Consider the following 228,602-nt stretch of genomic DNA (forward strand, 5'->3'; position numbering starts at 1 on the left):
AGCGAAACAGTCACATGCACAACAGACTGTCAAGGAATAACTCCTCGCTGCCTCTCTCTCTCTCTCTCTCTCTCTCTCTCTCTCTCTCTCTCTCTCTCTCTCTCTCTCTCTCTCCTTTCCTCTGTCTTCCTCTCCACTCCCACTCTCCTCCTCCTCCTCCTCCTCCAGCTCGCCGCTCTCCTCTCTCCTCTCTCCCCTCTCTCTCCGCTCCCCGTTCTCATCTCAACTTGAACTATTCGTGCATTTAATCTTTAATGCCACATGTAGAGTTGGCTCACTCCCAGTCTCCCCTCTCTCTCTCTCTCTGTCTCTCTCCTCCTCTCTCCCTCTCTCTCTTTACTCTCTGCTCCTCTCTTCGCCACCTGTTAGTCTCCCTCTCCTCTCCGCACTGGGATCCCCTTTTTTTTTATGAGGAGTTTCACACTCGCGATATCACTGAGGTAAGTCAACATTTTGATTCCCATTGTCCTCACCTTATGTTTATGTATTTTTCTCTCCTGCATAGAATTCACTTTTATGCTTCCACCTTTTTCTTTAAATATGTTTCCCTTCGTTCTTCTTCATGCCCTCAGTCTCTGTCATCACATCCTGGCTTCACCTGTCTGTGTGTTAGGTTAATACATATCTGTGTGTGTGTGTGTGTGTGTGTGTGTGTGTGTGTGTGTGTGTGTGTGTGTGTGTGTGTGTGTGTGTGTGTGTGTGTGTGTTTCTTGTTAACGCCACACGACAGAAGAAAACTAATGCAGTAAAAAACAGACGGACAGATTTGATCCTGCATCATTCTCACACAGGTGCAACATGTGTCCGCCCTGTGCTTGTGCTCTTTCACCTGATCCTTCACTTTATCCACACACACACACACACACACACTGACACACACACACCTACACACACACTGAAGTTTACTCATCCTTGGCAGCCTGATATAACTTGGCTCTAATTGACAGGAGCTCACTGTCACTGTGGTTTGCGTTGTGCTCACTCTCGAGCTCTAATGACGGGCTGCAGTCTGCGGCTCTGTGCTCTATAACATGAGCCCGTCGGCCATGCAGCTTGTTATTTAAAGGTGAAGGGAGCCCGCCGCAGGGGCCCATTGTATGTAGGACACAAGAGAAGAAGAAAACCAGTCGAGAGAGTGAGAGAGAGAGAGAGAGAGGGGAGAGAGAGAGAAGGAGAGGAAGACACTTGCATACCTACAGGTGGAATAATGGTGCCTGCGAGAGACTGACGGAGAGATAATGAGCGAGAGATAAAGAGGGGGAGGGGGGAGGAAGGTGTATATGGGTATGCAGAGTTGGTGAAGGGGGGGCGGGTTGAGGGAGCAAGCCCCCAATGCCTGTGATATGACTCTAATGTAAAGTGAAGGCGCTAAAAGAGGAAGACGAGGAGGCACAGAGATGTTCCTGACTGCTGGCAGCCTCTCTCTCTCTCCTCCCACTGGAAACCTATGTAACCTCACAAATAAGAGAGACCGGGGCCACGCATGATATACTGTACTGTAACTGCACATGGTTGCATAACAAACGGCCCGGGGGGGGGGCTGCTGTGCATCGCTGCCGAGGACAAGTTGGACCTTTAGGTTTCGTGGCTTATGGGAATCATGCAGAGGAGCTCGGCCACGTGCTCAGAGGCGTGAGGGTGAAATCTTATTATTGTTGAGGTTTGCACCACTAACCACACCCCTCAGCAATGGATGGATGATGACAAAAAAAAAGAGGAGATGAGAGAGATATTCCAGCTGGCAGCATGAGACAATCAATCACCCGCTCCCCGTGAGCTGCTGCCCCCCCGCAGGCTGCGAGCCACCAGGCCTTCCCGGTCGGGGACGTGTGCTGCTGCTGCTGCTGCCGCGGCTGCTTGTGCCCGGTGCTGCCACAGGCTCACGGCCACATCTGCCAGGACTGGGAGGGCGACTGACTGCGCACGTTATATCAACAGACTCCCCCCACCCCCCACCCCCCACCCCCCCGCTCGCCAGCCTGCACAGTGTGTGTCTGCGTGGTGAGAGATGAATTAATGATCTGAAGGAAGTGCATCTGTATGTACGTGTGCCTGTGTTGTTATATTTGTGTGTGTGTGTGTGTGTGTGTGTGTGCTTTGAGGGATTATAAATGACCACAGACGATCATTACTATCTACTCATCCATGCTAATTGAACTTTCAATCAATTCAATCATAATAATCACCATGACAGCGAGATTCATTAACTTGTTTTCACCTTCTCCTTGTTTTGAAATCTCCCCCTTTTAACTCGAGATGATTTCCGACTGAAATGATAGTTAGGATAAGAGCTGTTTCATCTCCTCTCCACATTAATTCAGCTCTTATTTGAAGAGCTGCAGGTGTTAACGAGAAGCACACGATCTTGTCCTGCTGTGTGCGAGAGTCTGAGTGTATCTCTGCGCTACTTCATTTCACACTGTTGAAGTCTGACCAGTTCTTCTCTGCCTCAGAAGTCAAGTTAATTGTGCCGTTGGGGTCCTTAGATGCACCGAAATGGCTGCTGATTGTTTTTTTGGAAAGGCAAATTACCACCGCGGCTTCCAACGTCAATCACTTCCACCTCCGGAGCCAGGATTCTGTCAGAGCGCTTTCAAAGGAGTTGAGGAAGTTTGCAGATGGGTGCGCTGCAGTGTGTGTTCCTGAGGTTTGTCTCATCTCCAGCCAAACGAAAAGCTGGACGAGCTGCGGTGAGCGTCGCCAACTGTTGTGCTCGCAGCAGAGACACCGGAACAAACATGAGGAATGACCCTCGCTGCCCGCTGAAGGTCAACAGCCAACGATGTCAGAGCCCCAATCCACCATCGGTCGTATTGATCTGAAGGGTTGAAAACCTTTAGATTGAAGGGTCAGATGATAATTGACTGGTTTTGATTCCTCACACAGCACAATATCAATATTATATAAGGAGAGGATACATACACTGTAGAAATAACATTATTAACCAACTGTAAAATGATTGAAAAAACTAATTTCGTTTAACTTAAATTCAAATTAAAGAGCGCAATTTGTTAATCTGACTTAATTTGAGCAAACTGAATTCAAATTAGGTTGTTTTTTTTGTTGGTCCAACAATCTTCTCCCACTGTGTGTACATATTCCCTCTGCTATTGAGAATTTGATTGAAGATTGAAAACACTCTCATGTCTGTATTTCTAATATTAAACTACAGCCTTCAGCCGCTTATGTATCTAAAGAGTGGAATCGGCCAAAAGTAAATCAGCTGAAATCCTTCGTTTGTGAGAAAGCAAACGTCTGAGTCAGTTCCTTGGGGACATTTTGCAGAACTTTTCCTTCCAGCCTCCCAGTAAAATGTCAGAGTGAGCCCGAGTGTGATGTGTTGATTACTTTGAAATAAGAAAAACAAGACAAGAATACAAAAGAGCAGAGAAGTCGTCGATACAGATTTTAACTTTTGAGAGAAAATTCGATTCAACAGCTCTTTAATTTAAGAGCTGTGTCGATGTGTTGTAAGAAAAACACAAGATTTCCACCTGGATGTTTCCAGACGTCTCCTCTCCTCTTATTGCTTTGGACATTTTCTTGTTGTCATGAAAGCGTCTCACACAGACGATTCCCTGCTGTGATCACGTCTGAGAACATGTCTCAATGTGTAACAACGACAGGTCGGGGTTTTGCAGCAGGTTATGTAGCAGACTTTGTTAATAAAGAGCTCTGGCGGTAATGTCAAATTTGAATTGAGACGGACGAGCTAGCCAAGCTAAGCGGCCGCTGGCTGTTTCATTACAGGGATGTGACTCGACCTTCTCCTCTGACTCTCATCAAGAAAGCGTATATTTTAAACAGTTCCTTTAATATTGATGCAGGTTTGAGATCACCCTCTCCTCTAATGAATATAAAAGGTCATCATCAATAATTAAAAAACTCTCACGTCTTTTTTGTGGGTTTTACTTTCAGCTCCTTAAGCCACTGCTCGATTCGACCACTGATCTTATCCGTTTCCTAAATCCTCCTAAAAACCTTGTCCAAACTTCACAGAAGCTCGACTGCCAGACAACACAGAGGAAGAGCTCATATTCACCTCTCACTTTGGATCGATTAATGCGCAGATAGCAAAAGGTAGTCGGGGGGGGGGATTTGTTCGGCACGGCGAGGGCGACGCCCCCTCAAGGCAAAACAACAAAAGCGGCGAGGTACTTGTAATCCACCCCCCTGTTGTTTATTTCGGGAAGAGAGCAGACACATCAGCCTGGTGGTCAACTGCACAACCTGCAGCCACAACTTTATATAACCATCAGGACTCTTCTCCTGTCTGAGCACAGTGAAGAGCGATCCACCCTCTAGACTTCATCCCATAATTACCCGTCGGTCTGTGGGGGATCGTCGAGCCCCCCGGGAACACGTGCTCCTCTGACTCACACTCTGCAATTTCATGCAGGATGATTAGGATTCGGGGGAGACCCCTATTGTCCATGATCTGTGATCCTCAGATGTATTCTTTTGAAATGTTAATGTCTTCACATCCTCTTCTGTATTTTGTCCTTGTCATCTGAGTAATGTCTTTGGTTTTTTTAGAGAAGAGTTCTTCTCACGCCGAAGGAATTCTCAGCGTCGGAACCATTTAAAGATGAAAGGGAGAAGCTATAAGAAGTTTTTTTTTGGTGTAGAAAAAGACAGGAGAGAAAGGGGGGGAGATGAAAATGCAGCAAATGGCCCGAGATGACCAGAAGCAGGAAAAAAAATCCTATTTATTTCCAGCCGTCCTGCCGGGCTTACCTCGTGTCACTTGTTTTCGCCGAAGAATAATTGAAAACAGCTGCAGCTCATATCTGTGGATCAATGGCTTCGCTCTTCCTCGGCTGAATGCGTTTTTTAAATTTCAATTTCTGAAAGGAAATGTCCCTCCTTCCCCCACCCCTACTCTCTCCATTCTCTTCTCCTGCAGCCCTATGACTGTGCGGAAAGGAAAACGTTTAGGCATCTCCATCCAGGAGCACATGGCCATCGACGTCTGCCCGGGCCCCATCCGGCCCATCCGGCAAATCTCGGCTTACTTCCCTCGCCTCTCGCCCACTTCCTCCTTCACTGAGCCCGTCTCGCCGAACCAGCTGGGAGCCCCCGCCCCACTCAGCCCTGGCATCGCAGGTCAAGGTGGAGGGGCTGTCGGCGGGGGGGGAGGCGGTGGGAGCAGCGGCCTGTTGTCCCCCTTTTTACCGGGGATGGGGGGCGGAGGCGGCTCGCTATCAGCCATGAGCAGCATGGACACCTCCATCGAGATTGACAGCTGTGACAGCGATGATAGCAGTGAGTACCTGAACGAACTGACCTGGTTCCCCCGATGCTGCTCCAGACAAACAGAAGGAATTAACCTCCACACTGGTGTGAGTCCGGGAGAAAAAGCTTTGGATGCTAAAGAACAGAATTAATTATAGTTATTATGATAACATTTTGAAACAAATTAAGGGTTTCTGGTTGTTTTGCCCATAAAGATGGATGACACATCTTCATTTCTTCCCACTATCCAGAAATGAAGCCAAATATCCCATATAGTCCAGGCAAAGTAGCGTTTTACGACCGACTAATTGTAAAATAATTTTTTTCAGCATAGATCATTTCTATGAGGTGTCCAGAACAACATACTAAAAGTCCTAAGAAATCCTAGTTGAGGAAATATGTTTAATTCTCATCAATGTGTGCATATAAGGCCCGGCAACAATACACCCCAAAAAGACTATTTTTTTCCTTTACTCCTATCAAAATAAAACTTTACACAATGAAAGTAACCATTAAACGTAACATTTTTTGTATTACAAGTTTCTTTTGAAATGAATTTGACAAGCACATGAGCTCCACACTTATTGAATATGTCCTAATTTGCATAGGCAAACACCATTCATATGTATTACAAATACATACATAAATTCATTTTCAAAGAAACTTGTAATACAAAAAATGTTACGTTTCATGGCTGCTTTCATTGTGTTAAGTTTCATTTTGATAGGAGTAAAGGAAAAAAATAATCTTTTTGGGGTGTATTGTTGCCGGGCCTTATTGGCACACATTGATGAAAATTAAACATATTTCCTCAACTAGGATTTCTTAGGACTTTTAGTATGTTGTTCTGGACACCTCATAGAAATAATCTCTGCTACTTCTATTTTTGGCTCCAAAATGGGCTACTTTGCCTGGACTAATATAGAAATGCTGCCATCTTGGAGCCGGGGCACATTATAGAGCATTCTTTGCTTTCTCAGAAGAACAAAATCCCTCAGCCTGTTTCCTCAGTTAGAAAGCAACTAAGCCTATTTCTCACATTGTGAAACTGTTCCATTAAACTGTTTTAAAAGGGTTTTATACATTCAGTATATTGAGTGTTATTGTTTTGTTTTCTGCCATCATTCGATATGTTTTTTCCAGGCAATAACATCAAGAAAAAAGCAATTAAAAATGTATTTGTTGCAAATGTCCATGTTTAACTTTTCTATGTGCCCTGCTTCCCAGCCGCCCTGGGGACTTTGGAGTTTGATCTCCTGTACGAGCGAGCGACCAGCTCCTTACACTGCACAGTCATGAGAGCAAAGGTAAATACACTGTCCTCCAAAAACTCCACCGGAGCCAGTTTGTCCTGTAGCAAGTCAGATCGGAAAAAACAAGTTGTCATTGTTTTAGAATATAGGACAAGATGGTGAATTTTGATAGGCTGGGACCCAATAGTGTTGTTATTGTAAGGTGACTGCTTATGGCTGCAGTAATCATGTCAAAGATCATACCTGGGAAATGTCAGCATCTTACTTTTGTCCTCATAAGCACATTATCTTAGTAGTCCTAGTTTTTCATTTTTAATGTTTAAAATTCTGAACAGGTTGTGAGATCTTTGCACTGGGATGAAGACATCTTTCATCTTCTCGTTTTTTTCCTATCAGGGTCTGAAACCGATGGATTTCAACGGCTTGTCAGATCCTTACGTCAAGCTGCATCTTCTGCCCGGAGCCTGCAAGGTCGGACATTTATCATCAGAACATTGTTTTTGCTAGAAAAAAAAGACCTTTAGAAACCCACAACTCTGGAATTGTAATTGAAAATGTGAGCACAGGCCAAGAAAAAATATACACAACGCAATATGACCTTGTAGGCAGTAAGATCCTGTTTTCCTGTTGAGTCTTCTTGCTTCTCCGCTCTCAGAAAAGTCTCATTGTTATATCATCGTTTTCCTCTCGTCTCTGCTGTGACGTTCAGGCCAATAAACTGAAAACCAAGACCGTCCGCAACACGCTGAACCCCGTGTGGAACGAGACGCTCACCTACTGTGGAATCACCGAGGAGGACATGTACCGCAAAACACTCCGGTAAAAAGCTTCTTCTCTATTTCTGGCCTCTCTCGTCTTTCTTTCCCATCACAAAGGCCGACTCCTGCTTACAAAGGCTTTCTTATCATCTATCTCAATCACACGGTGGGTTTCTTCCCCTTCTCCGGGCCTTTATCCTCTCACTAAGTTCCCTCTCTCCTGCTATCTCGGCTCATCCATTGATCCAACTCTCCGCCGCTCCTCCCCTGTCCTCGCTCTAAGCCTGTCCACCAGGATCTGAGAAGATCTCCCATCACTTCTTCTAAACCTTTCTCTGTTTTCTTTCTCTCCGTCTGTCTGTCTGTCTGTCTCTGTGCTTTCCTCTCTCTCCCCAAGTTGCAGTGACAGATTGAGGGCAGACTGAGCACCGGGGGTTGTTTTTAATTTCATTGACCCCCTCCAGAGGTGACGAAAGCTGTGATTTGTCTCTGCCTGTGTCTAAAACTTTGCCATAGCACACGTGCAGCAGGGATTTAAACAGGATTGACTGTTGTTCTCTCGGGGGAAATCAGAGAAACTGGCCCGACCACTGGCCTCTGACACTTAATTCAGCAGAGTCGTTTAAACAACAGGAGACACAAAGTTTGACCCGCGGAGACATTTAAACATGTTGAAGTTGTCCAGTGCAAAGTTGGTCCAACGTTAGAAATCCACTGCTAAGTTATTTTGAACCGGGACTGAATGCGGCCACATTTTTACATACACATAAATCTTTAAAGCAGTTTATTGTATTTCAAGCATCTGTCACATAAAAACAGTAAAAAGGTTTATTTACAGACTTGCATTTGAATCTCAGCATTACCAGTGGAGAAAGAAATCCAACAGCAGGCTGGTGAATTCAAAGCTTCCACAAGAAAAAAGAAAATAACTTTTACTCAACCGGCAATAAACTGCCGTCTGTTTTCTCCTATTATCTCCAGTTTTTGAAATGGAAATTGGTAAAAAAAAATACAGATCTTAGAAGTACCTATCCAGAAAAGTTGCAACTACATACTTATATATTACCTTATTTTGACAGGAAGTCACGATTTACAATATTTTGTTTTTATAGAGTTATATATATATATAAGCCATTTTCTGCCAAGTACAAATTGTGATAATAGGTTATCATACAGTCAACATAAACCCATTATCTCATTATTATGACTTATTATTTCACAATTAAATTTGGAGTTATCTGGATTCTCTTTATTTGGATCATATCTAACTTTTCTTTTTATCCATTATTTCAGAGATATCCTTCACTGTGAGGTTTCATGCACTTGTCTTGGGAGAGTAGTAAAGCCTTTGAATCAACTCTTTCATTATCCATTAATTTGTATTCACGTGTCCGACACTGACATTTAAGTGACAGCCTATGTGGATTTGAATTAACACGCTGCTCTACGGACATTAGGAAATCTTTTTTGAGTTGTCATGGTGATAGTAAAATGTGTTTATCACATTCATATAACGTGGAACTGGTGTCCTTGACCTATTGTACTCTTACTCATTAACCCAGACTCAAGCCTTGTAATCACAGATGTCCTTTATCCATACATCCTTTAACCATCGATCTCCTCTGAGCGCTGACAGACTTCATCTCTCTTCATTCTTCTCTCCTCTCGTCTTTTTAACCTCCTGGTTTCTGGGCTTTTTTCTTTCTCCAATGTTCTGTCGTTCTTATTTTCCCTGCCACTCTATTCTGAAGAGTTCAGGTCTCCTTTTGCCTAATAAGCTTCAGACTATAAAAATGACCTCTGGGGATGTTAAGCCACATCCAGTGTCCCCAGGCAACTGGTCCCTTCCACCTTTCACATTTAGGCAATGTTTGGTTACTGAAACTGAAGAGTGAGAGATGTAATTCTGTTGTTTATGAAGTTAAAAGTTGGATTAAACAGAAAATGAAGAGGCAGCGTGTTCATATCTGTGTTTTCCTCCCCTGACAAGCTGCACTCATTTCATGTTTTTCCATCACATTTACATAAAAGACAGGAAAAAAAGCAATTACAGTGGATTCCAGTTAGCCTGTAGCATATTGACGCTTCAGCTCTGCCTATAGAAACATTAGCACACAATAATGACTCCACTCTCTCACACACAAACACACACACACATACACACTCACACACTCACACAAGGATTTACATAAACCGTGACATCTTTATCTCTACCTCTCACCCACGTCACTCCCTTTGCTCGGAAGCTTTTGATTTCAAACATGCAGCTTCCCTCCCTCCTGCACTCGGCTGTGCGGCTCCCACCCACTTATCTGCTGAGGGTGACACTGTGGCCAGAGGAGAAGTTTACCAGGCCTGTAATTGACTTCACCTTGTAGATCCACTTTCACACTATTTGAATTTGCACAGGAAGGAAAATGCTAATTAGTCGTAGGATGTTTGTTTACAGATGCTTGACATATACGTGGGTGATTTCTCAGGCTGTGCTCTCTTGAGTTCATGTCCCATTTCTGTTTACTTATTGTAATGTTCCCACAACAATCTGACTAATTAGATGAGTCATAAAATGTTATTTTGTAATTGGACTGTGTTTATATGGCACTTTCCCAGTTTTACCGATCACTCAAAGGACTTTTACAGTACAAGACACATCATAGTATAATTTAACATATAACTTCATAGGGCATATACCTTTGCCGAGGACAACTCTTTTAACATTTTAGACTTTAGAATTAGTCCAATGCGTCCAAGCGCATAGACATATATAAAGACTAGATGTCTCGTTCGACGGAGCCGGACGTCACCACATAGCGGCCATCTTGCTACGGGGCAGCTCGCTCACCCATAACATTGTGTTGGTAGTGGTAAATAACCATAAATTGCTCAATTTTCAACCGATTTTGAAACGGTCTGGTTTGTTATAAACGTCAGAGATGTAGATATGACACTGCATACTTATGAATAATTATGTTATTTTCTAAAAAAAATGAATAATTTATGCAGTGTCATATCTACATCTCTGACGTTTATAACAAACCAGACCGTTTCAAAATCGGTTGAAAATTGAGTAAGTTATGGTTATTTAAAAAGTAAGTACCACTACAACACAATGTTATGGGTGAGCAAGCTGCCCCCTAGCAAGATGGCCGCCATGTGGTGACGTCCGGCTCCGTTAGCCGGCAACGCAGACGAGACATCTAGCTTTTATATATGTCTATGTCCAAGCGCACCTCCATCTTTGATTCAGGGATTAATTAAGCCTACAACAATTAAGATAATTGATTTGTCAATCATCGTTGCACCAAATTTTACACATTCATAGATATCCGCTCCCAAAATGTGTCTGATTTACATCAAGATCCATCAACAGATCAGGTTTCATGAGTGTTTTGCATAATCATGTTAACTAATAGACAAACAAACAAACAAACAAGTGGAACATAACATAACCTCAAGGGTGGAGGTTATAATTTAATGAGTCATAAAATGTGATATTGTTTGACCACCTCTCTCGCACACCTCGCTTCTCCACTTTGAATTTTTCTAACTATGCCACATGACTCGGCTTCTCTCATTTGTTTTGATTCATGTGTCCCCCTCCCTTCTTATCTCCGTCTCTCGCTCCCTTCCTCATCATATCCTCTCACTCGCAGGGTGTCCGTGTGCGACGAAGACAAGCTGACACATAATGAGTTCATCGGGGAGTCGCGGGTGGCCCTGCGCCGCGTGAAGCCGGACCAGACCAAACACTTCAACATCTGTCTGGAGCATCCACCTCCTGTGAGGAGAGGCGAGGGGTGGGAGGGTGGGAGGGTGGGCAGGGAGAAGAAGGACTGGCAAGAAAGGATAAAAGGAGGGACAGATGAAAATGAATGTGCATGAGCGAGATGAATGACTGGAGGGTAGAGTTATAGTCAGTATATTAAGCGTGTCTGACTCACGCGCTCATCCTTTCAAGTAGTAACAAAGATACGAGGGGGAAAAGGCAGGAGAGGAGATTGTTAATGGGCCATCAGGGAGGTGTTGGAATGTCAATATTCCATAGACGTACCAATCTACTCCAATGACGACCACACACCTGGGACTCGTAATTTATAATCCTAATCCTAATCCTATGTACAATCTGAAGAATCAGGAAAAAAGGTGCTGATGCTTCCAAGCTAGAAGGAAATGTCCCCGAGTGCTTCAACTCACTCAAGATCCACAATTTATCTGAGACCATAAATAGAATGATTATCCTGCTGCATAAAAACAAGCGTGGGCGCAGGAAGCATACAGCAGATGTCTTTATTAGTGCTGTAAAAACAAACTCTCTCACCTTTTACTTTTAAACAAAGTGCTTTGCAGGGTTTAGCACTGTCCCCTCCGAACAAGAAGGGTCCCGGTTTGAATCCCGGTTCAGCCAGGGGGCCTTTCTGTGTGGAATTTGCATTTCCATCTCCTGTGTGGGTGGGTTTTTCTCCGGGTATTTCCTTCCATAGTCCTAAGATATGTGGACTACAACCCTCATAGGATAGGCGGTATAGATAATATATGAATGAAGGACGATAGAACCACAAGAGATAAATTACGTGGAATCACCCATAAGTGAAATCTAAACCACCTGCTTCTCTCCACAAGATTTTAGGGTTGTGGCTGCAGGGATTAGCCTCAAGAGCATTAGTGATTGTTGGTGGGCGATGAAGCCAAGCTCACAATCGCTTCTCAAATTCAAGTTCATGTTCGTGGTTGAGGACAGGCTAGTTCTTACACACCAAACCTGGAGAGGAAGAAAATGTCCTTATGTCCCTCACTTTACAGAACCGTCATGTCGAGACAGGAAAGAGGATATTGTCTGAATACAAACCTTCAGAAACATATCCCATTATGAAACCACACTTAAATTCACTAGATTTGGATCTTCACCAAATTGCACCCACTCATAAATATCAGTTCCCTAAACAGCATCATCAGCCTTGTTTTTCCAACAAGACCCATGAATTATTCTTTTAAAAGTAAATGGAAATGTTGAAAAACACCATGTTTGTTAGTCTTCACACACAATCTCCCGATGCACCTGAACACATCATCAGTGATGTGAAAGAAAGGGATCTGAACCAAAATGTAATGGATTCTCTCTGGACGGGTCATGGCCCACCCATCCACCAAATTTCATGGAGGATATTTTGCATAATCCTGCAAACAATCAAACGAACGCAGAGGAAAACACCAGGATGTGTCTCAGTTGAGGGCTCAGCTCCACCAGGGCCCAACACTCCCTTTAAATTCCATCAAGCTGCACCAGATTGCACACGCTTATAAATATCAATCCCCGGAACATGCCAGATTTCTTTTCATCATCTTTGAGGAATCAAAGGAAATGTCAGGAAGTCTGTATCCGAGCCATAATGTAATGGGTTCCTCCCTGACCTATACCACATGCTTCCAATGAGCTCTGTGGTTTCTGTCTGGTAGTTTTTGAGTAATCCTGTCGACAAACAGACAAACAAACAAAAGCAAGAGGAAAACTCTCCTGGGAGGAGGAGGTGAAAACCTAAAGTAAACATAGGACCGGCTTCGAGGCGATGATTACAGCCTCCAGAAAGACAAATGTAAGGTAAACAGAGGACAGAGTATTATATCTATTCTCATAAGCAACAAATAACCCTTTGTGCCGGCTTAATGTCAACCAGGTCCCACATGGGAGAAGGGTTCAGAGACACGGGAGGAACCAAAGGTGAGGCAAGGAGAGGGGGGGGAGGGGGCGCTGGAGCATCAATAGAGAGAAAGCAAGTGAGAAAGATGAGAAACAAATGGATTAAAAAATAAAAGTGGAGCAGGGTGGTGGGGGGGCGTGTGTGTGAGAAGAGTCGGGAGGGTTTTGTTCTTCATGTTGGTATTAAATCCTCCCTCCGGGGCCAGAGACCACTCTGCGATCAAACGCTGGAGCCGCTCTGTCACACAGCGAACCAGAGCATGTGTCAGAGCGGTGATTTTCAAAGTGGCCTCTCGCCTCGCTCCGTTCCCCTTCATCGTTTCCTCCTCTGAACTGAGCATGTGCAGCTTCTCCAACGGTCATATCCCTTATTATTTATCTCTTTCTCTTCTGTTTCAGCTGCCGTCACCGACCGCGATGAGCTCGGCCCTGAGAGGAATCTCCTGTTACCTGAGAGAGGTGAACACTGCTTCATCTGTTCGGGTCCATGTGACCCTCCCTTCCTCTGTCTGTCTGTCCTCATACTGTCCATCAATTTCAAAATGACTACAAGATAAAGATAAACATCCGTTCTCAGATCCGAGCACACACACAATGTCAAGTCTCATCGTCAAAGGGAGAGAATAAAAACATTAGTTTTCTCAGGTTAATAGTAATTTTCATTCTACTCTGTGTGTTCATCACTTTTCATTTTACTATCATCTGCACCACTGGTTTTACAATTTAACTGATGATTGTGCTTGTTGTAAATTCAAGATTCATTCAACGTTCAACAACTGCGTCCTTGTGCACTGTCATTTCAGATTGAGAGACTCATTTAGTCAAATTAATCCACAACAATTTAGATTATGATTTGTCATTTTCATCATTTGTCAAGTCATTTGCTGTTTTGCTTTGTGAAATGATGACTTAAAGATAACTAAAGCTAGAGTGTCACTCAGCAGAGCTCATATCTTCACCAAGGCCCAATTTCCCCTTTAATTTAAACAAGCAGCACCAAATTTCACACAATGAAATATATCAGTCCCTTAAACATATTTGTATTTTTCATCAAAATGCATGAATGAAAATGTAAAGAAAGTTTTATAAAAAATATTCAACATCACTGCTTATCCTGTTGCAAACCATTTAAAACCTGCATCTTGTTTCCATTACTTCCAGGAGACGTGAAAATCAATTTGAGTCATGTAATTCGAGCCAGCATTCGTTTACTGTTGTCGGTTTAATTAAGTGCAACACGTCTCAAATCAACCTGTAGTTAAACTGGTTAATTAAGTTTGATTTTGTTTCAAAGGGAAAATGAATGAACACTAACGACTTTCGAGACCGAGCGAATCTAAACTCTTATTTATAACGTTTGTCAGTTGAATCTGAAGGGAAAGAAACATCCAATCTAGAGAAGACTGAAAACATTCCAGTGCAGTAAGAACATTTGATAAGTAGATAATGTGTAATAATGTGTTTTTTATGGAAATAATACCAGTGCTAATGTAGTGCTACTAGAGTAGAATTACCCTTTACCTCAGAACCACAAGAGTCGATAAGTTCAGTTTGTGACCATTAGCAAGATAATGTTTGACATTTAGATTTGAAGGGCAATTATTACAATGAATTGAATTTCTAAGTGGATATGATTCCTTGTAGAAGAATAGTCTGGACCTCGATGCCAGCTGCACACTCGAGGATTTACAAATCTTAACGGATTTTAAAAACAAGCGAGACCACAGATTTAAGGAGATATTTAATATTCTGATGGAGAGAACGCACACACTCGATGATCCACTCGACACGCAATACCACACACTCGCTGTTTAGACTAAAGATTTCTGAGTCATGATTCCTGAGACTTTAAAGCTCACAGAAACTCACATGAGACAGAACCTGAGAATAAAGACAAACAGAAGCTCAAGACCTACATCTCTTAAGGGAATAAAATAGAACCCTTGCTGACTTCAATGCTGCTTTCCCCTCTAACTTTATAATATTGTATTTTACAATTAAATGTAGATAGCCTGTTATATATTTGAAGACCAATGTCGTCTGTATGAATATGAGAATGAAAGAACAAGGAAAGGTTTGGACAATCTGAAGTGGTACATAGCTGTTAATATTGAGGTGATATAATATATAGTAATTGTTGATTTTCAATCATGAATACTGACTTCTGTAAATACACACTTAAATATATATCCAATATTATAACACTCATTCTTGCCAGAAGTGCCTTTTGAGTACTTAATGCTTTTTGTACTAATTTCTAGATTTTCTAGAAACAGGTATGTTTAAGGGACTGATATATTTCATTGTGTAAAATTTGGTGCTGCTTGGTTAAATTAAAGGGGAAAATTGGGCCTTGGTGAAGACATGAGCTATTCTGAGTGCCACTCTAGTTTTAGTTATCTTTAAGTCATCTTTACACAAAGCAAAACAGCAAATCACTTGACAAATGATGAAAATGACATCATGATCTAAACTATTGTGGATTAATTTGACTAAATGAGTCTCTCAATCTAAAATGACAGTACACTAGGACGCAGTGGTTGAACGTTGAATGAATCTTGAATTTATAACAAGCATCATCATCAGTTAAATTGTAAAACCAGTGGTGCAGATGATAGTAAAATGAAAAATGATGAACACACAGAGTAGAATGAAATGGAAATTACTATTAACCTGAGAAAACGAATGTCTTTATTCTCTTGTTGTGCTTGTTTGTGTAATATTTCTGCACGATTCCACAGGTTTGTCCTCATTGTCTTCTGTCCACCTGACGCAGGAAGCTCTGATTCAGTCACGTTCAGATTACGTCTGTAAACCCCTTAAACTACAGGATCCCTTGGCTTCAAATCATCGACTCCCCCTGCTATCGTCAGGAGAGCGGATTCCCTGTAATCCTCTTGTGTGCAGCGATGATTAATACAATTTCAGTTTTTCACTTTCTTCAGACAGAGATGGTTTAAATCGGCTCCTTCTGTGTCTCTCACCATATTCGTGCGTCTGTGGTATAATCCTTCCTTTTGTCTCGCTTCGCAAACCCACCTACGAATTCCTCTTGTTCCCATTCATCCGTCACTGTGTGAGTGTGTGGCTGTGTGAGTGTGTAGCTGTGTGAGTGTGTAGCTGTGTGTGTGTGTGTCTGACTTCGCACTGATGCCTGTTTATTTCCACACCCCCCATAAAGAGTTGCTCTCTATCGATCCGTGAAGGTCAGAGCTGTTTTATTACCAGCTACCTGGTACAAACTGTCTCCACTAATTGCGAGTAGTTTAAGTCTCCCACTCACCGGTGACAGATGGGGAGATGTCTGCAGGCAGAAAGGATGACTCCCAAAGAAAATCAGAGAAAAGGAGACAGAGAAAGAGAGAGACAAATGAGGAGAGGAAGAAGAAGAGGGGCAGGCTGTTGAGACAATTAGAAATGGGGACGGAGGAGCGTGCGAAGCGTGTGGCATATTGATTGCCTTGGCTGCATCCACCTTTTGCCTGAAGATAAGACTTAATGAGAGATGGAGAGATCTGAAGGAGAGCAGAGGCATTTCGTTGAAAATAAAAGCACAGAAGTGATGGAGCTCCTTTGTGTATTGAAGTGACATTACAGGCAGGGGGAACTGAGCCTTTTCCCTTTTTCTGTCGTGATACAAGACGGATAACTCCGTCGAAAAATCCTGCACCTGCAGTGATGAAAGTCCTGGAATAGCAAACGTGCGTTTTCTCCCCCTATAAATAACATACATGCAGCGGTGCCGTGGGCCATGAGGGTGAGTCACGGTGCTGTGAGAACATCGTCTTCCCCCTTCCTCACCCTCTGCTGCCGGTTCCTCGCTTTCTTTCATCTGTCACTTTGAATCTGCTCTGTTGTTCTGCTTGTTGTCAAATGCGGTGGGAAGAGTTTGATGTTGTCCATGGAAAACACTCAGGAGGCCAGAAGCCACGAAGTGCATTAATATGACTTAAAGGCCGGAGCTTCACTTTTTTTCGTCCGAGACAGGTCTTTGCCATGGGAGCGGCCGCGCTGCTGTGTTCTCAGAGTGTCGGCTCTGAGCTCGTGTGTTAGATGAAAGTCGAGTGTGTTCTTTAGAGAGAAGGAGCGATGAGCCACATTCCTACAGCGGCTCTGAGAGTTAAACGCTCTCATAGAACACGTGCAAATACACACGACACATGCAAATGGAGGAAAAGACTTCGTTAATTTGACAACGAAATAACCACAACACAATCAAATACTCATTCTACAACCAAATGCTCCCAACACAATACAATACTCATACTACAATTAAATACAACACAACTAAATACCCACAACACAATCAAATACTCACTCGACAACCAAATGCTCCCAACACCATAAAATACTCATACTACAATTAAATACAACACAACTAAATACCCACAACACAATCAAATACTCATTCTACAAACACATGGTCCCAACACCATAAAATACTCATACTACAATTAAATACAACACAACTAAATACCCACAACACAATCAAATACTCATTCTACAACCACATGCTCCCAACACCATAAAATACTCATACTACAATTAAATACAACACAACTAAATACCCACAACACAATCAAATACTCATTCTACAACCACATGCTCCCAACACCATAAAATACTCATACTACAATTAAATACAACACAACTAAATACCCACAACACAATCAAATACTCACTCTACAACCAAATGCTCCCAACACCATAAAATACTCATACTACTATTAAATACAACACAACCAAATACCTACAACCAAATCAAATACTGCGATGAATGTTTGTTTGTTTATTTGTTTATTTAGAAGGATCCCCATTAGCTCTACCCTAAGACAGAGCTACTTTTAGTGGGGTCCACATTTAAGACGTACATACAGATATCAAACATTTAAAACATACGTTAAATTACAAATATCAAAAGTTAAAATACATTAAAATAATGATCATACAATTTTCTATTACAGATATCAGAAATTAACTTAGTGGCTATGCAATTCTACCTTTGTCATGATATAAAACACTGATATATCCATGTAAGAGAATACTACACATTTATGTACAGTACGTCACCATCTAGTGTCACAAGTATGCTGTACCCAAGTGTTTCATTATTTGCTTTTTGAACATACATTTACGTGTCACGTTTATAATTTCTGTTGGTAGTAGGTTCCATGACTTCATGGCTCTGTATCCCACAGTGCGTTTAAGAAAAATTTGTATTAGCTCTGGGGAGGGAAAACCTTCCGTCTGTTGCTCGTCTAGTGGCATGTGTGCGTGAATCGGTGAACTCGACCTGATCAGACTGGAAAAGCACTTTATAAAAACTTTCCATTATACCATTTGCAATTGTGTCAGTAAAGAATAACATAAAACAAAAGGTATTTTTGGGTTGTGGCAGGATTTGGTGACTGTTTGGTTCAGATTCTGTTCAGGTCTCAAGGACATGGTGTGATTTATGTTTCCGTACAGAAGTCAAATGCTCTTACATCGTTTTAGCATTCATCCATTGTTTTATTATTTGTTCTGCTTCTGGAGGGAAATCTGCACTGCATCTTCCATGGGTTTATTGTTACTGCAGCTTTAAACCCACTTCAATTGATTACAATTTGGGGTGTTTGCCTCTGTAGAGAGGAAATTGATATTGCGAGCGTGTTAGCGCTGTGGCTTATTTGCACATTGAACAGACACAAAGCGACATTAGCATTCATTTGAAGTCGTGTGTGGGTCCAACATGCACCCTCCTTTTAGCTTTGTTTATCTCCCCAGGGGGTAAATATCTGTGGGTTCATCGCAGCAGTTCGATATGACGCTGAAGAAAAACCACAACAGGTCCTTTGTAGCCATTAAACGAAAACATTGAGTTCCATGGAGCTGAGAGTGACACCGTGGTATCGTCATGATTCTCTGAGGACTCATAGCGACGAGCGACCCCTTTTGCATTATGCATAGTCATTAAAGCCACACGTCATTTAAACGCATTGATTAGTGCAGCAGCTTTAAAACAGCTCGAGTGTTGTTGCCTGACTCATCAGCAGGCCATGACACAATCCTCAGATACATCATTTTCAGTATATGAAGCCTTTTACATCTGACCCCAAAGTCACTAATTCACTGTTTACCGCTCTGTGTCCTCCTCTTGCTCAGTGGGAGACGGAGCAGCAGAGGAGTCTGGAGGAAAGAGGCCGTTTGCTGCTCTGCCTGCAGTTCCTCCCCCCCGCGGGCGACGAGGACGTGAAGGGCGAGGCCAAGGAGAGGGCTCGCGGCGGCCTGTGCGTGGGCGTCAAACGCTGCGCCCACCTGGCCGCCATGGACGTCAACGGCTACTCGGACCCCTACGTCAAAACGTAAGGACGACGACGCAGCGCTGGTTTGAAGCCGAGAGATTCACATGCATTGTTGTATTTGATTGAATGAAAAACAAATCTTTTAACAGCGATTCCGGCACATTATTGCAAATGATGAATGCACAACACGCACAGCTGGGACTGATAGAGTGTCAATTGCCAAATGACCTATCCAGCACCAGCCTCCCACCTTTCTTAATACCTCTGTGTGTTCTCCGCTGGCCGCTGGCTGGTGTTGACCCCATGAATCACCTTATTGTCACCGCACATGAATGATATATGACTGGAGTTAACCCTTCGTGGGGGAACGGTGACAGGTGAGAGCGGCTGTCACAGAGGAGGCTGTCGTGAAATATGTCATTCATTCATCAAGATAATGACGACTGTGCGTGTTTGTGTGTGTTTTGGGTGTGTGTGTGTGTGTGTGTGTTTATTGACAGCCTTCAAATGGGACTGAGAGGCAGTGACATGATGTGTTGTTATGGCCGCACGGGATCATGGGACATCACCAAGATAAAAAAAGAAAAGAGCCTGGTGCTGTTGTTAGTGTTGTGTTGGTCCTCTGGAGTTTCATTTGTCACCAATTAAAGAAAAGCAATAGTGTGTGTGTGTGTGTGTGTGTGTGTGTGTGTGTGTGTGTGTGTGTGTGTGTGTGTGTGTGTGTGTGTGTGTGTGTGTGTGTGTGTGTGTGTGTGTGTGTGTGTGTGTGTGTGTGTGTGTGTGTGTGTGTGTGTGTGTGTGTGTGTGTGTGTGAGTGAATCGATGTAGCTCTGGTTAGGTCGGGGTGAATGAGTGCTACAAGGGTCATTGCAGATGGGGATAAAGTCACGTAGAATATGCCTCATTAGAACCTATCAAAAGAATCCTAACAAAAGAAGAATATGTAAATAAAATCATTACATCAGGTAAAGTTGAAAAGAGTTTTGGTTCTTTTATTAAAAAGCCTCTTCTTCCCGGCTGTTAAATAAAGAAATCTGTGAAGTTTTCACACGGCAGTCCATGATAAACACTGGTGTAGGTCAGGGTTATGTTAAGGGTTTGATATTTAGTTGGCATGACTAAGGTTAGGGTGTAGACTTGGGAACTCATTATGCTAATGAGCTTTTGTTACCAAGACCTTTTCTAGCAGAAACACTGACCTTGTCCAGTGGACCTCATGGGGACCAGGGCCTGATCCTAATGAGGCAAAATGTTCTTTCTCAGGTCCTGGTTACGGTTGGAGGTAAGATGTGAGTGGTCGTTAGGGTAAGGTTAAGGGTTGGGCATCAATCGGTCATATGGTTAAGGTTAGGGATAAGGATTTGATTCGGTTATCCATAGCAAATGGAAGTCAATGCAGTGTCCTGACGAGGGAAGCTACACAAAGACAAAGAGCTTTAAACCTCCTCCTCTTCCTCCGTCTGTTCTTCTTCGTGCTGATTCAGGCTTTGAGGTTGATTCCAGAACGAGGACGACACTATCTCCCATCGCACACACATTATAACACACGAAGACAGGCACATTCGCCGTCACTCTCCCTGCTTCCCTCACATACACCGAACCTACGCATGCATCCCCCACACGTCCACAGCAACACATCATGCACCTTGTTTCATTTCAGATGTGCGCTCGCATCTCTGCCCTTTGGCGGGAGCTTCTTCTCGGGATGCTTTGTTGTGTCTGAGAGCGTGTGGGAACATACGCTCTCCAAGCTGTGGGTGGTGGGTGGAGAGCAAACGCGGAGAGAGGTTTTTTGACACGCCGGCTTATAAATATCTTGAGAATTCAATGACAGCTCACGAAAGGGGGGCTGAGCTTTTTCAAATATAAGGAATTACTGATCAGTCCTCACACTCGAGGATGGTTCGGTTCACAGTAAACATTCAAGGGAGGATAATGATAGTTTGGGGAAGAAGATGTTTGTTTTCCTGCTGGGACGTAGATGAGGATATTGACTCACAGTTTAATATGAAGCTACAGCCACTAGCTGAGGGAGAAAATGCAGAAAGCCTGGATTTGAAAACGAAATACGACTTTAAATAGCCAAGAAATAAGTCGATTCAACCTCAATTAGAGTTTTTACACTTCTTGGCGTTACATTTTTAATACAGGTGGTAGATTATAGATTATGTTTTTGGTTTTATTTAAGAAAAACAAGCTAGTTTTTCTCCATTTTTTCTTATAAAGATTTGACAGTGATATCAAGTTTCTCAGCTAACTTCCATGACAGAGAAGACATAGTAAGTAGAAGTTATTCGCTTTCTTCCAGGGAATTAAAATGTGCATACATTCTAGATTATTTATATTCTTATCACACCTGATCCTTTTCTTAGTGTTCTGTTAATATGCAAATATTAGACAAAGGTGTCAAGACTCTATACAAAAAACACATTTTATTTATAGCGTCTGCGTTATTTCCACATTCTAACTTCACGTCACGAACACACGATGGGTGAACATGGACTTCACACCCCAGGAGAAAGGAGCATGTGAATGCACGGTAACACCTGACTGAGCATATTGATTCTCTGTATGTATCCGGCTCTATACAGACATGACTGGTATCTTCCTCTTGCCTTTGTGCTTTGCTTCTCCTTTCAGCGCAGCCCTGACTTCTGAATGATAACGACAGGTCTGATATATGTATAACACATTCCTCTGTCTCAGGTATCTCAAGCCCGACGTTCAGAAGAAATCCAAGCACAAAACCGCCGTCATAAAGAAGACTCTCAACCCAGAGTTTAATGAGGTATCTCTCCATGTTTGTGCACGTGTGTGACTGTGGGAGCGAGAAGCACGATTCTTATAGTTGAATGTAAAGAGACAGCTCATTTAAGCTTAAAGTACATAGTCCTCAGAGACACTGCGCTGCATGCAAAGTTGAATGTAAGAGCTAGTTTAAGAGGACGGCCAATTACAGTTTGCATATTATTATCCGCTGCCTCATTAGTGAGTTTTTTAGAGGTTTAGAGAAGAAGAGCAATTTGTAGGTGTGATCTCCCGACCTGAGATCTTCCTCTTTCCCCTCATTGTCTTCCCCCAGGAGTTCTTCTACGAAATCTCCTTCTCAGAGTTGGCCACCAAGACGCTGGAGGTCACGGTGTGGGACTACGATCTGGGAAAGTCCAACGACTTCATCGGTGAGTGGACAGCGTTAGCTCTCCGGCAGTGGATTGCTTCCTGCTGCTGGTTTTTGGAACACTCGCCAGTTGGCTGGCTCTTAACATGGCGGATGTTGATAAGATATTTAAAGATGTCCTCGCTTCCTAACTATCATCCGAGTGCAGCCATGTCGGTAATTTGCACGGTTTAGTTGCCAAAAGAGTGTTTGGCTGAAAATGAGCTTCGTACTAAACTTGGTCTGTGAGTGGGAGAGAGTTATTTCTAGGATTGTCTTCAACCGGAGAAAATCTGTTGTCAACTGAAATCAAATTTACTTTTCCAGCAATTGATTTGTTCAGGAAACAAACTCTGAGTGCGCTCAACCAGGCAGCCTCGTTAATTCATTTAAAACAAAATTACTAAATTATAAATGCAAAATTATCCTGGTCATCCGTCCAGTAGTTCAACAACAAACAAACTAATTGACAAACAGAGACAAGAGCCTAACCTCCTTGTACGAGATAAACATATTCATAGACATTTTCAGTTACTTTTTAAAACTTTCCTTCACTTCCTACTTTTAGTTTTTTTGATCAAACATATTTATCGTATGTTTACGTTGACTGATTTAATTTTCTGGTCTCTTCACTTCTCAGGGGGTGTGTCCTTGGGGTGTCACTCGCAGGGAGACACTCTGCAGCACTGGATAGAATGTCTGAAAAACAAGGGCACGAAGGTGGAGCGCTGGCACACGCTGACCAACGAGCTGCCGGGATCCACGGTGCAGGAATGAACTGAGCCCCCTGCACCCCCCCGACACCGGAGAGACCACCGGAAGACGAGAGAGACGTTTCATCGCATGCTCTGAGGACTTTCTGCATGACTGTGACGGATTCATATCCTACTTTCTTTGTGTCATAAAAAATGAGTTCATAATTCACAACAGCATCATTCCAAAGGGTTTCCATTCAGAGATCAATGCTCTCATCGTGGAGCTAAATAGACCTGATTCAAATCGGGGGGGGAGACCATCCCCGCCACAAGGCAGCCGAGAGGGAGAATTTTCATAATCATATTCATGGGGATCCATGTCCCTTTTGTGCACTTTGTGTTCATCTACATGCTCCTGCGCACTGCGCCAAGCCGGTCAGATTTCAATCACAGAGAAAATTGAAATCGTGAAAGCCAAACGAGACAGAAAGTTGAATCATTCCGCGGCTCGCCTCTCTAACAGGTTCTCTGGCTCTTCCTGAATTTGGCCTGTTACTCTCATCAACTGCTGACGTCTAAACGGCTCCATCTTGGCCCATCCTGTCTCACGGCACACATACCTCTCCCTTGCAATAATGTATTTGCCTAAATGCTTCCGAAGATTTCCAAGTGGTCTTACTACTGTTTTGTATCTATGGATGTGATTGGGCGTTGGATTGCCTGCACACAGCACAACCGAATAAGATAATTGGTTCTTCCATGTTGATGGTTTGTGTCCAGTATGTTTGCATGTTTGGTGTTGACGGAACAAACTTAAAGACAAATATGTGCCGGACTCTGCTGCAGGACGACGTGTTCATCATGGTGTTGTGACCCTGCTGAGGTGTGTGGCTCTGATTCACTCAACACAATGTTGGTTCCATTCACGGATGTTTCGATGTGTTTTCTTATTGATGACAAGCTGATGTTTACCTACTTTTTGCTCCATGGTCTTTTATTAATGAGGAGGAGGACGGTGGTGTAATAAAGAGGAGAAGTTTCAGAGCTGTTGTGCGTGCTCCTGGTACTCTGACTCTCTGACGACTCTCCATCGCTGCTGCTTTACTCTGGTTTACAGGTTTCATTTGTACACGCTCCCGTGGTCCATGAGGCATGCTGAAGATACCAGTGGTGTTCATATGTAAATATATTGTGACGTCTGGATGTTTGTCCTCTGGAACATAAAGTGTGTGCATGGTTCTTTTTCTTTTTCATAAAAACATTCTTATTGATTTATTGCGTGAATCCCTGAGTTTCTATTCCATTTCTTCATTGATCCTCAGTGTGTTCTTTGAATCTCTAATCTTTATGCAAAGTTTACAGGTGGCCCAGTAAAGACAGCGCTGCCACCTAGTGTCCAGGATCTGTAATTGCAGCTTCTTAGTAATGTGAGCAGAACGGATCCAGGCCAAGAGCAAGGACCAAACCCCTGAGGGGTGTAATTTGATGTGATTTGAACACTTAGTTTTTATACTTGAATATCTCTTAATTCATAACATTTCTTTGTTTTACATTTAAAACAATCTTTCTGAAATAATGATTGCGTTTTTCTATATCGAACATTTAAGCAGTGGTTATTTAAAAACTGGATAATTGTGAAGGCTCGATGCAAAAATACAAATTTAACCATATTAAAATGTCAAAGTCAAATCATGACTCAGTTCGCCCAAATGAGATCATTTAAGATGAAACCAAAGATAAGGAGGGTTTGAGCTTTAATAAGTTTTACAAAGGGCACAGGCACATAGGGACCATGATTATTAAAAACAAGAATCATCTTTTCTTTTACCGTTTGAAGGGAAGGTCAGAGGTCAGGATCAGGACATCGGTTAGGTTTTTGGTCAACATGCTTCCTGAGTATTCAGGGATGGACGGTCATTCTGCGAGGGTCAAACCAAGCTGACCTCTCTGACTCACCTGCAGCGTCATACTGTCGGGACTGAGGCTCAGTTTAGATTAAAAAGAGGTGTCACAACAACAGTGGAAGCTCATTGCAGATGCACAGTTTCTGATTGTTTTGCATTTTCTCGGGTATCCTGAGCGGGAAAGAAGCTTCGTGGGAAATCAGAGATGGCTCCTTGTGTTTCATCTTAGTCACTGTTTGTTCTCCCTGAGCTCAAACATCAGACCCGGTGGGGGATCTGTCCTCCACAGATCCTCTCAACAGGGAAACAAAAATAAAGAAACAATTTGAGTTGTTTCTTTAAAAATGTTACACTGAGGGAAATAGACAAATCTTAGATGTTTGTTTATTCCTGCAGAGTTCAGTCAAAGTCAAATATCATGTATTGAGCATTATTTTAGAAACATATCCGCCAATTTTAGCATGACATTTGAACGATATCGGTATCCACCCCTGGTTCCTGCATAACATCTGACGCCTTAGCTGGCACATATACCAAACCTTACATCACACAGCCTGCAGAGATGCTTGATGTCCTACTAGTCTGAGCAGAAGCCTTCAGGGACAATCAGTCCCTCCATCGTCCTCTTCATGAGATGTTGGACGTGTGTGACCCACGCCTCACTGCAGAGCTTCTGCAGATCGTGACACTTGTCCAGTTGTCTCAACGTCAACACGTTCACTAATACTCGTGGCTGGTTGTGACTTTGTGTCTCGGCTTCACAGCCCGAGGCGGAAGGATCCGCTGACTCCATGTTTCTCTGTGATGGTTCATGATTCAAGAACTTTACTACCATTGTTAAAGCACAATGAAATAACAATCTTCTGTAGGATTCTTGACTCATGTTTGTTAGGATATAAAACAGTTATTAAAGATGATTCGTACAGTAAAACAGGCATCACACCGTACATTGAAGTTCTTACTTTGCAGCTCCTCAATTGACACATGACTGAACCTAGAAATAAGACATAGAACTTACAAGATTTCTGCTGGATGGTAAGAAAACAGTTGTTGTTGTTTATGTTTATGCAGCAATATAACAAACGTACACACAGCCAAGTTAAAGCTATATAATGGCTTTAAAAGATATCTACAAGAATGCTTTTAGTAATCATTTCAAACAGGTACATACAGAGTCGAGTATAAACTGAAATTGAAAAACAAGGACCCAACAAGTTGTATTAAGACTTGTGTGAAGATATTCAGAAGCTGTAAACTTTTGTAAGACTTCATAAATTCACAGGAAGCAAAGGTAGATATTGTAAAGTTGAGGTCACACTTCTCTCCTGTGGTTAAACACAGATACATAAATAAAACATTTCAATAGTCCAGGTCCATGTGTAATAAAAGTATGGGGGGAAAAAGGTATTATCTTTTATTTTATGAAGGTGCAGGAAAGATCTACACTGAGATTACTGTGAAAAATGAGAGCGGACACTTGAGGACGGAACACATTCATTTTAAAAAAACGATGCCGTGAAGATAATGACATTTAATTAAAAAGAAATGTCAGATGATACAATAACATGAAACGTGAAAGAACTCATCAGGTTATAATCATATTAACAACACGATGATCTTTTAACAATCCTGAGAGGATAAATGAAATGTCACACATTGCTGTACAAGGGCCCAATATAGACATTAAAATAACCTTTAACAGAATAAAAGTTATTTTCACTCAGGGAGGATTAACCTGAAACCCTGTGGTTAAGCAGATTTCTGTGAAATCACAAACATTTATTTAAACCAGGGATGAACTCTATCATTAGCGCTGATTGAGGAGAACATATAAAGTATTAGGATGACTGCTACGAGGAGAATACCACGTCATCCAATAATGTATTTCAGTCACCACCACCTGGCCGCCTGGTTTCCTGGAAGGCTTTTGATTCCTATAAATGTTGGATTTGAGAAGAAATGTAATCTTTTTAGTTCTGCCCACGTTATTATACCGAATGTTGGTTTCTAAATCTCAACTAATCTTTGCAAAGATCTAAAAACCTGTGAAAACATAAAAAAGTAAGTGGTTGCAGTACTGCCACCTACAGCCTGCTCTGTGATAGTGCAGGTTGCTGCTGACTTCAATAATAATGGGACAAATAACAGCCTGAAGCCCCATCATGTTTTAATTAAACTATATGTGTGGATGTTGGAATGGTTGTCAATTGTAATTCAATTAACTCATTCCATTCTGTATCCCTTATTGTGATAGACAGATAGACAGATAGACAGATAGACAGATAGACAGACAGACAGATAGATAGATAGATAGATAGATAGATAGATAGATAGATAGATAGATAGATAGATAGATAGATAGATAGATAGATAGATAGATAGATAGATAGATAGATAGATAGATAGATAGATAGATAGATAGATAGATAGATAGATAGATAGATAGATAGATAGATAGATAGATAGATAGATAGATAGATAGATAGATAGATAGATAGATAGATAGATAGATAGATAGATAGATAGATAGATAGATAGATAGATAGATAGATAGATAGATAGATAGATAGAGAGATAGAGAGATAGAGAGATAGATAGATAGATAGATAGATAGATAGATAGATAGATAGATAGATAGATAGACGTTTAGATGATAGATGATGAACACCAGGCAGAATCTTTGATGTTAAAACTTCCGTATGTCATTATAATAAAAGAATATATATATATATTGTTTTACTTTTAAAGGTTAAAAAACAACTAAACCCCGACCAGCCATCGCAGCGTGACTTCACTCTCATAACGATTACTCTGGCTGATTAATAGAACAGCATGGCCACAGGTCAGTGTACTGTATCTCATTACGCTGTCACCTCCTGTGGACCGACAGCTTGATGGTGATGCGTTCAAGCGCTGCCAAGTTGCCTCACAGCCTCAGTGTTTGTTTGACCCAGCTGGATAATCCCCGACCCACTTCCTGCAGCTGGATGTGCCCCTGTCTGGTGCAGGGATCCCTCTGTGAGCTGCGTATACCTGCTGTTAATTAGCTGAGTACAATCCGAAATACCTTCAGCTGTCAGACACAGGAATGGGTTGGATTCCGATGCTGTGATTTTTGCTAATTGAGTTGTTTTTTTCTGCAAACTCCAGGATAAACAAGAGGTTTTTAGTTTTTCTTACAATGTTGGGACTTAAATCATCTTTTATATAATAAATGTGTGTGTTCAGTGTTTTCTGTGTTTATATAAAGTACCTCTTTGTGCTGTGATGCCAAAATTGCTGCAGCTGATGGTTTTGACCTCCGCCAAGGTTAACATTTCATCTGCGTTTTTTCAGGATTATGCAAAAAAACGACTGGTTTAAAATAAAAACATGTGGTCGCTTGGTTGTGCTGGACTAAAAAAAGAAATTGTAAAATGTTGGTGCGGATCCAGATATTGGTTTTCTGTTATCTAACAATTTGACAGAGGGCATTTCTCAACTTTTCCTTGATTTCTTAGAGAATAACTCCAGGATCTGGATTTTTAAAAACTGACATGTTAAGGGGACTGGTATTTATGAGTGTGGCCAATCTGGTGCAGATCAAAACAAAAATCCAGATCTAGTGAGTTTGATTTGGGGACTGTTGGGCCTTGGAGGAGATGTGTGTTATACTGAGTATTCAATTAAAAGATATACAAATTCAAGTCATTGATTATCTATGACCTTGGGTTTAAAAACACATTTAACACAATCAATTCAATGTTTTTACCCAATCTCTCACCTATAAATACTCATAGTTATGAAGCTGAGCAGCCGATACCAATAACTTGTTATAGGTTTAAAAATAACCTCTGAGAATATGAGAGATATTTTTGCTTTGAATAGGTTGAAGTCATCTGAGGTTTTAATTCTCATTCGGAGCTTTTCATTGGCTCAGGGGCCGCTCCTCTCAGTATTTAAGTCTACCCGTCGACAGCAGGTGCTCTCATGCAGCTTATACACAGTCACAGTACACAGAACTATATTAATACTTTCTCTTTTTTTTGGTTCCTCTCATCAGATTAATTGCAAAACACAATCTCTCTTTAGTGGCTAATCTCTCTGGATATCACTCATTTTTTGACTTTTCATTCTCTGTAATCAGCCGCTGCTCTTCACCTCCTCAAAACCACACTGACAACATGTTACATGCATTGTGTCTTTATTATGAATGTGCTGCAGAAGTATAATATTCCAAGTGCCAGTTTTATCTCTGCAGATCTTTCAGCTTCTATCGTCGTACATGATTAGAAATCCACAACATGCCAGTAACCACAAAGATTATATTAGCCCGGTGGCAGCGCCTGTGCCTACGTTAGGTCGTAACTACTTAATGCTAACTCATACCAACTAGAGAATTATCACAATATTGAGATTAATATCTGCAGAATACATTGACTGTTGATTATAATTAAATTTACATATTAAATAGAAACAGGGGGAGGAAAAGAAAAGCCAACTCAGTCTGTAAAGAAAATTATCTGCAGGTCTGAACCTCTATATACTTGTTTAGAGATCCAGGATACGGTAAATAAATAAGGAGTTTTATCTATTGTCAATGAAACCTGTTTGGTTTAGTTGAGAATCAGAGATTAGAGGTTAGAACACACAGGAAATGTAATAATATTCAGAGTAAACCAGATGTAAACATTAGTTCTATCACAGCAACTGTGCATCATCCGACAATATTACAAACAAACAGGGCATAAATATTTAAGTGTTAATCAAATTCAACAGTTTTCATGGTTTTCATGGGAGAAACAAGTGCCAGCGATCTGTGGCTGCAGATTGAGCCTCAACCCTTCCTGCAATCACGAGCTATTTAATTTGTTTAACCAAATTGTGATGTCCCAAATGCACACAACACTCCCACCGTCTGTCAACACACACACACGGCACTGAGGAGCATCACGTTACAAATCTTCCTCAGTTTCAAAGTGATCGCTTACAAAAACATTATCAAAAAGATAGGTTCGAGATGACGCAGCGTAATTAGCGCCACTGTAAAATGAGTATCCTGCTACAGTGGGTTTTTAATGAGGTGGACGTGTAGCCGCTCTCAGGTCACAGTGCTCAGTGGTGTCGGGTGATTATACAGTAAAGTCGCAGCCGAGTGGAAACACCCTCTACAACAACAGTTCTGCGATCAGAGTTGGGTTTTTTTTCACAAAGCGAGAAACTTTTCCCACTAAATTCCTTTTTGGCACATGTTTTCCTCGCAGTGACGACTGTGCATTCTGTGCAAGACTTCCCATAATCCCTTTCCTTCTCAGCACCCTTAGCTATTCCTTGGTAAGCCTCTCTTTCATCCTCCCCGCCTCCCGTCCGCTCGCTTCTCAAACACATGATGTATGGCAGGAGTCAGGAGAACCACAGAGGAGGGCCGGGAACCAGGCGACGTACGATGATTGAAAGTGTTTTTTTCTCCGCGAAGGAAAAAGGATGAATCTCTGCTCCGTGACACAAATCCAAGAGCCTCTCCGCGGATCCGAGGGGGATTTAGCGGTGAGCTGAAAATGTGTCGTCGGAGCGGTGAAGGATGGATTTGGCGGACATTTTGTGGGGACTTGCGTGAGGCGCTGAGGCTGAGGAGGAGTCGCTTCCTGTTTCATGTCGTGTTACCAGCTCCACTGGTTTTCTCCTCCACCTGGTTTGAGTCAGTTCTGCGGCCGGGCGAAGAGTTTGTGTCTTTCTGGAGAATCGTTCTGAACGTGTTGGCGTGAATAGGAAGGGGCCGATTAGTCTGACTGCCCCTCTCCATCTTACATCAGACAAACCTCCCCCCCAACTCAATGCAGCAGCATTTGCATATGTCATTTTCTTCCATTGGCAAAAAGGACCTCTATAGATTACAGAAATATGAGTAAGCGCTGTATATTGGGTGTATATTGGTCACACATCCAGGTAATGACTAGGTGGTGGAGACGGTGGTGCAGGTGAGGGCCAGACGGTCAGTTGTCTTATCCAGTTTCACCCTGGGATGAAACTCAGGTTTTCACATTTACTAAAAAAAGAAAAGGAAGCGTATTAGTGGAAGAAGAGCTGAATATTCTGCAACCTGATATAGACGTATTCACTTTCACAGACCACAGAGGACAATTACATCACGAGAAAACAAGGGTTGTCGAGTCCCAGAGCCCTTAAAGTCAAGTTGTGCGTGCATTTGCTCCTGTGCTGATTAAGTTAATTGCTACATCTCTTGGCTTAATGAGACCCAACAGGCAGAAACTGTCCGTGTTCAAAAACATACAGATGAGGAGTCTCTTGACCTTTCATAAATGAATATACTTAAATATCAAGTCCTGCAAATACTCATGTTTTCCACTAATAAGTAATAATCACTGATCTGTTATCAGAATCCTTTTATTCGCCATCAATAAATACATTTATTGGTCTCGTGCGAGTCGACAGGTCACATGGATACATACATCATATACATGTGGTACAGTGACAACAGGGCTTTGCATAGTGTTCAAGCGAACAGATGGAGGCGCACAACAGAACGCACAAATCACTCAACAGATACACACACAGCGATCTGAGGCATGCGGTCAGCTACAGCCGGAGGCCGCCCTGGCATTACAGAGGAAGATGTAATAATAAAGATCTGAGTCAGAGGCAAATGTGATTAATACGCTCTGATCTTTGTGTGGCGTTGACATGGTTCCTGCAGTGTGTTAGGACTGGTGCAGGCTTCGCAGCTAGTGCAGTGTTGTGCATTCGTAGATGGGATAATATCAGAGAACACAGTCGGATTGTGCTAACGGAGCTAAATATGATGTCGGGATGGGATAAACAGCGACAGCGGCAGGTTTTGAAACCCAGAGGATCAGCGACAGCAAAGCTACTGCTGCAAATCTATCGAGTCAAACTTCAGAGGGGGGAAAAAGGAGGGATTCATGGGAGAGAATCGGCCGTGCACGACTACACAAAGAGGGAAAAGGTGCGGTTAATGTTTAAAGGTCAGATTTGGGACACTCACTGGCTAGGTTGACAATGCAGGCGATGATAATGAGCGTCCCTCCAACTAGTGACACGATGGAGAGCATCTTGGCCACGCGACCCAGGCGCACCGCACCGTCCAGGTTTCCCTGCTCCAGGCTGTTCTTGGCCTGAGGGAGAAGAATGAACCATCTGTCAGTAGAGACTACAGATCACAGAGACTTACACATCTAACAAAACAGACTCTTACCATGATGGAGTAGACGAATCCCACAATGTTTATGGGCCAGACGGGGCAGAAGCAGGCCAGCACGGACAGCAGCAGGTAGTCCTTCACCTTGGTCCGGTCCAGCGGAGGGGTGGTGGCGATGCTGGAGTGGCGAGAAATGGACGGCCTCGGGGAGAAAGCGGTGTAGCCGATGGAGCTGGCCCTGCTGCCCTTCCTGGTCTTGTTGTGATGGGGGTAGGAGATGGAGTGCTGTCTTCTGGGTGGAGAGGAGATGACTGGAGAGGTGGTTTCTGCAGGAACTGGATGAATCCCATTACCTACACATGTGGGGGGGAAAGGACACGCAGATGTTTGAAACGCTGGCAGGTGTGTGTGTAGATGTGTGTGTAGATGTGTGTGTAGATGTGTGTGTAGATGTGTGTGTGTGTCCTTCTGTGCACTGGAATGTGACTCTCCCTGAGCGAGCTGACTAAGCAGCTGCATGACCCCCCCCGCTGCTTTATCAGGTCAAACGCAGTCACTTACTGTTCTGCAGTTTCTCGTTGATGACGATGACCAGCTCGTCTTTGGATTTGCTGCGGGGGGGCCGCGTGCTGGCCGGGCTGCTGCCGCCGTGGAGGAGGGGCTCACCGATGGACAGTGATGGGCAGGGCATGGCGAAGGAGACGGAGGCGTGGCTCGACAGAGAGGCGTCCTGGTCCTGGTCCAGCGGCGACGGTTGTTCCTCCCCGGGCCACATGGAGGGAGATGGTGGCGTGTTCACGGCCATGTTGACTGCTGGCAGAATGAAGCTTCTGTTTGTGGTCCAGTCCTATTTGTGCAGCCTGTTGGTCACACGTGGGAATGAGAAATGGTTTTAACCAACCTGCTCGGCCCCTTGTGCTTAGGGACTGTTTGAAAAGCGTGCGGAGGAGGATCACAAGAGAGGGAGGGTGCTGCATTTGGTTCTTTGTAAAAGGGGGGAACTTTTAAAGGTTTATCCAAGATATAAGTTTGATTTTATTACCATTAAATAAATAAATGTAAAGTTCAAATATTTACGCAATAAATATTTTAATCAAAGGTTGTTTAAATGCATTTTGCCACTTGAGGACATCTGTGTCTCTGGGTTTATTTAACTCACTAAAATAAATTTAGAAAGTAATGAGATAAATTTGTCATTTTTGAGAAACCGGAAAAATGTGGTATTCAAATTCCTGATATGTGCCCATATTAATAAAAAGTATTTATAAAATGGTGTGGTATTTATAATTGATGTTGAAAGCATCAGATATGAAATATTAAGCTGATTGGTCTCATTTAGATAAGTTAAAAAGAACTACAGCCTCTTCATGTCTGTTCAATTTTATTTGTCCTAAATTCAACCTAAAAGAGATTTAAAGCCGAGAAATGTCAGAAAAGGAACCGCACACCACAATGAGTTCTGGGATCCACTTGATACAGCTTGAAAGTGGTAATGGGAGAAAGTGGAAGTGCTCATTATTCCACATGTGGTCACTGGAACAGACAGATGTGATATCTCCGGTTCTGCTGCATCAACTCTGATCACGTTTCACACAATCCGTTGTGACAATATTACAGGAGTGCAATGCAGAATATCATGCTTTATCTTCTATTAGAGAACGCCAATTTTTTCTAACTGCATTTAATAAAGAGTTGTTCCTATTCAGTAAAGATGAGATTATATGCTTTTGAATAAATATACACTAGGGAGGGATTATGGCCAAAGATTATATCAAGATATAGATAATTATCATGATAAATTATCATTTGTTTGCTCCTGAGTGAAGGTTGTGGTTTTAAACTCTTATTTATGAGCAGAAGCTTATTTATGAGGTAAAATATAGTTTAGCTAACGTGTGACATCTCCTACAGTGTTTGCACGAAGCCTAAGCAGTAAATCTATATTTATTGAACCTTAGCAATTGATGCAAAGCCTTAATATACACACTACCATATAAATACATGCATTTGCTTTTGTTTTTTAAATTGTAGTACAGGTGTACATGTTTTGTTTTGTCCACCCCCTCTTAACGATCATTTACACGCAGTCCCTAAAGACCCAGAGAGTCAACATCACCTTAATGAATCCCATGTTTCTCTCTTTGCTCAGTGCTCAGTGCTCAGTGAAGATAATCAGGCTGAAGGCAAACAGATGAAACGCTTCAGGCCCAATAAGGATGTGCATGATATCAGGTGAGAGCAGAAAAGCAGGTCACGCCGACACAGGCTCAGCACAAAGGCAGATGGAGGCAGGTTCCTTTAGAAAGAGCTCTGCGTGCAGGTGTGTACATAGATGTATTCCACCGTGTGTGCTCATGGCGGCTGCTTGTTGTGCACGGAACAAAAGGTGAAAAGGAGGAGGACGAGGAGCACAAAGGGAACATAGTGGAATGGAGGAGAAAGGGATGGAAGGATGATGGAGGGGGAGCGGGAGGGAGGCTGCTCATTAATTAGCCTCCTCCTCCTGCTTAGAATTCAGATGCAAGAAGGAACAAAAAAACCATGCACGTTGCATTGGATTCATGCAAAAAAAAGCATGAATGCAAATCGATAATAGTCCTGGTGTGTTTCTCATTATGCATAAGAAGAGGAGGAGGAGGCTGCGAAGATAAATCAAACTGACCTTTCTTTTATTAATCCAGTCGCTCCATCCCGGGCTCTGGCATCGTGCTGGCGTTCGTTTCAAGGAGAAAGGAGAAAAGCATCAGACGCCACCGAGCATCTCAACATCCAGCAGACGTGCAGAGTTGTGTTGTTGTGGTGCGTGAGTGCGGTGTGTGTGTGTGTGTGTGAAAGCTGCAGAGCTGGTGGAGCGTCTCGTTGCAGCGCAGTGTGTTGTTGGGATGGATGGATGAGCAGCCTCCTGGACGGCGGGGGGGTGGCTCTCAGAGGAGGTGTGTGTGTGTGTGTGTAATGAAAAGTGAAAACCAGGCAGACTACGTGCAGTGGGAGGTGCTGGAGGCAGGGGGCGCTAGAATGCGGCCCCACTGAGCATAAATCCACTGATGCAGCTCCCAGAGTCTGTGATAACAAGGTGTCTCCTCCTGTTCCCCTCCTGTTAGAGGACAGGAGCTCACAAAGGAGCCAAATCAGGTTTTCAAACTGGAACCGGGCAGCGCTGCAGCCGCAGAGGCTCTCGGGTGATTCGTGAGCAGCGTGGAGGACATGTGACCACATGGAGGACATCTGACCACAAGTGAAGGTGACCATCACATCGGTTCATCGTCACGAAGTAAACACTCCAAACATTCAATGTCATGCCAGACGTTTATTAAAAAAAGCACAGTGCGCCACCAGCTGGTATACAGATGTAACTACAAAAACATTAGACAAAGAATTCATGACAAATAAAAACTTTTGAGATAGGAATTATATACACTTGACGTGGGTTTTATTAAAACAATAAAATAAAAAAAAACTTAAAAATCACTTTCCCATGGCACTCAGGATGTTCGCCTGAAAAGAAAGAAGAAATGAACGTCAGCAACGAGTAAAACAAGATCACCCTTCCCCCCCGGTCATTAGTGTCATTAGCATTTTGCGAGTATTTCTGAAAGGAAAATTACTTAAATTCGTTACTTAAACACTTTACAAATTAAGTTTGTTTACATTAAATCAAAAATTATAAATTTGTTTTTGGAAGTTGAAATCCCCCTTTTTTTTTTTACTATTAAATGTATTATCAATATTGTTTTGCTAACATTTCTGACTTGCCACACATAACATTTAATTGGTGTCATTACTTGCAGTAATTTAGTCAGAAACCAAAGAGCTAGATGGAAAATCAGGCCATAGATCAAACTCATTTCACTCTGGTTCCACTTACCTTCATGAAGGAAGAGAATCTCTTCTCTGTCATACCCTCAACTTTTACTAGATCTTCCAACTGCAAAACAACAGATAAGACATAGGAGGTACATTAAAATCTCTGAACCCAATCAATCACCTGAAGTTGTTTTGGCGTGAGTTACATTATACATCGAGGCCTAAGAGCCACATTTCCCTCTTCTGACCTTTAAGAAGTGGCCATGGATTTCCCTCCAGCCCAGGATGAGCTTTCCTTTCTTGTCACCGATCAGCTGCAGACCTTTCAGCTCCTTGAGGGAGCCGGAGTTAAGAACCTGCAGGATTTTTTGCCTGGAGTGCTCCAGAACAGACGTGTCCAGTTGGGACTCCCAACTAGTCTCCATTATATTCTCCTTACCACCTGGAAGCTGAGAAAGAAAGTACAGACAGAAGAATTAGGAAAAAACTAGCCTGTACTTACAATTACAGGGAATATACAGTACATGAAAATAATTGATCAGTCAACATATATTTGTCTGTATTGGACTGAAGGGGATGTTTATTTGTCAAAAAATTAACTGAAGCTAAAGCACAGCATCAGCTTGTATCTGTTGCTTGTGAATTTGCAGGAAAGGCTGAGACGCTGACCTCAACGTGGTCTGAAAGCTTCTTCTCTTTCTTCTTGACGCAGACCGATTGTTTCCTGACGACTGCGAGCTGCTTTAGAGGTTGAAGCTGGGACACTGATGGGGAGGAAACCACAACTCCAGTTAATAATTAATTCAAGTAATCCGTTAATGAGGCAATATTCACAACGTAGAAAGATAGACAACAATTTTCACATTGAAACTGTCAAATAGTCCGTTGTTGATTATATAAAATGAAAATAGTGCATCGTCCATGTCCACGCTGAGCAGCTGAGGGGTAGCAAAAAATAATTCCCCCTCATCGTTATTTGATATCATTTATGTCTCCTATAATGTAGACTGAGCTCGAATATCACACTACAGCTCATTGGCTCCAGTGATTCAACACAATAGAAGCAGTGAGTCACTACTCTTTGGGAGGCAGGAAAAATACTGCTTTACCAAATAGGAAAGAATGTCCATCAATTTATCCATCGCTGTAATGTCTAACTGACCTTGTAGGGGTTGGACGACAGCCTGCTGCTTATTGGGTCTTGTAGCATTTGACGGTTTTCTTTGCAGAGGAACTGAGGTGTTCTTAAAGGCGGGCTCCTGTTTGGCCGATTGGCTCATCAGAAGGGCCTGGCTCTCGTACTTCTTCTGCTTCTCTTTGAGCTCCTGTAAAAACAACAGAGTGGTGAGGTTGGCTGTCAAACCTCCAGGAAGAAGAGTCGATTGATCACTACGATTACCCAACTGTATCAGCATTTGGTGAATCGCAAACTAGCAGAAAGTCTGACACTGACAAAGGCTGAACTAGAATGTCAACAAAATACTTGTACTATGCAAAGTATGTACCTGGAACATGTTAGGAAACAATATAAGTGATAAGTGTGTGTTTTCACCTGGATTTCCTTGCGAGACTGGGCCACATCATTAAGCATGCTGTTTCTGTCTTTGTCCTGGCAGCTCATCATCAACTTCTCCAGAGCTAATAATCTGTCCATCACCGATGGTTCTGACAAACTGGTGGAGACACAATCGAAGAGAGGTAGGGAGACCACAGGTTAGGGAGGTCATGTTCTTTCAAATAGTCAGAAGTCAAAAGGTCAACCAGGATGATCAAACACATGTGGGTAATTATATTCCAGCACAGACAAGACTGGCACACGTGATAACATTCGACAATAAAGCAGAGCTCTGTCCTCAAGATAGAGAGGGTTACTTTCAGCTGTGGCTATAAAAACAGGGAGTGCGGTCACTCCAGTCAAACAGCAGTTAAAGTCGTATTAGCCGGACAAATAATCAAAGAGTCAGTCTATGGGTGTGTGGTCTTTAACCTGTCCAAATGTGCAGAGGGCGATGAATCATCCTGTTCCGTTTTCTTCTCCTCTTTCTGTTTCTTCTTCTGTGGCTCGGTGCCAGAACTTCCTGCCTCTTGGTCGCGTCTGGCCCGCTTCACTGGAGATGAAGGCAGAGGGGAAATTAACAGTTTGGTATTCAGTGCACTCAAGCAAATGTTGGTGAGGTTCTGCAGAGTGTAAAGCAATCTAGATGGTGGTACATGGGTTTGGGCTGCATTACAGTGCTTGAATTAATGCCAAGGGAAAAGCAGGAATGTGTTTAAGACAATGATACATAAAAACTGTAGAAACCCGAGGTGCAAATATTTAAAGAGTACTTCTATCTTGCTGAGACAGCCGGCTGTTTACTCTAAGCTATCGTCCTCTAGGATGTGACATTGGTGCCCCCTGTTGGCATTTAGATCAAATTCTCAGAATGAAAAGGTTTGTGCTCCTCTCACTCACCTGGCAACACGGGGACAGCCACAGTCTCCCGGGTGAAGGGCTTATTCACGATGAGCTTGGATTTGGCAGCAAAGTTGAGAGCACTAAATGTGTCGAAGTAGTATTTGTACTCCGGTGCAATATTTGTGATCATGACAGAGTGTGCGGAGCCACCCAAAGAGTCCTGTAGCAGCCGTGTTAGTTTACTGTCTCTGTACGGGACACGGACGGCAGTGCCAGAGTTCAGGGAATCCACCACTTTGCTCAGAGTGAAGAGAGACAGGTTGATGGCACCGCTCTCCTTCAGACGAATGCCCTGGTTGCCGGTGCGGCGGTTGTCCTCCGACCCAGCCAGGTCTACCAAGTACAGCTTGCCCGTCTGTTGTCGGTTGGGAAAGGCCCGCTGAGTCCGCACAACCTGGATTATGGAGAAAATCAAGATTATAGAAAGGGCAACAGCAAAATGGTGACAGAGGCAGGAGTAGAAGACCGAATTCCAAGGCTGAGAAGCAGCATACATAAAAGTACAAATGTAAAAGCAGGATTTATGTTGGGTAAGGACAGAAGACACCAGACTGTATCCCTCTGAGAATAGTCCCAGGAAGTCACGATGCTGCTAGCAGGAGCGTTGCAAGAAAGAGTTAATGTCAGCATCAGCTCCCAAATCTTGGCCACGACCTGTTTAAGATGCTGTCCACAACAGACACATGCACTGACCAGCTCAATAAACAAAACAGATCGTTGATCCGACTCAATATCACACCTTGATGAGGAGAATAGCATGGCTGCGGCTGGAACGCTCGTTTAGTTTGGTAGAGGCTGTAGTCCGATTGAGTGTGGCAGGCATAAAGAGTTTGTCAAATTCTGAGAAGGAGGAGATCGTTGTGTGGGTGAGGCCGGGGATGAGGATGTTCTTGTCCTTGTCTTCTCTGATTGGCAGATCGTGGGAGCCTGGCGATAGAAGATCTAGAACCTGAGAGAATGAGACGGAGGCAATGATGAACCGCACATAATGCTAGAAGTATAAAAGCTATAGGGCTGCCACTAACGACTATTTTTCTATCGATTAATCGGACGACTATTTTATCGATTAGTCGATTAATCTAAACGACTAATTTTCCTCCAAAAAAATCAAATTGACCATTTCATTTCAGTTAATTTTATTTATAATTTTACAACAAACTGTATGTCATCGTATAATGCAGCACAAAACAAAATGTAAACAAAGGCTCAAATATTAAAGTGCAAAACTGAAGGTTTAAACTAGCAACTCCAACGTGATAAAAATAAATAAAAAAGAGGGCATATAAGTTAAGTCAGCAGTGCAACTCAAAAAGATATCAAAGTTTCTATTTAACCCCTTATCAAAATAAAAAAGTTATGTCTGCATATTAAACAAAGTGCAACAAGTTTAAAGTATAAGAAACAATGGTGTCCAGCTCAAAATCAAACTCAAACGTTAGTTAGACATGCGTGTTGTAATGTAAGAATGTCAGCATGTCCACATGTTCTGGACTCAGTCTAGCGCCCCCCCCTCCCCCCAGGCGGGCGCCGTAGCTGAGGTGACGCGAGAAGGACCCGACTCGCGTCCAGGGCCGCCGTCCGCACCTGCGACGGACACCGCCTCGCGGTCCAAGAGAAAGGAAGCCCCAGCACCAGCGACGCCGTGAAGTGCCGTGGACGAGGACCACCCCCCCAAAAAAAAACAACTTGAGGCGGGCCGCACACCGAGCCTCCGGCTGCGTGGAGGGGAGTGCGCCGGGGCGACTGCTGCCCCAGCCGCGGCACGCATAGTCTATTGCGGCTGGTGCCCAGCGGTTTTTAAAAAAAATGCGTTGACGCATTTTCAGCGTCGACGTAATCGATGACGTTGACGAATCGCGGCAGCCCTAAAAAGCTATCATTCTTTTTTCTTTTGTAGTTTAGTCAATTTGCTTCCCGTTAATATAAAAAATGTCATGCATCAGTGCTTACATTTAATGCTACAACAAATAACTATGCATCACGGACACCGGGTCACACTATGCTGTAAACCAGCCAACAATTCCTACCTTCTCGTTGTATATTTCCAAATAAGACATGCCAATGCTGTAGTCCCATCCCTCATCTTCATCCTTTGCTTTCACCAGGTTGAAGAGCTCGCGAACGGCTCTGGGGATCATGCCTGGCTGCCCTGAACTGCCCAACATGGTGTGCGTCTTACCTGAGAGGTGGCAGAAAAGAAACCATGTAAGATATAGTGCCTGGCCAAAATCATGTATACATCTCTGCATTATTTAACCCATTGACCTATATTGCTCCCAATCCAGTCCTTTTATACCAGTTTAAATATTTCCCAGGCAGAAATACAAATCATGAGAATCAGTTGCTGGTGGTAGATTTATTTCTGGCCAGATAAACAACTAAGGGAAAATAGTCTCTACAAAAACACTAAGCTAAGAGTCTTCCGAGAGTGAGCTCAGCATTATAAATTAAACCAGGTAACACAGTACGTTTTATTCCACTTAGAAAATGTTAAACTGGATGTAGAATATACAGCCATATAGGGTGTAAATAAGCTCTTTAAACACCTGCTCCTGTTGGCCCGTAGGCAAACACACTGGCATTCTGTCCGTTGAGGGCGTACGGTAGAACGGGCTTCACCGAGGAGATGAAAACCTGCTGCTGGGTCGTCTGCTCCCCGTGAAACGCGTCAAAGCTGAAACAGACACACACAGAACTCTCAGAACTCACTGCTGGAAACACATCAGGACTAATTATGAGATCAAACCAGTTAAGTTACACTGAGATAGTCAGACACGGACAATAGGCCTACATAGCCGTGTATAATCAATGCTATGATGTCACCATGTAGTTTTCATTAATATCTTGCTGTAGGCTAATAGGGACGGGAATCGGCAGGGGCCTCCCGTTACGATACTATCACGATACTTAGGTGGCGATACGATATGTATCGCGATTTTTGTGGGTATTGAGATTCTGTAAGTATTGGAAATTCAATATTACGATTTCTTTTGGTTATTTTTTTTTAATACTGGACCATGGAAAAAAGTTGAATCATTCCTTCAAATACAACAGTCAAATTCACTTAGAGCTTTATAAGTTTTATTCAAATATTAACATTAACTTAATGACTGCCGGTCAGCCAATAGAGAAAATAAATAAAAATGTGCCCTATTATTGTACAGCCCCTTTCAACTGCACACAAACTGAAATGTATGCCACTTAGGCTACTTTTAAACAATAAATAAAAGGTAAATTAAATAGAATGAATTAAATTTGACTTAAAATATCAACTTTGAAATTAACAAAAAGTAGGCTATGCTTCATTGTTGTTTGCATGTAGGCTATGCAAAGCTAGTGCCTGGGTATGTTTAGATTCTTGTGCAAAAACAAGAGCTGGTCAACATGCTCTGGGGTGATGTTGCTCCCCCAATATATCCCCCCTCGTATAAACCAATAAATATGTTTAAAAAAAGAATTGCGATTTGTAACTGAATCGATTTTTTTCCCCCATCCCTATAGGCTAATACTGATGTGAATGCCATTTGTTAAGTGTTCAAAAAGCTGGGCAGGAACAAGCTGGTAGAAAAGGGAACCTTACAGATGTTTTATTTATTACTATCATAGAGAAATATACCAGTATCATATCGTATTTGTGGTGTTGTGTCGTATTTGTGGTATCGTAAGTATCGAGTATCTGTGATATTTTGGCAGGTATAGTATCGAAGTCATCATTTTGGTATCGTGACAGCCCTAACTGGGAACACGTACTGGTATTTGACCGTCTCCGTGGCAGAACTCTCAGAACACACTGCTGGAAACACATCAGGACTAATTATGAGATCAAACCAGTTAAGCTACACTGAGATAGTCAGACACGGACAATAGGCCTACATAGCCGTGTATAATAAATGCTGTGATATCACCATTTAGATTTCATTAATATCTTGCTGTAGGCTAATACTTATGTGAATGCCATTTGTGAAGTGTTCAAAAAGCTGAGCAGGAAGAAGCTTGTAAATAAGCAAACCTTACAGATATTTTATGTATTACCATCATAGATAAACATACCAGTATCGCATAGTATTTGTGGTATCGTATCCTATTTGTGGTATCGTATCCATGTATCGGGATATTTTGGCAGGTAAAGTATATATTTTTGGTATTGTGACAGCCCTAACTGGGAACACGTACTGGTATTTGACCGTCTCCGTGGCGTTCCTCCAGTTGGTGATCTCCAGGTTCTGGGAGTCCAGGCCTCTGACGCACGGCCCCTCGTTCTTCTCGTCCTGTTTGCCCATGTAGGGTCGGAGTCGAACCGCCACCCGGACCCTGGAGGTCTTCTTGCTCGCTCCATCTCCCGTCGCCACACGCTGAGCCATGTTCAACTCGGGAAAACAAAAAGACGCCTGGAAGGAAAACAAACAAGCGAGAGTTTGACACGTATAACTCTAGTTCCTCAACATGAACAAACATTTAAAACATATTAGAGTAAGTTAGAACGAATCACTGGTCTGCAACAAACAATGCAAAGTGATAATACAAGCTTATGTGCACTTTATTTACCGATGGTCTACTTAGGCTAACTAGGCTAGCTAGGTTAGCGTCGTGTAACGCAAACGCCTCGGTCGTTAGCTTAAAAGTTAGCGTTGCTGCTTCGTCAGATTCATTAAGAATTACGTAAACACGTACCGGTGTCGTGAGAGAACTCCTGATTCAAAACCCCCGTCGTGAGGCTCCAAGTTCCACTTTGGGCGACATTGCGGACACCGACTTTTAACAATGGCGTCGAAGCGTTTCTAACGGAACACTTTTCAAAAGAGGAGCGCTGCCACCGGAAACGACTGCGGACCAATCAGAGGCCGACCCCACGCTGGCGCCTATTTGACGTCGAGACACGTCGTTAATGAGACGTAATCGTGCGTCAAACGTAACCGTGAACTTTATGGTTTATATTCACCATTTCATTTAACGCCGATAAAGTGCAGAGTGGAGCTAATAGTACGCGTTTCAACTCCGTGCGATCGGAAGTGAGAAACGTACGGGATTACGCGTTGCACAGGAAGTGACGTCAGCGGACCGAGCGGACGGTCACGCAGTTGTTGGAATCCAAAATGGCGCAATGTTTACGTCTTTTCGGATCTGGTTCTTGTCCCTAGCAGGTCTCATGGCGCGATGCGGTGACTTTATCTCCCGGGAAAGTTCATCCGAAGACACCGTTTAACTGCCACGTCACCGATCCACGATAACCCGGTAAATTCACACTCACACGTCGGCTTCATTGTATTTTCTGTTTAGGCCTGATGTTAGAAAGCACTGTTAAATCTAAAAGAGATAAAGATGATGTTTCACTCGTCTATCGTGAACCACGTGTTGAACATTTCGCGCCAAGTATCCCTGTTAGCTAGCTCTCTGGGTTAGGGTTAGCTAACTCTCTGGGTTAGGGTTAGCTAACTCTTGGAACGACCCCGCTAACCCCGGGTGTTGATAAACAACCATGTGGTGATGGATCGGATCCCTGTGTGGGGGGTGCAGGTCTCCAGGGGGCAGGATGCAGGCGGAGGTCGCACACTCTTCATTGGCAGAGGGCATCGAGGCTCTGGGGGTGAAGGACCCGGAAACACCTGCTGCAGAGGAGGAGGAGAACAAACCGGAGCAACAAGACACTGAGCTGACAGCTGCCACACAACAGGAGCAGGAAGAGGAGAACCCTGCACCCAAGGAGGAAGATGGTAAATCCTGAGAAACACACACTGGGAAACGGAAGGAGATTTAGTAGTAGTTTTTAGGTTTTTGGTGGGGTCCCGAAAGTACACGATACAGATGCTCACTTCCTATTCTGATACTTGGAGTTAATATCAGTCTCATACCGGTAAGACCAGTTAGACCAAAAAGCTTCTATGACATATTTAACCAGCTTTATGCTACTAACCTTGTATGGAAGTGAAGCTGGCTCTCATTGTTGAATGGCCTGGGTTTTAAAAACAAGTACATACAGATAATTGATATCATAGAACTTCTTTTAGTATCTAGTTTCACAGTCATGACTCATAAAGAACACAGATAAATAAATCTAGGAATACACAACAAGTGACTTCCTATAGCTGTAAAAGTGCAGCCAGCGTTTATGCCACAAAAATCTGATTTGATACATGTCAACGTTTTACTCTTGGAACTTTCCAACGAACTTTCACAATGCTATAGAAATAGGATTTGCACCAAAGTTTAACGGGTTCGTCTTTACTCCATGTGCTATCCTCCCACCAGGTTAAACTAATTTTCAAAGTGCAGGAAAGAACGTGAGAGTAGAACTAAAATGAGATTTGAGTTTTTTTCTGTCACTTTGGAAAGTGTTTTATTGATTATACTTTGACTCAAAAGCTTTTATTAAACTTCCTTGTTGCTGCTTCCTCAGATGGAGACATGGACGCAGCGGAAGGAGAGACGAACATGGACGAAGCCCAGGCGGACTCGGGTGTGAACGGGGAGGAGGGGAAGCAGGCCGTTGAGGCGGAGGATGAGTGGGAGCTTGCGTACAGCGACGAGGAAATGGAGGACACCAAAAACTGGATGCCCCCTCCTGATGAGATCAAAAGACTCTATGAGCTCCTCGCTAAAGGAGAGATGCTGGAATTAAACTTTTTGCCCCTTCCGAGACGGCCCCCTACTCCTGAGCGCACGGAGTCGCCTGAAATAGATGAGGAGGATGAGGCGGTGAAGGGAAGAGAGAGGGAGGAGAGAGAGCACAGGTCAGTTGGACCATTTATCAATCCTCTCAACTCAAACTGTGGTTTGTGTAATGATTTAGGAGAAGGCTCATGACTTTCTGTTTTTTTTCCAGGCCTCTTACTCCAACTGAGTTCGACTTTGATGAGGAGCAGATGAAAGCCACTCCGAAAAACGCCTTCATCAACAGACGCAGAACACCAGGTGTGATAACCGTTGTCGATGTTTGCACTCTTGAAGTTCTGAAGCTAAATCAACTACTTCTGAACTGTCTTTACCCTTGATGATGTTTTCCTTTGCACTGACTCAAATGTTTTTCCTCCCTCCCAGGATCTTCAGCTCGCTCATCCGTAAAAAGGGAAGCTCGTCTGGACAAGGTGCTGTCGGACATGAAGCGCCACCGCAAGATCGAGGAGCACATAATGCGCACGGGCAGAGATCTCTTTAAGAGCGAGAAGAAGAAGGAGGAAGCCCTGTCTCCCAACAGCCAGAAGGAGCGGGAGAAGGAGAGGGAACGAGACAGCAACCCCAACACCATCTTCTCACCGAGACAGAGGAGATACTGAGGTATTAAGACAGATGAGGACTTGCCCAGAGGCTAACAAGGACACAATCTTTCCACGGTCTTTCTCAAAACTTGAATTTTTTAATGTAATGAGTTTTGTATGTTTTCTATGTGTGTTTTGTATAATGGCAATAAACATTTTAACCCTGGAATAACCCCGTTGTACTGTGGATCTTGATTTAAAAAACTTCTGTAACAGTATATGATCCTATCAGTATGTCATGTGCTACACCCAATATCCTAAAATATTATGGTTTAGATAACAAAGGGTGTATTCCTCACTAATGTGATGAATTAAGTACCTTAAAAAATGCAGGTAAATCACCTTCAACAATTGTGTAAGGAATTACAGTGCTTTCCACAATTGCTCTGTCGGCCAAACTACTCATTGAAGTTCAGCTGGTTACTTTATTTTTATTGTGGCCAATAGTTCTAACTCTGTTTGATTTGTAAAAACATTTTACTGCGACAAAGAACATCAAAAAAGCTCCACCACATATTTTAATTTGTCTCTTGCTTTCTATAAAATGTAAGTTATTTTCCTTTTAAATAATTGACGTTAGAAATGAGGTAAAACACTTGTTAAAATATGCAATAATTACAATCAGTGTGCATAAAGGAAGACAGGCATTAGAATTTGTCCCAGGCTCCAAATTTGGGCTTTTACAGTCAATTTCTTCTCCAGTTACATGGCCCCGGATCCAATGAGCTGCATACTGTTTCCAACTGACTTGTTACCTGATATCAAGAAATATTGCATTGAAACAGTCACTAATATTAATTTCCTGCAATGGCTAGATATACCGAGAGGGCTTTTATAGATTCCTATCTCACAAAACAACAAAAGATCAAACCTCTTGACACAGGACAGATTCAAGTATCAGAGTAAAGATTTAGTTTTTTCTGTAAAGTAAAAATGTAGGGGAGACATTTTTTGTTCTACCTGAAACAATATCAACCATTTCCCCCCATAACATAATGTGTTGTTCCCACCATAAATCTGCTAATTGAAAGTGTTCAGGTTTCAAAGCTAAAAATGTAATTCTGAGCCCTCTACTGGCTCATGTTCACCATTGAATTGAGAATGTCGGAAATAAAACACACGATAAATACGTTCACAGTGATAAAGAAAAGACTTGAGACAGGATCAGGACAGAGAAGTATATTTCAGCTAAGTTTGAGTAACATTACAGCCTCCATACAAGGCTCAGAAGCATAGAGTATAGTATGTATGCATAAATATGCATTCAAAACCACAAACCAAATAAATTAATAAATAAATACTTACAAATAAATAACGAGCATTTTTGTGGAATATACAGTACATCGGTTGAAATGTTTTTAGTATCGTCAAGAAGCATTATCGTATTAATTCATGGAACAAGGGGGAATGAATATTCTGTGTTCAACATGCCCACAGTTGTCCAGGTGTTTTGGCACAAGCTGCTCTTTCTTGATGGATTCGGAGCTTGGTTTTTATTTGTTTTTCCTTGACCCACTTCAAGGACAGTGTAGCTACTTTAAAACAATCATAAAATTATAAAAAAACAAGCCAGTTTGTTCATAGAAGGTTCATGGAACCAGTGGCTCAAAGATCAGAGCAATTCATACAATGCTAAAACGATTCATCGGCTTATTGATGGTTTAAAAACAACAAATGAGCTACATCAACACTTTTGGACAGATCTGCTGCATGTCAATCACGAGGAAATGTTTCCCGTGATCACCCTTTCCCTTTTGGTTCCCTTCAAACTGTGGCTTTGCAAGTCCCCAAACAAAACTATATGTACTTCATGGATCCCTGTTTGAATTATTCAAGCCAATCGAATGGATATTTTTTAAAATGACCATACTGATAAAAACAGAAAATAAAAAAAACACACGTGGATTCGGTTTACAGTGACTGCTACCGTGCATCACTTCCCTGTATGCAGAAAAACACAAGTGACTGCAGTAAGTGGAATGAAGTCATATCTACGCGGAAACAAAGAAGCACTGGTGGAACTTTTTGGGGTCGTCTGTGTTACGCTAGGCAGTAAAACTGTGAAATGATTGGTTTTAATGCTGAAATGTAAGTGTTCTGCAAAAATGACAAAAAAGAGAAAATGAGGAGAAAAAAAAATCAACATCGACTAATACTGACATGGAAATAAAGACAATTTTACATCGGCTATATACACCCGTCACGTTTTTGTGCTCGAGGGAAAAACCTCATCCTAATAGTCAAGAGGATAAAAATAAATAAAAACCTAAATTAACTGCAAACAATGGGGGGGAGGGAGGGGGGATAAGGCAGCAGAATACAGTCTGGTGAGATTATCTCCCTTCTAAAGATGAGTCAGTCTGCAGGTTGGTTACATTTTGTTAGAGTGACAGTGACTACATAGAGGATACAGATAATAAACACTAACAAGTCAAAATACTGCTGAGCCGGGATTTTTTTTCCTCTTTTTTGAAGGTCTTCTTCATTACTAAACTGAATTAGGCCTTTCATCTACAGCAAATGTACTAACATACAATATTATACATTCCTATTTTCCTGCTCTTCCCATACCGTGAGGCAGAGAGGACTGAATTTGATCTACATGAGGGAAATAGCCAATCAATGCTCGCTATACATCCAGGCAAATTCCTCTCAGGTCAGTGCATGTTCCTTTCTGTCACAGTGCCCGATGACATCTTTAAATACAGAGTGTGCTAACACACCGTTGTTTCCTACAAACTGAGAAGCCGAAGTGCTTGAGGACCAGCAACCAAATCATTCAGCTGTCAGACTCTGCCTACTGGCCACAAAGACTTCAGCGCTCTGTGACGCCATTGTCTGTAGCTTTCTTCATATTGCTACTTGTTTCAAGTCTCACTTTTTCCTCACAGCTTTCTTTCCTTTACAAACTCATTGGTACATTCGCCTTCCTTCCCTCCCCCCCCCTCCACTCTTCTCAGTGAGTGGCCAGCTCGGGCTCTGTGGAGCGGGTGCTGTAACCGTTAGATGGCTGAGGCAGCGCGCTGCCGTCCGCCTGGCTCTCCTTTGGTGCAGCTGTAGTCGGGCGTGGTCTCTGAGAGCGGGAGGTGCCCCTGAATAGTCGCAGGGCGCCCCTGAAAATTAGGGAGAACCAATAGAGCTGCGGGGCCATGAGCAGAGCAGCACCGAGGTTACAGTGCCATGGCACTTTGAAGGGAACCATGGGGAAGGGGATGGAGGCATACCTGGATACAAACAGGAGATTAAGAGGATTACAGGACTGTAAAGATATGTTCCCAGTCTTATTTACATAATCCATATGATAGAGATCACGCAACCCCAGCTCAGCGAGAGAGCAGAACATGAGAAAACAGAGATGGAAAGAAAGACATACCTTCCATAGGCGTAGTAGAGGTAAGGGAAGAGGAGGACTCGACAGATGAAAAAAGTGATCAGCATTAGAGCCCCATTCACTTTGTGCAGGACAGTGTGTTGCTGTTTGTACTGAGAGCGAAAAAAACAGAGGGAGAGGTCGAGAGAGGGAGACAGAAAGGCAAGCAGTATAGTTTGTTGAAAGCTGACGATGTTAATCTTCTTTGCCATTGTTTTATTGTTAATACCTTCATCGTTATAATTGTTAAATGCTATCTGCATGGATAGGACAAGAGAGTACAGTATGCCATGCTGCTGTATGGACACTGGTCGATTCCTAAAGGAGGCAGCGGGACAGTGTGTGTGTGTCAGTGAAGCAGTCCTTTTTTGTTTTTACATTCTCATTTGTTTAAAGCAGATTACTTAACTTGTATCTTTAACTGTCAACCTGCTTCAGTGAGATAACACTGAGGACAAGCTCACCCTTGTTTCCTCCCCCTCACTGGTGACAGAATAACATGGCATCCCATCGACACATGCACTACGGTTTTTGTTACCTCCACCAAGGCGGTTATGTTTTCAGTCTTGTGTTTGTTTGCTGCTTGGTTGTTTGGAAGCAAGATTACACAAAAACAACTGAACGTTTCTCAACGAAGTTGGAAGGATGTGGTACGGGTCAGGGTAGAATCCATTCGATTTTGTTGCAAAGCCGTTTAAATGTTTGCTCCAGGATTTCTTTTACATTTTGAGATATTCCAGAGAATAATTCCTGGATTTTGATGGAAAAAAATAGGCACATTCTCTATAATTATCTGCAATGTGGTTGTAGTTTGATTGAAATGAATATGCAGCCTTGGCGGAGGTATGCGCAAGATTCTAGGTATTTGTGGCTTTTTTATTCTATTGCTTAAACAGCTCTGAGACCCATGTTATTGATCAAACGACCACATGCACTGTTGTCAGGGACGGAAGGGCCAGGGTGCTCAGTGACAGAGGGTAAAAGGGCAAGCAGGTATCCAGTTTAAGTTCTAGGGGTATATTCAGAGGCTAACAGCTGCAGGAGGTGACGAGCAGAAAGCCGTGGTGGGAACAAACTTCATACATACGCTGAGACACTGAAAACACACACACACAGGTGGATGCAGCTCCTACGATGTGTATTCAAAAAAGCTGTGTTGACGATTAATGCGTGATGTGCCTGACAGGAGCCGATGGGCGTGAAAAAGGTGCATGCTGGGAGTGTGACCGGAAAATATAATCTCCATTGAATGAAAAAGAGAGGAAAGAACCAGACAGTGAAGAGGAGCTTTAATGTGAGACATGCAACAAGGATCAAACTTCTGTGAGGGTAAAAAGGGAACTTACCTGGATGAGTATTTTTCCTAAGCAGACAGACGGAGTGCTGAGCTCAGCCATGAACAATATACCCTGGAAATAATCTCCCTTTCCTTGTCGCCAAAACTAGAAATCGAAAATGAGATTAATTAATATTTAGTGCAATTACAGATGTGTCCTTTGTGGACTTTCTGCAATAAACACACATCTCTTCATAAATATATACCTGGGGCTCAAAGGACAAAAATCTGCCCTCCCCCAGTGTTTTTGACTTGCAGTGCAGTTGTAAAGAGGTTTTCCTCATCAAAGATTCTCTTTAATCAACAACACTCCTCAGTCTACCATTAGAATTATCATTTGACATTTTCAAATTTTTCTGGGTGCACCTGCCTCCCACACAGTTCTCTCTATAGTGATGTAAACGAATTCAAATGAAAGCTTAGCACTTAAACATGATATCTACTATTATTTTATTTCAAATTGAATGTGCTGAAGCTCAGTGGCTGAGGAACTGGACGGTAGCTAAAGCAGTGCTATATTTTTTCATTTGCCCGAATCGCTGCTGAAAATAAAGAGCAATGTGTGACAGTTACCACAGAGACGGGGAAGCAGACGGTGACCATGACAACATGGTGCAGCACCATGAGGAACTCGCGACGCAGGTAGCTGGTCAGTGCTGAGCTCATTTGCTGGGGTGCAGCCGAGGCCTCCTCATGCCCTTTGACCCGTAGCTTGTACCAGTAGCACATGAACATTGCGTAGATGTCGTATACAAAGTAGGGAACGGCGAACATGATGTAAGAGCTGGTCAGCCAATGCCTGTGTTGAGAGGGAGAGAAAGTGACATTTAAAACAGAGCAAGAACACAGCTTTTCTAACCCCATGTTAGCCTGATACGTTGGTAACTACACAATTTGACTTTTTCATAATAACCAGTGCAGTGATGCTCTCAATACAGGCCAACTTCTTCCCTCTGTAATCTAAGCAACTCTCCATAGACGTGCTTTCATCTGAAATCGCCAATGATTTCGTAGTAATAAAATGCTTTTGGCATTAATTTTGATCAAAGAAAACTTAAGGGATTGCTTGAGTAAAACTATTGATACACTTTTACGCTACTCTCTGACAAGATATTGATATAAATTGTTGATTTACATTTAATTTTAATTTTAAAAAAAAGCAAGGATTCCATATCCCAAAGAACACTTGCATGGTACATTTTGCACATTACAAAACATGGTAGGCTGACTGTATGTGATTGAATATTTTCTAGTAATTTTGTCTCACTGGTCCTCGATGATGTCCCCGCAGGAAGAAGCAATGATGTAACCAGCTGAGGAAGCCATGACTGCCTGGACTGACGACACCAACCTTGGAACAGAGAATGGAAAATAAACATAATGCTTTTCTCAAGGGTTACAGATTGTCTACTCAACCCTAGCTTACCCCTCTCACATTTAGGCTGAAACAATGCAGCTGAAAGCATAACTGCAGCCACAACAACTCGACACACTGCATGTAAACTTTAGTCTCATCAACTTATAGGGTAATGCAGTGAAGGTTGCATGGAAGTACTTGAATTTTGAGCAATATCTTGAGGGCTGTGTATCTATGTGATATATCTGCAGGCAAAAGGCGCTTCCATGCAAGTCTCAAAGAAAACAAAAAGCTGAAGGTATAAGAGGGCCTCACCTGGCCGACACAATGACTGCATCTCCTTCGCTCCATCTCAGCGCCGGGATGGACTTGAGACATTGTTTGGACAGAAGGAAAAGACCTGGAAAGAACACAGACCCAGCAGCTAGGATGGTCAGCATGGTCCCCGGTGATCCGTCCGAGAGGCAAAAAGTTCAGCAGGCAATCTGGTCCTTGAGATCCGTGGCTCTTTTCCCCCCCTCTCTCTGGAAGACACAACACATCAGACAATGGAGAGACGGTTCATATCGGTCTCACTGGCAGCAACTCCCACATCTATGCATTTGCTAAGATAACAGACACACAGTATCGAAGTCCAACATACGATTCTAGCCTCACTAGGGGGGTTCCATAAGTACAACAAGATAACGTGCATAGAGCAGACACTTAGAGAATAAATGTTCAGATTTTGGGGAATATAAAAAGGTGAAAGAAGAGAGTTAAAGGAGTAGAAAGCCTGAGTTCTTGGGCAGAAGATCAGATAGAAGGTCCTGTTGTGCAACACCCTGCCCCTGCACATGTGAAGACCCAGTGAGCCTTATTCACAGATACTCCCGGGGCAACCATGTGCTAGTTGCATGCGGATCTGCACTTTGCTTACACTGGACTAGCTGACTCATTAAAAAGTTGAAGTCCATTAGCAAAAATACGCAATGCAGCTTTTTTAAAACCCTGCACGTCGAAAATATCGACCCCGAGCCGGGCTGCTGGTGCTCCGGGTCCATGTTGACAGAGGTGCCTGAATCCATCCGATTAGAAAACACTTAAAATAAACAAGTTTGTGCAGATGAGCAAAGTGACACCAGCTCGATGTGCAACTCAACTAGTCTGCTTTCGACCTGACACAACGTGGAGGTTAGCAGGAGCAGCTAAAGGACGCCATGTGAAGTCTGAGATCTCACATGTCAAACCTCCCTTACTTAGCTCCATCAAAAACACACACACCAGCTAGTTAAGCTAACAACAACAACAACACCGGGCAGCTACAGGTAACATGTGATGTGGCCGCCAACCTGTTAGCAACAAACAAGTCGGTGTTTGTGTGTGTTTAACGGTGGAAGACGAACATGCTAACAGGGCATGTCCTCCCCGACCCTCGGCGAGCATGACCCCACCGGAGGAACCACTGCTAACAATGAGGCTAGGTCCGTTAGCTCGCGTTAGCATCTCCTCTTCTATGAGCAACCGTTTCGTTTAGAGCCCATCCAGCAAACCGGAGAAAGCAGCCCGGTGAAGACGAGACAACTAAGATAAAACTAGATTGTAGAGTTCATGAAAAGGCCACGTTGCCGCTAATCTGTCTTGTTAGCTTGTTATTTGTTTGTAGCCGTTAGCCGGCGCTAGCGGCTGAGCGGGCTGATCCCCATGCACGCCGAACCGCTGCTAGCTAGCTAGCTCGCCAGCTGGCTAACGGGCGTCTGGGTTCCACACATGTTTTCTAAATAAATGGAGAGAAACAGGATGAAGCAGCATTTACTCAGAGTCCTCTGCGGAGTCCAGTCAGCGGCCGGTGGAAGCTCGGGTCCTGCGGAAAGCGTGTAGAGGTGTCCCGGGGGTCTCCGCCTCGACGATCCGCATGTTTATGCGGCCACTTGGATCTCTGACGGGTAGCAGCAGCGAGCTAACGCTAGCTTGCAGCAACTTGGATTGAAATCTGCGCTGGGGCAGCTCACTGGGAGCATTGGAGACTTCCCAGTGGTGTGGTCGGCTCCGGCGAAGCGACGGGGGGGAAGCGGCGTTGACACGGGGCGATCCGGGGGGGTCCGAGGTGTGAGCTGATCCCAGCCGCTATGTCATCGCTTCAGCTCAGAGCAGATCCGCCGCTGCCTCCTCACAGATGCTACGTTGACTCAACAGTGTGGAAGGAGGCTGCTGCTGCTGCGCCAGCTCCGGGTCCCAGTGCTCCCAGTGCTTCCACAGCAGCAGCTCCTGTCTAATGAGGAACATGCACCACTCACCGCTTTGCATTAAATTAGTTTCCTATTTGTTTCTGTTTTCTTATGAATGGAGGATTTAGTTTTATTCCCTTTCACTCAGTATTCCCTGTCTTGCTTATGGGTGTCTCTAATCCATGGTGGCTGTACATAGAGGAAAGTCAGAGAAGGATTAAATAAACCCAGCACATATACATATATAAACTCCCCCTTACACACACATGGGAGGTGGGGTGTGGTATGTCATTCGAAAGCTCAGGTCCTCTAGGAGTTTGAGGGGTTTGTGTAGTATCTCTGATGTAGAAGAACTCCCAGTGTCAATGAGACTTCCACTTATATAGCTGACTGTTTATAAGCCGTTTATAAGCAGCTGCCTTTGTGGCCACACTGTCTGAGAGCAACTAAAGCTGTTTGTGATTTATTCAATGAGATATATATATATATACTGGTTTAGGAAAGTTTATTAGACAGTTGTTAGCGCCCGGGCAGCTGGACTCAAACTGGGTGTGACAGCAGGGGCAACTGCCTCCAAACAGCTGTGGCAACCTTTACAAATCAGTGACAGTTTCAGTTGCCACCGGAAGTCTCTCTCTCTCTCTCTCTCTCTCTCTCTCTCTCTCTCTCTCTCTCTCTCTCTCTCTCTCTCTCTCTCTCTCTCTCTCTCTCTCTCTCTCTCTCTCTCTCTCTCTCTCTCTCTCTCTCTCTCTCTCTCTCTCTCTCTCTCTCTCTCTCTCTCTCTCTCTCTCTCTCTCTCTCTCTCTCTCTCTCTCTCTCTCTCTCTCTCTCTCTCTCTCTCTCTCTCTCTCTCTCTCATTTAATATCGGCTCTGCTGTAACAACTTAATGTCTCCGGCATGGGATCAATAAAGTTTATATAAAAGATAATGGATGGATTGATTATTTTTGTTGTCGTATAAGTGACGTGTAGCACAAGATTGTGCAGTAAACCCCCCCAAAAATACTGCAAGGGTCAGTCAGGGTATAATAGACGGATGTGTAATTAAACGTGTAGTGTAAATCTAGTGAAATAGTAAAAGTTGGTGTTAATGGTGTGTTTAAGGAGTCAGATTCAGATTGTTTCTGGGCATCTTGGGAATGTTTGCATCTGATTTTCTGTTCAATAAAATCAGCTTCAACGTCACTGAGAAATATAATCTGTCTGCTTTCAGAAAGGACCAAATTTACCTGTTCCATGAAGTTGAATCCTGGGTCATTTGGTGGCATATAATAATATATTATGATTTAGTATTCATTAATAAACATGTCTTATCCAATCTCTTCAACACTTAATTAATTGATCATCAGAATAAACAGAATTATGTCAGTGCAGAAGTTGTGGTGCAAAAGTGACGAACTACATGAACAGATCAGGACACAACACAGGGCCTGTTTACCCTTTTTACTTTAAACTGTCCAAATTACAAAATAATAACATATTCATCTACTTCATCTACAAAATAAGATAATATTTATGACTGTAGTAAGCATCATTGATTTTTTTTGCTCTAACAACCTTTTAGACATGCATACTGTTGAGAAATATAAAAATATAAATATAAATACATCCCATTAATATTCTTAATGAATCCATGACTAAGATTTGAAATATCTCATCATAAAAGAATTAAAATGCAGTTGAGTACGATAAGGCATTAAGATGTATCACAAGAGCTGTACATAATCCTAGAGTAGAGGTATTACTTTTTTTCTTAGTGTGATGGAGGAAACCCTAAAATTAACTTTTCGAATAAATCACTACTTTTCTCAACAGGAAGAACACATTTCCAAAGAAAGAAAGAAAAGAAGGAAAGAAACATCTACAAATCCGAAGGTAACATATGAACACAAAACTGAAAAAGCACTCCAGTACAAAAACCAGGATTTGTTTACAGCATACCAAGTGGTGTTGTCGAACTCCCATCGGACTTCTTTGCCTGACTTGTGACTTTGAGCCCTTTCCCCGACACCACACATCCCCTCATGACATGACTCTAACCAAACATAGCCAATGAACAAGTGAGCACTCTTCACGTGATTAATGTGGAACGATAATGACTTGTGTTCAGAACATTATGTGCTATACAGAGAGTTAGATGACTATATCTAATGCATAAGTTTCACTCGTTGGACTGGTACATAGAGAAAACAAAAAAAGGACTATGGCAAAGACAGTTACAATCAAATGAATGGCCAACGGAAATTATTCTGAATAAAAATCAACACTTTTATAAATATTATTGTTTACAGCCGACTAACTTAGCGGAACTGCTAAAAGTTTATTTTGTTGTGACGCCTCCCTAACGATAAGCATGATCGAGCGAGCTTGTTTTCATGCAAAAGGTAGTTCTCAGGTGCAAGAATCGCCAAGTCCGAAGCCGAAGTGTTGAGTAGCAGGTATGTTTTTTCTTTTTGTTCTTTTTAAAAACACGGCCAGACCCAGAGAGGAAGACTAAGAGCAAGAAAATCCAAGAAATCTCAAACCCATTTTGATCCTCGCCGGATCGAACAATAACAACTTAAGGTGCTTGACAATCCTGAACACGACTCTATTCTTATCTCTGTACGTTAAGAAAACAAATGAAAAAAGTACATCCCACGATACGATTACACACCAACCACGACGCGTGCGTGGTCATCTGTCCTGATCTAGAAACAGCCCTCTAGAAACTAGCTCGAAATCTAATTTTACTTTATGCAGACAAACACACTATCATGCTAGAAGAGCCCCTGACTTACTTACACACACACACGCACGCACACACACACCCAAGCACGCAACTTCTCGACTATTGTGTTTCTCCGTTGTGTTTATGCAGGGTCCTTCTCTCACCCTACTTTTTAAAAACGCGAGCCATTTGGATTCTCAGTACATGAGCTGCAAAATGGAGGTAAGATCAGAGCTGGTGTGAGATTTACAGTACTTGGTGCACTTGCAGAGAGCAGCCAAAGAGAGAGAGAGAGAGAGAGGGCAGAGAGGGGAGAGTAATACAGTAGATGCTCACAATACCACAGTTTCATTGGAGTCTTTAATGCACGAGAGCATTCAGGAATATTTGGACGACACATCCATGTTTGTCGTTAAGTGTCTGTGAACCTGCTGCAGCCACAACGGTCCCTTTTTCCATGACTTCATCGCTCTATTAATATAACATATCCTCTGCCTCCGGTTCTCCGACGCTCCAGCTCCGCAGCGCTGTGTTAATCTCCCCCACCCTCGATCCTGACCTTACCTAGAAGTGGGGGACATGACAGAACTGAAACCGGATCAGCATCTACGAGTAACTCCGACCTTCTCTAACCTTGCCCTCCGCTAAGGGACTGAGGTTATTATTGCTGGCCTCTCTATTGCTAACTGTGCTGCTGCGGTGCTGCAATGCTAGAGCAGTCTGTGACGAGCAGGTCCACCACCGTGTTGCCGGTGACATACACAGTGGGTGCTGTCCCCATGTTGCTAAGGGAGATGGAGCTGCCGGCAGCCACGTTAGAGTTGACGGGGCTCGGGGCACCGTGGTTGTTGCCATGGGTGCCCATGTGCCCCTGGAGCTGTGTGGGCGTCTTGCAGTGGATGCCACACAAGTGGCAGACGAGTACGCCGCCGGAGGCTGTGCCGCCAAAGCCCCCCGGACTGTCTTTCCACTCCTGGCCGTGGTGCTTCTGGGCATGGACACGGAGGTACGTCAGCGTGGTGAAGCCTGACGGAGGAGAGGAGAGAGAGAGAGAGAGAACAACAGAGTTATTTCAGCAAAGAGAAGTTGATGTAAAAAGTGATAAACTGATGACTGATCATTAATGTAAGCAAAAAGCAAAAGCAAAAAATTCAAGTGATTTTAAAGTGAAACACACCATTTACATCTCATATCCAAAGTTCCTGCCAGTTTCTATTAAAGTGAAGACTTTTTAAGACCATGAGTGAAATTTAAGTCTCATTTCATGTATGATGGAACATCAGAGTCACATAACTGGAGATTAGGTGAAGTAGTGAGTAGAGAACAACTCTCCTTATGCCACTAAATCTGTCAAACTACAGATCAAGACAGAAGGTTTCTATAATCTTTACCACAACAAAGCTGAGTGCACTGAGATCAAGTCTGGTCGGGCTGTTTGTAGACTCAGTGATCAGTTCCACATCGGTCTTGTTTGTGGTTTTATACAGAGTTTAATATCTCCATCATTGACAAAGATCAACAACACAGACGTCACTCTTTGACATAAAGCAACGACAGGAAGTGGAAAATACAGGTTGAATACTGTGTGTTATGCACTGCTTTCTTTTTCCATCATTATTGCATTTTTAGAAATCGTCAGTAGGGAGACAACAGACATTTTTTTCCTGTTCAGCGTCAAAACTAATAACTACAGTGTCGCCAAACTGCCTGTATGAATTTCCACATACACAAATGAATCCTATCTGTGTGGACTTACTGCGGTTACACAGGTGGCAGGCGTGGTGCTGCGACTGGTTGTGCACCCTCATGTGATCCGTGATGTAAGCAGCAGACAGGAGCTTCCCACAGATGTGGCAGGGGACCTTCTCCTCGTGGCGAATCATATGAGCACGCAATCGATCCTTCGTGGCAAAGCTGGACTCACAGGTCTGCAAAATTTAAAAAATAATAAAATCGATGAGGGTTTAGAAACAAAAATGCAAAACATGTGAATTCACTTAAACAGATGAAATTAAAAAAGTCCAGAGACTCCACAGATAAGTGGATTAGTAATATATAAGCCATTCACTTGAATGACAGAATGGACTGAAAGGGATGCTGTGTACAGAGAGCACGTTACAGACGGTGGAGGTGACGTACCGGGCATTTGAAAGGTCGCTCTGAGGAGTGCACCTGTCGGACGTGACTGTTCAGGTGGTCCGGCCTGGGGAGAGAGAGAGAGAGAGAGAGAGAGAGAGAGAGAGAGAGAGAGAGAGAGAGAGAGAGGAGACATATTAGATCAGGTCAACACTGCACAAGTTAATTTCAGGCGTCTGCTGTGTCACCGATGGGAACATTTGTGTGAAATGCCAGAGAAATAAAGTCCTTTCTCTGGCAACATAACAACCTTGGTATCGGCCACCAAAAATCCATATTGTTTTGTTTTTTTTCGTGGATCCCTCGAGCCCATTGGGTTCACACAAAAATTTTAAAATGATATTGAGGTAATAACAAGCAATAACCATGCGTGTCTAGGACCGAGTCACTCCTGAGCTGCTCTCTACTCCAAAAGCTTATTTAAACCATTAAAGAAGTTTAATAAAGTGGATTTGTCTTTTAATACCAAAGATTTAAACTTCAGTTAATCCCAGATTCAGTATCTTTAACACTTTAGGATCTGATATCCCAACAAGAGTCTAAATAAAACATATTTAAGGACAGGTTAGATAATGGTTATTGATATTTTACAGGCAACAAGTGAGAGGCATCACCTGGAGAAAGCCTTGCCACAGTGGGGGCAGACGTAGGGTTTTTCCACTCCACCCTGGTGGGAGCGCACGTGGTGGCTCATGCGGTCCTTCCTCTTGAAGCGCTGCTGGCAGATGGGACAGTGGAACGGCTTCTCGTCCGAGTGCGACAGGCGGTGGCGGTTGAGGTGGTAGACGTCGCGGAAGGCCTTCCCGCACGTCTCGCAGGCGTGGTTCTTCCTCACCGGGTTGGGGTTGGGATTCGAGGGCCGCTGAGGCAGAAACACACAAAGAGATACACACACTACAGAGTTTAGATTGGGAGGCATTTTTATAACCATATTAGGGCTGCTCGATTATGGAAAAAATCATAATCACGATTATTTTGGACAAAAACGAAATCACGATTATTCAAACGATTATTAATATTTGCCCTTATTTTTTTTAAATGACTAACCGGAAGTACCAGTCACTTCCAGTTCCGGTAAACACCTATTACGGCTGCGTGTCTTATTTCTCCGTGAAACCATGCAGGATATCGGTGCCTGGTTAGTCAAATCCTTAATGATGGCAACCCTAACACTCTCCATAAAAACACTATGTAACTGAGAACTTTGAAATTTCCTCTCAATATTAAATGCCAAATAATCGTTTCAACTCGATTATAGTAGTTTGGAGATCGTTTGATCCAATAATCGTAATCACGATTATATTTCGATTAATTGAGCAGCCCTAACCATTATCTATAAAAAACAAGTTTAAGATCTGACAGTTGATTCACGAGCTAAGATTGTCTACTTCCTGTTGGATGTGAAGTCTGCGTTCACACTGTGTGTGTAACAGAGAACATGCAGGGGAGCGTGGGGGGGGGGGGGAGCTTCTAGCACGGTGTTTCTCAAACTGGGGACCAGAGCCAAACACTGGGATGGAATTTACTGGTCCCTGAATGAATTAATGCACATCCATATTTATCCAATTCTAACACACAGGAGAATTGTCTGTTAAAACAGCCGGTGACGTGCTGTCCAGGACCCGAGACAGAGGACGGGTTAACCGTCCCTGTGGCCGGGCAGCTTAAGAAACATTGTGCTTGAAGGTTTGGGGTTGTCGACAGCCATCTCCACAAGGCCCTGACCCACCTGTACTGTCGCCCCTGTGGCCATGACGACAGCAGCAGGAGGCGGAGCATGGGGGTTAACACTAGCCATTAGGTTTGGCATGGCAACCCCTTCACCATCCTGACTACCCAGGGGAGGCTGCTGTGCACCCACCAGCACGCCGGGAGGGGCGAGAGGGAGTGGCGCGGAGAGGTGGAGCAGGGAGAGGGGAACAGTGGGCCTCTCCGTCCTCCCTCCGGCCCCCACCGCCATCGCCGACGGGGCCGCCACCGCCACCTGGCAGGCTGCTCCCTCCTTTGCCCCCTCCGCCTGCGCTCTGGCCCTGTCCTTCATGCGTACCCCAGTGTGGACCGACTGGTGCCGCCGCAGGTTGTAGTTGTTCTTGAACTGCTTGTTGCAGATGGCACAGATGTGGGGCACGCGGGTCGGCCGAGACACTGGCTTCACTGGACCGGGGGGGGCGGGAGACAAGACACAGAGAGAAGAGTAAATACAACCATAGTATACTATATTATCTATTGTATAGTCAAATACTTATATTTATACCTCTACTATATATCATATCATATTATATCGTACTCTTTGTATATTCTTGTATATACACATATTTATACATGTGTACATGTTATTATTATTATATTTACTATTATTATTTTGTATACTGTTGCTGCCATTATTACTATATACTGCTATTATATTGGTATAATTACTATCATATATAAATATATATTATGTTATATTATATACTATACTGTATATACTGTACTATTTTTATATAGTGTCTAACAATAACATAACCATCATATCATCAGTACTATTACCATCATCTTGCCACTGCACCTTATCTACCTATTTATCTTGTGTTTCTGTTTTTATTCTTTCTACCTCAATATTTTTTATTTTATTCTATTGTATTGTATTTTATTGTATTCAAATATACCGGCTGCTATGACGACTTAATTTCCCTTCGTGGATGAATAAAGTAATCTATCTATCTATCTATCTATCTATCTATCTATCATGACAACACATTGTGCTCTGGAAAATGTTTCACTATTGTTTAAAATGTTAAGATTAAGCAGCTAAATGACAAATAGAATCTGTGATCTCTGTGTGTTATTCAGAGCCAAGAGAACTGTGAGGTATTTTTGCTTAAAATAACTCAATGACGACGAATCAATAATTTAATGTCTATAATTAACTAATTGTCTCAGGCTGAATCTACTAGGTAACAAGGCTTCATTTCGTTTTGGACAAACCATTATTACCTGTGAATATTCAAATATTGTATATTCAGTGTGGATGCGTATTAGCAATAAAATTGACAGAAGCTAATAGCAGTTACTACACTCTCAGGGTATCTTACAGATGTTTAACCATCACTGTCAAATCTGAAATATGTGTGTCAAATATTAAATATTAATGACAAAAAAAACAATTTGGGTCATCTATGTATTTAGAGGAAAAACATAGCTGATCTCAGATTAAAATAATTTGACTGTAGTTTTAAATTTAAGTGAGTACAGATCTCTGTTATTATCAGATTAAATGAATTGTACACAGAGGAAAGTCAAATAAATACATTTCACAGTTAGATATTAAAGTGATTTTTAAGAGTTAGATAGATAGATAGATAGATAGATAGATAGATAGATAGATAGATAGATAGATAGATAGATAGATAGATAGATAGATAGATAGATAGATAGATAGATTACTCTATTCATCCCCGAAGGGAAATTAAGTCGCCATAGCAGCCGGTATATTTGAATACAATAAAATACAATACAATAGAATAAAATAAAAAATATTGAAGAATAAAAAACAGAAACACAAGATAAATAGGTAGATAAGGTGCAGTGGCAAGATGATGGTAATAGTACTGATGATATGATGGTAATGTTATTGTTAGACAGTATATAAAAATAGTACAGTATATATAGTATATAATATAACATAATATATATTTATATATGATAGAAATAGTTATACCAATATAATAGCAGTATATAGTAATAATGGCAGCAACAGTATATATAATAATAATAACTATAAGATGTACACATGTATAAGTATGTGTATATAGACTTATATATACAAAGAATATACAGAGAGTATGATACAATATATGATTTATAGTAGAGGTATAAATATAAGTATTAGATAAGAGTTTAGATCTTTGTTGCCATCTTGTGACAGTCTTCAATGGACGTGTGAGTTCAGGTTGTGGTTGTGGATGATGAATGTGTTGCTCAGTGTGTCAGTGTGTTGCTCAGTGTGTTACTCAGTGTGTGTCTCAGTGTGTGTCTCAGTGTGTGGAGGTGCAGGGTCCCTCACCGGGCAGGGGATCCTCATTGAGGGCAGCAGTGTCCACAGTAGAAGGAGGCTGTGCTATGTGCTCGGTGGGTGGGGTTTGGGGAGAACTCGTATGCACAGACATGAGCTCTGATTGGAGACTCCCCTCCACTTGGTTTTGGGTGGGAGTATGCTGTGGGAAGCAAAGGAGGAGAAGGCCATCACCCAAAAGTAAACACAAGTCACAGCATAATGTCGAGGGTGTGATAGAAGATGTGCACGGCTGCAGGACACACACACAGTGATGGACAGGCAGAGAAATGAGAAGCTCAGAGACAAGAGGGGGCCTGAGATTGCCCCCCACCCAGCCACCAGCTCGCTCGTCAAGCCTACCTGGAAGAGGAAATTGCTCCAAGCAGCATCCATTTTGCGCCACGGCGATGGGAGATTATAAAGTCAGTTCCTGATTGCGATCCTGTGCATGGTGCGACTGGGGCCCAGCGATGGATCCACGGCCTCCGGGGACTCGCTCCTGCAAAACGTGGATGAAGTGCTCTGCAGAAATGTGCGCTGTTCTCATGGAGGAGGCCTAGTGCTCCGACATGAACATGCACGCAGCTGTTGGGTAACCGTGTGCTCACTGGGAGGTGGTGGTGGTGGTGGTGGTGGTGGAGCAGGCCTGGTCCTCCTTTCACTTTGCTTCCTAACTTTAATTCATCAAATCTCCCTGATCAAACCAACAGCTAAAAAACTTCCTTAAGATACACAACCAACCCCTGCAGGAAAAAACAACAACCCACGCACAGCTCGGTGTCACACTTCAGCAAAAAAAAACAACAATCTGCGTAAAACAAATGTGCCTTTTACGCACAGAAGCACATCTGGGAAGTCGCGTCTGGCGGCACCGCAGCCCATGCTTTGCTGCTTTTTTTTAATTTTGGAGGATCTATATTTTTCCCGATGTCCCCTCACTAGGCCACTCGGGTGTTAGTCGAAGCCTCGGCGTCGGGTTCAAGCCGTGGCCCGGGCGAGAGGCGCTGTCGCCGGGCCGCAGCCCATCGCTCCACCTCGGCCGCTCAGCCCGGAGGATGTCATCTTTCTTTTTTTATCGCCCGCTCTCCCTCCGCCCTCCCTGTCTCTTTCTTCCTTTTCTTTTTTAATTCCTCTTTCTTCTCCCCCTCCTCTCCTTTTTCCTCGCACCGCTATGTCCCACTCGCTCTTAAAGGGATGGGGCTTTTCCCCTCTCCGGACCTCCCCCCCCTCCCTCCTGCCTCTCATTTCCGTCTCCCTCGGCTTCCTTCCTGGGATTGTCGGCCGACACTAAACCACTCTGTTGTTGTTCTCTCCCTCCCTCCCCCCTCCCTCTTTCAGCCAGAATGACTTTCCATTAATGACAGACGCATCTTAAAGGGAAGTGCGCACAGATCCAGCCCATAATGATGATGTCAGAGTCAGATATAGTACAAGAGGACGAATAGCAGCTCAGCACACACACACACACACACACAATAGATGATGAGGATTATGGTCTGCATTACATAAATACTGATGAAAAACAAGCACATAAACACAAACAGGATATGACATAGTGGAGGTACTGACCTGAATATAATTATAATCTATAATAAACTACAGACGGTTCCTCCAAGGCCCCGTATGAAACCACATTTAAATTCACTAGAGACAAATTTATATTTGCATCTGCACCAAATAAAATTAGCCCCTTAAACATGGATTGTTTTTTTCCATCCAAATCTACGACACTTTTTTGCGTAATCCTGAAAACAAACAAATGTAGACACAAACATAAAGGAAATAAACCAGAAAGGTTACTGGGATAATCCATTAATCCAAATCTACGACACTTTCTCAGTAAAAGCAAGGAAAATGTTGAAAAACGCCCAATTTTGTTAAAGAAAATGTAAAGGTAGTTTTTGCGTAATCCTGAAAACAAACAAATAAACAAACGTAGACATAAACATAAAGGAAATAAACCAGAAAAGTTACTGGGATAATCCATTAATCCAAATCTACGACACTTTCTCTGTAAAAGCAAGGAAAATGTTGAAAAACACCCAATTTTGTTAAAGAACATGTAAAGGTAGTTTTTGCGTAATCCTTAAAACAAACAAATAAACAAACGTAGAGATAAACATAAAGGAAATAAATCAGACCGGTTACTGGAATAATCCATTAATCCAAATCTACGACACTTTCTCAGTAAAAGCAAGGAAAATGTTGAAAAACGTCCAATTTTGTTAAAGAAAATGTAAAGGTAGTTTTTGCGTAATCCTGAAAACAAACGATTAAACAAACGTAGACACAAACATAAAAAAAATAAACCAGAAAGGTTACTGGGATAATCCATTAATCCAAATCTACGACACTTTCTCAGTAAAAGCAAGGAAAATGTTGAAAAACGCCCAATTTTGTTAAAGAAAATGTAAAGGTAGTTTTTGCGTAATCATGAAAACAAACAAATAAACAAACGTAGACATAAACATAAAGGAAATAAACCAGAAATGTTACTGGAATAATCCATAAATCCAAATCTACGACACTTTCTCAGTAAAAGCAAGGAAAATGTTGAAAAACGCTCATTTCTGAAAATGTAAAGCTAGTTTTTGCGTAATCCTGAAAACAAACAAATAAACAAACGTAGACATAAACATAAAGGAAATAAACCAGAAAGGTTACTGGAATAATCCATTAATCCAAATGTAGGACACTTTCTCAGTAAAAGCAAGGAAAATGCTGAAAAACGTCCAATTTTGTTAAAGAAAATGTAAAGCTAGTTTTTTTTGCAAACAAAATCTTGTATCTGCACCAAACAAGAAAATTCTTCCCTGTGGAATTGGTTAATTAGTTTTTGCGTAATCCTGAAAACAAACAAATAAACAAACGTAGACACAAACATAAAGGAAATAAACCAGAAAGGTTACTGGGATAATCCATTAATCCAAATCTGAGCTCTGTCAGCTTCTGAAATGTGAATATTTGTTGTTTATTTTCCAGGTTTGTAAACTGAACATCATCAAAATATCAAATTAAAACATGTGTTTCGTTTAGGCTGCGAAGAAATTGCAACAAGACATTTTCGTGAGACGTATATGGACCAAATACTTTCCTGAGAAATTGAGAAAATGTTGAAAAATGATAATTAGTTTCATTACACCATCTTATTTTAATTCAGCCAGTTTACAGTCACACATTCTATTTTGTTCCGGCTCTATAATAAACATCTAACTGATATTATCAAAAGAGCGAAGTAGATCAAATCCAGACGAGTTAATGTGTTAATATCAATTTATTATCTTTATTTTTTTTAAATTACTTTAAAGCACCCACTTCTTTTCCAATACATGTGTCAAGACCCTTCCTCCTTCTCAAGCTTGGAATCGCTCGATTTGAATATTTAATAATAAGGATTTCACCCCCCTCCCCCACCCGTCCCACAAAGAAAAGAAAGGTAAACAAAAACAAACTCTGCAAGTCACAGATGAGGCTTTGTTTCTTTTGCTGCTTCATCATCATCATCATCTTCATCCTCAAGAGCCTCGGACACCGTCTACAAACACGACCAAACGGATTTCCCAACACGGAGGCCGCCCCGAAGCAGCCAGTCTTAGTTTATATAAGGAGTTTATGCATGCACTGAGATTCCAACCAAGCATAAAGTAGTAGGTTATACAGGGAATTGTCTTGAGCTGGTGTTTCTGAGTCATACAAACAGCAGGGTGATTATCATTTTTTTGTGTTTTTTCCTCAAATAAAAACAACAATAATAGTAAAAACAGACAAATAAACAAACAAGAGTCCACTTGTTCGTGATCTCCTTCAAGTAAAAGTCAGCCCACGGGAGCCGGGCCTGTTCTCCTGCTCGTGGATCACTGAGTGGTCGTTTCTTTTCTCCGTGTGAGGAGGACGAGCCGCTCCGGTCACTGCTGCTGCTCCGGCACACCAGGCTGCAGCCGTCACAGCCGCTCAGTCACGCCCGTCTCCTCACGTCCTCACACACGTCCTCACCGGCTTCCTGCACGCCGTTCCCAACACGGATTGTCCGCTCTCTCTCATCCTCTTCCACTTTCTTCCTTCCAGAGCATCACTTTTTCTTCCTCATCCGAAAACAATCAAATAAAAAACGTAAAAACCAGCGTTTACATTCCTGTGGCCAATTGTAAAATCTTCTTTTGTTGTTGTTGTCTCTACGAGTCCAGAGGAGGAGGTCAGAGTTCATGTGAACAGTGGGGTGTAGGAGTGTCTTTTAAAATTCAACTGCTAAAAAAAGTGGTAATATAACTAGACTTTACCGCTCGACACACACACAAATAAATCATTAACAATTATTAATAACCCCTTATTATTAATAATCATTAATACCTTGAACACACACCATACCTGACAACGCAACAGGTTTTTTTTGTCGTCAATTTTTTTCTTTTTACAGTCCAAAGTGGGCCCTTCGCTTCTCACAAGAAAAATGTGAACATGATTACAACAACAATTACATCAGGATTAGTTATGGTAATATCGACACCTATAGAAAATGCGGTTTGGAGTTGTCGCTCTAAATCTTGAAGTCAATACTCATTTGAATATATCAAAATTACTATCGTTATCGTTGTTACTCTATAAAACCAAATGACGTGTTTTTTTTGTTGTTTTTTTTAATATTCCCATAAATATGTACAGTAAAGATCCAAAATGTGGGACAGGTGATCTTCGATGCCGGTGAAACTTGGACGGGTACGGTACATTTCAAATGTGTTTGGTCATATTAACAAATGTTTTGTTTATTTGTACATCTATCTCATGCATCGGAGTGAGACACTTAATGTTGTTAGTTGATACTCAATATGTCACGGATGCCAGAAAGCGTTTTTCTCTTCCTCTTCTTCTCTATTTTTGTCGTCCCAGCTGCATTGGAGAGTCTCTCGCCGTTACAAACATTCTGCGTTTATCGTATTTATCGGTTTTACATCATCCTGCGGTTGTCAAATAAAAATTCGGATGGCACGACATCCCTTTAAGAACCCCTTAAAGGCATAGGTGACGTTCCGAGCAACTTGTTTTTTTGTGTTTTTTAATACACTTACTAAAAAAAAAAAAAAAGAGAGAGAGAGAAAACAACAAAAACATCAACAGTTGTAAATCAATAAAAAGTGTTTTCCAGTCTCCACCAGGCTGAAGACTGAAGTTCCCCATCCTTTCTGATTCTGCCCTTCTTTTTCCTCTCCGGAGCCCAAGTTGCGAGTGCTTTCTAGATAATATCTGGACGCTACACACTACATACAAGTACAGACACAATGCCAAGGAAACATTATCCTTTGTAAAACTTCCCCCCTGTCCTCTCTCTTTCTCCATTCCAGCATAGAACATCATAGAAGAAGACATGGCTGCCGTCCCCCTTTCTCTCTGCAGCTCTGGGAGGAAAAAAAAGGCTAAACGTCTTCTCCGTTTACACGTTCCTATCTCACTTTTGTACAGGCTATAACAAAGATAAAAACATTAAACACAAATCGCCTCGATCCAGAGGTTTTACAGGTGGTTACATTCCTCCCTCCCTCCTTTTTACACCTGTGAGAACGGGAGGAAACCTCTCGACCCACCCTGAGTCTAAAGACGCAGGTTGCAGCTCAATAATGTCAGTTTGGCCTCTCATTCCTTTGCCTTCCCGTGCACAAAGAGGAAGAGGGTGATTCCCCACAAATCCTCTGCATTCCAGCTCCAAGGAGACTTGAGATGCTTCCAAGAAAGAACGCAAGGCAAGGCGGCAAGCTGAGAGTATTGAGATGCAACCTGTGATAGCTACCTTCCTAAATCCACCCCTCCTCCCTCGTCCGTTCTCTCCCTCCTGCCGTCTAAGAGTAGGAGATGTGGGAGCCGTTAGAGATGTGAGACGTGACCGAGGTGCTTCGGCTCAGGACGCTGTCGCTGGCCGCGGAGCCCCCCGGCCCCCCGCCGGACGCCGTCCTCCTCAGAGGCTGGGGGCTGTTCCTCAGGGCCATCAGACTCGGGGCACCACGCACAGCCAGCCCGCCGCCCCCGTAGATCCCCCCCTGCGAGGAGGAGGAGGACGAGGAAGAGGAGGACGGGCCGGAGATGGAGGGAGGGGCGGGCGGCGGCGGAGGTAGCATGGCCAGGGACTGAGAGGAGGAGCGTGAGGGCAGGTGATGGGAGAAGGGCAGGGGGTGTGGGTGGGCCAGGTCACCGCCGGAGCCTCGCACCCCGGCCCACTCCCGCTCCCTCTCCTTCTCCCGCTCCCTATCTCGATCCCGCTCCCGCTCGCGGTACAGCTGCGGCGTGCTCTGGTGGTGGTAGTGCTGGGGCAGGTGGTGGCGCTGGTGGTGGGAGGAAGACGAGGAGGAGGAGGAAGAAGAGGAGGCAGACGAGCGGGACGAGTGGTGCACCTCCCTGCTGTCCCGGCCCAGCCCCAGGGCCATGGCCAGGCCGTGGGAGGAGGAGGAGGAGGACTCGCTCCTGCGGTCCCCGGCGCCGCTGCCACTGCTGATGCCGCTGCTGCTGCTGCTGTTGTGGCTGCGGCGGGAGTGCTGCTGGGGGGGCATGTTCTGCGGGTGGATGCCGTGGCTCCAGTGGCCGGCGGAGCGGGAGCTGGAGGGGGGGGCGTTGGAGTAGGCCTGCTTGGGGTAGGCCTCACTGGGGATGCCGGTCAGCGCCATGTTGCTGAAGCCCAGGCGCAGGCTCTCTGAGTCGAAGGACTCGATCTCCATGGCCTGGCGCTCCAGGAGGGTGCGGATGCGTTCGGAGCGCTCGTTCTGCAGGGACAACATCTCCTCCTCGATCTAGAAGGGAAGAGGAAGAGAACACAATGTCACGGCAACCAAAACCTAATTACTGTTAAACTTCAGACAGAAAGTTCTGTAACTGAAGCAGCCGTTCTACCACATGGTCGTCCTTAGCTTATGGAGCCTAGTTGTCCTTTGAAATGTTCATTAATTCCACTTTTCTTTTCTCTGGGACATCTAGTGAGTGTTCCCTTGTGCTGGGGTTTCTTTGGCCATGAATTTTTATTAGCCTTATCTTTAAGCTAACATCGATGATGGGTCCTTTAAGTTTGACTCCATGTGCAAAAGAAGTTCGCCCGAAATGACCGAAAGCTCCAGAACAGCCTGTTACAGAGATCATTAAAGGTTCTAAAGGACTGAACATAGAACAGCAGGAAGTTAATTCTGTATTCTCTAAAGCGAACATCAACTGTCTTATGTGACCTTACTTTCTCCGTCTTCTTGTCGTCTCCGTCTGCCTGAATTAATTCCTAAACTCACCAAATTCTTGCACAACACATTAAGGAGATTATCTGTGTCTGACCCTCTGCTCCAGCAGGGCGCGGCGGATGGACACCCTCTGCTCCAGGTCCTTGACCTCCCTCTCGTGCTGCGTGTCCGTGTGGATCTTGATCTTGCTCTGGTAGGCGTTGAGCAGCTCCAGCTCCTGTTGCAGCTGCATCCGCAGCACCTTGTACTCCGCTTCCTGGGTTTCATCCAATCGCAGCTAAGAGGCAGAAACAGGAGGGAGCGTGAGGAAAGATGCTTTTGGTACAAACGTATGGGAAAGAGATGTTGCTTTGGTGTTTGTCGAGGGTAGAGGAGGAGAAGCTCTGACAAACGTGAAGAAAAGAGACAGGGAGATGCAGAAGAGAGAAGAGGAGGATGAGGAGTGAGAGATGCAGGTGGTTTGTTTATTCAGTGTTTTGTCTTGTTTGATCAGTCTGTGTCTGCAGATATTATAAAGTATATTCAACAGGCTGGAAATTAAACATAAATATAAGTACATATATAAATACATAAATAAGGTGTTAATGTAGTATATATAAAATAATCAAATTAAATTCCGATCTAAAGTTATTATTGTACTGATAAACTAAAATGCTAATACAATTTTTGTAATATGTAAAAAGGACTAAAGTAAACCAGAATAATATTCCTCAATGTGACTATAGTTGAGGTCATTGTGGATTTTGTGGTGCCTGAAACAGATGAAATCTATATTTGATCTTTATTTAATTTATTATTAGTTGTAATCGTTGTGTTGGAGAACTTCCCACAGAGACTTTAACCACGACAGGAGCTGATGTGCGGACAAACAAGGGCAGCAGGGATTTGGCTTACTGGCCCGATGCCGTGTCAGGTTATTAAAGATGTCCAGGACGTTATGTCACTGAAAGGGACAAGATATTTAGTTTCCTCCCATCTTCTCCTTCCTGTTATATTTCATTAATTTCATCTATTTATAAGCCTGGAGATTTATGTGCATGTTCTGGTTCCCACGCTCACACGTTTATACAATAATTACAGACAGGCAACTTTTTTTTCTGCACCAATTATACTTTTATACTTTTAATCAGTTGTTATTGAGACTTGTCCTAAAACTTTGGTCGGAGAGTTAGAAAGGACTTGAAAAGTTTAATGTGAGAGCCAGGTTTTGACAAATTATTGATAATTGGTGGGTATTCTTTAAAAGCTATAATATAATGTCTGCTGTTTCTGAACCTCAAACCCATTTTCTTCAGTGAAGGTGTCAGATTTGACCGAAGCTCTCGTCTCCACTCTCCTGACACAGACCAGCTAATGATGATTTCTCCCACATCTTCAGGGAAAAGGATGTTTCAGGAGAGGACAGTGAAATTGCAGGTGAACGTGGTTTGCTATTGAAGTGGGATCTGTGGGTTGAGGTGCAGTTTAACACTGAGGGACCAGGAGGAGGCTGGTTGACGGGCAGACAGGCGACAGTCGGACGGGCAGGAGGACCCCCAGGCCAGGCACAGCAGTGGTGGTGGTGTGGTGCGAGTGTGAAGTGAACGACGACTCCTTGCCTTACTCACAGCCTGTGTGGACAGCATGTCATTGATGGAGTGGTCATACTGCTCGGCCAGGATGGCCAGCTTACGGGTCTGCTCGTCCTTCAGCCGCTTCAGCACGGCCTTGTGGTCCGACTTGGGCGTGTTCTCTAGCAGGTGGTTGCGCAGCGCCTTGTACTGCCGGGTTTGGATCTTACACGTGTCCTGGAACTGACGCTTGATCTGAAGCTCTTTGGACTGGAGGAGAGAGAAGAGAGATGGAGGCGGCTGCGCTCAAGAGCTCCTGGGGTTTTTATAGACGGACACGACGATAAGATATACGGAAAAACAGAGAAGAAACTCTAATGGTGAAGAAATTAAAAAAGACAAATTAAAGGAAAGACACCATCACCACCAAACTCACTAACGTTGCCTTTGTCTTTTACATATGTTGTAATTCTATTAGCATTATGAAAGTTAACCACATAAAAAAACATGTACGTATTAATTTAGCTGAAAATCCAGGGGATGGTTTAACAGCAGGATTGAAGATTTAAAGCCCCTGAAAACTGGGTTAAAGAATAATCATGTTTTAAATTCTGACTTTAATACTTAATTACTTTAATTAAGTAAAAGTTGACATGTGGAAAATCTGTCAGCAGCAGTTTAAGAGATTAAGCAGTTCACTTGATAATAACTTAGAACCAAGTCTCTGAAACAACTCTAGTCTTTTCCTCAAAGAAATAAAAACAAACTATTGTCTTTATGATCGTCAGTGAAGATGAAGTTTCAGGTTAGAGGCGTGAAAGTCTAAATTGCCTTTTGCATTGAAAAATAATCTGTATTTTTATCTAAAGCGGTAGTTTTTTTTACTTAATTCTTTATGATGAACTTTCAACATCAACAAAATATAGAAACATAATAATCTAAACTTCTTTCAAAAAGTTTTAAACACTATACGGATTGAAAACAAACATCTTTGGATGATCTAAATCTCTTTTCTTTACTTTCACGCACTAAAATTAAAGACAATATATTCTGCATCCCCCAGTTCACATAATTAAATCTCAACTTTTAAATATTGATTAGCAAAGTGGCAGATTTTCAAACAGAGGATGGGAACAACATGACAAAGGAGATAAAATGATGATACAGGAGGAATGATGAACAAAATGAAGAGGGGATGTTTTTCTTAATAAAATAATATTTGTCCATAAATCAGGGAAGAAGGAAACAAATGAAGACGTGATAATAATGGAAACAAAAAATCATAAAAACAAACAAGACAATGAATTTACACACAAAAGAATTTATTTTTTGTGTAAAGAAAAATCTGGACGTATGACAAAATATTTTTCTATGCCTGCGAGCATACAGCCGTACAGTATGCCAACACTCGTGCAGCTGAAATGAATAAAGAGGACAACAAAATGGCTGCCAAACAGAATGCAGTACTAGTCTTATAAATACTGCATCAATTAAATATAAAAAAAAAAAATAACTCAATGTGATATAACTCTGTGGAAACTCAAAACACAGACGGTGTCACAACAAAAACAGAATACAAACATGTAAACATACACAGAGGAACAGGGAATAACTGGAACACAAATGTAAATCAATGGCAAAAAGACAAAACAAATTACATTCAAATAACAATATTTGTAAAATATTTTTCTTTTAAAATCTAGATTTCCCAAATGCAAGTTACTCGTAAAAAGAAGTGCCCGACTTCTTTGTTCCCCCCCCCCGGGTCCTGATAAAGTTAAGTTTGAATGGTTCAAACGACACCACTTTTGTTTCCTTCGATATAAAATCTGCATTTATAAGCACTGGTGCATTTTCCTGTTCCACCAGACTTCCCTTGTAGACTTGCACATTTTAAAATCTTCATTTTCCCCATTTCTATTTCTATGCACGACACAACTGCACATTTCAGCCTGACTATGCTTTTTTCTTCATCTCAATTAAATGTGCACTTAATAGCATTTTGGTTTTTCATTCCAACAATTTGCTTGTTTCTTTTTCGGTTTGACTGACGAAGAGCTGGTTGGTTGATTGACATAAATCTATCGGCAACCCTTTATATTTGGATAATTGATAATCAACTAATCATTTAATGTTTTCATGAATGTTTTAAAGCAAACATGGTGAAAACATACAAAAACCTTTTCTGGTTCCAGCTTCTCAGATCAGACAATATTTAATTTATCAATGTAAACTCACTAACTTCTTTGGTTTATGGACATTCATAAAATTTGAATAAATCAACCAACAGATTAATCAATGAAAATAATCATTCCTTGCAGCCCTAAACTGGGGATCTGCTCTCCTGTGTTGTTCTTTGAGACGCTGCAATATCTGGATCTCTTCATTCACTTTCAGTAGTTTCATCAACCTTTGGACTGATTTAACGATTGCATGTCTCAAACGATTGTCTATGGCTTCATATCAAATAGCTTAGCTGCAATATTAAATAGGTTTTAATTATATTATAATACTTTTACTACTCTGAGTAAAACTACTTTCTTATGTGTTCACTCTAAATTCAGGATATATCACTTCACAGCCGACTAGTTATCTAACTATAGGCACTCAACTGCTGTAGATTTATAGGATGATTACGAGAAAAATATCTAAATGTTTACATAGTAAATCATAACAACATTACTGCATAAAGGGCAATAAAAGTAAAAGTAGTTTTTCCAACTAGAATCTGAAAGATAATGATTCCACGAGCTGTCAATAATATCTAATAATGTCTAAACCTGAAATAAACTTTACTAGTCCTATTAAAGTAAGATCCCCTGTTAATTGTTTCCCACTTTGATATCTCAAAGAAACCGAATTTCAAATATCAGACGTCTTACAGTGGTCCCACGTCTTTCTGCTTAGCTTTTTATTGCACTTATAAACCGACTGAGTTCAGGCTAGTGTTCAGCTTGATGTTAGTGAAATTATTAAGCATCTTTGTTTTCACAGTTTTGAACTTTGGGGAGTGAAATGATCCTGAGGCCCTGAAACTATGCCACACTTTGATATTTGTTCCCAGAACTAAGCGACCCCATCAAATAAGACCACTTTAAAAGGAAAATTAACCATTGCACAAAAACGGTCTTAAAAATAACCATAAAAACATTTGTCTTACAAATTAAGAGCAAAATAAAAAATAAAAGAAACTTCAAAGGAACTTTTACAAAAAGCACAATAATGAAATGTAGAAATTTCACTGTGGTTGGTACAGTGACCGTGGGGTCAGCTGCATGTTAACGCTTGCAGAGCCCAATGATTCAACAGTACTGCTTGTGTGCATGTGTATAAAATCACCTCCAGCCAGCGCACACAGATGTACAGATGCATTTTTGTACTGGGTGAAATACACCTCATCTTTGAGAAATGTGACCAAAAACCAGTCAGGGAATCATGTAACAAAAGACATGTGGGTCCAAATCAAAAAGACACAAACAATGGTCCAACAATGGAACATAAAACACGATCACACTCACACATACACACACACCAGCAGCACACATTCCCACTCAATCATTCGATTTGTCTCTTTCACTATCTCCACGGCCGAATCTTCCCTCTGACAAACCTCCCAGAAGAAGTTCGCCTCAACCCAAACTCCCACCTGGCATCCTCTCGAAACATCCTCTCCCTCTCCTCCCTCCTCTGTCTCTCCTCCTCTCTCCTCCTCCTTTCCCCCTGTCTTCTCTCCCGCTCCTCCCTGGGCAGCAGTCGGGGCAACCTACTCGGGCTGTGCTTCCTCAGGAGACCCAGAGATTGGAGCCCGACCCGAACACTGTCTGGCAACTTTTGAAGCGCCTGTCCGGCTAGTTTTAGCACTACAGAATTAGCAAGATCTGCCAGGACCCCGAGGGGGCGTCTGGTAAAACGCTTCACCCAGAGCAGGCCCTTGGCCCAGGGAGAGGTGATATTGCAGCGAGCTTGATACTCTAACGGTAAGCTCTTCAGGGGGACCGGGATTTGGGACCGACGCACACCCCAGTTGCGCCCTGCTTTGGGAAACATCTCATAGAGGCTCCGCTCAGCCATACCTCCTAAGACTGACTGGCACATGGCGAACAGCGGTCTGGGGAGGCGGAAAAGGATTCGCATGCAGAGACGGTTGACTTTGCGTGGGGCGTGTTGGAGGAAGTCACGGGCCGGCCTGACAATCAGCACCACCACCAAGTAGAGGGAGAGGAAGAGAGAGGGGGAGCTGAGGAAGGAGGCCGAGATCAAAATCATGGGGATATAATAAATCCCCAAACTGAGGGAGAGGCCTAAACTGAAGAGGCCGCTGGCCCAGAGGCTGAGCGACAGGTACGTGGACAGAGACAGAGAGCAGCAGGAACGAAGGAAGAGGTACGAGAAGAAGAGCGACAGTAGGGCGAGCTCGGCAGAGAGAACAACAGAGGCCACCGAGGGAAGAGGAGGGGAACGACGCAGGGAGAGGAGGAAGATGGAGAGCAGGAGCAGAGTGAGGTTGGAGGGCTGAGCGGCAGCGGAGAGGGAGAGGAGGAGGCAGATGGCGTGAGAGAAGAGAGAGGGGAAGGAAGTCTGGGAGGGGGGAGGGGGAGGAGGAGGTGGGGGGATAGGTGTGGGCTCCAGCTCCTCTGGTGTTACGGGGAAGTAAAACTCAGAGAGCTCATCAATCTGCTGCTGATGGAGGCGTCTCCTTTCTAGGGACTGGAATGAGATGAGATCTGATGGACAGCCATCGGCCACGCCCCTGCCCTCCTCTTCCTCTTCATCAGTGTCTACCTGTACAGTGTTACTGGGGTCCTCCTCGTACTCCCACTGCACTCCCTCTACTTCCCTCACTTCTATACCTTCCTCACTGGTTTTCCAATCCTCCTTCTCACCCTCATCTTCTCCGTCTTCGTCTCCCTTTGGTTTACTCTCGTCATCCACCTCATCTTTCCTCTCAAGGACATTCACTCCTTCCTCCTCCTCCTCTAACACTTCATCTCCTCTGTCAAGCTCAACATCATTTATCTCCTTAGCTACCGCCTCCTTCTCCTCTCCTAACTCCACCTCCACCCCCCCTGCCTCACTGTCCCAGCTGCTGCTCGGCCCCTCTGCGGTCGGGCGCTCTCCCTCCTCAGGAGACCCCGGGCCCTGGGTGCTCTCACTCACTTTGAGGCTCTTGGGCTGCTGGCGGACCTCCACCGCGTGTTTCTGACGCAGCTCCTGCTCACGCCTCTTGTTGTACTCCATCTGGTTGGTGAGCTCCGTCTGGTGCTGCGTGCGTATGAGCTCGGCCCGCGTGTGCTGCACCAGCCCCAGCTGGCGGAACTCCAGCTCCTGGGTGGACTCGTGGTGACGCAGCAGCATGGCGCACTCCAGGTCCTTCAGAGTCTGCTTCTTGTTCAATTCCTGGAGAAGAGAGAAGGATGAGGAGGAGGCCTGAAGGAATTCTATCAAATTGAATCCATCTAAAAACGTTTTTCGGTGGAATTTCATTATCAATCCATCACTGATCTGCCAATCAAAAGCAAAGAGGTACAATTAATATACTATTCACCCCAAGTCAGTTTCTTTTCGATCTAACTCCTGAAGGCATGTACACAAGAGACCAAGAGCACTTGTTACATATATTCTTGATGACTGCTAGGAAAATGGTGACAATAAAATGGTTGAATCCACAGCCACCTACAGTGGCACAGTGGAAACAGAAGCTGAGGGAGGTGTATGGAATGGAGGCTTTAACTGCTCAATTACAATTAAGGTCTGATGTTTTTGAGAGGAGGTGGCTACCTATTGCAGGATACCTCTCTAACTGAGGGGAATCCTGTGGTACGATGGAATGTCTTAACTGTCCATTTATTTATTTATTATTTTTCATCAGTCTGTCATATATAATTTGTGATGTTGTCAAGGAATGTTTGTGTTTCTCTTCAATAAAGTTCTAAAAAAAAAGAAAAAGCAAAGAGGTACCTCTCGCAGCAGGTCCTGCTCCAGGTTGTGGCGTGCCAGCACCAACTTCCTCTTGTACTGGCGACACTGGAGCTCATAATACTGCCTCTGCCGCCGCAGCAGGCCGGCCTCCTCCTCCGCCTGGAGCTGCTGCATGCACTCCTTCTGATGCACCAACCACTCCTGCTTCTCTCGCTTCGGCGTCGACTGGTTCTCATTCAGTTCCTACAGCGGAAACACAAACTATGGTATTAGAATAAAATGAAAATGATACCAGATACCTGTTTTTATACTGTAACTACGATGCAGTTTGTTTTGAAGTTGCAGGAGAGTGATCACGGTAAATTTCAACAAGGAAGCTGTGTTAGTCAGCTGACTGGTGACGTAGAGGCACCTCTTTGAGCTGCTCCTTGCGTTGCCGGTACTGTCGTTTCTGAGACTCCAGCAAACCGGTCAACTCCTTCTTTTGCTGGCCCAGAATGTGCTGCTGGAACTTCTTCTCCTCGGTCATGACGGCCTTTGTCTGGAGAAAACATTCATTAGGAATTTACTGCATGTGACAAGATGTCCCAACAGCAGCGGACCTTGTTACTCGTCATAACCATGAAGTAGTGATTTCTCCTCCGTTATTCTCTTCCCGTTCATTCCACATCTTAAGCCACGAGCTACATGACCAACTATTCTGTCTGTTCTCTCCTCCTCACTATCACTCATTCATACTTCACCAGCTCACCTCCTTCTCCAGAATAGCCTGGTGCTTCTTGGTGAGCTTCTCTCCCTCCATTGAGAAGCTGTTCCTCTGATTCTCCAGCTCTTTGTCCAGTCTCAGCTGGTGCTCGTCCATCTCTCCCTTCAGCTTGTTCTCCAGGCCCATCAGCTGCTTCTGGTGCTGCCGCCGCATTCGCTTGTACCTGTGACGAGATGCAGGGAGTTAAATAAGCTTGAGGGACTTTCTGCTTCGACCCGACCTGAATACTGTTATTATATACTAACAAAGTTTTCGCTATCCCTCTCACCCAGACATCTGCTCTCTCAGGGCCGAACCCTGCTCATGTTCCTGAATCTGGCGAGTGACTTGCGAGGCCGTCCTGATGGTGGCGAAATGGTCTCTTCCTCGACGACGCCTCCCGCCTCCTCCTCCACCTCCAAGGACAATAACACCACCAGCAGAAGGAGCTTCTCGCTGTGGGTCAATCTCGGGCTGATAGGGATCGTCGTAGATGTTGTCATGGCTCTACACAGCGGAGGCCAAGCAGGCGAAAACAAAAAGATGAGAGGGAGAGCATGAGTAACAAAATTATCGGCAGAACAAACAATGAATTTCCCCACCTTCTAATCGTAAAACAACTCATCCAAGGACTGAAAATGAACTACATTGGTCATTTAACTAAATCTGTGGCTAAGTGGAAATCCACCCAAACGTACAGCTTCTGCTGTTGGTCTGTTCGCCTGTTATCATGCTGTGAGGTGATTTTCTGTTTAATCTGTAGGTGGCCAACCAGGTTTAAACTGGTGCTGCTATAACTTTATTTTTCTGTAGGTGGTGCAAGTTTCCATGTGCTCAGCTGGTCAGATGATTACAGAGTGAACCATCTGTGTGGGGAAACTATTTGTAAATTTCCAGGATAAGTGTGATTCAAATATCCTTCCATGACTCACACAGTGCTATGATGCATCTGAATTGATGTGAACTGACCAGGGGTTTGTGCAGGACGGAGCTGTTGGAGGTGACGGTGTGCTCTCCCTCCTGCATCATCACCATCTCCCCGCTGTCGTCGGAGCCGTCCGCAAGGCTGTTGACCGAGCTGCTCTGGGAGCTGGCGCTGATTGACATGGATGGCAACGAGTGGGAGCTCTCCATGCTGTTGACTGTGCCGGTGCGAAGCATATACTGCTCCCCATCCTGGTGTTCAGGAAACAGTGAAGAAAATAAGAAAGATTTTCAAAAAAAATTGAAGATATTGGAAAATGGCTACAGTGAAGTAAAACCCGTTACTTCACAGTGTGAAAGTATGAACCCATTTATATCCTATGAAAATCCTATGAAACTCTTTTCGAGCAGACTCATCGTAAAAATTGCAGTGAGACACGAGCTGACACTCTCGAAAAGTGCAGCACCACATTCTCTGAATTCCTCCATTTCCTTTTGAGGGGGGAACTGCCAACTGGAATTAAATGCTGATGGAAACAAAGGCCTTTGTATCGAGAGGAAGAGGCTCTCAGGTCACAGTATACATTAACAAGTACAATACAAAGGCAGGAGGGATGCTTAAACCCTTACAGGCCTTGGTACATGGTTTTTCTCTTTAAAATAAAAGGTTGCAAAAGGGTTTGTCTTCAAAGAAGCCGGTACTTCTTAATTTTGTTTGACTGGAGTCGTGCAAACTTTGACGTTACTATTCAGGACACCCAGTTTGTTCTCGTCTCATGTTCGTGGCAGGATATGCAATAAACCTTGCACAACTTTGAGACACTGGAAACAGTTTCTCCTTCAAAAAATCTGCACAATTACAATCTGTCCACCTCTTACCTCTTCTTCATCACCTCCCTCCGGTGCGGGACCATTTAGCGCCTCTTTGAAGAGGATTTTCTTCATCTTCCGGTACTGAAGGTTGTCCAGCTCGCGGACAGCATCCTTGGTGCGTGCGATCAGATCCATTACGACTGTCATGGGACGCTCTCTGCATAGGAAGTGGTGCTGGGGGGGGGGCGTAGAGGTCAACAGAGTTAGAGACAGGTGTGGACACAAACAGGTGAACAGTTCTACAGTAATGTTATTCAATCCTACTTTGGGGCTAGTTTTTGGAGCCAAATGATTTTGCTTCATGCTGGATGTAATTATTAATTTTCCTGGGATTCAGCTCCTGCAGCCTGGTGCTTCTCTGCCTTCATGAAGCGATTCATTTCCTATTTTCAGTATAAATTACATTTGATATTTCAGTTCTTCTATTGACAATAATCTGTCCACTGGATAAAAGCTTTACTTAATTATAAAAACATATTTGTAAGAAAGTGACAATCACAATTATTTTTCTGCCTGAATAGAAAATATCCATCCATGTACCTTGAGCAGCACATCAGAGGTAAGTCTGTCCTGGGCGATCTTCTGCAAACAGAGGTCCACAAAATTGCGGAAATAATCCGACCTGAAAATGATAAAGACGTCATTCTAAAGGAAGTTCAACACAGCAGTTGTTGCAGGGTTAATCTCTATTGAATAGAGACGACAAAACCAATGTTCTAACGATTTAACACACGTTTTTAATTTACTGTGATCTGAAAGCACCAGGGTTCAAACACCCGTTTATTGCATAAAGTCAATTTACTGCAACAGACTAATTGTTTGTCCTTAATCAGCACTTTGTCAAACACGGTTTTAATAAAACAAAATCAATCCATACACCAAGTAGAGCTCCTGGCAATCTCACACGTCATAAATACAATTAATAATATGAAAGAGCCTCAATAACATTGGCAGCTTCTTATTAAAAGAAGCATGTATAACAAAATCCTCTTTGCTTATTTTATCATATTGCCAAATATAGGGCTTATTTGCATACAAGGACAGGGACTGTTTCATCATCTCTCACCAGTGATTTGACTGCAACACAGGGCTCTCGTTCTGGGCGATGTGGTATAAGGCACTCATAGCATTCATGTTGAACAGAGGAGGCTTCCTTTCCGCTGGAAAATGAGAGAACGGCATAATGTGACAATGAGAGAGCGGCAGATGAAGAGCGATAATAAAAAAAAAAGAGAGAAGCAAAGAAGAGGGTCAAATGCTTTCAGCTTTGTGTACACAACACACACACATGGAGCCGTGTCTTACCCAGCTCTATGGCGGTAATGCCAAGTGACCACACATCTACCTTCCCGTCGTACTGACCCTCGTCCATGGCCAGAATCACCTCCGGGGCCATCCTGCACGGAGGAGACAACACAGCTATTCAGCCACTTTCAGCCTGATTCCTTTGACCCTGGACTAACAGGAGCACCACCGGATTCACTGTTATTTCAAACGTCTAGTAACCTATGAATTGTTGGTTTATTGTGTGATTTAATGTTATAGAAAATAGCAGAACAAACTCAGGGACCTGTATTGTTTACCTGCACTAGAAGTTTAGTACACAGTAACCATGGCTATTACCTATAGATGGAGAAATCTGTAACAGATTATTTTTTAATAAGCTAAGAATGTCGTGCACGTTGGTGACTTCTATCCACACAGGGACAATTCTTAGTATAAATGTATTTGGCAGAGCTGTTGTGCACAAACAAGAGAAAGGTACAAGCTTTGCTGGGTCAACACATGGAGTGATCCTTATGAGTAGCTGTTGATGAGGGTGACACTGTGGTGGGTGAAAAGTTTGGCATCTTACCAGTAGGGTGTTCCCACAAAGGAGTTGGCTGGAGCGACAATGGAGGCCGAGCCAAAGTCTCCCAGTTTGACCTGACCTGGCTCTGTGAGCAAGATGTTTCCTGCCTTCACATCCCTGAGAGAGAGAGAGAGAGAGAGAGAGAGAGAGAGAGAGAGTGACGTGATCAGATCAGAGAAAATGACAAGTCAGGGAAATTGTGTTCGAGTCAAAACAAACAGACACGAGAGAGAAAATATATCGTCAGATGCACTTGAACGTGCGTGCAGAAATATTGTTGCATAAGCTCCTTTTAGGCAGCTCACTTTGTGCTTTCTCCTCTGTATTTGTTTTGTCTCTCGTAAGAATTGTGGGGGAGGGGATGAGAGCAGATACAGATCGTGTGAAAAAAAATGGCGCCTTACCTGTGAATCATGTTGTGAGAGTGAAGATACACCAATCCCTGCAATGCACCGTGGGTTATGGCAGCTATTTCCACTTCCTGGAGGGGTTTCTTGTGAACTGGGTGACGAGAGATGTTCAGACGTCAAAAACCCAAATATAAAATTAACTCATTAATGTTTTTTAATTACTAATTTGTGTCATCGTTCTTTCTCACTTACCTTCTAAGAGGTCGGAGGCCGAGCCCAAGCAGTACTCCATCACCAGCTGTGAGACACGGGGGTGTTTAAGTTAAAGCGGGAGAGTTCAAGTGTAAAAACTGTTGTTGAGCTCAGGTGCAGCTTAGAAAAAGATTCAAATGGCCACTTCAAAACGAAGGTGGGACATTTGCTTCCAGAGAACAGACTCATCTCCTAGAGTCGGCATTAGATTACATCAGTCATGACGTAAAGTAAGAATATATAACCGTAAGCATTCTCATACATGATTTGTTGTAGGGTTTTATAAGTTGTTAATGATTTAATATATGTTTTAATCTAGCATAATTTCCTCCAGTCACACTTACCCATGCTGTGTGCTCTCTCAGGTAGCAGCCGCGGTACTCGACTGTGTTGGGATGACGCAGTTTCTGGAGGAACTTCACTTCCTTGATGATATCCTGCCATTTCTGCAACATGAAACATCGATGAAAAAACCTCAGAGATGAACTTCTAGGACAGAAGCAGGGGGAGAGTTTCTCCTACCTCGTTGGACTGCTTGCCACTATAGGACATCTTCTTGATGGCCACCACCTCATTTGTGCGGATATCATGGGCCTGAAGTTTGGGGAAAACAGACAATAAATTACTTCTTTCAAGTCTTCCTCAGGTTTAATTGAACAGTAGAAATGCCCATGATGATCTTTTCTTTCTTTTGACGTGGACGAGAGCACAATCCTGCATCCTCACAACACAACGGAGAACTCTGGGATTAATGAACCGTTTTACATCAGGCCCTACAAAGAAATCACGACAGCATAAAACAAGGTTTTCTGCTGAGCCGCCTCCTCTCTGCTCGCGTCCCTTCATCCATGACTCGCTCCTTTAAACAGGGCTTTTCATTCCCCACTTACAGGTCGTCTGTGACTAAGAACATGTTTCTACCTTTATAGGTTTATCCACCTGGTATTCTTATAGGCAATACCATCAATAACTTCTCTGCCGTCTCACTGACAGACACCATCATTCTTCCTCTGTCTGTCAGGCCTTTCCTCTGCTTACAGGAGCTTTTCTTCAGAACAACCACTCCGACCGTGACCTCAAATTAAATGATGTGAAAGTGCAGCAGCTCATTTTATCTATGCTGCTTTATTTTCCACATCAGTGCAAGTTTTTTGGTTGTGTTATTTCCTGAAGTGACAACCTGAAACAGCTGGAAATACAATAAACGGGCACTGAGAGCTGCCTCATCCAGGAGTTATTGTTTTTTTTGATTATATTATTATATATATTGACTATACAGATGCTATTTAATTTTAATGGAAATGTGTGTCTCAAATGAGCAGAACCTCCACAATGTCTTATTTGGTCAAACCAAGACTATTATTAATAAGATAACGATTTTATATACTTGTTTACTTAAATTTCTTATGTTGTGTAATGACAAAACTGTTTTAGCGTCTTGCTCCGAACAGTTGAACAAGACTTATTATCTAAACTATTTTCCAGGTAGCCCTCCCTGTGGAGTGCATGATACCAACATAAATCAATATTGCATAAGCCTTTAAGCAGACCACTTTGAAGAGCTTGCCAGAGGAATGTGTGTGTGTGTTTGTGTGTGTAACTACAAAACAAGTCATTTTGGGCCAGAATTCAACATCAGATTAGAAACTGCCAAATAATTAAATGCCATTAATCTTATCATAGAGATGCAATCTGTATCAGGGAAGCATTAGCTGCTGAACCTAATTGTAGTTATTCCTCTGTTAATTTAATGACTATTTTCAAGTTACAAACCATTCTAAAACTATGATTTACAAACATATACAAAGCAAACAACTATTAAGACCTACAAGGGGAAACCAAAAATGTACTTCAAATTAATGTGTTGGCAAAAAAGACTTGTGGCATCGATATTCCATCACCTTCACAAACCCATACACCGGGGAAAGCAACTTACGAAGTAAACTGCTCCGAAGCTCCCATGACCGATCTCCCTCAGGTCAGTGAAGAGCTTCTCCGGATCCTCCCTGGAGAACAGCTCAGCCACCTCCGGGTCCTTCAGGCTCCCGGCCCGCACACTCGACGGCATGGCCAGCGCCTGGTGAGCGTGGGAGAGACACACTGGGTAAGCGTCTGCTATTCTGAAGAATTACCAACATTTGTGTTGGAACCGTGAGGCGCCAAGGAAATATGGTTCAGTCTATCACATGTAATCGACACATTTGGATCTCTTGAGGAAATTATCTACGTTGCTCTGCCTTAATATTTTATTTATTCATTCTTTAAATCCAATACTCTTTAGATATCTCTGGATTTACTGGTGATCATCTTCTAGTTCAAAGCTGCAGTACATGTGTTACACTGAGCATCTTTCTAAACACACTTATACCGTTTATTATTTATATCTGTGTGTTTTTTTTATTAATGCTGAGTTACTCTGTAATATCAAATGGCTGCTGTTACTGCTGATCCCTCCAAAAATCTTTACACCACTTTACAGCTCGATAGAACGTTTCCACTCCACAGGCTCCAGCCACTTATATGAATCAATACAGAGCTGATCCCTGCTCGACGTCTGCATTTCAAATGAATACGAATAAAAAATGCAAATACGTGTTCATATGGATGGAAAAACATCAAAGTGTCCATCAGCTACAGACCACCAACCATCCATCCGTCCTCCCCCCCCACCCAACCAGCCATCCACCCATTACATCCACCTGTCTCTTCACCAGTAACATAGTCTTAATTAGGCTGTATTTTTCATATTCAGATTAAAGCGTGTGGAAAAAGGAATTCTTGTTTTTGCATCACATCAGCTTTACAGAGATCAGAATATCTCACAATGACTGATTGAGGATCGAGCATCTTTAAGCTTTGGAAATTCTCTCTTTAATAAGTAATGTCATCCTCTTCCCTGGTGTTGAAGACTTTCACATATTTCACATGTTTTTCATTATATGCTACAAAAAGTAATATTCCTCTCACTGATATTAGGTAACAACTAGGAATAGAAGGTTCAATATTTTGGCAGGATTCATTTCTGGTCTGATTTCCATTATTACATCAAATAAAGGTGTTAGAATAGCAGAAACATAAGAGATAATATTCATGATGAGAATCAAACTTTACAATGATATAAGTGCAGAACACAGCCTCAATACTGTATTTCTGGTAAATGTTATGACAATACAAAAAGCAACGGTCGACAAATTTTGGGGGGAAATGACTACACACGACATTTCACACCACCAGAGGCCAAATTTCACAAAGTAAAAAGCAAACTGCAAAGAAGTCTCGCAGGCAAACGACCGCACAGAGATTACAATTCCAGATTTGTTCTTCTCGGACCCAATTTCATGTCTTTCCTGGGTCTGCAGGAAAAAGATCCTCTTTGAAACCAGAAAGTCTGTGTTCAGCGTTTGTGACAGACTGCAGCCGAGGTTTCCATTTCAGGTTCACATTTTTGAAATGAGAGAGAGAGATGCTGAGACTTTCACTAAAAATTTGTGGGATGCACCATTTGCCACGTTACCAGTGTCATCAGGATTTTGCGGAGAGATTATTGTAGAAATATATATATATATGGGTGTGTATATAGGTTAGAGAGATGATCTTGCATAAAGACACGATTGATGTATATGTTGCCTCTTCCTCAGTGAGTCGGATTGAGATCTTGCTTCAGGCTGCACACACACACACACACACACATATATTTATATATAAATACACATACGTAACTACTGAGCTTTATAGCACAAGAACATTTTGTTTCATGGCCTTGTTGCTGCTGTCAAAAGAGGAAGCGTGTGTTTCCCTTTAAAACGAGAAGTTCTTTGTATCATGCAACCAAGCCTGAAGCAAGCTCTCAATCACACAATCACACACACACACACGGAGACAACAAACACAAGATGATCTCTCTAACCTACATAGAATGTGAAATCCTCCTGGTGCTGTGCAGGAACCCCCCGGTGGAGGAGAGAGGAGTCGAACCCTGGACGTGTCCTCTCCATCAGTCTCATGCACAGGGGTGGGGGGGGCTGTTTGCACTTGGCTGGTCAATTAGGTTATATTTGCTCTGACCACAGGAACGAGTTACATGTAATTCAACAGCAGACAACAACACAACTCCAGGATCGAGTGTTCCGGGCCAACAACAAGCCTGCGAGTCAGAGTCCACCTCCCCGGGGCTGGAGGAGGAGGAGGAGGTGGCTGCTGCCTCCTCCTGCCACCCGGGCTGCAGGACCCCTTTTCCCGCTGAATGATTTATAACATGTCTTACCGTGGCTGATGGGATCCAGCTAGCCGTGAAGCTAGCTACCCGGCCTGGCAGGAAACGGTCTGTCCTCGCTCCCCGGTCCTCGGCGCCGCTGTCTACTCAACACCAGCGGACCACATCGTGTGTGTCCTCGCTTGTCCTCGCGGTCCTCTCCATCCCGCCGCTCCGGGTCCCGCGGACAGATGTCCCCCCTGTCCCCCCGCTGCACATGAGCCCAGCGGCGGCGAGGAGAAGTGACAGCTCGCCGCTGACAGACCGGGGGAGAAAACCACAGGCTAGCTCTGCAGTTAGCCGCGATGCTAACCGAAACAAGCCGGACCCGAGGAGCCGCCCGCCCGCTTCTCAACGAGAGCCCGCCTCGCTAACCTCCAGGGCTCCGCTCCGCGCTGCGCTCCGTGCTGTCATCGCCTGGATGTCGTCCCCGGATTTCACCTCCTGTCGGATCTTCTCCCCGGTTCACTCGACTCCCATCCGTTTTTGTTCAGGACTTCATGATGGCGGAGCGGGGCGGGAGCCGAGAGGAAAACGGAAGTGCTCTTCTTCGACGGTTCTAAAGCAGGAGAGGCGGAACAGTGTCACCGTGTGGCTGAGGAGAGACAGTATTAATATAACAAAAAATCATTTTTATTTGATAAATATTTTAAATCGATACATTTATAGTTTAATGATTAAAGTGTTGCTAATATATTATCACAACCGCAATAAGACTGTACAACTAATCTACCTCTGTCAGAGCCACCATCACAGAACTGCACTAAATAGACCTGTCTCCTAGCACTGTGTACCCTGTACAACACTCCGCTCCATATACTGGAACACTTACTTCACATAATTTGTGATATGTGTGAATATAAACCATATTGATATTATATATCATTTTATACAATAATATTGTCTTTTGCACACTCTGTCTACATATTCTTACACTCATAGTATATATATTATCTATTGTATAGTCAAATACTTATATTTATACCTCTACTATATATCATATCATATTATATCATACTCTCTGTATATTCTTGTATATATAAGTCTATATACACATATTTATACATGTGTACATGTTATTACTATTCTTATTATATTTACTATTATTATTATATATACTGTTGCTGCTGCCATTATTACTATATACTGCTTTTATATTGGTATAATTATTACTATCATATATAAATATATATTATGTTATATTATATACTATATATATTGTACTATTTTTATATACTGTGTAACAAAAACATTACCATCATATCATCAGTACTATTACCATCATCTTGCCACTGCACCTTATCTACCTATTTATCTTGTGTTTCTGTTTTTATTCTTTTTACCTCAACATTTTTCATTTTATTCTATTGTATTGTATTTTATTGTATTCAAATATACTGGCTGCTATGACGACTTAATTTCCCTTCGGGGATGAATAAAGTAATCTATCTATCTATCTATCTATCATTATTATATCACATATTTTTCTTTAATTATTATAACAGTGCATAGTCTTTGTTTCAGGTTCTGTATTTGAGTAAAAGCAGTAAAAGCAAGAATTAAAGGTTCATCAAATCAAATCATAGTCTGAGTAAAATATAGATATGACATATTACCAGCAAAGTATACGTATAAGGAATCAAAAGTAAATGTTCCAATATGGCTTATAAACGCCGCTGTGTGTTTTATATCTATATTAGATGTATTTTAATGAGTCAAAATAGACTGGAGAACTGTCGGAGTTGGTTGGGCTGGAGGTATTATGACAGATTTATTCCGTTGAGTAGATCAATCCGTAATAAAGTATCACATTTAATCAAAATAATGCAATGACCAATTACCTAATTTTCTTCTGTCTGGTTTATTTGGTGTCAAACTTGCTCTGCACACACAGACACACATAATCACAATCACACATATGGCTCTTTTTGATCCCAGCCTCCGCATCTGTAATCCACTCAGTATAATCTCTGTATGGTGCATTTTTAGCTGACACAGCACATACGCTAACCCCACATTAAGAACAAACAGTTTCCATTTGTACTTTTTCCCTGTGCCTGTTAAAATAAAACTGGCACCAGTCTTCAGGCAATGAAACGTCAGAAATAGACACATTCATTCTTCATCCACTACAGCTTAAAGTTATTCAACAATGCAGAATGTTGAGGGGTCAAACTTCTGATCTCCACAACTGGTTTCCTGAAATCTCCAGTGCTTTCATAACGTTTCTTAAACCTTCTTAATTTCTCCCATTCTCCCCGAAAAAAACAACATACATCCCTAAACCTCTTAGTCTCCGTCCTCTTCCTCCTCCTCCTCCTCCTCCTCCTCCTTCTCCTCCTCCTCCTCCTCCTCCTCCTCCTCCTCCTCCTCCTCCTCCTCCTCCTCCTCCTCCTCCTCCTCCTCCTCCTCCTCCTCCTCCTCCTCCTCCTCCTCCTCCTCCTCTTCTGCAGTTTCCATTCATACTCTGCACAGACATCTTTCAACAGATGTGGTTGTGGCTTTGCATAACCTTTCAGCTGGCCCACCAAAGATAAGGGGGGGGGGGGAGAAATGAAATCATTCCTAGCGCCTGTTGCACATCCCAGAGGATTATTGGTCTTATGCAAAGAGATTTTTGATGAATTTACATAATAAGGATGCAGAGAGAGGGGAGAGGTCAGAGCAGAGGACACAAACTGTGAAGACCTGCAGCGCTGAAGTGTTTCAGCTCAGCTTGTTAAGTCTTACTTAACATTTGCATTTTTGCTGTAGGAAGCCAAGATTATCCTTGAGGCATTAATCCTGGACATTATCATCAGGGTATTTCATGGAATTAATAATCCGTTTTTCACGCAAATGTAACCAATACAATAATTCATATTATCCCACAGGGTGACATTGGCTGGAATCCGCCTGTGGTTCCCGTGTGTTCCCACGTCTTTGAAAACGATGGACTGAGGATTAAAATAAGCCTCAATTCAATTGTCACTGTCACATGTTTTCTATTAGAAAAATTAAAGCCTGGGATTTACACCTGTGTAAAATATAAAAAGATAGTCCAGCTTTAACATTTCATCATTGTGTATAAAAGTGAGAAACAAAGCTGATGACTCAGGCTGACCCTGCAGAAATTGCGATGCGAGTCCCGATCCAAAAATAAAAACTGCTGCAGCAGAAACTACACCTGTAATTTTCAGTAGTTGGCTGTTTGTTAAGCAAAGCAAAAACATAAAGCAAAAGATTTTGTCATCAAAACGAACACTGATAACCATCGACTCTGCTGGGAACTCAGTTGTTCTACGACGTTTCAAAAGTATCAAAAATTAACTTCAGAGACAAATGCCTCAAGAAAATGCAACTAACAAACACAAAAAACAGACTTTTTTGAATGGAATAAAAATGTATACGTATAATTGTGATTTTTACATTTTAATTAATGATATGTATGGACAGGTTTATCTCTTACATGTTGTACTTTTTATGTTGTGTCATGTTGTGTTTATGATTGTCTTTTTATTTATTGACTTTGGACATTAAGTGATTAACAGCTAAATTAACTGACAGATTTATCAATAAAGAAAAGTAAAGAGTTGCAGTGTTTTTATTCTATAATAAATGTAACTGTAAAAACCAATAGTACTATACTATAATTTATTTACAGTAAATAAGCAACTGTAACCCCCAAACTATAAACTGATATTTCCATACACTGTGATGTCAGCAGGAAACCAGGTCTGCATCTCTTTAGCTCTTACATGAACTCACTGTCATCCTGTCCCACATGTCTGACTCCTCCCCCCCGCAGTGGGTATACAACCCTGGAGGCAGCCACTCCTCCTCTCATGCAACCTCACAGCATCCCTGCAGGCTGGTCACACAGGGTCACCACACACTGAGAGGCAGGTGTGGTTGAACAGGACGGATACAGAGAAGAAGATAAAGACTCAGAGAGAAGGGCTGTGCAGAGCAGCTCCCGAGAGTCCACTTCAGGGCTCGTCTATGATGCGATCGGCTGAAGAGAAGAAACCACCTAAGGCCGGTAAGCACGAAAAAACCACAACACCGAGACACTTATTTCAGATTTTATCCCTCCTTTCGTAATGAAATTGTTGGAAACTTTCAAAGATAATGATGACAATGACATGTTCTGTATATGGCTGATAACTGATCACTTCATATTACTGCAGAAGAGAGTCAATTTGGAAAGAAATTACCAAATTACTTTAGTGTTTGCGTCCAAATGTACAATTTCTCCTGCTATTAGAATACTTTTGACTTTTGACAACGTCAGAAAATGAAGTCACACACATACATACCCACACACATACACAAAGGGAGCGAGTCCAGACAGAGTACATATAGTTTAATCCCTCAGAGGCAGCACAGACTGTCCAATCTGTCTTAATCCTGACTTTCTGGCTTTGACGAACTCCACATCCCATCTGTATTGCAGAGGGAGGGTCACTGGTTTCATAACCTTTCTAAATAACACTTCACTCTCTATGTTTCCTCTTCCAGAAATGAGTTTAGGGGCAGCGTGCGTGTTCTTGCGTGGAGGGAAAAATCTTGTAAGTACAACGTTTACAACCTTTTCACATTTTTGATGATTTTGTGCTGATGTTTGCTTTGAAAAGTGATATAACTCAAAATGATGTTGCATGCCAGTGATGCTACTGGCCGATATGAAGCCCGACCTGCCAATATGGGCATAATCACTCAAATCCATGGCTTTAAAAAAAAAAAACACTGTTTAATCTCTTTAATACCTTTTGAGATAAATAAAAAGATCCATTTTGTTGATTGGATTGTTGGTTGGCCATTTTCTTTCTGTGTTTTTCAAATAACCAAAAATCGTTTCTCTTATGCAGGCAAGAACACTGGCTGATGATGAGATCGATGGTAAGTTAAATTCTCAAAATGTAATTGTATGTTTTGCCCTTTAGCAGACTGTTTACCCGACTCAGGGTTTTGTTGTATTGTTGCAGAACTGCGTGATGCGTTCAACGAGTTCGATAAAGACAAGGACGGGCTGATCAGCTGTAAGGACCTGGGGAACCTGATGAGGACGATGGGTTACATGCCCACGGAGATGGAGCTGATTGAGCTGAGCCAAAACATCAACATGAACCGTAAGTCCTCGCTCATCTTTAAATGCAACTGAGAGATGTTTCTTAATTCCTGAAACTTCAATATTATTATTGTTATTTTTTTTCCAATAGTTGGTGGCAGAGTGGACTTTGAAGACTTTGTGGAACTGATGACTCCGAAGCTGCTGGCGGAGACGGCTGGGATGATTGGCATGAAGGAGCTTAAAGACGCCTTTAAGGAGGTGAGAGAGAAGGAACTCCTCCATCCTGCAGCTTCACGACAAATAAAAACAACATACTGGTATATTCTTTCAAGTGTTCCTCTGTCTCTCTGTTTAGTTTGACATAGATGGCGATGGAGAGATCACAACAGAAGAGCTGCGGTCCGCCATGACCAAGCTGATGGGCGAGCACATGAGTCGGAGAGAGATAGACGCCATCGTGAAAGAAGCGGACGACAACGGAGACGGCACCGTAGACTTTGAAGGTATATAACATAAATGTATTATCAGGTTTAAAAAAGATTTGACTCTTTGTGTATTTACTCATTAAACTTTCCGTTGTCCCTGCAGAGTTCGTCAGAATGATGTCCCATCAATGACTGCAGAGGGGACGGTCAATGAAGGGAGGACCTTTGCACATCTGCAGACATGCATTGATAATGATGCCGTGTTCCTCTGGAGCTTTCGGACAGATTTACTCCTACTAATCCAGAACAATTGTAATCATGTGAAAATTCAATGTTAGTGGTGCACAGAAGAGTCAAGCAATATCAAGTCATCCTCAGAGGGAATAAAAAGCTATGCAACCATGTATATTAATCTAATGTAAAAATATACTGAAAAGACTGTGATGAACTAATTAAGCTTTATCGTTTTGTTTGATTATAATGTAAACTCAAAGTTCTTTATTGATTGTTTTGTTGAACTGAACTTTTTAAATGTTTGGATGAAATCCATCATGTTTAATGCAGATATCTATCTTTGTTTGGCAAAGGACAAAATAAAATGTCTTAATATGAGTAAATTTTGCACATGAGTTTTGTATGTTGCACTGGAAGGACGGCAAGGACATTGTGTGTGTTACTCAGCTGTTAGTCTGCAGGAATTTAACCTCTGACTTAACCTCATGTGACAAAAGACTGGGGCAACTCATTTGGAAAAGTAATCAGAAAATAAAAGAGATCTTAATGAGATTGTTATTGTGATTTATTTGAAATGTTTGTCTGAGCCAAGGGGTTAAATTTACTGTCACATTAGGTAAAGAATATGCTTGAATATTCAGGTGATAGCAGCTGAGTTCCTTTTAGCTTCCTCATCATATTGTGCATGTTGTCTCACTGCAGTTCAGTTACACCTCTTTCCTCTTTTACACGTAAAACCGCTTCAGCTATCACAGCAAATGTGGAGCACATCCTCATCATGCCTTTCATAACAAATCAGCTTGCATTATAATACACAACTCGCTGGTTGTGTAATGAAGTGACCCAATGATCTAAGGATTTCGTGCACCAAAGAGAGGATTTGAAAACCCAAAGCATCAGTGATGCTGCTGCTGTGCTGTGTCGGTAGAAATGTTGGGGATTGAGTCATTTCTCCGTAGTTCATCTTTTGGAGAGACGTCAGGACGGAGATTGTGTGACCAAAAATGGACATCCTGCCTGATTTGAGTACTGCTCGCAAAACATCGACTAAAAATGATTACATCATGACTCATGCATAACAGATTTCTAGGTATTAGATGTGGAAAAAGGTGGAAAAACATGTTTGTCCCAGAATTAAGAATTAATTGAGAGCACAGACAGCACTTTGTTCGCTTTAGACAGATCAGTGCAGATCAAACATCTGGAGGTAAAATGTGGGTAAGATTTTAGGGGAATTAGTTCTTCATAAACAAATGTGTCGACAAAAATGTATGGATCAAAATGGAATCAGAGCAATTGATTCTTGGTTAATTTCTATTCATAGAGAGTTTGGATCAGAGCTGTGATAACAGCTTGTGCAAATCTCACCAAGTTTATAATAGAATAAACAAAACTGTCTCAAATTTACACCACGTCTCCCACCGAGATACAAAAGGCCTGTTGAGAGGTCGCGTGAGGGGGAGAGAGGGTCGTCCACTAACCCAAATGTTGGTGGTTTGATCCCCAGCTCCTCCAATCAGCTTAACGACGTGTCCTCAGGAAAGATACTGAACCCCAAGTTTCCCCTGATGCCTGTATTATATAAATGGCGGTGTGTGTATAGACACTGAATGTGCCCATGAATGGATGGATGCAATTTGTACTGTGAGACAGGAAATGTAAATACAGTCCATTTACCGTTTAACAGAAGACGTGTGGTGGTTTGTCTCCAACACTGTGTCAAACTGACAAGGCAGCACGGCTGACATTCATCACCTTGGCTGAGGGAATTCAGGGTTGTGGACGGGGACAGTGAACTCTGACAAACCAACACTACAGCCCGACAAACTGGGCACAACTTCGGACGCATTGACAGATGGGGTGAGAGGGCTTATAGTACCAATTAATAAAAGTGAAGCTGTTCTCTCTGTGAACACACAGACATAATAACTAACCACATCTGCCAACAACTAAGCACACATCTGCCAATGCCACTGTCAAAGTCAACGGCCAAAGCTGTGCCAACATTGACAGGTTCCTAATTTTGTGCTTTGTCAAAAATTGCTGTTGAGTGTGGACAGGGAACATCAGTATAAGAGAGGACATATTAATTTAAGAAGAAGGATTCACAATGTTGCATTTATTTCATTTGTGCATCAAAGCACGTGGATTGTCAGCGTGGGCGTCTGCAGAGGGGATGTCATTTAAACTGTACAGTGCACCGAGGGACTGATGGACCCAAAGAAAGAATCACATGATGTAATGCATGGTTGCGCCGCCTCTGCTCTGATCCTTCCCTGATCCCTCTAACATCCAGCATCGACCTTTATTTATTAATCCACCGTAATCTCTCTCCCGGTCCCTCCCAGACTCAGTCGGCCTGTGGGCCCAGCGGCTTGTTGTCGTGCACGTAATAAGAACTGCCGTTTTGACCTTTCGCATCATCTCTCAACATCGACAACCCTCCCGCTGCGTCTATGTTTTTTGTTTCCGGATTTTCATTTGTGTTTTTCCAAATGTCCTCATAATCCTTCTGAGAAGAGACGGATGCCCCCTGAGTATCTCCTGCTGGACCACCTGCTCTGGAAGAGTTAATAGGCCCAACAGTTTACCAAAGTCATCCAGTCTTTTACTGTTCACGTGATCTTTGAATTTAACAGTCAGACACGAGGAGAATAAAACATTCTGCCCCCACACCCCTAAGATGTGTTAAATTAACACATATTATATTATATATATTATACTGTATTACATTGCATATTGCAATTTGATACTGTTCACTGTTTTGCTTTTTGCATTGTGCATTGTGCATTTCACCTTTTACTTCACTTTTTATATCTTTTATATATTTTTATATAGATATATTTGTCCAAATAAATGCTACCTTGTATAAATATTAGAAAAAGTGGGTAAATAAGAAGTAAATAGTGATATATATTGTTTTTTTTATTATTATTAGTATTGTTTTTCTTATGTGTGGTGTATTTATTGTGTTTTTATGTTTCTATGTTCATTGTATGCACCAATAATCAGAGCAAATTCCAGGTAGGTGTAAACCTACTTGGCAATAAATACTTTCTGATTCTGATTCTGAATCTGTAAGTTTCTCCAGCTTCATCCAGTGAAATTAACTCTCCCAAGATAAGCTTTTAGTTTTTATTAGAAGTTGTTCCAGTCATTTTTAATCTATTTTTTTTTAATCAGCCAGGTTTCAGAACTAAAATACATTGAGATTCACAATATTAGTTTCTTCCTGCACATGATCAGTGTACCAGTAAACATAGCTGAAATATTTAAAAAAGTATATATTGTTATTAATATTATGATTATTATTGTTATTATTATCATGATTATTATTATTATTATTATTGTAGTCACATGGAAGTAGATTTAACTTTTTTATATAAATTCTACACAATAAAGTGAAATTATGCTCTGGTGTTGTGGACCAATCAGATCGCAGCAGCAACGGAAGCCGGAAGAGGACATTCTTCCACAGTAAGTGCGTTGCACCTCCTCCGTCTTCCGGGTGAAACCTGTCCAGCGGCTCGTTTGCCTTCCTGAGTCCAAGTCCAGCTAAAGTATGAATAGTTCCCTCAATCACACACTGACACGTTCCCGCTGTCGTCTTTAATACAGTCAAGTTCATACACTGTGTGCTGGTAGAAGCTAACGATGGCTAACTGGCTAGCTGATCTGTTAGCATGCTCCTGCAGCTCTGACAGCTGTGGGTGGAGACACGTCAGAGGGTTTGAAATATCAGAGCAGCTTTATGGATTTAATAAAACATTAAACATAAGGTTTTACTGTCTGTGGCATTAGAGACACCGGAGTCCACTCAGTGTGAATCTGATCAGACTGGTGATTGTTGTCTTTGCAGGTTTTCGGGAAATAGACAACAACAAGTGAGGTGGCTTAAGGGAAAATGTTTATTTAGTTTGAAAGACACAAACTTGAACCAGGTAAAAAGAGACAAATAAAGTTGTGTTTACAATGCATTAAGCAGAAGAAAGTGAATGCAGGTGGATCCACTCCGTTTGACCTCAAGCCCTAAAACGAAATGAAAAACAATTAAATTAGAGATGACCAACATAAATCTGATGCTCAGGTTTATTCAGTGGGATCCTTTTCGAGTGGGGTTTATTAAACCCTATGCATTTTGTAATTATTTTTATTTCATCCACACAGGTCTCCACCGATGCTGACTGGAAGAAATCTCACTCGGACATTTGTATCGCTCTCCCACACAAGCCTCAGTGCCGACTGGAGCTTGGTCTCACGCTCTGCTCTCCGCTCTTCTTCCTCCACAGTTTCATCCATCCGTCCATCTCTCCCTTCACCTTCTCACAGTCGCAGCTTCCTGCCAAACCGACAAACCTCGGTCCCCCTGCACCCGTCTTTTCCTTTCCCCTCCGCCCACTACCTCTGTCACTCGTCTCACTGTTCGGGCCTGATGGAGCTCAAGGAGGTTCTGCAGGTGCTGGAGCAGCTCGCTCCTCTGTCCCTGGCTGAGAAGTGGGACAACGTCGGCCTGTTGGTGGAGCCGAGCAAACCCCGGCCTGTTAAAACTATCCTGCTGACCAACGACCTCACAGATGCCGTCATGGACGAAGCAGAGGCCATGAGCTGCGACCTCATGATCTCGTATCACCCTCCATTGTTTCGGGCAATCAAGCGTCTAGTTCAGAAAGAGTGGAAGCAGCGGTTGGCCGTGCGGGCGGTGGAGGCCGGGATGGCGATCTTCTCCCCTCACACATCGTGGGACAGCGTGAAAGGAGGCATTAACGACTGGCTGGTCGGGGGACTTGGTAAGACGTCACTCTGAATGGAAAATGTGTCACATACACTTTGCTTATGCTTCTTGCATATTTAACGAAGGCTCAGGCTAAAATGTTGTGACACATGACTAGGGTTGCAAAATTCATTGAATATTCAAAGTTTGAAACTTTCCATGGGAATTAACGGGAATATAAAGGAATAAACGGGAATTAACGGGAATTAAAGGGAATAAACTGGAAATGTTGTGGGTAATTTATACTAACTGTATTTACCTTGTCATATACAGACATAAATATAAACATTTTGTTTTGTCATAGGCTGATTTGAGCCCTGAGGAAACTTTGGGCACTTGACTATATGCTTCTGCATCTTTGTGTCATTCTTAACATAGGTCTTTGCACAGTATTTGCAAATGTACACAGCCTTTCCTTCTACATTGGATGGGGTGAAATCTCTCCACACATGAGAGAGTGCACGTGGCATTGTTCTGTAGAATAAGATGAGAAAAAAGTTTGTAAAAACACACTAATGCAATGCCAGAGTTATAAATAGTTCCAAACAATTGGAATCGTCTGTAAAAATATTTTACAAATGATGGATAAATGAATGGAAATAGGCTGGATGAACAGATGAACAATCCTCACTCAGCATGCTATATATTTTCCCCAGTAATATCATTGCAACTTACCTGACTCGTCCTGCACACTACAGCAGGCCTCAATAGCCCTGCTGTAGAGTGAAGCATGCTGGGAGTTATATGTACATGTGATGGAAGAATGCAAAGTGGAGGGTTGAAATTCAACGTGCAGCGTGTGCTGCATTCCATACATCTTTAAAATAGAGTTTTGAATGATGTTTTTATTGCTCACATTTAATTTGCTTAGTTTTTTTTTTTTTTTCAAAATTCCCGAGCTTAACTTCCCATGGATAGTTTCCCCTTTGCAACCCTACACATGACGCCTGACACACTGGTCCACTATCCTGAGTGATTGTTTTCCATCTCTGGTGTTTGCCTGTGATTCTCAGGTAGCGGCCAGGTGTCCGTGCTGAGTCAGTCCTTCGGTGGCGCCGCCCACTCTCACAAACTGGAATTCATGGTCAGGAGCCAAGAGGAGCTGGACACCGTCATGGAGGAACTGAAGGCGTGTGATGGTGGAACAGCACTCCAGCATTCAGTGAACAGGTCGTGTTTCATGACACATTTCTGACCTCACTGCAGACGATTTCCAAAACGTGCAGCAAGTTGATATTGATCATCTTTGTCTAAATCATCCCTTTTTTTGATTACCTTCAAAACTCCCAGCTGGATCTTCTTTTCTCAATCAAAGCTGTGAAAACTGTTGAGAAAATTGTGGTTCTGCCAGATTTAGGCATCAGATTTAACGATGAACCGACCACAGCCAGTGTTTTCACAACAGTTAGTTTATTATTCTGGGTTTGATTTTCTTGCCACTTTGCATTTTGAGAGTCGACTTTCACACCTTGGATATCAAAGCTTCCACCACATTCATTAGCATAAGTTGATGGCAAGACAGCCAAAGAAAAAGGCTAAATACAAATAACAATGAATTCTCCTCAATAAACTATTTTTTTTCAACACATTTTCAACACATTCAAAGGAACACAAACTAACCACAGTGATGATGTGTTTATCCTCCACACAGACCAGAAAACAGTGGGATCCATGTCGGTGTAACCTGCAGTGAGTCAGCGCTGACCCTCAGTGTCCACGCTCTGTTAAAACACACAACTCCCAGCCAGTCCCTGAGCATCCTGAAGCTAGAGAAGGTATTATTATTATTATAAGGTTAAAAAATATTTCTTCAAAAAGTTTTTCTCTACATGTCACAAAGCAACTGTTTATAGTACGATTTACCAATATCTTTTTTCATGCATCACTCCCTGCAGCCTCCTATTCCAGGCCATGGCCCAGGGCGACTCAGTGTTTTGATCCAGCCAGTAACTGTGGCAACAGCCGTCCAGAAGATGAAGTCTCACCTGGGTTTGAGTCACCTCCGCCTGGCTTTAGGATGGGGGCAGACACTAGGTAATCAGAATCAGAATCAGAATCAGAAAGTATTTATTGCCAAGTAGGTTTACACCTAGCTGGAATTTGCTTTGGTTATTGGTGCATGCAATGAACATAGAAACATAAAAACACAATAAATACACCACACATAAGAAAAACAATAGTAATAATAAAAAAACAATTTATATTTACTCACTATTTACTTCTTATTTACTCACTTTTTCTAATATTTATACAAGGCAGCATTTATTTAGACATAAACATATCTATATAAAAATATATAAAAGATAAAAGCTATAAAAAGTGAAGTAAAAGGTGAAATGCACAATGCCCAATGCAAAAAGCAAAACAGTGAACAGTGTCAAATTGCAATATGCAATGTAATACAGTGTAATATATATAATATAATGTGTTAATTTGATCTCACACCTTGTCCTGGTGCTTAAACTTTAAAATAACAAATATATGCGATGCGATCAACCAGTTACTCATTTCTCACTCTTTCTAATAAATCTATGAAAAGAGGTTGACCAGATTTTCCTTTTCCAGAGTCCTCCGTGTGCACCGTGGCTGTGTGCGCTGGCTCAGGAATCTCAGTGCTGAGTGGGGTCAAAGCCGACCTTCATATCACAGGTACAGGTTTCAACTGATAATATAACATTCCTGCTGATTAAATACCGGATATCACAGTGATGAATATCCATTTCTCAGGCGAGATGGCCCACCACGAGGTGCTGGACACTGTGGCGAAGGGAACCAGCGTCATCCTCAGTGATCACAGCAACAGCGAGCGCGGCTACCTGACGGTGTTCAGGGAGAAGCTGGCTGTGCGTCTCCCTGACAGCGTCACGGTGGTGGTGTCCAAGGCCGACCGGGATCCCCTGGAGGTGGTCTGACCACGTCTTAAACATCTGCTTGGTAAATCAGAGATGTTGGGATCAGTGTCAGCGTTTCTCTGACAGAAGCAGATAGAATGTGTGTGTGAAATGATTGCATAAAAAAGCCTCTGTGGCTTTGCTCTTTGTGTGAAGTTTGTATCTCTGTAAACAAACTGTGCCTCATTTCATGATTAAAAGTGCTTCCTTGGTACATGTAGTTTGCCATGTATTTATAGCAGGGTCCTTATAAAATGGGCCCTGGTTGATCCCAAAAATGTACTGAAGCTTGTAATCTGTAATCTGAATGCATGCGGTTTATACGTAGAGTGGATTAATTCACAGAAAACACTGTTTTAATCATGATAATCGGTGACATCGAGTGTGGGGTGAGAGAATCTCAGCATCCACACATTTTCCCTAAAAGTGTTTGCATCCTGCTACCAGTTGGGGACTGTGTAATCCTCATGGGATTAAAAGCCTTGTTGTTTCATCATATACATGATGGAGGAAATCAGACAATCTCCTGGTTTGTGCTTCTTCAAATAAAATCAGAAAATGAGAATAAGAAATCAAGTGTTTTCTGTAGATTGACCTTAAAACCTCAGAGAGTAAATAGAGGAGGACATCAAAGCACTTAGCAGGAACACGTCAAAGAGCAAAACCTGTGGAAATAATGAATGCACTGCAAACAGCACACACTGACCTGATGGCTAAAAGAAACAACACGTAACAATCCTCATTATGGCCTGTTACAAAGTCTGGTGGCTGCAGCGCCTGCGACACACCTGTTAGTTCGTAAACACATTAAGAGACGTCACACCCGCCCCGCTGCAGCCATCGAGGTAATGACCTCTCTCTCTCTCGGTGTGGCGTTCACACCTCCACTTCCCCTCAGTCCCCGCTCGCTTTTATCTCTCACCAGCACACACGCACACAAATGGAGAAGGAAAACAACAACTAGAACAACATCTTCACTTCTCTCATGTGAGGTCACTCCAGCTGTCACTGGGATATCGGCAGGAACGTCCACGAGCAGGTAGATTAGGGGTGAGTGTCAGTGTGAGAGTTTTCTATCACTGGCAGACGCAATTTATAGGAAATACTCTACAAACAGAGATGAAGCCAAACACATTATCCAGCTGATCGCTGAAGTTGCAAAAAGCTCCAGTCATGATGTAACAGTAATCTTCTGCTCGAGAGCCGCTCTGGTCCGAGGGCAAGTCCGCCTGAAAGCAGCAGATCAATGCTGCAGCCACGTCCTTCATATTAAAGTCTTATGAGGATTTGTTTCAACTCAGTCGTCACTTCTAGGAATTCAAGTTAGAACGATTAAGACTGAAAATAAACTTACTGACCACAGATAAAAACTAGAATGAGACTCAGTTGAGCTCATTCCTCCCACAAGGCCCAACAGTCCCATTAACTCCAGTCAAGCTGAGCCAAATTACACACACTCATAAATATCAGTCCCCATAATGGGCCTCGTCTTTTTTATCACGACCCATGAATGATTCCCTTGGAAATCAGTGCAAATGTCAAAAAATGCCCTATCCTGCAAAAATAGATCCTGCATCTGCCCCCTGATCCAGATTCACACCAACATTGAATGGGTCCTTCCACCAAGTTTCATGGTCGTCTCTCAAGCAGTTTATACAATTTCCTCACTAACGTACAAACTCACCAACAAACTGATATAACCTCCATGAGCTGTTCATGTTTTACACCTTGTTTGCATATATCAAAAGCACAAGTATCTGTATACAATGCTTCTTTATACTTCCCCAACAATTATTATACATGTTCATGCACCAGTATTAATAATAATCCACTTACATAAATAATAATACAAGATGCATGACTTCTGGTTGTAAGGAAGTTATCTAACATTGAGGTATGGCTGATTTTACTTTAATTGAAGGCTTTGACTACCAGCCGCTGCTCACACTGATTTGTCTGTGTGGTCCACATTGTTGTAGTTTTATTGTGTATTAACCACAAAGCCTGTCTGCTCACCACACGTCCCACACAGGACGACAGAATTAGTGTTTCCGGTATTTTAGAAAATCCTCGGCCAGATTCAGCTTTAATGCTGAGCTGAAGCCTCAATTCAAACCTACATATAAACCTCCAGACGCCCGTGTTTTTGTAGAGGCCAAATTGCAGAGTGTCTTCCTCCTCCGGCTTCATTCAAGGGCCGACTCCCTGCAGAGAAGAACTAACAGGCGGATTGCTGAGAGGAAGAGCCCTGTCATCAAGTCATCAAGCAGCCACAGGGGAGCTGCCAGTAAACCACTGGATTTATGTGGAAGGACAAGAGCCGTTTGAAACACGAGCTGCAGCTGCAATAAATGTTACAAGTGTCAACACCACAGTGTCAAAATAATCAGGTAGATAGATAGATAGATAGATAGATAGATAGATAGATAGATAGATAGATAGATAGATAGATAGATAGATAGATAGATAGATAGATAGATAGATAGATAGATAGATAGATAGATAGATAGATAGATAGATAGATAGATAGATAGATAGATAGATAGATAGATAGATAGATAGATAGATAGATAGATAGATAGATTCAGTAGATAGATAGATAGATAGATAGATCGATAGATAGATAGATAGATAGATAGATAGATAGATAGATAGATAGATAGATAGATAGATAGATAGATAGATAGATAGATAGATAGATAGATAGATAGATAGATAGATAGATAGATAGATAGATAGATAGATAGATAGATAGATAGATAGATAGATTCAGTAGATAGATAGATAGATAGATAGATAGATAGATAGATAGATAGATAGATAGATAGATAGATAGATAGATAGATAGATAGATAGATAGATAGATAGATAGATAGATAGATAGATAGATAGATAGATAGATAGATAGATAGATAGATAGATAGATAGATAGATAGATAGATAGATAGATAGATAGATAGATAGATAGATAGATAGATAGATAGATAGATAGATAGATAGATAGATAGATAGATAGATGCTCATCTGCAGAATATCTACGAAAAACTGCTTTGTATTATTCTATCCATCCATATGGAGTATTTTTTAGCAATATATTCAACATAGGTAAATGTGTGTGTGTTAACATGTGTATACAGGTTGGTTTATGTGTAAAGAAATTAAGTGAGACGCATGTGTTTTTTTCTTTTTGTCCTTATAAAGTATTTTGTTATCCCTGCTTCTGCTAAGTGCTAAATAAAAAGGTAGCAACTCTAACTTATCATTATTAAAAACAACTTAAATAACTAGTGAGTGAAAGGCACTATATTTGTTCTGAAATACAGGGGAATTTAACTTATAACTAAAATAGTGTTTGAGTAAAGCTACTTATTCCACCTCTAAATACATGAAACAACAAATCACAACACAGATTCTTTCCGAAACTAAAGTAACACTTTGCCCAGTGTTGTTTGTTTTAGTGGAGTGGGGACATAAGGGAAGATGGAGAGACAAATGAAAATGGGGCCATTTGGCCTCATGTGTGAAGCCTCACACACCTATTTAACAGAGCAAGACGCCACCGAGGGCATTTGGAGCAAAGGACGGCAGAGAGACAGGAACAGACACAGAGCCAAGACAGAAGTGCTTCTTTTCAAGAAGAGGTCTCCAGGACAGCAGAGGACGGATACCGCTTCAGGCAGCTGAGGTCAATCTGAAAGAAGACACAAGAGTTGAAGAGTGAAATGTTAGTTTGGAGCTGGTGAAGAGGACGAGTTCTAAGTGACAGACGCAGACCAGGAGGATGCTGAGCGTGGAGATGTACCCCGGGTTGACTCTGGGACCTCAGAGGATCGGAGACTGCTTCTACAGAGGTGAGAGGGACAATGCAGGACAAATACAAATTATTTCATATTTTTTTCCTAGAATATTTTGAATGTTCCGATTGAATCTGATTTTTAAATGATTCACCAAAAACATTTAAGTTTAGAGCACTGCATCTGTAATGGAAGCTGCAGTGGATGTTATTCAGATGATCTGAGGCCAAAGCCTGAGTTGGAGCAAACATTTTTATACCTCAAGTAATAAAGCTATCATAACCTTTAAGATAGATTTAATACACAAAAATTACTAAATCTAAGTTTTTCAGTGGATTCAGCTTAAATGTAATTTTGTGATTTGATTGATTTGGTTTTCTTAGATGTTATCCTTATTCCTATAATACTACAAAATCAATGATATTTCAAGAGTGTAAACAGACTGAATGGCTGCGGCAAAGAAGTCTCAAACCAAAAAACAGCGTAAAAACAGGGTTTGATATCATTAAAATCGTACTATTATAACTTTATAATCTGTAAATCTTCATTTCCTCAGACCGGGAAGCTCCTGCCCACATGTCGCTGTTTCCTCCCGCCTGTGACATGGTCCCCAAAGCCCTGCCCCCAAGGCTGCTGGCCCCTCCCCCTGTCTCAAGCGAGCCTGCGACCAAACCCCCAAAAGACGACGTGAGGATGGAGCTGGAGAACTCGTCTCTATGGAAACAGTTCAGCTCGGTGGGCACAGAGATGATCATCACAAAGAAGGGCCGGTGAGAGAATACTGCGATACTGCATGTGTACCACCACTGTGACCTTTGACCTCTGGCTTCACTCTCAAGCTCCTGCACCTTTGTTATTGTCCTCATGTCTTATTCCCAGACACTAACCAGACAACAGACAAACATAAACGTGTTTTGCATTTTTATCTTTCCTAGACGGATGTTTCCCGGCTTGAGGATGAAGCTGTCGGGCCTGAATCCATCCCTACGTTACATCCTCCTCCTGGACATCGTCCCACTGGACAACTCCCGCTACCGCTTCCAGGGTGGCGGCTGGCAGGCTGTCGGGGGGGCAGAGGCGAGGCTACCAGACCGGGTGTTCATTCATCCGGACTCCCCCGCCACGGGCGCTCACTGGCAGGGCCGCACCATCTCCTTTCACTACGCCAAGCTCACCAACAACACACTGGACTCACAGGGACATGTAAGTTTACTGCTGACTCAGCACAAACACAACGTAAAAAAAAAAAACCTTCACCGAGGACTTTGAGCAAATCTCTCTTCCTCTATTTCCAGATCATCCTCCACTCGCTGCATCGCTACCAGCCCAGGGTTCATGTGATCGAAGCCAGAGACGTGCTGAGGTGGGGGGGAGGGCAGCACTCCTTCGTTTTCCCCGAGACACAGTTTCTCACGGTCACCGCCTACCAGAACAACAAGGTACAGTAACACAACCTTTCCACTGTATATTCAAGATTAGGGCACAACCTAGAAAGAGTGTGTACATCCATCAAGGCCCAAATTTACCAATATGGAATTTCATTTTAGTCTGGTTTCTATGTGCTCAAGCAGATTCCTGATGATTGTTTCACAAATCGATAGTAGACTCTGTAAAATGCAAAGTAAAAAAATCGGAGAATATAAACCAAAGTGCATTCTTATTGTTGTTTCCAGATCACAGAGCTGAAGATCAGCGCCAACCCCTTCGCAAAGGGCTTCAGAGAGGACGGCATGAACAGCAAAAAGTAAATATAGACACAGAAGCACGCACACATACACGCTTTGTCGCACAAATTGTGTAAAGAAACTAAACTCCTCTTTTTCTCCTCTGCAGACAAAGAGATGCAAGACAGAAGCGCAAAATATCCGACTTGACGGAAACTTTAGATATCGGTGAGTGCAGACCCACACCACATCATTTCAAATCATCACTTTGACTAGTAGGATTAATATCACTTTGACCTCACTGCTCCTGACACTCCTCCACCTCTGTCTCCTTCAGTCAACTGTGATCCATGCGACTCTGACGAGCTTTTGCCGTTGCCCGCCTCCTCCACCACCGCGGCAGACCTGCAGGCGCTGGCTCTGGCCTCCCTGCCCCAGCTGAGCGACCCCTCCTGTGGGTACAGACCCCTGGAGGCTTCCTATCAGGACACGCTGGTCCCAGAGCAGCCGCTGGACCTCGGCCAGGCCTTCATGGCCTCGCAGATGTCTGACATCGGCATCTCCATGGCCAATGGGATGCAGGACGCACCGGGGAGGGATGTGACGAATAGTATAAATGAAAGGTGTGTGTGTGTGATATATATATATATACACGTGTATTGCTATTATTAGGGCCCGAGCCCTGACTTCAAAGGTCAGGGAGGATCCTATTGTTATTGTAAGGATTATTTCTTCTTCTTCTTCTTATTCACGCAAATGAATTGGCTTTTTGAGGGCTTTAACATGCTCAACTTCTTACCAAAATTTGCAGAAAGTTAGAAAGTGGTGAAAATTTACGTATTCTGAAGGAATTTTCAATGGGCGTCGCAAAATGGCTCAACGGTGCCCCCCGAGACCCACGAGACCCCTGGAACGTGTTCACATTGACCGGTCTTCACAAAAATCGATATTTATTTGTTATTATTATTGATTAAATGTGTCAAATTTACTGCATCTCATTCAATGTTTATTTCTATCTCTCCTCCACAGATCAGACGCTATGGGTGAACCAGCTTACACCTCCAACTTCCCTCCTGCTCAGGCCAACTCCTCCTCCTTCCCCTCAGCTCCTCTTCCTCACTCCTCCTCCTTCTCCTCCCTCCCCATCCCCGACCCCTTGGCCACGTCTGCTCCTCAGCCCTCCATCCCGCCGTTCGACTATCCCTCAATCCTCTCCTCCTCACCCACGCTCCACTCCTCCTCCTCCTCCTCCTCCTCCTCCTCCTCCTCCTCCTCCTCCTCCTCCCCCGTCTCCACCACTCCCTCCCTGCAGCAGACCACCTTCACCTTCCCCACTCCACCTCCTTCCAACTCCTCCTCCCCTCAGCCGCTCCTCTCCTCCTCCTCTCCCTCCGTCAACACCTACCACACCGTCCCAGAGACGATCGGCCGCCACACACCCACATGCGCCTCCTTCCCCGCCCCGTCTTCTGTGTGTCAGTCTGGCCTGCAGCACCAGATATCCACCCATCCTGTGCTCCACCCGCCCGGTCAGCCACTGCAGGGTGAAGGTGTCCCCAGTAGAAATAATTCACCCAGCGATCAAAGCCCAGCAGCATTTACTTATCCAAATATCCTGCCTACAAATCCTGATCCGGTTCCAATTGCTGCTCAGCCTCTCTTCAACTACAACCAACCCCCGGCTCCCACCCTGCCGTGCCCCCTACCCTCCCACGGTGGTGCCACATCTTTTGCCTTCCCCTCCGTCCCCCCTCACATGCAGAACCTCTCATTTACGAATGTGTCACCCAGCCAGGCCCACCCCGGCCTGCACCTCCAAAATCTGAGCCACCAAGCCCCTGCCCCCTCCCTCGCTGCAGCCTTCCCTCCCTCCTCCTTCTCGTATCCACCGTCCTCCCTCCCTCACCCTCCTTTCCAGCCTTCCTCTTGCTTGGCCGTCTCCTCTTCCTTCCAGCAGTCCGCTCCACCCAACTATCCTCAAAACTTTCCCAACGCTCATGCGTCCGCCTGCACATCCTCGTACCCTTCGGTTGATATAGGCTCCCTGCCTCAGTTCAACCCCTCCGCCCCGTATCGCCCAGAGATGGTAATGCACCACCCGTCTCTTCTCCCTCAGCTGGATCCCTCTCTTCCCTCCTCCACTCCTCCTCCTGCGCTCTACCCGCCCTTTCCGTCCTACCCCATGCGGCTGTGTCAGGACCCTCACTCATCCCTCTCCATCCCTTTCAGGCATCTGTACAGACAACACCAGCATGCCCATCCCCAGGGGTCCTACCTGGACATGGGTGCAAGACCTGTGTTTTGAAATGCAGCAATGTTTATGTTGACAAAATGTTTTGGCCTTATAGCGCTTTTAGGGGTTTTAGCAATGTGTAGCATTAGAGTATGTGTGTGTGTATGTGTGTGTGAGAGAGAGAGAGAGAGAGAGAGCTGATGAATTGATCAGAATCTGTAAATAGCTGTTGAAGATTTTCTTTTCAAATATCCATTCCACAGGGAAAAATAAAATTGTTTCTTTGTCACGCTTTTGTCACTGAGTTCTTATTAAGTAATTTTTTTATGAAACTCTGACACTTACATATAAATATAGGCTAATATTGCTGATTGATACAAAACCGATGTCGGATGGGAATAAAATAACGAAAATCCCTCCAAACAACTGTATCTCTGAATGATTTCTGCCAAAGATCACACACATTTCTGGTGTTTAAAAAAATTCTTACTTTGATTCACCGAGTCTCCTCTGAAACTGGCACCTGACGCTGCTTTATATCATTAACTCAACCCCCCCCCCCCCCTCCATCCCTCAGGCCTACATTTACCCACAGCTCAGGGCATGTGTTAGTGTCCACTCCACCATTAAACAATCTCCAACTTAGCTTATAGACCCAAAGCAAAGACCAATACTGTCTCTACTCTTCTCATCTCTTCTCATTATTATATACCAACCAACTGTCCATTTTTATATATATATATATATTTTTGTTGTTTTATATTTATATATATTTTATTGTATTTTCCACTCCAGCAGCAGAAGAACACTTCCCTACTGGACACTGACACATTCACATCATTGCATTCCATTCCTGTATCTGTAAATATGTTCTCCGTGTGTGATTTATGTATGTATGTCAGTGAGGTGTTTAAGTGTATAAGCTACTGGATGATCTAAATTTCCCTCGGGATTAATGATGTATCCATCTATCTATCTATCTATCTAAAGGCCTACATAACATCCTAAAAGAATCCTGTCTCCACTTGTTTATCTCCAAAGGGTAATGTCATGTGACACCCTTCCAAAAATCTGTATGCAAATCGGTCAATTAGTGTGTGAATTAATCCTGGTGACAGACACGCAGGCAAATGTAAATAAGAAATAAGCCTCCTTCGGCGATGGTGACAATAAATAATGTGGGATTCTGATGCTTTGGGGTCAGTTGGGTTCAAAGTGACATCGAGCTTGTGGTTTGATCCCAAGGGTCAATCTCATGTTTACACAATTTTGTCCAAAAGTCACTCATTAACCTGCTAGTTGGGAAAAAAGATGATAAATCTCACTGGTTCTCTTGAAAAACAAGCGCCGACAGACGACCTCTCGTCATTTTGGTCCGACGCTTGAGAGCAGGACGGTGAGCTCTGCGGATTTCTCTCTACTTTCTGACTGACAAACTGGATTATTCCTTTTTATTACTCAAGCCAGGTTCAGCTGGAGGGAACTTCTTTCTAAATTACAAGTAGATTTACACTCACACTTCAAACCGTCCAGACACACGTGCTCCTCTCAGGATGATGGTACGCCCTCCTCTGCGCCCCTCACTCCCTCACCTCCTGCCGCTGAGGGTGATGGGCACCGCGGCCCCCCGGACGCTGGCTGCCAGGCAGCACGACCCGCCCTCGGCCGCTCTGGCCTTCCAGGATCCCAGCGCCTTCAAGGTGAAGAGTTGGGGGGAGCTGCTGCGTGCTCTGGGGGTCTTCCGCCTCTGCTCCATCCCAGTGCTGGTGAACAACTGTGGGAAGGTGAGACGACATCTGTCACTCATCGTGATTGATAGGTGCAAGAAAATAATCTGAATGAGAGTTTCTTAGTTTATCTTGGGCAGGAGTGTTGACAAGGCTCTGAGGATTCCTTGTTGTGACATTTGATACTTGAGTGCACATTCGTTACATCTGTAATTCACAAAATAAAGCATCTTTGTCCTTTTCTTCTTCTTCTTGTCGTTCTCTCTCAGCTTATGTCCTTAGCACGCACCATCCTGGGGACAAGGGGCTTTTCCTTGCTGCTGCGACCTACCGTGTACGCTCAGTTTGTGGCCGGAGAGAGTGAGACAGAGATCTCTCAATCCATGGAGAAGATGAAGCTGCTGGGACTGAGGCCCATGCTGGCCGTGCCCATCGAGGAGGATCTTGGAGAAAGCACTGGGTTCGACTCATTTTCATATCTTAAACTGAGACACTGCAGACAAGAAAGCAAACATTTCAGAAAAGTAATGATAAACCCAGGGGCTGATGACGAGTGTTTTCTCTCCAGGTTACTAATCTCAAATAGTTCACGTTAATGTGGATCTACAGGTTCATCTGCATGTAACCTTCCATTTACTTTTGTTGATATAAAGTTAGGATGAGACGTGTGCTTGCCCGTCAAACTTAAATTTATTAAAATCTCTTAAATCTTATTTCAGATGAATCAATAAGTGAAACCATGCTATGATGGAATAACAAATAGATTATCTGCTAGTTCCCAGTGAGTAAACACTCTAGTCTGGTTGGTGTTTGCCTGTTTTTCAGTGTTGTCACATATTAACATGGAGTATCATAGCTCCACTGGCAACACACACAGACACACGTGTGATTTGCCTTCTCACCTCCAGGGAGAAGAGATATGACGACAACATGGAGGCCATGCTGGAATGTGTGAGGATGTCACACGGCAACACCTGGAGCCAAGACCCAATGATGCAGCTGAAGATGACAGCTCTGCTCAGCCCGGATCTGTGTGTAAGGCTGTTTCACACCTCATCACCACTCGTCATCTTTTTAACTCCCTGTCCAGTTTTAACTGAAACAAATAGAACTATAGCAAATGTTTTGCAGGATTTATGTATGCCAGAAACGTGAAAAAAACATTTTAATGTAAATTTTCAGTATAGGGGGCGATGATATTTGACTTATATGTCGTATAAATGACATTTCTTTATAACCCTGACACACAACCTGAATGTAGTTTAAATGCGTGGGAAAAAAAGATAAGAATACACGTTTCAGTTCAAGGCTGTTGCTCTTGAACGCCCCCTCAGCAGTAATGAGGAGTGTCTGCTCCCTTTCTACAGTGTAGACGTGTGTGTTTACTGACTGGGATGAATCTTTGCTTGTATCAAGGTGAAACTCACAACCCTCATCGCACAACAACCGTATGACCTGAGTCTGGTTGTGAGGGCCATGGATGGAGAGGTATGTGTATATACACACACACAAACGCACACTCACACGCACACACATTAACTAAGTACTGTGATGGTGATCCCTTGTCAGCCAATCAGCTTCCCTGGATTGGATGAAAGTGAAGTCGCCCACTTCCTGTGTGGTCTTCGGAGACTCAACAAAATAGCAGAGGTACAATTGTGAAGGCTCATGGGAAATTTGTTTTGATGTCATCACATTATTTTTTTTAAATAATGTATTTTTTTAATTATTTTTGCATCTGTCGTGTCTGCTGCTGTCTCAGGAGAGTGTCAACAAAGTCCGAGTCCTGGTGGACGCTGAGTACACCTACATGAACCCCGCCCTCTCTCTTGTCACCATGGCGATGATGAAGAAGTTTAACAAAGACAGCGCATGGATTTGGAACACATATCAGTGTTATCTAAAGGCAAATCAATTCATCTGTCACTTTGTATAAATATCTAAATTGAATTTTAACAGCACTTATTATGGTATTTTCTGAAAAGGAGACATCACCACACCCCCCCTCTCCCTTGTGTCCTGCAGGAGTCCAGGTCCCTCCTGTTAGAAGCTCTGTCTCTGTCCCAGAGCGAGGGTTTCTGTCTGGGGGTCAAGCTGGTGAGAGGAGCCTACATGGACAAGGAGAGGAAACTGGCAGAGAAAGAAGGTCGACATGACCCAGTCCATCAGTGCTGGGAGGACACCAACGACAGGTGGGTGGGGGCTGACGGCCATTACTGTGCATAAAACCAGGCAGATGCATCCTCGGCATTAAAGGTCCATTGTGTAGGATTTAGTGACATCTAGTGGTGAAGTTGTCTGTTGCACCTTCAGTTGTCATAAAAACTCAAAAGGTCTTTAGTTTGTCCAGTTTGGGCTACTGTAAAAACATGCCGGCCTCCATAGAGAGGACCCACACCTGGTGTAAATATTAAGTATTTAAATATAAACGGTCCATTATAGGGTCAAGAAAACATGACCTCTTTATACGATTTCTGACGGTGAACTTGACCCGTCCACATTTCATCTGTTGTGTGTGTGCAGTTATAATGGCTCGCTGGATGTCATGCTGAAAGCCATATCCCAGAAACCTGAGCGCCACAGGATCATCGTCGCCACCCACAACGAGGAGTCCGTGAGACGAGCCGCCCAACGGTCAGAGCACATCATATAACAGTGTGTGGGCTACATACAAATCCAGGCAACTTAATACCACAGCCAAAGATATTAACCATACCATAACTACCATATTGAAGATGGACGACATGACTGATGCCCAAAAATGAAGCCTAAGCATCTTGAAAGCCCCCTGGTGGCTGGCTGGAGGGTCTCGGGCCCTGTACTGGGTTCTAACCATCTTTATTGATAATGTAATTGTTTTGTTTCGTCTTCAGGATGGAAGAGTTGGAGATAAACAAAGGTGGAGGTTCGGTGTGTTTCGGCCAGCTGCTGGGAATGTGTGACCACGTCTCCCTCACACTCGGTGGGCTGCTGATTATTTATATTATCTGTATAAAGTCATTGTGCTTATTCCACAGGACACAGGACTGAACCTGCAGAAAACTACCCAAACATGCACAAGTGAAAATGTACTGTTTTCTCATGCACTGGTTAACAGTCCTACGTTGATGAACATGTAAGCGTCTCATGCCTCTCTCTCCTCTTCCCTCCAGCTAAGGAGGGTTATGCCATATACAAGTCAGTGCCATACGGCTCAGTGGACGACACACTGCCCTACCTGGTGCGTCGGGCTCAGGAGAATCAAACTGTGTTGCAGGGAATCCGCAAAGAGAGGGACCTACTGAGGCAAGAGCTGTGGAGGAGGCTGAGTCAGAGCCATGTTAAATAGGTGTGAAAGTTGTGAGGGGAAGGCTATTGTAGATCTGATCTAAATTACAAAGCATTCACTCATTCTTTGGCAGCCCAACAGTAAATGGGATTTAATTGTCAATTTATTAAGAAAGACAAATAACCTAAACTGCTTTGACAGTGTTGGTTGGTGAAAGGGTTGGTGTGGACTTTTATTTTAAAATATAATAATGGGTTTCAACTGGTTGTCAGAGGATTAAACCTCTGAGCTAATTAGTAACCAGAGAACACGACGGTGGTGAGACAGTGACAGAGTCTCGCTGGCTCTGGCTCATCTGACTTAGGAGACATTTTTTTGAAATGGTGATATTTAACAAGGCGAAATGTGAAACAATGAACACTGGAAGGTCGGGCTAGATATATACTGCACAAGTTACAGGGATTCAAAGTATTTTAGCTTTTTTAACTGATGATGAATCAACGTCTGATGCAGATAAAAAAAAGTTGAGACACTTAGTTAAAGTCTGATGAATAAAATGTTGACTAACACTCATGGGAAATATTTCAGTGTCATCTGTTTGTTAGAAGCTGTTTTAAAAGCTGAGTGAACACATGAAAAGTCTGGAACAGTCTAACAATTCAACTGATGAATAAAAACATCTATTTGTCACTTTGTTGTAAACTCTTTTGTCTGCATGAGGATCCTGTCGATCAACAACTGGTTTTCTACTGATGTGATTGGTCAGTAGTTGGGCTGTAGACAGGTTTTGATGCGTTAGCATAAGAAGTGAACCACCATCGTAACAACGCAAATCCAGACTTAAACCTGAAGTTAAATTGCTCTCTATTCCAAAAAAGAAAACTCAGAAATCACTGTTTATTATTGTTTATTTGATTTGAAGTATGACACGCATGAGTCAACAATACTAAGTATCTGTCACCTGACTGGACTGCCACAAACCAGCCTCACTGCACTGCCTTTCTTTTAGCAATAATCTTAAAAAACTTTATCCAAAGAAGTGGAAGTGGCAGAACTGGAAAAAAAAGATAAATCACTATGCAGTTGCAGTGAGAACAGCTTATAACTTCATTGACCTTCAGCTGTTTCAGGATCAGTATTGAGTCAAACAAGGAGAACAGCACAAAGCCAAGTGCCAAGTACAGAACCAGGGGGTGGTTGTGGTTGTGGAATGAAAACTAATTCAGGTGGTGGGGCTGAAATCCTCACGTTCAAAGCTCAGTAGTTGCTTTGGTTCTGGTAGCTTCCTTGGTCTCGGTCTTGGTAGTTGCCTCGGTTCTGGTAGTTGCCTTGGTTATGGTGGTTGCCTTGGTCTCGGTTATGGTAGTTTCCTTGGTCTCGGTCTTGGTAGTTGCCTCGGTTCTGGTAGTTTCCTTGGTTCTCTCGGTTTCCCTGGTAGCCGCCGCCGCCGTGGCCCTGGTAGCCGCCGCCGCCGCCGTGGCCCTGGTAGCCGCCGCCGCCGTGGCCCTGGTAGCCGCCGCCACCGCCGCCGTGGCCCTGGTAGCCGCCGCCGCCGTGGCCCTGGTTTCTGTAGCCGCCTCTCTGGTAGTTTGACCTATTCCCATGGTATGAACCTCTATGATCTGTGAACGTGCACAGATGAACACATGGTTATCTACCAGCAAAACACACTGCAGCATTTAATCCATTTATACAAAGTAAATATCTTTACCTGATTGTATTTGAGGTTTACACAAACTTTCAAATGCAACAGTTCAAACTGCTTTAAAGCTGACAGTTATTTATTACAAGTATATTACTGATTCGATGCAAACTAACTGAGTCAGCGACACAGTTAAAGGAGCAACTACTAACAAACAGATGTGCAAACTCAGCCACGTACCTCCACCTCCTCCTCCTCCTCTCTGATAGGACTTGTTCTGTTGGTAGCCACCCTTCTGATCTGTAAAGCAAAGAACATCCAGGCGACATTTTAATAAGGAACCACTAACCAGTAATATCAAGGGGATCTTTGTCAAACAAGGTGGATGTAACAACGTGCAAACTCATCTAGCAGACGGTGTGTTGTCTGAACTCACCTCTGTTGAAGTAGCCTCCGTAGACGCCCTGTTTCAGGTCAAAGACGCGCTCGTTGTTCTCCACCAGGCTGCCCAGCTTCTCAGCCAGCTGCAGAGCCATGTTCTGCAGGGAGGTGGGCTCTGTGCGGTGCATCACCACCGTCTGTGTGGGCTGGTCGAGCGACGCCTGTAGGAAGGTACACAACATTTGGACCCTTAATTACAATGGAACATGTATATTTTGTTCATGCAAGTATGCATCAGAAGTTTCAATAAAGATTTTCAGTCCCATCTATTCCAATTAAAATTCAGAACGGTGGCTGTGACATTTACCATCAGCTCCTCGTTGATGATCATCTTGCTGATGATGCTGTGGACTGTGGGTATCTCCAATTCAAACATCTCAGACAGTGTCTGCATGCTGAGAGGACAGATAAAAACAGGTTTTATTTTCTTCATAAAGTAAAAACATTTCAGATAAGATGGAGGTTAAGCCTTGTTAATGTTATTTGCATTCACATAAGGAGACAGAGCAACACCTGACAGAGCCATTCTGGTCTAAGAGGATACAGAATAAAGCGCAAGCTAAAAGCTCAGAGTTCTGTATCAATGTCTGACTCTAGCACAGAAATACACATCTTGTGTTTACCTGATGGAGTCGTACACACTGCTGTATGTGAACAGGTAAGTCCTCAGTGACTCCTCCTGGATTTTCCTGTAAAATGTATTAAAATGAATGAATGTCAGAACAATGAGTTTTTAACAGTTTTGAGTCAACAATGACACATCAGCTACCACAAGTATCAGGGAGTATTAACACAGAGAGAGAACATGATTACACATTAATAAGATTGATGTATACACACTTGAAAATAAGTTTGGTGATGTATGATCATAATAGTTTCTCCAACCTGACAAGCATCTTGCGGACATGCTGAGTTTCAGGAAACAGGTCCCACACTTTACTGTTCATCTTCTCATTGATGATGAATGAGTGGCAGGTTCGCCAGTCTCCCATCTTCATGGCTTTGCTGGCGGCCACCACGTGCTCCCTCATACTCTCTGGGGGCCCTGGAGGACAAAGAGAGATGCATTGATCCTCTCTGGTTTCTCTGTGGATTTAACTGGTCTGAAAGGCTTGTGAGGAAACATGTTGCTTACCCAGCAGCGGCTGCCTCTCTCCCACCCTAAGCTGGTGGTGGAACTGCTTGCTGATCATCCTGCGGCGGGCGTCAAATTCATGGGCAGCCATGTATGGAATCTCCAACAGCATGGCTGACACCAGGTACACACACTCCAGCAGCTCCAGGTTAATGTGCATGTGGAACGGCACCTGTTAAAGCAATGTTATAATAATCAGGTTCTGTGGAATCACATGTGAAGCCTGATCTTTAAGTATTTCCAATGTCGGTACAAAACTACTTTATCTCAAGTAAGCTCATTGCATGTGGTAGCTTCGATGAGATGTTCATTGATCTGCTCGTCCTGGACTTACTTGTCTTCTCTTTTCGATCTTCTCCTGCTCGGCGTTCCTCTCCTGCATGTTCCTCATGAGCAGACCCTGACCCAGAAGCTCCTTGGCACGGCCAGAGGACTGGATATCCAGCAGGGCATTGTGGGCATCTTTTATCATGCCTGCTCTGAAAGCACAGATGCCCAGTTGGACCATGGTTCTGTTGTACAGGATCTAGGACAAAAGAAAAAAAACAAGTTTTTTTTTAATCTCTGGCATTCACCCTTGCAAGTCTGCTCTTGTAGCATTTCTGTGTCTGCCTGCCTACCTGCACGGGCGGGTCAGCGTGCTGGATGTTGTCCTGCAGGTGGCTCATCAGCATCAGGTCGCGGGCCTGGTACCAGCGTGAATGCAGAGCGTGGTGATAGATGTGGCAGAGGATGGCACAGGTACGGATACGGTCGGTACGATCCTTGGCATAGATGAACTTGCAGAGACGGTCCATGATCACAGCGCTGTCCTCCCCCTCGCACTCCTCCTGGTCCTGCTCAGACTACACAGCAGAGACATGTTACACTTGCGTTAACATTGAACACAATCACATACAGAAACCAGGTTCTTTCTTGCAGATTCCCTTCTGGGCTTTTCTTACCTTGGTCTCCCCCTGGAGGGCCAGGCTGCGTCGGTGGGCCTTGTAGTCAAACTTGTAGTAGGTGTGCATTATCCTGCGCAGGTAGACGCGGCAGATCTCTTCAGTGCTGCCTTTGGTCTCCAGATAGTTGAGCAGCCGGTCAATGACGCCACAAACTCCTGCCTCGTCTTTCAGATTGTCAACATATTCTGGAAAAAGAGCAGAGAACAAAACATTGGAATGGACCAGGCAGAGATGTTTGACAACCATTAGATATCCAGCTACACAAATCAGGGATACTATAAAAATAATTTCACAAAAATCAATCTTTACTTTCACTTCTAAAATCATAATACTTGCATTAAAATTATTCTTGATCGTGTTATTACGGTATTAACTCACCTTGTGAGTGGGGATCAGTGTTCTGCATGATCTTGGTGAACTCTTCATCCATCCTCTCCACCAGAGTTAACACACATCCACGCACCCTGAATGGCTGACAAACACACAATGAATGGGTTCATATTTATGCTTTGGAACACCATCCTTAATCTGGGCTTATGAGACACATCCACACGTTGTGCAGAAGGGAACAAACTAAACCAATCTAAACTACTATTGTTGGATTTAATGTTGTGGCTGATGTGTAATTCCATGAAAAGTACAATATACATATGAGGCCTCCATAAGTGACAGTGAGGCAAAATATTAAGATAACATGGGTCTACTCACCAACTAGAACTAACTGCAACCTCAAAACATCTCATATAGCTCTAATGAAAAGGGTAAAAAAGCAGAAAAGACTAGATACCTCTTCAGAGACGGCCAGATTCTCGCTGTCCTCTGCAATGTTCTCCCCGATGAAGATGTTGTTGTTCTCCTCAAAGAGGATGTCCAGCAGCTCGTTGATACACTCCAGGCACTTCTTCCACATATCGGCCTAAAGGTAACAAAGACAGATTCACATTCATTCACCAGGATCAAAAAAAACTGTCAACTGCATTTAACCTCATGTCTCAGCTGATTTAACATTCAACTGTTATAATAATTTTTCCAATAGGCCAATATAGAAATGTACACACTGGGTCTTTCTGTTGTTCCGTGCAAGTCTTTGAGATTGTTTTTTAATCTCCCCTGTGGTTTTTAGGTTTAGATTAACCGCCTCTCCTACCTTCATGAAGGCGGCCAAGTTGGGGTTGTAGTCATACAGGGAGGCGATGATGTTCAACTTAATCTTGACCAGGATGCCCTGACCCAAGTTGTTCTCAGCAGAGATGGCAGCCAGTAGATGGAGAAGTTCGATCTGGGCAGCCCTGTCACATGGAGAATTGATCATTTAATTAGTAATGATGGCTTAAATGGATGAGTCACACATCACTTAATGTCTTGTAATTAACAACAAACAAGTTACGCATATGTGATGCCAAAAAGAAGTGTTTGCAACTCGAGATAAAACGTGTTGTGTGTTAATTTTACTAAATTAGTTTAATTATGAATGAAAAGTCCAGTGTTTTTTAACGAGGCCGTTACCTGTCTGTGCCCTTTTTGCCTCTTGCTTGCAGGATCTCATGCAGCTTCTTCACCACCACTACTGTGTTGATCTCGGTGCCTTTGGCAAACATCTTGGGCTTTTCCTGACGCATCGATGGACACCACATATCATTAATAGACAATCATTTTTCTATCCATATTATTTGGTTTTTTATCATGACTGTTTTTATCTAAATATGATTGAAAGAAAGAAAGACAACGAATTGCACTTTTCTCAAAATGACATTCGTTCAACCCTTACCATTGGTGCTCCGCCCTTGACCTTCTCCCAGCCTCCTTCGACCTCCTCTCCTCCCTCCTCCTCAGCCTCCTCCTCTAGCCGCTCTTTCTTCTTGGGTTTCTTCTTCTTCCCAAGTTTCTTTTCGCTGGACTTCTCAGAATCGTGGGCCCTGAGGACAGACGCACAGAAAGTGAGGATTTTAAAGTTTGCAAGATACTTTAGTCAGGGAAGTATCTACATACGGTGATTCAGTTTTCAAAATGTGAAAGACTGTGCAACTGAGGAACATTCAGTGCTCTATACTTGATTCTTGCTTTTTCTGTTGTGACGGTAAAAGGACGTGGAAATGGAGACTCACTTCTTGAGGAAGACCACAGCCAGGGAAGCACTTTTTCCCTCCCCATCGTCCGAGCTGTCACTGCCACTGTCAACGGTATCTGAGCCCCAGTTATCAGGATCATCATCATCACTGGAAGACGACTCATCCTGTCAGAGCAAAACTCATTAGTTTAGGTATTCCCCTCAGGCAGGAGTTCTCTAACACAACAATTACTGTCTTTTGCACTAGATTTGTCATCGTCAGCAGATTCTAATGTGGCCTCTTACCCCAGATCCCTTCTCAGTCTTGAGGAACGCGCTGGCGTCTGGAATAGGCTCAGGTTTTTTCTTCAAGAAGGCGTCGGCTGTTATTTCATCGCCAGTCTCTGCTTCACTGTCAGAAGAGGAACCTTGAGGAACAAAAATTACGATGATGATACATAATAGTGTAATTAACCAGGTGGCCCCCTGGACTGTGAAAGGTTTCATATCTATATTCTAAAGGTTTGTAGTTTGTTGAATTACTTGTGCACTTGTAGAGAGATCGTCAGATTTAACAAAAACAAACATATCAATAGCAAGTTTACCAGAATCCTCTGGCTCTTTCTCCTCCTCTTCATCTGCAGACTCCTGTGGGTTCTAAAAGACACAGAGGTTTATTTTACCTTTGAGAACGTAATGTGCTGTAATGCAGCATCGCCCTGTCAGACAGTTACAACTGGGCACAGTACAACCACAGAATTTGGTTTGAAGCATTAAACCACTGAGGAAAAGTTTCCTAATTTACCTCCTTGTATGCAGCAACTTCTGTTTCGTATTCCCTGTTGTACTTGCGGATCTTCTGACGCAGAGTACTGAGGGCCTTTGCGTTGTTCTTGTTCATCTTCTTCTTGCCCTCTTTGTCCTCCCAAAGCTGGACAAAATATAAGGTTCATTATTTCAATTCTACGGCAAAAGCGGAGACTGTGACATTAAACATGCCAGAGTGCATTAATCAAGGTTAATACACATGAACTTCAAATTCTGTGTTTAAAGATTTGTGGTTTAACTCTGGGGTACTGACCTGGTTCACATAGTCCTCCAGGTCGGCCAGAAGACGAATGTAGAAAGGAGGAACACCTTCTTTGTCCACTATATTCTTGCTTTTGAGGAACGCTCGACATAACTGCTCAAATTCCTCCAGACATTTGGCCATGTCACGGATCTTCATGGCATTGCGGATGGTCTTGATGAGGTTGGTCAACTCCTCAAATCTTAAGATTTAAAAATGAAAGCATTTAAAACGAAATTGTACAAGAAAATCTATATATTTTTTAAAGTTTAAATAAAAAAGACCAACCTTTTGTCCTTGGCGCTGCGCACCACTCTCTTGGTGTCCTCCTCATCATCACTGAGAAGCAAGGACCTGTGAAGAACATGCAGATGTGTCAGACAACTGCTACAAGTACAGTTTGATATCTAGTGATGGAATTCAAATGCAAGTTGTACTGACTGCTTGAAAGTTGTCCCGGGTGCTTTAGGGGTGATCTCATCGGCCGACGAGGACTCCTCTGACTCACTGTCAGACCCGGTGGCGAAGAAACGAGACATGGTTGAAGGTCGATGTCAATCTGTGAAGGGGAAATTACAAAATTACAGAGGGTTTCCAGATCATTTGACCCTTTTCACCTCCGCTAAGAATTGCATTATCTGTGTTTGCTCGTTTGTCTGTTAGTCAGCACCATTACACAATTACTACTGGATGGATTACCATGACACTTGGTGGAAGGATGTGTTATGGATCTGCGATTAACCTGTTTCATTTTGATTGTGCATCCAGATCTTCTATTTTGAGCAGTGTGGGAAACTATTCCCCAGGCAACAATGGATGAGCAAACCAGGCCCCATTGATGGGACTAATATAAACCAGAGTGTTTCCCATCTTGTGATTGAATTTAATTAAACATTTGTGCCTTGGTGGAGGTGTGTATGCTCTGCTTTGTGTTAAAACTGCTTTGATTCCTGTGGATTGTAAGAAGGGAATGAAATATCCATCTAAACCCGTCATGGCTGCATCAGTAAAATGGACCTGTAAGTTTAAAACACCTTCTAGAAAAGCAGGTGGATTTCATCTTCCTATTTAAACAAACACTACTGTTTAACACCATTGCTTATGCTAACACACAATATAGAACATATTAGAAAGGACTGCGGTGTGTTACCAAGATAAACATGACGTAGCTAGCTAGTAATCAACACGTTCCTGTTTGTGTATTTTAACTGTGTGATCTAAGTTTACAATCTACAAACTTTCAGAGCGTTTAACATTTTAAAAACGTTAATTCCGTGTTTTTGTTAGAACTTCCGGTGGAATGTACCGGTAAAGTTAGCATCCCTCGTCAGTACGTGCTAACGCTATCCGCCAGACCGCCACTAAGCTAGCATTGCCTTTGACATATGGACCAGCTAAACGATGACGTTTTATCACTGAACTCCAAACTACAGCTGCGTTGTTTAAAAACGACGGTTTTACAAAACAAACATAATGTAAAAAAATAAAGAAAATAAAGGCACCTCAGCCTATTAGCTAACAAGCTTACACAGCAGTTGCATCAGATAAACCAACGCGGGCACGTTGCTGCTAAGCTAACGCTAGCCTCGCACCGGGCCTCCCCGCATGTGCAGCCGGCGAATCCGCTCCTCTAACCCGGGTAAATAGCACCTAGTTCGGTCATATGTGGGGTCGGACTCGCCTATCTGCGGGTGGAAGTTGTCCTCTGGTGATTCTGTCCACTCTGGGTCGACGTTAAATCCAGTTTTGCTACGCGACGGCCACAGATACGAGCGTGAGACCGACGGGCTGAGGACGCGGAAGGACTCGGAAAGGGAGTTCACTGCAGATCTACAAATCATAGGGATGGAGTTCACAGCTGATGTTGCAGGCTGCCGGGCCACACTGCCACCCAGCGGCGGATCACGGTAGTGCCTCATATTGTTTTTAGAGGCCTAAACAAGAATAATCATGATACACCTGTGTATCGAGCAGTGGTTGAGAAAGTACTGAAGTTTAGTACTTAAGTACAAGTACCCAAGAAAATATATACTTAAGTAAAAGTAAAAGTACTACATCAACAATCCTACTTAAGTAAAAGTAAAAAGTACTTACTTTTAAATAATTTACTTTAAGCATTAAAAGTAAAAGTACTCACGCAATAGGTTGTCTATAAAATGTCTAGGCTGTGCCATTTTGATAAATAATTCAGATATAGCTACTGGTAATACTCATGCCTCTACATATGTCACTACTAGTAATAATTATAAGCAACAACATTTGCAGGTATGGCCTGCCCCTTTAAGGAACGGGCCCAGAGAGTGACGTAGTGCACCTGGGTAACTTGCGCAAGAAGTGTGTGAATACGAGAAGTGAAGGACCAAGAGAGAACATGAGAGAACATATCATTAATCACAATGGAAACAAATATTGGGCTAATGACCCTTTGCCAACATTCACCTTCCTGATAAATCCATTTCTTACCTGAATTAACATGTCAAATATAAAGTCTCTGATCCAATTATATGTCCATCTACTGTCTTCTTTGATCCCTGTTTTCTTTAATGAAATATCAAAGACCGTCAATCAAAGCGACCTAAAGGGGGTTCGTTAAAGTATTAATGTTTGAGGAAATGTCCAAATTTTTGAGAATTCTTGCGTTTTTCATAATGCCCCTTGAGACATTTTTGTTTGTTTGATCATGAAACACCTGTGTATCGATTTTTCTGAGGATCGGCCAATGTGAACGCGTTCGATACGTTCAATACTCCAGAATACGTACATTTTCTGCAAATTTTTGATAAGAAATTGAGCATGTTAAAACCCTCAGAAAGCCAATTAATTTGCGTGAAAAATTATAATAATAATCCTTACAATTTTAACAGGGCCTCACTGTCTGTCAGTGCTCGGGCCCTAATAATATTAATAACTTTATAGACATTTAAATCTGTTTCACCACTATGTTTATTTCAAATGTCCCACACATTAAACTGCATATTAGAGAGTTTGAACACAAACAGTACAAACACACTCACACATATCTTCATTTCAGCATTGTCCATTAGTTCACTTTAATATTCACTCTGGCAGTGGAAGGTTTCCCCCTCACTGAAAACAAAGCTTTCTCCCATCTTCCAATAATTATATTATTTAAGGATAGGCGACACATAATGAAAAGCATTCAAATGCTGTGGTTGAATATATAATTGCATCCATGTCAGGAGTGTAGTTATATTATTTGCACACACATCAGACCACACTTCAGTCGTGCAGTGACTGGTCAACCAAAGTTACTGAGGATCTTTATTATACAATACTGTCAAGGAAAATACATTTTAGTATTTTTAATATATTAAGTACTTTATTGATTAGAATATACATTTACGGTGAAGCCGTAACTTTACAATTTAAAAAAAAAACAACAGATGTGATATTAAAAGTTCACAGTGGGCTTTCATTGGCACATTCGTCATTCTTCTCCTTGTTGACTTGACTGTACTTCAGCAGCTCTGGAAAAGACAGAGAAATTCAAAACTCAGCAAATGTTAAATTAACATTGGGGTAAAGCCATTCGTATGAAAATGGACAAAACTATTTGATCGGTGGTGTGATGAATGAAAACTCACCTGAAGGACTGTGACTTATATTTCTTTCATTTCATAACATCAAACATTATGCTTAATTATTTTTCAAGAATTATTAGGGATGAAAAATAGTGATGTGTGTCATACCTTCTTTCAGTCTCTTATTTTCTGCTGATAGTTTTTTGAGCTGCTCTTCCAGCACGACACATCTGGCACAACCTGCAACACAAGGTGAATCATTACTGTGGAGGAGGTCTCAGTCAATTTTCATTTCCTCTATATATACAATTTTAGTTGAGTAACAGTGGTTTCCTCATTTATACATCCTCTGTTACTCTCACTTCCTCCAGCGAACACTGTTACTATCCAGAGACACCAGTTTGAGCTCCATTTCAACTACCTGTGTCACTTCTTTACTGATGTAAATAGACATTTTGCAGCATTATAAAACAATCCAGTGTAAGAATTGGCCACAAAAATCTACACAGACTAGGTTGAACACAAGGTGTCATCTACAGAAAAACATGGATGTGCATTAAACACAGACATCCAATTCCTAAGATCTTATTATGCAGATGATGTATGAACAATTCCCTTCCTGCAGTCCCAGCTTACCATGTCCTTGTGGTTTAGCTAGCTGAGATCTATGGTGGTTTACGGGCAGTTTCTGGTTTCTGATTCTGCTGGCTGCGTTGCAAGATGTCATGTTTTCTGCAGCAGCAGCACTGACGGGCACTGCAGCGTCTGAAAGGCACGTAGCACGGTAAGTAAGTAGCTCACTAAAAGTCAAGAGCTTTGCATAACAGAAGAGTGTGGCATTTGTCCAACCTACCGTCGCTTTGGGCTTAAGCTGGTAACACTCTCTGGTTGCAGCTGGTTCCAAGTCGTTTCGGGTTTTTCAATCCGTTCCCAGCATCAGAGGCAGTTGAGGTCTCAGCTCCACTGGATGATGGTACAGGACCGTCTGACAGGAGAAGAAAGATGAGCTCAGATATGTTGTTTTAAACACTATCACAATAACAGCTGAGTTGTTTTAGTCAGCGGGGTTGGATGCAACAATAAGTCCTAACAACAGAAGTCCTACAAAATAAAGATCGGTTGTAATGTACAGCACGTCAGTATTTACCTGTTTTCTTCCTCTTTGGTGTTGGCAAAGGTTCACCTCTGATAAACGTGCGCTTCTTTGGTCATGTAAACTTTGTCCCAGGGGGGTTAGCGGCTGATAAAAAAAGTATATCACAAGATAGTTTTAGAAGTTAAATCCAGGTCCTTAGTCCTCAATGATTGCAATATTACAAACCAAAAGGTAAAGCAATTTCAACCATGTACTAATAAATTTTTGCACATATACTTTTCCTATTTATAACTGACCAAAACAAGTCTGACCACTGTATTATTACCTGCAGGTCCTAGGTTACTTTTAGCTGAAGGAGGCCTGAGCCCTGGTGCAGGTCTCTGGAGGCCCGATGGAATGCTGCTCAGCGGGGGTCTCAGCAGGCCAGTGTTGGGCTGCTTGGAAGCTGACATCAGCAGAGGGAAGATGGAGAGAGATGTAAATAATGTGCGACCACACACTTCTCATACAGAAGCCATTACACTGATGTACACAACACTAAGACTGATGTAAAGCAAAATGAAACTATTTTGTGTAAACAAATATTTCACAAATCTCATCCCATTTTAATAATTTACTGTAAATATTTACAACTGTTTTCCACCAATCCCACTCTAAAAAGACGACTACATACTGCTTACCAGTTGTTGTAGGACGCAAGTTGTAGGAGTTTGAAATCCCTGTGATCTTAAACATTAGATGTTAACAAGAGACGATCATCAACACAAGCAGGCAGCGCTTGTTCTCTGGTCTCAATCATAAAAATTGTGAATTTAACAGATGATACTGACAAAGACCAAAATAGTTCATTTGAAATATTCCTTTCAACAAAAATGCCATCAATCATTTGTACAAAAAATACTTATCAGTCAAGCCCTACCCCCGGTGCTGAAGGTGCAGGGAGTTTCACTGCTTCAGTCTGGGTTCTCTGTCTCGTCATGGGCAGTCTTGAAGTTGTCGGCTCACATCTTCCTGGAAGTGCAGAGGTTGGGTGGTATTTCAAAAGCTGTGAGGCAGCTTTCCAACGAGGCAAGTGGGATCTGGCTGGCGGTTGCATCAGGGTTTTTTCGGTTTGTGATTAAATTGGATGGAACATCGGGTGGCACCTGAACGACCTGCTTACCGGGTCCGTCCCCATAAAGCCTCTTCTGTGCCGCGATGGCTTTGCCCATGTCGTGTTCAGAGCTGAAGTTGAAAACGTTACAGTGAGGCATCGGCGTTGAAGTTACCAACGAGTCTACCTTCAAATCTAAAGTGTCATCCAATTTGAAGGTGTGTGCTTGGTTGTTCTCCGTATCCGTGCCTTGATGGCCCAAACTTTCGGAAAGAACGTCTGGCACAGATTGTGAATGACACTTTGTCTCACCTCTACTCGCTGCCGGAGCTACAGCGACACCTGGATTAGCTTCAAATGTCTTCTCAGGTGTGTCAGCCATCTTGACATCACGGTCACTGGATGATGGTACAGGACCGTCTCTCAGGAGAAGAAAGATGAGCTCAGATATGTTGTTTTTAACACTATCACAATAACAGCTGAGTTGTTTTAGTCAGCGGGGTTGGATCCAACAATGAGTCCTAACAACAGAAGTCCTACAAAATAAAGATTGGTTGTAATGTACAACTACAGGTTCACCTCTGATGAATGTGTGCTTCTTTGGTTGTGTAAACTTTGTCCCAGGGTTAGCAGCTGATAAAAAAAGTATATCACAAGATAGTTTTAGAAGTTAAATCCAGGTCCTTAGTCCTCAATGATTGCAATATTACAAACCAAGGTAAAGCAATTTCAAAAGTATATCACAAGCAGTGATGCCGGTAACGCTCTACTAATCTGACCCCTTTTTTCAGTAACGAGTAATCTAACGCGTTACTATTTCCAAACCAGTAATCAGATTAAAGTTACTCCTCCAAGTCACTGTGCTACTATTTTGTCTTTTATTATCATCTTCCGTCACTCGCACCCTCACTCGCACACATCAACAACCCTTCACTTCTTCATTGCCCCCCGTTCACCGACACAACCAGCCAGTGAGGGCCTGACGTTCCCAACAACCCCATCCTATTGGTCCAAACAGTGACATGTCCCACCCCGACCCCTTCACTGACCTCAGGATATCGGAACGCTCCTTCAACACGGTGTTTTACTGAACATACGTCAAATCCAAACATAAACCCAGTCCGTCGCAATATATTTGATTTTCTTCTTGCGTCTCTGGAAGTGAAGTCATGTAGCCTATGCGACAATTAAGTTGAATCGCCCTCGTTTCGTGCCATAATACAAGAAACAAGATCCCTACTACTGTCAATGCCGGGCTGCCTCACAGAACAGCTTTTTGTAAAACCACTCCTTGCTTCTCCAATGCTGTGAACAACAGGTACAAGGTTCATAAAACATGTTGAAAAAAATTTAATAATTACATTTATAAACAATGTAGATCATAAGTATTAAGTTTTTCCATTACAGTGTTAACAGTTAAATATGTCAGGTCAAGAAAGACTGTCTTTATTTTATTTTAGGAAAACAAGTATTTATGTTAAGTGAAGTCTAGAAAAACTGTCTTTATTTTATTTTTAATTTTTCAATAAAAAAAACAAGTATTTATGTTACGTGAATTCAAGAAAGACTGTCATTCTTTTATTTTTTATAAAAACAAGTATTTATGTTAAGTGAAGTCAAGAAAGACTGTCTTTTTTTTATTTTTATAAAAACATGTATTTTTTCAGGAAATAGTTTTTAAGTTCAACTTAAAATGTCAGGAGATACATTATATGTTGTTGTTGTGTACATTACTGTTAAAAATGCACTTCAAATAAAGTGAGTGTTGGCAAAACCGGTTGTCATTTTTATGTTGAGGCGGCTGGGGGGGGGTGTTGTTGGCAGCTGCTGAATGTAACTAATAAAGTAACTTGTAATCTAACTTAGTTACTTTTAAAATCAAGTAATCTGTAAAGTAACTAAGTTACTTTTAAAATCAAGAGCAAAAAGTAGTGATGTGTCCTACCGTGTCGAGGCTTCGAAGCGTGTGTCGAGCACAGGTTTCGAGTAATCCAGGATGATTTTTGAGAAGCGCGTATCGAGGTTTATGTTGATGACGTATGTGATGACGTTCGAAGCCCCCCCCCCACACACACACACATGTACTTGTCGTGGGACTTTATTGTGCGTTTGCTTGCAATATATTCTAGAGTATTGGGGGGGTGGGGGGATTCATTTATTAACTTGTACAAACTTGCGGTATCTTTTCTTTGTACCTCAGCTTCATCTGTGTCCTGTGAAAGGATATTTTCTTAAGCAGGCGAAATTATTTTTAAAAAAAGACACCGCCTGAAACCCAGCACTGTTGAAAATCTCTATTGTACGTGTTACATTTTGTCCCCCCACACACATAAGCAAAGTCACAAACCCAGTAACACAAGCACATTCACATCACAACCCTCTCACTAATTTGTTTCCACTTTCACTTTTGACCACGCCATTGCATCATAAAGACAGACATCATATTAATAATAATAGTTTATGTATTGGCATCACAAACATCATTCATTAATTTATTCTATTCAAAGCTTCACACAGGAAATCCATCGTGTCGTTATAATTACATTTACATTTAATGTCCACTTGATGGCGCAGTAGAGCAAATGAAGCCCCATGATGCTTCGGCCCATGAGCGAACCAATTGGATGGAATTAACAGTAAGAGCCCGATCACTTCTTCTTCGTGTGCACTGTGAGCGGTGTTCATAGAGGAAAGAGCAGCACTGCCACCTGCTGTCTCCATGGAAAGAGAAGTCCTCATTAACTACTTCTCATTAAACAAGTTTCTTTTTCACTGAAGCTTTATTATAAAACTCAAACACGACACGACGAACATCTCATCACTTTATCCAGTTTGACAAATACAACAAAAAATAAATCCATTTGTACATTATCATCAAATCTTCACACCATTCATCTTCATCACTCGTTTGTGGGCTTCCTCAGTTTGTTCTTCAGCTCAGACATGAGGGGATTTCCAAATCTGGTGAGACATTTAAAAATTTAAAGTTAGAATCAAACTTCATGTCTCTTTTGTGCAGAATGTCACTTTTCTTTTTTAATGTTTTTACCCTGGATGTCGAGGTGGCATCCATTTAGGTTTGGGTTTTTCCTCGTCTTGTTTGATGGCGTCACTCTGCTCCTCAGTCTTTGTCTCAGGTTCCTGTTGATGTGACGACATTGTAAACATGTTCACACCGCAACACGTGAGATTCACAGACTACTAATGAAGGTAAATGATACCTGTGAAAAGGTGTCTGAGCTTTTTTCTTCCGTCATCACACGCTTGGTCTTTTTCAAAGCGGGGAAACCTGCGCCAAGGCCTGGAAAACAAATATATGTGACATTATTTACAAACTATGAAACGAAACTTTATGAGAAATTCATTGTTGTGGATATTTTCTTGACATTTTCTGAAGGGTCTGTATATGAGAACGAGGGTCAGTTGCTCGGTACACTTTCTTGAAGCTTTCCTTCCAAGCCCCTGGTGAAATGTCCAGAAAATGCTAATGGGCATGCCGATGACCCAAAACTGAAAAGAATAAAAATACGAATATCTCAGGAGGAAAAAAAGGCGCCATACACGTGCAAGACACAGGCGAAGATGTCAAATTTGAGAGAGAATGAGACTCGTGCGTAAAAGACAAACTCCTGAAAATGTACGGACCCAATTTCCGGAAACGACTTAAAGTGACCCATACCTGGCAGTTTCATCCCGATGCCCATGCCTCCCAAAGGCACACCTCGAGGGACTTTGACTGGAAGCCGCGGGGAGGGCGTGGGATCCGCTGAGGGCATGTGCAGCAAGGAGCGGGGATCTGAGGGCGGCCTGACACGAGGGTTCTTCACAGCAATCCTCGACTTTTGTGGGGTGAAGTCCAGAGCAGACCCGTCCACCTGCAATGACAAAACCACACTGAGCTCACACCATCTCTGCAGGTTATGAACACTTTGACATTTAAATATGTTATTTTAGAAACAATGCATCAATCTGAACCTGAGTTGCTGTTGGCTCTTCTGCTCCCTCAGCGATATCCTCCCACCACGCGGTGTCCTGTGGTTGCTCCAACTTCTCATCAAAGGTGACATCTTCTGAATCCGTCCCCGTGATTTGGTCCTGTAACAAAACCTCTGAGCCACTTCCAGGTCGTCCTGACTCAGCGTGTTCAGTTTCACCTGGAGAGTCAGACGCAGCTGCCTCACCAGGTGCATCTGCATCTTCAGTTTTCTCTTCTGTGTAAAGAGTCTCAGGATCTTCTTCTCCAGAGTGTTTCCAGTCGATCTCTCTCTGTTTTCCAGTTTCACTCTCTGCTGATTCAACCTGTTCTTCATCTGTTTTGTCTTGAGATTGATCCGATCTCACTGTGAAACATCCAGCCTCTAGTGATATGATTCCAGATCCAGGGTGAAATCCTGTCTCATGGGTCGATTCCTCCTCTGTCAGATCCGACTGCCCCGTTTCCGCTGCTTCCTCCAACGATACATCCTGAGATTCAGAGTCAGGCTGCAGTGTAGACAGTTCGGAGACGTCTGCTGATTCTAATGCACCAGCGAACAAGTCCATGATGTCCTGAAGGGACCCAGAGCTTGTTGACTCCAGTAGATGGGACTCACTGTGGTCTGTACTCCATCCACTGACAGACTGGTCCAATACTTCAGACTCTGCTGCTGATGGAGACATTTCTGTGTCGCTCACTAATCCAGATTCTCCTGACATCGACTCCACAAGCTTCTCGTTCTCCTCCTCTGTCTCATCCGATTGCTCCTCTCTCTCTTTGACCAGAGGTCCTCCGGGTTCAGGCCCTTCACGTTGTTCCATTCCGTCTCCGTCCTTGAGCGATGCTGTCTCTATCCACAAATCAAGGATGGCCTCATCAATCAGGTCTTGAGATCTACTGAAGGAGCTCTCCTCTGATTCGGCCCCAAGTTTTTCCATTTCCTCCTTTCCTATCACATCCAAATCCTTTGGTTTGCCCTTGATTGTCATCAATTGATCTGCTGCAGCACTCGCCTCAGATGCTTCGTCTGACGGTTGATTTTTACTGTCCAGCGACTCGTCTGGTGTCGTTAATTCCGATTTTGCAAGCCAAATATTTTTGTTGTTTTCAGAAGTTAGCTCAGCTGCCAGATTTAAAGCTTCCATCTCATTCTTGATCTCCATTTCATCTTCTGTTCCCTGCTCCTCAACTCCAGAGCCAGTTTCCTCCATATCTATCTCTGCATCGTGCATTTCTACACTACTACCTTCAGGTAACTTAGGCTCGTCCAATTGTTTCACAAATCCAGGTTCGATAATGTCTTTGAAATCCAGAGTCTTTATACTGTTTTGCTCAGCATCTCCTGACACTTGATAGAAACTCATCTCTGTCATCCTCTGTTCTTCAGCCTTGAGGGTTTTCAAAGCTTCTCCCGTCGTTTCCCCGTCGCCTCCTGCAGCTTCTTTGGTTCCACTTAAATCTTCATGAGTTTCAAAGTCAACCAGCAGCTCTTCAGTTCCATCCTGCTCTTCTGTTTTCTTAGGAGTCTCCTCTGTTGCACCAACGTGGGTCTCAAATTCTTCTTCTAACTCTCCGATCCTCGTCCTCATCGAGCTCGAGAATGTCTCGTCTTTCTGTCCTGATCCTTCGATTTCTGGTTCAACAATCGTCTCCTCAGTCTCTTGTGGTAATCCAGCGTCTGTAAGCTGCAGTATCTTTGTATCCTCCTTCTTAAAATCTTCTGTTCCGTCTCGTTCCTCCTTCTTATGCTCCCTCACTGGGGAAAACCCACGTCCAGTGCCACTGTTTTGAAGGTTCTCCCACTCTTTGCTCTCCACCTCTTCTGGTAATAGGGTGGCATTGCTTTCCTTGTAATTTCCTACTTCCAGGAACCTTTGTGTTGTATTTTCATCTGGCCCAGGCTCATTGTTGTAGTCAGGAACTCCCCCTTGTGTTCCCTGGCTGGTCGGAGATTGCAGCTCCTCCACCACAACGGCATGGCCTTCGCCTTCCCCCGGGGGAATATTTTCTCCGCTTATTTCCTGTCCAGTTTGGCCTTTGGGTATTACTGTAACTAAAGCGGTCGTACATGCTGCTTCCATGTTACTTTCTTTGTCTTGCACTTCACTGGAAAAACTCTCCACTTCTGTTTGATCCTTATCAAAAAATCTCTCCTCCACTGAAACGTCTGTTGTTGCCACTTTCAATTTTTCATCATTCACATCATCCGTCTCTGGTTTTATGGTTTGCACTTCGATGTATTTGGCCACATCCTCTTTTTCTGTATCTCTAACTTCAGCTGTTTGCAGCTCTGCTTCAGAATTCTGCACAACTTCTTCATTACATGCAGCCTGTTCAGTAAAAAACTCTTCATCTATCGCCTGGTGGTCTGCAGTCTCCTCTTCGTCCTCACCCAGCTCCCCCATCACGTGCTCATGTCCAACGCCCTCTGACTCTTTACCACTTTCTACGAAGGTCAAAGTTAATTCATCCTCCAGCGAGGAAGAGCCTGGGTCTCCCTTGACTTCTCTGTCATTTTCCGAGAGCTCCTCACAGACGAGTAACTGATGTTTGACTTGTGTTCTCCCCTCATCGTACGCGATTCTGATTTCCGAGCCCAGCTGTGACAACCCATCACGGTTTTTTCCTTCTCCCGCTGCATCCCTCAGCAGCCTTGCTTCTTCTCTGTGCATGTAACGCTCCTCTTCTGGACTGAGATCTGTCCTCAAGCACAACGTTATCTCAGCATCTTCCATCTCCAAAGTTGGTTCATGTTCAAGGTGCATTTTATCATCTTCCCCCTTTTCATCCACTTTTCCGTGGTCATCCTCCTCAGCACCGGCCTGTCTTCCATTTCCCCTCAGCTCTTCACTCATGTCATCTACTGTTATATTTAAAGGGCCGTCATTCTCTGTCGTCTCTTCTTGTCCGTGAGGGAAACATTTCTCATCACCATCCTCTACCTCTTTGTATTCTCTTGCAGCTTTAACCAACCTTGCATCATCAGTTCCTGTTTGGCCGAGCTGTTCCTCTCTGGTGACCTCAGCCTCCTCAGATGCTTTGCTCTCAGGGCCTCCACTCTGTTGGCTTCGGTACTGCATGATTTCTTCCTCGAGCCCGAGGTCATCACCTGTGCTGCAAAGCTCCCAGACAACAACCGACCTCGGAGAACTAAGCAGAGAGGTCGTCGCAAGAGGCCGTTCTTCATCGACACCCTGTCCCTCGGAGTCTGGTTGACGGCTGTCAGCAGGTTCACTGTCAGCTGCAGGTTGCTGGAAGGAGTCGTGGTCATTGTACTCGGGGGTCGTGGGCTCTGGACGGAGAAGTCTGTTCACTGCTCCGGTTATATAATACTGGGAAGAAACGGAGAGAAAGATTCGATTTATTTTCAACATTTACATTTTTTTGTATGTTTTCAATTCTCATTTTTACTCATCCTGTAATTTTTTGCATTTTCCCTCACAAGGGATAACATGGGACCTATTTGTCCTCCACCGAGGAGCTTAACAAGCACACAAATACATTTTTATCTATTCAATCATTTTTGGATAATATTATAATCAAGCGCAGGAGTCAGAATTCAGTGGGATGGAAGATAATGAAAGAATATACATTTATCCATATCAAATTTAAAAGCACTAAAATCCAACAAAAAAAGAAAGAATAAGAAACAACATAAAAGTGTGTCCTGTTTATCTTGGGATATAAATAATATGATTCAATCCGGCATTGATTTGCAGTCAGTGGGTCACGTGACATGGGAGCAGAGAAAAAGCAACTTTTTTTTAATAATAATATTCATATAAAATACAGTGAACTCCACTAAAAAGTGGTGTGTTCGGTTTTTGCTATGCTATTGTTACAATTCAGCACATCTTTGAATGCAAGCTACAGAAAAATGTGTGATTAATTAAATATTGAGAGAAGAGAACGCACTAAAATCCATTTAAAAGAGCTGTGTGTCCTGTTTGTGTGGTGTAATAATATCTTAGGTGATTTAGAGTCTATAGAAAACATCGCAGTTATCTCCTATTGTCAAACGTTCATTTGTTGATGAGTTAAAAACCCTGAGATCAGCTGTGAACAGACCGGAAACTTCACTGTGGTTCAATGATCAAACTTGTATCGAGAAGCAGCAGCAGCAGCTCACCCAGACGGACCACAGGGTCCTCTCCACCAGGGAAGTGGAGTTATTGTCCGGGTCCATCTTCTGACTTCCTGCTCCTCCAACCTCCGAAACATTCACTCAGAACAAAGCTGTTTAAATGTCCTGGGCGATGACATCAAGCTGCAGGCGAGCATTCAGCCTGGTTCGGGTCCTGCTCCGCTGACACACACTTGATATCCGGTGGGTGAAGATGAGGAAGAGGCTGATGAACGCAGCTGAGTCTCTGCTACGTGTCGCACAGTTTGCGGATGTGTCAGAGTCAGACCACAGATCAGACTTTACTTCCCAGTCACCGTTTACAACAAAGCTGCTCACGATCACGATGGAAATAACAGCTGCAGCCCATGTTTGAAAATATTATAACACATGCATCAGGGTGCAAAACTTCCCCTGCACAGATATAATGATGTCTGTGCATGCAGAACTAAACCTGACCTGTGTTTACACCTGGTTCACTTTATATCAAACTAGAGATATTAACCAGATAACCAGAGAGAGCCTAATGGCCTTTGTGTCATTTATGAACATTTAAATAATATTTTTTTGTTGCCTAGTGAATGTTTAAATCATTTTATAGTGTTTTATTTTTACCCTTTTCTCACCTGCAACATTTACATTCTTATGTTTGTCTTGTTGAAGTTAATAATGAAGGTTAGGAATTAAAAAAAACTAAATAGAAAACTAAAAGAAACTCCAGACTCCAATCTCAGTTTCAGTGGTTTGACCTGTTGCCTCACATCCAGAAGGTCCCTGGTTCGAATCCCAGTTTGGTCAGGGTCTTTCTGTGTGGAGTTGGCCGGTAAATTTGCTATATTGTGGTAAATTGTAAACTGGTTGTTTGTCTTGGCCTGTGATGGACTGACAAACTGTCCAGGGATGGCAACTGTCCCCCAAAGTCGGCTGGGATTGGCTCTTCAAAAGATCAGCGCTACAGATACTGTAGTGTTAATCTGTAGAGTCGAGTGAATCAGGGTCAAGGGGCATTGTGGGTAACGAATGCACAAGGTTTCGCATTACAACTATAAAAAACACAGGATGCGTGGGAAACTAAGGTCGTGTGTATGAAAGCTGCTAGAAATTTATAGAGCAAAAAATACAAAAAACCCACTTTAATACACAAGGAATAAAAAGTGTTGCATCTGTTGTCTGTTTCAACTCGTTATCATTGCACAGCTGTGACTGTAGATGTACTGTTTGTGCAACGGAAGTTTCAAACTAAACATCTTAATTACTCAGTTCAGCCGAGCATGTGACGTCCCTGTGGTCAGGGTGTGCAGGGGAAAAAACAGAAGTGTATTTTGAAATGAGAACTTGTTTTAGTGGTTGACCAACAACAGATACAGATAGACACTTATTTTTCTGCACAACCCACTGAGCACAAGTGGAGAACGTTTCACTCGTAGAGAAACAAAAGACACAAATCTCTTGATTTAGAATAGATTGTATTTCCCGAAAGAGATTTAATATCCACAGAGGTTGATTATTGTTGCAAAAATTCTTTGTACAAAACTATGAACATTTGTAAAAATTGTGGAGTTGGAAGAAAAAAAAGTTACGTGTGACACATCATAATAAATAAAGTTGAGCACTGGACTTTCCAGAATCATGACTACCATGTGTTGACTATAGAAACGTACAGTATGTTAGATTTATGCTGTGTCCTCAGATGACAGGGCTTCATGCGGAGTAGGACATTTCCTCATTGGGCTCTGAAAGAGACGACACAAGATCCAGTTGAAGAACTAAACGTGAACACACTTCCTGTTGAGAGGGAGCTTTACTTCTGTCTTGTGCAAACAAAACGACGGTTGACACCAGTGGTCTCACCTGTCCACGTTCGATAAACAGGAAGCTTGAGGGCCGGGTGTGTGATCTCCACGCACACTCTCATGCACGCTCGCTCGTTCTCTCTGGGGCCTTTGCTCAGGTTGACTCTGTTGATGTGCAACGCGCCCGAGTCGTCCACCGCCTCTCTGTCGCTGTCCTCGTCCACCTCCGCGTTCATGTCCTCATCCCTCTCAATGTTGTTGTTCTCTCCGTCCACTTTTTCGTCAATGTACTCGATCCCTTCGGCGTCAGGGTCCGTAACAGCAGCTTTTGTTTCTACAAAGTAAGAACAGCGAATGAACAGAGTGTCTCAATGATCGATGGATTTTTGATTTGATGTTCTCTACTCTAAAACCCATGTTTTTTAAACCCTGTGTTACAATTGTAGCACAGGATTCCCTTTAACAATTTCGAGAATTTAAACAATAGACTGTAAATATCATGGGGATCAGGGGATGGAGCCATGATGAGACATAATCTATACCATCGAATAAATAATTAAAACCTTACTTAGTGGAAAAACACTCAAACATACATCAGTGGGATAAGAACTGGGTTTATCACTTATACTGTGTTCAGCCACCAGATGGCGATCAGGACGCATTGGCTCCCCTTTTGGAGAGGTGGAGAAGTGATGTTTTCCATCTTTATTTACTGTTTATGACACACACACACACACACACACACACATATAAATATATTACGTACTTATTGCGTGTTTGTTCTTCTGTCTCTCCTGCTGTTTGTTCGTCTGACTTGGCAGACTCGTCGACCTCTCGAGGGCGCACACGCTCTTCAGCTCCCTCTGACCGTCGTCTCCGATCTCCTCCGTCTCATTGGACACCAGCGATGAGAGAGTGTGTCCTCCCGCCGCCCAGAGTAGTTTGACCTTGGGGTGACCTCCCTTCAGCAGGAGAGAGAACACGCCGACCCCTTCACTGCTCCAACACACCGAGAGGGATGGAGCAATGGAGGGAGCAACTAAAGGAGTGAAAACAGAAAGACTTAGTTCATGAAAATTGAAAAGCATGAAAATTTATGTTTTTTTCCCCTCTTTGGGTTATTGTTTGGATATTATGGAGTTTTTTGTACTAAGAAAATGTAAAATAATAACTCTCATGTCACAATAACAATTTAGTGTCTCAAAATGATTTGATGTCTTGTAATTATGACTTTATATACATTTTTTGGGATCACTGGTGGAAATGTCCCTGCATAGGATACAGCCAAGCGCTGATGATAGTGAAAATACCGACAGTACAATGATTCATACCAATGTCAACATGTTTCCACTGCCTCTCAATGGGCTCCTGTAGGGAACAGTGCTCCACCCTGCACATAATCCCTCCTCGTCTCTCCTTCTTCCCCTGACTTGTTGCCCTCCTCTTCAGAAAGGCTGTGGCCCTGTAGATTCTGGGCTGAGTCTGTAAGGGGCCCCACAGCTCTCCTCCGTCGACCACCTCCTCCTCCCTGTCGTCCTGCTCTCCCTCTCTGAGCTTCAGCCAAGTCACTGCGACGTTCGGAGGGTAGAAATTTGTGATTTCACATCCCAAGGTTGAAGTCTGATCCGGGGAAGAGGCGGAGCTGAAGATTTCGGACACGCACGGCCTCCTCATGAAGCCTGTTTCAGAGTCAAGCAGAAAATCAAGCTTTCATTTTGTATATCAAATAAACAAAACATCTGATGCCTTTTGCTTCCCTTGCTTCTTACCTCTGGTTTCGCGGGTGACTGGCTGCTTCAGGGCGATGTGGTGGACACTGACCCACACTTTAGTTCCTCCCTTTTCCAGTTCACTCTGGGGCAACTTGCACTGGCTGTAGGCCGAAAAGAAACCCTCCGAATTGGGCCTCGGGGAGGACGAGGCCTGGGAGGCCACGGGGCTCAGCTCACCGCCCTGACAGAACCAGCGGAAGGTGATGACGTCCGGATGGAAATGTGTTGCCCGTACTGTCATGCTGATGACATCTGCAGGATAGAGATGTGAGGGATGGAGCTTCTCACAACCAGGAATGTTTTACATTGAGGGGATTAACTGTCTCTTTACCTGAGTCGTTTGGTGTCTCTGCCAGCTGGATTTCTGATACTTCAGGAGGAGCTGTGGGAGAGAATTTGTGATAATTTCTGTGGCATAAAAATGTGAAAATCACAGTAAATGACTGAGAGGGAATAACTTCTTACACAGAATCGTGAACTTCTCGGACACCCTCTCCACCACGATCTTGTCCTTGCCAATGTAGGAGACCTCACACTTGAACACTGCCGACTTGTGGATTGAAATCTGGGGCATGAAGGTCATTGCGGAGATCAGCTGCTGGGTGCCACTTCCAGTCGAGTGCAGTGGCCCCTCGGTGTGCAGCTTGTAGTACGCCATCTCGCCTCTGGAGGGCAGCAGGGGGCCTTTCTCTGATGCTGTGGAGGTGAGAGTTAGACCGTAGGGCAGATGGATGGTGGTTAGGGGGTTATAGAGGCAGTTGAAGTTAGCTTTGGAGGTCCCTACGTGTGTGAGGATGGTAAATTGTTAGCAGAATTGTAGTGTAAAAGAAAGAACATGGTCAGTTTCAAGAACAGAATAAAAGATTCATGTACCATCAGCAGTCTGAACTACGTTTTATTTCCTGTTTCTTCAATATATTTGCCACTTCTCCCATTGTGGTTGCACTGACCTTTCAATGTAGCTACTGCCCAAAGTTTGCCATAACAGGCATGACTGATACGTGCATTAAAGGTGCAATATTATATGGTGGTGATGGTCGTCTGCTGGGAGCTTCAGCCATCATTTGGTTTACAAGACAAGAGGCAACGTGCGCCCTCTCGTGACCCCAGTGTGTCATGCTGAACTTTCAATGATGGCTCCCCAAAAGTTAAGTAGAGTTTAAGATTAAGATTATAACCCTATAATCGATGCTTTCTACTAGATTAACTTAATAGTTGATGCTGGATATGTAGCAATATCAAATACATATTCAGCTCCTTTAACCAAACTATTTCCCCTCAGAAATGTTATCAAACATATCGAATAGGTTCTTCTCACTGATCCCGTCCAGTCGGGTTAAAGAGGTCAAAGACGAATTAATGAGTAATCACTGGTTATCTGGACACTTCATCAGCTCTCCTACCTGTGAATGAGGTGTCGGAGATAGGGGTATTATTGAGGAACCAGGCTGTCTGGACTCGGTCCACTCTCCTGCCTTCGATGCTCACTGTCACTCGGCCCTTTTTACCAATGATCACACGTGGAGGGAGGATGATCCCCGACACGGTGAGAGACTTCTGCTTCTCTGAAGGGAAATAAACAAGTTCCCAGGAGTAAAAGCTCAGTTAAGTCTTTAATCAATTGGATTTGATTGGTCAAATGAATTTAACATGGTGGTTTGAGGAAATGTGATTGTTTGTCAGATAAATGGAACCATCAGCGCATGACAGTTTCTGACTCACCATCTCTTCTCCTCCAAGAAAAGCCGAAGCAGAGCAGGAAGACCAGCACGATAGAAATGCACATCAGAGCCACAGATGCTTTGGCGGATTTCGTCAACACCGGAGACTCATCTAACAGGAAACAGCATGAGGAAATAAATCCATCTAACAGTAATCTATAAGAAGACATGTGTCATCTCAGTAAAATATTACCTTGTGGATCCAGTTTCTCCATGTCTGCCGAGCCGCTGACTGGGACAATTACCCCAGGTTGGTTCACCAAGCACTGCACCTTCCCACCCTGCTCCCTCTGCTCGGGGCTCAAAGTATAATAGTTTCTGGTGCTGTAGGTCCCGTCTGGGTTTTGCTCAGTGGCCGGGGGCTCGGGGAGGCTTGTGCCATTTTGAGTCCAGGACACCGACACTTCCTCAGGGTAGAAACTCTCCAGGTCACAGTAGAGAGTGAGAGGATTGTTGTTGGAGTGCGACGGCAACGAAGAGAGTCGCACAGACGGGAGATCTGATGAAAAACATTTATGAACCAGATGAAAAACAGTTCTCACAGAAAAAAGGAAACGTGAGGAATCATCCGGATCACTTGTTAAGGTGCAGTTTTTGTGTAAGCCTGCTAATATAGTCAAATACTTATATTCATATTCATACTTCTACTATGTATCATATCATACTCTCTGTATATTCTTGTTTACATAAGTCTATATACACATATTTATTTATGTGTACATGTTATAATTACTATTATTATATCACCATTACTATTATTATTATATATACTGTTGCTGCCATTATTACCATATACTGCTTTTATATTGGTATAATTACTATCATATATAAATATATATTATGTTATATTATATACTATATATACTGTACTATACTTATATACTGTCTAACAATACCATTACCATCATATCATCAGTACTTTTACCATCATCTTGCCAATGCACCTTATCTACCTATTTTATTGTATTTTTATCTTGTGCTTCTGTTTTTTTATTCTTTCTACCTTTTAATTTTATTCTATTGTATTGTATTGTATTTAATTGTATTCAAATATACCGGCTGCTATGACAACTTAATTTCCCTTCGGGGATGAATAAAGTACTCTATCTATCTATCTATCTATCTATCTATCTATCTATCTATCTAACAAACAAATGTGGATGAAAAAAAAGCTAGTACAAATCCAGATCTAGTGGATTTAAATGTGGTTTGCAATGGAAAATGTTACCATTATACAACACTATATATTATCTGTGGTTATGCATACTATATCAGGGCAACAAATCTGGGACTGTGTTCACAAACATACACACACACACCCAAACACACACACACACACACACACACACACACACACACACACACACACACACACACACCCACCCACGCACACATAGTTCACATACATACACACATACATCGTGCAACTGTTTCTTTGTCATTCCATCTGCAGAATGCTCTTCACTGCTGTTTGATTGTCTTACCTTCCTTGCAAGTAATTAAGTATACTTAAAAGACAATTGCTCTATTATCTCTTTTCTTCAGAAGTCTCATCAGGTTATTTCCATCACAGGTTTAAATAGGGGCATTGCCATTCTTGTTGGCATAGGTACTTGAACCCATCTGAGTGCACAAGGGTGTTGTCAAGAGGAGTTGTTTGCAGTCCGATCTTAAAGAAACATGAAGCGATAGAGCTATTCACCAGAAACAAAACTCTGATCTGATATCGGTGTCATCATGTTTCCTTTTCAGGGGCATTCTCTCTTAAAGCCACCATGGATGCACACGTGTGTCAGACCACGAGTTCAGATATGCAAAGCTCAGTGTGTCTTTGTGTCACTCACATGTGATGTTGAGTTGGAAATCCAGCTCTTGATTGTTTCCATTGTGTGACACTTTGCAGCCAAAGGTCACATTCTGGTCCTCACGGGACGGGTAGAGGGTCAAGTTGCCCACGGCCGTGTAGAAACCGTCTGGAGCCTGTTCACCTTCGACCGGGTGGGGAGGATGAACCACCTGCCCGTCTCTGGTCCAGGAGAAAGAGACAGGAGGAGGGTAGAAACCATTTGCGTTGCATATGAACTGGCTCTCTGTCTCTAACACCACCCACTGCTGAGGGATTGAGAGAGTGGGGGAAGCTGCAGAGAGATGACGTAGAAGAAACTGATTGAGATATACGAGATTAAGAGTTCAGCATTGTATACTTTTAGGTTCAAATGAGAACTTAAAGCCCAAATCTCCCCAACTGGACCACGACATACCGATGATACTGAAGGTAACGTTGCTGGAGTGCAGGATGGTGGAGTTGTAGCTGACCGTGCATTCATACACCCCCTGCAGAGCGAGAGTAGCTCTGAGGACGTACAGTGAAAAGTTTCCACTGATGAAATCACTGGTGCGCCAGAAGAAGCCTTCCTTTATTTGCGTTGCCTCGTTTCCGAATGAGGCGATAGCAGAGCCGTTACTTATCCAGCTGACAGTGATGAGAGACTGGTTCACAGGAACAGGGAATGTCACATTGCAAGGGAGGGTTGCATTATCATCTGGGCCGGCCTGAATTTCTCTTGGAGACCCTGAAACACAGAGAGTGTAAGTTCAGATGAGGAGGAAATAAAGAGACTTTACTGAACCACTTTCAATGATGCCCTGACGAACTGCAGCACAGATTAGATTAGTGATGATAAAAATGTGCCTTCAATATTTGGTTCATGATTTGGATCTTCAGCTGCAGTTTAATTAATTGAATTGAATTAAGCTGACTTAAATTATTTGGATCTTCAGCTGCAGTTTAATAAATTTAATTGAATTAAGCTGATTTAAATGAACAGTCATGTGAAAACAAAGGAAGCATAACTGTTTGTATTTAAGATTATACATTCTCTTGTAAATAACAACGTTTTCGTGATAACAGTCGAGCTAACGTTCATCTACATCGTTTAACTCCTTGTGAAGCTGTCTTCTTTCCAAAGAAGAAAAGACTCTATCCTCATATACATCAAAATGTGGATCCATAATTATTAGTCCCGTTAAAATAGATTTATAAATTATTCTCTGAGAAACAAACATAAATGTTGAAAAACAGCCGTCTCGCATTATCAAAGAAAGTGAAAAAGTTTTCCTGGATCCCGACTTGACCCAGTCCAGGTTGTTTATTTAATTTGACAAATGTCATCGCAAGATAAATTGGAATTTGAGTGGATTGTTTGAGTTTCATGAAGTTTGTCCTTTGTCCACGTTCTTTCTTTTCTTTTCTAATTGTAAATCAGTAATCTGAGTATACACCACATTGAATCAGTGTAAATATGAAGCCTTTCAGTCTGCTCTGAGCAACCTATCAGCTTAATTAGTAACTAGCACAATAAATACTTAGAGCCAAAGCAACGCAAACTTTCTTTTGCGTGGAGTGTTTGTGTTGCACCTCTTGATAAGTGTGACTGATGGGCCGATCATAGGAGGCCGACAAACAGATGAAGAATGAGGTGACTAATGCTATACTTTGCTGGTAGGTATAGATCAAAGTTATTTTAAACTTCGAGCAGGATCAGAGCAGTTGAGTGAAAAGTATATTTTTTTTAAATCTTAAAATATACTTTTCAACGCTTTCGCTAATTATCATCTAATCTACACAATCAGCAGAGTAGACAAATACACCATGTTTAAAGATTCTTAAGTATATTCCCAGTGCATGTGAATATTATTATACTGGAGTGGACGATGTGGATAAAATCGTTGATTGCTGTATATGAATTATCACATTTTTGCAGACAACAGTAAGTAAATTTTCTATAATTTCCATTGAGAGACATGAAAGTTGCATCAATAATAATAATAAGAAATATCAGATTTTATATATCATTGTATTTTTGCCCAATTAAATCCATTACACGTACACACACATTGCTCTCAAACCTTCAATGGTCCCACACGTCTGACAAATCCACATAAAATAAAGGGTAAAGAGCACGTTGACAGGTCGGAGCAACAGGCACTGTCTCGATTTGCATACAGACCACGTCCAAGACCTCATCTCAGATAAATCAGCATTGATTTTCCAATTTCACCTGATCACATCAAACTCTTCACAAACCTCGTCATTAGGTGAACAATCAACAATCTAGTCCCTGTAACTGGCCTGTGAGTGAAATGACCCAATACTCACCATGCTTTATGAGAGCCAGGAGGCCGACATAGACGAGGACTTTACACCGCATCTTGAGAGCCGCGTCTTATCGCCAGGCCCCTTTACTGTCTTATATAGCGCTATGAGACGACTGTGGGCGGGATTCTCCTGCCCGATGGGAAATAAGAAATATTGTCCCTGGGTCTCAAAGGACTGAAAGGAGGCCCTTGATATGGGTTTGTCCTCCTTAGGGAAGCGAGCCCCAGAGGACTGATAGAGCCAGAAGGAGAAGCAGGGAAGGGAGTTAGATGTGCAGGGACACACAAATGGGAGAAACCGGTCACTTAAAATTCACTCGGGCCCCAGGCCAAGGTTTTGTGGGCTACTTTACATTGGTGCAGTGTTGCCATGAACAAACGGAGAGGGTCATCCCACTGAGCTTATGTGGGCAAACATTCAGGCGAGACCACAACTCTTTTCTCTCTGGGGGAAAGTTAGTGAGGTGTTCCATTCAGGAGAAAAGGGGATAAAAAGAAGAGAATGGCTCTATTTTTACGGGCCCTCTGTGTTTCCAGTCCTGCTATGATGTGTCCCTGTTGGAGTTAATCTTTAACCACATCAAGTGCTTGATATTTGAAGGAAAGGGATTTGTCTTTGTTGCCCTCTCTCTGAATATTCATTAACCTGATTAGCTGTTTGACTTGTTTGACTTTGCACTTTAATTGAGCTTGACACACATGGGTCTGCAAACATGGGTTAGTTTCTTACGTGGAGATCACACAGGGCCTCTCTGTCACTGGGCTCAAGTGTTTTGTCTTTTCTTTTGTCACATTCCTTTGCTGTTTTACTTTCAACGAAATTGAAACCTGAGTGTGACTTAAACAGGTGACTAATGTTTTCCATTTGCCTGTTTTTGTCAGTGCTCCATGTTCTCTCTGACTTGGCAACTTGTTTCTGACATTGCTTTCATCACGATGAAGGATTAAGTTAATTGTGATAACACCACTTGACATTTTTAGGACTTCACTTAATTGTACTGTTTAATTTAACATTTAATGAAGGTTTCAATTTAACAATGGCATAAGATATAAATGTCATTGTGTGTGTGACTGTCTTCTGTCAGTCCACAGTGGTTCTTGCCAACTACTAAATGTGGTTGATGATGTGGGCAGACATGTCATAGGCTTAATTTTTCATTTAAAGTCAAATAAAATGTATCTGTAGTTGAGGTGCACATAAAAAAACACACAAACTACAGCAAGAATAGACAATCTCTGAAAGAAACGAAACCGCTGAGCTTCATCTCAACCATGTCCAAAATGAACACATGACACATTTAAAGTCATTCAATCACAAACTCGAAAGCTGTCATGATGGGTACAGAAATAGAGTTGACAGCGAAGCGAGACTAAGCCCAAACACAGCAGAGGTATTGAGAAAATCAGGTTTGAGCAGTGTCACACACCCAGTGAGATTAGGAAAGTTATCTCAATTATCAAAAGCACAAAAACAGTGATTGTCCTGCTGCAAAGTGTGTGTTTGTGCGTGTGGGTGTGGGGGGAGGGGGTCTGAAGTCATTTCCAATCACAAGGGTTATACAGGTGTAACCTGTTACTGTAGGATGTTGCGACTGTGTAAAACATTTCCTGCATAAGTACACCAGAGTGAATTAAACACAGAGCGAGTCACAGCTGTAGACGCACAGTGACAGATCAGATATGGCAGCTGGGACGATCCTGATACTATTGATGTGTATAGTCCTGTTGAATCAAGGTGAGCATTTACACAAAGTAGGTGAGTAAGTAACTGAGTGAGTAAGGAAGTAGGTATTTTAGTTAGTTAGGTATTTAGTTAGTTAGTTAGTTAGTTAGTTAGTTAGTTAGTTAGTTAGTTAGTTAGTTAGTTAGTTAGTTAGTTAGTTAGCTTTGATTCAACTTTATGTTCATTTTTGAGGACGTAGTTAGTGGCTTTTACAGTCAATGAAACGTTAATACAATGATGTGAATACGAAACACAGGGCTTCTCGCAGGCTGTTGTGTTGTGGGCTTGTGAACTGTTTCCAGGTCGTCAAGCACGTCATCCTTGTAATGACCTGTATCACATTGAACATGTAATATAACACCATTAATATCCAATGGCAATCTGTACTGTGACTGAAACATTCAGGGATTCAGTACATCTCCATCTTTGTCCTTGAATTTCTAAAGATCAGGAAATAATTCCATAGTAATTTACTACAAATGGAATTTATAAAGATTTTATGACTCGTTGGTTATATTTAGCTGCAAGTGTAATGTGATATGGATTATTATTATTATCATTAAAACCAACTTGAGTAGAAATTTTCTCCTCTGAATTGTGAATTGTTTATTGTTATTCTGATCAGATTTGCAGTATATCTAATTGTACACTGATGCATAATCATACTTACTTCATATTGAAGCACATACTGTTCTATTAAATATCAGCCTGGGACTATCATGGCAGGGGATTCATATAAACATATGAAGAATGAATATGAACAGAATACTCACCTTGCTGTTTGAACATCTCATCCCACAGCTTAGAAAGAATTGGAGGTAATAGCTGTGACTCTAGCGCCACACTGTGGATGTAGTTACACAAAACAAAACACTGTTATACCACCATACATGGAGACACAGGTCTGACTATTATACACTCAAACACACACTCACACGTTGAGTATATATAGATTGAAGTGAGGGATATGGTTAGCACCCACTGTGAGTCTTTCTGTGGGTTTCTTGGTCCTTGTCAGCGGGGGTTTCCACAGTCCCAACACATGCAGATTCACTGCAACCCAAAAAAGAATCTTGACCTGCTGCTATAAAAACATGTAGTAAATTCCACTTTGAACTTTGTTTCAACTAGGAAAGAGAAGTCGTTTTTACTGCTGATTATTTGCTGTTTAAACTTTTTTTTTTATCTCATCAAACAAACACACACTTCCACATTATTCCAACTCACATCTTCGAGTTATGATAAATTCAAATGTATTCATACCAAAGGCCATTTCAAAGTGTTGTTTAGTCCTTATCTTGACTACTAATGGCAAGTTTGGGGTAAGGTTGATAGGAAACTCTGAATTTAATGTAGGTGTGAGTGTGAATGGTAATTTGTGTCTCTATGTTGGTCCTGTGATTTGCTGCCCTAAGGTCGTATACCGGCCTTTCACCCAATGTCAGCTGGTTCCAGCCATCCCTCCCTTTCAGGATAAACAATATAGATAAAAGAAGAACAGATTTAAGTAACATCTTCATCTCTCTTTTCCACAGGGTCAAAGGCTCAGGGTAAGTACAGTTTATTTGGTTCTGTGCAAATACTTAGAAGCACATATATGAGTCTGTTTCTGTTCTCTGTCAGACTGTGGAGATGCACCTCTGAACACAAGGGTAGTAGGTGGCGAGAATGCCACAGCCGGCTCGTGGCCCTGGCAGGTCAGCGTGCACTATCTTGGGTCTCACAACTGCGGAGGGACCCTCATCAGTGACCAGTGGGTGCTCACAGCTGCCCACTGCATCCTAACGTAAGACAAACTCACACTGAACAAAGCACAACAGAAAAACACTCAAATTTCTCTTTCTTACGACAAAAGCTTCCTTTCCATGGCAGCAATGTTCATAAAGAAAAAAATTGTATAGGTACATATCTATAACGAAATTCTCATGGTCTAAAAATCTTAGATTTTCTAGTCAGTACAGTATTTATATTCTATGCTGCAATTAAGCAACATGTATATTTTTTATTTAAAAATGTGTCTGCTTTTGTACAAATGAGGAAGTGAAATACCCTGATACACCAGAAACCTAATTCTGATACTACCTTTCACTGCATCCTGTCAATGACTTAATCAGCTTGTGTAATTAATTCATCGCAAACCGGATGCAAAAACAGGATCCATCATGTGTTACATAAAACCCCTTACATTATACTGCAATTCTGCATTGCAAACTGAAAATCGACTTTAAACCTGCTAACATGTCGCTCCTGTGCAGTTTATATAATTATAAACCTTTCATAGCACGATCAAAAGGCTTTTCACAGGTTAAAAATGAAAAATTTAAGCCCAAAAAATATGGAGTTCACACAGCTTTAGAGTGCAAATACAAAAATAAAATATTAGTAAATTATTAAAATAGTCGATAGACAAAAAGGTGGACTGGATGCCGATTCCAAAAAAAGTATCTGTGTCTGTAATGAATGTTTCCACCTTAACATTGCAGTAAACAACAAAAAAAAGTATTCAAACCGCCAGGGTTTGTGATGTCACTAACCAAATAAACCAATCATGTCGACCTCTGGGTGGGGCTCAGTGGCTAGAAAGGGCTCAGACGAGAGTGTGACTCAAGCAAGAGTGTGACAGAGCCAGAGAGAAAACCAACCGAGCCAAAAGAGAGCCTGACTCTGTTTTTGTTCCCAAACCGGACCCGTGCACAATGTTGTCAGCGATGACAGGAACATAAAGTGTAAAATATCCAGTAGACAGCACAAACGTTTCAGGTCCTAACCAGGTATCACCACTCCAGCTCCTCCACAGGCAGGTGCAGGGCCATAATATCATATTCACAGAACCCAGACACGAAATGAGTTACATTTGAGCCGTTGGTGGAACCAAATCAATTGTTGGAAACCTACAGATCTTCTTGAAATGATTTAGGAGATTTTATACATGGGCAGATGATTTGATATTAGACTTTTCCATCCACAATTTAATTCATGTTTTTCTAAATGTAGAAACCAAATCAATGTGTGGACTCTCTACTTCGGAAGAGAGACTCAAAGTGGCCTTAATGTTAACGAGGTGAGCCGCAAGGTTTCCCAAGTCATCATCCATCCCAACTACAACAACACGATGCTGAACAATGACGCTGCCCTGATGAAGCTCAGCAGCCCTGTCACTTTCAACAACTACATCAAACCCATCTGCCTGGCGAGTAATACCAGCGAGTTCTTCAACTCCACCCTCTGCTGGGCCACTGGATGGGGCAAACTTACGAAAAATGGTGAGGATCCTTTCAGGTTGTATAGTTGAATGCAGAGAGAGCATCCAGACCATATTTCTGTCGGGATATTCTGTCTTTTATTTTAATCCCAGACCAAGTTTAAAGGTTCACATTGTGTAAGATTTAGGTGAAAGGGATCTATTGGCGGAAATTTTATATAAATTAATCCTAGTGATGTTTCCACTAATGTGATTCATCTAAATAGTACGAATTTTTGTTTTCTTTACCCGAGAATGGGCCCTTTATATTTTAATACTTTATATTTAATTGAGATTGGGCCTTCTCTACGGATTTAGAGAAGATTACAGCAGCCCAGACTGGACAAACAAAACACCTTTTGAGTTTTTGTGACAACTGAAAGTTGCCACAGGTTCTCTTTCATGTTTGGAAGGGGAGGGTGAGGTGAAGGGTGTTCAACTGCAACATGCAACTTCACCACTAGATGTCACTAAATGATACACACTGAACCTTTAAGCAAATATTTATTTAAGTAGCTGCCATTTTTTAAATCTTTTTTTCCCACTCTTTCTAATTAAGATTTGCTTCATTGTTAGTTCTCCATCCGTCTTCATCCATTCCTTTATGGTGCAGGACGACTGTACATGTATAATCACAAGGCTGAGGCCCCATTCGAATCTGGGATCACAAGTAGTCAACTAATTTGTCTGTATACTGACATTAATCTGCATCCTGAAAGTTTCTTCTGTGACCACTAGTGACCAGTAGTCAGGTGTCTGAATGAATCAATGAGATGCTGAAGAAAAGATTTTGTCCATTTAAAAATTTAAGAAATCAGTGTTGATTTTGAGACGTAAAGAAATACTTTTTAATCACTGTGAAACTGTAGGGGGTCAGAGGACGTCAGCTGAGTCGACATATTTGGTTGTGTTTGCTCATGTACTTAGCGTCGACCACTTGTCATCGGATCACAGAGGAGAGATTGTCTGATTATCGATAAATAATACATCTGCAAGACTGAAACTTGAGGATGATGGAGTGATTATATTCTCTCTCCTGCAGAGACATTACCAGCTACTATGAAACTTCAGGAGGTGAAGATCCCTGTCATTGGAAATAAGAAGTGCAGCTGCACTTACCAAGAAGAAATAGACATCACTAACCAAATGATTTGTGCTGGGGAAGAGAACAAAGGAGTGTGTCAGGTAACAACAGAGGATAAATATGAGGTGTACCGACTATTTGCTCGACCGACACAGAGACATAATGGAACAAATAAACCTCACACAATATTATACAACAACCTCAAATCTGTGGAAGCTTTTCGTTCTACTTACAGTAAAAGCATCTCTAAGAAGTACTACCAATTATTCACTGATACTGAAAATAATTACTTATCCATCCAACCATTATCATTTGAGGGTCACAGGGGGAAGCAGGATCTAATCCCAGCTGACATTGGTTGAGAAGCGGGCTACAGCCTGGACAGGTCGAGGATTACCACCCTGCCTAGATTGTTCTTTTGATTGTTCTTAAATCCTTCAGAGCCATATATTCACACATAAAGTTAAAATATTTATATCTGTCCCCATGATGAAGCTGTAGAGCATCACAAGTCTTAAACATGTAAACATATTAACATTGAAACATATAGTATATTATATTATTGTTGGTGAGGCTAAACTAAGCTACTCCAGTCTTACATGTTCCTTGGGAGTGTCCACTAACTGCCACGGTGTGTCTTTTAAGGGGGACTCTGGTGGACCTTTGCAGTGCAAACAAGGCTCAAAGTGGGTCCAGGCTGGCATTACCAGTTTCGGAATACCTTGTGCCACTGCGGGTTACCCTGAGGTCTATGGCAGAGTGTCTGAGTTCCAGGGCTGGATCAGAGAACAAGTGGCAGGAGCCAGTGTTGGATTTGTGACATACACCTCCAATGGCACCGACCAAGACAGCAGCTTTGAGTGTTCCTCAAATGGAACCTCCTCATCATCAACCTTGACAGCGCTGCTTGTGTTTGTTATAAGCCCAGTGACAGTGTTCCTGCAGCTCCTTTAGCTCAATAGCAAAGTTTTGCTAAACGACTTGGTTGAATGCACTCATTGGAAGTCAATTTGGATGAAAGCGTCAGCTAAATGAAATGTAATGTAATGTAACTTCTTTGATGTTTCTCTTTTGAATTAATTTGATCAAGCTCTACATTCTACTTACATACAACCTCATGGTGGTTGCAGTAGAGTTTGTATGATCAAATTTTTGCCTAGGACAAAGTGTTTCGGGGATAAATCAATGGGAAATCCAACATTGAGTCACTTAGTCTGGTTGTGGTTTGACTACTACAAGTCATAAAGGCCAATAAATGCCTGTAATGCATAGCCTGTTAATAAAGTTACATTTATTAGATATAATCCTTGATGGATTAGAAGATTGAAAGAGAGATCTCAGGTCTGAGAAGCTTTCTCAATAATAAGTGTTGCAGTTGATTCTACATAACTCTGTGTCAATAAAGGGAATAGTGGTGATGACATTTCTTTTCTCAGACAGTTTCCATTTTATTTGTAAAGATAAAACCATGACCTATAAGGGTTAAAGGAATAAACAGCTCAGTAGAGCTATAAAAGACCTGTGGTTGTTCTTGATAAATGTTGATGAATGATGAATGACATGTGTAAAACAGATGAGTTCACTATATTGTCTTCTACATAGAAGTGGCTATATATATATCTATATAGTGAAGTAGGGGGGAGGGGGTTAGTGAGTGTTAGGGTGATTTCGGACACATCTTATCTTGTCAAGCAACACAAGCTTTGCCTCACAACACTTCCTTTCTAGCTTTCATTGTACTGTACCATTGAGATTGAAGCGGGACACTTTTTAAATTTAGCATAAGGCTGCAACATATCAAAAGGTGAAGAAAGTGGGTCAGAGGCAGCACGTCAGGGAAAATGATTTATTCCTTAGCAATGTTGTAAATTATGCACTGGACTTGGTGGAATCAGACAAAGGATAGAAAAGCACAAGTTGTATAAAAACAGTTTAGGAATCTTTCTCCTGAAAAAAAAAAAGGTAAGGGAATGGAGGCAGAACATTTTGCCGGAATCTCCTGGCACAGCAACAGCACAGCTTTCTACTGTAACGGCGTGGCCACTTCCATGGTGATGTGATAATGACAGGTAGGTGAGTGTCCTTGCTTAGTAAGCATGGTTTTCTACGAACAGGGACTCTCCACCGGCGGAGCTGCCTCCTGAGGAAACGTATTTACCCTGGCAGGCCAGGCTGTTAGCCTGTGAGAATAGAAAGGACAGTATTATTGAATGCACAATACAGGACTGAAGGTTGATGGTAACAATCAACACAATAATAATAAAAATCTACTGCAGCCATATATAGTGACATACTTTAATACATTTTTAAGTGAATTGACTCATACCAGAGCTCTCTTGATCAACTCTTCTTGGCAGGCCTTTCCATTCTCCTTCTTGCCACCCCAAGCTTTGAGGGCAGAGGCCTGCAGGGCACGGCCATATGAGAAGGTCAGGGCCCAGGGCCTGTGCAGAGGACACTGGTTCATGGCGTTCAGGTTGATGGAGGCTTCCTCCTCACTCTGGCCACCAGACAGGAAGGTAATGCCTGCACAGGAAGATGACAAGAGTTGAGCAAGACACTTGTCACAACAACTATTCGATGAAGGACTGAATGTTTTTTTTAAGCTTGCAAACAGACAATGTTTTGTGCATCCAGCTCACCAGGAACTGCAGGGGGCACAGTGCGGCGCAGGGCAGTCACGGTTGCCATGGCAATCTCCTGGTTGCTGTATTTGTGGGAGCAGGAGTGTCCGGGGGTAACCATGTTGGGCTTGAGCAGGGTTCCCTCCAGGTACACGTGGTGGTCGGACAAGGCCTTGTAGACGTCGGCGAGGACCTTCTCAGTGACGTACTGGCAGCGCTTCAGGTCGTGGTCACCATCAGGGAGAATCTCAGGCTCGATGATGGGGACGATGCCGTGCTGAGGAAGAAAAAGTCCAAATGATTATGTTGAGCAGAAAGCTGTGGGTTTTAAGAGTTTTTATGAGATTTGGTTGTCATGTTAAAAGCTACATAGGCTCTCTATAGGGCATTTTCTAGAGCCTGTGCTTGCCAAGAGATTTCTGCTTGTGTTTGTTGTGTTTTACCATCTGGCAGATGCTGGCATAGCGGGCCAGGACATTAGCGTTCTCTAACATGGCCACTTTGGAGGGAGAGAAGGGGGTGATCTTCAGCACACAGCGCCATTTGGCAAAGTCAGCACCATCCTTCTTGTACTGGGCGCAGCGCTCATACAATCCATCAAGTCCTGTGAACGAGGGAGAGGACAGAGTGGATCAGAGAGATGCTACAAGATGCTGATCGATTTTTCTTCTTGTGTAAATATCTTTTCTTTGGCTCACCCTGGGTGGTTGTCTCGCCGTTGGTTCCAGCCAGGGGGACAACGCCTTTGTCGACCTTGATGCCAACCACCATATTTCTGTCTTTCAGGTGCTGGGTGAAGAGTTTGCCATCGTCGGTCTTCTGGTACATGGTCTCGTGGAAGAGAATGACGCCACCAATGCAGGGGGCGACGCGGTCGTCAGCGGTGAAGAGGAGTTGGCGGTACAGCCTCCTGTTCTCCTCAGTGTTCTCAGCATTGATGGCCTCGAAGCGCTTGGCTACGCTTCCTAGAGGTTGGAGAGACAGATGATGGCTCAGTCAGATGTGAACTGCACTGACATGTTTGATTGTCCATTTACAATAAAGTAAATGGATTTTTACCAGTGGATTCGTCTGCGGCGAGGATTCCCTTGCCAGTAGCGACGATCCTCTGAGCAATATCGCTGAGCTCCTTCTTCTGCTCAGGAGTGAGGAAAGGAAATGCGTGAGGCATCTTGACTCTGGCGAGGAAAGGATGAGAGAACAAGGAATCATTTGGGAAAATAGATTGTTAAAATTAAACAAATGAGCAGAAGGTAACGGTAGTGGTGATCATAAAGTTTGACTTGTTCCTGCATCAAACCAGCCGGAGCTCTGGCCTTTTGGCTGCAGTTTTCATGGCTGTTACATTCGGCACTTTGTGTGCTGCGGTTACACACTGTTCCCCAGACACAAAATGAAGAAGCCAAAAAGGGATCCAGTGTCAGAGAGCCCCCCCGCCCTCCTGAGCCCCATCCTCCTCTTGTATCACTACCCTTTTTTAAGGTATGACAAGCATGAGGTTGACCTATTCCATTTGCTTGCCTCTTATCCTTGACCTTTCTGTTCCCCTCCACTGCCCTTTCCCTCCTCATTCCTCTTCCCCCCTCTCAAACTCCACTTTTAATAGGCCAGACTAAATATACACTGCAGAGGCATCATAACTCTGTGGATCGGCAATCAGGAATTATGTGAAAGAGAATTGTGCAGCCTCACAGATGTCTTGGTTCAGGAGCATGTGCTGCTCTTGAGTAAGATTAGCGATTTGGCAACCATCTTTTGACATTTCTAGTAAAACTAGTGAGTCACTACTGAATTTGGAACCTATGCATCACATGAAGGAGCAACTAGCACCGCAGTCATGGCAGATAGTGAACTGTGTATACGAATAAGCTACAACATCAAATTGAGTTTTAAATCCCTTACTGATGGTTTTCATGTTCACATACATCTACCAACCACAAAATGAACACCACTCACTGGTTTTAAAGTCGATGTACGTGAAAATAAAATTGACTGAGGTAGAGTGCAAGTGACGCAAGGTATTAGTTGTATTATTGAAAGCACAGAGATGTTTCAGTCGGTCAAAGATAAGTAAGATGACATTTGTCGAATTTATGTTTTAATTATAACTTAGCCATTTATGTGATAATTTGTATTATTTATTGTTATTTTATATACTGCCATATGCTCAGTTTGGTGGAAGGTTCATGTATGTATATAAATTGATTTAAATGTATCAAACCAATAAATATATGTTACAAAAAAAAGATGACATTTGTCTGTGGATTAAATGTGACGTTCATATACTCTGGCTGCCTCAGTAACCACAACTTTCCTTCAGCAGAAGGTGACATGTCACAGCCCGAGCGTATGTGAAAGTTTTCGCACCTCATGTCTTTACGGAACTAAAGTTTCAACAGGTTTTATAGAAAGATAATCACAGATAAGAAATGCGTGCGTGTGTTCTGCTTTTTTACCTTCGAGTGTAGGAGGAGAGCTGAGAGAAGTCAGAGGAAAGGAGAAGTTATGGCTTCGTCTGCGACAAGCACACAGCCAGCTGGCACTTGTATTTATTCTCCCACTGTGACCCCTCACATTTCAGCTGGCCTGCTGACACCTAAAAGTTGCCAGAGGTTATATTTCATCTTTGGAAGGACAGGATGAGGTGAGGGGTATTCAGCTAAAACATGCAACTTCACCACAAGATGTCACTAAATTCTAGACACTCAACCTTTAAGCAAATATTTATTTGAAATAGCTACCATATTCTTATGCATATGTATAATCACCATGCTGAGGCCCCATGGGAGGAGAACCCACATCAACACGGGAAAGACATGGAAACTCCACCCAGAAATATCTTGGACATGTTGGAAAATTCCTTCCTACAAACTTTGAATGTGTGCAGCGTGCTTCCTGCTGGGTCCAGAGACTGTTTCAGTTTCAGAGAGATAGAGAGACAAAGACTGGCCGGTTTAAAAGAGAGAGAGAGAGAGAGAGAGAGAGAGAGAGAGAGAGAGAGAGAGAGAGAGAGAGAGAGAGAGAGAGAGAGAGAGAGAGAGAGAGAGACTGGTTTAAGAGAAAGAGACAGAGAGTGAGACACTGAGCGGGTCAGTGGCCCGCTTTAAAAAGTTGAAATCTTTCACCTTTGCAACTGTCTAAGACAGGGGTTTTCAACTGGTTTTGTCCCAGGGACCACCATTCTGACTAGAAAGAAATCCGCGGCCCACTGATGTGCCTACGTGTGTGTGTGCTTCAAGCATGTGGATAGAGGCAGTTTTAACATTTGGTTTTCCATGTTGGTTTTATTTAAAAACCTCAAACAAATCTAGAAAAATCTGTGTAAAAACAACAAAAACGGTTGATTTTCAGTGCTTAAGAATTGAAAACAAAATTAAAATGCAGTTTGTAGTTGTACTGCATGTCAGCACCATATGTACATCAATATATAACGTTCATGACTTAAATGTACAGACATGTAGCTGACATGTTGAGAGAACGTTAAAGTAACGTTGATCAATAACAATCAACATAAACTTGGGCTACAACTGAAGAGGGAAGATGACAAAGTAATGCAGAATATGTCACAAACGAAAATCATACAATATAACACAAACAATTGGGGCCTACTTAAGTTTAACCTCATGATCACCTTTATATTATTTCAGACATTTTTCTTATTTTAGATATCTTTCACGATATTCAAGAGTAATCTGGAAATGTGTTGAAATATCAAAGCGAATTTCCCCTGCAATGCCGTCGCTGACCACCAGGGGGCCGCGGACTCCCGCTTGAAAACCCCTGGTCTAAGACATCAGAGATTCCTTTGATCTATGACAGGGGTGTCCAAACTACGGCCCGCGGGCCAACTGCGGCCCGCCATCCGTTTTTAATTGGCCCGCATCAATGTCTAAAAATATAATGTATAAAAAAAAAAAAAAAAAAATTTAAATTTTTTTTTTTTTTTTTGAAACTCAAAATTTAGTAGCGCTCAAACGGCATTTACTTAAAGCACTTTGTTTTGCCTAATGGGGCCAGGCTTTGTCGACAGGGGAGAGGCTGGTGCATGCTTCTGTGTTTTCAGAGACACGCAAGAAGGGGCACGCAAGAGCCCCTTGCGTGCTTGCGTGCCCCTTCTTTCGTGCTTGCGTGCGTTCACCATTTTTGTAACTATACGACAAAGCTACGCAAGCCTCACGCAGCCCTGAAGGCTGTGATTGGTCCGCTAACTACATCCTTTCCAGAGTCATATTTCCGGTTTCATGCCCCATAATACCGGCAGAAACCAAGGAAGATTTAGAAGAACAGATATGGACCAAATAGAAGAGCACTGAAAGTATGACCACTTGTATAACCCGTCACTGACTAAATACAAGGACATGCAGATGACCTGCAATTCCTGGAAGGAGATCTCGGCTGACGTCAGTTTGCAGGTCGACGAGTGTACGAAGCTGTGTAGAAAGATCAGGGACAAATTTGTCCTCCAGAAAAAGTAATACAGTCGACAAAGACTGCCACACACAAAGAAGGTGTCTCTAAGGTTGTTTTTGACAAAAAACGTTACTCCACCTAGTGGTCTGGCGGTGAATTGCTTTGCTGACTTGCTAGCTGTCCCTCAGAACGCCACCACGCCACGCCCCCCCCCCCCGCTCTGAGCGACGCGACTGTCAACAGTCCACTCCATGGCAGGGGGGCGTGGCGGCATGAGTGGCCCAGTCCTTGGTATTTTTTTCTGTATGTGGCCCTCGAGACAAAAAGTTTGGACACCCCTGATCTATGACCACTGACACTGTGACGTTATACATCTCCCTTTGTTGAAGAGACACCTGCGCTGTACGAAACCCTCAAACAATGTGCGATTGTTCAAAAACAATGAGCCCTATCTCTGAAATGAAAACACTATGAGAATCCCAGGACTTTGTCGAACGCACAGATATATTTTTTATTGGTGAGAGTTAAGAAATGTGATCATGGGAGCGACTTACAAAGGTATAACTTGATGAATGATGAATGACATGTGTAAAACAGATGAGCTCACTATATTGTCCTCTACATAGAAGTGGCTATATATATCTATATAGTGAAGTAGGGGGAGGGGGGGAGTGAGTGTGAGGGTGATTTCAGACACATCTTATCATGTCAAGCAACGCAAGCATTGCCTCACACTTCCTCTCCAGCTTTCATTGTGTCGGTTGAAAAGGATGCGTTTGTGAACTGTACCATTGAGATTGAAGCAGGACACTTTTTAAATTTAGCATAAGGCTGCAACATATCAAAAGGTGAAGAAAGTGGGTCAGAGGCAGCACGTCGGGGGAAATGCTTTATTCCTTAGCAATGTTGTAAATTATGCACTGGACTTGGTGGAATCAGACAAAGGAAAGAAAAGCACAAGTTGTGTAAAAACTGTTTAGGAATCTTTCTCCTGAAAAAAGGTGTTCAAAAATAAAAGGTAAGGGAATGGAGGCAGAACATTTTGCTGGAATCTCCTGGCACAGCAACAGCACAGCTTTCTACTGTAACGGCGTGGCCACTTCTATGGTGATGTGATAATGACAGGTAGGTGAGTGTCCTTGCTTAGTAAGCATGGTTTTCTACGAACAGGGACTCTCCACCGGCGGAGCTGCCTCCTGAGGAAACGTATTTACCCTGGCAGGCCAGGCTGTTAGCCTGTAGGAATAGAAAGGACAGTATTATTGAATGCACAATACAGGACTGAAGGTTGATGGTAACAATCAACACAGTTGCCTTAATAAAAATCTACTGCAGCCCTATATAGTGACATACTTTAATACATTTTTAAGTGAATTGACTCATACCAGAGCTCTCTTGATCAACTCTTCTTGGCAGGCCTTTCCATTCTCCTTCTTGCCACCCCAAGCTTTGAGGGCAGAGGCCTGCAGGGCACGGCCATATGAGAAGGTCAGGGCCCAGGGCCTGTGCAGAGGACACTGGTTCATGGCGTTCAGGTTGATGGAGGCTTCCTCCTCACTCTGGCCACCAGACAGGAAGGTAATGCCTGCACAGGAAGATGACAAGAGTTGAGCAAGACACTTCTCTATAAATTTGAGTGAATGTCACAAAGACTATTCAATGAAGGACTGAATGTTTTTTTGAAGTTTGCAAACAGACAATGTTTTGTGCATCCGGCTCACCAGGAACTGCAGGGGGCACAGTGCGGCGCAGGGCAGTCACGGTTGCCATGGCAATCTCCTGGTTGCTGAACTTGTGGGAGCAGGAGTGTCCGGGGGTAACCATGTTGGGCTTGAGCAGGGTTCCCTCCAGGTACACGTGGTGGTCGGACAAGGCCTTGTAGACGGTGGAAAGGACCTTCTCAGTGACGTACTGGCAGCGCTTCAGGTCGTGGTCACCATCAGGGAGAATCTCAGGCTCGATGATGGGGACGATGCCGTGCTGAGGAAGAAAAAAGTCCAAATGATTATGTTGAGCAGAAAGCTGTGGGTTTTAAGAGTTTTTATGAGATTTCGTTGTCATGTTAAAAGCTACATAGGCTCTCTATAGGGCATTTTCTAGAGCCTGTGCTCGCCAAGAGATTTCTGCTTGTGTTTGTTGTGTTTTACCATCTGGCAGATGCTGGCATAGCGGGCCAGGACATTAGCGTTCTCAAAGATGGCCAGTTTGGTGGGAGTGTGTTGGGTGATCTTCAGCACACAGCGCCATTTGGCAAAGTCAGCACCATCCTTCTTGTACTGGGCGCAGCGCTCATACAAACCATCAAGTCCTGTGAACGAGGGAGAGGACAGAGTGGGTCAGAGAGATGCTACAAGATGCTGATCGATTTTTCTTCTTGTGTAAATATCTTTTCTTTGGCTCACCCTGGGTGGTTGTCTCGCCGTTGGTTCCAGCCAGGGGGACAACGCCTTTGTCGACCTTGATGCCAACCACCATATTTCTGTCTTTCAGGTGCTGGGTGAAGAGTTTGCCATCGTCGGTCTTCTGGTACATGGTCTCGTGGAAGAGAATGACGCCACCAATGCAGGGGGCGACGCGGTCATCAGCGGTGAAGAGGAGCTGGCGGTACAGCCTCCTGTTCTCCTCAGTGTTCTCAGCATTGATGCTCTGGAAGCGCTTGGCTACGCTGCCTGGAGGTTGGAGAGACAGATGATGGCTTAGTCAGATGTGAACTGCACTGACATGTTTGATTGTGCATTTACAGATGATGGCAAACAATTCCCCCTTTATTTTCAGTCACCACCTATTAACTGTGATCCTGAAAATGACAGTGACTTGGTAGTTGCTCTTTCAAAATGCATAGGCCCGACAGTTCCTGTTATGTGACCAGGGAGTCGTTTGCAAACATTGGTGCCAACTTAACGTCTTTGCTTCTAGATTTTTTGACTTTCCGGACCCCAACAAGTCTGGCGATTAACAAACCTTACCTACTCTCGATCGAAGTATTGCCCCACAACAGCAAATGTAGACTTTCTCTTTGCACACACACCTCTCTCGCTGAGAGTTTTTGAAGTGACTTCTGGTAAATGTTCAGGGCCCTATATAACACCCAGTACAAAGAGATGCCAAGTGCAACCCTAGTGTCTTTGCTCTAGTTACGGACTGACATGGTTGTTGTTTTCCTGTCCTGCCCATGTTGTCAATATAGCAAATGTACTTGCACCCAAATGAGCACCCCATGAATGGGTTGGTCTTAAAATTGGTCTTCGTACTTACAGCATCAGAAAATCCTCAGCTTCATTAAAATGCTCGGTAGACCCTTTTAGTCTTGTTGCATAACTTTTGTCATAATGTACATATGCCAACTTTATTATGTGCGTCATAGATATCATAGAGCTGTCCTTAAGTATCAATTAGCATTAAAAAAAACTGTATAAAGTAGTTTTTACCAGTGGATTCATCTGCGGCGAGGATTCCCTTGCCGGGAGCGACGATCCTGTGAGCAATATCGCTGAGCTCCTTCTTCTGCTCAGGAGTCAGGAAAGGAAATGCGTGAGGCATCTTGACTCTGGAGAGGAAAGAATGAGATAACAATGAACGATTTGGGAAAACAGATTGTTAACATAACACAAATGGGCAGAAGTTAACATTAATGGCCTAAATTAAGAGCCTGATCATAAAGTTTGACTTGTTCCTGCATCAAATCAGCTCTGACCTTGTGGCTGTAACCACGGCCTCCACATTAGCCCCATGCTCCACATGTCTCACTACCCGTTTCGAAGTTGTGACAAGCGTGTGATTGACCTATTCTATTTTTAAATTTGATGTCTATACCCACTCTGGCTGCCTCAGTAACCACAACTTTATTCCAGCAGAAGGTGACATGTCACAGCTCCAGCGTATGTGAAATGTTTTCGCAACTCATGTCTTTACAGAACAAAAAGTTCAACAGCTTTTACAGAAAGATAATCACAGAAAAGAAATGCGTCCGTGTGTTCTGCTCTTTTACCTTTGAGTGTAGGAGGAGAGCTGAGAGAAGTCCGAGGGAAGGAGAAGTTCTGGGCTTCGTCTGCGACAACCACACAGACAGCTGGCCCTTGTATTTATCCTCTCATTGTGACCCCTCACATTTCAGCTGCCCGGCTATAATAAGAACAGGATGCAACCAGAGCTGGCCCGTGACATTCAGAGGGGTCTGGGGCTGGAGGAACATGGTAGTGAGCGGCCAGCAAAAGGGCAAAGAGGGTTTAGCGAGCCGCACAGAAAGAGTCTCTGTTGTGCGGGAGATGGAGGGGGAGACGGTTCTATCAGAGACGTACAAATAGGAAGGTAGATTTATAGAAGATATCACACAGAAATATTCAACAATGATTCACTTTGAATTAATCTTACTTTAGATAATCTATTGCAAACTGCTGAATCTTGCAAACTGCCTTTGTATTACTTTATATTGCAATTTATAAAAGCAGATTTCCCACATTGTTAAACTGCAGTTTGTTTCTTTCTCAATTTGGAAGTGCTTCACAGTTCCCAGAGGTCATTTGAAAGGGTAAATGGAAAGGGTATATATGTAAGAACTTTGGGTTGTATACAGAATGTACTAATATACACGCACACACACACACACACTCACACATACACACACACACACACACACTGAGGCAGGGAGAACATGTGACAAAATAACCAACCTGCCCTCAGAAATTGAATCCAGACACAGCGACACGTGCTGGTTCTTGACCTTTTCTCAACCATCGCTACACGGCAGGCAAAGGGTCAAGGTGCACGCTCTGCAAAGGTTGTACATGCACGCCGTTTAGTTGCATGACACCTTATATCTGTTTTATTTTCTCACTCTGATAGGTTATGTGACCGCGCAAGTCCCACATGTGTCTTGCGCACATGTGTGCAAGACACAAGCTCTGTGACCAAACTATGTGGTCACAGAGCTTGGTTCTAAGCAGTTGTGGCAGTGCTGCACGTTATCATCAGTGAGCAGTGGTCGTGTAGGAAGTCCACTTCCTGAGCAGAGGCAGCTGTGCGCTGCAGAGTGACTCTACATGCAGAGCTGTGACAAAAAGATAAAAGCAGGGTGACTGTGTAAGAAATCCTTCTTCTTTATTTTTTTTTAAATATGTTTTATAATAAAGGCAAGATGATGTATTTCGCCCCCCATTTTTTGGACTCCTTCTTGATACATCGAACAACCGCACATCAGAGTTTTATGGTAATCCGTTGAGCAGTATTGTTGCATAATCCTAACAGACTAATAAACAAATAAACGAAAACATACCTCTCTATCTGAGGTTATAAAGTCAACAGATAGTGACTCTCCATGCTCATAGTGCTGACTTCTTTCTCTCAAATGGCGTGTGATGGGACAGATGAAGAAATGGAGCTGCATTATATTTTACTTCCTTACTGCCAAAGTTGTCAGGAGAGACACCAACATTAGCAAAAGACAACATCCTATACATCTCAAAACAAGTATATTTGTTTTTTTATTTTAATCTATAGAAATAAATCCTCAGGTTTTCTCACTGCTGTGGATGTATCCTTGAATTTAAAGTGACTTTATAGATTTTTTTGGCGTAAATAAAACTCCTTCATATCTGTGTCTGCATCAACTTCCTCTTTTCCAGCAAAAAGTGCCACAACAGCCAACAAGATCTGAAGTTAAGGTTCTATTCTTCTGGTGTCTTTTTAAAACATGTTCTTAATGTATTGTATCATAATAAGAAGCTGCCTGTGCTTACTGGAAGTGGTGACATATTGTCATTATAGCCTACATTAAATGGAAAGGGTTAGTATTGTGACCCCACCTACTTCGAGTTCCTCTAACCTCAAATTTTAACTAGTCCTTTCACGATTTCTGCACAGGCAGTAGTAGAAGTAGTCACCTCTCTCACTTCCACATACATTCATGTGAGCAAACCATCGCACTTTATGCATTTTTCCGACAGGATAACACAATGGCCTGGATATTTGCTGCCGCAGTATTCATTTCAGGTAAGGAAACTTGCAGGTTTTTCTCTTAAATTGACTTTAAGAGAAAAAAGACGGATGGAGAAAAAGTTTTTCTATACATTTGTGAGGCAGTAAAAATTTAATCGATTTTGTTTAGTGACATTTAAAGTGTTCCTGCAGAAATGCTATTATTTGCCTTGTTTTACCAGAGCTAAAGGATGAATGAACAATAATAACAACATTTAGAAAATATAGAGCAGACCCCAGTCTCCATATTGATCCCATTTCAACTGCTCATACTGGTAGATACATTGTTTTGACCATTTACATTAATTGTGTTTGTTTAACAGCATCTATCATTCACATGACCTGCGTGCGTGTGCTACATGAATAGATTAGGTCTGCAAGAATCTGGAAAATAATCACAGGAACACATGAGAAGAGGCTAAACTATCAACAACCCACCCAGTTATTATCTATATCTGCTCGTCCTGTGCAGAGAGGAGACTGGAGACATTGCTCACCCCCGACTTCTTAATCTTTTGAGGCAGACATCCTGAATTAAAATGGTGTTTTACATTTAAACTGACCATAAAAGAAGCTGGCTGTAAAAAAGCTATTAAAGCTATTAAAAGTCATCATAATGTGCATTTACTAAATGCTGGTTATATTAAGTGGCTTTAAATACAACCAAGAGTGTCAGAAGAAATGAAAAGTGAAACACAGCAGAACCTCAGGTTTTTACTTTTATGCAAGATTAATGTGAATATACACATGATGTTCAAACGACAAGATACCAAAATATTGTTAAAGTCACAGACATCATCCCCTGGAGGTTCAACGTCATCTTTTCTCCTGCTGTTCGCCATGAGAACATCATTTGTCAGACGGTTGAAGAGTATGTATCATGTTGACCATTTTTGGAGAATCCAAAAAAGGAAAAAGAAGAGAGACTTCATTTGCGCAACAAAAAAATCCCTCAATGTACAAAAATAGCAAGTATAGAAGGAAGTTGTGCTTGTTTCCATGATGAAAAACTGTTTCTGCTTTTACAAATTACTCAGAAGTTAACAAAGAGGTAATAACTGTCTCACGAATGTTTAAATTAATTATTGTTTTGAGCCACTATATCTACATGCAAGTTCTTACAAATATCTGTCACAGATGTGAACAGTAAAAAAAACACAAAGTCAATTTCATTTTATGAAGAAACTTTACCGCAGATAAACCAGGTGGGATCAACACATAGTTTTCTAACTTCACTCTGCAGCAAAGACTGTTTATAAAACTCAGCGTCCTGCTCACGAAAGATAGAACAGTGACATATTGTGAAGGGCCTGTTTGAGGAAGTCCATCTTAAACTTACATTACACATATATTATTCACAATATGAGAGGTTTGGGATAAAATATAAAGATTTAGGAGCATTTTCTCATCTCCAGGTCTGTCTGGTACTGCACTAGTGAGTCCAGAGTTTGAAAGGCTCTGCTTTGGTGCCCCCTAGTGGTGTTATCCAAACAGACAATGTGGTAACCCTCAGTTCACACCACTGTAAACCAAACACAAACTGAATGCCACACATGGAGTCTATAGATTTTCCTAGAGACAAACATTATGATGAGTTTTACAGTTGTTATAACAATTTAACTATAGTGTTATAACAACTATAACACAGTTGTTATAACACACATTATTCTGATCTTATCATTTCTCGTTTCTCAGTGTTGAATACTGCTCTATGTTTCAATATCGACCCCGTGGCTTGGAAGACCTGGGCCAATGGTGCTGCAGGGTTTGGCTACCAGGTGGTGCAAAGACAGTCAGAGTAAGTCAGTCCCACGTCTCACAGCTGCATAACATAATTTCAAGATAGAAAAAAACAGCTGCACAGCGCTGATGAGACAGATTCTGTTCCATATTTCTCTGGGTTTTTATTTCCTCAGCTTGCTCATCAGCGCTCCCCTTGAACAGTATTCACCATCGGGAAGGGGGAAAATATACAAGTGCACTGATACCTGCACAAGTCTGCCATTTGCAGGTAGGCGGCTGATAACGTCTCCAGAGAAAGACCAGAAAAACAGATATTTTGACACCAAGCGTATCATATGAGCTTCGTGACACAAGTGTTCAATGTTTTCTATGCAGCGCCAGAATTTGCAGTCAACATGTCCCTTGGTTTGTCAATGACGAATGATCCCATCTCACAAAACACTACGGTGAGTTGTTAAACTTCACAGATTTCCAGGACATAGTTATAATCAATGTAGAGATCAGTCAAAAGTCCAATTAAACATTTGATATGTTCACTTGTTATCACTTTATTATTGCCTTGCAGCTTGAAAAACGGTTCAAATAGTCCGCTAATTCAATCAGGATGACATGATCTCGTCTCTTTTCAGGTGTGTGGCCCAACCATCCCAAAGGATTGCAAAAGTATCACCATGTACAGCGGCGCATGCTTCCAGATCGACCAGCATAATCGGTTTGGATCCGCGGTGCCACTGTCCTCTCCGGGTGAGTTTGTGAAAATGCACCATGATACACTTTTGGTAAACTTTCCTCCAGAACATTTATTCATGCTCACAAATGTTTTCTTCCTTTTTATTTGATTCTTTTTTATCTTATTTAAAGTGAGAGTAGTTTAAGTCAATTAGTCTCAGTTTGCTTAGCTGTTAGAACTGACGTTCAGAGGGGCAAACTAGATGTCTGCAGTGTAGCTCATAAACCCTGCTTCCTCCATGTTAACAGACAGGACAAAGTACACATCAAATAGATTTTTGTCAAAAATGTGCTATGTGGATTTTAACAAATTATTCAATTCTGGCCCGTGTCTTTGACAGATTGCAGAGCCGAAGCAGATATTGCTTTTCTCTTGGATGGTTCAGGCAGCGTCGACTATCGAGATTTTAAAACAATGAAGAAATTTGTGAAAACGCTGGTACGCCCATTTGTGGGAAAAGATACACAGGTAAGTTCCCAGGACGATGTTCCCACTGCCACTTCAACTATTGCAGACACTCAAGGCTCCAGTATGCTTCTACGTTCTCCGTTTCTCGGAGAGGGCTCCACGGAGGGCGAAGAGTCTTTTTGATTTTTACCTCTCCGACCACTGTACGTCGAAAAAAATTCACCGCCAAACCCATCGGTGGCGCAACGGAAGACGAGGTCAGAGAAGCCTACCCCATTTTGGGAAGAAGAAGTCCACGTGTGTCTGTTTACCTCTGTTAGCTTGCCTCCCACACACTGACCCATGGCAACTAACAGAACTAAATAAAGTGACACCCAGCGGGTCAAGATGCTGATGTTATCGTTTCTTAGCGCAGCGGTTCCCGGTCTTGTTTCCGAACTGTGTTGCTGATTCCACAGCTTGAATCTGCTTGAGGCTACACGGAGCTAGCTAGCTCCCATCCCAGCTAGCTCCCCCCCAGCTTCCACACACAGTCAGCAGGGACTCCCGACACTAACTACTACCCAGTGTTTGCTTCTAACCTGACGGTATTATAGAAACAGTGTCATGATAGAAGTGGAATTAAAGTCGTGACGGCGGGTTTTTGCACTGTTACCACCGCAGTTAGCATGGTTGCTAGCCCACTAGCCTAGCCCGCTAGCGCCGTTTTGAAAGCTCGTTATAACCGTATGTGACCGTGCACACATGCCGTCAGTGCTCTAACGAGCCACCGTCAGCCGGACAACTCCGCTGGCTTAACACACACGTCACATTAATCGTAGAATCATAGTTGTGATTGGGTTTGATGTGACAGGGAAGGAAACAGGAAGTTTGAGGTCCGGAAATGACGTCGTAGGGAAATGATGTCGTTCGCGGACCAATCACAGCCAAGAGCTGTCCGTGGGCTCTCCGACATAAAGACGGACAGTTAGAAAAATCAGAGGTGCACGAAAAGCTCTCCGAGGCGCTCGGAGAGGGCGTTCTACGACGGATAGGGCGGTCTTATCTGTCCGTTTTAGAAAATACGTACAAGCATAAATTGCCCTTCAGATAATTCACTGAAAGATCAAATTGATCCTGCTTCTTCTCTCTTTGCAGTTTGCTGTTGTCCAGTTCTCTTATGATGTCAATGTTGAATTGAACTTTCGTGACTTTTTCTCATCTGGACGTTGGGAGTCGAAAATCGATGGAATAAGTCAAAAAGGCAGCACAACTAACACAGCTAGTGCCATCCGATATGTGGTGTAAGTGCTGATGTGATCCTGATGGGATAATGTATATGAAATGGTGGTAAACAGTAGCAGTTAACACACTTTTGAGGGTGTAGTTTGTGGTGTTGTGTGTGTAGTTTGTCTCCCGTGCAGTGGACGAGACAAACCCCCAACTGAGCTAGACATAAAAATAGGGCTGGACAATATGACCAAAAGTTATACCAAACTTTCCACGTCAATATCGACAATTATCACAATAAATGTCAGATCATAATTTCTTTTGAGAGTAAAAACTGTTTTTTGCTCCTAAGAGAGGGTTGTGATTTGAAACAAACTTGATAAACAACAAAACATTTTACAACGTGTGTGTTAAACCTCCTCACTGTGCACAATGTAGAATAATAATCGCAATATATAAACATATTAAGATTTATATTCTTGGATAACTGGTAAAGCTAAATGTGGGAAACAAAGTCAATTGCATAATGAACACATTTTCAAACATAAATAAAATGCATATCTCCAGAGATGAAATTGTTGTGTTATGTTATTGACCAAAGAACTGGACAAAGGTGTATTGAATGATATTGTTTTTGTTTTGGCAGCCAAGATGTTTTCACATCAGCAGAAGGTTCCAGACCAAACGTGAAGAAAATCCTGATCGTCATTACTGATGGAGAATCTACTGACAGCCATAACCTGCAAGGTGCAATACGTTTAGCTGAGAATGCAAAGATTGTTCGATTTGCTATTGGGGTAAGTGCAGTTCATTCCAATGAGCAAAATGTGTTTTATAAAAAAAAAGTTGTTTTAGTTTTACTGTAAATCCAGAAAGGCAGTTACATGGTACTACCCTGTGAATTGTGAAATTTGAAATAGTAAAATGTCATAAATAAGAAGTTTACAATCCTTCACCATATCTCATTTACACCAATATTTAAAATCTCTTCTCTTGCTGCCTTCAGAATTGATTTTTAAAAAAGTTTATTGGTTTAAAAATCTCTTAAACCTATTTATGTGGATATCAAACTCAAGACCTACCTTCTTAGTCAGTTTTTTTTATTTAATTTTACTTACTAATCTCCCTCTTAATTTATACATTGTCTCTTTAACAGCTATATCTTTCATTCTTTGTTATTTTTGTATTCAATTAATTACTCTCTTATTTACCTTTTCTGAATTTTTTTTACATAAATACCTTACTTTTTAGCTGTGGTTTCGTAATGAGTGCAGGTGGATAAACTATCTATGAACGAGTTAAAAAATCAACTCAACTTGAACAGCATTAAAACTATTTTCTCAACATGCCTCTAGGTGGGGAATGCCTTTTCTTCCACAAGGGCGAAACAGGAATTGGAACTCATTGCATCTTCGCTCTCGACAAACCACGTGTTTCAAGTAGAGAGCTTTGACGCACTTGCTGCAATAACGAAGAATTTGCAGGACAAAATCTTCTCTATTGAGGGTACGGATGTAAACTTACAGCTTAAAATCTAATTTACATTCTCAGTTGACAAATGTTAGCGTTGATGTTGTTTATTGGGCTCCTTTCATGATGCACATCCACTTCTTATGTTAAAATATATCTGGTATGTAACTGTGGGAATCAGCTCAGTGCTAATTTCTTTTGCTGTTTCAGGATCTCAGTCCACTGGAGAGACACTGAAAATGGAAATGGCTCAGGATGGATTCAGTGTGGCTTATGTGTCAGGGGTAATAACAATTACAGACACCGACACCTGCCTTTGTGATAGAAAAGCTACACACAGGCGACATATTTTGACACTATAGTGCATTTAAGTTTCGCTTTTGTGGGCTGATTGTGGCTCTGAATTACAGGGAATTCAAATGGGCACTGTTGGCGCCAACCAGTGGAAAGGAGGCTACATGGAATACACACTATCAGGCCAGAAACGGGGTTCATATGAGCCTTTGTTCACGGAACAAGACAGTTATCTGGGTAAGAATTTGACAGTAATAACAAACTATACACAAGATATTAGTACTTTTCTGCTGTAACCCTCCGACCCATGCTAACCACAAGAATTGAGCAAAGGAAGGTAAAAAGGCAAATGAAAAACGAGGAGTCAGAAAGTACTGTACATGCAAGGGTCATGTGGGTAAAACATGTTCACATGTCATACACGGAGCTCTAAAAATCACCAAAGTTACATTGAAAGGTAAATTAGAAACCCTGCAAAGAAAAGAAAAACACTACACCCACTACTAAAGTTAGTCAGTTTTCATAAATCACTCTTTTGTCAAGTGTAGCTAAAGCTTTGGATGTTTTAATTGTATCTGCTTTGACTTTTAAATTTCAGGTTACTCCATGACTATCGCAAGAACCAGACAAGGCCAATTGACAATTGTTGGCGCTCCGAGATATAAACACAGAGGACTTGTGATGGCAGTTCACGGACAGATCAATCAAAAGATTGATCCCTTTCCATGGCAGGTGCGTGTTTTCTGACTGGATATATAGACGTTAAACGTGAACATAGATCTGGAATAAACAGTCTTGTTTTCTTCTTGTTTCTTAACCAGTTTCAGACTGGTGAATATTTTGGGGCAGAGGTTCGTGCCATGGATGTGAACGCTGACGAATTCACTGACCTAATCCTCATATCTGCCCCGATGTACAAGGAAGCTGATAGAGAGGGAAGAGTTTACGTTTGCGGTTTAGCTCGTTGGGTAAGTGGCGATTTCTTCTAGTGCCATTAAATGAAATAAAAAATCTTGACATCAAGGCAAACGTTGACTCTCCTCTATATATTTTGAACAGAGGGTCGAGTGTAACTTCGAATCTCCGTTAATGCTGAGAGGGGATGAGTCCGACCAGGCAAGGTTTGGCTCTTCTCTTGCTGTGCTGCCTGATCTCAACGCAGATGACCTCAAGGAGGTGGCAGTCGGTGCACCTCTGGAGAATGGTGGTCAAGGCAGCATCTACATATTCCTCGGTGAAGGAGGAAGCAGAGTCAGTTCGACTTACTCACAGGTGAGTAGGCTCAAAAAAAAAATCAATGTCCCCCTCGGGTGAAAATCATGAAAACATTCACATGGTTTGACATGATCAAAGACAAGAGTTTTTCCACCATAAAGCTGCAGAATATGGATACAGCCGGGGTTTGTGATGTCACAAACTTAAGAAAGTCAACTTGTGGGTGGGGCCAAGCAGCTGAAAAAGGCTCATCACCTGCAGGTGGCACTGTGAGGGTATGGATATTGGGGGCAGGGCCTGGGCCATAAGGTGTAGAGTTAAGTTGTTTCAAGGCCGTGAGGGGAAGTTTTGTTCACGTCAAACCTTTTGAATATGTTATTATGAAGAACACAGAAGAGTTTAAGGGGAAATCTGTGAGGCCTAATTATTTTTCATAGATTAACATGTTTTATCTAAAATACTTAAATTCCACAGAGAATTGCTGCCTCTGAAGTCCGGCCACAACTTAGATTCTTCGGTATGTCAATCAGTGACTCGTCTTTTGACCGCAGTGGCGACAGTCTGCCTGACTTAGCAGTGGGGTCAAAGGGCAGAGTTGTCTTACTCAGGTTTGTACAAGATTCTACTATCTGTCATCATTACAGTCCTTTGTTAACATACTGCTTTTGATGGAAGATTTGTTAGCTCCCAAAAGTGAAGCCAAAGCTTCTTGATTACCACCTGCTGGCTGGGTGTAGTATGTGTCATAAACCTTTACTTGAAAAGTTTACAAACTTTTTTTGTCTCAACAGTGTCTCAGCTCTTGTCAATCAGATTTATTTTTGTCTTGAAATTAGTTCACATCCTCCTCCATGTTCATTGATAGGACATGGCCTCAATTAAACAGTCAGAGTGCACGTCAAATAACGCTTTCTCACATTATTCAGTAGACCTTATCACACTGAGGTTTTTCCCAGTGTTCATTTTTAATATTTTCTTTATTTGATGCTATGAAAACGTGGTGGTTCTCATTTTTTTCCTGCTCTATCCATTTCCAGGTCAAAGCCTGTGGTAATGGTAGAGGCTACGATGTCGTTCAACCCAAACCAGGTCCCTACAAAAAACCAAATCTGCCAGAACCCACTGGAGAACACAGCTCAAATCTGCTTTACCATGACCAAACTTTCTACAGTTTCCACAGGTAACTCATTCCTCTCACTTTTCTTGAACCACAGACCCACTGTCTATCTGTACCAATACATGTTTGTGTACATGAGTAACATGTAGATTCAATCGTTATCATTCCAGCTGGAGCAAAGATCAATTATACTTTAACACTGGATGCCACCCGCAAGGTCCCAAACAACAGAGCTTACATCCTTGGCAAACAACGAGAGAAGACCGGGTCAATTGAAGTTGACTTACAAGGGCCAAAATGCTTCGACGTGAAATTCTTTATTCAGGTGAGTTGTTGACATCAGATTATATCACAACCCAAAGAGGTTTCTGTCTGAAAAACAAAACAAAACAAACTCACGGTATTTTCCAACTGTGCCCTCCTCTCGCAGGCTTGTCCTCAGGATGCTCTCAATGTACTTAGGAATGAGCTCAGATTCACCTTTGACGGTATTCCCTCAACTGCAAACCTTAAACCAAGTCTTGCCCAGCAGGCTCAAACCACCACATATCATTCTGTAAGTGACCTTTAAACAAACTTGCAATAAATGTCAATTTAACTGAACATAGTGAGTAAATGAACAGCTTTAATTTTAACTTTTATGAATTCTTGTCATTGTCATGTTTTTCTTCATGCTCTCTTCCACAGTTGAAGTTCGAGATCAACTGTGGCACTGACAACAAGTGTGTAGATAACCTGAAAGTGGATTTCAACTTCAACAGGTGAGACCCAAAAGTGAAGCCCAACCTAATGGTGTGGGCAAGGTTACATTTCTCTTCTCTGCAAGAACATGTCTGGCATAGTAGACTGTGAGCATCTATCTGAGGGGATCACTAGCTGCTAGCAGAAAAGGAGAGTATTAGATTATTGTTTTTCTATGCCTTCACCTTCCCTTTTCTCTGTCAGCTCCTCAGAGTTGAAGGTGGGCATTGATGAACTGTTGGACGTCACCGTATCAGTGGAGAACCGAGAAGAAGACTCCTACAACAGCTTCGTGAAACTTACGTACCCAGCTGGGCTCTCCTACAGGAAGTTCACAGGTTTGCAGGTAAGGGCTCATTCGTTCAACGGTCACTCCTGACATATTTCCAATGCGTAGTTTACATTGGTGTGGTTGTTAAGCTGTACATCCACTAGAGGGCAGCACCAAGTCAAGAGTTCCTCATGTCCTGTCTCGCTTAAACGATTGGCTACATTGCCCCCTATGATTACCAGTGGTACTGCTCCATTTTGTCTGTTTAATCAATATCCATAAACCTTCAGAAGATGTATATCGGTCTTGAAAAACAACAAAACATCTTTACTGCGCAGACTGGCTATTCTCAAAATTATGCCAAAATATCAAGATGGCAGCACCCTTACTTTTAGGTTCAGGATATTTAAGGCTCATTCACGGGAGGAAGTGGAGACACATTGCTGATTTACAGATACAGTCTACCACTCACACAGCAATAATGTTGTTTCATTGATTGCCTTTTCATGAAGGGAAGAATCGAGTGCAACTCCATGGACAGTGAAGATGGCTTATCGCGAGGAATGACAACCTGCACTATTAACAACCCCATTTTCAAGAGCAAAACTAAGGTTTGTGTTATGTGTTGTTGTTTGTGTTACATCTCTTCCCATTGCTGCAGCAAAATGCACAGACAATATCACCCATCTTTCATTACAGGCTTTGTTCACCATCTCCTATGGGATCGAAAGCAACAGACGATTTGACAGGAATATTTTTATCTCTGCAAATGCTTCCAGGTACTGTGCCTCTCTACAACATTTAATAGTCACATTACATCACTAATACATATTTCACAGAGGTAATTTCACTTCTCTCTTTTAGTGAGAATCAGGAACATTCCACTTCAAGTGAACTCTACCAAATGAAACGGTTGGACGTGAAGTACAGCATTTTTGTCACGATTGAAAGGTTTGGTGTTTTTTTCCCTGCGTTAGACAGAGAAATCACATTAAAATATTAATAATTTCAAAGTGTACAGTCTATTACCTGATATTAAAACATCTGTTTCAGCTCCCTCAGTTACAACAACTTCACATCTGGAAAGAACGATTTGCTCAAACCTCACAAGCAGTCAATTGTGGTAAAGTATCTCCTCACATGATCATAGCCTTCGCCGTGGCCCAACTGTCCCCTTATCAAACCAAATTTAAATTGATAGATGGTTTAACTAGATCTGCACCAAATTACACATGCTCATCAATATCAGCCCCCTAAACATGCCTGGTATAGTTTCAAGATCCATGAAAATGTCGAAAATATTGCAATTTTAAAGATTTACAAAAGTATACACATCAAAAAGTTTATTCCTCTTTTCCTGCATAATCCTTCTAAACATCAAACCCAAAGGAAAACAGAATAATCTAGGTTGAGTTTAAAAACTTGTTCATCATCTTGATCCTGATGCTTGCTCAGCCTTTTCAGATCGATCCTTTCCCTTTCTCCTCTTCTGTCAGGTCACAAACAACATCAGGGCACTGAACTTCACGGTGGTGATCAAGGTGCCTGTCAAGCTCGGCGATAAAGACATCTGGGTGGATTCGAGCAGTTTGCAGGTGACGTTACTGATCCATGAAAAGTCTCTCATGTTGCTGTTGCAGCCTCAAGAACCGGAGGGACATGAGAACCACTTCAGTTCTCTCCGCTCTGCTTCAGCTAAACGACTCGTTCCTCCTTCACTGCGAGCTAAACACTCATCAAAATCACGACTGTTTGCTGTCCTAGCTCCTAAATGGTGGAATGAGCTCCCACTCGACATCCGGACATCTGAAAGTTTACACATCTTTCGTCGAAAACTAAAAACATACCTCTTCCGACTGTACCTTGAATAATAAAAAAAAAAAAAAAAAAAAACCACTAACCACTTTTGAAAACTAACACTTTGGTAGCACTAAAATGGCACTTACTTATAGCACTCTGTAGTTTTGCTTTATTTCGAAGAAATTTTACTGTCTTGATTCTTGTTGTTCTTGGTTTGTACCCTCAGGGTTGAATGCACTTATTGTAAGTCGCTTTGGATAAAAGCGTCAGCTAAATGAAATGTAATGTAAATGTAAAAGGTCGTCTGTTAAACTGACGCAAACCTGTTCTCTTCCAGATTCCAGACTGCCAAAGAGACGCAGACGAAGAACCTACTGTCACAGACTTTGTTGCTATGATAAAGGAGAATAATGTAGTGGTGAGTATACTATCTACAATGGGGGATTCCAGTACTTACAGAGTATTACAACTTCTGTCGTCTCTTCCTCACCCACAGAACTGCTCTGTGGCCAGGTGCGGAGTGTTCAGGTGCAGTAGGTTCATGGGAAGACTGGAGAGTAAAAAGTACAAAATCTCTGCCAACATCAGTTCAGGATGGATAGAGCAGGTAACTGATGTGCATGTGTCATATTGTAACATGCATTTTGAAGTATTTTACAACTGGTGCTCATTCTAAAGTGGTTAAATTAGAGTAATTTATTAACAAAATTGAACGTCACCAAAGGCAATGCCGGTCTCATCACGAAGTCTTTGATTTTTTAAACAGATTGGACTCAAGTCTGCAAAATTCCTCTTGACCAGCACGGCTACTCTGGAGTACGACACAAACCAGTACATCTTCTTTTCTACAGGGTCTAATAACAAGCCTCTGATTCACAAGGTGATTCCACGTTCTATTTATTTTACTTGTCTTTCAAATAAGCTTGATTTTGATCCACCTTTATGTCATTTCATGTCTCAGATTGAAGCTGAGATAGAAGTGTATCCACAACCAGATTTCACCAAAGAAATCCTCGGGGGATCACTGGGAGGGTTAGCTCTGCTGGCTTTACTCACTGCCGGTCTGTATAAGGTGAGACTCACAAAATATATTCATTATTTTAGTTTATTATACAGGTTTATGGAGTCAATGAACGGTGTTCCACTCCCAATAAAAGTAAATGAACACTATCCTTTCCTTTTTTAACTATTCAGCAGTTATTCTCTTCTTTCCCTTAATGTATTAAGCAGTTTTAATGCAGGATGGAAGTGTTTTAATGACACTTTATTTATTTTCTTTTCTCAGGCTGGATTTTTCAAGAGTAAATACAAAGAAATGATGAATGAGGCAGAAGCAGCAGCAGAACCAGGGGCTGATGAAGCTTTAGCCATACCAGAATAATAAACATAATTGGCACATATACCGCTGCCAAGCCCCAACAGTCCTCTTACATGCAATCAAGCCGCACCAATTTGTTTATTATTCGTGCATTCCTTTATGTTTTTTAGGTGGAAGTGAGATAAACACAATGCACAACACTGCTGGCTTCTAATTATCATGAAAACTGCTACAATAAAATATGCTTAGGAGCAGCTTCTCTTGCTAAACTGAATTGCTTTGTTTTTGGAATGAACTAGAAAAAACATTTGTTTCATGCTTCATTAATATTTATTTCAAGACTCGATATGACTTTTATAATGTGAATCAAAGAAGATAGACATGGTTTGATGGATGAGAACCTCATTCAGATGGATTAACACATTTGAAAGAATTCGCATTTTGCAGTACAATTTGTCTACAGATTTCTTACAGTAAAACACTTTCTGTTAGATATATAAACATTTGATTGGAAGTACCTCATGGTGTATTCTCTTTTGTTCGACTTGAGTATTGTAAGTGCATTTACAGTATTGGACTATTTCACGCAGCTTCACAAATACCACATCATTACAACAGGAACATGGAGGTAATAACAACAGCAAAACTAAAGAACAAGGAAAATGTTTTTTCTGCTTCATTTGCTGTTGTAGACGTTGCAGGAGATGGCACATCACCAACTGTCTCCTTTAAGAATGACCCGAATCTTGAGGTTTTGGCAAATGACTGAATACCTGCCCGCACGGATTTATTCCCACTTATTGTGACAACGGCCGCCTGGAACCAAGAAAAGTCTGATTTACAGAGCAGAGGGCTGCCCTGATCCCCCTGCAAAGAGAAAAAGAGAATTTAACATCAGTCAGGTCCTGATCTGAAACCCAGTTCCCTGATGAGAAGAGCAAATCGATTTCAGAAATTCAGGTGGATGGGAAACTTTGAGTTTTTACCTCTTGAAGGTCTACGGCATAAGTGCAAATGTTGTCCGAATCAGAAATGCTCCCACAGTTTACCACTTGAGTTTCAAGGTCTCGCAGACTTGAGCCAGCTTTGTCAGCACCTAAAAAACACAAGAATACAGTTTTTGTGAATTATCAGTCTATGTCTTACACATCATGAAGCCAGACTAATGTCAGTTAAAACTTAAAATCCAGTTAAAACCAGGCCCTACTCAGACCTGGTGTTGACATCCGTTCTCAGAGGACTGATCACAAGTACTTTAGTATTCGTGCTGTGGCTTTTGTACTCATACTTTTGCATTGATGCTTTCTGTCAATGCACTTGTGTGAAGTGTCTCGACAAAACACATTTGTCATCACACAGCAAAAAAAATGAGGCCCCATGCATCCAAAACCACCTTCCAACGTGGTCTGCCTGATCAGATCTCATGACGCATTCAGGTGCGTGCTGACCACTTGTGATTGGATCACGCAGGATGGATGTTACTACCAAGTCTGAGCAGGGTAACATAGTTTGAAGGATCCTCACCTCCATTCTTACTGCCCTTCCCCCAGCCTGGCACCCAGCATTGACTACCAACGGGGAAGAATCTGTCATTGTTGCTATCCAGACACACAGGCTGGATATAATCTGTGAAGCTGACGGGTTTCTCCAGCTGTAGTACTGCAATGTTAAAGCCTGTAAATTTACTTAGGATAATATTGCCAATAATAATATTAAGTTCAATGCTCGGCAGGCAAAGGGTCAAGGGGAACGCTCTGCAAAGGTTGTACATGCGCGTCATTTGGTTTTCCCGACACTTTATATATGTTTTATTTTCTGACTCTGAGGTTATGTGACAGCGCAAGTCACACATGTGTCTTGCGCTGTCTTCTGACAAGATGTTGTATGTGGTCAGAGAGCTTGGTTCCAAGCAGTCGTGGCCGGGCTGCACGTTATCATCAGTGATCAGTGGTTGTGAAGGACGTCCACTTCCTGAGCAGAGGCAGCTGTGATCAGCAGAGTGACTCTACATGCAGAGCTCTGATAAAAAGATAAAAGCAGGGTGACTTAGTAATTAATCCTTCTTCTTTATTTTTATAATAAAGGCAAGATGATGTATTTCGCCCCCCATTTTTTATTCCTTCTTGATACATGGAACAACCGCCCATCAGAGTTTTGTGGTAATCCGTTGAGCAGTATTGTTGCATAATCCTAACAGACAAATAAACAAATAAATGAAAACATACCTCTCTATCTGAGGTAATAAAGTCAACAGATAGTGACTCTCCCTGCTCATAGTGCCTACCTTTCTCTCTCAAATGGGGTGCGATGGGACAGTGGAAGAAATGGAGGTGCATGATATTTGACTTCCATACTGCCAAAGTTGTCAGGAGAGACACCAACATTAGCAAAATACAACATCCTATACATCTCAAAACAAGTATATTGGGTTTTTATTTTAATCTACAGAAATAAATCCTGATGTTTTCTCACTGCTGTGGATGTAACCTTGAATTTAAAGGGACTTTATAGATTTTTTGTTATAAATGAAACTCCGTCATATCTGTGTCTGCATTAAAACATGTTCTTAATGTATTGAATCATAACAAAAAGCTCCTTTTGCTTCCTGGAAGTGTAGACATATTGTCATTATAGCCCACATTCAATGGAAAGGGTTAGTATTGTGACCCCACCTACTTCGAGTTCCTCTAAGCTCAAATTTGAACTAGTCCTTTCACGATTTCTGCACAGGCAGTAGAAGAGCTAGTCACCTCTCTCACTTCCACATACATTCATGTGAGCAAACCATCGCACTTTATGCATTTTCCCGACAGGATAACACAATGGCCTGGATATTTGCTGCTGCAGTATTCATTTCAGGTAAGGAAACTTGCATTTTTTTTTTTCTTAAATTGTCTTTTAGAAAATAGAATAATAATATACACCATCCTTACAGATGGAGAAAAAGTTTTTCTCTATATTTGTGAGTCAGTAAAAATGTAATCTATTTTGTTAAGTGACATTTAAAGTGTTCCTGCAGAAATGTTATTATTTGCCTTGTTTTACCAGAGCTAAAGGATGAATGAACAATAATAACAACATTTAGAAAATAAAGACCACATCCCAGACAGACCCCAGTCTCTCCGTATTGATCCCATTTCAACTGCTCATACTTGTAGATACATCGTTTTGACCATTTAGATTAATTGTGTTTGTTTAACAGCATCTATTTTTCACATGACCTGCGTGCATGTGCTACATGAATAGATTAGGTCGGCAAGAATCTGGAAAATAATCACAGGAACCCATGAGAAGAGGCAAAACTATCAACCACCCAACCAGTTATTATCTATATCTGCTCGTCCTGTGCAGAGAGGAGACTGGAGACATTGCTCACCCCTGACTCCTCAATCTTTAGAGGCAGACATCCTGAATTAAAATGGTGTTTTACATTTAAACTGACCATAAAAGAAGCTATCTGCAAAAAAGCTATTAAAGCTATAAAAGCTATTAAAAGTCATCATAATGTGCGTTTACTAAATGACTTATGAAACATTCTACTTATCCATCATACCACATCTATTTTGTCCTCTGTGTCCCAGTGTAAGTTAGTATAAAGCTGGTTATATTAAGTGGCTTAAAATAAAACCAATAGTGTCAGAAGAAATGAAAAGTAAAACACAGCAAAAACCCTGCAAAGAAAAGAAAAACACTACACCCACTATTAATTTTTATGCAAGATTAATGCAAATATACACATGATGTTCAAAACGTACAAGATACCAAAATATTGTTAAAGTCACAGACATCAGACCTTGGAGGTTCAACGTCATCTGTTCTCCTGCTGTTCACCATGAGAACATCATTTGTCAGACGTTTGAAGAGTTTGTATCTTGTTGACTATTTTTGGAGAATCCAAAAAAGGAAAAAGAAGAGAGACTTCATTTGCCTAACAAACAAATCCCTCAATGTACAAAAATCGCACGTATAGAAATAAGTTGTGCTTGTTTCCATGATGAAAAGCTGTTTCTGCTTTTACAAATTACTCAGAAGTTAACAAAGAGCTAGTAACTGTCTCACGAATGTTCTTAAATTAATTATTTTTTTGAGCCACTATATCTACCTGCAAGTTCTTACAAACATCTGTCACAGATGTGAACAGTAAAAAAACAACACAAACTCAGTTTCATTTCATGAAGAATTTTCACCGCAGATAAACCAGGTGGGATGAACACATAGTTTTCTAACTTCACTCTGCAGCAAAGACTGTTTATAAAACTCAACGTCCTGCTCACGAAAGATAAAATTGTGTAGTGTAGGGCATTCTTAAATTTACATTACACATCTATCATTCCCAATATGAAAAGATGGGATAAAATATAAAGATTTAATATAAGAGCATTTTCTCATCTCCAGGTCTGTCTGGCACTGCACTAGTGAGTCCAGAGTTTGAAAGGCTCTGCTTTGGTGCCCCCTAGTGGTGTTATCCAAACAGACAATGTGGTAACCCTCATTTCACACCACTGTAAACCAAACACAAACTGAATGCGACACATGGAGTCTATAGATTTTCCTAGAGACAAACATTCTGATGAGTTTTGTTAACTATAGTTTTATAACAACTATAACACAGTTGTTATAACACACATGATTCTGATCTTATCATTTCTCATTTCTCAGTGTTGAATACTGCTCTATGTTCCAATATCGACCCCGTGGCTTGGAAGACCTGGGCCAACGGTGCCGCTGGGTTTGGCTACCAGGTGGTGCAAAGACAGTCAGAGTAAGTCAGTCGCACGTCTACCAGCTGCAATAACATTGCATTTCCGATTGAAGAAAACAACTGCAGGGCGCCGATGATACTGATCCTGTTCCATATTTCTCTGGGTTTTATTTCCTCAGCGTGCTCATCAGCGCTCCCCTTGAACAGTATTCACCATCGGGAAGGGGGAAAATATACAAGTGCACTGATACCTGCACAAGTCTGCCATTTGATGGTACACATATGTTTTCCAACTTCACTGTTAACGTCTCCAGAGAAAGACCAGAAACCAGATATTTTGACACCAAGCATTCGTATCATATGAGCTTCGTAACACAAGTGTTCAATGTTTTCTATGCAGCGCCAGAATTTGCAGTCAACATGTCCCTTGGTTTGACAATGACGAATGACCCCATCTCACAAAACACTATGGTGAGTTGTTAAACTTCCCAGATTTCCAGAACATAGTTAAAATCAATATAGAGATCAGTCAAAAGTCCAATTAAACATTTGATATGTTCACTTATTATCACTTTCTTATCGCCTTGCAGCTTGGAAAACTGTTGTTTAAGGAGCGATTACACAATCAAATAGTCCGCTTATTCAATCAGTATGATATGATCTCGTCTCCTTTCAGGCGTGTGGCCCAACCATCCCACGGGATTACAAAAGTATCACTATGTACAGCGGCGCATGCTTCCAGATCGAAAAGGATGATTGGTTTGGATCCGCGGTGCCGCCGTCCTGTCCAGGTGAGTTTGTAAAAATGTACCATGATACACTTTTGGTAAACTTTTCCTCCTGAACATTTATTAATGGTCACAAATGTTTTCTTGCTTTTTATTAGATTCTTTTTTATCTTATTTGAAATGAGAGCAGTCAATTAGTCTCAGTTTGCTTAGCTGTTAGAACTGAGGTTCAGAGGGGCGGACTAGATGTCTGCAGTGTAGCTCATAAACCCTGCCTCCTCCATGTTAACAGACAGGACAAAGTACACATCAAATACATTTTTGTCTAAGATGTGCTATGTGGATTTTAACAAATGATTCAATTCTGGCCTGTGTCTTTGACAGAGTGCAGAGCCGAGGCAGATATTGTTTTTCTCTTGGATGGTTCAGGCAGCGTCTACTATAAAGATTTCCAAACGATGAAGACATTTGTGAAAACGCTGTTACGCCCATTTGTGGGAAAAGATACGCAGGTATGTTCCCAGGACGATGTTCCCACTGCCACTTCAACTATTGCAGACACTCAGAGAATTCACTGAAAGATCAAATTCTACAGTTTGATGCTGCCTCCATGACTGTTGTAATTCTTCTTCTTCTTCTTCTTCTTCTTCTTCTTCTTCTTCTTCTTCTTCTTCTTCTTCTTCTTCTTCTTCTTCTTCTTCTTCTTCTTCTTCTTCTTCTTCTTCTTCTTCTTCTTCTTCTTCTTCTTCTTCTTCTCTCTCACTTTGCAGTTTGCTGTTGTCCAGTTCTCTTATGATGTCAATGTTGAATCAAACTTTCGTGACATGTTCTCATCTGGACGATGGGAGTCGAAAATCGATGGAATAAGTCAACAAGGCGGCGACACTAACACGGCTAGTGCCATCCGATATGTGGTGTAAGTGCTGATGTGATCCTGATGTGATAATTTGTATGATGGTGGTCTAATTTTTGACACAGTAGCAGTTAACACACTTTTGAGGGTGTAGTTTGTGGTGTTGTGTGTGTAGTTTGTCTCCCGTGCAGTGGACGGGTGGACAAACTGAGCTAGACGTAAAAATAGGGCTGGACAATATGACCAAAAGTTATACCAAACTTTCCACGTCAATATCGATAATTATCACAATAAATGTCACATCATAATTTCTTTTGAGAGTAAAAACAGTTTTTTGCTCCTAAGAGAGGGTTGTGGTTTTAAACAAACTTGATAAACAACAAAACATTTTACAACGTGTGTTAAACCTTGTCATTGTGCACAATGTATAAGCAATAAAGTGACTGAATACTTGTTAAATTGCTATTGATGGAAATTATATTGCAATAATTATAGATTTTGTTTAATTTTCCAGAGCTAGATAAAAAACTGGTAAAGCTAAATGTGGGAAACGAAGTCAGTTGCATAATGAACATATTTTCAAACATAAATAAAATGCAGATCTCCAGAGATGAAATTGTTATGTTATGTTATTGACCAAAGAACTGGACAAACGTGTATTAAAATGATATTGTTTTTGTTTTGGCAGCCAAAATGTTTTCACATCAGCAGGAGGTTCCAGACCGAACGTGAAGAAAATCCTGATCGTCATTACTGATGGAGAATCTACTGACAGCGAAGACTTGCCAAATGCAATATACTTAGCTGAGAATGCAAAGATTGTTCGATTTGCTATTGGGGTAAGTTCAGTTCATTCCAATGAGCAAAATGTGTTTTACAAAAAAGGCATTGTTTGTGTTTTGACCATACATCCAGACATACAGTTACATGATACTACCCTGTGAATTGTAAGTGAAATTTCATAAATAAGTTTATAATCCTTCACCACAACTCATTAACACCAATTTTTTAAATCAATTTTTATTAATATCAATTAATTTGTCTTATTAATCTCCCTCTTAATTTATACATTGTCTCTTTTACAGATATATCTTTTCATTCTTTTTAACTCTTGTTTAGTGATGGGTGCAGGTGGATAAACTATCTTAGAACGAGTTAAAAAAATCAACTCAACTTGAATAGCATTAAAACTATTTTCTCAACATGCCTCTAGGTGGGGGACGCGTTCTCTTCCACAAGGGGGAGACAGGAACTGGAACTCATTGCATCTTCGCTCTCGACAAATCACGTGTTTCGAGTAGAGAGCTTTGACGCACTTGCTGCAATAACGCAGAATTTGCAGGACAAAATCTTCTCTATGAAGGGTACGAATGTAAACTTACAGCTTAAAATGTAATTTACATTCTCAGTTGACAAATATTAGCGTTGATGTTGTTTGTTGGGCTCCTTTCATGATACACATCCAGTTCTTATGTTATGTTTTCCAACACTGAATTAATAATTAAACAAAAATAAGTTGAACTTGTTTGAACAAGCTTGCCACTGTAAATCCATTCAACAACAGCGGGTATGTAACTGTGGGATTCAGCTCAGTTCTCATTTCTTTTGCTGTTTCAGGATCTCAGTCCACTGGAGAGACACTGAAAATGGAAATGGCTCAGGAGGGATTCAGTGTGGCTTATGTGCCAGGGGTAATAATAATTACAGACACCGACACCTGCCTTTGTGATAGAAAAGCTACACACAGGCGACATATTTTGACACTATATTGCATTTAAGTTTCGCTTTTGTGGGCTGATTGTGGTTCTGAATTACAGGGAATTCAAATGGGCACTGTTGGCGCCAACCAGTGGAAAGGAGGCTACATGGAATACACATTATCAGGCAAGAAGCAGAGTTCATATGAGCCTTTGTTTATGGAACAAGACAGTTATCTGGGTAAGAATTTTACAGTAATAACAAACTAATACACACGTTATTAGTACTTTTCTACTTTAACCCTTCCTCCCATGCTAACCACACAAATTGAGCAAAGAAAGGTAAAAAGGCAAATGAAAAACAAGGAGTCAGAAAGTATTGTATTGTACAAATGTTCACATGTCATACACAAAGCTCCAAAAATCACCAAAGTTACATTGAAAGGTAAATAAGAAACCCTTCAAAGAAAAGAAAAACACTACACCCACTACTAAAGTTAGTTAGTTTTTATAAAAGACCCTTTTGCCAAGTGTAGCTAAAGCTTTGGATGTTTTAACTGATTTGCTTTGACTTTTAAATTTCAGGTTACTCCATGACTATCGCAAGAACCAGACAAGGCCAATTGACAATTGTTGGCGCTCCGAGATATAAACACAGAGGACTTGTGATGGCAGTTCATGGACAGAAGTATCAGATGATTGATCCCTTTCCATGGCAGGTGCGTGTTTTCTGAACGGATATATAGACGTTAAACGTGTACATAGATCTGGAATAAACAGTCTTGTTTTCTTCTTGTTTCTTAAACAGTTTCAAACTGGTGAATATTTTGGGGCAGAGGTTCGTGCCATGGATGTGAACGCTGACGGATTCACTGACCTAATCCTCATATCTGCCCCGATGTACAAGGAAGCTGATAGAGAGGGAAGAGTTTACGTTTGCGGTTTAGCTCGTTGGGTAAGTGACGATTTCGTCTAGTGCCATTAAATAAATTAGTTTTTCTTAACATCTAGGCAAACGTTGACTCTCCTCTATATATTTTGAACAGAGGGTCGAGTGTAACTTCGAATCTCCGTTAGTGCTGAGAGGGGATGAGTCCGACCAGGCGAGGTTTGGCTCTTCTCTCGCTGTGCTGCCTGATCTCAACGCAGATGACCTCAAGGAGGTGGCAGTCGGTGCACCTCTGGAGAATGGTGGTCAAGGCAGCATCTACATATTCCACGGTGAAAGAGGAAGCAGAGTCAGTTCGACTTACTCACAGGTGAGTAGGCTCAAAAAAATTCAATGTCCCCCTCGGGTGGAAATCATAAAAACATATTCCTACGTCAGGGTTTGACATGATTAAAGACAAGAGTTTTTCCACCAATAAGCTGCAGTAAACAAATGCCAGTTGGAAAATGATGGATACAGCCTAGGTTTGTGATGTCACAAACCTAAGAAAGTCAACTTTTGGGTGGGCCCAAGCAGCTGAAAAAGGCTCTTCGCCTGCAGGTGGCGCTGTGAGGGTATGGATATTGGGGGCAGGGCCTGGGCCATAAGTTGTAGAGTTAAGTTGTTTCAAGGCCGTGAGGGGAATTTTTGTTTATGTCAAACCTTTTGAATATGTTATTTTGAAGAACACAGAAGAGTTTAAGGGGAATTAGGTGGGACTGTAACAATATCAGTCTGTGAGGCCTATTCTTTTAGATAGATAAACATGTTTTGTCTAAAATACTTAAATTCCACAGAGAATTGCTGCCTCTGAAGTCCGGCCACAACTTAGATTCTTCGGTATGTCAATCAGTGACTCGTCTTTTGACCGCAGTGGCGACAGTCTGCCTGACTTAGCAGTGGGGTCAAAGGGCACAGTTGTCTTACTCAGGTTTGTACATGATTCTACTGTCTGTTATCATTGCAGTTCTTTGTTAACATACTGCTTTTGTTCAGCATACAATTATACAAAAATATAATTTATAGCATAGTATAGATGGAAGATTTGTGAGCTCCCAAAAGTGAAGCCAAAGCTTCTTGATTACCACCTGCTGGCTGGATGCAGTATATGTCATAAACCTTTACTTGAAAAGTTTACAAACTTTTTTTGTCTCAACAGTGTCTCATTTTTGTCTTGAAGTTAGTTCACCTCCTCCATGTTTGTTGATAGGACATGGCCCAAATTAAACAGTCACAGTGTATGTCAAATAACGTTTTCTCACATTATTCGCCAGATCTTATCACACTGACTTTTTTCCAAGTGTTTTTTTTTTTTGGATTTGATGCGATTATGAAAACGTGGTGGTCCTCTAATTTTTCCTGCTCTATCCATTTCCAGGTCAAAGCCTGTGGTAATGGTAGAGGCTACGATGTCATTCAACCCAAACCAGGTCCCTACAAAAAACCCAATCTGCCAGAACCACCTGGAGAACACAGCTCAAATCTGCTTTACCATGACCAAACTTTCTAAAGTTTCCACAGGTTACTCATTCCTCTCACTTTTCTTGAACCACAGACCCACTGTATCTGTTCACATAAATGTCCATGTACATGAGTAACATGTCGATTCAACCGTTATTAATTCCAGCTGGAGCAAAGATCAATTATACTTTAACACTGGATGCCACCCGCAAGGTCCCAAACAACAGAGCTTACATCAACGGCAAACAACGAGAGAAGACCGGGTCAATTGAAGTTGACTTACAGAGGCCAAAATGCTTCCCAGTGAAATTCTTTATTCAGGTGAGTTGTTGACATCAGATTATATCACAACCAAAAGAGGTTTCTGTCTGAAAAACAAAACAAAAAAAACTCACTGGGCTCAAACTAACGGTATTTCCCAACTGTGCCCTCCTCTCGCAGGCTTGTCCTCAGGATGCTCTCAATGTACTTAGAAATGAGCTCAGATTCACCTTTGATGGTATTCCCTCAACTGCAAACCTTAAACCAAGTCTTGCCCAGCAGGCTCAAACCACCACCTATCATTCTGTAAGTGACCTTTAAACAAATTTGCAACAAATGTCGATTTAACTGAACAGAGTTAGTAAGTGAACAGCTTTAATTTGAACTTTTATGAATTCTTGTCATCGTTTTTCTTCATGCTCTCTTCCACAGTTGAAGTTCGAGATCAACTGTGGCACTGACAACAAGTGTGTAGATAACCTGAAAGTGGATTTCAACTTCAACAGGTGAGACCCAAAAGTGAAGCCCAACCTAATGGTGTGGGCAAGGTTACATTTCTCTTCTCTGCAAGAACATGTCTGGCATAGTAGACTGTGAGCATCTAGCTGAGGGGATCGCTAGCTGCTAGCACAAAAGGAGACTATTAGATTTATTGTTTTTCTATGCCTTCACCTTCCATTTTCTCTGTCAGCTCCTCAGAGTTGAAGGTGGGCATTGATGAACTGCTGGACGTCACCGTATCAGTGGAGAACCGAGAAGAAGACTCCGACAACAGCTGCGTGAAACTAACGTACCCAGCTGGGCTCTCCTACAGGAAGTTCACAGGTTTGCAGGTCAGGGCTCATTCGTTTAACGGCCGAAATACTTCCAATGCGTAGTTTACATTGGTGTGGTTGTTAAGCTGTACATCCACTAGAGGGCAGCACCAAGTCAAGAGTTCCTCATGTCCTGTCTCGCTTAAACTATTGGCTACATTGCCGCCTATGATAAGCGGTGGTACTGCTCCATTTGTCGGTTTTATCAATATCCATCAACCTTCAGAAGATGTGCACAAAAAAACTAAATAAAGATTAAATGAATGCAGAATACGAACAAGGCTCCAATTTACGTATACATATCTAGCTAAGATACAGTCTACCGCTCACACAGCAATAATGTTGTTTCATTGATTGCCTTTTCATGAAGGGAAGAATCGAGTGCAACTCCTTGGACAGTGAAGATGGCTTATCGCGAGGAATGACAACCTGCACTATTAACAACCCCATTTTCAAGAGCAAAACTAAGGTTTGTGTTATGTGTTGTTGTTTGTGTTACATCTCTTCCCATTGCTGCAGCAAAACGCAGAGACAATCTCAACCGTCTTTCATTACAGGCTTTGTTCACCGTCTCCTATTGGATCGAAAGCAACAGACGCTTTGACAGGAATATATTTATCTCTGCAAATGCTTCCAGGTACTGTGCCTGTCTATAATGTTTAATAGTCATATTACATAACCAATACATAAACGCGTTATATTTTCAACCTCTCTTATTTAGTGAGAATCAGGAACATTCCACTTCGACTGAACTTTACCAAATGAAATGGTTGGACGTGAAGTACAGCATTTTTGTTGCGATTGAAAGGTTTGGTGTTTTTTTCCCTGCGTTAGACAAAGAAATCACATTAAAATATTAATAATTTCAAAGTCTACAGTCTATAACCTGATATTAAAACATTTGTTTCAGCTCCCTCAACTACAACAACTTCACATCTGGAAAGAACGATTTGCTGAAATCTCACAAGCAGTCAATTGTGGTAAAGTATCTCCTCACATGATCATATCCTTCGCCGAGGCCCAACTACCAATTTAAATTGACTAAATCCTAGATGTTTTAACTAGATCTGCACCAAATTACACACACTCATCAATATCAGCCCCCTAAACATGCCTGGTATAGTTTCAAGATCCATGAAAATAAAGAAAATGTAGAAAATATTGCAATTTTAAAGATTAAAAAAAGTATCCACATCAAAATTTTCATCAAGAAGTTTATTTCTCTTTTCTTGCGTAATCCTTCTAAACATCAAACCCTGATGAAAACAGAATCATCTAGGCTGAGTTTAATAACTTGTTTATCATCTTGATCCTGATGCTTGCTCAGCCTCTTCAGATCGATCCTTTCCTTTTCTCCTCTTCTGTCAGGTCACAAACAACATCAGGGCACTAAACTTCACGGTGGTGATCAAGGTGCCTGTCAAGCTCGGCGATAAAGACATCTGGATGGATTCGAGCAGTTTGCAGGTGACGTTACTGATCCATGAAAAGTCTCTCATGTTGCTGCTGCAGCCTCAAGAACGGGAGGGACGTACGTGGTCACATGAGAACCACATCTGGTCGTCTGTTAAACTGACGCAAACCTGTTCGCTTCCAGATTCCAGACTGCCAAAGAGACGCCGACGAAGAACCTACTGTCACAGACTTTGTTGCTATGATAAAGGAGAACAATGTAGTGGTGAGTATACGATCTACAATGGGGGATTCCAGTACTTACACAGTATTAAAACTTCTGTCGTCTCTTCCTCACCCACAGGACTGCTCTGTGGCCAGGTGCGGAGTGTTCAGGTGCAGTAGGTTCATGGGAAGACTGGAGAGTAAAAAGTACAAAATCTCTGCCAACATCAGTTCAGGATGGATAGAGCAGGTAACTGATGTGCATGTGTCATATTGTAACATACATTTTGAAGTATTTTACATCTGGTGCTCATTCTAAAGTGGTAAAATTACAGTAATTTATTAACGAAATTGAACGTCACCAAAAGCAATGCCGGTCTCATCACGTAGTCTTTCATATTTTAAACAGATTGGACTCAACTCTGCAAAATTCCTCTTGACCAGCACGGCTACTCTGGAGTACGACACAAACCAGTACATCTTCTTTTCTACAGGGTCTAATAACAAGCCTCCGATTCACAAGGTGATTCCACATTCTATTTATTTTACTAGTCTTTCAAATAAGCTTGATTTTGATCCACCTTCATGACATTTCATGTCTCAGATTGAAGCTGAGATAGAAGTGTATCTACAACCAGATTTCACCAAAGAAAACCTCGGGGGACGGCTGGTAGGGTTAGCTCTGCTGGCTTTACTCACTGCCGGTCTGTATAAGGTGAGACTCACGAAATATATTCATTATTTTAGTTTATTATACAGCCTAATGGAGTCAATAAACGGTGTTCCACCCCCAATAAAATTAAATGAACACTATCCTTTCATTTTTGAACTATTCAGCAGTTATTCTCTTCTTTCCCTTCATGTATTAAGCAGCTTTAATGCAGGATCGAAGTGTTTTAATGTCACTTTCTTTCTTTTCTTCTCTCAGGCTGGATTTTTCAGGAGTAAATACAAAGAAATAATGAATGAGGCAGAAGCAGCAGCAGCAGTAGAACCAGGGGCTGATGAACCTTTAGCCATACCAGAATAATAAACATAATTGGCACATATACTGCTGCCAAGCCCCAACAGTCCTCTTACATGCAATCAAGCAGCACCAATTTGTTTATTTTTTCTGCAAACTATCTGTGTTTGTGTTTTTTAGGTGGAAGTGAAAAAAACTAAATGCACTTGGATCTGCTGGCTTCTGCTTATCATCCCAACTGCTACAATAAAATATGCTTAGGAGCAGCTTCTCTTGCTAAACTGAATTGCTTTGTTTTTGGAATGAACTAGAAAAAACATTTGTTTTATGCTTCATTAATGTTTATTTCAAGACTTGATATGACTTTTATAATGTGAATCAAAGAAAATAGACATGGCTTGATGGATGAGAGAACCTCATTCAGATGGATTAACACATTTTGATAGAATTTGCATTTTGCAGTACAATTTGTCTACAGATTTCTTACAGTAAAATACTTTCTGTTAGATATATTAAAATTTGATTGGAAGTACCTCATGGTGTATTCTCTTTTGTTTGACCTGAGTATTGTAAGTGCATTCACAGTATTGGACTATTTCACGCAGCTTCACCAAATACCACATCATTACAACAGGAACATGGAGGTAATAACAACAGCAAAACTAAAGAAAAAGGAAAATGCTTTTTCTGCTGCATTTGCTGTTGTAGACGTTGCAGGAGATGGCATATCACCAACTGTCTCCTTTAAGAATGACCCGAATCTTGAGGTTTTGGCAAATGACTGAATATCTGCCCGCACGGATTTATTCCCACTTATTGTGACAACGGCCGCCTGGAACCAAGAGGATTCTGATTTGCAGAGCCTAGGGCTGCCCTGATCCCCCTGCAAAGAGAAAAAGAGAATTCAACATCAGTCAGGTCCTGATCTGAAACCCTCTTCCCTGATGAGAAGAGCAAATCGATTTCAGAAATTCAGGTGGATGGGAAACTTTGAGTTTTTACCTCTTGAAGGTCTACGGCATAAGTGCAGGTCCGTGCAAGTCCGAATCAGAAACGCTCCCACAGTTTACCACTTGAGTTTCAAGGTCTCGCAGACTTGAGCCAGCTTTGTCAGCACCTTAAAAACACAAGAATACAGTTTTTGTGAATTATCAGTCTATGTCTTACACATCATGAAGCCTGACTAATATCAGTTAAAACTTAAAATCCAGTTAAAACCAGGCCCTATTCAGACCTGGTGTTGACATCCGTTCTGAGAGGACTGATCACAAGTACTTTAGTATTCGTGCTGTGGCTTTTGTACTCAGTGTTGGGAAGGATACTTTCAAAACGTATTCCGTTACAGAATACAGAATACATGCCCAAAAATGTAATCTGTAACGTATTCCATTACATTAACTAATCTGAGTAACGTATTCTGAATACTTGGAAAACTTCCGGTTTGTATTGCATTTTTTAAGAGTATGATTGTGGCGTTGTTATAGTCAGTGGAGCAGCAGCAGTTTAAACTCTCTCTCCAGCTGGATGTCCGGCTCCCATCCACTTCCACCTCTGTGCGGGTCCCACCGGAGGCTGAAGCACCGCGCTGCGCCAAGGCTGCCTCGCGCAGTGCAGCGATCGTTTCGGCGTCGAGTCTATTTTTGTTTGCGCTTGACGCGAGCGTATCGCTCCAGGAAGCACACTCATTTACAAGATTTGCAGCATAATGCCAAGAAAAGAGAGACTCCAAAAGCAGAAAGACAGGAGACTGCAGCAAGCAGCTCAGGATAGCATCTCTCTTTTATATTGGATCAGGCCATCAACTAGTAAAACAAATGAGGGAGAATCAGTAAGTTTTTATTTATTTATTATTATTATTTTTAATTTCATAAATAATTTTGGCGATGGGTGCCCTTTTTTTTTGGTTTGAGCACCTGCCCCCCAAAATGTCTGTCCACGTGCCTGAACAGAAGGTGTTAGTATTGTGACCCCACCTACTTCAAGTTCCTCTAACCTCAAATTTGAACTAGTCCTTTCACAATTTCTGCACAGGCAGTAGTAGAAATAGTCACCTCTCTCACTTCCGCATACATTCATGTGAGCAAACCATCGCACTTTATGCATTTTCCCGAGAGGTTAACACAATGGCCTGGATATTTGTTGCTGCAGTATTCATTTCAGGTAAGGAAACTTGCAGGTTTTTCTCAAATTGTCTTTAAGAGAAAAAAGATGGATGGAGAAAAAGTTTTTCTTTATATATGTGAGGCAGTAAAAATGTAATCGATTTTGTTTAGTGACATTTAAAGTGTTCCTGCAGAAATGCTATTATTTGCCTTGTTTTACCAGAGCTAAAGGATGAATGAACAATAATAACAACGTTTAGAAAATATAGAGCAGACCCCAGTCTCCGTATTGATCCCATTTCAACTGCTCATACTGGTAGATACATTGTTTTGACCATTTACATTAATTGTGCATCTATCATTCAAATGACCTGCGTGCGTGTGCTACATGAATAGATTAGGTCGGCAAGAATCTGGAAAATAATCACAGGAACACATGAGAAGAGGCTAAACTATCAACAACCCACCCAGTTATTATCTATATAAGAGAGGAGACTGGAGACATTGCTCACCCCCGACTTCTTAATCTTTTGAGGCAGACATTCTGAATTAAAATGGTGTTTTACATTTAAACTGACCATAAAAGAAGCTGGCTGTAAAAAAGCTATTAAAGCTATTAAAAGTCATCATAATGTGCATTTACTAAATGCTGGTTATATCAAGTGGCTTTAAATACAACCAAGAGTGTCAGAAGATATGAAAAGTGAAACACAGCAGAACCTCAGGTTTTTACTTTTATGCAAGATTAATGCGAATATACACATGATGTTCAAAACGTACAAGATACCAAAATATTGCTAAAGTCACAGACATCAGACCCTGGAGGTTCAACGTCATCTGTTCTCCTGCTGTTCACCATGAGAACATCATTTGTCAGACGGTTGAAGAGTTTGCATCATGTTGACCATTTTTGGAGAATCCAAAAAAGGAAAAAGAAGAGAGACTTCATTTGCGAAAGTTGTGCTTGTTTCCATGATGAAAAACGGTTTCTGCTTTTACAAATTACTCAGAAGTTAACAAAGAGGTAACTGTCACAGATGTGAACAGTAAAAAAAAACACTTAGTCAATTTCATTTTATGAAGAAACTTTACCGCAGATAAACCAGGTGGGATGAACACATAGTTTTCTTACTTCACTCTGCAGCAAAGACTGTTTATAAAACTCAACGTCCTGCTCACCAAAGATAGAACAGTGACATATTGTGAAAGGCCTGTTTGAGGAAGTCCTTCTTAAACTTACCTTACACATCTATTATTCACAATATGAGAGGTTTGGGATAAAATATAAAGATTTAAGAGCATTTTCTCATCTCCAGGTCTGTCTGGCACTGCACTAGTGAGTCCAGAGTTTGAAAGGCTCTGCTTTGGTGCCCCCTAGCGGTGTTATCCAAACAGACAATGTGGTAACTCTCAGTTTACACCATTGTAAACCAAACACAAACTGAATGCCACACATGGAGTCTATAGATTTTCCTAGACACAAACATTCTGATGAGTTTTACAGTTGTTATAACAATATAACTATAGTGTTATAACAACTATAACACAGTTGTTATAACACACATGATTCTGATCTTATCATTTCTCGTTTCTCAGTGTTGAATACTGCTCTATGTTTCAATATCGACCCTGTGGCTTGGAAGACCTGGGCCAACGGTGCTACAGGGTTTGGCTACCAGGTGGTGCAAAGACAGTCAGAGTAAGTCAGTCCCACGTCTACCAGCTGCAATAACATAATTTCTTGATAGAAGAAAACAGCTGCACGGCACTGACGAGATAGATTCTGTTCCATATTTCTCTGGGTTTTATTTCCTCAGCGTGCTCATCAGCGCTCCCCTTGAACAGTATTCACCATCGGGAAGGGGGAAAATATACAAGTGCTCTGATACCTGCACAAGTCTGCCATTTGCAGGTAGGCGGCTGATAACGTCTCCAGAGAAAGACCATAAAAACAGATATTTTGACACCAAGCATTCGTATCATATGAGCTTCGTAACACAAGTGTTCAATGTTTTCTATGCAGCGCCAGAATTTGCAGTCAACATGTCCCTTGGTTTGTCAATGACTAAGGACCCCGACTCACAAAACACTATGGTGAGTTGTTAAACTTCACAGATTTCCAGGACATAGTTATAATCAATATAGAGATCACTCAAAAAGTCCAATTAAACATTTGATATGTTCACTTGTTATCACTTTCTTATCGCTAATTCAATCAGGATGATATGATCTCGTCTCTTTTCAGGTGTGTGGCCCAACCATCCCAAAGGATTGCAAAAGTATCACCATGTACAGCGGCGCATGCTTCCAGATCGACCAGCATAATCGGTTTGGATCCGCGGTGCCACTGTCCTCTCCGGGTGAGTTTGTAAACATGTTCCATGATACACTTTTGGTAAACTTTTCCTCCAGAACATTTATTCATGCTCACAAATGTTTTTTAAATTTTTTTTTTATCTTATTTGAAGTGAGAGTAGTTTAAGTCAATTAGTCTCAGTTTGCTTAGCTGTTAGAACTGAGGTTCAGAGGGGCGAACTAGATGTCTGCAGTGTAGCTCATAAACCCTGCCTCCTCCATGTTAACAGACAGGACAAAGTACACATCAAATACTTTTTTGTCAAAGATGAGCTATGTGGATTTTAACAAATTATTCAATTCTGGCCCGTGTCTTTGACAGAGTGCAGAGCCGAAGCAGATATTGCTTTTCTCTTGGATGGTTCAGGCAGCGTAGGCTCTGGAGATTTTCAAACAATGAAGAAATTTGTGAAAACGCTGGTACGTCCATTTGTGGGAAAAGATACGCAGGTATGTTCCCAGGACAATGTTCCCATGGCCAACTATTGCAGACACTCAGAGAATTCACTGAAAGATCAAATTCTACAGTTTGTCACTGCCTCCATGACTGTTAGATATGATTTGTATTCTTCTTCTTCTCTCTTTGCAGTTTGCTGTTGTCCAGTTCTCTCATGATTTCACTATTGAATTGAACTTTCGTGACTTTTTCTCATCTGGACGTTGGGAGTCGAAAATCGATGGAATAAGTCAAAAACACAAAGGAACTAACACAGCTGGTGCCATCCAATATGTGGTGTAGGTGCTAGATCCTGATGTGATAATGTATAGGAAATGGTGGTCAAATTTTTGACACAGTAGCAGTTAACACACTTTTGAGGGTGTAGTTGGTGGTGTTGTTTGTGTAGTTTGTCTCCCGTGCAGTGGACGAGACAAACTACAAACTGAGCTACACGTAAAAATAGGGCTGGACAATATGACCAAAAGTTATACCAAACTTTGCACATCAATATACTGTTTTTTGCTCCTAAGAGAGGGTTGTGGTTTTAAACAAACTTGATGTATGTGTTAAACCTCCTCACTGTGCATAATGTGTAATAATAATAATCGCAATTAAGTGGCTAAACATTGGTTATATTGCTATTGATGGAAATTATATTGCAATAATTATTGCTAATGTTTAATTTTCTTGGATAACTGGTAAAGCTAAATGTTGGAAACAAAGTCGATTGCGTATTTGCGTATTTTCAAACATAAATAATATGCAGATTTCCAGAGATGAAATGGTCATGTTATGTTATTGACCAAAGAACTGGACAAAGTGTTTGAAATTATATTGTTTTTGTTTTGGCAGCCAAAATGTTTTCACATCAGCAGGAGGTTCCAGACCAAACGTGAAGAAAATCCTGATCGTCATTACTGATGGAGAATCTACTGACAGCGAACACTTGCCAAATGCAATACGTTTAGCTGAGAATGCAAGAATTGTTCGATTTGCTATTGGGGTAAGTTCAGTTCATTCCAATGAGCAAATGTCTTTTACAAAAAAGGCATTGTTTGTGTTTTGACCATACATCCAGACATACAGTTACATGATACTACCCTGTGAATTGTAAGTGAAATTTCATAAATAAGTTTACAATACTTCACCACATCTCATTAACACCAATTTCTTTAAATCTCTTCTCTTGCTGCTTTCAGAATTGATTTTCGAAAAAAGTTTATAGGTTTAAAAATCTCTTAAACCTATTTATGTGGATATCAAACTCAAGACCTACCTTTTAGTCAGATTTTTCAGTGAATTTTACTCATGAATCTCCCTCTAAATTTGTCTTTTTTACAGATATATCTTTTCATTCTTTGTTATTTTTGTATTCAATTAATTACTCTCTTATTTACCTTCTCTGAATTTTTTTTGCAAAGATACCTTACTTTTTAACTCTGGTTTCGTTGGTGAGTGCAGGTGGATAAACTATCTATGAACGAGTTAAAAAATCAACTCAACTTGAACAGCATTAAAACTATTTTCTCAACATGCCTCTAGGTGGGGAGAGCGTTCACTTCCACAAGGGCGAAACAGGAACTGGACCTCATTGCATCTTCGCTCTCGAGAAATCACGTGTTTCGAGTAGAGAGCTTTGACGCACTTGCTGCAATAACGAAGAATTTGCAGGACAAAATCTTTTCTATTGTGGGTACGGATGTAAACTTACAGCTTAAAATCTAATTTACATTCTCAGTTAACAAATATTAGCGTTGATGTTGTTTATTGGGCTCCTTTCGTGATGCACATCCAGTGCTTAGCCTATGTTATGTTTTCCAACACTGAAATAATAATTATATTAAAATAATTTGAACTTGTTTTAACGAGCTTGCCACTGTAAATCCATTCAACAACAGCTGGTATGTAACTGTGGGATTCAGTTCAGTGCTCATTTCTTTTGCTGTTTCAGGATCTCAGTCCACTGGAGAGAAATGTCTCAGGATGGATTCAGTGTGGCTTATGTGCCAGGGGTAATAATAATCACCGACACCTGCCTTTGTGATAGAAAAGCTACACACAGGAGACACATTTTGACACTATAATGCATTTAAGTTTCGCTTTTGTGGGCTGATTGTGGTTCTGAATTACAGGGAATTCAAATGGGCACTGTTGGCGCCAACCAGTGGAAAGGAGGCTACATGGAATACACGCTATCAGGCCAGAAGCGGAGTTCAAATGAGCCTTTGTTCAGGGAACAAGACAGTTATCTGGGTAAGAATTTGACAGTAATAACAAACTATACACAAGTTATTAGTACTTTTCTGCTGTAACCTCCCTCCCCAGTTACAACAAGAATTGAGCAAAGAAAGGTAAAAAGGCAAATGAAGAACAAGGAGTCAGAAAGTACTGTACATGCAAGGGTCATGTGGGTAAAACATGTTCACATGTCATACACGAAGCTCCAAAAATCACCAAAGTTACATTGAAAGGTAAATTAGAAACCCTGCAAGGAAAAGAAAAACACTACACCCAATACTAAAGTTAGTCAGTTTTCATAAATCACTCTTTTGTCAAGTGTAGCTAAAGCTTTGGATGTTTTAATTTTATTTGCTTTGACTTTTAAATTTCAGGTTACTCCATGACTATCGCAAGAACCAGACAATTGTTGGCGCTCCGAGATATAAACACAGAGGACTTGTGATGGCAGTTCATGGACAGAAGTATCAGATGATTGATCCCTTTCCATGGCAGGTGCGTGTTTTCTGAACGGATATATAGACGTTAAACGTGTACATAGATCTGGAATAAACAGTCTTGTTTTCTTCTTGTTTCTTAAACAGTTTCAAACAGGTGAATATTTTGGGGCAGAGGTTCGTGCCATGGATGTGAACGCTGACGGATTCACTGACCTAATCCTCATATCTGCCCCGATGTACAAGGAAGCTGATAGAGAGGGAAGAGTTTACGTTTGCGGTTTAGCTCGTTGGGTTAGTGGTGATTTCTTCTAGTGCCATTAAATAAAATACAAAATCTTGACATCCAGGCAAACGTTGACTCTCCTCTATATATTTTGAACAGAGGGTCGAGTGTCACTTCGAATCTCCGTTAATGCTGAGAGGGGATGAGTCCGACCAGGCGAGGTTTGGCTCTTCTCTCGCTGTGCTGCCTGACCTCAACGCAGATGACCTCAAGGAGGTGGCAGTCGGTGCACCTCTGGAGAATTGTGGTCAAGGCAGCATCTACATATTCCTCGGTGAAGGAGGAAGCAGACTCAGTTCGACTTACTCACAGGTGAGTAGGCTCAAAAAAAAAATCAATGTCCCCCCCGGGTGAAAATCATGAAAACATTCACATGGTTTGACATGATCAAAGACAAGAGTTTTTCCACCATAAAGATGCAGAATATGGATACAGGCGGGGTTTGTGATGTCACAAACCTAAGAAAGTCAACTTGTGGGTGGGGCCAAGCAGCTGAAAAAGGCTCATCACCTGCAGGTGGCGCTGTGAGGGTATGGATATTGGGGGCAGGGCCTGGGCCATAAGGTGAAGAGTTAAGTTGTTTCAAGGCCGTCAGGGACAATTTTGTTCACGTCAAACCTTTTGAAAATGTTATTATGAAGAACACAGAAGAGTTTAAGGGGAATTAAGTGGGACTGTAACCAAACCAGTCTTTGAGGCCTAATTCTTTTCGATAGATTAACATATTTTGTCTAAAATACTTAAATTCCACAGAGAATTGCTGCCTCTGAAGTCCGGCCACAACTTCGATTCTTCGGTATGTCAATCAGTGACTCATCTTTTGACCACAGTGGCGACAGTCTGCCTGACTTAGCAGTGGGGTCAAAGGGCACAGTTGTCTTACTCAGGTTTGTACAAGATTCTACTGTCTGTCATCATCACAGTCCTTTGTTAACATACTGCTTTTGATGGAAGATTTGTTAGGTCCCAAAAGTGAAGCCAAAGCTTCTTGATTACCACCTGCTGGCTGGATGCAGTACATGTCATAAACCTTTACTTGAAAAGTTTACAAACTTTTTTTGTCTCAACAGCTTCACAGCTCTTGTCAATCAGATTTATTTTTGTCTTGAAATTAGTTCACCTCCTCCTCCATGTTCATTGATAGGACATGGCCTCAATTAAACAGTCAGAGTGCACGTCAAATAACGCTTTCTCACATTATTCAGTAGATCTTATCACACTGATGTTTTTCCCAGTGTTCATTTTTAATATTTTCTTTATTTGATGCTATGAAAACGTGGTGGTTCTCATTTTTTTCCTGCTCTATCCATTTCCAGGTCAAAGCCTGTGGTAATGGTAGAGGCTACGATGTCGTTCAACCCAAACCAGGTCCCTACAAAAAAACAAATCTGCCAGAACCCACTGGAGAACACAGCTCAAATCTGCTTTACCATGACCAAACTTTCTACAGTTTCCACAGGTAACTCATTCCTCTCACTTTTCTTGAACCACAGACCCACTGTCTATCTGTACCAATACATGTTTGTGTACATGAGTAACATGTAGATTCAACCGTTATCATTCCAGCTGGAGCAAAGATCAATTATACTTTAACACTGGATGCTACCCGCAAGGTCCCAAACAACAGAGCTTACATCCTTGGCAAACAACGAGAGAAGACCGGGTCAATTGAAGTTGACTTACAAGGGCCAAAATGCTTCGACGTGAAATTCTTTATTCAGGTGAGTTGTTGACATCAGATTATATCACAACCCAAAGAGGTTTCTGTCTGAAAAACAAAACAAAAAAAATCACTGACTTCAAACTAACGGTATTTCCCACAATGCCCTGACTCTCGCAGGCTTGTCCTCAGGATGCTCTCAATGTACTTAGAAATGAGCTCAGATTCACCTTTGATGGTATTCCCTCAACTGCAAAACTTAAACCAAGTCTTGCCCAGCAGGCTCAAACCACCACATATCATTCTGTAAGTGACCTTTAAACAAACTTGCAATAAATGTCAATTTAACTGAACAGAGTGACTAAGTGAACAGCTTTCATTTGAACTTTTATGATTTCTTGTCATTGTCATGTTTTTCTTCATATTCTCTCCCACAGTTGAAGTTTGAGATCAACTGTGGGACTGACAACAAGTGTGTAGATAAACTGAAAGTGGATTTCAACTTCAACAGGTGAGAACCAAAAGTGAAGCCCAACCTAAGGGTGTGGGCAAGGTTACATTTCTCTTCTCTGCAAGAACATGTCTGGCATAGTAGACTTTGAGCATCTAGCTGAGGTGATCGCTAGCTGCTAGCACAAAAGGAGACTATTAGATTATTGTTTTTCTATGCCTTCACCTTCCCTTTTCTCTGTCAGCTCCTCAGAGTTGAAGGTGGGCATCGATGAACTGCTGGACGTCACCGTATCAGTGGAGAACCGAGAAGAAGACTCCTACAACAGCTACGTGAAACTTACGTACCCAGCTGGGCTCTCCTACAGGAAGTTCACAGGTTTGCAGGTAAGGGCTCATTCGTTTAACGGTCACTGCTGACATACTTCCAATGCGTAGTTTACATTGGTGTGGTTGTTAAGCTGTACATTCCCTAGAGGGCAGCACCAAGTCAAGAGTTTCAAATCTCTCCTCATAAAGTTCCGCCATTGCTGAAATGTCTTCCTCATGTCCTGTTTGCTTAAACGATTGGCTACATTGCCCACTATGATTACCGGTGGTACTGCTCCATTTTGTCTGTTTAATTAATATCCATAAACCTTCAGAAGATGTATATTGGTCTTGATTAACAACAAAACGTCTTTACTGCGCAGACTGTCTATTCTCAAAATTATGCCAAAATATCAAGATGGCAGCACCCTTACTTTTAGGTTCAGGATATTTAAGGCTCATTCACGAGAGGAAGTGGAGGCACATCGCTGATTTACAGATACAGTCTACCGCTCCCACAGCAATAATTTTGTTTCATTGATTGCCTTTTCATGAAGGGAAGAATTGAGTGCAACTCCTTGGACAGTGAAGATGGCTTATCGCGAGGAATGACAACCTGCACTATTAACAATCCCATTTTCAAGAGCAAAACTAAGGTTTGTGTTATGTGTTGTTGTTTGTGTTACATCTCTTCCCATTGCTGCAGCAAAACGCAGAGACAATCTCAACCGTCTTTCATTACAGGCTTTGTTCACCGTCTCCTATGGGATCGAAAGCAACAGACGATTTGACAGGAATATTTTTATCTCTGCAAATGCTTCCAGGTACTGTGCCTCTCTACAACATTTAATAGTCATATTACATCACTAATACATATTTCACAGAGGTTATTTCACTTCTCTCTTTTAGTGAGAATGAGGAACATTCCACTTCAAGTGAACTCTACCAAATTAAATGGTTGGACGTGAAGTACAGCATTTTTGTCACTATTGAAAGGTTTGGTGTTTTTTTCCCTGCGTTAGACAGAGAAATCACATTAAAATATTAATAATTTCAAAGTGTACAGTCTATTACCTGATATTAAAACATTTGTTTCAGCTCCCTCAGTTACAACAACTTCACATCTGGAAAGAACGATTTGCTGAAACCTCACAAGCAGTCAATTGTGGTAAAGTATCTCCTCTCATGATCATAGCCTTCGCCGGCGCCCAACTGTCCCCTTATCAAACCAAATTTAAATTGATAGATGTTTTAACTAGATCTGCACCAAATTACCCACGCTCATCAATATCAGCCCCCTAAACATGCCTGGTATAGTTTCAAGATCCATGAAAATAAAGAAAATGTCGAAAATATTGCAATTTTAAAGATTAAAAAAAGTATACACATCAAAAAGTTTCTTTCTCTTTTCTTGCATAATCATTCTAAACATCAAACCCTGATGAAAACAGAATCATCTAGGCTGAGTTTAATAACTTGTTCATCATTTTGATCCTGATGCTTGCTCAGCCTTTTCAGATCGATCCTTTCCTTTTCTCCTCTTCTGTCAGGTCACAAACAACATCAGGGCGCTGAACTTCACGGTGGTGATCAAGGTGCCTGTCAAGCTCGGTGATAAAGACATCTGGGTGGATTCGAGCAGTTTGCAGGTGACGTTACTAATCCATGAAAAGTCTCTCATGTCGCTGTTGCAGCCTCAAGAACCGGAGGGACATGAGAACCACATCGGGTCTTCTGTTAAACTGACGCAATCCTGTTCTCTTCCAGATTCCAGACTGCCAAAGAGACGCCGACGAAGAACCTACTGTCACAGACTTTGTTGCTTTGATAAAGGAGAATAATGTAGTGGTGAGTAAACTATCTACATTGGGGGATTCAAGTACTTACACAGTATTACCACTTCTGTCGTCTCTTCCTCACTCACAGAACTGCTCTGTGGCCAGGTGCGGAGTGTTCAGGTGCAGTAGGTTCATGGGAAGACTGGAGAGTAAAAAGTACAAAATCTCTGCCAACATCAGTTCAGGATGGATAGAGCAGGTAACTGATGTGCATGTGTCATATTGTAACACACATTTTGAAGTATTTTACAACTGGTGCTCATTCTAAAGTGGTTAAATTAGAGTAATTTATTAACGAAATTGAATGTCACCAAAGGCAATGCCGGTCTCATCATGAAGTCTTTGATTTTTTAAACAGATTGGACTCAACTCTGCAAAATTCCTCTTGACCAGCACGGCTACTCTGGAGTACAACACAAACCAGTACATCTTCTTTTCTACAGGTTCTAATAACAAGCCTTTGATTCACAAGGTGATTCCACGTTCTATTAATTTTACTTTTCTTTCAAATAAGCTTGATTTTGATCCACCTTGATGTCATTTCATGTCTCAGATTGAAGCTGAGATAGAAGTGTATCCACAACCAGATTTCACCAAAGAAATTGTTGGGGGATCACTGGGAGGGTTAGCTCTGCTGGCTTTACTCACTGCCGGTCTGTATAAGGTGAGACTCTCGAAATATATACATTTTTTTTGTTTATTATACAGCCTTATGGAGTCAATGAACGGTGTTCCACTCCCAATAAAAGTAAATGAACACTATCCTTTTATTTTTTAACTATTCAGCAGTTATTCTCTTCTTTCCCTTCATGTATTAAGCATCTTTAACGCAGGATCGAAGTGTTTTAATGTCACTTTCTTTCTTTTCTCCTCTCAGGCTGGATTTTTCAAGAGTAAATACAAAGAAATGATGAATGAGGCAGAAGCAGCAGCAGAACCAGGGGCTGATGAAGCTTTGGCCGTACCAGAACAATCAACATAATGGGCACATATACCGCTGCCAAGCCCCAACAGTCTTCTTACATGCATCAAGCAACACCAATTTGTTTATTATTCATGCAAACTATCTGGGTTCCTTTGTGTTTTTTAGAACAAAATGCACTTGGATCTGCTGGCTTCTGCTTATCATTTGCACTGCTACAATAAAATATGCTTAGGAGCAGCTTCTCTTGCTAAACTGGAATGATTATGAAAAAACATTTGTTTTATGCTTCATTAATATTTATTTCAAGACTCGATATGACTTTTATAATGTGAATCAAAGAAAATAGACATGGCTTGATGGATCAGAGAACCTCATTCAGATGGATCAACACATTTTTAAAGAATTTGCATTTTGCAGTACAATTTGTCAATTTCTTACAGTAAAATACCTTCTGTTAGATATATAAACATTTGATTGGAAGTACCTCATGGTGTATTCTCTTTTGTTCGACCTGAGTATTGTAAGTGCATTTACAGTATTGGACTATTTCACGCAGCTTCAACAAATACCACATCATTACAACAGGAACATGGAGGTGATAACAACAGCAAAACTAAAGAACAAGGAAGATTTTATCATCAGTGAGCAGTGGTTGTGAAGGACGTCCACTTCCTGAGCAGAGGCAGCTGTGAGCTGCAGAGTGACTCTACATGCAGAGCTCTGATAAAAAGATAAAAGCAGGGTGACTTAGTAATGAATCATTATTCTTTATTTTTTTTAAATATGTTTTATAATAAAGGCAAAATGTTGATTTCGCCCCCCATTTTTTTGATTCCTTCTTGACACATCGAACAACCGCCCATCAGAGTTTTATGGTAATCCATTATAAACGAAAACATACCTCTCTATCTGAGGTAATAAAGTCAACAGATAGTGACTCTCCATGCTCAAATTGCCGACCTCTTTCTCTCAAATGGCGTGCGATGGGACAGAGGAAGAAATGGAGCTGCATGATATTTGACTTCCTTACTGCCAAAGTTGTCAGGAAAGACACCAACATTAGACAACATCCTATACATCTCAAAACAAGTATATTGTTTTTTTATCTACAGAAATAAATCCTGATGTTTTCTCACTGCTGTGGATGTATCCTTGAATTTAAAGTGACTTTATAGATGTTTTGTTATAAATAAAACTCCTTCATATCTGTGTCTGAATCCACTTCCCCTTTTCCAGCAAAAAGTGCCACAACAGCCAACAAGAGCTGAAGTTAAGGTTGTATTCTTCTGGTGTCTTTTTAACATTAATGTTCTTAATGTATTGTATCATACAGTGGTCCTGAGAGCTCAACGCACTGCAACTTAAGAAAACACATGCAAGTGGACAAAAAACAAGCAAAGTAACAAAACATCTTCATCAATTTCACAACACAGCACAGCACATTACAGAAGCGCGCAGCAAATAGAGAAAACGACGTGTTTACATAGGACTTGTTAACTGGTAGGCTTATTCCTTCTGCCTACCTGCACAGCGGAATAATAATTCTAAGGGATGAACAAACGTTTGTTTCTTCGGCCATCGATCTCGTGGCGTCATTTATTGAAGAACTGTGCACAACAGGTTGCTCTCCGTGAGAGTCAGGTACATAGAGTGAGAGGGCGGTAACATCTCCCTTATAAGGTAGTGGTGTCATCAGTCACACGTGACTCCATGCCATATGAGGTGCAACAGCGCCTCCTCCTGAACAAATACAGTTACATGCATTCATATACTTATCCACGCTCAACAGGACTCCTAAAAGTGATGGACACTGTTGTAAATGACCCATTAATGCCTTACTGTTTTTTTTTGTTAAGTTTATTTTGAAATGGTTTCTTTTATTTTGAAAAGGCACTTCCTGGTAAATAAGGAAGAGATCGCTACTTTGCCGGTGCATGAAAAGTATTCTTGTTTGTTGTTTTTTAGCGCCTGGCTGAAAAAGGGCACAAGTTCTTACTGTGTGTTTATATGTCACGGACTGTAATAAGAAGAAAATAAAGGACTGTGAACCATCAGTAAAAGAGATCTGATCATCATTCAGCCGGGGATGCTACAGTAAGAACTTCACCTCATCGGTCTCCGCTGCTCTGAGACACACGGGATTACGGCAGAGGGACTCGATGTGATGGGATAAGATTGTGACTCTCTCTCACAAAATGGAGCCATCTGAGGAATCACCTTTGGACAACATAGACCAGATGACGGAGGTTTGTCAGCCTAATTTGAAGAGGAGAATCTCCGCCGCTCTGATCGACCACGGAACCCCACGAAAAAGATGCTTGCATTTCAGAGAGACGAGGCTCAAAGAAAGGAGAAAAGGCTCGTCCACCTCTACGAAAAATGGAAAACTCAGGCACGCGCGGTAAAAGAACAGCTGAAATTGGACATTTCTGAGAGCATAATGATAACTCTTATAGAAACCCTGGAGAAAGGTAGAGATGATGTTACCAGTTTATATGTGGAAATTAGAGATCACATCACTCCATCTAGAGAGATAAGACGTCGTGTGGATGCCTGCGATGCAGTCACAAAGGACATTGTAAAAATCGCATATGAACGGATGTCAGGCATAGATGGAGAATTTGACAGTGATGTAGTAAAACAGCTTCTCCATGAGCTGCTTAACAGAGACTATGCACGCTCCATCTATGGATCCACAGCCTCACCTTCAAGTCACCACTCTAGTAGCAAATCCAGTATCCACTCTGTGAGCTCCATCGTAGCAGCTAAAAGAGCTGATGCTGCAGCAGAGTTAGCAGCTAAGGAAGCAGAGTATGAGGGGTTATTGGAAGAGGAAAGACAAAAGGAAAGGATTCAGCTCCTAGAGGAACAGCAGAGGAAAGATCTGGAAGTTCAGAAACGTGAGCTGGAAAGACTAAAGGCAGAGAAGGATATTAGAGCTGCACGAGCCAGATTAGTGATTTAAAATCAGGAAGTGATACAAGAGGCCAGTGTGGATTCTGAAACAACACTAAGAGACAGCAGCATGTGTTTCAACAGCAAACTGTGTCTTCAACTCCCATCCAGCAGTCTGCTAATGTCCCACAAACTGCATTGCCTTCACAAACAGATGTGTCATGTCTTGCTCAGTTCAAGATTCTATATCCCTGAACAGGCTCCCAATGCCAGAGCCGTCTGTATTCACTGGTGACCCCATTCAGTTCATCGAGTGGAAAGCTTAATTCATATCATTGATAGACAGATGGAACATCTCTTCAGCAGACAAGCTGCATTATCTGAGAAAGTACATCGGAGGTCCAGCTCTGAAAATACTTGATGGCATTTTTTATAGAAGTGATGATGAAGCCTATATGGATGCATGGAACCGTCTCAACCAAAGGTACGGTCAGCCCTTTGTTATACAGAGAGTCTTCAGAGAAAAGTTGACTAACTGGCCAAGGATCCAGCCAAAAGATGCTGAGGGATTCAGGACACTTGCTGATTTCTTGCATGCATGTCAAGAAGCCATGCCTCACGTTAAAGGCTTTGACATTTTGAATGACTGTGAGGAAAATCTGAAATTGGTTAAAAAGCTGCCAGACTGGGCAGCCTCACGGTGGAATCGCCAAGTCACCCAAGTTATGAGAGACAGGCAGGAATTCCCAGACTTTAAAGAATTTGTTTCCTTTATGGTGATGGAAGCAGAGGTCGCCTGTAATCCTATAACATCATTTCATTCTCTTAATTCTACAGAATCACCTAGAGAGAAGCGTTATGTCTATGAAAAGCTGAACAATAAATCTAGTGTTCTTCATACTCAAACAGTTACAGAGACCGAAAGCCAAGTGAAATCAAGGCCAAGTTCAAACCCACCATGTGTGCTCTGTAAAGACATTAATCACCGTCTGCACAGCTGTCCTCAGTTCATAGGGAGGCCACTGGAGGATAAACGGAAATTTGTGAAGGAAAAGAGACTCTGCTACGGCTGCTTAAAGCCAGGCCATAGTGCCAAAGATTGCCGTCACAGACACATATGTGACACTTGTAAGGGAAGACATCCAACCTGTCTCCATGATGACTACCACATTAAAGCCAAACAAGTGCTGGTCTCAAATCACTGCATCATAGATGAGTCAGCAACCACATTGTCTCTCAGTGTGGACACCAAGGACCAATCTGTAAACACCTCCATGATTGTGCGTTGGAGTATCGTGGGATGTTCATCACCTAATCTTGAGTTACCATCAACCGCTAACATGTGTCACAGAGTTGTCGTCAGAGAACTTCCTCCAGTTACCCCATCAGACACTATCCGGGTCTTAGAGTCTGACTTCAAGGACGTAAGTCAGGAGGGCAAGCCTGTGTCTCAAGATGACATTCTCTTCCTGAATATGTTAAAAAATGGAATTCAAAAAAACGCTCATGACCACTGTAAGATGCCACTCCCCTTTAAGGAGAGACCACACCTTCCTGACAACAAACAACTAGCCATTGTCCGGCTCGGTCATCTCAACAAAAAGCTTTTGAAGGATGAAAAATATAAGGAGCATTATACGAAGTTCATGAACGAGGTTATCCAAAAGGGAGATGCAGAGGCTGTTCAGCATAAGGGGAAGGAGGGTGAAAGATGGTACATCCCTCACCACGGAGTTTATCACTCCAAAAAGCCAGAAAAGCTCCGTGTCGTTTTTGATTGTTCAGCAATGTTCAGGGGGAGCAGGCTTAATGACCACCTGCTATCAGGCCCAGATCTGACAAATAATCTAACTGGTGTCCTCATGAGATTTAGGCTGAATCACATTGCACTGATGTGTGATGTAGAAAAAATGTTCCACCAGTTCCACGTGTCTGAAGTTGACAGAGATTATCTACGTTTCCTCTGGTGGAAAGACGGAGACCTGAGTGCAGAGCCGCAGGAATTCCGCATGAAGGTTGATCTATTTGGCGCGGCATAATCACCCGGATGTGCAAACTATGGACTAAAATATCTTGCCAAGGAAAACGAGAGCCGGTTTCCTCTCGCCTCACAGTTCATTATGAGAGACTTCTACGTTGATGACGGCGTCACAAGCATAGCAAGTGTAAATGAAGCTATTCAGCTTGCAAAGGAAGCTCAAGACCTCTGTGCTACTGGTGGTCTGAGACTTCACAAATTTGTGACCAATAACAAGTCAGTGCTAGAGAGCATTCCCCCCTCCGAGCGTGCCATTGAAGTAAAAGCTCTTGATATCGCCTTCAATGATTCAACGTTGGAGAGAGCCTTAGGGATTCTTTGGCACATTGAATCTGACACTTTCAGATTTCACATTTGCATTAAGGATCAGCAGGCAACTCGTCGTGGCATATTATCCACTGTTGCCTCCATCTATGACCCCCTGGGGTTTATTGCTCCCTTCGTGCTCATTGGGAAAAGAGTGCTTCAGGAAACGTGTAGGCAAGGTACAAGTTGGGACGAACCTCTCCTCAGTGAATTAAAACCAGTGTGGGAACGCTGGCTGAGTGACCTTGCAAACCTGGAAAAAATCAACATACCTCGATGCTATGTGCCAGTTGATTTTGGATGCGTCTTGAGAAAAGAGCTACACCACTTCTCTGATGCGAGCACATGTGGTTATGGTCAATGTTCTTATTTGAGAAAAGTAAATGAAGATGGAAGTGTTCATTGTGCTCTCATTACAGCAAAGTCCCGAGTAGCTCCTATCAAGGTTACAAGTATCCCCAGATTAGAGTTGGCAGCTGCAGTTGTCTCAGTTACAGCAAGTGACACCCTAAAGGAGGAACTAGGTCTCAGAGACATCGATGAGTATTTCTGGATTGACTCCAAAGTGGTTTTAGGGTACATTAGCAATGAGGCACGACGCTTTCACACGTTTGTATCAAACCGGATACAAAGGATACGTCTGATCACAGCTCCAGAGCAGTGGAGATATGTCCCCACAGACAAAAACCCTGCAGACCTGGCTTCAAGGGGTTCAAGTGCAGGTGAGCTTCTCACATCAAACTGGTTCACAAGACCTCAGTTTCTATGGGAGAAGGATTTACCTCCAGCTGCAGATGTCATCAGAGAAATACAGATTGGAGACCCTGAAATCAAAAGGGTTTAGATACTAAACACACAGACCACAGAACAAGCAAGTCTCTTAGACCGTTTGTCAAAGTTTTCATCATGGTATAAGGTCACTCAAGCTGTAGCACGTCTCATTCGCCGTGTCAAAGGAAACAAATCTACAGGTCACAGTACTGTCCAAGAGCGAGAAGATGCACAGTGCATTATCATAAAGGACTTACAGAGACAAGTGTACAGAGAAGAGATTAAGTTGCTCAGCAAAGGGAACCGTCTTCCATCTCAGAGTAAACTGTATCAGATGGATGTCTTTCTTGACCAAGATGGAATCCTCAAGGTGGGAGGAAGACTAAAAAAAACGCATCTCTCCCTTCCTCACAGAAGCATCCAGTGATAATCCCAAAGGATCATTCCATTACCAAGATGATAATTGCACACTCCCATGAGCAAGTCAAACATCAAGGAAAGTGTCTTACGATTAATGAGATCAGATCTAATGGGTTCTGGCTTCCTGGAATAAACAGAACGGTTGCAGCATAAATACATCAGTGTGTTAAGTGTAGGAAACACAGGAGAGACACAGAAGAGCAGCGTACGGCAGATCTGCCGCCAGACCGCGTAGATCCAACACCACCATTCACCTATTGTGGAATGGACTGTTTCGGCCCATTTTACACCAAACAGGGACGTAAGGTGCACAAGCGATATGGACTTCTGTTCACTTGCCTTTGCTGCCGGGCTATCAACCTTGAAATGTTGGACGACATGTCAACAGATGCCTTCATTAATGGCCTTCGTTGTTTTGTTGCCCTAAGAGGAGCAGTACGTCACATACGGTGTGATCAAGGAAGTAATTTTGTTGGAGCTAAAAACGAACTGAGTGAGGCTCTTAAGCAGGTGGATTGCAATCATCTGACAACATTTCTGGCTGAGAAGCAGTGTGACTTCATCATGAACGCTCCACACTCAAGCCATGCAGGAGGTGTATGGGAGAGACAAATCAGAATGGTGAGGAATGTTCCTCAAGCCACTCTCTCATCCTCATCAGCTGGATGATGCCTCTCTGCACACATTCTTCTATGAGGCTATGGCTATTGTAAACAGTCGTCCACTCACAGTGGACAATCTGAGTGATCAAAACAGTCCCGAACCATTAACGCCAAATCACCTGCTCACCTTAAAATCTGTTGTAGCCTTACCACCTCCTGGCAGCTTTATCAGAGAGGACATGTATGCTCGCAAGAGGTGGCATCACGTTCAGTATCTTGCAGAGCAATTCTGGAGCTGTTGGAGAAGAGAGTACCTCTCTAACATTGCCACAAGACAACGCTGGCATGCTCCGAGAAGAAACCTGTTGGTCGGTGACATAGTCATGGAGAAGGCAGATGGGATACCACGCAACGAGTGGAGATTGGCCAAGGTTGTAGAGACTGTGACTGATTCAGATGGACTGGTAAGAAGAGTGAAGATTCGTCTTGGAGAGCAGAAAAGGGAAAAGGAAGGACGGCGTTCTGGAAAGCCCTCTATCGTCGAACGCCCAGTTCAGAAGCTGATTCTGCTACTAGAGACTGTTTAACCATCTTCTTCACGCCACACCCGTATCCTTTATAGTATTGAAGTTAGGGCTGAAAGATTTGGGAAAATAATCTAATTGCGATTATTTCCCCTAACATTGCGATTGCGATTTAATATGCGATTTTTTTTCGGTCGACCAAGGCAGCCCGACCAACCTCCGTACCCAAGAGTCTCGCGCTGCCCCCCCCCCCCCCCCCGCGGGCACGAGAGTGAGCAGGAGAGAGGTGCGCCGTGCATCCCATATTGTTCTGAAATTCACTCGTGCCTTATTGTTTTTTTTGTTACGTTTATTTTGAAATGGTTTCTTTTATTTTGAAAAGGCACTTCCTCGTAAATAAGGAAGAGATCGCTACTTTGCGGGAGTTGGTTTTTAGCGCCTGGCTGAAAAAGGGCACAAGTTCTTACGGTGTGTTTATATGTCACGGACTGTAATAAGAAGAAAATAAAGGACTGTGAACCATCAGTAAAAGAGATCTGACCATCATTCAGCCGGGGATGCTACAACTGTTGCCAATCGAACAGATTCGGTTCCACACAGGGGTCTGCAAACTGCGGCCCTGGAGCTGATGCGGCCCCGCCCACTCGCTCAAAGACACAGTGAGATCGGAGCTCGGATAAGAGATTAAATGTCTCATTGATAGTGAAGGTTTCCTACCCCTGCATAATATGGACAATACAATGCCTCACGAACAGGGGCTTGGTTGTTAGCGCTGTTTATTCCGTTTAACAGGAGAAGACGGCATGTCTCCAGCTCAAACCAGAGGAGTCAAGACGCTCTAAAGACAACAAGATATTTGAGATCGTATCAAGCCCAGTGTCTCTTTAAGAGGGTTAACAGGATACATCTGCAGTAATAAAGTTTGTTATTTATTAAAATAAACCTAAAACGTTTATGTTTGCCAAATTCTCCAAAATCAGTGACAGACACCGACTTTAACAACTCCAAACTGCGACAGCAACAACAAGCGGACTTGTCCATGTTTTTAGGAGTCCTCTGGAAACACTTCCGATGTCGTTTCCTCTATTTGCTGCGCATTTCTGTACTTGCTGCGCATTTCTGTAATGTGTTGTGAAATTGTTTGATAATTGTTATTATCTTACTTTTGTAACAGTCTGGCAATTTAGATGGTAATTGTCAGGCCTAAAGTGTTTTCTGTTTTAGTTTATCTCTGTTTGTTTGAGCTGTTTTCATGTTTGCACTCTGTTTCTGTTTCCTGTTTTATTTTGTAGTCTTGTGTTCCTGGTGTGTTGTCTCTGTCTTCACTTCCTGTCGGTGATTATCTTCCTCAGTCCTCATGTGTTTCACCTGTGTCCAATTGCCCCTGTCTTCCCTGTGCATTTAAGCCACTGTGTTTCCCTTTGTTGGGTTGTACTTGTTGTTCCACGTCGGCTCTATGGTTAGTTCATTGTCTGCTGTTTCCTCCAGCTTCCCTGTGCTTGTTTTCCTTGTTCTATGTGCGCCTTGTCGCCAGTGCTACTGCTAGTGTTCCTGTTTTCTTTGTTTTTCTTGTTAAATAGACTTTTTGTTATATTAAAATAACTTTTTATTTTAAATCTCTGCATTTGGGTCCATCTCCTTCGTCTGACCGTGACAGAACAACCCGACCACAATATGGACCCAGCAGAGGTTAGTTTTTTGTGCGAAAGAGTTTATTATTTTGATTGTCTGGTGTCTGTGCTGGAGGGAGGAGGCTCAGACACTGCGAAGACCCTGGAGGCGATCTTGGTGATGGAGGCCTGGCTTAAAGATCGTCCCTGGGTGAGCCACTACGTCCCCTACCTCCTGGAGGTGCAGGAGCGGTTGAGGACAATGCGCAGCCCTCCAGCCCCATCCACTAACCCGTACTGGGGAACCCGCCTGGCCCGGGGAGGACCCCGCAGCCTCTGAAAGGGTTCTGGTGGGGGTGGTGGAACGTTGGAGAGGGGGAGTCCACAGCAGAAGCCTCTCTCTCCAGCTGCGGGCTCAGAGGCACCAGGCAGCTTTAGCCCCGACTGGGCTCCAGCCTGCTCCGGTTCCAGCGCCGGTTCCTGCTCCACACCGGCGGTTCCTGGCTGACGTCACGTCTTCTCCGACGTCGGAGGTTTCCACTGCAGTGCCAGCTTCAGTCCCTGCTCCAGTCCCTGCTCCACGCCGGCGGTTTCTTCGTGTGTGGCACACGTTAATTTACATCGCCACGGCGGCTCCTCAGAGCCTTTTTCTGGCAGACAAATCCGCCGGTTAGTGACGGGTTATACTAGTGGACATGGTTTCGGATCTTTTCTGCCAAGTGCTCTTCTATTTGGTCCATATTCGTTCTTCTAAATCTTCCGTGGTTTCCGCAGTTTCCGGGATTGAAACCGGAAACTAGACTCCGGACGGGATGTAGTAAGCAGACCAATCACAAGCCTTGCGGGCTGCGTGAGGCTCGCGTCGCTTTGTCGTATAGTCAGAAAAATTGGCTGGCGCACGCAAGCCGCAACACGCCCCTCGCGTACTTGCGGGGGGCGTGTTGCGTCTCGTGCGTGCGTAAAAAGCCGAGTATAAATCGCTGCTCCTGTCCCCGCTCCATGCCGGCGGTTCCTGGCTGACGTCAAGTCTCTTCCGACTTCGGAGGTTCCCACGACTGCGCCAGCCCCGGTCCCTGCTCCACGTCGGAGGCTCCCGGCGGACGTCTCCACTCCTCCGGCATCAGGGTTCCTCGTCCGGGGTGGAATGAATTAGTTCATTGTCTGCTGTTTCCTCCAGCTTCCCTGTGCTTGTTTTCCTTGTTCTAGGTGTGCCTTGTCGCCAGTGCTACTACTAGTTTCTGTTTTGTTTGTTTGTCTTGTTAAATAGACTTTTTGTTATATTATTATCTCTGCATCTAAACCGTAACAACTTTGCTTGTGTTTTGGCCAATTGCATGTGTTTTTATTAAGTAGCAGTGCGTTGAGCTCTCAGGGCCACCGTGGTATAATAACAAAATTCCTGTTCTTCCTGGTAGTGTTGGGATAAGGATTGTGACCCCACCTACTTCGAGTTCCTCTCACCTCAATACTAGTCCTTTCACGATTTCTGCACACGCAGTAGAAATAGTCACCTCTCACTTCCACATACATTCATGTGAGCAAACCATCGCACTTTATGCATTTTCCCTACAGGATAACACAATGGCCTGGATATTTGCTGCTGCAGTATTCATTTCAGGTAAGAAAACTTGCAGGTTTTTCTCTTAAATAGTCTTAAAAAAAATAAAATGATAATATACACCATCCTTACAGATGGAGAAAAATTGTGTCTATATATTTGTGAGGCAGTAAAAATGTAATCTATTTTGTTTATTGACATTTAAAGTGTTCCTGCAGAAATGTTATTATTTGCCTTGTTTTACCAGAGCTAAAGGATGAATGAACAATAATAATAACATTTAGAAAATATAGACCACACCCCAGACAGACCCCAATCTCCGTATTTATCCCATTTCAACTGCTCATACTGGTAGATGCATCGTTTTGACCATTTAGATTAATTGTGTTTGTTTAACAGCATCTATCATTCACATGACCTGCGTGCATGTGCTACATGAATAGATTAGGTCGGCAAGAATCTGGAAAATAATCACTGGAACGCATGAGAAGAGGCTAAACTATCAACAACCCACCCAGTTATTATCTATATCTGCTCGTCCTGTGCAGAGAGGAGACTGGAGACATTGCTCACCCTTGACTCCTCAATCTTTAGAGACAGACATCCTGAATTAAAAATTTACATTACACATTTATTATTCACAATATGAAAAGATTGGATTAAATGTAAAGATTTAAGAGCATTTTCTCAACTCCAGGTCTGTCTGGCACTTCACTAGTGAGCCCAGAGTTTGAAAGGCTCTGGTTTGGTGCCCCCTAGTGGTGTTGTCCATCAGACAATGTGGTAATCCTCAGTTCACACCACTGTAAACCAAACACAAACTGAATGCCACACATGGAGTCTATAGATTTTCCTAGAGACAAAAATTCTGGTGAGTTTAACAGTAGTTATAACACTTCATCAAATATGATTCTGATCTTCTCATTTCTCAGTGTTGAATACTGCTCTATGTTTCAATATCGACCCCATGGCTTGGAAGACCTGGGCCAACGGTGCTGCAGGGTTTGGCTACCAGGTGGTGCAAAGACAGTCAGAGTAAGTCTGTCCCACGTCTCACAGCTGCAATAACATAATTTCTTGATAGAAGAAAACAGCTGCACGGCGCTGACGAGACAGATTCTGTTCCATATTTCTCTGGGTTTTATTTCCTCAGCGTGCTCATCAGCGCTCCCATTGAACAGTATTCACCATCGGGAAGGGGGAAAATATACAAGTGCAATGACAGCTGCACAAGTCTGCCATTTGCAGGTAGGCGGCTGATAACGTCTCCAGAGAAAGACCATTAAAAACAGATATTTTGACACCAAGCATTCGTATCATATGAGCTTCGTAACACAAGTGTTCAATGTTTTCTATGCAGCGCCAGAATTTGCAGTCAACATGTCCCTTGGTTTGTCAATGACGAATGACCCCATCTCACAAAACACTATGGTGAGTTATTAAACTTCACAGATTTCCAGAACACAGTTAAAATCGATATAGAGATCAGTCAAAAGTCCAATTAAACATTTGATATGTTCACTTCTTATCACTTTCTTATTGCCTTGCAGCTTGGAAAACGGTTCAAATAGTCCTCTAATTCAATCAGGTATGATCTTGTCCCTTTTCAGGCGTGTGGCCCAACCATCCCAAAGGATTGCAAAGGTATCACCATGTACAGCGGTGCATGCTTCCAGATCGACCGGTTTAATCGGTTTGGATCCGTGGTGCCGCCGTCCTCTCCGGGTAAGTTTGTGAACATGTACCTATACCATTTTTATCTTATTTGAAGTGAGAGTAGTTTAAGTCAAATAGTCTGAGATTGCTTAGCTGTTAGAACTGACGTTCAGAGGGGCGGACTAGATGTCTGCAGTGTAGCTCATAAACCCTGCCTCCTCCATGTTAACAGACAGGACAAAGTACACATCAAATAGATTTTTGTCAAAGATGAGCTATGTGGATTTTAACAAATGATTCAATTCTGGCCCGTGTCTTTGACAGATTGCAGAGCCGAAGCAGATATTGCTTTTCTCTTGGATGGTTCAGGCAGCGTCGACTATAGAGATTTTAAAACAATGAAGAAATTTGTGAAAACGCTGGTACACCCATTTGTGGGAAAAGATACACAGGTATGTTCCCAGGACAATGTTCCCACTGCCACTTCAACTATTGCAGACACTCAGATAATTCACTGAAAGATCAAATTGATCCTGCTTCTTCTCTATTTGCAGTTTGCTGTTGTCCAGTTCTCTTATGATGTCAATGTTGAATTGAACTTTCGTGACTTTTTCTCATCTGGACGTTGGGAGTCGAAAATTGATGGAATAAGTCAAAAAGGCAGCACAACTAACACAGCTAGTGCCATCCGATATGTGGTGTAAGTGCTGATGTGATCCTGATGTGATAATGTATATGAAATGGTGGTAAACAGTAGCAGTTAACACACTTTTGAGGGTGTAGTTTGTGGTGTTGTGTGTGTAGTTTGTCTCCCGTGCAGTGGACGAGACAAACCCCAAACTGAGCTAGACATAAAAATAGGGCTGGACAATGTGACCAAAAGTTATACCAAACTTTCCACGTCAATATCGACAATTATCACAATAAATGTCAGATCATAATTTCTTTTGAGAGTAAAAACTGTTTTTTGCTCCTAAGAGAGGGTTGTGATTTGAAACAAACTTGATAAACAACAAAACATTTTACAACGGGTGTTAAACTTCCTCACTGTGCACAATGTATAATAATAATAATCGCAATATATAAACATATTAAGATTTATATTCTTGGATAACTGGTAAAGCTAAATGTGGGAAACAAAGTCAATTGCATAATGAACACATTTTCAAACATAAATAAAATGCAGATCTCCAGAGATGAAATTGTTGTTATGTTATTGACCAAAGAACTGGACAAAGGTGTATTGAAATGATATTGTTTTTGTTTTGGCAGCCAAGATGTTTTCACATCAGCAGAAGGTTCCAGACCAAACGTGAAGAAAATCCTGATCGTCATTACTGATGGAGAATCTACTGACAGCCATAACCTGCAAGGTGCAATACGTTTAGCTGAGAATGCAAAGATTGTTCGATTTGCTATTGGGGTAAGTGCAGTTCATTCCAATGAGCAAAATGTGTTTTATAAAAAAAAAGTTGTTTTGGTTTTACTGTAAATCCAGAAAGGCAGTTACATGGTACTACCCTGTGAATTGTGAAATTTGAAATAGTAAAATGTCATAAATAAGAAGTTTACAATACTTCACCATATCTCATTAACACCAATTTTTTAAATCTTTTCTCTTGCTGCCTTCAGAATTGATTTTTAAAAAAGTTTATTGGTTTAAAAATCTCATAAACCTATTTATGTGGATTTCAAACCCAAGACCTACCTTCTTAGTCAGTTTTTTCATTTAATTTTACTTACTAATCTCCCTCTTAATTTATACATTGTCTCTTTTACAGATATATCTTTCATTCTTTGTTATTTTTGTATTCAATTAATTACTCTCTTATTTACCTTTTCTGATTTTTTTTTTTTACATAAATACCTTACTTTTTAGCTCTGGTTTTGTGATGAGTGCAGGTGGATAAACTATCTATGAACGAGTAAAAAAATCAACTCAACTTGAACAGCATTAAAACTATTTTCTCAACATGCCTCTAGGTGGGGAATGCGTTTTCTTCCACAAGGGCGAAACAGGAACTGGAACTCATTGCATCTTCGCTCTCGACAAACCACGTGTTTCAAGTAGAGAGCTTTGACGCACTTGCTGCAATAACGAAGAATTTGCAGGACAAAATCTTCTCTATTGAGGGTACGGATGTAAACCTACAGCTTAAAATCTAATTTACATTCTCAGTTGACAAATATTTGCGTTGATGTTGTTTATTGGGCTCCTTTCATGATGCACATCCAGTTCTTATGTTATGTTTTCCAACCCTGAAATAATAATCGAATTAAAATATATCTGGTATGTAACTGTGGGAATCAGCTCAGTGCTCATTTCTTTTGCTGTTTCAGGATCTCAGTCCACTGGAGAGACACTGAAAATGGAAATGGCTCAGGAGGGATTCAGTGTGGTTTATGTGCCAGGGGTAATAATAATCACCGGCACCTGCCTTTGTGAAAGAAAAGCTACACACGCGACATATTTTGACACTATGTTGCATTTAAGTTTCGCTTTTGTGGGCTGATTGTGGTTCTGAATTGCAGGGGATTAAAATGGGCACTGTTGGCGCCAACCAGTGGAAAGGAGGCTTCATGGAATACACGCTATCAGGCCAGAAGCGGAGTTCATATGAGCCTTTGTTCACGGAACAAGACAGTTATCTGGGTAAGAATTTGACAGTAATAACAAACTATACACAAGTTATTAGTACTTTTCTGCTGTAACCCTTCCTCCCACGCTTACCACACGAATTAAGCAAAGGAAGGTAAAAAGGCAAATGAAGAACAAGGAGTCAGAAAGTACTGAACATGCAAGGGTCATATGGGTAAAACATGTTCACATGTCATACATGAAGCTCCAAAAATCACCAAAGTTACATTGAAAGGTAAATTAGAAACCCTGCAAAGAAAAGAAAAACACTACACCCACTACTCAAGTTAGTCAGTTTTCATAAATTACTCTTTTGTCAAGTGTAGCTAAAGCTTTGGATGTTTTAATTTTATTTGCTTTGACTTTTAAATTTCAGGTTACTCCATGACTATCGCAAGAACCAGACAAGGCCAATTGACAATTGTTGGCGCTCCGAGATATAAACACAGAGGACTTGTGATGGCAGTTCATGGACAGAAGTATCAGATGATTGATCCCTTTCCATGGCAGGTGCGTGTTTTCTGAACGGATATATAGATGTTAAGCGTGTACATAGATCTGGAATAAACAGTCTTGTTTTCTTCTTGTTTCTTAAACAGTTTCAAACTGGTGAATATTTTGGGGCAGAGGTTCGTGCCATGGATGTGAACGCTGACGGATTCACTGACCTAATCCTCATATCTGCCCCGATGTACAAGGAAGCTGATAGAGAGGGAAGAGTTTACGTTTGCGGTTTAGCTCGTTGGGTAAGTGGCGATTTCTTCTAGTGCCATAAAATAAAATAAAAAACTAAAATCTTGACATCCAGGCAAACGTTGACTCTCCTCCATATATTTTGAACAGAGGGTCGAGTGTAACTTCGAATCTCCGTTAGTGCTGAGAGGGGATGAGTCCGACCAGGCGAGGTTTGGCTCTTCTCTTGCTGTGCTGCCTGATCTCAACGCAGATGACCTCAAGGAGGTGGCAGTCGGTGCACCTCTGGAGAATGGTGGTCAAGGCAGCATCTACATATTCCACGGTGAAGGAGGAAGCAGACTCAGTTCGACTTACTCACAGGTGAGTAGGCTCAAAAAAAAATCAATGTCCCCCTCGGGTGAAATTCATGAAAACATTCATATGTCAGGGTTTGACATGATCAAAGACAAGAGTTTTTCCACCATAAAGCTGCAGAATATGGATACGCCCGGGGTTTGTGATGTCACAAACCCAAGAAAGTCAACTTGTGGGTGGGGCCAAGCAGCTGAAAAAGGCCCATCACCTGCAGGTGGTGCTGTGAGGGTATGGATATTGGGGGCAGGGCCTGGGCCATAAGGTGTAGAGTTAAGTTGTTTCAAGGCCGTGAGGGGAAGTTTTGTTCACGTCAAACCTTTTGAATATGTTATTATGAAGAACACAGAAGAGTTTAAGGGGAATTAAGTGGGACTGTAACAAATTCAGTCTGTGAGACCTAATTATTTTTGATAGATTAACATGTTTTATCTAAAATACTTAAATTCCACAGAGAATTGCTGCCTCTGAAGTTCGGCCACAACTTAGATTCTTCGGTATGTCAATCAGTGACTCGTCTTTTGACCGCAGTGGCGACAGTCTGCCTGACTTAGCAGTGGGGTCAAAGGGCACAGTTGTCTTACTCAGGTTTGTACAAGATTCTACTGTCTGTCATCATTACAGTCCTTTGTTAACATACTGCTTTTGATCGAAGATTTGTGAGCTCCCAAAAGTAAAGCCAAAGCTTCTTGATTACCACCTGCTGGCTGGGTGCAGTATATGTCATAAACCTTTACTTGAAAAGTTTACAAACTTTTTTGTCTCAATAGAGTCACAGCTCTTGTCAATCAGATTTATTTTTGTCTTGAAGTTAGTTCACCTCCTCCTCCATGTTCATTGATAAGACATGGCCCAAATTATACAGTCAGAGTGCACGTCAAACAGTGGTGGAATGTAACAAAGTATTTTTACTTCGTTGCTGTACTTAAGTAAATTTTTACGTATCTGTACTTAAGTAAAAATAATAGTGCATACTTTTTACTTTGACTCCGTTACATTTTGTAGCTATTATCTCTACTTTTACTCCACTACATTTCTACAATATGTGTTGTTACTCGTTACATTTTATGAACACAGTTTCGCCAAAATGTTGCTGTGACGGAGCGGCTCAGTCACTGACCGCCAGCGCTCCACACGCACACACAGTCACACACGCAGCCACACACACGCCAACAAACATTTCCACTCTTCCTGTTAAAGTTCATAGTTGATCACTATCTAACCATCAGCTACTCTGTTTAGTGCTGGGCCGACAGAGGGTGCCCACTCGTCAGCTCCGCATCTGGGTGACACGCACACACACACACAGTCACACACAGTGGCCGGTAAGCAGCTTTCCGGACCACTCCGTGAAAGAGGAGGAGGAGACGTTTCTTTAGTTTTAACGCCGCCACTTTATTTATTGACTGTCCACCGGAGCAACACTCTCATCACCTCTAGGTGGTCGTTCACTTCTCGTATTCACACACTTCTTGCGCCAGTTGCGCCTTTCCCACAATACCCAGGTGCACTACGTCACTCTCTGGGCCATACCTGCAAATGTTGTTGCTTATAATTATTACTAGTAGTGACATCTGTAGAGGCATGAGTATTACCAGTAGCTATATCTGCATTCTTTATCAAAATGGCACAGCCTCGACATTGAGAGACAACCCATTGCGTGAGTACTTTTACTTTTAATACTTAAAGTAAATTTAAAAGTAAGTACTTTTTACTTTTACTTAAGTAGGATTGTTGATGTAGTACTTTTACTTAAGTATATATTTTCCTGGGTACTTTTACTTAAGTACTAAACTTCAGTACTTCCTCCACCACTGACGTCAAATAATGTTTTCTCACATTATTCGGTAGATCTTATCACACTGATGTTTTTCCCAGTGTTCATTTTTTATATTTTCTTGATTTGATGCTATGAAAACGTGGTGGTCCTCTAATTTTTCCTGCTCTATCCATTTCCAGGTCAAAGCCTGTGGTAATGGTAGAGGTTACTATGTCGTTCAACCCAAACCAGGTCCCTACAAAAAACCCAATCTGCGAGAACCCCCTGGAGAACACAGCTCAAATCTGCTTTACCATGACCAAACTTATTACAGTTTCTACAGGTTACTCATTCCTCTCACTTTTCTTGAACCACAGACCCACTGTCTATCTGTACCAATACATGTTTGTGTACATGAGTAACATGTAGATTCAACCGTTATCATTCCAGCTGGAGCAAAGATCAATTATACTTTAACACTGGATGCCACCCGCAAGGTCCCAAACAACAGAGCTTACATCCTTGGCAAACAACGAGAGAAGACCGGATCACTTGAAGTTGACTTAGGAGGGCCAAAATGCCTACAAGTGAAATTCTTTATTCAGGTGAGTTGTTGACATCAGATTATATCACAACCCAAAGAGGTTTCTGTCTGAAAAACAAAACAAACTCACTGAGTTCAAACTAACTGTATTTCCCAACTGTGCCCTCCTCTCGCAGGCTTGTCCTCAGGATGCTCTCAATGTACTTAGGAATGAGCTCAGATTCACTTTTGACGGTATTCCCTCAACTACAAACCTTAAACCAAGTCTTGCCCAGCAGGCTCAAACCACCACCTATCATTCTGTAAGTGACCTTTAAAAAAAATTGCAACAAATGTCGATTTAACTGAACAGAGTGAGTAAATGAACAGCTTTAATTTGAACTTTTATGAATTCTTGTCATTGTCATGTTTTTCTTCATGCCCTCTTCCACAGTTGAAGTTCGAGATCAACTGTGGCACTGACAACAAGTGTGTAGATAACCTGAAAGTGGATTTCAACTTCAACAGGTGAGAACCAAAAGTGAAGCCCAACCTAATGGTGTGGGCAAGGTTACATTTCTCTTCTCTGCAAGAACATGTCTGGCATAGTAGACTGTGAGCATCTATCTGAGGGGATCACTAGCTGCTAACACAAAAGGAGACTATTAGATTTATTGTTTTTCTATGCCTTCACCTTCCCTTTTCTCTGTCAGCACCTCAGAGTTGAAGATGGGCATTGATGAACTGTTGGACGTCACCGTATCAGTGGAGAACCGAGAAGAAGACTCCTACAACAGCTACGTGAAACTTACGTACCCAGCTGGGCTCTCCTACAGGAAGTTCACAGGTTTGCAGGTAAAGGCCAATTTATGCCTCTCCGTTTCTTCTATTACGGACAGATAAGATCGCCCTATCCGTCGTGAAACGCCCTCTCCGAGTGCTTCGGACAGCTTTTCGTACACGTCTGATTTTTCTAACTATCCGTCTTCATGTTGGAGACCCGACGGACCGCTCTTGGCTGTGATTGGTCCGCGAACGACATCATTTCCGTATGACGTCATTTCCGTATTTCCGGACCTCAAACTTTCTGTTTACTTGTAGCAACAAACACGAACACAACTATGATTCTACGATTAATGTGACGTGTGTGTTAAGCCAGCGGAGTTGTCCGGCTGACGGTGGCTCGTTAGAGCACTGAGGGCATGTGTGCACGGTCACAGACGGTTAGAACGAGCTTTCAAAACGGCGCTAGCAGGCTAGGCTAGCGGGCTAGGCTAGCCACCATGCTAACTGCGGTGGTAACAGTGCAAGAAGCCGCCGTCACGACTTTAATTCCACTTCTATCATGACACTGTTTCTATAATACCGTCAGGTTAGAAGCAAACACTGGATAGTAGTTGTTAGTGCCGGGAGTCCCTGCTGACTGTGTGTGGAAGCTGGGGGGGAGCTAGCTCCGGGTAGCTTCTAGCTACATGTAGCCTCAAGCAGATTCAAGCTGTGGAATCAGCAACACAGTTCGGAAACAAGACCGGGGAACCGCTGCGCTAAGAAACGATTACATCAGCATCTTGACACGCTGGGTGTCACTTTATTTAGTTCTGTTAGTTGCCATGGTTCAGTGTGTGGGAGGCGAGCCGATAGAGATAAACAGAGATACGTGGACCTCTTCTTCCCAAATGGGGTAGGCTTCTCTGAGCTCGTCTTCCGTTGCGCCACCTATGGGTTTGCGGGGAATTGTTTTAGACGGATAGTGGTCGGAGAAGTAAAAATCAAAAAGACTCTTTGTCCTCCGCTGAGACCTCTCTGAGAAACGGATACGTAGAAGTATATAAGAGCCTTAAGGGCTCATTCGTTTAACGGTCACTGCCGGCATACTTCCAATGCGTTGTTAACATTATTGTGGTTGTTAAGCTGTACATCCACTAGGGGGCAAAACCCAGTCAAGAGTTTCAAATCTCTCCTCATAAAGTTCCGCCATCGCTGAAATGTCTTCCTCGTGTCCTGTCTCGCTTAAACGATTGGCTACATTGCCCCCTATGATTAGTGGTGGTACTGCTCCATTTTGTCTGTTTTATCAATATCCATAAACCTTCAGAAGATGTGCACAAAAACGAAATAAAGATTCAGAAAACAAGGCTCAATTTTATGTATACATATCCAGCATTGAGCAAAAAATTAGGCGTAAATCATTGGCATCTAGTCTGTTATAATGAATTACTTGACCAGATGTATTGGTCTTGATTAACAACAAAACATCTTTACTGCGCAGACTGGCTATTCTCAAAATTATGCCAAAATACCAAGATGGCAGCACCCTTACTTTTAGGTCCAGGATATTTAAGGCTCATTCACGGGAGGAAGTGGAGACACATTGCTGATTTACAGATACATTCTACCGCTCCCACAGCAGTAATGTTGTTTCATTGATTGCCTTTTCATGAAGGGAAGAATCGAGTGCAACTCCTTGGACAGTGAAGATGGCTTATCGCGAGGAATGACAACCTGCACTATTAACAACCCCATTTTCAAGAGCAAAACTAAGGTTTGTGTTATGTGTTGTTTGTGTTACATCTCTTACCATTGCTGCAGCAAAATGCACAGACAATCTCACCCCTCTTTCATTACAGGCTTTGTTCACCGTCTCCTATGGGATCGAAAGCAACAGACAATTTGACAGGAAGATTTTTATCTCTGCAAATGCTTCCAGGTACTGTGCCTGTCTATAATGTTTAATAGTCATATTACATCACTAATACATATTTCGCAGAGTTAATTTCACTTCTCTCTTTTAGTGAGAATCAGGAACATTCGACTTCAAGTGAACTTTACCAAATGAAATGGTTGGACGTGAAGTACAGCATTTTTGTCGCGATTGAAAGGTTTCGTGTTTTTTTCCCTGCGTTAGACAAAGAAATCACATTAAAATATTAATTTCAAAGTCTACAGTCTATAACCTGATATTAAAACATCTGTTTCAGCTTCCTCAGCTACAACTACTTCACATCTGGAAAGAACGATTTGCTGAAACCTCACCAGCAGTCAATTGTGGTAAAGTATCTCCTCACATGATTATATCCTTCGCCAAGGCCCAACTGTCCCCTTATCAAACCAAATTTAAATTGTTAGATGTTTTAACTAGATCTGCACCAAATTACACGCGCTCATCAATACCAGCCACATAAACATGACAGGTATAGTTTCAAGATCCATGAAAATAAGGAAAATGTAGAAAATATTGCAATTTTAAAGATTAAAATATCATATACACATCAAAATTATCGTCAAAATGTTTCTTTCTCTTTTCTTGCGTAATCTTTCTTAACATCAAACCCTGATGAAAACAGAATCATCTTGGCTGAGTTTAATAACTTGTTCATCATTTTGATCTTGATGCTTGCTCAGCCTCTTCAGATCGATCCTTTCCTTTTCTCCTCTCCTGTCAGGTCACAAACAACATCAGGGCGCTGAACTTCACGGTGGTGATCAAGGTGCCTGTCAAGCTCGGCGATAAAGACATCTGGGTGGATTCCAGCAGTTTGCAGGTGACGTTACTGATCCATGAAAAGTCTCTCATGTCGCTGTTGCAGCCTCAAGAACCGGAGGGACATGAGAACCACATCGGGTCTTCTGTTAAACTGACGCAAACCTGTTGTCTTCCAGATTCCAGACTGCCAAAGAGACGCCGACGAAGAACCTACTGTCACAGACTTTGTTGCTATGATAAAAGAGAATAATGTAGTGGTGAGTATACGATCTACAATGGGGGATTCCAGTACTTACACAGTATTACAACTTCTGTCGTCTCTTCCTGACCCACAGGACTGCTCTGTGGCCAGATGCGGAGTGTTCAGGTGCAGTAGGTTCATGGGAAGACTGGAGTACAAAATCTCTGCCAACATCAGTTCAGTATGGATAGAGCAGGTAACTGATGTGCATGTGTCGTATTGTAACATGCATTTTGAAGTATTTTAAAACTGGTGCTCATTCTAAAGTGGTAAAATTAGAGTAATTTATTAACGAAATTGAACATCACCAGGCAATACCGGTCTCATCACGAAGTCTTTCATATTTTAAACAGATTGGACTCAACTCTGCAAAATTCCTCTTGACTGGCACGGCTACTCTGGAGTACGACACAAACCAGTACATCTTCTTTTCTACAGGGTCTCATAACAAGCCTCCGATTCACAAGGTGATTCCACGTTCTATTTATTTGACTTGTCTTTCAAATAAGCTTGATTTTGATCCACCTTCATTTCATGTCTCAGATTGAAGCCGAGATAGAAGTGTATCCGCAACCAGATTTCACCAAAGAAATCCTCGGGGGACGGCTGGGAGGGTTAGCTCTGCTGGCTTTACTCTCTGCTGGTCTGTATAAGGTGAGACTCTCAAAATATATTCATTATTTTAGTTTATTATAGAGCCTTATGGGGTCAATGAATGGTGTTCCACTCCCAATAAAAGTAAATGAACACTATCCTTTCATTTTTGAACTATTCAGCAGTTTTTCTCTTCTTTCCCTTCATGTATTAAGCAGCTTTAATGCAGGATCGAAGTGTTTTAATGACACTTTCTTTCTTTTTTTCTCAGGCTGGATTTTTCAAGAGTAAATACAAAGAAATGATGAATGAGGCAGAAGCAGCAGCAGAACCAGTAGTGTTGTGCAAGTTCACACCTCTCGTGAACTAGTTCAAAGTTCAGTTCATACAAGTAAACATGAATCGTTCACGTTCATAGTTCACCATTTAAATTCTGAACAAGTTCATAGTTCAGTTCATTTCCTAGTTTTAAGGTGGAAAGTGACAATGAAAGACTTAACTTGTTTTTTAAAGAACTGTATCCATCGCTACCACTTGCCTTTTCTGTCGGAATCTTTATCAGACAGTGTGTAAAAATCCCTCAGATAATAATAAGGTGCATCGAACGTAGTCGCTGAGTCTGCGTCTCTCCTTTCTCTTGCCATTTGTATATGAGACCGAGAGCTGTTGTGTTGCAGGTATGGCCTGCCCCTTTAAGGAAAGTGTGTAGTGTGACGTAGTGCGTGACGTAGTGCGTGACGTAGTGCGTGACGTAGTGCACGACGTAGTGCACGACGTAGTGCACGACGTAGTGCACGACGTAGTGCACGACGTAGTGCACCTGGGTATCATGGGAAAAGACGCTCAAAGTGTGTGTATAACGAGAAATGACGGACCACCTAGAGGTGATGCGAGTGTTGCTCCTGCTGTATATCTGAGAAATAAAGTGGCCAGAGAGGCGGTGGACTAGTGGCAGAAACTTGGACTACTGGCAGAAAAAGGTCTCTGGTTCGATGCTGGTTCGACTCCACGGTTCGACTCCACGGAGTTTCAACAAAAACTTACCTGGATGGAATAACAACAAAAAGACAAACCTGGATCTGTCCAAAAAATCAAAAGACTATTCTCCCTACCCTGTCTAGTGCCCCTGAGCAAGGCTCAGGGGTTTTAGACAGGGTTTAGATACACTAAAAAATGTATCGTATCGCATTCCAATTTAAGAAGCATATCCTCCTCCTTATCCACGGAGTGGAGTTCCGGACGGATGGTTACCGGCCAGACAGCGAGCCAAGATAACCAGCTCAGAGCCGAGACACTGGCCAGAGAAGAAAACACTTGGACAGTTGGAATACGTTGCTTGTTTGGTCTACATGTGTGTGCGATGAACCGTGTGTGAAGTAGAGTTAGTTGGTTTAGGTTAGGCTACATCGCGGACATTTTATGGGCACTGAGCAACGACATGGTCCAAGCATTCGATTTAGACAGCGTCTCTCCTCAGGAGATGGAAAACATTCCGTAACGTTTTAGCTAGACCTCAGATAATATTGTAATGGACTGTTAGGTTGATGTTCTGTTTGACTGCTCTGTGTTTTCTATGACTTATGTTCAGCTAACTACACCATGTCAATAAGTTGTGATATTTCAGTGAACAGGTAGGGGTGGGGCACGTGACAGTTCTAGACCAATGGCTGTGGGGGTATGTGAGATGGCAGGCTCTCATTGGCTGATGATTTGACATCATGGGTGAATGAGGAAGTGAAATGAAGAATACGGTGGGGTTTGTTGGACTTTAATAAAGTTACACATAAAGAGAGAAGTTTCCTGTCGTCTATAAGCAAGGACGCTAAAATATGAACGTGTTAACCGTTCAAATTCATTATTTGTCATTAGGTTGCGTTCAGTTCATCGTTCTCACAAAAGTGAACGTGTTCAATAAAAGCGTTCTTTTGCGTTCGTTCATGCACAACACTGAGAACCAGGGGCTGATGAAGCATAATGGGCACATATACCGCTGCCAAGCCCCAACAGTCTTCTTACATGCAATCAAGCAGCACCAATTTGTTTATTATTCATGCAAAGTATCTGTGTTCCTTTGTGTTTTTTAGGTGGAAGTGAAAAAAACACAATGCACTTGGAACTGCTGGCTTCTGCTTATCATCACAACTGCTACAATAAAATATGCAAAGGAGCAGCTTCTCTTGCTAAACTGAATTGCTTTGTTTTCGGAATGAACTAGAAAAAACATTTGTTTTATGCTTCATTAATGTTTATTTCAAGACTTGATATGACTTTTATAATGTGAATCAAAGAAAATAGACATGGCTTCATGGATGAGAGAACCTCATTCAGATGGATTAACACATTTTGATAGAATTTGCATTTTGCAGTACAATTTGTCTACAGATTTCTTACAGTAAAACACTTTCTGTTAGATATATAAACATTTGATTGGAAGTACCTCATGGTGTATTCTCTTTTGTTCGACCTGAGTATTGTAAGTGCATTTACAGTATTGGACTATTTCAGGCAGCTTCAACAAATACCACATCATTACAACAGGAACATGGAGGTAATAACAACAGCAAAACTAAAGAACAAGGAAAATGCTTTTTCTGCTGCATTTGCTGTTGTAGACGTTGCAGGAGATGGCATATCACCAACTGTCTCCTTTAAGAATGACCCGAATCTTGAGGTTTTGGCAAATGACTGAATACCTGCCCGCACGGATTTATTCCCACTCATTGTGACAACGCCTGGAACCAAGAAAAGTCTGATTTACTGAGCAGAGGGCTGCCCTGATCCCCCTGCAAAGAGAAAAAGAGAATTTAACATCAGTCAGGTCCTGATCTGAAACCCAGTTCCCTGATGAGAAGAGCAAATCGATTTCAGAAATTCAGGTGGATGGGAAACTTTGAGTTTTTACCTCTTGAAGGTCTACGGCATAAGTGCAAATGTTGTCCGAATCAGAAACACTCCCACAGTTTACCACTTGAGTTTCAAGGTCTCGCAGACTTGAGCCAGCTTTGTCAGCACCTAAAAAACACAAGAATACAGTTTTTGTGAATTATCAGTCTATGTCTTACACATCATGAAGCCTGACTAATGTCAGTTAAAACTTAAAATCCAGTTAAAACCAGGCCCTAGTCAGACCTGGTGTTGACATCCGTTCTCAGAGGACTGATCACAAGTACTTTAGTATTTGAGCTGTGGCTTTTGTACTCATACTTTTGCATTGATGCTTTCTGTCAATGCACTTGTGTGAAGTGTCTCGACAAAACACACATTTGTCATCACACAGCAAAAATAATGAGGCCCCATGCATCCAAAACCACCTTCCAACGTGGTCTGCCTGATCAGATCTCATGACGCATTCGGGTGCGTGCTGACCACTTGTGATTGGATCACGCAGGATGGATGTTACTACCAAGTCTGAGCAGGGTAACATAGTTTGAAGGATCCTCACCTCCATTCTTACTGCCCTTCCCCCAGCCTGGCACCCAGTATTGACTACCAACGGGGAAGGATCTGTCATTGTTGCTATCCAGACACACAGGCTGGATATAATCTGTGAAGCTGACGGGTTTCTCCAGCTGTAGTACTGCAATGTTAAAGCATGTAAATTTACTCAGGATAATATTGCCAATAATAATAATAAGATCAATGCTCGGCAGGCAAAGGGTCAAGGGGAACGCTCTGCAAAGGTTGTAAATGCACGTCATTTGGTTTCACAACACTTAATATCTATTTTATTTTCTGACTCTGAGGTTATGTGACAGCGCAAGTCACACATGTGTCTTGCGCTGTCTTCTGACAAGATGTTGTATTTGGACAGATAGCTTGGTTCCAAGCAGTCGTGGCCGGGCTGCACGTTATCATTAGTGATCAATGGTTGTGAAGGACGTCCACTTCCTGAGCAGAGGCAGCTGCGAGCTGCAGAGTGACTCTACATGCAGAGCTCTGATAAAAAGATAAAAGCAGGGTGACTTAGTAATTAATCCTTCTTCTGTATTTTGATAATAAAGGCAAGATGATGTATTTCGCCCCCCATTTTTTCATTCCTTCTTGATACATCGAACAACCCCCCATCAGAGTTTTATGGTAATCCGTTGAGCAGTATTGTTGCATAATCCTAACAGACAAATAAACAAATAAACGAAAACATACCTCTCTATCTGAGGTAATA

The 228,602-nt window shown here is 42.2% G+C and overlaps 20 protein-coding genes and 1 pseudogene across 21 annotated transcripts; 11 read left to right on the forward strand and 10 right to left on the reverse strand.

Annotated features, from left to right (window-relative positions):
* The first annotated feature begins 408 nt into the window (after positions 1-408).
* Positions 409-23,159, forward strand: LOC133028168 (double C2-like domain-containing protein alpha). The gene is made up of 11 exons (XM_061095364.1): positions 409-440; positions 4,907-5,265; positions 6,463-6,542; positions 6,885-6,959; positions 7,198-7,307; positions 10,900-11,026; positions 13,341-13,400; positions 19,086-19,285; positions 21,932-22,013; positions 22,308-22,404; positions 23,023-23,159. The coding sequence occupies exons 1-11, from the start codon at positions 409-411 to the stop codon at positions 23,157-23,159; spliced, it is 1,359 nt and encodes a 452-aa protein (XP_060951347.1).
* An 8,687-nt stretch (positions 23,160-31,846) lies between these two features.
* On the reverse strand, positions 31,847-32,942 carry prrt2 (proline-rich transmembrane protein 2). Its single transcript, XM_061095391.1, has 4 exons — positions 32,699-32,942; positions 32,195-32,490; positions 31,985-32,114; positions 31,847-31,926 (listed from the first exon to the last, which is right to left on the reverse strand). The coding sequence occupies exons 1-4, from the start codon at positions 32,940-32,942 to the stop codon at positions 31,847-31,849; spliced, it is 750 nt and encodes a 249-aa protein (XP_060951374.1).
* Positions 32,943-35,462: 2,520 nt separating this feature from the next.
* Positions 35,463-43,166, reverse strand: kif22 (kinesin family member 22). Its single transcript, XM_061095122.1, has 13 exons — positions 43,071-43,166; positions 42,573-42,787; positions 40,946-41,073; positions 40,427-40,578; positions 39,139-39,348; positions 38,397-38,793; positions 37,929-38,049; positions 37,494-37,614; positions 37,104-37,266; positions 36,611-36,705; positions 36,190-36,390; positions 36,003-36,062; positions 35,463-35,632 (listed from the first exon to the last, which is right to left on the reverse strand). Exons 2-13 carry the CDS (start codon positions 42,758-42,760, stop codon positions 35,603-35,605), a joined length of 1,866 nt encoding a protein of 621 aa, XP_060951105.1. The 5' UTR covers positions 42,761-42,787; positions 43,071-43,166; the 3' UTR covers positions 35,463-35,602.
* Positions 43,167-43,466: 300 nt separating this feature from the next.
* Positions 43,467-45,824, forward strand: pagr1 (PAXIP1 associated glutamate-rich protein 1). The gene is made up of 5 exons (XM_061094861.1): positions 43,467-43,631; positions 43,914-44,110; positions 44,794-45,127; positions 45,220-45,308; positions 45,435-45,824. The coding sequence occupies exons 2-5, from the start codon at positions 43,930-43,932 to the stop codon at positions 45,668-45,670; spliced, it is 840 nt and encodes a 279-aa protein (XP_060950844.1). The 5' UTR covers positions 43,467-43,631; positions 43,914-43,929; the 3' UTR covers positions 45,671-45,824.
* Positions 45,825-46,816: 992 nt separating this feature from the next.
* On the reverse strand, positions 46,817-53,860 carry tlcd3bb (TLC domain containing 3Bb). The gene is made up of 7 exons (XM_061094680.1): positions 53,511-53,860; positions 52,031-52,239; positions 51,626-51,709; positions 50,932-51,157; positions 50,369-50,464; positions 49,026-49,135; positions 46,817-48,876 (listed from the first exon to the last, which is right to left on the reverse strand). The coding sequence occupies exons 2-7, from the start codon at positions 52,153-52,155 to the stop codon at positions 48,609-48,611; spliced, it is 909 nt and encodes a 302-aa protein (XP_060950663.1). The 5' UTR covers positions 52,156-52,239; positions 53,511-53,860; the 3' UTR covers positions 46,817-48,608.
* Positions 53,861-56,974: 3,114 nt separating this feature from the next.
* On the reverse strand, positions 56,975-63,978 carry mazb (MYC-associated zinc finger protein b (purine-binding transcription factor)). Its single transcript, XM_061095075.1, has 7 exons — positions 63,165-63,978; positions 62,814-62,964; positions 60,498-60,922; positions 59,383-59,630; positions 58,772-58,835; positions 58,389-58,560; positions 56,975-57,658 (listed from the first exon to the last, which is right to left on the reverse strand). Exons 1-7 carry the CDS (start codon positions 63,195-63,197, stop codon positions 57,315-57,317), a joined length of 1,437 nt encoding a protein of 478 aa, XP_060951058.1. The 5' UTR covers positions 63,198-63,978; the 3' UTR covers positions 56,975-57,314.
* A 4,654-nt stretch (positions 63,979-68,632) lies between these two features.
* taok2b (TAO kinase 2b) lies at positions 68,633-87,245 on the reverse strand. 2 transcript variants are annotated; one of them, XM_061094585.1, is made up of 20 exons: positions 86,736-87,245; positions 84,408-84,548; positions 82,994-83,065; positions 82,816-82,917; positions 82,472-82,517; positions 82,274-82,370; positions 81,873-81,986; positions 81,323-81,414; positions 81,084-81,177; positions 80,558-80,639; positions 80,024-80,191; positions 79,190-79,396; positions 78,510-78,727; positions 78,227-78,404; positions 77,888-78,016; positions 77,515-77,718; positions 76,714-76,953; positions 71,614-71,826; positions 70,101-70,283; positions 68,633-69,574 (listed from the first exon to the last, which is right to left on the reverse strand). In XM_061094585.1, the coding sequence occupies exons 2-20, from the start codon at positions 84,537-84,539 to the stop codon at positions 68,633-68,635; spliced, it is 3,513 nt and encodes a 1,170-aa protein (XP_060950568.1). In that variant the 5' UTR covers positions 84,540-84,548; positions 86,736-87,245. The 2 variants fall into 2 exon arrangements, with proteins under 2 accessions (XP_060950568.1, XP_060950567.1); XM_061094584.1 differs by lacking the exons at positions 68,633-69,574; positions 70,101-70,283; positions 71,614-71,826 and having other exon boundaries at positions 72,858-76,953.
* A 3,459-nt stretch (positions 87,246-90,704) lies between these two features.
* Positions 90,705-92,393, forward strand: cabp5a (calcium binding protein 5a). Its single transcript, XM_061095253.1, has 7 exons — positions 90,705-90,744; positions 91,224-91,273; positions 91,574-91,604; positions 91,691-91,834; positions 91,925-92,034; positions 92,132-92,279; positions 92,365-92,393. The coding sequence occupies exons 1-7, from the start codon at positions 90,705-90,707 to the stop codon at positions 92,391-92,393; spliced, it is 552 nt and encodes a 183-aa protein (XP_060951236.1).
* Positions 92,394-95,910: 3,517 nt separating this feature from the next.
* On the forward strand, positions 95,911-100,379 carry nif3l1 (NIF3 NGG1 interacting factor 3-like 1 (S. cerevisiae)). The gene is made up of 7 exons (XM_061094617.1): positions 95,911-95,995; positions 96,603-97,222; positions 98,220-98,376; positions 98,858-98,981; positions 99,102-99,240; positions 99,772-99,855; positions 99,934-100,379. Exons 2-7 carry the CDS (start codon positions 96,613-96,615, stop codon positions 100,116-100,118), a joined length of 1,299 nt encoding a protein of 432 aa, XP_060950600.1. The 5' UTR covers positions 95,911-95,995; positions 96,603-96,612; the 3' UTR covers positions 100,119-100,379.
* A 3,499-nt stretch (positions 100,380-103,878) lies between these two features.
* tbx6 (T-box transcription factor 6) lies at positions 103,879-107,860 on the forward strand. Its single transcript, XM_061095145.1, has 8 exons — positions 103,879-103,948; positions 104,448-104,661; positions 104,827-105,094; positions 105,187-105,330; positions 105,565-105,635; positions 105,725-105,783; positions 105,893-106,178; positions 106,585-107,860. The coding sequence occupies exons 1-8, from the start codon at positions 103,879-103,881 to the stop codon at positions 107,858-107,860; spliced, it is 2,388 nt and encodes a 795-aa protein (XP_060951128.1).
* A 1,253-nt stretch (positions 107,861-109,113) lies between these two features.
* prodh2 (proline dehydrogenase 2) lies at positions 109,114-113,473 on the forward strand. Its single transcript, XM_061095146.1, has 10 exons — positions 109,114-109,572; positions 109,785-109,975; positions 110,424-110,550; positions 110,932-111,003; positions 111,085-111,165; positions 111,278-111,421; positions 111,541-111,707; positions 112,039-112,149; positions 112,389-112,477; positions 112,668-113,473. The coding sequence occupies exons 1-10, from the start codon at positions 109,342-109,344 to the stop codon at positions 112,841-112,843; spliced, it is 1,389 nt and encodes a 462-aa protein (XP_060951129.1). The 5' UTR covers positions 109,114-109,341; the 3' UTR covers positions 112,844-113,473.
* Positions 113,474-113,673: 200 nt separating this feature from the next.
* On the reverse strand, positions 113,674-121,876 carry eif3c (eukaryotic translation initiation factor 3, subunit C). Its single transcript, XM_061095144.1, has 23 exons — positions 121,746-121,876; positions 120,506-120,623; positions 120,353-120,418; positions 120,077-120,266; positions 119,801-119,926; positions 119,601-119,652; positions 119,302-119,423; positions 119,054-119,181; positions 118,717-118,864; positions 118,455-118,558; positions 118,096-118,237; positions 117,736-117,864; positions 117,327-117,420; positions 116,946-117,133; positions 116,622-116,846; positions 116,336-116,527; positions 116,002-116,173; positions 115,752-115,911; positions 115,490-115,555; positions 115,174-115,261; positions 114,862-115,027; positions 114,666-114,725; positions 113,674-114,405 (listed from the first exon to the last, which is right to left on the reverse strand). The coding sequence occupies exons 2-23, from the start codon at positions 120,601-120,603 to the stop codon at positions 114,041-114,043; spliced, it is 3,081 nt and encodes a 1,026-aa protein (XP_060951127.1). The 5' UTR covers positions 120,604-120,623; positions 121,746-121,876; the 3' UTR covers positions 113,674-114,040.
* A 6,456-nt stretch (positions 121,877-128,332) lies between these two features.
* On the reverse strand, positions 128,333-134,061 carry si:ch211-136m16.8 (uncharacterized). Its single transcript, XM_061095042.1, has 6 exons — positions 133,901-134,061; positions 129,771-133,103; positions 129,475-129,670; positions 129,017-129,096; positions 128,845-128,936; positions 128,333-128,756 (listed from the first exon to the last, which is right to left on the reverse strand). Exons 1-6 carry the CDS (start codon positions 133,955-133,957, stop codon positions 128,696-128,698), a joined length of 3,819 nt encoding a protein of 1,272 aa, XP_060951025.1. The 5' UTR covers positions 133,958-134,061; the 3' UTR covers positions 128,333-128,695.
* A 1,534-nt stretch (positions 134,062-135,595) lies between these two features.
* si:ch211-180a12.2 (uncharacterized) lies at positions 135,596-143,391 on the reverse strand. The gene is given in 11 exon segments (XM_061095392.1): positions 135,596-135,627; positions 135,746-136,021; positions 137,019-137,366; positions 137,457-137,782; positions 137,927-138,155; positions 138,863-139,024; positions 139,182-139,292; positions 139,374-139,679; positions 141,025-141,318; positions 141,442-141,753; positions 143,340-143,391. Coding segments are annotated over 11 exon segments (2,448 nt in total).
* A 1,627-nt stretch (positions 143,392-145,018) lies between these two features.
* Positions 145,019-150,340, forward strand: zgc:123217 (uncharacterized protein LOC641414 homolog). Its single transcript, XM_061095393.1, has 6 exons — positions 145,019-145,073; positions 146,597-146,611; positions 146,685-146,847; positions 148,056-148,324; positions 149,345-149,487; positions 150,032-150,340. Exons 1-6 carry the CDS (start codon positions 145,019-145,021, stop codon positions 150,338-150,340), a joined length of 954 nt encoding a protein of 317 aa, XP_060951376.1.
* A 928-nt stretch (positions 150,341-151,268) lies between these two features.
* On the reverse strand, positions 151,269-154,507 carry LOC133027838 (fructose-bisphosphate aldolase A-like). The gene is made up of 7 exons (XM_061094981.1): positions 154,467-154,507; positions 153,070-153,188; positions 152,709-152,975; positions 152,454-152,614; positions 152,029-152,287; positions 151,713-151,912; positions 151,269-151,566 (listed from the first exon to the last, which is right to left on the reverse strand). Exons 2-7 carry the CDS (start codon positions 153,179-153,181, stop codon positions 151,474-151,476), a joined length of 1,092 nt encoding a protein of 363 aa, XP_060950964.1. The 5' UTR covers positions 153,182-153,188; positions 154,467-154,507; the 3' UTR covers positions 151,269-151,473.
* A 2,814-nt stretch (positions 154,508-157,321) lies between these two features.
* On the reverse strand, positions 157,322-160,511 carry LOC133027794 (fructose-bisphosphate aldolase A). The gene is made up of 7 exons (XM_061094922.1): positions 160,409-160,511; positions 159,849-159,967; positions 158,823-159,089; positions 158,568-158,728; positions 158,142-158,400; positions 157,806-158,005; positions 157,322-157,656 (listed from the first exon to the last, which is right to left on the reverse strand). The coding sequence occupies exons 2-7, from the start codon at positions 159,958-159,960 to the stop codon at positions 157,564-157,566; spliced, it is 1,092 nt and encodes a 363-aa protein (XP_060950905.1). The 5' UTR covers positions 159,961-159,967; positions 160,409-160,511; the 3' UTR covers positions 157,322-157,563.
* Positions 160,512-162,284: 1,773 nt separating this feature from the next.
* Positions 162,285-175,226, forward strand: LOC133027960 (integrin alpha-M-like). The gene is made up of 30 exons (XM_061095143.1): positions 162,285-162,408; positions 164,089-164,191; positions 164,310-164,404; positions 164,512-164,582; positions 164,766-164,880; positions 165,207-165,334; positions 166,412-166,557; positions 167,130-167,280; positions 167,839-167,989; positions 168,164-168,237; positions 168,364-168,484; positions 168,846-168,979; positions 169,069-169,215; positions 169,307-169,519; positions 169,937-170,070; positions 170,500-170,642; positions 170,750-170,904; positions 171,010-171,135; positions 171,267-171,340; positions 171,525-171,666; positions 172,104-172,202; positions 172,291-172,370; positions 172,456-172,542; positions 172,645-172,714; positions 173,088-173,186; positions 173,729-173,809; positions 173,888-173,998; positions 174,158-174,271; positions 174,353-174,463; positions 174,677-175,226. The coding sequence occupies exons 1-30, from the start codon at positions 162,372-162,374 to the stop codon at positions 174,770-174,772; spliced, it is 3,408 nt and encodes a 1,135-aa protein (XP_060951126.1). The 5' UTR covers positions 162,285-162,371; the 3' UTR covers positions 174,773-175,226.
* Positions 175,227-177,531: 2,305 nt separating this feature from the next.
* Positions 177,532-189,007, forward strand: LOC133028067 (integrin alpha-M-like). Its single transcript, XM_061095263.1, has 30 exons — positions 177,532-177,568; positions 179,369-179,471; positions 179,591-179,685; positions 179,812-179,882; positions 180,088-180,202; positions 180,524-180,651; positions 180,910-181,055; positions 181,681-181,831; positions 182,206-182,356; positions 182,610-182,683; positions 182,810-182,930; positions 183,275-183,408; positions 183,498-183,644; positions 183,736-183,948; positions 184,415-184,548; positions 184,996-185,138; positions 185,245-185,399; positions 185,520-185,645; positions 185,772-185,845; positions 186,031-186,172; positions 186,525-186,623; positions 186,712-186,791; positions 186,876-186,962; positions 187,065-187,134; positions 187,523-187,621; positions 187,752-187,832; positions 187,911-188,021; positions 188,181-188,294; positions 188,376-188,486; positions 188,700-189,007. The coding sequence occupies exons 1-30, from the start codon at positions 177,532-177,534 to the stop codon at positions 188,799-188,801; spliced, it is 3,414 nt and encodes a 1,137-aa protein (XP_060951246.1). The 3' UTR covers positions 188,802-189,007.
* Positions 189,008-190,858: 1,851 nt separating this feature from the next.
* Positions 190,859-202,027, forward strand: LOC133027967 (integrin alpha-M-like; annotated as a pseudogene).
* A 10,379-nt stretch (positions 202,028-212,406) lies between these two features.
* LOC133028069 (integrin alpha-D-like) lies at positions 212,407-226,227 on the forward strand. Its single transcript, XM_061095265.1, has 30 exons — positions 212,407-212,558; positions 213,431-213,533; positions 213,652-213,746; positions 213,859-213,929; positions 214,109-214,223; positions 214,479-214,606; positions 214,709-214,854; positions 215,427-215,577; positions 216,138-216,288; positions 216,495-216,568; positions 216,687-216,807; positions 217,169-217,302; positions 217,392-217,538; positions 217,636-217,848; positions 218,294-218,427; positions 219,799-219,941; positions 220,049-220,203; positions 220,319-220,444; positions 220,576-220,649; positions 220,835-220,976; positions 222,565-222,663; positions 222,749-222,828; positions 222,914-223,000; positions 223,100-223,169; positions 223,565-223,663; positions 223,782-223,862; positions 223,941-224,042; positions 224,200-224,313; positions 224,390-224,500; positions 224,712-226,227. The coding sequence occupies exons 1-30, from the start codon at positions 212,522-212,524 to the stop codon at positions 224,808-224,810; spliced, it is 3,402 nt and encodes a 1,133-aa protein (XP_060951248.1). The 5' UTR covers positions 212,407-212,521; the 3' UTR covers positions 224,811-226,227.
* The last annotated feature ends 2,375 nt before the right edge of the window (positions 226,228-228,602 follow it).

Source organism: Limanda limanda, chromosome 21 (assembly GCF_963576545.1).
Source record: "Limanda limanda chromosome 21, fLimLim1.1, whole genome shotgun sequence".
NCBI lineage: Eukaryota > Metazoa > Chordata > Actinopteri > Pleuronectiformes > Pleuronectidae > Limanda > Limanda limanda.

What these genes read in the sequence shown, in the direction of transcription:
- LOC133027960 (XM_061095143.1), top strand. Translation starts at nt 162,372, where the DNA reads ATGGCCTGGATATTTGCTGCCGCAGTATTCATTTCAG. An exon ending in AAACCACCACATATCATTCT is followed by an intron (nt 171,136 to 171,266) that starts GTAAGTGACCTT and finishes TCTCTTCCACAG; the next exon opens with TTGAAGTTCGAGATCAACTG. An exon ending in CTCACAAGCAGTCAATTGTG is followed by an intron (nt 172,715 to 173,087) that starts GTAAAGTATCTC and finishes CTCTTCTGTCAG; the next exon opens with GTCACAAACAACATCAGGGC.
- pagr1 (XM_061094861.1), top strand. Translation starts at nt 43,930, where the DNA reads ATGCAGGCGGAGGTCGCACACTCTTCATTGGCAGAGGGCATCGAGGCT. An exon ending in TGCACCCAAGGAGGAAGATG is followed by an intron (nt 44,111 to 44,793) that starts GTAAATCCTGAG and finishes CTGCTTCCTCAG; the next exon opens with ATGGAGACATGGACGCAGCG. An exon ending in CAACAGACGCAGAACACCAG is followed by an intron (nt 45,309 to 45,434) that starts GTGTGATAACCG and finishes CCTCCCTCCCAG; the next exon opens with GATCTTCAGCTCGCTCATCC.
- prrt2 (XM_061095391.1), bottom strand. Translation starts at nt 32,942, where the DNA reads ATGGCCGTGAACACGCCACCATCTCCCTCCATGTGGCCCGGGGAGGAA. An exon ending in GATTCGTCTACTCCATCATG is followed by an intron (nt 32,115 to 32,194) that starts GTAAGAGTCTGT and finishes CTTCTCCCTCAG; the next exon opens with GCCAAGAACAGCCTGGAGCA. An exon ending in CTGCATTGTCAACCTAGCCA is followed by an intron (nt 31,927 to 31,984) that starts GTGAGTGTCCCA and finishes CTCTTTGTGTAG; the next exon opens with TCGTGCACGGCCGATTCTCT.
- cabp5a (XM_061095253.1), top strand. Translation starts at nt 90,705, where the DNA reads ATGATGCGATCGGCTGAAGAGAAGAAACCACCTAAGGCCG. An exon ending in GGCTGATGATGAGATCGATG is followed by an intron (nt 91,605 to 91,690) that starts GTAAGTTAAATT and finishes GTATTGTTGCAG; the next exon opens with AACTGCGTGATGCGTTCAAC. An exon ending in CCAAAACATCAACATGAACC is followed by an intron (nt 91,835 to 91,924) that starts GTAAGTCCTCGC and finishes TTTTTCCAATAG; the next exon opens with TTGGTGGCAGAGTGGACTTT.
- tlcd3bb (XM_061094680.1), bottom strand. Translation starts at nt 52,155, where the DNA reads ATGCTGACCATCCTAGCTGCTGGGTCTGTGTTCTTTCCAGGTCTTTTC. An exon ending in GCAGTCATTGTGTCGGCCAG is followed by an intron (nt 51,710 to 52,030) that starts GTGAGGCCCTCT and finishes CTCTGTTCCAAG; the next exon opens with GTTGGTGTCGTCAGTCCAGG. An exon ending in TAGGAAAAATACTCATCCAG is followed by an intron (nt 49,136 to 50,368) that starts GTAAGTTCCCTT and finishes TTTCGCTCTCAG; the next exon opens with TACAAACAGCAACACACTGT.
- LOC133027838 (XM_061094981.1), bottom strand. Translation starts at nt 153,181, where the DNA reads ATGCCTCACGCATTTCCTTTCCTCACTCCTGAGCAGAAGAAGGAGCTC. An exon ending in CGGCGAGACAACCACCCAGG is followed by an intron (nt 152,615 to 152,708) that starts GTGAGCCAAAGA and finishes CCTCGTTCACAG; the next exon opens with GACTTGATGGATTGTATGAG. An exon ending in ATGCCAGCATCTGCCAGATG is followed by an intron (nt 152,288 to 152,453) that starts GTAAAACACAAC and finishes TTTCTTCCTCAG; the next exon opens with CACGGCATCGTCCCCATCAT.
- kif22 (XM_061095122.1), bottom strand. Translation starts at nt 42,760, where the DNA reads ATGGCTCAGCGTGTGGCGACGGGAGATGGAGCGAGCAAGAAGACCTCC. An exon ending in CTACGGGCCAACAGGAGCAG is followed by an intron (nt 40,579 to 40,945) that starts GTGTTTAAAGAG and finishes GCCACCTCTCAG; the next exon opens with GTAAGACGCACACCATGTTG. An exon ending in AGCTTTCAGACCACGTTGAG is followed by an intron (nt 36,391 to 36,610) that starts GTCAGCGTCTCA and finishes TTTCTTTCTCAG; the next exon opens with CTTCCAGGTGGTAAGGAGAA.
- LOC133027794 (XM_061094922.1), bottom strand. Translation starts at nt 159,960, where the DNA reads ATGCCTCACGCATTTCCTTTCCTGACTCCTGAGCAGAAGAAGGAGCTC. An exon ending in CGCCGCAGATGAATCCACTG is followed by an intron (nt 159,090 to 159,848) that starts GTAAAAACTACT and finishes TCCAACCTCCAG; the next exon opens with GCAGCGTAGCCAAGCGCTTC. An exon ending in TGTGCCCCCTGCAGTTCCTG is followed by an intron (nt 158,006 to 158,141) that starts GTGAGCCGGATG and finishes CTTCCTGTGCAG; the next exon opens with GCATTACCTTCCTGTCTGGT.
- prodh2 (XM_061095146.1), top strand. Translation starts at nt 109,342, where the DNA reads ATGATGGTACGCCCTCCTCTGCGCCCCTCACTCCCTCACCTCCTGCCG. An exon ending in GATCTTGGAGAAAGCACTGG is followed by an intron (nt 109,976 to 110,423) that starts GTTCGACTCATT and finishes TCTCACCTCCAG; the next exon opens with GGAGAAGAGATATGACGACA. An exon ending in TGGGAGGACACCAACGACAG is followed by an intron (nt 111,708 to 112,038) that starts GTGGGTGGGGGC and finishes GTGTGTGTGCAG; the next exon opens with TTATAATGGCTCGCTGGATG.
- mazb (XM_061095075.1), bottom strand. Translation starts at nt 63,197, where the DNA reads ATGGATGCTGCTTGGAGCAATTTCCTCTTCCAG. An exon ending in GGAGCAATTTCCTCTTCCAG is followed by an intron (nt 62,965 to 63,164) that starts GTAGGCTTGACG and finishes TGCTTCCCACAG; the next exon opens with CATACTCCCACCCAAAACCA. An exon ending in CAATGAGGATCCCCTGCCCG is followed by an intron (nt 60,923 to 62,813) that starts GTGAGGGACCCT and finishes CCCCCGGTCCAG; the next exon opens with TGAAGCCAGTGTCTCGGCCG.
- nif3l1 (XM_061094617.1), top strand. Translation starts at nt 96,613, where the DNA reads ATGCTGACTGGAAGAAATCTCACTCGGACATTTGTATCGCTCTCCCAC. An exon ending in CTGGCTGGTCGGGGGACTTG is followed by an intron (nt 97,223 to 98,219) that starts GTAAGACGTCAC and finishes TGTGATTCTCAG; the next exon opens with GTAGCGGCCAGGTGTCCGTG. An exon ending in AGGATGGGGGCAGACACTAG is followed by an intron (nt 99,241 to 99,771) that starts GTAATCAGAATC and finishes TTCCTTTTCCAG; the next exon opens with AGTCCTCCGTGTGCACCGTG.
- LOC133028069 (XM_061095265.1), top strand. Translation starts at nt 212,522, where the DNA reads ATGGCCTGGATATTTGCTGCTGCAGTATTCATTTCAG. An exon ending in TTTGCGGTTTAGCTCGTTGG is followed by an intron (nt 217,539 to 217,635) that starts GTAAGTGGCGAT and finishes TATTTTGAACAG; the next exon opens with AGGGTCGAGTGTAACTTCGA. An exon ending in GTTCAGTATGGATAGAGCAG is followed by an intron (nt 224,043 to 224,199) that starts GTAACTGATGTG and finishes TATTTTAAACAG; the next exon opens with ATTGGACTCAACTCTGCAAA.
- LOC133028168 (XM_061095364.1), top strand. Translation starts at nt 409, where the DNA reads ATGAGGAGTTTCACACTCGCGATATCACTGAG. An exon ending in CTGTGACAGCGATGATAGCA is followed by an intron (nt 5,266 to 6,462) that starts GTGAGTACCTGA and finishes CCTGCTTCCCAG; the next exon opens with CCGCCCTGGGGACTTTGGAG. An exon ending in GCACAGTCATGAGAGCAAAG is followed by an intron (nt 6,543 to 6,884) that starts GTAAATACACTG and finishes TTTTCCTATCAG; the next exon opens with GGTCTGAAACCGATGGATTT.
- si:ch211-136m16.8 (XM_061095042.1), bottom strand. Translation starts at nt 133,957, where the DNA reads ATGGACCCGGACAATAACTCCACTTCCCTGGTGGAGAGGACCCTGTGG. An exon ending in AAGAGCCAACAGCAACTCAG is followed by an intron (nt 129,671 to 129,770) that starts GTTCAGATTGAT and finishes TTGTCATTGCAG; the next exon opens with GTGGACGGGTCTGCTCTGGA. An exon ending in CATCGGGATGAAACTGCCAG is followed by an intron (nt 129,097 to 129,474) that starts GTATGGGTCACT and finishes TTTGTTTTCCAG; the next exon opens with GCCTTGGCGCAGGTTTCCCC.
- eif3c (XM_061095144.1), bottom strand. Translation starts at nt 120,603, where the DNA reads ATGTCTCGTTTCTTCGCCACCGGGTCTGACAGTGAGTCAGAGGAGTCC. An exon ending in CGCAGCGCCAAGGACAAAAG is followed by an intron (nt 120,267 to 120,352) that starts GTTGGTCTTTTT and finishes TTAAATCTTAAG; the next exon opens with ATTTGAGGAGTTGACCAACC. An exon ending in CACTGATCCCCACTCACAAG is followed by an intron (nt 117,134 to 117,326) that starts GTGAGTTAATAC and finishes CTCTTTTTCCAG; the next exon opens with AATATGTTGACAATCTGAAA.
- taok2b (XM_061094584.1), bottom strand. Translation starts at nt 84,539, where the DNA reads ATGCCGTCGAGTGTGCGGGCCGGGAGCCTGAAGGACCCGGAGGTGGCT. An exon ending in TCTCACAACATGATTCACAG is followed by an intron (nt 81,987 to 82,273) that starts GTAAGGCGCCAT and finishes TCTCTCTCTCAG; the next exon opens with GGATGTGAAGGCAGGAAACA. An exon ending in GTGTTGCAGTCAAATCACTG is followed by an intron (nt 80,640 to 81,083) that starts GTGAGAGATGAT and finishes TATCATTTTCAG; the next exon opens with GTCGGATTATTTCCGCAATT.
- LOC133028067 (XM_061095263.1), top strand. Translation starts at nt 177,532, where the DNA reads ATGGCCTGGATATTTGCTGCTGCAGTATTCATTTCAG. An exon ending in GTGGATTTCAACTTCAACAG is followed by an intron (nt 185,846 to 186,030) that starts GTGAGACCCAAA and finishes TTTCTCTGTCAG; the next exon opens with CTCCTCAGAGTTGAAGGTGG. An exon ending in ACAAGCCTCCGATTCACAAG is followed by an intron (nt 188,295 to 188,375) that starts GTGATTCCACAT and finishes TTCATGTCTCAG; the next exon opens with ATTGAAGCTGAGATAGAAGT.
- tbx6 (XM_061095145.1), top strand. Translation starts at nt 103,879, where the DNA reads ATGCTGAGCGTGGAGATGTACCCCGGGTTGACTCTGGGACCTCAGAGG. An exon ending in CCGCCTACCAGAACAACAAG is followed by an intron (nt 105,331 to 105,564) that starts GTACAGTAACAC and finishes TGTTGTTTCCAG; the next exon opens with ATCACAGAGCTGAAGATCAG. An exon ending in GACGGCATGAACAGCAAAAA is followed by an intron (nt 105,636 to 105,724) that starts GTAAATATAGAC and finishes TCTCCTCTGCAG; the next exon opens with ACAAAGAGATGCAAGACAGA.
- zgc:123217 (XM_061095393.1), top strand. Translation starts at nt 145,019, where the DNA reads ATGGCAGCTGGGACGATCCTGATACTATTGATGTGTATAGTCCTGTTG. An exon ending in GCTGCCCACTGCATCCTAAC is followed by an intron (nt 146,848 to 148,055) that starts GTAAGACAAACT and finishes TTCTAAATGTAG; the next exon opens with AAACCAAATCAATGTGTGGA. An exon ending in GGGCAAACTTACGAAAAATG is followed by an intron (nt 148,325 to 149,344) that starts GTGAGGATCCTT and finishes TCTCTCCTGCAG; the next exon opens with AGACATTACCAGCTACTATG.